Consider the following 288,358-nt stretch of genomic DNA (forward strand, 5'->3'; position numbering starts at 1 on the left):
AAAAAATTTACACAAATAATGTGTTGTCACAGTTGTGACTACAGCTTGTGGATGGCCTTAGGTTAGGCTGATACAGGCAATAAGATTTGGCCCGTATTTGGGCCTTGCAAAGTATTCTAAAATACGTAACGAATACTTAACACATATCTCCCTTGCCTCTCAGCTAACAAAGCTAGAATGAGCCTGTGGCCTACAGGTTAAACAACTGCCTAATGTGCAATCGGCCCAGGTTCGAATGTCAGCAAGGTATGGCTGACTGATGAGAAGAAATGAGTTTAAAATAGCCATATCAATCTCCCTTTAATTCTTTGTTAGCAATCCAAAAAATTTACACAAATAATGAGTTGTCACAGTTGTGACTACAGCTTGTGGATGGCCTTAGGTTAGGCTGATACAGACAACAAGATTTGGCCCCTATTTGGGCCTCGCAAGGTATTCTAAAATAGGAAACAAATACTTAACACATATCTCATTTGCCTCTCAGCTAACAAAGCGAGAAAGAGCCTGTGGCCTAGAGGTTAAACAACTGCCGAATGTGCAATCGGCCCGGGTTCGAATCTCAGAAGGGTATGGCTGACTGATGAGAATAAATGAGTTTGAAATGGCCATATCTGTCTCCCTTTAATACTTTGTTAGCAATCCAAAAACGTTACAGAAATAATGAGTTGTCACAGTTGTGACTACAGCTTGTGGATGGCCTTAGGTTAGGCATATACAGGCAATAAGGTTTTGTCCGTATTTGGGCCTGGCAAGGTATTCTAAAATACTTAACAAATATTTAACACCCGTATTTGGGCCTTGCAAGGTATTCTAAAATACGTAACAAATACTTAACACATATCTCCCTTGCCTCTCAGCTAACAAAGTGAGAAAGAGCCTGTGGCCTAGAGGTTAAACAACTGCCAAATGTTCATTTGGCCCAGGTTCGAATCTCAGAAGGGTATGGCTGACTGATGAGAAGAAATGAGTTTGAAAGACCCATATCAGTCTCCCTTTAATTCTTTGTTAGCAATCCAAAAAATTTACACAAATAATGAGTTGTCACAGTTGTGACTACAGCTTGTGGATGGCCTTAGGTTAGGCTGATACAGACAACAAGATTTGGCCCCTATTTGGGCCTCGCAAGGTATTCTAAAATAGGAAACAAATACTTAACACGTATCTCCCTTGCCTCTCAGCTAACAAAGCGAGAAAGAGCCTGTGGCCTAGAGGTTAAACAACTGCCGAATGTGCAATCGGCCCGGGTTCGAATCTCAGAAGTGTATGGCTGACTGATGAGAATAAATGAGTTTGAAATGGCCATATCTGTCTCCCTTTAATTCTTTTTTCCCAATCCAAAAAATTTACAGAAATAATGAGTTGTCACAGTTGTGCCTACAGCTTGTGGATGGCCTTAGGTTAGGCTGATACAGGCAATAAGATTTGGCCTGTATTTGACCCCTGCAAGGTATTCTAAAATACGTAAAAAAATACTTAACACATATCTCCCATGCTTCTCAGGTAACAAAGCGAGAAAGATCCTGTGGCCTAGATGTTAAACATCTGCCTAATGTGCAATTGGCCCGCGTTCGAATCTCAGCACGGTATGGCTGACTGATGAGAAGAAATGAGTTTGGAATGGCCATATCATTCTCCCTTTAATTCTTTGTTAGCAAATCCAAAAAAGTTACAGAAATAATGTCTTGTCACAGTTGTGACTACAGCTTGTGGATGGCCTTAGGTTAGGCTGATACAGGCAATAAGATTTGGCCCGTATTTGGGCCTTGCAAGGTATTCTAAAATACTTAACAAATACTTAACACATATCTCTCTTGCCTCTCAGCTAACAAAGCGAGAAAGATCCTGTGGCCTAGAGGTTTAACATCTGCCTAATGTGCAATCGGCCCGCGTTCGAATCTCAGAAGGGTATAGGGGTCTGATGAGAAGAAATGAGTTTGGAATGGCCATATCGGTCTCCCTTTAATTCTTTGTTAGTAATCCAAAAAAATTACACAAATAATGAGTTGTCACAGTTGTGCCTACAGCTTGTGGATGGCCTTAGGTTAGGCTGATAAAGCCAATAAGATTTGGCTCGTATTTGGGCCTCGCAAGGTATTCTAAAATAGGAAACAAATACTTAACACATATCTCCCTTGCCTCTCAGCTAACAAAGCGAGAAAGATCCTGTGGCCTTGAGGTTAAAAAACTGCCGAATGTGCAATCTGCCCGGGTTCGAATCTCAGAAGGGTATGGCTGACTGATGAGAAGAAATGGGTTTAAAATGGCCATATCAGTCTCCCTTTAATTCTTTGTTAGCAATCCAAAAAATTTACACAAATAATGAGTTGTCACAGTTGTGACTACAGCTTGTGGATGGCCTTAGGTTAGGCTGATACAGACAACAAGATTTGGCCCCTATTTGGGCCTCGCAAGGTATTCTAAAATAGGAAACAAATACTTAACACATATCTCCCTTGCCTCTCAGCTAACAAAGCGAGAAAGAGCCTGTGGCCTAGAGGTTAAACAATTGCCGAATGTGCAATCGGCCCAGGTTCGAATCTCAGATGGGTATGGCTGACTGATGAGAAGAAATGAGTTTAAAATGGCCAAATCAGTCTCCCTTTAATTCTTTTTTACCAATCCAAAAAATTTACAGAAATAATGAGTTGTCACAGTTGTGCCTACAGCTTGTGGATGGCCTTAGGTTAGGCTGATAAAGCCAATAAGATTTGGCTCGTATTTGGGCCTTGGAAGGTATTCTAAAATAGGAAACAAATACTTAACACATATCTCCCTTGCCTCTCAGCTAACAAAGCGAGAAAGAGCCTGTGGCCTAGAGGTTAAACAACTGCCTATTGTGCAATTGGCCCTGGTTCGAATCTCAGCAAGGTATGGCTGACTGATGAGAAGAAATGAGTTTAAAATGGCCAAATCAGTCTCCCTTTAATTCTTTTTTACCAATCCAAAAAATTTACACAAATAATGAGTTGTCACAGTTGTGACTACAGCTTGTGGATGGCCTTAGCTTAGGCTGATACAGGCAATACGATTTGGCCCGTATTTGGGCCTTGCAAGGTATTCTAAAATACGTAACAAATACTTAACACATATCTCCCTTGCCTCTCAGCTAACAAAGTGAGAAAGAGCCTGTGGCCTAGAGGTTAAACAACTGCCAAATGTTCAATTGGCCCAGGTTCGAATCTCAGAAGGGTATGGCTGACTGATGAGAAGAAATGAGTTTGAAATGGCCATATCAATCTCCCGTTAATTCTTTGTTAGCAATCCAAAAAATTTACACAAATAATGAGTTGTCACAGTTGTGACTACAGCTTGTGGATGGCCTTAGGTTAGGCTGATACAGACAACAAGATTTGGCCCCTATTTGGGCCTCGCAAGGTATTCTAAAATAGGAAACAAATACTTAACACATATCTCCCTTGCCTCTCAGCTAACAAAGCGAGAAAGAGCCTGTGGCCTAGAGGTTAAACAACTGCCGAATGTGCAATCGGCCCAGGTTCGAATCTCAGAAGGGTATGGCTGACTGATGAGAAGAAATGAGTTTAAAATGGCCAAATCAGTCTCCCTTTAATTCTTTTTTTACCAATCCAAAAAATTTACAGAAATAATGAGTTGTCACAGTTGTGCCTACAGCTTGTGGATGGCCTTAGGTTAGGCTGATAAAGCCAATAAGATTTGGCTCGTATTTGGGCCTTGAAAGGTATTCTAAAATATGAAACAAATACTTAACACATATCTCCCTTGCCTCTCAGCTAACAAAGCGAGAAAGAGCCTGTGGCCTAGAGGTTAAACAACTGCCGAATGTGCAATCGGCCCGGGTTCGAATCTCAGAAGGGTATGGCTGACTGATGAGAATAAATGAGTTTGAAATGGCCATATCAGTCTCCCTTTAATTCTTTTTTACCAATCCAAAAGATTTACAGAAATAATGAGTTGTCACAGTTGTGCCTACAGCTTGTGGATGGCCTTAGGTTAGGCTGATACAGGCAATAAGATTTGGCCCGTATTTGGGCCTTGCAAGGTATTCTAAAATACGTAACAAATACTTAACACATATCTCCCTTGCCTCTCAGCTAACAAAGCGAGAAAGAGCCTGTGGCCTAGAGGTTAAACAACTGCCTAATGTTCAATCGGCCCAGGTTCGAATCTCAGAAGGGTATGGCTGACTGATGAGAAGAAATGAGTTTGAAATGGCCATATCAATCTCCCTTTAATTCTTTGTTAGCAATCCAAAAAATTTACACAAATAATGAGTTGTCACAGTTGTGACTACAGCTTGTGGATGGCCTTAGGTTAGGCTGATACAGGCAATAATGTTTGGCCCGTATTTGGGGCTTGCAAGGTATTCTAAAATAAATAATGAATACTTAACACATATCTCCCTTGCCTCTCAGCTAACAAAGCTAGAAAGACCCTGTGGCCTACAGGTTAAACAACTGCCTAATATGCAATCGGCCCAGGTTCGAATTTTGGAACGGTATGGCTGACTGCTGAGAAGAAATGAGTTTGAAATGGCCATATCATTCTCCCTTCAATTCTTTTTTAGCAATCCAAAAAATTTACACAAATAATGTGTTGTCACAGTTGTGACTACAGCTTGTGGATGGCCTTAGGTTAGGCTGATACAGGCAATAAGATTTGGCCCGTATTTGGGCCTTGCAAAGTATTCTAAAATACGTAACGAATACTTAACACATATCTCCCTTGCCTCTCAGCTAACAAAGCTAGAATGAGCCTGTGGCCTACAGGTTAAACAACTGCCTAATGTGCAATCGGCCCAGGTTCGAATGTCAGCAAGGTATGGCTGACTGATGAGAAGAAATGAGTTTAAAATAGCCATATCAATCTCCCTTTAATTCTTTGTTAGCAATCCAAAAAATTTACACAAATAATGAGTTGTCACAGTTGTGACTACAGCTTGTGGATGGCCTTAGGTTAGGCTGATACAGACAACAAGATTTGGCCCCTATTTGGGCCTCGCAAGGTATTCTAAAATAGGAAACAAATACTTAACACATATCTCATTTGCCTCTCAGCTAACAAAGCGAGAAAGAGCCTGTGGCCTAGAGGTTAAACAACTGCCGAATGTGCAATCGGCCCGGGTTCGAATCTCAGAAGGGTATGGCTGACTGATGAGAATAAATGAGTTTGAAATGGCCATATCTGTCTCCCTTTAATACTTTGTTAGCAATCCAAAAACGTTACAGAAATAATGAGTTGTCACAGTTGTGACTACAGCTTGTGGATGGCCTTAGGTTAGGCATATACAGGCAATAAGGTTTTGTCCGTATTTGGGCCTGGCAAGGTATTCTAAAATACTTAACAAATATTTAACACCCGTATTTGGGCCTTGCAAGGTATTCTAAAATACGTAACAAATACTTAACACATATCTCCCTTGCCTCTCAGCTAACAAAGTGAGAAAGAGCCTGTGGCCTAGAGGTTAAACAACTGCCAAATGTTCATTTGGCCCAGGTTCGAATCTCAGAAGGGTATGGCTGACTGATGAGAAGAAATGAGTTTGAAAGACCCATATCAGTCTCCCTTTAATTCTTTGTTAGCAATCCAAAAAATTTACACAAATAATGAGTTGTCACAGTTGTGACTACAGCTTGTGGATGGCCTTAGGTTAGGCTGATACAGACAACAAGATTTGGCCCCTATTTGGGCCTCGCAAGGTATTCTAAAATAGGAAACAAATACTTAACACGTATCTCCCTTGCCTCTCAGCTAACAAAGCGAGAAAGAGCCTGTGGCCTAGAGGTTAAACAACTGCCGAATGTGCAATCGGCCCGGGTTCGAATCTCAGAAGTGTATGGCTGACTGATGAGAATAAATGAGTTTGAAATGGCCATATCTGTCTCCCTTTAATTCTTTTTTCCCAATCCAAAAAATTTACAGAAATAATGAGTTGTCACAGTTGTGCCTACAGCTTGTGGATGGCCTTAGGTTAGGCTGATACAGGCAATAAGATTTGGCCTGTATTTGACCCCTGCAAGGTATTCTAAAATACGTAAAAAAATACTTAACACATATCTCCCATGCTTCTCAGGTAACAAAGCGAGAAAGATCCTGTGGCCTAGATGTTAAACATCTGCCTAATGTGCAATTGGCCCGCGTTCGAATCTCAGCACGGTATGGCTGACTGATGAGAAGAAATGAGTTTGGAATGGCCATATCATTCTCCCTTTAATTCTTTGTTAGCAAATCCAAAAAAGTTACAGAAATAATGTCTTGTCACAGTTGTGACTACAGCTTGTGGATGGCCTTAGGATAGGCTGATACAGGCAATAAGATTTGGCCCGTATTTGGGCCTTGCAAGGTATTCTAAAATACTTAACAAATACTTAACACATATCTCTCTTGCCTCTCAGCTAACAAAGCGAGAAAGATCCTGTGGCCTAGAGGTTTAACATCTGCCTAATGTGCAATCGGCCCGCGTTCGAATCTCAGAAGGGTATAGGGGTCTGATGAGAAGAAATGAGTTTGGAATGGCCATATCGGTCTCCCTTTAATTCTTTGTTAGTAATCCAAAAAAATTACACAAATAATGAGTTGTCACAGTTGTGCCTACAGCTTGTGGATGGCCTTAGGTTAGGCTGATAAAGCCAATAAGATTTGGCTCGTATTTGGGCCTCGCAAGGTATTCTAAAATAGGAAACAAATACTTAACACATATCTCCCTTGCCTCTCAGCTAACAAAGCGAGAAAGATCCTGTGGCCTTGAGGTTAAAAAACTGCCGAATGTGCAATCTGCCCGGGTTCGAATCTCAGAAGGGTATGGCTGACTGATGAGAAGAAATGGGTTTAAAATGGCCATATCAGTCTCCCTTTAATTCTTTGTTAGCAATCCAAAAAATTTACACAAATAATGAGTTGTCACAGTTGTGACTACAGCTTGTGGATGGCCTTAGCTTAGGCTGATACAGGCAATAAGATTTGGGCCGTATTTGGGCCTTGCAAGGTATTCTAAAATACGTAACAAATACTTAACACATATCTCCCTTGCCTCTCAGCTAACAAAGCGAGAAAGAGCCTGTGGCCTAGAGGTTAAACAACTGCCGAATGTGCAATCTGCCCGGGTTCGAATCTCAGAAGGGTATGGCTGACTGATGAGAAGAAATGAGTTTGAAATGGCCATATCAATCTCCCTTTAATTCTTTGTTAGCTATCCAAAAAATTTACACAAATAATGAGTTGTCACAGTTGTGACTACAGCTTGTGGATGGCCTTAGGTTAGGCTGATACAGACAACAAGATTTGGCCCCTATTTGGGCCTCGCAAGGTATTCTAAAATAGGAAACAAATACTTAACACATATCTCCCTTGCCTCTCAGCTAACAAAGCGAGAAAGAGCCTGTGGCCTAGAGGTTAAACAATTGCCGAATGTGCAATCGGCCCAGGTTCGAATCTCAGATGGGTATGGCTGACTGATGAGAAGAAATGAGTTTAAAATGGCCAAATCAGTCTCCCTTTAATTCTTTTTTACCAATCCAAAAAATTTACAGAAATAATGAGTTGTCACAGTTGTGCCTACAGCTTGTGGATGGCCTTAGGTTAGGCTGATAAAGCCAATAAGATTTGGCTCGTATTTGGGCCTTGGAAGGTATTCTAAAATAGGAAACAAATACTTAACACATATCTCCCTTGCCTCTCAGCTAACAAAGCGAGAAAGAGCCTGTGGCCTAGAGGTTAAACAACTGCCTAATGTGCAATCGGCCCGGGTTCGAATCTCAGAAGGTTATGGCTGACTGATGAGAATAAATGAGTTTGAAATGGCCATATCAGTCTCCCTTTAATTCTTTGTTAGCTATCCAAAAAATTTACACAAATAATGAGTTGTCACAGTTGTGACTACAGCTTGTGGATGGCCTTAGGTTAGGCTGATACAGGCAATAAGATTTGGGCCGTATTTGGGCCTCGCAAGGTATTCTAAAATACGTAACAAATATTTAACAAATATCTCCCTGGCCTCTCAGCTAACAAAGCGAGAAAGAGCCTGTGGCCTAGAGGTTAAACAACTTCCTAAAGTGCAATCGGCCAAGGTTCAAATTTTGGAAGGGTATGGCTGACTGATGAGAAGAAATGAGTTTGAAATGGCCATTTCAGTCTTCCTTTAATTCTTTGTAAGCAATCCAAAAAAATTACACAATTTTTTTTTTATTTCCATTTATATCCCGCCCTTCTCCAAAGACTCAGGGCGGCTTACAAGCTTAGCAGTAGTCTTCATTCTATGTATATGCCTGCTTATTAGGGCTTTCACACACACCCCAAGTGGCATTATTACAAAGTCAGCTTATTGCCCCCAACAATCTGGGTCCTCATTTTACCTACCTCGGATGATGGAAGGCTGAGTCAACCTTGAGCCTGGTGGGACGCGAACCTGCACTAATTGCAGGCAGCTGGTGTTACTTAAGGAGGCATTAGCCCACTGCTCCACCAAGGACTAGAGTTTAAACAACTGCCTAATTTGCAATCGGCCCGGGTTCGAATCTCAGAAGGGTATGGCTGACTGATGAGAAGAAATGAGTTTGAAATGGCCATATCAGTCTCCATTTAATTATTTGTTAGCAATCCAAATAAATTACACAAATAATGAGTTGTCACAGTTGTGACTACAGTTTGTGGATGGCCTTAGGTTAGGCTGATACAGGCAATAATATTTGGCCCGTATTTGGGCCTTGCAAGGTATTCTAAAATATGAAACAAATACTTAAAACATATCTCCCTTGCCTCTCAGCTAACAAAGCGAGAAAGAGCCTGTGGCCTAGAGGTTAAACAACTGCCTAATGTGCAATAGGCCCAGGTTCGAATTTCGGAACTGTATGAGTGACTGATGAGAAGAAATGAGTTTGGAATGGCCATATCAGTCTCCCTTCAAATCTATGTTAGCAATCCAAAACATTAACACAAATAATGAGTTGTCACAGTTGTGACTACAGCTTGTGGATGGCCTTATTTTAGGCATATACAGGCAATAAGGTTTTGTCCGTATTTGGGCCTTGCAAGGTATTCTAAAATACTTAACAAATACTTAACACATATCTCCCTTTCCTCTCAGCTAACAAAGCGAGAAAGAGCTTGTGGCCTAGAGGATAAACAACTGCCTAATGTGCAATCTGCCCGGGTTTGAATCTGAGAAGGGTATGGCTGACTGATGAGAATAAATGAGTTTGAAATGGCCATATCAGTCTCCGTTTAATTCTTTGTTAGCAATCCAAAAAATTTACACAAATGATGAGTTGTCACAGTTCTGACTACAGCTTGTGGATGGCCTTAGCTTAGGCTGATACAGGCAATAAGATTTGGCCCGTATTTGGGCCTTGGAAGGTATTCTAAAATACGTAACAAATACTTAACACATATCTCCCTTGCCTCTCAGCTAACAAAGCGAGAAAGAACCTGTGGCCTAGAGGTTAAACAACTGCCGAATGTGCAATCGGCCCGGGTTTGAATCTCAGAAGGGTATGGCTGACTGATGAGAATAAATGAGTTTGAAATGGCCATATCAGTCTCCCTTTAATTCTTTTTTACCAATCCAAAAGATTTACAGAAATAATGAGTTGTCACAGTTGTGCCTACAGCTTGTGGATGGCCTTAGGTTAGGCTGATAAAGCCAATAAGATTTGGCTCGTATTTGGGCCTTGCAAGGTATTCTAAAATACTTAACAAATACTTAACACATATCTCCCTTGCCTCTCAGCTAACAAAGCGAGAAAGAGCCTGTGGCCTAGAGGTTAAACAACTGCCTATTGTGCAATTGGCCCTGGTTCGAATCTCAGCAAGGTATGGCTGACTGATGAGAAGAAATGAGTTTGAAAGGGCCATATCAGTCTCCCTTTAATTCTTTGTTAGCAATCGAAAAAATTTACACAAATAATGAGTTGTCACAGTTGTGACTACAGCTTGTGGATGGCCTTAGCTTAGGCTGATACAGGCAATAAGATTTGGCCCGTATTTGGGCCTTGCAAGGTATTCTAAAATACGTAACAAATACTTAACACATATCTCCCTTGCCTCTCAGCTAACAAAGCGAGAAAGAGCCTGTGGCCTAGAGGTTAAACAACTGCCTAATGTTCAATCGGCCCAGGTTCGAATCTCAGAAGGGTATGGCTGACTGATGAGAAGAAATGAGTTTGAAATGGCCATATCAATCTCCCTTTAATTCTTTGTTTGCAATCCGAAAAATTTACACAAATAATGAGTTGTCACAGTTGTGACTACAGCTTGTGGATGGCCTTAGGTTAGGCTGATACAGGCAATAATGTTTGGCCCGTATTTGGGGCTTGCAAGGTATTCTAAAATAAATAACGAATACTTAACACATATCTCCCTTGCCTCTCAGCTAACAAAGCTAGAAAGACCCTGTGGCCTACAGGTTAAACAACTGCCTAATGTGCAATCGGCCCAGGTTCGAATTTTGGAACGGTATGGCTGACTGCTGAGAAGAAATGAGTTTGAAATGGCCATATCATTCTCCCTTCAATTCTTTTTTAGCAATCCAAAAAATTTACACAAATAATGTGTTGTCACAGTTGTGACTACAGCTTGTGGATGGCCTTAGGTTAGGCTGATACAGGCAATAAGATTTGGCCCGTATTTGGGCCTTGCAAGGTATTCTAAAATACGTAACGAATACTTAACACATATCTCCCTTGCCTCTCAGCTAACAAAGCGAGAAACAGCTTGTGGCCTAGAGGTTAAACTGCCTATTGTGCAATTGGCCCTGGTTCGAATCTCAGCAAGGTATGGCTGACTGATGAGAAGAAATGAGTTTGAAAGGGCCATATCAGTCTCCCTTTAATTCTTTGTTAGCAATCCAAAAAATTTACACAAATAATGAGTTGTCACAGTTGTGACTACAGCTTGTGGATGGCCTTAGGTTAGGCTGATACAGACAACAAGATTTGGCCCCTATTTGGGCCTCGCAAGGTATTCTAAAATAGGAAACAAATACTTAACACATATCTCCCTTGCCTCTCAGCTAACAAAGCGAGAAAGAGCCTGTGGCCTAGAGGTTAAACAACTGCCGAATGTGCAATCGGCCCAGGTTCGAATCTCAGAAGGGTATGGCTGACTGATGAGAAGAAATGAGTTTAAAATGGCCAAATCAGTCTCCCTTTAATTCTTTTTTACCAATCCAAAAAATTTACAGAAATAATGAGTTGTCACAGTTGTGCCTACAGCTTGTGGATGGCCTTAGGTTAGGCTGATAAAGCCAATAAGATTTGGCTCGTATTTGGGCCTTGGAAGGTATTCTAAATTATGAAACAAATACTTAACACATATCTCCCTTGCCTCTCAGCTAACAAAGCGAGAAAGAGCCTGTGGCCTAGATGTTAAACAACTGCCGAACGTGCAATCGGCCCGGGTTCGAATCTCAGAAGGGTATGGCTGACTGATGAGAAGAAATGAGTTTGAAATGGCCAAATCAGTCTCCCTTTAATTCTTTTTTACCAATCCAAAAAATTTACAGAAATAATGAGTTGTCACAGTTGTGCCTACAGCTTGTGGATGGCCTTAGGTTAGGCTGATAAAGCCAATAAGATTTGGCTCGTATATGGGCCTTGGAAGGTATTCTAAAATAGGAAACAAATACTTAACACATATCTCCCTTGCCTCTCAGCTAACAAAGCGAGAAAGAGCCTGTGGCCTAGAGGTTAAACAACTGCCTAATGTGCAATCGGACCGGGTTCGAATCTCAGAAGGTTATGGCTGACTGATGAGAATAAATGAGTTTGAAATGGCCATATCAGTCTCCCTTTAATTCTTTGTTAGCTATCCAAAAAATTTACACAAATAATGAGTTGTCACAGTTGTGACTACAGCTTGTGGATGGCCTTAGGTTAGGCTGATACAGGCAATAAGATTTGGGCCGTATTTGGGCCTCGCAAGGTATTCTAAAATACGTAACAAATATTTAACAAATATCTCCCTGGCCTCTCAGCTAACAAAGCGAGAAAGAGCCTGTGGCCTAGAGGTTAAACAACTTCCTAAAGTGCAATCGGCCAAGGTTCAAATTTTGGAAGGGTATGGCTGACTGATGAGAAGAAATGAGTTTGAAATGGCCATTTCAGTCTTCCTTTAATTCTTTGTAAGCAATCCAAAAAAATTACACAATTTTTTTTTTTATTTCCATTTATATCCCGCCCTTCTCCAAAGACTCAGGGCGGCTTACAAGCTTAGCAGTAGTCTTCATTCTATGTATATGCCTGCTTATTAGGGCTTTCACACACACCCCAAGTGGCATTATTACAAAGTCAGCTTATTGCCCCCAACAATCTGGGTCCTCATTTTACCTACCTCGGATGATGGAAGGCTGAGTCAACCTTGAGCCTGGTGGGACGCGAACCTGCACTAATTGCAGGCAGCTGGTGTTACTTAAGGAGGCATTAGCCCACTGCTCCACCAAGGACTAGAGTTTAAACAACTGCCTAATTTGCAATCGGCCCGGGTTCGAATCTCAGAAGGGTATGGCTGACTGATGAGAAGAAATGAGTTTGAAATGGCCATATCAGTCTCCATTTAATTATTTGTTAGCAATCCAAATAAATTACACAAATAATGAGTTGTCACAGTTGTGACTACAGTTTGTGGATGGCCTTAGGTTAGGCTGATACAGGCAATAATATTTGGCCCGTATTTGGGCCTTGCAAGGTATTCTAAAATATGAAACAAATACTTAAAACATATCTCCCTTGCCTCTCAGCTAACAAAGCGAGAAAGAGCCTGTGGCCTAGAGGTTAAACAACTGCCTAATGTGCAATAGGCCCAGGTTCGAATTTCGGAACTGTATGAGTGACTGATGAGAAGAAATGAGTTTGGAATGGCCATATCAGTCTCCCTTCAAATCTATGTTAGCAATCCAAAACATTAACACAAATAATGAGTTGTCACAGTTGTGACTACAGCTTGTGGATGGCCTTATTTTAGGCATATACAGGCAATAAGGTTTTGTCCGTATTTGGGCCTTGCAAGGTATTCTAAAATACTTAACAAATACTTAACACATATCTCCCTTTCCTCTCAGCTAACAAAGCGAGAAAGAGCTTGTGGCCTAGAGGATAAACAACTGCCTAATGTGCAATCTGCCCGGGTTTGAATCTGAGAAGGGTATGGCTGACTGATGAGAATAAATGAGTTTGAAATGGCCATATCAGTCTCCGTTTAATTCTTTGTTAGCAATCCAAAAAATTTACACAAATGATGAGTTGTCACAGTTCTGACTACAGCTTGTGGATGGCCTTAGCTTAGGCTGATACAGGCAATAAGATTTGGCCCGTATTTGGGCCTTGGAAGGTATTCTAAAATACGTAACAAATACTTAACACATATCTCCCTTGCCTCTCAGCTAACAAAGCGAGAAAGAGCCTGTGGCCTAGAGGTTAAACAACTGCCGAATGTGCAATCGGCCCGGGTTTGAATCTCAGAAGGGTATGGCTGACTGATGAGAATAAATGAGTTTGAAATGGCCATATCAGTCTCCCTTTAATTCTTTTTTACCAATCCAAAAGATTTACAGAAATAATGAGTTGTCACAGTTGTGCCTACAGCTTGTGGATGGCCTTAGGTTAGGCTGATAAAGCCAATAAGATTTGGCTCGTATTTGGGCCTTGCAAGGTATTCTAAAATACTTAACAAATACTTAACACATATCTCCCTTGCCTCTCAGCTAACAAAGCGAGAAAGAGCCTGTGGCCTAGAGGTTAAACAACTGCCTATTGTGCAATTGGCCCTGGTTCGAATCTCAGCAAGGTATGGCTGACTGATGAGAAGAAATGAGTTTGAAAGGGCCATATCAGTCTCCCTTTAATTCTTTGTTAGCAATCCAAAAAATTTACACAAATAATGAGTTGTCACAGTTGTGACTACAGCTTGTGGATGGCCTTAGGTTAGACTGATACAGACAACAAGATTTGGCCCCTATTTGGGCCTCGCAAGGTATTCTAAAATAGGAAACAAATACTTAACACATATCTCCCTTGCCTCTCAGCTAACAAAGCGAGAAAGAGCCTGTGGCCTAGAGGTTAAACAACTGCCGAATGTGCAATCGGCCCAGGTTCGAATCTCAGAAGGGTATGGCTGACTGATGAGAAGAAATGAGTTTAAAATGGCCATATCAGTCTCCCTTTAATTCTTTGTTAGCAATCCAAAAAATTTACACAAATAATGAGTTGTCACAGTTGTGACTACAGCTTGTGGATGGCCTTAGGTTAGGCTGATAAAGCCAATAAGATTTGGCTCGTATTTGGGCCTTGGTAGGTATTCTAAAATAGGAAACAAATACTTAACACATATCTCCCTTGCCTCTCAGCTAACAAAGCGAGAAAGAGCCTGTTGCCTAGAGGTTAAACAACTGCCGAATGTGCAATCAGCCCGGGTTCGAATCTCAGAAGGGTATGGCTGACTGATGAGAAGAAATGAGTTTAAAATGGCCATATCAGTCTCCCTTTAATTCTTTGTTAGCAATCCAAAAAATTTACACAAATAATGAGTTGTCACAGTTGTGACTACAGCTTGTGGATGGCCTTAGCTTAGGCTGATACAGGCAATAAGATTTGGCCCGTATTTGGGCCTTGCAAGGTATTCTAAAATAGGAAACAAATACATAACACATATCTCCCTTGTCTTTCATCTAACATAGCGAGAAGGAGCCTGTGGCCTAGAGGTTAAACAACTGCCGAATGTGCAATCGGCCCAGGTTCGTATCTCAGAAGGGTATGGCTGACTGATGGGAATAAATGAGTTTAAAATGGCCAAATCAGTCTCCCTTTAATTCTTTTTTACCAATCCAAAAAATTTACAGAAATAATGAGTTGTCACAGTTGTGCCTACAGCTTGTGGATGGCCTTAGGTTAGGCTGATACAGACAATAAGATTTGGCCCGTATTTGGGCCTTGCAAGGTATTCTATAATACTTAACAAATATTTAACACATATCTCCCTTGCCTCTCAGCTAACAAAGCGAGAAAGACCTTGTGGCCTAGAGGTTAAACAACTGCCTAATATGCAATCGGACCGGGTTCGAATCTCAGAAGGGTATGGCTGACTGATGAGAATAAATGAGTTTGAAATGGCCATATCAGTCTCCCTTTAATTCTTTGTTAGCAATCCAAAAAATTTACACAAATAATGAGTTGTCACAGTTGTGACTACAGCTTGTGGATGGCCTTAGGTTAGGCTGATACAGACAACAAGATTTGGCCCCTATTTGGGCCTCGCAAGGTATTCTAAAATACTTAACAAATACTTAACACATATCTCCCTTGCCTCTCAGCTAACAAAGCGAGAAAGAGCTTGTGGCCTAGAGGTTAAACAACTGCCTATGGTGCAATTGGCCCTGGTTCGAATCTCAGCAAGGTATGGCTGACTGATGAGAAGAAATGAGTTTAAAATGGCCAAATCAGTCTCCCTTTAATTCTTTTTTACCAATCCAAAAAATTTACACAAATAATGAGTTGTCACAGTTGTGACTACAGCTTGTGGATGGCCTTAGCTTAGGCTGATACAGGCAATACGATTTGGCCCGTATTTGGGCCTTGCAAGGTATTCTAAAATACGTAACAAATACTTAACACATATCTCCCTTGCCTCTCAGCTAACAAAGTGAGAAAGAGCCTGTGGCCTAGAGGTTAAACAACTGCCAAATGTTCAATTGGCCCAGGTTCGAATCTCAGAAGGGTATGGCTGACTGATGAGAAGAAATGAGTTTGAAATGGCCATATCAATCTCCCGTTAATTCTTTGTTAGCAATCCAAAAAATTTACACAAATAATGAGTTGTCACAGTTGTGACTACAGCTTGTGGATGGCCTTAGGTTAGGCTGATACAGACAACAAGATTTGGCCCCTATTTGGGCCTCGCAAGGTATTCTAAAATAGGAAACAAATACTTAACACATATCTCCCTTGCCTCTCAGCTAACAAAGCGAGAAAGAGCCTGTGGCCTAGAGGTTAAACAACTGCCGAATGTGCAATCGGCCCAGGTTCGAATCTCAGAAGGGTATGGCTGACTGATGAGAAGAAATGAGTTTAAAATGGCCAAATCAGTCTCCCTTTAATTCTTTTTTTACCAATCCAAAAAATTTACAGAAATAATGAGTTGTCACAGTTGTGCCTACAGCTTGTGGATGGCCTTAGGTTAGGCTGATACAGGCAATAAGATTTGGCCCGTATTTGGGCCTTGCAAGGTATTCTAAAATACGTAACAAATACTTAACACATATCTCCCTTGCCTCTCAGCTAACAAAGCGAGAAAGAGCCTGTGGCCTAGAGGTTAAACAACTGCCTAATGTTCAATCGGCCCAGGTTCGAATCTCAGAAGGGTATGGCTGACTGATGAGAAGAAATGAGTTTGAAATGGCCATATCAATCTCCCTTTAATTCTTTGTTAGCAATCCAAAAAATTTACACAAATAATGAGTTGTCACAGTTGTGACTACAGCTTGTGGATGGCCTTAGGTTAGGCTGATACAGGCAATAATGTTTGGCCCGTATTTGGGGCTTGCAAGGTATTCTAAAATAAATAATGAATACTTAACACATATCTCCCTTGCCTCTCAGCTAACAAAGCTAGAAAGACCCTGTGGCCTACAGGTTAAACAACTGCCTAATATGCAATCGGCCCAGGTTCGAATTTTGGAACGGTATGGCTGACTGCTGAGAAGAAATGAGTTTGAAATGGCCATATCATTCTCCCTTCAATTCTTTTTTAGCAATCCAAAAAATTTACACAAATAATGTGTTGTCACAGTTGTGACTACAGCTTGTGGATGGCCTTAGGTTAGGCTGATACAGGCAATAAGATTTGGCCCGTATTTGGGCCTTGCAAGGTATTCTAAAATACGTAACGAATACTTAACACATATCTCCCTTGCCTCTCAGCTAACAAAGCTAGAATGAGCCTGTGGCCTACAGGTTAAACAACTGCCTAATGTGCAATCGGCCCAGGTTCGAATGTCAGCAAGGTATGGCTGACTGATGAGAAGAAATGAGTTTAAAATAGCCATATCAATCTCCCTTTAATTCTTTGTTAGCAATCCAAAAAATTTACACAAATAATGAGTTGTCACAGTTGTGACTACAGCTTGTGGATGGCCTTAGGTTAGGCTGATACAGACAACAAGATTTGGCCCCTATTTGGGCCTCGCAAGGTATTCTAAAATAGGAAACAAATACTTAACACATATCTCCGTTGCCTCTCAGCTAACAAACCGAGAAAGAGCTTGTGGCCTAGAGGTTAAACAACTGCCTATTGTGCAATTGGCCCTGGTTCGAATGTCAGCAAGGTATGGCTGACTGATGAGAAGAAATGAGTTTGAAAGACCCATATCAGTCTCCCTTTAATTCTTTGTTAGCAATCCAAAAAATTTACAAAAATAATGAGTTGTCACAGTGGTGACTACAGCTTGTGGATGGCCTTAGGTTAGGCTGATAAAGCCAATAAGATTTGGCTCGTATTTGGGCCTTGGAAGGTATTCTAAAATATGAAACAAATACTTAACACGTATCTCCCTTGCCTCTCAGCTAACAAAGCGAGAAAGAGCCTGTGGCCTAGAGGTTAAACAACTGCCGAATGTGCAATCGGCCCGGGTTCGAATCTCAGAAGTGTATGGCTGACTGATGAGAATAAATGAGTTTGAAATGGCCATATCAGTCTCCCTTTAATTCTTTTTTCCCAATCCAAAAAATTTACAGAAATAATGAGTTGTCACAGTTGTGCCTACAGCTTGTGGATGGCCTTAGGTTAGGCTGATACAGGCAATAAGATTTGGCCTGTATTTGACCCCTGCAAGGTATTCTAAAATACGTAAAAAAATACTTAACACATATCTCCCATGCTTCTCAGGTAACAAAGCGAGAAAGATCCTGTGGCCTAGAGGTTAAACATCTGCCTAATGTGCAATTGGCCCGCGTTCGAATCTCAGCACGGTATGGCTGACTGATGAGAAGAAATGAGTTTGGAATGGCCATATCATTCTCCCTTTAATTCTTTGTTAGCAAATCCAAAAAAGTTACAGAAATAATGTCTTGTCACAGTTGTGACTACAGCTTGTGGATGGCCTTAGGTTAGGCTGATACAGGCAATAAGATTTGGCCCGTATTTGGGCCTTGCAAGGTATTCTAAAATACTTAACAAATACTTAACACATATCTCTCTTGCCTCTCAGCTAACAAAGCGAGAAAGATCCTGTGGCCTAGAGGTTTAACATCTGCCTAATGTGCAATCGGCCCGCGTTCGAATCTCAGAAGGGTATAGGGGTCTGATGAGAAGAAATGAGTTTGGAATGGCCATATCGGTCTCCCTTTAATTCTTTGTTAGTAATCCAAAAAAATTACACAAATAATGAGTTGTCACAGTTGTGCCTACAGCTTGTGGATGGCCTTAGGTTAGGCTGATAAAGCCAATAAGATTTGGCTCGTATTTGGGCCTCGCAAGGTATTCTAAAATAGGAAACAAATACTTAACACATATCTCCCTTGCCTCTCAGCTAACAAAGCGAGAAAGATCCTGTGGCCTAGAGGTTAAAAAACTGCCGAATGTGCAATCTGCCCGGGTTCGAATCTCAGAAGGGTATGGCTGACTGATGAGAAGAAATGAGTTTAAAATGGCCATATCAGTCTCCCTTTAATTCTTTGTTAGCAATCCAAAAAATTTACACAAATAATGAGTTTTCACAGTTGTGACTACAGCTTGTGGATGGCCTTAGCTTAGGCTGATACAGGCAATAAGATTTGGGCCGTATTTCGGCCTTGCAAGGTATTCTAAAATACGTAACAAATACTTAACACATATCTCCCTTGCCTCTCAGCTAACAAAGCGAGAAAGAGCCTGTGGCCTAGAGGTTAAACAACTGCCGAATGTGCAATCTGCCCGGGTTCGAATCTCAGAAGGGTATGGCTGACTGATGAGAAGAAATGAGTTTGAAATGGCCATATCAATCTCCCTTTAATTCTTTGTTAGCTATCCAAAAAATTTACACAAATAATGAGTTGTCACAGTTGTGACTACAGCTTGTGGATGGCCTTAGGTTAGGCTGATACAGACAACAAGATTTGGCCCCTATTTGGGCCTCGCAAGGTATTCTAAAATAGGAAACAAATACTTAACACATATCTCCCTTGCCTCTCAGCTAACAAAGCGAGAAAGAGCCTGTGGCCTAGAGGTTAAACAATTGCCGAATGTGCAATCGGCCCAGGTTCGAATCTCAGATGGGTATGGCTGACTGATGAGAAGAAATGAGTTTAAAATGGCCAAATCAGTCTCCCTTTAATTCTTTTTTACCAATCCAAAAAATTTACAGAAATAATGAGTTGTCACAGTTGTGCCTACAGCTTGTGGATGGCCTTAGGTTAGGCTGATAAAGCCAATAAGATTTGGCTCGTATTTGGGCCTTGGAAGGTATTCTAAAATAGGAAACAAATACTTAACACATATCTCCCTTGCCTCTCAGCTAACAAAGCGAGAAAGAGCCTGTGGCCTAGAGGTTAAACAACTGCCTAATGTGCAATCGGCCCGGGTTCGAATCTCAGAAGGTTATGGCTGACTGATGAGAATAAATGAGTTTGAAATGGCCATATCAGTCTCCCTTTAATTCTTTGTTAGCTATCCAAAAAATTTACACAAATAATGAGTTGTCACAGTTGTGACTACAGCTTGTGGATGGCCTTAGGTTAGGCTGATACAGGCAATAAGATTTGGGCCGTATTTGGGCCTCGCAAGGTATTCTAAAATACGTAACAAATATTTAACAAATATCTCCCTGGCCTCTCAGCTAACAAAGCGAGAAAGAGCCTGTGGCCTAGAGGTTAAACAACTTCCTAAAGTGCAATCGGCCAAGGTTCAAATTTTGGAAGGGTATGGCTGACTGATGAGAAGAAATGAGTTTGAAATGGCCATTTCAGTCTTCCTTTAATTCTTTGTAAGCAATCCAAAAAAATTACACAATTTTTTTTTAATTTCCATTTATATCCCGCCCTTCTCCAAAGACTCAGGGCGGCTTACAACCTTAGCAGTAGTCTTCATTCTATGTATATGCCTGCTTATTAGGGCTTTCACACACACCCCAAGTGGCATTATTACAAAGTCAGCTTATTGCCCCCAACAATCTGGGTCCTCATTTTACCTACCTCGGATGATGGAAGGCTGAGTCAACCTTGAGCCTGGTGGGACGCGAACCTGCACTAATTGCAGGCAGCTGGTGTTACTTAAGGAGGCATTAGCCCACTGCTCCACCAAGGACTAGAGTTTAAACAACTGCCTAATTTGCAATCGGCCCGGGTTCGAATCTCAGAAGGGTATGGCTGACTGATGAGAAGAAATGAGTTTGAAATGGCCATATCAGTCTCCATTTAATTATTTGTTAGCAATCCAAATAAATTACACAAATAATGAGTTGTCACAGTTGTGACTACAGTTTGTGGATGGCCTTAGGTTAGGCTGATACAGGCAATAATATTTGGCCCGTATTTGGGCCTTGCAAGGTATTCTAAAATATGAAACAAATACTTAAAACATATCTCCCTTGCCTCTCAGCTAACAAAGCGAGAAAGAGCCTGTGGCCTAGAGGTTAAACAACTGCCTAATGTGCAATAGGCCCAGGTTCGAATTTCGGAACTGTATGAGTGACTGATGAGAAGAAATGAGTTTGGAATGGCCATATCAGTCTCCCTTCAAATCTATGTTAGCAATCCAAAACATTAACACAAATAATGAGTTGTCACAGTTGTGACTACAGCTTGTGGATGGCCTTATTTTAGGCATATACAGGCAATAAGGTTTTGTCCGTATTTGGGCCTTGCAAGGTATTCTAAAATACTTAACAAATACTTAACACATATCTCCCTTTCCTCTCAGCTAACAAAGCGAGAAAGAGCTTGTGGCCTAGAGGATAAACAACTGCCTAATGTGCAATCTGCCCGGGTTTGAATCTGAGAAGGGTATGGCTGACAGATGAGAATAAATGAGTTTGAAATGGCCATATCAGTCTCCGTTTAATTCTTTGTTAGCAATCCAAAAAATTTACACAAATGATGAGTTGTCACAGTTCTGACTACAGCTTGTGGATGGCCTTAGCTTAGGCTGATACAGGCAATAAGATTTGGCCCGTATTTGGGCCTTGGAAGGTATTCTAAAATACGTAACAAATACTTAACACATATCTCCCTTGCCTCTCAGCTAACAAAGCGAGAAAGAGCCTGTGGCCTAGAGGTTAAACAACTGCCGAATGTGCAATCGGCCCGGGTTTGAATCTCAGAAGGGTATGGCTGACTGATGAGAATAAATGAGTTTGAAATGGCCATATCAGTCTCCCTTTAATTCTTTTTTACCAATCCAAAAGATTTACAGAAATAATGAGTTGTCACAGTTGTGCCTACAGCTTGTGGATGGCCTTAGGTTAGGCTGATAAAGCCAATAAGATTTGGCTCGTATTTGGGCCTTGCAAGGTATTCTAAAATACTTAACAAATACTTAACACATATCTCCCTTGCCTCTCAGCTAACAAAGCGAGAAAGAGCTTGTGGCCTAGAGGTTAAACAACTGCCTATTGTGCAATTGGCCCTGGTTCGAATCTCAGCAAGGTATGGCTGACTGATGAGAAGAAATGAGTTTGAAAGGGCCATATCAGTCTCCCTTTAATTCTTTGTTAGCAATCGAAAAAATTTACACAAATAATGAGTTGTCACAGTTGTGACTACAGCTTGTGAATGGCCTTAGCTTAGGCTGATACAGGCAATAAGATTTGGGCCGTATTTCGGCCTTGCAAGGTATTCTAAAATACGTAACAAATACTTAACACATATCTCCCTTGCCTCTCAGCTAACAAAGCGAGAAAGAGCCTGTGGCCTAGAGGTTAAACAACTGCCTAATGTTCAATCGGCCCAGGTTCGAATCTCAGAAGGGTATGGCTGACTGATGAGAAGAAATGAGTTTGAAATGGCCATATCAATCTCCCTTTAATTCTTTGTTAGCAATCCAAAAAATTTACACAAATAATGAGTTGTCACAGTTGTGACTACAGCTTGTGGATGGCCTTAGGTTAGGCTGATACAGGCAATAATGTTTGGCCCGTATTTGGGGCTTGCAAGGTATTCTAAAATAAATAACGAATACTTAACACATATCTCCCTTGCCTCTCAGCTAACAAAGCTAGAAAGACCCTGTGGCCTACAGGTTAAACAACTGCCTAATGTGCAATCGGCCCAGGTTCGAATTTTGGAACGGTATGGCTGACTGCTGAGAAGAAATGAGTTTGAAATGGCCATATCATTCTCCCTTCAATTCTTTTTTAGCAATCCAAAAAATTTACACAAATAATATGTTGTCACAGTTGTGACTACAGCTTGTGGATGGCCTTAGGTTAGGCTGATACAGGCAATAAGATTTGGCCCGTATTTGGGCCTTGCAAGGTATTCTAAAATACGTAACGAATACTTAACACATATCTCCCTTGCCTCTCAGCTAACAAAGCGAGAAACAGCTTGTGGCCTAGAGGTTAAACTGCCTATTGTGCAATTGGCCCTGGTTCGAATCTCAGCAAGGTATGGCTGACTGATGAGAAGAAATGAGTTTGAAAGGGCCATATCAGTCTCCCTTTAATTCTTTGTTAGCAATCCAAAAAATTTACACAAATAATGAGTTGTCACAGTTGTGACTACAGCTTGTGGATGGCCTTAGGTTAGGCTGATACAGACAACAAGATTTGGCCCCTATTTGGGCCTCGCAAGGTATTCTAAAATAGGAAACAAATACTTAACACATATCTCCCTTGCCTCTCAGCTAACAAAGCGAGAAAGAGCCTGTGGCCTAGAGGTTAAACAACTGCCGAATGTGCAATCGGCCCAGGTTCGAATCTCAGAAGGGTATGGCTGACTGATGAGAAGAAATGAGTTTAAAAGGGCCAAATCAGTCTCCCTTTAATTCTTTTTTACCAATCAAAAAAATTTACAGAAATAATGAGTTGTCACAGTTGTGCCTACAGCTTGTGGATGGCCTTAGGTTAGGCTGATAAAGCCAATAAGATTTGGCTCGTATTTGGGCCTTGGAAGGTATTCTAAATTATGAAACAAATACTTAACACATATCTCCCTTGCCTCTCAGCTAACAAAGCGAGAAAGAGCCTGTGGCCTAGATGTTAAACAACTGCCGAATGTGCAATCGGCCCGGGTTCGAATCTCAGAAGGGTATGGCTGACTGATGAGAAGAAATGAGTTTGAAATGGCCATATCAATCTCCCTTTAATTCTTTGTTAGCAATCCAAAAAATTTACACAAATAATGAGTTGTCACAGTTGTGACTACAGCTTGTGGATGGCCTTAGGTTAGGCTGATACAGGCAATAATGTTTGGCCCGTATTTGGGGCTTGCAAGGTATTCTAAAATAAATAACGAATACTTAACACATATCTCCCTTGCCTCTCTGCTAACAAAGCTAGAAAGACCCTGTGGCCTAGAGGTTAAACAACTGCCTAATGTGCAATCGGCCCAGGTTCGAATTTTGGAACGGTATGGCTGACTGCTGAGAAGAAATGAGTTTGAAATGGCCATATCATTCTCCCTTCAATTCTTTTTTAGCAATCCAAAAAATTTACACAAATAATGTGTTGTCACAGTTGTGACTACAGCTTGTGGATGGCCTTAGGTTAGGCTGATACAGGCAATAAGATTTGGCCCGTATTTGGGCCTTGCAAGGTATTCTAAAATACGTAACGAATACTTAACACATATCTCCCTTGCCTCTCAGCTAACAAAGCGAGAAAGAGCCTGTGGCCTAGAGGTTTAACAACTGCCTAACGTTCAGTCGGCCCAGGTTCGAATCTCAGAAGGGTATGGCTGACTGATGAGAAGAAATGAGTTTGAAATGGCCATATCAATCTCCCTTTAATTGTTTGTTAGCAATCCAAAAAATTTACACAAATAATGAGTTGTCACAGTTGTGACTACAGCTTGTGGATGGCCTTAGGTTAGGCTGATACAGGCAATAATGTTTGGCCCGTATTTGGGGCTTGCAAGGTATTCTAAAATAAATAACGAATACTTAACACATATCTCCCTTGCCTCTCAGCTAACAAAGCTAGAAAGACCCTGTGGCCTAGAGGTTAAACAACTGCCTAATGTGCAATCGGCCCAGGTTCGAATTTTGGAACGGTATGGCTGACTGCTGAGAAGAAATGAGTTTGAAATGGCCATATCATTCTCCCTTCAATTCATTTTTAGCAATCCAAAAAATTTACACAAATAATGTGTTGTCACAGTTGTGACTACAGCTTGTGGATGGCCTTAGGTTAGGCTGATACAGGCAATAAGATTTGGCCCGTATTTGGGCCTTGCAAGGTATTCTAAAATACGTAACGAATACTTAACACATATCTCCCTTGCCTCTCAGCTAAGAAAGCTAGAATGAGCCTGTGGCCTACAGGTTAAACAACTGCCTAATGTGCAATCGGCCCAGGTTCATATTTCGGAACGGTATGGCTGACTGATGAGAAGAAATGAGTTTAAAATGGCCATATCTGTCTCCCTTTAATACTTTGTTAGCAATCCAAAAACGTTACAGAAATAATGAGTTGTCACAGTTGTGACTACAGCTTGTGGATGGCCTTAGGTTAGGCATATACAGGCAATAAGGTTTTGTCCGTATTTGGGCCTGGCAAGGTATTCTAAAATACTTAACAAATACTTAACACATATCTCCCTTGCCTCTCAGCTAACAAAGTGAGAAAGAGCCTGTGGCCTAGAGGTTAAACAACTGCCAAATGTTCAATCGGCCCAGATTCGAATCTCAGAAGGGTATGGCTGACTGATGAGAAGAAATGAGTTTGAAATGGCCATATCAATCTCCCTTTAATTCTTTGTTAGCAATCCAAAAAATTTACACAAATAATGAGTTGTCACAGTTGTGACTACAGCTTGTGGATGGCCTTAGGTTAGGCTGATACAGACAACAAGATTTGGCCCCTATTTGGGCCTCGCAAGGTATTCTAAAATAGGAAACAAATACTTAACACATATCTCCCTTGCCTCTCAGCTAACAAAGCGAGAAAGAGCCTGTGGCCTAGAGGTTAAACAACTGCCGAATGTGCAATCGGCCCAGGTTCGAATCTCAGAAGGGTATGGCTGACTGATGAGAAGAAATGAGTTTGAAATGGCCATATCAATCTCCCTTTAATTGTTTGTTAGCAATCCAAAAAATTTACACAAATAATGAGTTGTCACAGTTGTGACTACAGCTTGTGGATGGCCTTAGGTTAGGCTGATACAGGCAATAATGTTTGGCCCGTATTTGGGGCTTGCAAGGTATTCTAAAATAAATAACGAATACTTAACACATATCTCCCTTGCCTCTCAGCTAACAAAGCTAGAAAGACCCTGTGGCCTAGAGGTTAAACAACTGCCTAATGTGCAATCGGCCCAGGTTCGAATTTTGGAACGGTATGGCTGACTGCTGAGAAGAAATGAGTTTGAAATGGCCATTTCATTCTCCCTTCAATTCATTTTTAGGAGTCCAAAAAATTTACACAAATAATGTGTTGTCACAGTTGTGACTACAGCTTGTGGATGGCCTTAGGTTAGGCTGATACAGGCAATAAGATTTGGCCCGTATTTGGGCCTTGCAAGGTATTCTAAAATACGTAACGAATATTTAACACATATCTCCCTTGCCTCTCAGCTAACAAAGCTAGAATGAGCCTGTGGCCTACAGGTTAAACAACTGCCTAATGTGCAATCGGCCCAGGTTCATATTTCGGAACGGTATGGCTGACTGATGAGAAGAAATGAGTTTAAAATGGCCATATCTGTCTCCCTTTAATACTTTGTTAGCAATCCAAAAACGTTACAGAAATAATGAGTTGTCACAGGTGTGACTACAGCTTGTGGATGGCCTTAGGTTAGGCATATACAGGCAATAAGGTTTTGTCCGTATTTGGGCCTGGCAAGGTATTCTAAAATACTTAACAAATATTTAACACATATCGCCCATGCTTCTCAGGTAACAAAGCGAGAAAGAGCCTGTGGCCTAGAGGTTAAAGAACTGCCGAATGTTCAATCTGCCCGGGTTCGAATCTCAGAAGGGTATGGCTGACTGATGAGAAGAAATGAGTTTAAAATGGCCATATCAGTCTCCCTTTAATTCTTTGTTAGCAATCCAAAAAATTTACACAAATAATGAGTTGTCACAGTTGTGACTACAGCTTGTGGATGGCCTTAGCTTAGGCTGATACAGGCAATAAGATTTGGCCCGTATTTGGGCCTTGCAAGGTATTCTAAAATACGTAACAAATACTTAACACATATCTCCCTTGCCTCTCAGCTAACAAAGTGAGAAAGAGCCTGTGGCCTAGAGGTTAAACAACTGCCAAATGTTCAATCGGCCCAGATTCGAATCTCAGAAGGGTATGGCTGACTGATGAGAAGAAATGAGTTTGAAATGGCCATATCAATCTCCCTTTAATTCTTTGTTAGCAATCCAAAAAATTTACACAAATAATGAGTTGTCACAGTTGTGACTACAGCTTGTGGATGGCCTTAGGTTAGGCTGATACAGACAACAAGATTTGGCCCCTATTTGGGCCTCGCAAGGTATTCTAAAATAGGAAACAAATACTTAACACATATCTCCCTTGCCTCTCAGCTAACAAAGCGAGAAAGAGCCTGTGGCCTAGAGGTTAAACAACTGCCGAATGTGCAATCGGCCCAGGTTCGAATCTCAGAAGGGTATGGCTGACTGATGAGAAGAAATGAGTTTGAAATGGCCATATCAATCTCCCTTTAATTGTTTGTTAGCAATCCAAAAAATTTACACAAATAATGAGTTGTCACAGTTGTGACTACAGCTTGTGGATGGCCTTAGGTTAGGCTGATACAGGCAATAATGTTTGGCCCGTATTTGGGGCTTGCAAGGTATTCTAAAATAAATAACGAATACTTAACACATATCTCCCTTGCCTCTCAGCTAATAAAGCTAGAAAGACCCTGTGGCCTAGAGGTTAAACAACTGCCTAATGTGCAATCGGCCCAGGTTCGAATTTTGGAACGGTATGGCTGACTGCTGAGAAGAAATGAGTTTGAAATGGCCATTTCATTCTCCCTTCAATTCATTTTTAGGAGTCCAAAAAATTTACACAAATAATGTGTTGTCACAGTTGTGACTACAGCTTGTGGATGGCCTTAGGTTAGGCTGATACAGGCAATAAGATTTGGCCCGTATTTGGGCCTTGCAAGGTATTCTAAAATACGTAACGAATATTTAACACATATCTCCCTTGCCTCTCAGCTAACAAAGCTAGAATGAGCCTGTGGCCTACAGGTTAAACAACTGCCTAATGTGCAATCGGCCCAGGTTCATATTTCGGAACGGTATGGCTGACTGATGAGAAGAAATGAGTTTAAAATGGCCATATCTGTCTCCCTTTAATACTTTGTTAGCAATCCAAAAACGTTACAGAAATAATGAGTTGTCACAGGTGTGACTACAGCTTGTGGATGGCCTTAGGTTAGGCATATACAGGCAATAAGGTTTTGTCCGTATTTGGGCCTGGCAAGGTATTCTAAAATACTTAACAAATATTTAACACATATCGCCCATGCTTCTCAGGTAACAAAGCGAGAAAGAGCCTGTGGCCTAGAGGTTAAAGAACTGCCGAATGTTCAATCTGCCCGGGTTCGAATCTCAGAAGGGTATGGCTGACTGATGAGAAGAAATGTGTTTAAAATGGCCATATCAGTCTCCCTTTAATTCTTTGTTAGCAATCCAAAAAATTTACACAAATAATGAGTTGTCACAGTTGTGACTACAGCTTGTGGATGGCCTTAGCTTAGGCTGATACAGGCAATAAGATTTGGCCCGTATTTGGGCCTTGCAAGGTATTCTAAAATACGTAACAAATACTTAACACATATCTCCCTTGCCTCTCAGCTAACAAAGTGAGAAAGAGCCTGTGGCCTAGAGGTTAAACAACTGCCAAATGTTCAATCGGCCCAGATTCGAATCTCAGAAGGGTATGGCTGACTGATGAGAAGAAATGAGTTTGAAATGGCCATATCAATCTCCCTTTAATTCTTTGTTAGCAATCCAAAAAATTTACACAAATAATGAGTTGTCACCGTTGTGACTATAGCTTGTGGATGGCCTTAGGTTAGGCTGATACAGACAACAAGATTTGGCCCCTATTTGGGCCTTGGAAGGTATTCTAAAATAGGAAACAAATACTTAACACATATCTCCCTTGCCTCTCAGCTAACAAAGCGAGAAAGAGCCTGTGGCCTAGAGGTTAAACAACTGCCGAATGTGCAATCGGCCCAGGTTCGAATCTCAGAAGGGTATGGCTGACTGATGAGAAGAAATGAGTTTAAAATGGCCAAATCAGTCTCCCTTTAATTCTTTTTTACCAATCCAAAAAATTTACAGAAATAATGAGTTGTCACAGTTGTGCCTACAGCTTGTGGATGGCCTTAGGTTAGGCTGATAAAGCCAATAAGATTTGGCTCGTATTTGGGCCTTGGAAGGTATTCTAAATTATGAAACAAATACTTAACACATATCTCCCTTGCCTCTCAGCTAACAAAGCTAGAAAGACCCTGTGGCCTAGAGGTTAAACAACTGCCTAATGTGCAATCGGCCCAGGTTCGAATTTTGGAACGGTATGGCTGACTGCTGAGAAGAAATGAGTTTGAAATGGCCATATCATTCTCCCTTCAATTCATTTTTAGCAATCCAAAAAATTTACACAAATAATGTGTTGTCACAGTTGTGACTACAGCTTGTGGATGGCCTTAGGTTAGGCTGATACAGGCAATAAGATTTGGCCCGTATTTGGGCCTTGCAAGGTATTCTAAAATACGTAACGAATACTTAACACATATCTCTCTTGCCTCTCAGCTAAGAAAGCTAGAATGAGCCTGTGGCCTACAGGTTAAACAACTGCCTAATGTGCAATCGGCCCAGGTTCATATTTCGGAACGGTATGGCTGACTGATGAGAAGAAATGAGTTTAAAATGGCCATATCTGTCTCCCTTTAATACTTTGTTAGCAATCCAAAAACGTTACAGAAATAATGAGTTGTCACAGTTGTGACTACAGCTTGTGGATGGCCTTAGGTTAGGCATATACAGGCAATAAGGTTTTGTCCGTATTTGGGCCTGGCAAGGTATTCTAAAATACTTAACAAATACTTAACACATATCTCCCTTGCCTCTCAGCTAACAAAGTGAGAAAGAGCCTGTGGCCTAGAGGTTAAACAACTGCCAAATGTTCAATCGGCCCAGATTCGAATCTCAGAAGGGTATGGCTGACTGATGAGAAGAAATGAGTTTGAAATGGCCATATCAATCTCCCTTTAATTCTTTGTTAGCAATCCAAAAAATTTACACAAATAATGAGTTGTCACAGTTGTGACTACAGCTTGTGGATGGCCTTAGGTTAGGCTGATACAGACAACAAGATTTGGCCCCTATTTGGGCCTCGCAAGGTATTCTAAAATAGGAAACAAATACTTAACACATATCTCCCTTGCCTCTCAGCTAACAAAGCGAGAAAGAGCCTGTGGCCTAGAGGTTAAACAACTGCCGAATGTGCAATCGGCCCAGGTTCGAATCTCAGAAGGGTATGGCTGACTGATGAGAAGAAATGAGTTTGAAATGGCCATATCAATCTCCTTTTAATTGTTTGTTAGCAATCCAAAAAATTTACACAAATAATGAGTTGTCACAGTTGTGACTACAGCTTGTGGATGGCCTTAGGTTAGGCTGATACAGGCAATAATGTTTGGCCCGTATTTGGGGCTTGCAAGGTATTCTAAAATAAATAACGAATACTTAACACATATCTCCCTTGCCTCTCAGCTAACAAAGCTAGAAAGACCCTGTGGCCTAGAGGTTAAACAACTGCCTAATGTGCAATCGGCCCAGGTTCGAATTTTGGAACGGTATGGCTGACTGCTGAGAAGAAATGAGTTTGAAATGGCCATTTCATTCTCCCTTCAATTCATTTTTAGCAGTCCAAAAAATTTACACAAATAATGTGTTGTCACAGTTGTGACTACAGCTTGTGGATGGCCTTAGGTTAGGCTGATACAGGCAATAAGATTTGGCCCGTATTTGGGCCTTGCAAGGTATTCTAAAATACGTAACGAATACTTAACACATATCTCCCTTGCCTCTCAGCTAACAAAGCTAGAATGAGCCTGTGGCCTACAGGTTAAACAACTGCCTAATGTGCAATCGGCCCAGGTTCATATTTCGGAACGGTATGGCTGACTGATGAGAAGAAATGAGTTTAAAATGGCCATATCTGTCTCCCTTTAATACTTTGTTAGCAATCCAAAAACGTTACAGAAATAATGAGTTGTCACAGGTGTGACTACAGCTTGTGGATGGCCTTAGGTTAGGCATATACAGGCAATAAGGTTTTGTCCGTATTTGGGCCTGGCAAGGTATTCTAAAATACTTAACAAATATTTAACACATATCGCCCATGCTTCTCAGGTAACAAAGCGAGAAAGAGCCTGTGGCCTAGAGGTTAAAGAACTGCCGAATGTTCAATCTGCCCGGGTTCGAATCTCAGAAGGGTATGGCTGACTGATGAGAATAAATGAGTTTAAAATGGCCATATCAGTCTCCCTTTAATTCTTTGTTAGCAATCCAAAAAATTTACACAAATAATGAGTTGTCACAGTTGTGACTACAGCTTGTGGATGGCCTTAGCTTAGGCTGATACAGGCAATAAGATTTGGCCCGTATTTGGGCCTTGCAAGGTATTCTAAAATACGTAACAAATACTTAACACATATCTCCCTTGCCTCTCAGCTAACAAAGTGAGAAAGAGCCTGTGGCCTAGAGGTTAAACAACTGCCAAATGTTCAATCGGCCCAGATTCGAATCTCAGAAGGGTATGGCTGACTGATGAGAAGAAATGAGTTTGAAATGGCCATATCAATCTCCCTTTAATTCTTTGTTAGCAATCCAAAAAATTTACACAAATAATGAGTTGTCACAGTTGTGACTATAGCTTGTGGATGGCCTTAGGTTAGGCTGATACAGACAACAAGATTTGGCCCCTATTTGGGCCTCGCAAGGTATTCTAAAATAGGAAACAAATACTTAACACATATCTCCCTTGCCTCTCAGCTAACAAAGCGAGAAAGAGCCTGTGGCCTAGAGGTTAAACAACTGCCGAAAGTGCAATCGGCCCAGGTTCGAATCTCAGAAGGGTATGGCTGACTGATGAGAAGAAATGAGTTTAAAATGGCCAAATCAGTCTCCCTTTAATTCTTTTTTACCAATCCAAAAAATTTACAGAAATAATGAGTTGTCACAGTTGTGCCTACAGCTTGTGGATGGCCTTAGGTTAGGCTGATAAAGCCAATAAGATTTGGCTCGTATTTGGGCCTTGGAAGGTATTCTAAATTATGAAACAAATACTTAACACATATCTCCCTTGCCTCTCAGCTAACAAAGCGAGAAAGAGCCTGTGGCCTAGATGTTAAACAACTGCCGAATGTGCAATCGGCCCGGGTTCGAATCTCAGAAGGGTATGGCTGACTGATGAGAAGAAATGAGTTTGAAATGGCCATATCAATCTCCCTTTAATTCTTTGTTAGCAATCCAAAAAATTTACACAAATAATGAGTTGTCACAGTTGTGACTACAGCTTGTGGATGGCCTTAGGTTAGGCTGATACAGGCAATAATGTTTGGCCCGTATTTGGGGCTTGCAAGGTATTCTAAAATAAATAACGAATACTTAACACATATCTCCCTTGCCTCTCAGCTAACAAAGCTAGAAAGACCCTGTGGCCTAGAGGTTAAACAACTGCCTAATGTGCAATCGGCCCAGGTTCGAATTTTGGAACGGTATGGCTGACTGCTGAGAAGAAATGAGTTTGAAATGGCCATATCATTCTCCCTTCAATTCTTTTTTAGCAATCCAAAAAATTTACACAAATAATGTGTTGTCACAGTTGTGACTACAGCTTGTGGATGGCCTTAGGTTAGGCTGATACAGGCAATAAGATTTGGCCCGTATTTGGGCCTTGCAAGGTATTCTAAAATACGTAACCAATACTTAACACATATCTCCCTTGCCTCTCAGCTAACAAAGCTAGAATGAGCCTGTGGCCTACAGGTTAAACAACTGCCTAATGTGCAATCGGCCCAGGTTCATATTTCGGAACGGTATGGCTGACTGATGAGAAGAAATGAGTTTAAAATGGCCATATCTGTCTCCCTTTAATACTTTGTTAGCAATCCAAAAAATTTACAAAAATAATGAGTTGTCACAGTGGTGACTACAGCTTGTGGATGGCCTTAGCTTAGGCTGATACAGGCAATAAGATTTGGCCCCTATTTGGGCCTCGCAAGGTATTCTAAAATAGGAAACAAATACTTAACACATATCTCCCTTGCCTCTCAGCTAACAAAGCGAGAAAGAGCCTGTGGCCTAGAGGTTAAACAACTGCCGAATGTGCAATCGGCCCAGGTTCGAATCTCAGAAGGGTATGGCTGACTGATGAGAAGAAATGAGTTTAAAATGGCCAAATCAGTCTCCCTTTAATTCTTTTTTACCAATCCAAAAAATTTACAGAAATAATGAGTTGTCACAGTTGTGCCTACAGCTTGTGGATGGCCTTAGGTTAGGCTGATAAAGCCAATAAGATTTGGCTCGTATTTGGGCCTTGGAAGGTATTCTAAAATATGAAACAAATACTTAACACATATCTCCCTTGCCTCTCACCTAACAAAGCGAGAAAGAGCCTGTGGCCTAGAGGTTAAACAACTGCCGAATGTGCAGTCGGCCCGGGTTCGAATCTCAGAAGGGTATGGCTGACTGATGAGAAGAAATGAGTTTGAAATGGCCATATCAGTCTCCCTTTAATTCTTTTTTACCAATCCAAAAGATTTACAGAAATAATGAGTTGTCACAGTTGTGCCTACAGCTTGTGGATGGCCTTAGGTTAGGCTGATACAGGCAATAAGATTTGGCCCGTATTTGGGCCTTGCAAGGTATTCTAAAATACATAACAAATACTTAACACATATCTCCCTTGCCTCTCAGCTAACGAAGCGAGAAAGAGCCTGTGGCCTAGAGGTTAAACAACTGCCTAATGTTCAATCGGCCCAGGTTCGAATCTCAGAAGGGTATGGCTGACTGATGAGAAGAAATGAGTTTGAAATGGCCATATCAATCTCCCTTTAATTCTTTGTTAGCAATCCAAAAAATTTACACAAATAATGAGTTGTCACAGTTGTGACTACAGCTTGTGGATGGCCTTAGGTTAGGCTGATACAGACAATAAGATTTGGCCCGTATTTGGGCCTCGCAAGGTATTCTAAAATAAGAAACAAATACTTAACACATATCTCCCTTGCCTCTCAGCTAACAAAGCGAGAAAGAGCCTGTGGCCTAGAGGTTAAAGAACTGCCGAATGTGCAATCGGCCCAGGTTCGAATCTCAGAAGGGTATGGCTGACTGATGAGAAGAAATGAGTCTAAAATGGCCAAATCAGTCTCCCTTTAATTCTTTTTTACCAATCCAAAAAATTTGCAGAAATAATGAGTTGTCACAGTTGTGCCTACAGCTTGTGGATGGCCTTAGGTTAGGCTGATAAAGCCAATAAGATTTGGCTTGTATTTGGGCCTTGCAAGGTATTCTAAAATACTTAACAAATACTTAACACATATCTCCCTTGCCTCTCAGCTAACAAAGCGAGAAAGAGCTTGTGGCCTAGAGGTTAAACAACTGCCTATTGTGCAATTGGCCCTGGTTCGAATCTCAGCAAGGTATGGCTGACTGATGAGAAGAAATGAGTTTGAAAGGGCCATATCATTCTCCCTTCAATTCTTTTTTAGCAATCCAAAAAATTTACACAAATAATGTGTTGTCACAGTTGTGACTACAGCTTGTGGATGGCCTTAGGTTAGGCTGATACAGGCAATAAGATTTGGCCCGTATTTGGGCCTTGCAAGGTATTCTAAAATACGTAACGAATACTTAACACATATCTCCCTTGCCTCTCAGCTAACAAAGCTAGAATGAGCCTGTGGCCTACAGGTTAAACAACTGCCTAATGTGCAATCGGCCCAGGTTCATATTTCGGAACGGTATGGCTGACTGATGAGAAGAAATGAGTTTAAAATGGCCATATCTGTCTCCCTTTAATACTTTGTTAGCAATCCAAAAACGTTACAGAAATAATGAGTTGTCACAGGTGTGACTACAGCTTGTGGATGGCCTTAGGTTAGGCATATACAGGCAATAAGGTTTTGTCCGTATTTGGGCCTGGCAAGGTATTCTAAAATACTTAACAAATATTTAACACATATCGCCCATGCTTCTCAGGTAACAAAGCGAGAAAGAGCCTGTGGCCTAGAGGTTAAAGAACTGCCGAATGTTCAATCTGCCCGGGTTCGAATCTCAGAAGGGTATGGCTGACTGATGAGAAGAAATGAGTTTAAAATGGCCATATCAGTCTCCCTTTAATTCTTTGTTAGCAATCCAAAAAATTTACACAAATAATGAGTTGTCACAGTTGTGACTACAGCTTGTGGATGGCCTTAGCTTAGGCTGATACAGGCAATAAGATTTGGCCCGTATTTGGGCCTTGCAAGGTATTCTAAAATACGTAACAAATACTTAACACATATCTCCCTTGCCTCTCAGCTAACAAAGTGAGAAAGAGCCTGTGGCCTAGAGGTTAAACAACTGCCAAATGTTCAATCGGCCCAGATTCGAATCTCAGAAGGGTATGGCTGACTGATGAGAAGAAATGAGTTTGAAATGGCCATATCAATCTCCCTTTAATTCTTTGTTAGCAATCCAAAAAATTTACACAAATAATGAGTTGTCACCGTTGTGACTATAGCTTGTGGATGGCCTTAGGTTAGGCTGATACAGACAACAAGATTTGGCCCCTATTTGGGCCTTGGAAGGTATTCTAAAATAGGAAACAAATACTTAACACATATCTCCCTTGCCTCTCAGCTAACAAAGCGAGAAAGAGCCTGTGGCCTAGAGGTTAAACAACTGCCTAATGTGCAATCGGCCCAGGTTCGAATTTTGGAACGGTATGGCTGACTGCTGAGAAGAAATGAGTTTGAAATGGCCATATCATTCTCCCTTCAATTCATTTTTAGCAATCCAAAAAATTTACACAAATAATGTGTTGTCACAGTTGTGACTACAGCTTGTGGATGGCCTTAGGTTAGGCTGATACAGGCAATAAGATTTGGCCCGTATTTGGGCCTTGCAAGGTATTCTAAAATACGTAACGAATACTTAACACATATCTCTCTTGCCTCTCAGCTAAGAAAGCTAGAATGAGCCTGTGGCCTACAGGTTAAACAACTGCCTAATGTGCAATCGGCCCAGGTTCATATTTCGGAACGGTATGGCTGACTGATGAGAAGAAATGAGTTTAAAATGGCCATATCTGTCTCCCTTTAATACTTTGTTAGCAATCCAAAAACGTTACAGAAATAATGAGTTGTCACAGTTGTGACTACAGCTTGTGGATGGCCTTAGCTTAGGCTGATACAGGCAATAAGATTTGGCCCGTATTTGGGCCTTGCAAGGTATTCTAAAATACATAACAAATACTTAACACATATCTCCCTTGCCTCTCAGCTAACGAAGCGAGAAAGAGCCTGTGGCCTAGAGGTTAAACAACTGCCTAATGTTCAATCGGCCCAGGTTCGAATCTCAGAAGGGTATGGCTGACTGATGAGAAGAAATGAGTTTGAAATGGCCATATCAATCTCCCTTTAATTCTTTGTTAGCAATCCAAAAAATTTACACAAATAATGAGTTGTCACAGTTGTGACTACAGCTTGTGGATGGCCTTAGGTTAGGCTGATACAGACAATAAGATTTGGCCCGTATTTGGGCCTCGCAAGGTATTCTAAAATAAGAAACAAATACTTAACACATATCTCCCTTGCCTCTCAGCTAACAAAGCGAGAAAGAGCCTGTGGCCTAGAGGTTAAAGAACTGCCGAATGTGCAATCGGCCCAGGTTCGAATCTCAGAAGGGTATGGCTGACTGATGAGAAGAAATGAGTCTAAAATGGCCAAATCAGTCTCCCTTTAATTCTTTTTTACCAATCCAAAAAATTTGCAGAAATAATGAGTTGTCACAGTTGTGCCTACAGCTTGTGGATGGCCTTAGGTTAGGCTGATAAAGCCAATAAGATTTGGCTTGTATTTGGGCCTTGCAAGGTATTCTAAAATACTTAACAAATACTTAACACATATCTCCCTTGCCTCTCAGCTAACAAAGCGAGAAAGAGCTTGTGGCCTAGAGGTTAAACAACTGCCTATTGTGCAATTGGCCCTGGTTCGAATCTCAGCAAGGTATGGCTGACTGATGAGAAGAAATGAGTTTGAAAGGGCCATATCATTCTCCCTTCAATTCTTTTTTAGCAATCCAAAAAATTTACACAAATAATGTGTTGTCACAGTTGTGACTACAGCTTGTGGATGGCCTTAGGTTAGGCTGATACAGGCAATAAGATTTGGCCCGTATTTGGGCCTTGCAAGGTATTCTAAAATACGTAACGAATACTTAACACATATCTCCCTTGCCTCTCAGCTAACAAAGCTAGAATGAGCCTGTGGCCTACAGGTTAAACAACTGCCTAATGTGCAATCGGCCCAGGTTCATATTTCGGAACGGTATGGCTGACTGATGAGAAGAAATGAGTTTAAAATGGCCATATCTGTCTCCCTTTAATACTTTGTTAGCAATCCAAAAACGTTACAGAAATAATGAGTTGTCACAGGTGTGACTACAGCTTGTGGATGGCCTTAGGTTAGGCATATACAGGCAATAAGGTTTTGTCCGTATTTGGGCCTGGCAAGGTATTCTAAAATACTTAACAAATATTTAACACATATCGCCCATGCTTCTCAGGTAACAAAGCGAGAAAGAGCCTGTGGCCTAGAGGTTAAAGAACTGCCGAATGTTCAATCTGCCCGGGTTCGAATCTCAGAAGGGTATGGCTGACTGATGAGAAGAAATGAGTTTAAAATGGCCATATCAGTCTCCCTTTAATTCTTTGTTAGCAATCCAAAAAATTTACACAAATAATGAGTTGTCACAGTTGTGACTACAGCTTGTGGATGGCCTTAGCTTAGGCTGATACAGGCAATAAGATTTGGCCCGTATTTGGGCCTTGCAAGGTATTCTAAAATACGTAACAAATACTTAACACATATCTCCCTTGCCTCTCAGCTAACAAAGTGAGAAAGAGCCTGTGGCCTAGAGGTTAAACAACTGCCAAATGTTCAATCGGCCCAGATTCGAATCTCAGAAGGGTATGGCTGACTGATGAGAAGAAATGAGTTTGAAATGGCCATATCAATCTCCCTTTAATTCTTTGTTAGCAATCCAAAAAATTTACACAAATAATGAGTTGTCACCGTTGTGACTATAGCTTGTGGATGGCCTTAGGTTAGGCTGATACAGACAACAAGATTTGGCCCCTATTTGGGCCTTGGAAGGTATTCTAAAATAGGAAACAAATACTTAACACATATCTCCCTTGCCTCTCAGCTAACAAAGCGAGAAAGAGCCTGTGGCCTAGAGGTTAAACAACTGCCTAATGTGCAATCGGCCCAGGTTCGAATTTTGGAACGGTATGGCTGACTGCTGAGAAGAAATGAGTTTGAAATGGCCATATCATTCTCCCTTCAATTCATTTTTAGCAATCCAAAAAATTTACACAAATAATGTGTTGTCACAGTTGTGACTACAGCTTGTGGATGGCCTTAGGTTAGGCTGATACAGGCAATAAGATTTGGCCCGTATTTGGGCCTTGCAAGGTATTCTAAAATACGTAACGAATACTTAACACATATCTCTCTTGCCTCTCAGCTAAGAAAGCTAGAATGAGCCTGTGGCCTACAGGTTAAACAACTGCCTAATGTGCAATCGGCCCAGGTTCATATTTCGGAACGGTATGGCTGACTGATGAGAAGAAATGAGTTTAAAATGGCCATATCTGTCTCCCTTTAATACTTTGTTAGCAATCCAAAAACGTTACAGAAATAATGAGTTGTCACAGTTGTGACTACAGCTTGTGGATGGCCTTAGGTTAGGCATATACAGGCAATAAGGTTTTGTCCGTATTTGGGCCTGGCAAGGTATTCTAAAATACTTAACAAATACTTAACACATATCTCCCTTGCCTCTCAGCTAACAAAGTGAGAAAGAGCCTGTGGCCTAGAGGTTAAACAACTGCCAAATGTTCAATCGGCCCAGATTCGAATCTCAGAAGGGTATGGCTGACTGATGAGAAGAAATGAGTTTGAAATGGCCATATCAATCTCCCTTTAATTCTTTGTTAGCAATCCAAAAAATTTACACAAATAATGAGTTGTCACAGTTGTGACTACAGCTTGTGGATGGCCTTAGGTTAGGCTGATACAGACAACAAGATTTGGCCCCTATTTGGGCCTCGTAAGGTATTCTAAAATAGGAAACAAATACTTAACACATATCTCCCTTGCCTCTCAGCTAACAAAGCGAGAAAGAGCCTGTGGCCTAGAGGTTAAACAACTGCCGAATGTGCAATCGGCCCAGGTTCGAATCTCAGAAGGGTATGGCTGACTGATGAGAAGAAATGAGTTTGAAATGGCCATATCAATCTCCTTTTAATTGTTTGTTAGCAATCCAAAAAATTTACACAAATAATGAGTTGTCACAGTTGTGACTACAGCTTGTGGATGGCCTTAGGTTAGGCTGATACAGGCAATAATGTTTGGCCCGTATTTGGGGCTTGCAAGGTATTCTAAAATAAATAACGAATACTTAACACATATCTCCCTTGCCTCTCAGCTAACAAAGCTAGAAAGACCCTGTGGCCTAGAGGTTAAACAACTGCCTAATGTGCAATCGGCCCAGGTTCGAATTTTGGAACGGTATGGCTGACTGCTGAGAAGAAATGAGTTTGAAATGGCCATTTCATTCTCCCTTCAATTCATTTTTAGCAGTCCAAAAAATTTACACAAATAATGTGTTGTCACAGTTGTGACTACAGCTTGTGGATGGCCTTAGGTTAGGCTGATACAGGCAATAAGATTTGGCCCGTATTTGGGCCTTGCAAGGTATTCTAAAATACGTAACGAATACTTAACACATATCTCCCTTGCCTCTCAGCTAACAAAGCTAGAATGAGCCTGTGGCCTACAGGTTAAACAACTGCCTAATGTGCAATCGGCCCAGGTTCATATTTCGGAACGGTATGGCTGACTGATGAGAAGAAATGAGTTTAAAATGGCCATATCTGTCTCCCTTTAATACTTTGTTAGCAATCCAAAAACGTTACAGAAATAATGAGTTGTCACAGGTGTGACTACAGCTTGTGGATGGCCTTAGGTTAGGCATATACAGGCAATAAGGTTTTGTCCGTATTTGGGCCTGGCAAGGTATTCTAAAATACTTAACAAATATTTAACACATATCGCCCATGCTTCTCAGGTAACAAAGCGAGAAAGAGCCTGTGGCCTAGAGGTTAAAGAACTGCCGAATGTTCAATCTGCCCGGGTTCGAATCTCAGAAGGGTATGGCTGACTGATGAGAAGAAATGAGTTTAAAATGGCCATATCAGTCTCCCTTTAATTCTTTGTTAGCAATCCAAAAAATTTACACAAATAATGAGTTGTCACAGTTGTGACTACAGCTTGTGGATGGCCTTAGCTTAGGCTGATACAGGCAATAAGATTTGGCCCGTATTTGGGCCTTGCAAGGTATTCTAAAATACGTAACAAATACTTAACACATATCTCCCTTGCCTCTCAGCTAACAAAGTGAGAAAGAGCCTGTGGCCTAGAGGTTAAACAACTGCCAAATGTTCAATCGGCCCAGATTCGAATCTCAGAAGGGTATGGCTGACTGATGAGAAGAAATGAGTTTGAAATGGCCATATCAATCTCCCTTTAATTCTTTGTTAGCAATCCAAAAAATTTACACAAATAATGAGTTGTCACAGTTGTGACTATAGCTTGTGGATGGCCTTAGGTTAGGCTGATACAGACAACAAGATTTGGCCCCTATTTGGGCCTCGCAAGGTATTCTAAAATAGGAAACAAATACTTAACACATATCTCCCTTGCCTCTCAGCTAACAAAGCGAGAAAGAGCCTGTGGCCTAGAGGTTAAACAACTGCCGAATGTGCAATCGGCCCAGGTTCGAATCTCAGAAGGGTATGGCTGACTGATGAGAAGAAATGAGTTTAAAATGGCCAAATCAGTCTCCCTTTAATTCTTTTTTACCAATCCAAAAAATTTACAGAAATAATGAGTTGTCACAGTTGTGCCTACAGCTTGTGGATGGCCTTAGGTTAGGCTGATAAAGCCAATAAGATTTGGCTCGTATTTGGGCCTTGGAAGGTATTCTAAATTATGAAACAAATACTTAACACATATCTCCCTTGCCTCTCAGCTAACAAAGCGAGAAAGAGCCTGTGGCCTAGATGTTAAACAACTGCCGAATGTGCAATCGGCCCGGGTTCGAATCTCAGAAGGGTATGGCTGACTGATGAGAAGAAATGAGTTTGAAATGGCCATATCAATCTCCCTTTAATTCTTTGTTAGCAATCCAAAAAATTTACACAAATAATGAGTTGTCACAGTTGTGACTACAGCTTGTGGATGGCCTTAGGTTAGGCTGATACAGGCAATAATGTTTGGCCCGTATTTGGGGCTTGCAAGGTATTCTAAAATAAATAACGAATACTTAACACATATCTCCCTTGCCTCTCAGCTAACAAAGCTAGAAAGACCCTGTGGCCTAGAGGTTAAACAACTGCCTAATGTGCAATCGGCCCAGGTTCGAATTTTGGAACGGTATGGCTGACTGCTGAGAAGAAATGAGTTTGAAATGGCCATATCATTCTCCCTTCAATTCTTTTTTAGCAATCCAAAAAATTTACACAAATAATGTGTTGTCACAGTTGTGACTACAGCTTGTGGATGGCCTTAGGTTAGGCTGATACAGGCAATAAGATTTGGCCCGTATTTGGGCCTTGCAAGGTATTCTAAAATACGTAACCAATACTTAACACATATCTCCCTTGCCTCTCAGCTAACAAAGCTAGAATGAGCCTGTGGCCTACAGGTTAAACAACTGCCTAATGTGCAATCGGCCCAGGTTCATATTTCGGAACGGTATGGCTGACTGATGAGAAGAAATGAGTTTAAAATGGCCATATCTGTCTCCCTTTAATACTTTGTTAGCAATCCAAAAAATTTACAAAAATAATGAGTTGTCACAGTGGTGACTACAGCTTGTGGATGGCCTTAGCTTAGGCTGATACAGGCAATAAGATTTGGCCCCTATTTGGGCCTCGCAAGGTATTCTAAAATAGGAAACAAATACTTAACACATATCTCCCTTGCCTCTCAGCTAACAAAGCGAGAAAGAGCCTGTGGCCTAGAGGTTAAACAACTGCCGAATGTGCAATCGGCCCAGGTTCGAATCTCAGAAGGGTATGGCTGACTGATGAGAAGAAATGAGTTTAAAATGGCCAAATCAGTCTCCCTTTAATTCTTTTTTACCAATCCAAAAAATTTACAGAAATAATGAGTTGTCACAGTTGTGCCTACAGCTTGTGGATGGCCTTAGGTTAGGCTGATAAAGCCAATAAGATTTGGCTCGTATTTGGGCCTTGGAAGGTATTCTAAAATATGAAACAAATACTTAACACATATCTCCCTTGCCTCTCACCTAACAAAGCGAGAAAGAGCCTGTGGCCTAGAGGTTAAACAACTGCCGAATGTGCAGTCGGCCCGGGTTCGAATCTCAGAAGGGTATGGCTGACTGATGAGAAGAAATGAGTTTGAAATGGCCATATCAGTCTCCCTTTAATTCTTTTTTACCAATCCAAAAGATTTACAGAAATAATGAGTTGTCACAGTTGTGCCTACAGCTTGTGGATGGCCTTAGGTTAGGCTGATAAAGCCAATAAGATTTGGCTCGTATTTGGGCCTTGCAAGGTATTCTAAAATACTTAACAAATACTTAACACATATCTCCCTTGCCTCTCAGCTAACAAAGCGAGAAAGAGCCTGTGGCCTAGAGGTTAAACAACTGCCTATTGTGCAATTGGCCCTGGTTCGAATGTCAGCAAGGTATGGCTGACTGATGAGAAGAAATGAGTTTAAAATGGCCATATCAGTCTCCCTTTAATTCTTTGTTAGCAATCGAAAAAATTTACACAAATAATGAGTTGTCACAGGTGTGACTACAGCTTGTGGATGGCCTTAGCTTAGGCTGATACAGGCAATAAGATTTGGCCCGTATTTGGGCCTTGCAAGGTATTCTAAAATACATAACAAATACTTAACACATATCTCCCTTGCCTCTCAGCTAACGAAGCGAGAAAGAGCCTGTGGCCTAGAGGTTAAACAACTGCCTAATGTTCAATCGGCCCAGGTTCGAATCTCAGAAGGGTATGGCTGACTGATGAGAAGAAATGAGTTTGAAATGGCCATATCAATCTCCCTTTAATTCTTTGTTAGCAATCCAAAAAATTTACACAAATAATGAGTTGTCACAGTTGTGACTACAGCTTGTGGATGGCCTTAGGTTAGGCTGATACAGACAATAAGATTTGGCCCGTATTTGGGCCTCGCAAGGTATTCTAAAATAAGAAACAAATACTTAACACATATCTCCCTTGCCTCTCAGCTAACAAAGCGAGAAAGAGCCTGTGGCCTAGAGGTTAAAGAACTGCCGAATGTGCAATCGGCCCAGGTTCGAATCTCAGAAGGGTATGGCTGACTGATGAGAAGAAATGAGTCTAAAATGGCCAAATCAGTCTCCCTTTAATTCTTTTTTACCAATCCAAAAAATTTGCAGAAATAATGAGTTGTCACAGTTGTGCCTACAGCTTGTGGATGGCCTTAGGTTAGGCTGATAAAGCCAATAAGATTTGGCTCGTATTTGGGCCTTGGAAGGTATTCTAAAATATGAAACAAATACTTAACACATATCTCCCTTGCCTCTCAGCTAACAAAGCGAGAAAGAGCCTGTGGCCTAGAGGTTAAACAACTGCCGAATGTGCAATCGGCCCGGGTTCGAATCTCAGAAGGGTATGGCTGACTGATGAGAATAAATGAGTTTGAAATGGCCATATCAGTCTCCCTTTAATTCTTTTTTACCAATCCAAAAGATTTACAGAAATAATGAGTTGTCACAGTTGTGCCTACAGCTTGTGGATGGCCTTAGGTTAGGCTGATAAAGCCAATAAGATTTGGCTTGTATTTGGGCCTTGCAAGGTATTCTAAAATACTTAACAAATACTTAACACATATCTCCCTTGCCTCTCAGCTAACAAAGCGAGAAAGAGCTTGTGGCCTAGAGGTTAAACAACTGCCTATTGTGCAATTGGCCCTGGTTCGAATCTCAGCAAGGTATGGCTGACTGATGAGAAGAAATGAGTTTGAAAGGGCCATATCATTCTCCCTTCAATTCTTTTTTAGCAATCCAAAAAATTTACACAAATAATGTGTTGTCACAGTTGTGACTACAGCTTGTGGATGGCCTTAGGTTAGGCTGATACAGGCAATAAGATTTGGCCCGTATTTGGGCCTTGCAAGGTATTCTAAAATACGTAACGAATACTTAACACATATCTCCCTTGCCTCTCAGCTAACAAAGCTAGAATGAGCCTGTGGCCTACAGGTTAAACAACTGCCTAATGTGCAATCGGCCCAGGTTCATATTTCGGAACGGTATGGCTGACTGATGAGAAGAAATGAGTTTAAAATGGCCATATCTGTCTCCCTTTAATACTTTGTTAGCAATCCAAAAAATTTACAAAAATAATGAGTTGTCACAGTGGTGACTACAGCTTGTGGATGGCCTTAGCTTAGGCTGATACAGGCAATAAGATTTGGCCCATATTTGGGCCTTGCAAGGTATTCTAAAATACTTAACAAATACTTAACACATATCTCCCTTGCCTCTCAGCTAACAAACCGAGAAAGAGCTTGTGGCCTAGAGGTTAAACAACTGCCTATTGTGCAATTGGCCCTGGTTCGAATGTCAGCAAGGTATGGCTGACTGATGAGAAGAAATGAGTTTGAAAGACCCATATCAGTCTCCCTTTAATTCTTTGTTAGCAATCCAAAAAATTTACAAAAATAATGAGTTGTCACAGTGGTGACTACAGCTTGTGGATGGCCTTAGCTTAGGCTGATACAGGCAATAAGATTTGGCCCGTATTTGGGCCTTGCAAGGTATTCTAAAATACTTAACAAATACTTAACACATATCTCTCTTGCCTCTCAGCTAACAAAGCGAGAAAGATCCTGTGGCCTAGAGGTTTAACATCTGCCTAATGTGCAATCGGCCCGGGTTCGAATCTCAGAAGGGTATGGCTGACTGATGAGAAGAAATGAGTTTAAAATGGCCATATCGGTCTCCCTTTAATTCTTTGTTAGCAATCCAAAAAATTTACACAAATAATGAGTTGTCACAGTTGTGACTACAGCTTGTGGATGGCCTTAGCTTAGGCTGATACAGGCAATAAGATTTGGCTCGTATTTGGGCCTCGCAAGGTATTCTAAAATAGGAAACAAATACTTAACACATATCTCCCTTGCCTCTCAGCTAACAAAGCGAGAAAGAGCCTGTGGCCTAGAGGTTAAAAAACTGCCGAATGTGCAATCTGCCCGGGTTCGAATCTCAGAAGGGTATGGCTGACTGATGAGAAGAAATGAGTTTAAAATGGCCATATCAGTCTCCCTTTAATTCTTTGTTAGCAATCCAAAAAATTTACACAAATAATGAGTTGTCACAGTTGTGACTACAGATTGTGGATGGCCTTAGCTTAGGCTGATACAGGCAATAAGATTTGGCCCGTATTTGGGCCTTGCAAGGTATTCTAAAATACGTAACAAATACTTAACACATATCTCCCTTGCCTCTCAGCTAACAAAGCGAGAAAGAGCCTGTGGCCTAGAGGTTAAACAACTGCCTAATGTTCAATCGGCCCAGATTCGAATCTCAGAAGGGTATGGCTGACTGATGAGAAGAAATGAGTTTGAAATGGCCATATCAATCTCCCTTTAATTCTTTGTTAGCAATCCAAAAAATTTACACAAATAATGAGTTGTCACAGTTGTGACTATAGCTTGTGGATGGCCTTAGGTTAGGCTGATACAGACAACAAGATTTGGCCCCTATTTGGGCCTCGCAAGGTATTCTAAAATAGGAAACAAATACTTAACACATATCTCCCTTGCCTCTCAGCTAACAAAGCGAGAAAGAGCCTGTGGCCTAGAGGTTAAACAACTGCCGAATGTGCAATCGGCCCAGGTTCGAATCTCAGAAGGGTATGGCTGACTGATGAGAAGAAATGAGTTTAAAATGGCCAAATCAGTCTCCCTTTAATTCTTTTTTACCAATCCAAAAAATTTACAGAAATAATGAGTTGTCACAGTTGTGCCTACAGCTTGTGGATGGCCTTAGGTTAGGCTGATAAAGCCAATAAGATTTGGCTCGTATTTGGGCCTTGGAAGGTATTCTAAATTATGAAACAAATACTTAACACATATCTCCCTTGCCTCTCAGCTAACAAAGCGAGAAAGAGCCTGTGGCCTAGATGTTAAACAACTGCCGAATGTGCAATCGGCCCGGGTTCGAATCTCAGAAGGGTATGGCTGACTGATGAGAAGAAATGAGTTTGAAATGGCCATATCAATCTCCCTTTAATTCTTTGTTAGCAATCCAAAAAATTTACACAAATAATGAGTTGTCACAGTTGTGACTACAGCTTGTGGATGGCCTTAGGTTAGGCTGATACAGGCAATAATGTTTGGCCCGTATTTGGGGCTTGCAAGGTATTCTAAAATAAATAACGAATACTTAACACATATCTCCCTTGCCTCTCAGCTAACAAAGCTAGAAAGACCCTGTGGCCTAGAGGTTAAACAACTGCCTAATGTGCAATCGGCCCAGGTTCGAATTTTGGAACGGTATGGCTGACTGCTGAGAAGAAATGAGTTTGAAATGGCCATATCATTCTCCCTTCAATTCTTTTTTAGCAATCCAAAAAATTTACACAAATAATGTGTTGTCACAGTTGTGACTACAGCTTGTGGATGGCCTTAGGTTAGGCTGATACAGGCAATAAGATTTGGCCCGTATTTGGGCCTTGCAAGGTATTCTAAAATACGTAACCAATACTTAACACATATCTCCCTTGCCTCTCAGCTAACAAAGCTAGAATGAGCCTGTGGCCTACAGGTTAAACAACTGCCTAATGTGCAATCGGCCCAGGTTCATATTTCGGAACGGTATGGCTGACTGATGAGAAGAAATGAGTTTAAAATGGCCATATCTGTCTCCCTTTAATACTTTGTTAGCAATCCAAAAAATTTACAAAAATAATGAGTTGTCACAGTGGTGACTACAGCTTGTGGATGGCCTTAGCTTAGGCTGATACAGGCAATAAGATTTGGCCCCTATTTGGGCCTCGCAAGGTATTCTAAAATAGGAAACAAATACTTAACACATATCTCCCTTGCCTCTCAGCTAACAAAGCGAGAAAGAGCCTGTGGCCTAGAGGTTAAACAACTGCCGAATGTGCAATCGGCCCAGGTTCGAATCTCAGAAGGGTATGGCTGACTGATGAGAAGAAATGAGTTTAAAATGGCCAAATCAGTCTCCCTTTAATTCTTTTTTACCAATCCAAAAAATTTACAGAAATAATGAGTTGTCACAGTTGTGCCTACAGCTTGTGGATGGCCTTAGGTTAGGCTGATAAAGCCAATAAGATTTGGCTCGTATTTGGGCCTTGGAAGGTATTCTAAAATATGAAACAAATACTTAACACATATCTCCCTTGCCTCTCACCTAACAAAGCGAGAAAGAGCCTGTGGCCTAGAGGTTAAACAACTGCCGAATGTGCAGTCGGCCCGGGTTCGAATCTCAGAAGGGTATGGCTGACTGATGAGAAGAAATGAGTTTGAAATGGCCATATCAGTCTCCCTTTAATTCTTTTTTACCAATCCAAAAGATTTACAGAAATAATGAGTTGTCACAGTTGTGCCTACAGCTTGTGGATGGCCTTAGGTTAGGCTGATAAAGCCAATAAGATTTGGCTCGTATTTGGGCCTTGCAAGGTATTCTAAAATACTTAACAAATACTTAACACATATCTCCCTTGCCTCTCAGCTAACAAAGCGAGAAAGAGCCTGTGGCCTAGAGGTTAAACAACTGCCTATTGTGCAATTGGCCCTGGTTCGAATGTCAGCAAGGTATGGCTGACTGATGAGAAGAAATGAGTTTAAAATGGCCATATCAGTCTCCCTTTAATTCTTTGTTAGCAATCGAAAAAATTTACACAAATAATGAGTTGTCACAGGTGTGACTACAGCTTGTGGATGGCCTTAGCTTAGGCTGATACAGGCAATAAGATTTGGCCCGTATTTGGGCCTTGCAAGGTATTCTAAAATACATAACAAATACTTAACACATATCTCCCTTGCCTCTCAGCTAACGAAGCGAGAAAGAGCCTGTGGCCTAGAGGTTAAACAACTGCCTAATGTTCAATCGGCCCAGGTTCGAATCTCAGAAGGGTATGGCTGACTGATGAGAAGAAATGAGTTTGAAATGGCCATATCAATCTCCCTTTAATTCTTTGTTAGCAATCCAAAAAATTTACACAAATAATGAGTTGTCACAGTTGTGACTACAGCTTGTGGATGGCCTTAGGTTAGGCTGATACAGACAATAAGATTTGGCCCGTATTTGGGCCTCGCAAGGTATTCTAAAATAAGAAACAAATACTTAACACATATCTCCCTTGCCTCTCAGCTAACAAAGCGAGAAAGAGCCTGTGGCCTAGAGGTTAAAGAACTGCCGAATGTGCAATCGGCCCAGGTTCGAATCTCAGAAGGGTATGGCTGACTGATGAGAAGAAATGAGTCTAAAATGGCCAAATCAGTCTCCCTTTAATTCTTTTTTACCAATCCAAAAAATTTGCAGAAATAATGAGTTGTCACAGTTGTGCCTACAGCTTGTGGATGGCCTTAGGTTAGGCTGATAAAGCCAATAAGATTTGGCTCGTATTTGGGCCTTGGAAGGTATTCTAAAATATGAAACAAATACTTAACACATATCTCCCTTGCCTCTCAGCTAACAAAGCGAGAAAGAGCCTGTGGCCTAGAGGTTAAACAACTGCCGAATGTGCAATCGGCCCGGGTTCGAATCTCAGAAGGGTATGGCTGACTGATGAGAATAAATGAGTTTGAAATGGCCATATCAGTCTCCCTTTAATTCTTTTTTACCAATCCAAAAGATTTACAGAAATAATGAGTTGTCACAGTTGTGCCTACAGCTTGTGGATGGCCTTAGGTTAGGCTGATAAAGCCAATAAGATTTGGCTTGTATTTGGGCCTTGCAAGGTATTCTAAAATACTTAACAAATACTTAACACATATCTCCCTTGCCTCTCAGCTAACAAAGCGAGAAAGAGCTTGTGGCCTAGAGGTTAAACAACTGCCTATTGTGCAATTGGCCCTGGTTCGAATCTCAGCAAGGTATGGCTGACTGATGAGAAGAAATGAGTTTGAAAGGGCCATATCATTCTCCCTTCAATTCTTTTTTAGCAATCCAAAAAATTTACACAAATAATGTGTTGTCACAGTTGTGACTACAGCTTGTGGATGGCCTTAGGTTAGGCTGATACAGGCAATAAGATTTGGCCCGTATTTGGGCCTTGCAAGGTATTCTAAAATACGTAACGAATACTTAACACATATCTCCCTTGCCTCTCAGCTAACAAAGCTAGAATGAGCCTGTGGCCTACAGGTTAAACAACTGCCTAATGTGCAATCGGCCCAGGTTCATATTTCGGAACGGTATGGCTGACTGATGAGAAGAAATGAGTTTAAAATGGCCATATCTGTCTCCCTTTAATACTTTGTTAGCAATCCAAAAAATTTACAAAAATAATGAGTTGTCACAGTGGTGACTACAGCTTGTGGATGGCCTTAGCTTAGGCTGATACAGGCAATAAGATTTGGCCCATATTTGGGCCTTGCAAGGTATTCTAAAATACTTAACAAATACTTAACACATATCTCCCTTGCCTCTCAGCTAACAAACCGAGAAAGAGCTTGTGGCCTAGAGGTTAAACAACTGCCTATTGTGCAATTGGCCCTGGTTCGAATGTCAGCAAGGTATGGCTGACTGATGAGAAGAAATGAGTTTGAAAGACCCATATCAGTCTCCCTTTAATTCTTTGTTAGCAATCCAAAAAATTTACAAAAATAATGAGTTGTCACAGTGGTGACTACAGCTTGTGGATGGCCTTAGCTTAGGCTGATACAGGCAATAAGATTTGGCCCGTATTTGGGCCTTGCAAGGTATTCTAAAATACTTAACAAATACTTAACACATATCTCTCTTGCCTCTCAGCTAACAAAGCGAGAAAGATCCTGTGGCCTAGAGGTTTAACATCTGCCTAATGTGCAATCGGCCCGGGTTCGAATCTCAGAAGGGTATGGCTGACTGATGAGAAGAAATGAGTTTAAAATGGCCATATCGGTCTCCCTTTAATTCTTTGTTAGCAATCCAAAAAATTTACACAAATAATGAGTTGTCACAGTTGTGACTACAGCTTGTGGATGGCCTTAGCTTAGGCTGATACAGGCAATAAGATTTGGCTCGTATTTGGGCCTCGCAAGGTATTCTAAAATAGGAAACAAATACTTAACACATATCTCCCTTGCCTCTCAGCTAACAAAGCGAGAAAGAGCCTGTGGCCTAGAGGTTAAAAAACTGCCGAATGTGCAATCTGCCCGGGTTCGAATCTCAGAAGGGTATGGCTGACTGATGAGAAGAAATGAGTTTAAAATGGCCATATCAGTCTCCCTTTAATTCTTTGTTAGCAATCCAAAAAATTTACACAAATAATGAGTTGTCACAGTTGTGACTACAGATTGTGGATGGCCTTAGCTTAGGCTGATACAGGCAATAAGATTTGGCCCGTATTTGGGCCTTGCAAGGTATTCTAAAATACGTAACAAATACTTAACACATATCTCCCTTGCCTCTCAGCTAACAAAGCGAGAAAGAGCCTGTGGCCTAGAGGTTAAACAACTGCCTAATGTTCAATCGGCCCGGGTTCGAATCTCAGAAGGGTATGGCTGACTGATGAGAAGAAATGAGTTTGGAATGGCCATATCGGTCTCCCTTTAATTCTTTGTTAGCAATCCAAAAAATTTACACAAATAATGAGTTGTCACAGTTGTGACTACAGCTTGTGGATGGCCTTAGCTTAGGCTGATACAGGCAATAAGATTTGGCCCGTATTTGGGCCTTGCAAGGTATTCTAAAATACGTAACAAATATTTAACAAATATCTCCCTGGCCTCTCAGCTAACAAAGCGAGAAAGAGCCTGTGGCCTAGAGGGTAAACAACTGCCAAATGTTCAATCGGCCCAGGTTCGAATCTCAGAAGTGTATGGCTGACTGATGAGAAGAAATGAGTTTGAAATGGCCATATCAATCTCCCTTTAATTCTTTGTGACCAATCCAAAAAAATTACACAAATTTTTTATTTATTTTTTTATTTCCATTTATATCCCGCCCTTCTCCAAAGACTCAGGGCGGCTTACAAGCTTAGCAGTAGTCTTCATTCTATGTATATGCCTGCTTATTAGGGCTTTCACACACACCCCAAGTGGCATTATTACAAAGTCAGCTTATTGCCCCCAACAATCTGGGTCCTCATTTTACCTATCTCGGAAGGATGGAAGGCTGAGTCAACCTTGAGCCTGGTGGGACGCGAACCTGCACTAATTGCAGGCAGCTGGTGTTACTTAAGGAGGCATTAGCCCACTGCTCCACCAAGGACTAGAGTTTAAACAACTGCCAAATTTGCAATCGGCCCGGGTTCGAATCTCAGAAGGGTATGGCTGACTGATGAGAAGAAATGAGTTTGAAATGGCCATATCAGTCTCCATTTAATTATTTGTTAGCAATCCAAATAAATTACACAAATAATGAGTTGTCACAGTTGTGACTACAGTTTGTGGATGGCCTTAGGTTAGGCTGATACAGGCAATACGATTTGGCCCGTATTTGGGCCTTGCAAGGTATTCTAAAATACTTAACAAATACTTAACACATATCTCCCTTTCCTCTCAGCTAACAAAGCGAGAAAGAGCTTGTGGCCTAGAGGTTAAACAACTGCCTAATGTGCAATCTGCCCGGGTTTGAATCTCAGAAGGGTATGGCTGACTGATGAGAATAAATGAGTTTGAAATGGCCATATCAGTCTCCGTTTAATTCTTTGTTAGCAATCCAAAAAATTTACACAAATAATGAGTTGTCACAGTTCTGACTACAGCTTGTGGATGGCCTTAGCTTAGGCTGATACAGGCAATAAGATTTGGCCCGTATTTGGGCCTTGCAAGGTATTCTAAAATACGTAACAAATACTTAACACATATCTCCCTTGCCTCTCAGCTAACAAAGCGAGAAAGACCTTGTGGCCTAGAGGTTAAACAACTGCCTAATGTGCAATCGGCCCGGGTTCGAATCTCAGAAGGATATGGCTGACTGATGAGAATAAATGAGTTTGAAATGGCCATATCAGTCTCCCTTTAACTCTTTGTTAGCAATCCAAAAAATTTACACAAATGAGGTGTTGTCACAGTTCTGACTACAGCTTGTGGATGGCCTTAGCTTAGGCTGATACAGGCAATAAGATTTGGCCCGTATTTGGGCCTTGGAAGGTATTCTAAAATACGTAACAAATACTTAACACATATCTCCCTTGCCTCTCAGCTAACAAAGCGAGAAAGACCTTGTGGCCTAGAGGTTAAACAACTGCCTAATGTGCAATCGGCCCGGGTTCGAATCTCAGAAGGGTATGGCTGACTGATGAGAATAAATGAGTTTGAAATGGCCATATCAGTCTCCCTTTAACTCTTTGTTAGCAATCCAAAAAATTTACACAAATAATGAGTTGTCACAGTTGTGACTACAGCTTGTGGATGGCCTTAGGTTAGGCTGATACAGACAGTAAGATTTGGCCCGTATTAGGGCCTCGCAAGGTATTCTAAAATAGGAAACAAATACATAACACATATCTCCCTTGCCTCTCAGCTAACAAAGCGAGAAAGAGCCTGTGGCCTAGAGGTTAAACAACTGCCTAATGTGCAATCGGCCGAGGTTCAGATTTCGGAAGGGTATGGCTGACTGATGAGAAGAAATGAGTTTGAAATGGCCATTTCAGTCTTCCTTTAATTCTTTGTAAGCAATCCAAAAAAATTACACAATTTTTTTTATTTTTTTTTTAATTTCCATTTATATCCCGCCCTTCTCCAAAGACTCAGGGCGGCTTACAAGCTTAGCAGTAGCCTTCATTCTATGTATATGCCTGCTTATTAGGGCTTTCACACACACCCCAAGTGGCATTATTACAAAGTCAGCTTATTGCCCCCAACAATCTGGGTTTTCATTTTACCTACCTCGGAAGGATGGAAGGCTGAGTCAGCCTTGAGCCTGCTGGGACGCGAACCTGCACTAATTGCAGGCAGCTGGTGTTACTTAAGGAGGCATTAGCCCACTGCTCCACCAAGGACTAGAGGTTAAACAACTGCCTAATTTGCAATCGGCCCGGGTTTGAATCTCAGAAGGGTATGGCTGACTGATGAGAAGAAATGAGTTTGAAATGGCCATATCAGTCTCCCTTTAATTCTTTGTTAGCAATCCAAAAAATTTACACAAATAATGAGTTGTCACAGTTCTGACTACAGCTTGTGGATGGCCTTAGCTTAGGCTGATACAGACAATAAGATTTGGCCCGTATTTGGGCCTCGCAAGGTATTCTATAATACTTAACAAATATTTAACACATATCTCCCTTGCCTCTCAGCTAACAAAGCGAGAAAGACCTTGTGGCCTAGAGGTTAAACAACTGCCTAATGTGCAATCGGACCGGGTTCGAATCTCAGAAGGGTATGGCTGACTGATGAGAAGAAATGAGTTTGAAATGGCCATATCAGTCTCCCTTTAATTCTTTGTTAGCAATCCAAAAAATTTACACAAATAATGAGTTGTCATAGTTGTGACTACAGCTTGTGGATGGCCTTAGGTTAGGCTGATACAGGCAATAAGATTTGGCCCGTATTTGGGCCTTGCAAGGTATTCTAACACACTTAACAAATACTTAACACATATCTCTCTTGCCTCTCAGCTAACAAAGCGAGAAAGAGCCTGTGGCCTAGAGGTTAAACAACTGCCGAATGTGCAATCGGCCCAGGTTCGAGTCTCAGAAGGGTATGGCTGACTGATGAGAATAAATGAGTTTAAAATGGCCAAATCAGTCTCCCTATAATTCTTTTTTACCAATCCAAAAAATTTACAGAAATAATGAGTTGTCACAGTTGTGCCTACAGCTTGTGGATGGCCTTAGGTTAGGCTGATAAAGCCAATAAGATTTGGCTCGTATTTGGGCCTTGGAAGGTATTCTAAAATACGAAACAAATACTTAACACATATCTCCCTTGCCTCTCAGCTAACAAAGCGAGAAAGAGCCTGTGGCCTAGAGGTTAAACAACTGCCGAATGTGCAATCAGCCCGGGTTCGAATCTCAGAAGGGTATGGCTGACTGATGAGAATAAATGAGTTTGAAATGGCCATATCAGTCTCCCTTTAATTCATTTTTCCCAATCCAAAAAATTTACACAAATAATGAGTTGTCACAGTTGTGCCTACAGCTTGTGGATGGCCTTAGGTTAGGCTGATACAGGCAATAAGATTTGGCCTGTATTTGACCCCTGCAAGGTATTCTAAAATACGTAACAAATACTTAACACATATCTCCCTTGCCTCTCAGCTAACAAAGCGAGAAAGAGCTTGTGGCCTAGAGGTTAAACAACTGCCTATTGTGCAATTGGCCCTGGTTCGAGTCTCAGCAAGGTATGGCTGACTGATGAGAAGAAATGAGTTTGAAAGGGCCATATCAGTCTCCCTTTAATTCTTTGTTAGTAATCCAAAAAAATTACACAAATAATGAGTTGTCACAGTTGTGCCTACAGCTTGAGGATGGCCTTAGGTTAGGCTGATAAAGCCAATAAGATTTGGCTCGTATTTGGGCCTCGCAAGGTATTCTAAAATAGGAAACAAATACTTAACACATATCTCCCTTGCCTCTCAGCTAACAAAGCAAGAAAGAGCCTTTGGCCTAGAGGTTAAACAACTGCCGAATGTGCAATCTGCCCGGGTTCGAATCTCAGAAGGGTATGGCTGACTGATGATAAGAAATGAGTTTAAAATGGCCATATCAGTCTCCCTTTAATTCTTTGTTAGCAATCCAAAAAATTTACACAAATAATGAGTTGTCACAGTTGTGACTACAGCTTGTGGATGGCCTTAGCTTAGGCTGATACAGGCAATAAGATTTGGCCCGTATTTGGGCCTTGCAAGGTATTCTAAAGTACGTAACAAATACTTAACACATATCTCCCTTGCCTCTCAGCTAACAAAGCGAGAAAGAGCCTGTGGCCTAGAGGTTAAACAACTGCCGAATGTGCAATCGGCCCAGGTTCGAATCTCAGAAGGGTATGGCTGACTGATGAGAAGAAATGAGTTTGAAATGGCCATATCAATCTCCCTTTAATTCTTTGTTAGTAATCCAAAATATTTACAGAAATAATGAGTTGTCACAGTTGTGACTACAGCTTGTGGATGGCCTTAGGTTAGGCTGATTCAGGCAATAAGATTTGGCCCGTATTTGGGCCTTGCAAGGTATTCTAAAATACTTAACAAATACTTAACACATATCTCTCTTGCCTCTCAGCTAACAAAGCGAGAAAGAGCCTGTGGCCTAGAGGTTAAACAACTGCCTAATGTGCAATCAGCCCGGGTTCGAATCTCAGAAGGGTATGGCTGACTGATGAGAATAAATGAGTTTAAAATGGCCAAATCAGTCTCCCTTTAATTCTTTTTTACCAATCCAAAAAATTTACAGAAATAATGAGTTGTCACAGTTGTGCCTAATGCTTGTGGATGGCCTTAGGTTAGGCTGATAAAGCCAATATGATTTGGCTCGTATTTGGGCCTTGGAAGGTATTCTAAAATAGGAAACAAATACTTAACACATATCTCCCTTGCCTCTCAGCTAACAAAGCGAGAAAGAGCCTGTGGCCTAGAGGTTAAACAACTGCCGAATGTGCAATCTGCCCGGGTTCGAATCTCAGAAGGGTATGGCTGACTGATGATAAGAAATGAGTTTAAAATTGCCATATCAGTCTCCCTTTAATTCTTTGTTAGCAATCCAAAAAATTTACACAAATAATGAGTTGTCACAGTTCTGACTACAGCTTGTGGATGGCCTTAGCTTAGGCTGATACAGGCAATAAGATTTGGCCCGTATTTGGGCCTTGCAAGGTATTCTAAAATACGTAACAAATACTTAACACATATCTCCCTTGCCTCTCAGCTAACAAAGCGAGAAAGACCTTGTGGCCTAGAGGTTAAACAACTGCCTAATGTGCAATCGGCCCGGGTTCGAATCTCAGAAGGATATGGCTGACTGATGAGAATAAATGAGTTTGAAATGGCCATATCAGTCTCCCTTTAACTCTTTGTTAGCAATCCAAAAAATTTACACAAATGAGGTGTTGTCACAGTTCTGACTACAGCTTGTGGATGGCCTTAGCTTAGGCTGATACAGGCAATAAGATTTGGCCCGTATTTGGGCCTTGGAAGGTATTCTAAAATACGTAACAAATACTTAACACATATCTCCCTTGCCTCTCAGCTAACAAAGCGAGAAAGACCTTGTGGCCTAGAGGTTAAACAACTGCCTAATGTGCAATCGGCCCGGGTTCGAATCTCAGAAGGGTATGGCTGACTGATGAGAATAAATGAGTTTGAAATGGCCATATCAGTCTCCCTTTAACTCTTTGTTAGCAATCCAAAAAATTTACACAAATAATGAGTTGTCACAGTTGTGACTACAGCTTGTGGATGGCCTTAGGTTAGGCTGATACAGACAGTAAGATTTGGCCCGTATTAGGGCCTCGCAAGGTATTCTAAAATAGGAAACAAATACATAACACATATCTCCCTTGCCTCTCAGCTAACAAAGCGAGAAAGAGCCTGTGGCCTAGAGGTTAAACAACTGCCTAATGTGCAATCGGCCGAGGTTCAGATTTCGGAAGGGTATGGCTGACTGATGAGAAGAAATGAGTTTGAAATGGCCATTTCAGTCTTCCTTTAATTCTTTGTAAGCAATCCAAAAAAATTACACAATTTTTTTTATTTTTTTTTTAATTTCCATTTATATCCCGCCCTTCTCCAAAGACTCAGGGCGGCTTACAAGCTTAGCAGTAGCCTTCATTCTATGTATATGCCTGCTTATTAGGGCTTTCACACACACCCCAAGTGGCATTATTACAAAGTCAGCTTATTGCCCCCAACAATCTGGGTTTTCATTTTACCTACCTCGGAAGGATGGAAGGCTGAGTCAGCCTTGAGCCTGCTGGGACGCGAACCTGCACTAATTGCAGGCAGCTGGTGTTACTTAAGGAGGCATTAGCCCACTGCTCCACCAAGGACTAGAGGTTAAACAACTGCCTAATTTGCAATCGGCCCGGGTTTGAATCTCAGAAGGGTATGGCTGACTGATGAGAAGAAATGAGTTTGAAATGGCCATATCAGTCTCCCTTTAATTCTTTGTTAGCAATCCAAAAAATTTACACAAATAATGAGTTGTCACAGTTCTGACTACAGCTTGTGGATGGCCTTAGCTTAGGCTGATACAGACAATAAGATTTGGCCCGTATTTGGGCCTCGCAAGGTATTCTATAATACTTAACAAATATTTAACACATATCTCCCTTGCCTCTCAGCTAACAAAGCGAGAAAGACCTTGTGGCCTAGAGGTTAAACAACTGCCTAATGTGCAATCGGACCGGGTTCGAATCTCAGAAGGGTATGGCTGACTGATGAGAAGAAATGAGTTTGAAATGGCCATATCAGTCTCCCTTTAATTCTTTGTTAGCAATCCAAAAAATTTACACAAATAATGAGTTGTCATAGTTGTGACTACAGCTTGTGGATGGCCTTAGGTTAGGCTGATACAGGCAATAAGATTTGGCCCGTATTTGGGCCTTGCAAGGTATTCTAACACACTTAACAAATACTTAACACATATCTCTCTTGCCTCTCAGCTAACAAAGCGAGAAAGAGCCTGTGGCCTAGAGGTTAAACAACTGCCGAATGTGCAATCGGCCCAGGTTCGAGTCTCAGAAGGGTATGGCTGACTGATGAGAATAAATGAGTTTAAAATGGCCAAATCAGTCTCCCTATAATTCTTTTTTACCAATCCAAAAAATTTACAGAAATAATGAGTTGTCACAGTTGTGCCTACAGCTTGTGGATGGCCTTAGGTTAGGCTGATAAAGCCAATAAGATTTGGCTCGTATTTGGGCCTTGGAAGGTATTCTAAAATACGAAACAAATACTTAACACATATCTCCCTTGCCTCTCAGCTAACAAAGCGAGAAAGAGCCTGTGGCCTAGAGGTTAAACAACTGCCGAATGTGCAATCAGCCCGGGTTCGAATCTCAGAAGGGTATGGCTGACTGATGAGAATAAATGAGTTTGAAATGGCCATATCAGTCTCCCTTTAATTCATTTTTCCCAATCCAAAAAATTTACACAAATAATGAGTTGTCACAGTTGTGCCTACAGCTTGTGGATGGCCTTAGGTTAGGCTGATACAGGCAATAAGATTTGGCCTGTATTTGACCCCTGCAAGGTATTCTAAAATACGTAACAAATACTTAACACATATCTCCCTTGCCTCTCAGCTAACAAAGCGAGAAAGAGCTTGTGGCCTAGAGGTTAAACAACTGCCTAATGTGCAATCGGCCCGGGTTCGAATCTCAGAAGGGTATGGCTGACTGATGAGAAGAAATGAGTTTAAAATGGCCAAATCAGTCTCCCTTTAATTCTTTTTTACCAATCCAAAAAATTTACAGAAATAATGAGTTGTCACAGTTGTGCCTACAGCTTGTGGATGGCCTTAGGTTAGGCTGATAAAGCCAATAAGATTTGGCTCGTATTTGGGCCTTGGAAGGTATTCTAAAATATGAAACAAATACTTAACACATATTTCCCTTGCCTCTCAGCTAACAAAGCGAGAAAGAGCCTGTGGCCTAGAGGTTAAACAACTGCCGAATGTGCAATCTGCCAGGGTTCGAATCTCAGAAGGGTATGGCTGACTGATGAGAATATATGAGTTTAAAATGGCCATATCAGTCTCCCTTTAATTCTTTGTTAGCAATCCAAAAAATTTACACAAATAATGAGTTGTCACAGTTGTGACTACAGCTTGTGGATGGCCTTAGCTTAGGCTGATACAGGCAATAAGATTTTGCCCGTATTTGGGCCTTGCAAGGTATTCTAAAATATGAAACAAATACTTAACACATATCTCCCTTGCCTCTCAGCTAACAAAGCGAGAAAGACCCTGTGGCCTAGAGGTTAAACAACTTCCTAAAGTGCAATCGGCCCAGGTTCGAATCTCAGAAGGGTATGGCTGACTGATGAGAAGAAATGAGTTTGAAATGGCCAAATCAGTCTCCCTTTAATTCTTTTTTACCAATCCAAAAAATTTATAGAAATAATTTAATTTAATTTATTAATATTTCTATACCGCCCTTCTCCCGAAGGAATCAGGGCGGTGTACAGGGCAAGAATAAAACACAGAAATTTACAAAAAATAAAAGATAATTAAATACATGCCCGAATAAAAATACAGTTAATAGATGGTAAAAAACCCCCAATAAAAATAGTAAAAAACCCCACCAATCCCCCCTCAGGCCAGGCCGGCTTTCTCGAACAAGTATGTTTTACCAATCCAAAAAATTTACAGAAATAATGAGTTGTCACAGTTGTGCCTACAGCTTGTGGATGGCCTTAGGTTAGGCTGATAAAGCCAATAAGATTTGGCTCGTATTTGGGCCTTGGAAGGTATTCTAAAATAGGAAACAAATACTTAACACATATCTCCCTTGCCTCTCAGCTAACAAAGCGAGAAAGAGCCTGTGGCCTAGAGGTTAAACAACTGCCGAATGTGCAATCGGCCCAGGTTCGAATCTCAGAAGGGTATGGCTGACTGATGAGAATAAATGAGTTTAAAATGGCCAAATCAGTCTCCCTTTAATTCTTTTTTACCAATCCAAAAAATTTACAGAAATAATGAGTTGTCACAGTTGTGCCTACAGCTTGTGGATGGCCTTAGGTTAGGCTGATAAAGCCAATAAGATTTGGCTCGTATTTGGGCCTTGGAAGGTATTCTAAAATAGGAAACAAATACTTAACACATATCTCCCTTGCCTCTCAGCTAACAAAGCGAGAAAGATCCTGTGGCCTAGAGGTTAAACAACTGCCGAATGTGCAATCTGCCCGGGTTCGAATCTCAGAAGGGTATGGCTGACTGATGAGAAGAAATGAGTTTAAAATGGCCATATCAGTCTCCCTTTAATTCTTTGTTAGCAATCCAAAAAATTTACAGAAATAATGAGTTGTCACAGTTGTGCCTACAGCTTGTGGATGGCCTTAGGTTAGGCTGATACAGACAATAAGATTTGGCCCGTATTTGGGCCTTGCAAGGTATTCTAAAATAGGAAACAAATACTTAACACATATCTCCCTTGCCTCTCAGCTAACAAAGCGAGAAAGAGCCTGTGGCCTAGAGGTTAAACAACTGCCGAATGTGCAATCGGCCCAGGTTCGAATCTCAGAAGGGTATGGCTGACTGATGAGAATATATGAGTTTAAAATGGCCATATCAGTCTCCCTTTAATTCTTTGTTAGCAATCCAAAAAATTTACACAAATAATGAGTTGTCACAGTTGTGACTACAGCTTGTGGATGGCCTTAGCTTAGGCTGATACAGGCAATAAGATTTTGCCCGTATTTGGGCCTTGCAAGGTATTCTAAAATATGAAACAAATACTTAACACATATCTCCCTTGCCTCTCAGCTAACAAAGCGAGAAAGAACCTGTGGCCTAGAGGTTAAACAACTTCCTAAAGTGCAATCGGCCCAGGTTCGAATCTCAGAAGGGTATGGCTGACTGATGAGAAGAAATGAGTTTGAAATGGCCAAATCAGTCTCCCTTTAATTCTTTTTTACCAATCCAAAAAATTTATAGAAATAATTTAATTTAATTTATTAATATTTCTATACCGCCCTTCTCCCGAAGGAATCAGGGCGGTGTACAGGGCAAGAATAAAACACAGAAATTTACAAAAAATAAAAGATAATTAAATACATGCCCGAATAAAAATACAGTTAATAGATGGTAAAAAACCCCCAATAAAAATAGTAAAAAACCCCACCAATCCCCCCTCAGGCCAGGCCGGCTTGCTCGAACAAGTATGTTTTACCAATCCAAAAAATTTACAGAAATAATGAGTTGTCACAGTTGTGCCTACAGCTTGTGGATGGCCTTAGGTTAGGCTGATAAAGCCAATAAGATTTGGCTCGTATTTGGGCCTTGGAAGGTATTCTAAAATAGGAAACAAATACTTAACACATATCTCCCTTGCCTCTCAGCTAACAAAGCGAGAAAGAGCCTGTGGCCTAGAGGTTAAACAAATGCCGAATGTGCAATCGGCCCAGGTTCGAATCTCAGAAGGGTATGGCTGACTGATGAGAATAAATGAGTTTAAAATGGCCAAATCAGTCTCCCTTTAATTCTTTTTTACCAATCCAAAAAATTTACAGAAATAATGAGTTGTCACAGTTGTGCCTACAGCTTGTGGATGGCCTTAGGTTAGGCTGATAAAGCCAATAAGATTTGGCTCGTATTTGGGCCTTGGAAGGTATTCTAAAATAGGAAACAAATACTTAACACATATCTCCCTTGCCTCTCAGCTAACAAAGCGAGAAAGATCCTGTGGCCTAGAGGTTAAACAACTGCCGAATGTGCAATCTGCCCGGGTTCGAATCTCAGAAGGGTATGGCTGACTGATGAGAAGAAATGAGTTTAAAATGGCCATATCAGTCTCCCTTTAATTCTTTGTTAGCAATCCAAAAAATTTACAGAAATAATGAGTTGTCACAGTTGTGCCTACAGCTTGTGGATGGCCTTAGGTTAGGCTGATACAGACAATAAGATTTGGCCCGTATTTGGGCCTTGCAAGGTATTCTAAAATAGGAAACAAATACTTAACACATATCTCCCTTGCCTCTCAGCTAACAAAGCGAGAAAGAGCTTGTGGCCTAGAGATTAAACAACTGCCTAATGTGCAATCGGCCCGGGTTCGAATCTCAGAAGGGTATGGCTGACTGATGAGAATAAATGAGTTTAAAATGGCCAAATCAGTCTCCCTTTAATTCTTTTTTACCAATCCAAAAAATTTACAGAAATAATGAGTTGTCACAGTTGTGCCTACAGCTTGTGGATGGCCTTAGGTTAGGCTGATAAAGCCAATAAGATTTGGCTCGTATTTGGGCCTTGGAAGGTATTCTAAAATACGTAACAAATACTTAACACATATCTCCCTTGCCTCTCAGCTAACAAAGCGAGAAAGAGCCTGTGGCCTAGAGGTTAAACAACTGCCTAATGTTCAATCGGCCCAGGTTCGAATCTCAGAAGGGTATGGCTGACTGATGAGAATAAATGAGTTTAAAATTGCCAAATCTAATATGCCCAAAGATAGCGACGGCCGCAACTTAAGCTTCAGGCGCTCTTTGAGGGCCCCAAAGGAATTTGCTCTGGGAAGCCCTAGGTATGTTGAGGCGATTCTGGGGGTGGGAGATCTAAAAACAGCTGCTACGCGCTGTTTTCGGTGGCGCTGAGCCCCCCCCCTTCGAATTAGCGGCGTTTTAACATCTGCCGTCTGCCGACCTGCCAGACTCATGATGGCGCCGAGCGCAGCTATACCGTGAATCCTGGACGTCTGCCTTGCTTCTTTTGACCTGCTGCTGTCTGAGCTGATTTCATGCTGTTGCTGGCCTAGGCGACTTTGGGATTGGGGTTTTTTTCAAAACAGCTGCTGGGCGCTGCTTTTCGTGGCGCTAAGCCCCCCCCCTCCGGAATAGCGGCTTGTTGATTCAATCGAGCGGCGCTGAGAACTGAGAACTGCCTGCCGAACTGCTGAGCTCTATTATGGCGCCGAGCGTTGCTTCGCTGTGAAGCTCGGGACGTCTGCCTGTTTTTATCTGCTTGCGGGCTGAGGCGACTTTAGGGATTGGGGGATCTTTGAAACGGCTCCTGGACGCTACTTTTCGTGACGCTGAGCCTTCCCCCCCCCGAGCTAGCGGCCTGTTGATCTGAATGAGCAGCGCTGACAATCCCTGCTGACCTGCTGAGCTCTGTTATGGCGTCAATCACCGCTACAGCGCCGTGAAGCCCAGGACGCCTCACCTGCCTTCTTTCCTCTGCCTGTTCGCCGTGGATACCCTCTGCTTGTCGGAGGGGCAGCGGCGACGACCCCACCGGATGGAGATCCTTTTACGACCATCTGCTGGCTGACACCGTTCTTTGGTGGCGAGGAGCCTCCTTTTTCTCCCGGATGGTGGTTGCAGATTGTGGGCCTGGTTATCGGCCTCGGCGGACATGTTAGTGAATTCCAGGACTCAACATAACTGCTGGGATCACTTCTCTCCGCCGTTGAAGGATGGCTTGGACTGGTGGATGGACATTGGGGAGAGAATGTTTTGTTCTCCCCACCCCAGACTGGCGGTGCGGGCTGGCGTTGTGAGGATTGACAGAGGCCTGGCCTGCCTGTTCCTTACTTCTTTTGTTGACAGGCAGGCATTACGGCTAGCTCCATACCTGATGGGAATTAAGATCTCCCTATGGATAATCCAGTGTGGACGGGACCGAACCGTGGTGGGAGGACGGTTTTGGACTGGTCAGCGACCACCTCACTGGTGTGGGAGACCAGTTGGGGTGGGCCTGGCTTAGGACTCCCCTTTTCTCTCTCTGCTCCAGTTAGACTCCTCAGCCGGAGTGAGAGGACGGCTGAGGTTGTCCCTTGGAATTCCATCTCAGGTGAGAGCTGAGATGGCTTTGCAGATTGAGAGATATGCCCACTGGACCTGTTCTTTTTCCATCTTTGTACCATCAACGAACAATCCTTGGCCATATTTACAACATCGGCCCCAAGAGACTATTTGAGTGCTATATGATCCATCGTTATTCCGAAGCGGACTTGTATGCCCTTAGGGCGGTTCCTGCCTCATGGGCGCGACCTGTCGCCTGTTTTCATACTCCCCTTAATGACGGGCCCAAGCTTTGGGACTCCGAGAGGTGGTTGGGCTTGGATAGGGGCCTCGAGTTAAGACGCGCTAAGAGGCCCCTGATCAGATTTTTAGCCGGTTATTTTAAGAGGTTAGGGAGGGGGAGGGAGGGGGGGTGGGGAGGGAATCTGTAACCGGCACTCAGTCTGGTCCTGTTAGAGGTCCTGGTGGGACGGGGTTGGGGGAGGTGGCTGCTGGCGCTGGGAATGTGGGGGTGGGGCATCGAATCCCCACGGCGATAGGGTATGGCAGCAGGTGTTTGCGCGGAGGGTCATATCAACATCTGGGATCGCGCCCCCGCTATCTTCTAGCGGTGGCGCGCTCCGACCCCCCGGTTAGCACCCTCTTACCCGGGGATGAGGGTGATCAGGCCCCTGAGCTCAGGCTGGTCTATTTTAACGCTAGATCCGTAGTTAATAAAGCTCCCCTCATCCGTGATCGGATCGAGGAGGAATGTGCGGATCTAGCGTGCATCACGGAAACTTGGCTGGGCTCGGAGGGAGGGGTGCCTCTCACCGAGTTATGCCCGCCGGGTTTCCGGGTGCTGCACCAGCCACGGGCTCAGGGCAGGGGTGGTGGGGTGGCAGTGGTTATTCGGGAGACATTGTGTCCCCGGGAGGCCACCATTGTCCAGATGGCCGGGAGTGAAACCCTCCTCTTGAGGTGTGGTCCTCGGGTTCAGTAGGCTTGTTGCTTACATACCTGGCGCCCAGCTGTGTGGCAACAGCCCTGCCCGAGCTGCTCGACACCCTCGCAGGGTTGGCGGTGGAGTTCCCCAGGCTTGTAGTCCTGGGTGACTTCAACCTGCCATCACTGGGAGGGTTGTCGGAGTTAGCTCGGGAGTTCATGGCTTCCATGACAGCCATGGGCCTGACCCAGGTTATTGAGGGCCCGACTCATGAGGGGGGTCACACTCTCGACCTGGTGTTCCTGTCTGGACAGTGGTTGGATGATCTGGGAGGGGGTTCTCCGTCCATCACCCCTCTGTCATGGTCAGATCATTACCTCCTGAGGCTGGTTTTCCGTCATGCCATCCCCCGCCGCTGGGCGGCGGAGCCGACCAGGTGGTTCCGCCCCAGGCGCCTAATGGACCCAGATCGGTTCCAGAGGGCGCTTGGGCCTATACCTATCACCCTTACCCACAGCCCAGTCGATGCCCTGGTGGAGGCCTGGGAAACGGCAGCCACCAGGGCACTCGACTGCGTTGTACCCATGCGACCTCTGACCCGACGCAGATCCCGTTGGGCCCCATGGTTCTCTGTGGAGCTCCGGGAGATGAAGCGGAGGAGACGAGGTCTAGAGAGCGGTTGGAGATCCAGCCGATCCGAATCCGACCGATTGCAGTTAAGAACCTTTATAAGGTCTTATCTTGCGGCGATAAGGACGGCAAAGTCTAACTACTTTGCCGCCCTTATCGCGTCCGCAGATAATCGCCCGGCCGCCCTGTTTAGGGTGACTCGCTCCCTCCTTAATCAGGAGGTGAGAGAGGATCCCTTGCAGGGACGAGCCGAGGAGTTTAGTCATCATCTGGCGGACAAAATCGCTCGGATCCGGACCGGCTTGGACTCTGACTGGGCAGAGTCTAATGTGGAGGAATCGGGCGGTCTTGAGCACGTTATCTGGAATGAGCTCGACCCTGTTTCCCCTGATGATGTGGACAGGATCATGGGGAGACTGAGCACCACCACCTGTTTGTTGGATCCGTGCCCCTCCTGGCTAGCTTATGCGGCTCGGGAAGGTACACGAGGCTGGTTCCATGCAGTAATAACTGCTTCCTTGAAGGAGGGCGTCTTTGGACTACTGTAACGCTCTCTACATGGGGCTGCCCTTGAAGACCACTCGGAGGCTTCAACTGGTGCAGAATGCGGCCGCGTGACTTGTAATGGGGGTTTCCCGATACTCCCATGTAACACCTCTACTCCGTGAGCTACATTGGCTTCCGGTTGCCCTCCGGGTGAAATTCAAGGTGCTGGTTATCACCTATAAAGCCCTACATGGCCTGGGTCCGGGATATTTGAGGGAACACCTGCTGCCGGCATCAAACGCCCTTCGCCCAGTGCGCTCCCACAGGGAGGGTCTGCTCAGGGTGCCGCCGGTGAGAGATTGCCGGCGGGTGACACCCAGGGATAGGGCCTTCTCGGTGGGAGCGCCTGCCCTCTGGAACCAGCTGCCGGTGGAGCTGAGGACTGCCCCCGACCTCCGATCATTCCGCCGGGGCCTGAAGACCTGGCTCTTTGAGCTCTCGGGCCCAGGCTGAGGAGAAATTTTAATTGGGGTTTTAAGTATACAGGGTCAATATAATATTTTTTAATTTGGTTTTTTAACTTTTGTATGGTGGATTTTTTAATTTCCTGTAAACCGCCCTGAGTCCTCAGGGAATAGGGCGGTATATAAATGTAACTAACTAAATAAATAAATAAATAAATAAATAAATAACTCAGTCTCCCTTTAATTCTTTTTTACCAATCCAAAAAATTTACAGAAATAATGAGTTGTCACAGTTGTGCCTACAGGTTGTGGATGGCCTTAGGTTAGGCTGATAAAGCCAATAAGATTTGGCTCGTATTTGGGCCTTGGAAGGTATTCTAAAATAGGAAACAAATACTTAACACATATCTCCCTTGCCTCTCAGCTAACAAAGCGAGAAAGAGCCTGTGGCCTAGAGGTTAAACAACTGCCGAATGTGCAATCTGCCCGGGTTCGAATCTCAGAAGGGTATGGCTGACTGATGAGAAGAAATGAGTTTAAAATGGCCATATCAGTCTCCCTTTAATTCTTTGTTAGCAATCGAAAAAATTTACACAAATAATGAGTTGTCACAGTTGTGACTACAGCTTGTGGATGGCCTTAGCTTAGGCTGATACAGGCAATAAGATTTGGCCCGTATTTGGGCCTTGCAAGGTATTCTAAAATATGAAACAAATACTTAACACATATCTCCCTTGCCTCTCAGCTAACAAAGCGAGAAAGAGCCTGTGGCCTAGAGGTTAAACAACTGCCGAATGTGCAATCGGCCCAGGTTCGAATCTCAGAAGGGTATGGCTGACTGATGAGAATAAATGAGTTTAAAATGGCCAAATCAGTCTCCCTTTAATTCTTTTTTACCAATCCAAAAAATTTACAGAAATAATGAGTTGTCACAGTTGTGACTACAGCTTGTGGATGGCCTTAGGTTAGGCTGATACAGACAAGATTTGGCCCGTATTTGGGCCTTGCAAGGTATTCTAAAATAGGAAACAAATACTTGGCGCGCTCCGACCCCCCGGTTAGCACCCTCTTACCCGGGGATGAGGGTGATCAGGCCCCTGAGCTCAGGCTGGTCTATTTTAACGCTAGATCCGTAGTTAATAAAGCTCCCCTCATCCGTGATCGGATCGAGGAGGAATGTGCGGATCTAGCGTGCATCACGGAAACTTGGCTGGGCTCGGAGGGAGGGGTGCCTCTCACCGAGTTATGCCCGCCGGGTTTCCGGGTGCTGCACCAGCCACGGGCTCAGGGCAGGGGTGGTGGGGTGGCAGTGGTTATTCGGGAGACATTGTGTCCCCGGGAGGCCACCATTGTCCAGATGGCCGGGAGTGAAACCCTCCTCTTGAGGTGTGGTCCTCGGGTTCAGTTGGGCTTGTTGCTTACATACCTGGCACCCAGCTGTGTGGCAACAGCCCTGCCCGAGCTGCTCGACACCCTCGCAGGGTTGGCGGTGGAGTTCCCCAGGCTTGTAGTCCTGGGTGACTTCAACCTGCCATCACTGGGAGGGTTGTCGGAGTTAGCTCGGGAGTTCATGGCTTCCATGACAGCCATGGGCCTGACCCAGGTTATTGAGGGCCCGACTCATGAGGGGGGTCACACTCTCGACCTGGTGTTCCTGTCTGGACAGTGGTTGGATGATCTGGGAGGGGGTTCTCCGTCCATCACCCCTCTGTCATGGTCAGATCATTACCTCCTGAGGCTGGTTTTCCGTCATGCCATCCCCTGCCGCTGGGCGGTGGAGCCGACCAGGTGGTTCCGCCCCAGGCGCCTAATGGACCCAGATCGGTTCCAGAGGGCGCTTGGGCCTATACCTATCACCCTTACCCACAGCCCAGTCGATGCCCTGGTGGAGGCCTGGGAAACGGCAGCCACCAGGGCACTCGACTGCGTTGTACCCATGCGACCTCTGACCCGACGCAGATCCCGTTGGGCCCCATGGTTCTCTGTGGAGCTCCGGGAGATGAAGCGGAGGAGACGAGGTCTAGAGAGCGGTTGGAGATCCAGCCGATCCGAATCCGACCGATTGCAGTTAAGAACCTTTATAAGGTCTTATCTTGCGGCGATAAGGACGGCGAAGTCTAACTACTTTGCCGCCCTTATCGCGTCCGCAGATAATCGCCCGGCCGCCCTGTTTAGGGTGACTCGCTCCCTCCTTAATCAGGAGGTGAGAGAGGATCCCTTGCAGGGACGAGCCGAGGAGTTTAGTCATCATCTGGCGGACAAAATCGCTCGGATCCGGACCGGCTTGGACTCTGACTGGGCAGAGTCTAATGTGGAGGAATCGGGCGGTCTTGAGCACGTTATCTGGAATGAGTTCGACCCTGTTTCCCCTGATGATGTGGACAGGATCATGGGGAGACTGAGCACCACCACCTGTTTGTTGGATCCGTGCCCCTCCTGGCTAGCTTATGCGGCTCGGGAAGGTACACGAGGCTGGTTCCATGCAGTAATAACTGCTTCCTTGAAGGAGGGCGTCTTTGGACTACTGTAACGCTCTCTACATGGGGCTGCCCTTGAAGACCACTCGGAGGCTTCAACTGGTGCAGAATGCGGCCGCGCGACTTGTAATGGGGGTTTCCCGATACTCCCATGTAACACCTCTACTCCGTGAGCTACATTGGCTTCCGGTTGCCCTCCGGGTGAAATTCAAGGTGCTGGTTATCACCTATAAAGCCCTACATGGCCTGGGTCCGGGATATTTGAGGGAACACCTGCTGCCGGCATCAAACGCCCTTCGCCCAGTGCGCTCCCACAGGGAGGGTCTGCTCAGGGTGCCGCCGGTGAGAGATTGCCGGCGGGTGACACCCAGGGATAGGGCCTTCTCGGTGGGAGCGCCTGCCCTCTGGAACCAGCTGCCGGTGGAGCTGAGGACTGCCCCCGACCTCCGATCATTCCGCCGGGGCCTGAAGACCTGGCTCTTTGAGCTCTCGGGCCCAGGCTGAGGAGAAATTTTAATTGGGGTTTTAAGTATACAGGGTCAATATAATATTTTTTAATTTGGTTTTTTAACTTTTGTATGGTGGATTTTTTAATTTCCTGTAAACCGCCCTGAGTCCTCAGGGAATAGGGCGGTATATAAATGTAACTAAATAAATAAATAAATAAATAAATAAATAAATAACTCAGTCTCCCTTTAATTCTTTTTTACCAATCCAAAAAATTTACAGAAATAATGAGTTGTCACAGTTGTGCCTACAGGTTGTGGATGGCCTTAGGTTAGGCTGATAAAGCCAATAAGATTTGGCTCGTATTTGGGCCTTGGAAGGTATTCTAAAATAGGAAACAAATACTTAACACATATCTCCCTTGCCTCTCAGCTAACAAAGCGAGAAAGAGCCTGTGGCCTAGAGGTTAAACAACTGCCGAATGTGCAATCTGCCCGGGTTCGAATCTCAGAAGGGTATGGCTGACTGATGAGAAGAAATGAGTTTAAAATGGCCATATCAGTCTCCCTTTAATTCTTTGTTAGCAATCGAAAAAATTTACACAAATAATGAGTTGTCACAGTTGTGACTACAGCTTGTGGATGGCCTTAGCTTAGGCTGATACAGGCAATAAGATTTGGCCCGTATTTGGGCCTTGCAAGGTATTCTAAAATATGAAACAAATACTTAACACATATCTCCCTTGCCTCTCAGCTAACAAAGCGAGAAAGAGCCTGTGGCCTAGAGGTTAAACAACTGCCGAATGTGCAATCGGCCCAGGTTCGAATCTCAGAAGGGTATGGCTGACTGATGAGAATAAATGAGTTTAAAATGGCCAAATCAGTCTCCCTTTAATTCTTTTTTACCAATCCAAAAAATTTACAGAAATAATGAGTTGTCACAGTTGTGACTACAGCTTGTGGATGGCCTTAGGTTAGGCTGATACAGACAAGATTTGGCCCGTATTTGGGCCTTGCAAGGTATTCTAAAATAGGAAACAAATACTTGGCGCGCTCCGACCCCCCGGTTAGCACCCTCTTACCCGGGGATGAGGGTGATCAGGCCCCTGAGCTCAGGCTGGTCTATTTTAACGCTAGATCCGTAGTTAATAAAGCTCCCCTCATCCGTGATCGGATCGAGGAGGAATGTGCGGATCTAGCGTGCATCACGGAAACTTGGCTGGGCTCGGAGGGAGGGGTGCCTCTCACCGAGTTATGCCCGCCGGGTTTCCGGGTGCTGCACCAGCCACGGGCTCAGGGCAGGGGTGGTGGGGTGGCAGTGGTTATTCGGGAGACATTGTGTCCCCGGGAGGCCACCATTGTCCAGATGGCCGGGAGTGAAACCCTCCTCTTGAGGTGTGGTCCTCGGGTTCAGTTGGGCTTGTTGCTTACATACCTGGCACCCAGCTGTGTGGCAACAGCCCTGCCCGAGCTGCTCGACACCCTCGCAGGGTTGGCGGTGGAGTTCCCCAGGCTTGTAGTCCTGGGTGACTTCAACCTGCCATCACTGGGAGGGTTGTCGGAGTTAGCTCGGGAGTTCATGGCTTCCATGACAGCCATGGGCCTGACCCAGGTTATTGAGGGCCCGACTCATGAGGGGGGTCACACTCTCGACCTGGTGTTCCTGTCTGGACAGTGGTTGGATGATCTGGGAGGGGGTTCTCCGTCCATCACCCCTCTGTCATGGTCAGATCATTACCTCCTGAGGCTGGTTTTCCGTCATGCCATCCCCTGCCGCTGGGCGGCGGAGCCGACCAGGTGGTTCCGCCCCAGGCGCCTAATGGACCCAGATCGGTTCCAGAGGGCGCTTGGGCCTATACCTATCACCCTTACCCACAGCCCAGTCGATGCCCTGGTGGAGGCCTGGGAAACGGCAGCCACCAGGGCACTCGACTGCGTTGTACCCATGCGACCTCTGACCCGACGCAGATCCCGTTGGGCCCCATGGTTCTCTGTGGAGCTCCGGGAGATGAAGCGGAGGAGACGAGGTCTAGAGAGCGGTTGGAGATCCAGCCGATCCGAATCCGACCGATTGCAGTTAAGAACCTTTATAAGGTCTTATCTTGCGGCGATAAGGACGGCGAAGTCTAACTACTTTGCCGCCCTTATCGCGTCCGCAGATAATCGCCCGGCCGCCCTGTTTAGGGTGACTCGCTCCCTCCTTAATCAGGAGGTGAGAGAGGATCCCTTGCAGGGACGAGCCGAGGAGTTTAGTCATCATCTGGCGGACAAAATCGCTCGGATCCGGACCGGCTTGGACTCTGACTGGGCAGAGTCTAATGTGGAGGAATCGGGCGGTCTTGAGCACGTTATCTGGAATGAGTTCGACCCTGTTTCCCCTGATGATGTGGACAGGATCATGGGGAGACTGAGCACCACCACCTGTTTGTTGGATCCGTGCCCCTCCTGGCTAGCTTATGCGGCTCGGGAAGGTACACGAGGCTGGTTCCATGCAGTAATAACTGCTTCCTTGAAGGAGGGCGTCTTTCCTGCCGCCTTGAAGGAGGCGGTGGTGAGACCCCTTCTCAAGAAGCCTGCTTTGGACCCGGCTGTTTTAAACAACTACCGTCCAGTCTCCAACCTTCGCTTTCTGGCGAAGGTTGTTGAGAGCGTGGTGGCGCATCAGCTCCCTCTGTTCCTGGAGGAAACTGATTATCTGGACCCGTACCAATCGGGCTTCAGGCCCGGACACAGCACGGAGACGGCATTGGTCGCGCTGGTGAATGATCTCTGGAGGGCTAGGGACAGGGGTTGCTCCTCTGTCCTGGTCCTATTAGATCTCTCAGCGGCATTCGATACCATCGACCATGGTATCCTACTGCGGCGTCTCAGGGGGCTGGGAGTGGGAGGCACCGTTCTACGGTGGTTCTCCTCCTACCTCCAGGGCCGCTCGCAGTCGGTGTTGACAGGAGGGCAGAGATCCGCCCCGAGGTCTCTCATTTGTGGAGTTCCTCAGGGGTCGGTTCTCTCGCCTCTCCTGTTCAACATCTATATGAAGCCGCTGGGCGAGATCATTCGTGGTTTTGGGGTGGGGTATCATCAGTACGCTGATGATACCCAACTTTTTCTTTCCACCCCGAACCAACCCAGTGATGCCCTCTCCGTGATGTCCCGGTGCCTGGAGGCGGTTCGGGTCTGGATGGGGAGAAACAGGCTCCGTCTCAATCCCGCCAAGACTGAGTGGCTGTGCATATCGGCATCTCGGGTTAACCAAGTTATTCCATCCTTAATGATGGGGGGTGAGGTGTTACCCCCCCGTCGATAGGGCTCGCAACTTGGGCGTCCTCCTGGATTCACGGCTCAATTTCTAAGACCATATTGGAGCCGTGACCAGGGGGGCTTTTGCTCAGGTTCGCCTGGTGCGCCAGTTGCGTCCCTATCTGGACCGAGACGCCCTACGCACAGTTACTCACGCGCTTGTGACCTCCCGTTTGGACTACTGTAACGCTCTCTACATGGGGCTGCCCTTGAAGACCACTCGGAGGCTTCAACTGGTGCAGAATGCGGCCGCGCGACTTGTAATGGGGGTTTCCCGATACTCCCATGTAACACCTCTACTCCGTGAGCTACATTGGCTTCCGGTTGCCCTCCGGGTGAAATTCAAGGTGCTGGTTATCACCTATAAAGCCCTACATGGCCTGGGTCCGGGATATTTGAGGGAACACCTGCTGCCGGCATCAAACGCCCTTCGCCCAGTGCGCTCCCACAGGGAGGGTCTGCTCAGGGTGCCGCCGGTGAGAGATTGCCGGCGGGTGACACCCAGGGATAGGGCCTTCTCGGTGGGAGCGCCTGCCCTCTGGAACCAGCTGCCGGTGGAGCTGAGGACTGCCCCCGACCTCCGATCATTCCGCCGGGGCCTGAAGACCTGGCTCTTCGAGCTCTCGGGCCCAGACTGAGGAGAAATTTTTAATTTGGGGTTCTTTTTAACTGACTACAGGGTCAATTTAATATTTTTAATTTGGTTCTTAATTTTTGTATTTTGGATTTTTAATTTCCCTGTAAACCGCCCTGAGTCCTCAGGGAATAGGGCAGTATATAAATATAACTAACTAAATAAATAAATAAATAAATAAATAAATAAATCAGTCTCCCTTTAATTCTTTTTTACCAATCCAAAAAATTTACAGAAATAATGAGTTGTCACAGTTGTGCCTACAGGTTGTGGATGGCCTTAGGTTAGGCTGATAAAGCCAATAAGATTTGGCTCGTATTTGGGCCTTGGAAGGTATTCTAAAATAGGAAACAAATACTTAACACATATCTCCCTTGCCTCTCAGCTAACAAAGCGAGAAAGAGCCTGTGGCCTAGAGGTTAAACAACTGCCGAATGTGCAATCTGCCCGGGTTCGAATCTCAGAAGGGTATGGCTGACTGATGAGAATAAATGAGTATAAAATGGCCAAATCAGTCTCCCTTTAATTCTTTTTTACCAATCCAAAAAATTTACAGAAATAATGAGTTGTCACAGTTGTGACTACAGCTTGTGGATGGCCTTAGGTTAGGCTGATAAAGCCAATAAGATTTGGCTCGTATTTGGGCCTTGGAATGTATTCTAAAATAGGAAACAAATACTTAACACATATCTCCCTTGCCTCTCAGCTAACAAAGCGAGAAAGAGCCTTTGGCCTAGAGGTTAAACAACTGCCGAATGTGCAATCTGCCCGGGTTCGAATCTCAGAAGGGTATGGCTGACTGATGAGAAGAAATGAGTTTAAAATGGCCATATCAGTCTCCCTTTAATTCTTTGTTAGCAATCCAAAAAATTTACACAAATAATGAGTTGTCACAGTTGTGACTACAGCTTGTGGATGGCCTTAGGTTAGGCTGATACAGGCAATAAGATTTGCCCCGTATTTGGGCCTTGCAAGGTATTCTAAAATACTTAACAAATACTTAACACATATCTCTCTTGCCTCTCAGCTAACAAAGCGAGAAAGAGCCTGTGGCCTAGAGGTTAAACAACTGCCGAATGTGCAATCGGCCCGGGTTCGAATCTCAGAAGGGTATGGCTGACTGATGAGAATAAATGAGTTTGAAATGGCCATATCAGTCTCCCTTTAATTCTTTTTTCCCAATCCAAAAAATTTACAGAAATAATGAGTTGTCACAGTTGTGCCTACAGCTTGTGGATGGCCTTAGGTTAGGCTGATACAGACAATAAGATTTGGCCCGTATTTGGGCCTTGCAAGGTATTCTAAAATATGAAACAAATACTTAACACATATCTCCCTTGCCTCTCAGCTAACAAAGCGAGAAAGAGCTTGTGGCCTAGAGGTTAAACAACTGCCTAATGTGCAATCGGCCCGGGTTCGAATCTCAGAAGGGTATGGCTGACTGATGAGAATAAATGAGTTTGAAATGGCCATATCAATCTCCCTTTAATTCTTTGTTAGTAATCCAAAAAATTTACAGAAATAATGAGTTGTCACAGTTGTGACTACAGCTTGTGGATGGCCTTAGGTTAGGCTGATAAAGCCAATAAGATTTGGCTCGTATTTGGGCCTTGGAAGGTATTCTAAAATATGAAACAAATACTTAACACATATCTCACTTGCCACTCAGCTAACAAAGCGAGAAAGAGCCTGTGGCCTAGAGGTTAAACAACTGCCGAATGTGCAATCTGCTCGCGTTCGAATCTCAGAAGGGTATGGCTGACTGATGAGAAGAAATGAGTTTAAAATGGCCATATCAGTCTCCCTTTAATTCTTTGTTAGCAATCCAAAAAATTTACACAAATAATGAGTTGTCACAGTTGTGCCTACAGCTTGTGGATGGCCTTAGGTTAGGCTGATACAGGCAATAAGATTTGGCCTGTATTTGACCCCTGCAAGGTATTCTAAAATACGTAACAAATATTTAACAAATATCTCCCTGGCCTCTCAGCTAACAAAGCGAGAAAGAGCCTGTGGCCTAGAGGTTAAACAACTTCCTAAAGTGCAATCGGCCAAGGTTCAAATTTCGGAAGGGTATGGCTGACTGATGAGAAGAAATGAGTTTGAAATGGCCATTTCAGTCTTCCTTTAATTCTTTGTAAGCAATCCAAAAAAATTACACAAATTTTTTATTTATTTTTTTAAATTTTATTTCCATTTATATCCCGCCCTTCTCCAAAGACTCAGGGCGGCTTACAAGCTTAGCAGTAGCCTTCATTCTATGTATATGCCTGCTTATTAGGGCTTTCACACACCCCCCCAAGTGGCATTATTACAAAGTCAGCTTATTGCCCCCAACAATCTGGGTTTTCATTTTACCTACCTCGGAAGGATGGAAGGCTGAGTCAACCTTGAGCCTGGTGGGAAGCGAACCTGCACTAATTGCAGGCAGCTGGTGTTACTTAAGGAGGCATTAGCCCACTGCTCCACCAAGAACTAGAGGTTAAACAACTGCCTAATTTGCAATCGGCCCGGGTTCGAATCTCAGAAGGGTATGGCTGACTAATCAGAAGAAATGAGTTTGAAATGGCCATATCAGTCTCCATTTAATTATTTGTTAGCAATCCAAACAAATTACACAAATAATGAGTTGTCACAGTTGTGACTACAGCTTGTGGATGGCCTTAGGTTAGGCTGATACAGACAATAAGATTTGGCCCATATTTGGGCCTCGCAAGGTATTCTAAAATAGGAAACAAATACATAACACATATCTCCCTTGTCTTTCATCTAACAAAGCGAGAAGGAGCCTGTGGCCTAGAGGTTAAACAACTGCCGAATGTGCAATCGGCCCAGGTTTGAATCTCAGAAGGGTATGGCTGACTGATGAGAATAAATGAGTTTAAAATGGCCAAATCAGTCTCACTTTAATTCTTTTTTACCAATCCAAAAAATTTACAGAAATAATGAGTTGTCACAGTTGTGCCTACAGCTTGTGGATGGCCTTAGGTTAGGCTGATACAGACAATAAGATTTGGCCTGTATTTGGGCCTTGCAAGGTATTCTATAATACTTAACAAATATTTAACACATATCTCCCTTGCCTCTCAGCTAACAAAGCGAGAAAGACCTTGTGGCCTAGAGGTTAAACAACTGCCTAATGTGCAATCGGACCGGGTTCGAATCTCAGAAGGGTATGTCTGACTGATGAGAATAAATGAGTTTGAAATGGCCATATCAGTCTCCCTTTAATTCTTTGTTAGCAATCCAAAAAATTTACACAAATAATGAGTTGTCATAGTTGTGACTACAGCTTGTGGATGGCCTTAGGTTAGGCTGATACAGGCAATAAGATTTGGCCTGTATTTGGGCCTTGCAAGGTATTCTAACACACTTAACAAATACTTAACACATATCTCTCTTGCCTCTCAGCTAACAAAGCGAGAAAGAGCCTGTGGCCTAGAGGTTAAACAACTGCCGAATGTGCAATCGGCCCAGGTTCGAGTCTCAGAAGGGTATGGCTGACTGATGAGAATAAATGAGTTTAAAATGGCCAAATCAGTCTCCCTTTAATTCTTTTTTACCAATCCAAAAAATTTACAGAAATAATGAGTTGTCACAGTTGTGCCTACAGCTTGTGGATGGCCTTAGGTTAGGCTGATAAAGCCAATAAGATTTGGCTCGTATTTGGGCCTTGGAAGGTATTCTAAAATACGAAACAAATACTTAACACATATCTCCCTTGCCTCTCAGCTAACAAAGCGAGAAAGAGCCTGTGGCCTAGAGGTTAAACAACTGCCGAATGTGCAATCGGCCCGGGTTCGAATCTCAGAAGGGTATGGCTGACTGATGAGAATAAATGAGTTTGAAATGGCCATATCAGTCTCCCTTTAATTCTTTTTTCCCAATCCAAAAAATTTACAGAAATAATGAGTTGTCACAGTTGTGCCTACAGCTTGTGGATGGCCTTAGGTTAGGCTGATACAGGCACTAAGATTTGGCCTGTATTTGACCCCTGCAAGGTATTCTAAAATACGTAACAAATACTTAACACATATCTCCCTTGCCTCTCAGCTAACAAAGCGAGAAAGAGCTTGTGGCCTAGAGGTTAAACAACTGCCTATTGTGCAATTGGCCCTGGTTCGATTCTCAGCAAGGTATGGCTGACTGATGAGAAGAAATGAGTTTGAAAGGGCCATATCAGTCTCCCTTTAATTCTTTGTTAGTAATCCAAAAAAATTACACAAATAATGAGTTGTCACAGTTGTGCCTACAGCTTGAGGATGGCCTTAGGTTAGGCTGATAAAGCCAATAAGATTTGGCTCGTATTTGGGCCTCGCAAGGTATTCTAAAATAGGAAACAAATACTTAACACATATCTCCCTTGCCTCTCAGCTAACAAAGCGAGAAAGAGCCTGTGGCCTAGAGGTTAAACAACTGCCGAATGTGCAATCGGCCCAGGTTCGAATCTCAGAAGGGTATGGCTGACTGATGAGAAGACATGAGTTTGAAATGGCCATATCAATCTCCCTTTAATTCTTTGTTAGTAATCCAAAAAATTTACAGAAATAATGAGTTGTCACAGTTGTGACAACAGCTTGTGGATGGCCTTAGGTTAGGCTGATACAGGCAATAAGATTTGGCCCGTATTTGGGCCTTGCAAGGTATTCTAAAATACTTAACAAATACTTAACACATATCTCTCTTGCCTCTCAGCTAACAAAGCGAGAAAGACCTTGTGGCCTAGAGGTTAAACAACTGCCTAATGTGCAATCGGACCGGGTTCGAATCTCAGAAGGGTATGTCTGACTGATGAGAATAAATGAGTTTGAAATGGCCATATCAGTCTCCCTTTAATTCTTTGTTAGCAATCCAAAAAATTTACACAAATAATGAGTTGTCATAGTTGTGACTACAGCTTGTGGATGGCCTTAGGTTAGGCAGATACAGACAATAAGATTTGGCCCGTATTTGGGCCTTGCAAGGTATTCTAAAGTACGTAACAAATACTTAACACATATCTCCCTTGCCTCTCAGCTAACAAAGCGAGAAAGAGCCTGTGGCCTAGAGGTTAAACAACTGCCGAATGTGCAATCGGCCCAGGTTCGAATCTCAGAAGGGTATGGCTGACTGATGAGAAGAAATGAGTTTGAAATGACCATATCAATCTCCCTTTAATTCTTTTTTACCAATCCAAAAAATTTACAGAAATAATGAGTTGTCACAGTTGTGCCTACAGCTTGTGCATGGCATTAGGTTAGGCTGATAAAGCCAATAAGATTTGGCTCGTATTTGGGCCTTGGAAGGTATTCTAAAATATGAAACAAATACTTAACACATATCTCCCTTGCCTCTCAGCTAACAAAGCGAGAAAGAGCCTGTGGCCTAGAGGTTAAACAACTGCCGAATGTGCAATCGGCCCAGGTTCGAATCTCAGAAGGGTATGGCTGACTGATGAGAAGAAATGAGTTTGAAATGGCCATATCAATCTCCCTTTAATTCTTTGTTAGTAATCCAAAAAATTTACAGAAATAATGAGTTGTCACAGTTGTGACTACAGCTTGTGGATGGCCTTAGGTTAGACTGATACAGACAATAAGATTTGGCCCGTATTTGGGCCTTGTAAGGTATTCTAAAGTACGTAACAAATACTTAACACATATCTCCCTTGCCTCTCAGCTAACAAAGCGAGAAAGAGCTTGTGGCCTAGAGGTTAAACAACTGCCTAATGTGCAATCGGCCCGGGTTCGAATCTCAGAAGGGTATGGCTGACTGATGAGAATAAATGACTTTAAAATGGCCAAATTAGTCTCCCTTTAATTCTTTTTTACCAATCCAAAAAATTTACAGAAATAATGAGTTGTCACAGTTGTGCCTACAGCTTGTGGATGGCCTTAGGTTAGGCTGATAAAGCCAATAAGATTTGGCTCGTATTTGGGCCTTGGAAGGTATTCTAAAATATGAAACAAATACTTAACACATATCTCCCTTGCCTCTCAGCTAACAAAGCGAGAAAGAGCCTGTGGCCTAGAGGTTAAACAACTGCCGAATGTGCAATCTGCTCGGGTTCGAATCTCAGAAGGGTATGGCTGACTGATGAGAAGAAATGAGTTTAAAATGGCCATATCAGTCTCCCTTTAATTCTTTGTTAGCAATCCAAAAAATTTACACAAATAATGAGTTGTCACAGTTGTGACTACAGCTTGTGGATGGCCTTAGGTTAGGCTGATACAGACAATAAGATTTGGCCCGTATTTGGGCCTTGCAAGGTATTCTAAAGTACGTAACAAATACTTAACACATATCTCCCTTGCCTCTCAGCTAACAAAGCGAGAAAGAGCTTGTGGCCTAGAGGTTAAACAACTGCCTAATGTACAATCGGCCCGGGTTCGAATCGCAGAAGGGTATGGCTGACTGATGAGAATAAATGAGTTTAAAATGGCCAAATCAGTCTCCCTTTAATTCTTTTTTACCAATCCAAAAAATTTACAGAAATAATGAGTTGTCACAGTTGTGCCTACAGCTTGTGGATGGCATTAGGTTAGGCTGATAAAGCCAATAAGATTTGGCTCGTATTTGGGCCTTGGAAGGTATTCTAAAGTACGTAACAAATACTTAACACATATCTCCCTTGCCTCTCAGCTAACAAAGCGAGAAAGAGCCTTTGGCCTAGAGGTTAAACAACTGCCGAATGTGCAATCTGCCCGGGTTCGAATCTCAGAAGGGTATGGCTGACTGATGAGAAGAAATGAGTTTAAAATGGCCATATCAGTTTCCCTTTAATTCTTTGTTAGCAATCCAAAAAATTTACACAAATAATGAGTTGTCACAGTTGTGACTACAGCTTGTGGATGGCCTTAGCTTAGGCTGATACAGGCAATAAGATTTGGCCCGTATTTGGGCCTTGCAAGGTATTCTAAAATATGAAACAAATACTTAACACATATCTCCCTTGCCTCTCAGCTAACAAAGCGAGAAAGAGCCTGTGGCCTAGAGGTTAAACAACTGCCGAATGTGCAATCGGCCCAGGTTCGAATCTCAGAAGGGTATGGCTGACTGATGAGAAGAAATGACCATATCAATCTCCCTTTAATTCTTTGTTAGTAATCCAAAAAATTTACAGAAATAATGAGTTGTCACAGTTGTGACTACAGCTTGTGGATGGCCTTAGGTTAGACTGATACAGACAATAAGATTTGGCCCGTATTTGGGCCTTGCAAGGTATTCTAAAGTACGTAACAAATACTTAACACATATCTCCCTTGCCTCTCCGCTAACAAAGCGAGAAAGAGCTTGTGGCCTAGAGGTTAAACAACTGCCTAATGTGCAATCGGCCCGGGTTCGAATCTCAGAAGGGTATAGCTGACTGATGAGAATAAATGAGTTTAAAATGGCCAAATTAGTCTCCCTTTAATTCTTTTTTACCAATCCAAAAAATTTACAGAAATAATGAGTTGTCACAGTTGTGCCTACAGCTTGTGGATGGCCTTAGGTTAGGCTGATAAAGCCAATAAGATTTGGCTCGTATTTGGGCCTTGGAAGGTATTCTAAAATATGAAACAAATACTTAACACATATCTCCCTTGCCTCTCAGCTAACAAAGCGAGAAAGAGCCTGTGGCCTAGAGGTTAAACAACTGCCGAATGTGCAATCTGCTCGGGTTCGAATCTCAGAAGGGTATGGCTGACTGATGAGAAGAAATGAGTTTAAAATGGCCATATCAGTCTCCCTTTAATTCTTTGTTAGCAATCCAAAGAATTTACACAAATAATGAGTTGTCACAGTTGTGACTACAGCTTGTGGATGGCCTTAGGTTAGGCTGATACAGACAATAAGATTTGGCCCGTATTTGGGCCTTGCAAGGTATTCTAAAGTACGTAACAAATACTTAACACATATCTCCCTTGCCTCTCAGCTAACAAAGCGAGAAAGAGCTTGTGGCCTAGAGGTTAAACAACTGCCTAATGTGCAATCGGCCCGGGTTCGAATCGCAGAAGGGTATGGCTGACTGATGAGAATAAATGAGTTTAAAATGGCCAAATCAGTCTCCCTTTAATTCTTTTTTACCAATCCAAAAAATTTACAGAAATAATGAGTTGTCACAGTTGTGCCTACAGCTTGTGGATGGCATTAGGTTAGGCTGATAAAGCCAATAAGATTTGGCTCGTATTTGGGCCTTGGAAGGTATTCTAAAATAGGAAACAAATACTTAACACATATCTCCCTTGCCTCTCAGCTAACAAAGCGAGAAAGAGCCTTTGGCCTAGAGGTTAAACAACTGCCGAATGTGCAATCTGCCCGGGTTCGAATCTCAGAAGGGTATGGCTGACTGATGAGAAGAAATGAGTTTAAAATGGCCATATCAGTCTCCCTTTAATTCTTTGTTAGCAATCCAAAAAATTTACACAAATAATGAGTTGTCACAGTTGTGACTACAGCTTGTGGATGGCCTTAGGTTAGGCTGATAAAGCCAATAAGATTTGGCTCGTATTTGGGCCTTGGAAGGTATTCTAAAATATGAATCAAATACTTAACACATATCTCCCTTGCCTCTCAGCTAACAAAGCGAGAAAGAGCCTGTGGCCTAGAGGTTAAACAACTGCCGAATGTGCAATCGGCCCAGGTTCGAATCTCAGAAGGGTATGGCTGACTGATGAGAAGAAATGAGTTTGAAATGGCCATATCAATCTCCCTTTAATTCTTTGTTAGTAATCCAAAAAATTTACAGAAATAATGAGTTGTCACAGTTGTGACTACAGCTTGTGGATGGCCTTAGGTTAGACTGATACAGACAATAAGATTTGGCCCGTATTTGGGCCTTGCAAGGTATTCTAAAGTACGTAACAAATACTTAACACATATCTCCCTTGCCTCTCAGCTAACAAAGCGAGAAAGAGCTTGTGGCCTAGAGGTTAAACAACTGCCTAATGTGCAATCGGCCCGGGTTCGAATCTCAGAAGGGTATGGCTGACTGATGAGAATAAATGAGTTTAAAATGGCCAAATTAGTCTCCCTTTAATTCTTTTTTACCAATCCAAAAAATTTACAGAAATAATGAGTTGTCACAGTTGTGACTACAGCTTGTGGATGGCCTTAGGTTAGACTGATAAAGCCAATAAGATTTGGCTCGTATTTGGGCCTTGGAAGGTATTCTAAAATATGAAACAAATACTTAACACATATCTCCCTTGCCTCTCAGCTAACAAAGCGAGAAAGAGCCTGTGGCCTAGAGGTTAAACAACTGCCGAATGTGCAATCGGCCCAGGTTCGAATCTCAGAAGGGTATGGCTGACTGATGAGAAGAAATGAGTTTGAAATGGCCATATCAATCTCCCTTTAATTCTTTGTTAGTAATCCAAAAAATTTACAGAAATAATGAGTTGTCACAGTTGTGACTACAGCTTGTGGATGGCCTTAGGTTAGACTGATACAGACAATAAGATTTGGCCCGTATTTGGGCCTTGCAAGGTATTCTAAAGTACGTAACAAATACTTAACACATATCTCCCTTGCCTCTCAGCTAACAAAGCGAGAAAGAGCTTGTGGCCTAGAGGTTAAACAACTGCCTAATGTGCAATCGGCCCGGGTTCGAATCTCAGAAGGGTATGGCTGACTGATGAGAATAAATGAGTTTAAAATGGCCAAATTAGTCTCCCTTTAATTCTTTTTTACCAATCCAAAAAATTTACAGAAATAATGAGTTGTCACAGTTGTGCCTACAGCTTGTGGATGGCCTTAGGTTAGGCTGATAAAGCCAATAAGATTTGGCTCGTATTTGGGCCTTGCAAGGTATTCTAAAGTACGTAACAAATACTTAACACATATCTCCCTTGCCTCTCAGCTAACAAAGCGAGAAAGAGCCTGTGGCCTAGAGGTTAAACAACTGCCGAATGTGCAATCGGCCCAGGTTCGAATCTCAGAAGGGTATGGCTGACTGATGAGAAGAAATGACCATATCAATCTCCCTTTAATTCTTTGTTAGTAATCCAAAAAATTTACAGAAATAATGAGTTGTCACAGTTGTGACTACAGCTTGTGGATGGCCTTAGGTTAGACTGATACAGACAATAAGATTTGGCCCGTATTTGGGCCTTGCAAGGTATTCTAAAGTACGTAACAAATACTTAACACATATCTCCCTTGCCTCTCAGCTAACAAAGCGAGAAAGAGCTTGTGGCCTAGAGGTTAAACAACTGCCTAATGTGCAATCGGCCTGGGTTCGAATCTCAGAAGGGTATGGCTGACTGATGAGAATAAATGAGTTTAAAATGGCCAAATTAGTCTCCCTTTAATTCTTTTTTACCAATCCAAAAAATTTACAGAAATAATGAGTTGTCACAGTTGTGCCTACAGCTTGTGGATGGCCTTAGGTTAGGCTGATAAAGCCAATAAGATTTGGCTCGTATTTGGGCCTTGGAAGGTATTCTAAAATAGGAAACAAATACTTAACACATATCTCCCTTGCCTCTCAGCTAACAAAGCGAGAAAGAGCCTGTGGCCTAGAGGTTAAACAACTGCCGAATGTGCAATCTGCCCGGGTTCGAATCTCAGAAGGGTATGGCTGACTGATGAGAAGAAATGAGTTTAAAATGGCCATATCAGTCTCCCTTTAATTCTTTGTTAGCAATCGAAAAAATTTACACAAATAATGAGTTGTCACAGTTGTGACTACAGCTTGTGGATGGCCTTAGCTTAGGCTGATACAGGCAATAAGATTTGGCCCGTATTTGGGCCTTGCAAGGTATTCTAAAATATGAAACAAATACTTAACACATATCTCCCTTGCCTCTCAGCTAACAAAGCGAGAAAGAGCCTGTGGCCTAGAGGTTAAACAACTGCCGAATGTGCAATCGGCCCAGGTTCGAATCTCAGAAGGGTATGGCTGACTGATGAGAATAAATGAGTTTAAAATGGCCAAATCAGTCTCCCTTTAATTCTTTTTTACCAATCCAAAAAATTTACAGAAATAATGAGTTGTCACAGTTGTGACTACAGCTTGTGGATGGCCTTAGGTTAGGCTGATACAGACAAGATTTGGCCCGTATTTGGGCCTTGCAAGGTATTCTAAAATAGGAAACAAATACTTGGCGCGCTCCGACCCCCCGGTTAGCACCCTCTTACCCGGGGATGAGGGTGATCAGGCCCCTGAGCTCAGGCTGGTCTATTTTAACGCTAGATCCGTAGTTAATAAAGCTCCCCTCATCCGTGATCGGATCGAGGAGGAATGTGCGGATCTAGCGTGCATCACGGAAACTTGGCTGGGCTCGGAGGGAGGGGTGCCTCTCACCGAGTTATGCCCGCCGGGTTTCCGGGTGCTGCACCAGCCACGGGCTCAGGGCAGGGGTGGTGGGGTGGCAGTGGTTATTCGGGAGACATTGTGTCCCCGGGAGGCCACCATTGTCCAGATGGCCGGGAGTGAAACCCTCCTCTTGAGGTGTGGTCCTCGGGTTCAGTTGGGCTTGTTGCTTACATACCTGGCACCCAGCTGTGTGGCAACAGCCCTGCCCGAGCTGCTCGACACCCTCGCAGGGTTGGCGGTGGAGTTCCCCAGGCTTGTAGTCCTGGGTGACTTCAACCTGCCATCACTGGGAGGGTTGTCGGAGTTAGCTCGGGAGTTCATGGCTTCCATGACAGCCATGGGCCTGACCCAGGTTATTGAGGGCCCGACTCATGAGGGGGGTCACACTCTCGACCTGGTGTTCCTGTCTGGACAGTGGTTGGATGATCTGGGAGGGGGTTCTCCGTCCATCACCCCTCTGTCATGGTCAGATCATTACCTCCTGAGGCTGGTTTTCCGTCATGCCATCCCCTGCCGCTGGGCGGCGGAGCCGACCAGGTGGTTCCGCCCCAGGCGCCTAATGGACCCAGATCGGTTCCAGAGGGCGCTTGGGCCTATACCTATCACCCTTACCCACAGCCCAGTCGATGCCCTGGTGGAGGCCTGGGAAACGGCAGCCACCAGGGCACTCGACTGCGTTGTACCCATGCGACCTCTGACCCGACGCAGATCCCGTTGGGCCCCATGGTTCTCTGTGGAGCTCCGGGAGATGAAGCGGAGGAGACGAGGTCTAGAGAGCGGTTGGAGATCCAGCCGATCCGAATCCGACCGATTGCAGTTAAGAACCTTTATAAGGTCTTATCTTGCGGCGATAAGGACGGCGAAGTCTAACTACTTTGCCGCCCTTATCGCGTCCGCAGATAATCGCCCGGCCGCCCTGTTTAGGGTGACTCGCTCCCTCCTTAATCAGGAGGTGAGAGAGGATCCCTTGCAGGGACGAGCCGAGGAGTTTAGTCATCATCTGGCGGACAAAATCGCTCGGATCCGGACCGGCTTGGACTCTGACTGGGCAGAGTCTAATGTGGAGGAATCGGGCGGTCTTGAGCACGTTATCTGGAATGAGTTCGACCCTGTTTCCCCTGATGATGTGGACAGGATCATGGGGAGACTGAGCACCACCACCTGTTTGTTGGATCCGTGCCCCTCCTGGCTAGCTTATGCGGCTCGGGAAGGTACACGAGGCTGGTTCCATGCAGTAATAACTGCTTCCTTGAAGGAGGGCGTCTTTCCTGCCGCCTTGAAGGAGGCGGTGGTGAGACCCCTTCTCAAGAAGCCTGCTTTGGACCCGGCTGTTTTAAACAACTACCGTCCAGTCTCCAACCTTCGCTTTCTGGCGAAGGTTGTTGAGAGCGTGGTGGCGCATCAGCTCCCTCTGTTCCTGGAGGAAACTGATTATCTGGACCCGTACCAATCGGGCTTCAGGCCCGGACACAGCACGGAGACGGCATTGGTCGCGCTGGTGAATGATCTCTGGAGGGCTAGGGACAGGGGTTGCTCCTCTGTCCTGGTCCTATTAGATCTCTCAGCGGCATTCGATACCATCGACCATGGTATCCTACTGCGGCGTCTCAGGGGGCTGGGAGTGGGAGGCACCGTTCTACGGTGGTTCTCCTCCTACCTCCAGGGCCGCTCGCAGTCGGTGTTGACAGGAGGGCAGAGATCCGCCCCGAGGTCTCTCATTTGTGGAGTTCCTCAGGGGTCGGTTCTCTCGCCTCTCCTGTTCAACATCTATATGAAGCCGCTGGGCGAGATCATTCGTGGTTTTGGGGTGGGGTATCATCAGTACGCTGATGATACCCAACTTTTTCTTTCCACCCCGAACCAACCCAGTGATGCCCTCTCCGTGATGTCCCGGTGCCTGGAGGCGGTTCGGGTCTGGATGGGGAGAAACAGGCTCCGTCTCAATCCCGCCAAGACTGAGTGGCTGTGCATATCGGCATCTCGGGTTAACCAAGTTATTCCATCCTTAATGATGGGGGGTGAGGTGTTACCCCCCCGTCGATAGGGCTCGCAACTTGGGCGTCCTCCTGGATTCACGGCTCAATTTCTAAGACCATATTGGAGCCGTGACCAGGGGGGCTTTTGCTCAGGTTCGCCTGGTGCGCCAGTTGCGTCCCTATCTGGACCGAGACGCCCTACGCACAGTTACTCACGCGCTTGTGACCTCCCGTTTGGACTACTGTAACGCTCTCTACATGGGGCTGCCCTTGAAGACCACTCGGAGGCTTCAACTGGTGCAGAATGCGGCCGCGCGACTTGTAATGGGGGTTTCCCGATACTCCCATGTAACACCTCTACTCCGTGAGCTACATTGGCTTCCGGTTGCCCTCCGGGTGAAATTCAAGGTGCTGGTTATCACCTATAAAGCCCTACATGGCCTGGGTCCGGGATATTTGAGGGAACACCTGCTGCCGGCATCAAACGCCCTTCGCCCAGTGCGCTCCCACAGGGAGGGTCTGCTCAGGGTGCCGCCGGTGAGAGATTGCCGGCGGGTGACACCCAGGGATAGGGCCTTCTCGGTGGGAGCGCCTGCCCTCTGGAACCAGCTGCCGGTGGAGCTGAGGACTGCCCCCGACCTCCGATCATTCCGCCGGGGCCTGAAGACCTGGCTCTTCGAGCTCTCGGGCCCAGACTGAGGAGAAATTTTTAATTTGGGGTTCTTTTTAACTGACTACAGGGTCAATTTAATATTTTTAATTTGGTTCTTAATTTTTGTATTTTGGATTTTTAATTTCCCTGTAAACCGCCCTGAGTCCTCAGGGAATAGGGCAGTATATAAATATAACTAAATAAATAAATAAATAAATAAATAAATAAATAAATCAGTCTCCCTTTAATTCTTTTTTACCAATCCAAAAAATTTACAGAAATAATGAGTTGTCACAGTTGTGCCTACAGGTTGTGGATGGCCTTAGGTTAGGCTGATAAAGCCAATAAGATTTGGCTCGTATTTGGGCCTTGGAAGGTATTCTAAAATAGGAAACAAATACTTAACACATATCTCCCTTGCCTCTCAGCTAACAAAGCGAGAAAGAGCCTGTGGCCTAGAGGTTAAACAACTGCCGAATGTGCAATCTGCCCGGGTTCGAATCTCAGAAGGGTATGGCTGACTGATGAGAATAAATGAGTATAAAATGGCCAAATCAGTCTCCCTTTAATTCTTTTTTACCAATCCAAAAAATTTACAGAAATAATGAGTTGTCACAGTTGTGACTACAGCTTGTGGATGGCCTTAGGTTAGGCTGATAAAGCCAATAAGATTTGGCTCGTATTTGGGCCTTGGAATGTATTCTAAAATAGGAAACAAATACTTAACACATATCTCCCTTGCCTCTCAGCTAACAAAGCGAGAAAGAGCCTTTGGCCTAGAGGTTAAACAACTGCCGAATGTGCAATCTGCCCGGGTTCGAATCTCAGAAGGGTATGGCTGACTGATGAGAAGAAATGAGTTTAAAATGGCCATATCAGTCTCCCTTTAATTCTTTGTTAGCAATCCAAAAAATTTACACAAATAATGAGTTGTCACAGTTGTGACTACAGCTTGTGGATGGCCTTAGGTTAGGCTGATACAGGCAATAAGATTTGCCCCGTATTTGGGCCTTGCAAGGTATTCTAAAATACTTAACAAATACTTAACACATATCTCTCTTGCCTCTCAGCTAACAAAGCGAGAAAGAGCCTGTGGCCTAGAGGTTAAACAACTGCCAAATGTGCAATCGGCCCGGGTTCGAATCTCAGAAGGGTATGGCTGACTGATGAGAATAAATGAGTTTGAAATGGCCATATCAGTCTCCCTTTAATTCTTTTTTCCCAATCCAAAAAATTTACAGAAATAATGAGTTGTCACAGTTGTGCCTACAGCTTGTGGATGGCCTTAGGTTAGGCTGATACAGACAATAAGATTTGGCCCGTATTTGGGCCTTGCAAGGTATTCTAAAATATGAAACAAATACTTAACACATATCTCCCTTGCCTCTCAGCTAACAAAGCGAGAAAGAGCTTGTGGCCTAGAGGTTAAACAACTGCCTAATGTGCAATCGGCCCGGGTTCGAATCTCAGAAGGGTATGGCTGACTGATGAGAATAAATGAGTTTGAAATGGCCATATCAATCTCCCTTTAATTCTTTGTTAGTAATCCAAAAAATTTACAGAAATAATGAGTTGTCACAGTTGTGACTACAGCTTGTGGATGGCCTTAGGTTAGGCTGATAAAGCCAATAAGATTTGGCTCGTATTTGGGCCTTGGAAGGTATTCTAAAATATGAAACAAATACTTAACACATATCTCACTTGCCACTCAGCTAACAAAGCGAGAAAGAGCCTGTGGCCTAGAGGTTAAACAACTGCCGAATGTGCAATCTGCTCGGGTTCGAATCTCAGAAGGGTATGGCTGACTGATGAGAAGAAATGAGTTTAAAATGGCCATATCAGTCTCCCTTTAATTCTTTGTTAGCAATCCAAAAAATTTACACAAATAATGAGTTGTCACAGTTGTGCCTACAGCTTGTGGATGGCCTTAGGTTAGGCTGATACAGGCAATAAGATTTGGCCTGTATTTGACCCCTGCAAGGTATTCTAAAATACGTAACAAATATTTAACAAATATCTCCCTGGCCTCTCAGCTAACAAAGCGAGAAAGAGCCTGTGGCCTAGAGGTTAAACAACTTCCTAAAGTGCAATCGGCCAAGGTTCAAATTTCGGAAGGGTATGGCTGACTGATGAGAAGAAATGAGTTTGAAATGGCCATTTCAGTCTTCCTTTAATTCTTTGTAAGCAATCCAAAAAAATTACACAAATTTTTTATTTATTTTTTTAAATTTTATTTCCATTTATATCCCGCCCTTCTCCAAAGACTCAGGGCGGCTTACAAGCTTAGCAGTAGCCTTCATTCTATGTATATGCCTGCTTATTAGGGCTTTCACACACCCCCCCAAGTGGCATTATTACAAAGTCAGCTTATTGCCCCCAACAATCTGGGTTTTCATTTTACCTACCTCGGAAGGATGGAAGGCTGAGTCAACCTTGAGCCTGGTGGGAAGCGAACCTGCACTAATTGCAGGCAGCTGGTGTTACTTAAGGAGGCATTAGCCCACTGCTCCACCAAGAACTAGAGGTTAAACAACTGCCTAATTTGCAATCGGCCCGGGTTCGAATCTCAGAAGGGTATGGCTGACTAATCAGAAGAAATGAGTTTGAAATGGCCATATCAGTCTCCATTTAATTATTTGTTAGCAATCCAAACAAATTACACAAATAATGAGTTGTCACAGTTGTGACTACAGCTTGTGGATGGCCTTAGGTTAGGCTGATACAGACAATAAGATTTGGCCCATATTTGGGCCTCGCAAGGTATTCTAAAATAGGAAACAAATACATAACACATATCTCCCTTGTCTTTCATCTAACAAAGCGAGAAGGAGCCTGTGGCCTAGAGGTTAAACAACTGCCGAATGTGCAATCGGCCCAGGTTTGAATCTCAGAAGGGTATGGCTGACTGATGAGAATAAATGAGTTTAAAATGGCCAAATCAGTCTCACTTTAATTCTTTTTTACCAATCCAAAAAATTTACAGAAATAATGAGTTGTCACAGTTGTGCCTACAGCTTGTGGATGGCCTTAGGTTAGGCTGATACAGACAATAAGATTTGGCCTGTATTTGGGCCTTGCAAGGTATTCTATAATACTTAACAAATATTTAACACATATCTCCCTTGCCTCTCAGCTAACAAAGCGAGAAAGACCTTGTGGCCTAGAGGTTAAACAACTGCCTAATGTGCAATCGGACCGGGTTCGAATCTCAGAAGGGTATGTCTGACTGATGAGAATAAATGAGTTTGAAATGGCCATATCAGTCTCCCTTTAATTCTTTGTTAGCAATCCAAAAAATTTACACAAATAATGAGTTGTCATAGTTGTGACTACAGCTTGTGGATGGCCTTAGGTTAGGCTGATACAGGCAATAAGATTTGGCCTGTATTTGGGCCTTGCAAGGTATTCTAACACACTTAACAAATACTTAACACATATCTCTCTTGCCTCTCAGCTAACAAAGCGAGAAAGAGCCTGTGGCCTAGAGGTTAAACAACTGCCGAATGTGCAATCGGCCCAGGTTCGAGTCTCAGAAGGGTATGGCTGACTGATGAGAATAAATGAGTTTAAAATGGCCAAATCAGTCTCCCTTTAATTCTTTTTTACCAATCCAAAAAATTTACAGAAATAATGAGTTGTCACAGTTGTGCCTACAGCTTGTGGATGGCCTTAGGTTAGGCTGATACAGGCAATAAGATTTGGCCCGTATTTGGGCCTTGCAAGGTATTCTAACACACTTAACAAATACTTAACACATATCTCTCTTGCCTCTCAGCTAACAAAGCGAGAAAGAGCCTGTGGCCTAGAGGTTAAACAACTGCCGAATGTGCAATCGGCCCAGGTTCGAGTCTCAGAAGGGTATGGCTGACTGATGAGAATAAATGAGTTTAAAATGGCCAAATCAGTCTCCCTATAATTCTTTTTTACCAATCCAAAAAATTTACAGAAATAATGAGTTGTCACAGTTGTGCCTACAGCTTGTGGATGGCCTTAGGTTAGGCTGATAAAGCCAATAAGATTTGGCTCGTATTTGGGCCTTGGAAGGTATTCTAAAATACGAAACAAATACTTAACACATATCTCCCTTGCCTCTCAGCTAACAAAGCGAGAAAGAGCCTGTGGCCTAGAGGTTAAACAACTGCCGAATGTGCAATCAGCCCGGGTTCGAATCTCAGAAGGGTATGGCTGACTGATGAGAATAAATGAGTTTGAAATGGCCATATCAGTCTCCCTTTAATTCATTTTTCCCAATCCAAAAAATTTACACAAATAATGAGTTGTCACAGTTGTGCCTACAGCTTGTGGATGGCCTTAGGTTAGGCTGATACAGGCAATAAGATTTGGCCTGTATTTGACCCCTGCAAGGTATTCTAAAATACGTAACAAATACTTAACACATATCTCCCTTGCCTCTCAGCTAACAAAGCGAGAAAGAGCTTGTGGCCTAGAGGTTAAACAACTGCCTAATGTGCAATCGGCCCGGGTTCGAATCTCAGAAGGGTATGGCTGACTGATGAGAAGAAATGAGTTTAAAATGGCCAAATCAGTCTCCCTTTAATTCTTTTTTACCAATCCAAAAAATTTACAGAAATAATGAGTTGTCACAGTTGTGCCTACAGCTTGTGGATGGCCTTAGGTTAGGCTGATAAAGCCAATAAGATTTGGCTCGTATTTGGGCCTTGGAAGGTATTCTAAAATATGAAACAAATACTTAACACATATTTCCCTTGCCTCTCAGCTAACAAAGCGAGAAAGAGCCTGTGGCCTAGAGGTTAAACAACTGCCGAATGTGCAATCTGCCAGGGTTCGAATCTCAGAAGGGTATGGCTGACTGATGAGAATATATGAGTTTAAAATGGCCATATCAGTCTCCCTTTAATTCTTTGTTAGCAATCCAAAAAATTTACACAAATAATGAGTTGTCACAGTTGTGACTACAGCTTGTGGATGGCCTTAGCTTAGGCTGATACAGGCAATAAGATTTTGCCCATATTTGGGCCTTGCAAGGTATTCTAAAATATGAAACAAATACTTAACACATATCTCCCTTGCCTCTCAGCTAACAAAGCGAGAAAGACCCTGTGGCCTAGAGGTTAAACAACTTCCTAAAGTGCAATCGGCCCAGGTTCGAATCTCAGAAGGGTATGGCTGACTGATGAGAAGAAATGAGTTTGAAATGGCCAAATCAGTCTCCCTTTAATTCTTTTTTACCAATCCAAAAAATTTATAGAAATAATTTAATTTAATTTATTAATATTTCTATACCGCCCTTCTCCCGAAGGAATCAGGGCGGTGTACAGGGCAAGAATAAAACACAGAAATTTACAAAAAATAAAAGATAATTAAATACATGCCCGAATAAAAATACAGTTAATAGATGGTAAAAAACCCCCAATAAAAATAGTAAAAAACCCCACCAATCCCCCCTCAGGCCAGGCCGGCTTTCTCGAACAAGTATGTTTTACCAATCCAAAAAATTTACAGAAATAATGAGTTGTCACAGTTGTGCCTACAGCTTGTGGATGGCCTTAGGTTAGGCTGATAAAGCCAATAAGATTTGGCTCGTATTTGGGCCTTGGAAGGTATTCTAAAATAGGAAACAAATACTTAACACATATCTCCCTTGCCTCTCAGCTAACAAAGCGAGAAAGAGCCTGTGGCCTAGAGGTTAAACAACTGCCGAATGTGCAATCGGCCCAGGTTCGAATCTCAGAAGGGTATGGCTGACTGATGAGAATAAATGAGTTTAAAATGGCCAAATCAGTCTCCCTTTAATTCTTTTTTACCAATCCAAAAAATTTACAGAAATAATGAGTTGTCACAGTTGTGCCTACAGCTTGTGGATGGCCTTAGGTTAGGCTGATAAAGCCAATAAGATTTGGCTCGTATTTGGGCCTTGGAAGGTATTCTAAAATAGGAAACAAATACTTAACACATATCTCCCTTGCCTCTCAGCTAACAAAGCGAGAAAGATCCTGTGGCCTAGAGGTTAAACAACTGCCGAATGTGCAATCTGCCCGGGTTCGAATCTCAGAAGGGTATGGCTGACTGATGAGAAGAAATGAGTTTAAAATGGCCATATCAGTCTCCCTTTAATTCTTTGTTAGCAATCCAAAAAATTTACAGAAATAATGAGTTGTCACAGTTGTGCCTACAGCTTGTGGATGGCCTTAGGTTAGGCTGATACAGACAATAAGATTTGGCCCGTATTTGGGCCTTGCAAGGTATTCTAAAATAGGAAACAAATACTTAACACATATCTCCCTTGCCTCTCAGCTAACAAAGCGAGAAAGAGCCTGTGGCCTAGAGGTTAAACAACTGCCGAATGTGCAATCGGCCCAGGTTCGAATCTCAGAAGGGTATGGCTGACTGATGAGAATATATGAGTTTAAAATGGCCATATCAGTCTCCCTTTAATTCTTTGTTAGCAATCCAAAAAATTTACACAAATAATGAGTTGTCACAGTTGTGACTACAGCTTGTGGATGGCCTTAGCTTAGGCTGGTACAGGCAATAAGATTTTGCCCGTATTTGGGCCTTGCAAGGTATTCTAAAATATGAAACAAATACTTAACACATATCTCCCTTGCCTCTCAGCTAACAAAGCGAGAAAGAACCTGTGGCCTAGAGGTTAAACAACTTCCTAAAGTGCAATCGGCCCAGGTTCGAATCTCAGAAGGGTATGGCTGACTGATGAGAAGAAATGAGTTTGAAATGGCCAAATCAGTCTCCCTTTAATTCTTTTTTACCAATCCAAAAAATTTATAGAAATAATTTAATTTAATTTATTAATATTTCTATACCGCCCTTCTCCCGAAGGAATCAGGGCGGTGTACAGGGCAAGAATAAAACACAGAAATTTACAAAAAATAAAAGATAATTAAATACATGCCCGAATAAAAATACAGTTAATAGATGGTAAAAAACCCCCAATAAAAATAGTAAAAAACCCCACCAATCCCCCCTCAGGCCAGGCCGGCTTGCTCGAACAAGTATGTTTTACCAATCCAAAAAATTTACAGAAATAATGAGTTGTCACAGTTGTGCCTACAGCTTGTGGATGGCCTTAGGTTAGGCTGATAAAGCCAATAAGATTTGGCTCGTATTTGGGCCTTGGAAGGTATTCTAAAATAGGAAACAAATACTTAACACATATCTCCCTTGCCTCTCAGCTAACAAAGCGAGAAAGAGCCTGTGGCCTAGAGGTTAAACAAATGCCGAATGTGCAATCGGCCCAGGTTCGAATCTCAGAAGGGTATGGCTGACTGATGAGAATAAATGAGTTTAAAATGGCCAAATCAGTCTCCCTTTAATTCTTTTTTACCAATCCAAAAAATTTACAGAAATAATGAGTTGTCACAGTTGTGCCTACAGCTTGTGGATGGCCTTAGGTTAGGCTGATAAAGCCAATAAGATTTGGCTCGTATTTGGGCCTTGGAAGGTATTCTAAAATAGGAAACAAATACTTAACACATATCTCCCTTGCCTCTCAGCTAACAAAGCGAGAAAGATCCTGTGGCCTAGAGGTTAAACAACTGCCGAATGTGCAATCTGCCCGGGTTCGAATCTCAGAAGGGTATGGCTGACTGATGAGAAGAAATGAGTTTAAAATGGCCATATCAGTCTCCCTTTAATTTTTTGTTAGCAATCCAAAAAATTTACAGAAATAATGAGTTGTCACAGTTGTGCCTACAGCTTGTGGATGGCCTTAGGTTAGGCTGATACAGACAATAAGATTTGGCCCGTATTTGGGCCTTGCAAGGTATTCTAAAATAGGAAACAAATACTTAACACATATCTCCCTTGCCTCTCAGCTAACAAAGCGAGAAAGAGCTTGTGGCCTAGAGATTAAACAACTGCCTAATGTGCAATCGGCCCGGGTTCGAATCTCAGAAGGGTATGGCTGACTGATGAGAATAAATGAGTTTAAAATGGCCAAATCAGTCTCCCTTTAATTCTTTTTTACCAATCCAAAAAATTTACAGAAATAATGAGTTGTCACAGTTGTGCCTACAGCTTGTGGATGGCCTTAGGTTAGGCTGATAAAGCCAATAAGATTTGGCTCGTATTTGGGCCTTGGAAGGTATTCTAAAATACGTAACAAATACTTAACACATATCTCCCTTGCCTCTCAGCTAACAAAGCGAGAAAGAGCCTGTGGCCTAGAGGTTAAACAACTGCCTAATGTTCAATCGGCCCAGGTTCGAATCTCAGAAGGGTATGGCTGACTGATGAGAATAAATGAGTTTAAAATTGCCAAATCTAATATGCCCAAAGATAGCGACGGCCGCAACTTAAGCTTCAGGCGCTCTTTGAGGGCCCCAAAGGAATTTGCTCTGGGAAGCCCTAGGTATGTTGAGGCGATTCTGGGGGTGGGAGATCTAAAAACAGCTGCTACGCGCTGTTTTCGGTGGCGCTGAGCCCCCCCCCTTCGAATTAGCGGCGTTTTAACATCTGCCGTCTGCCGACCTGCCAGACTCATGATGGCGCCGAGCGCAGCTATACCGTGAATCCTGGACGTCTGCCTTGCTTCTTTTGACCTGCTGCTGTCTGAGCTGATTTCATGCTGTTGCTGGCCTAGGCGACTTTGGGATTGGGGTTTTTTTCAAAACAGCTGCTGGGCGCTGCTTTTCGTGGCGCTAAGCCCCCCCCCTCCGGAATAGCGGCTTGTTGATTCAATCGAGCGGCGCTGAGAACTGAGAACTGCCTGCCGAACTGCTGAGCTCTATTATGGCGCCGAGCGTTGCTTCGCTGTGAAGCTCGGGACGTCTGCCTGTTTTTATCTGCTTGCGGGCTGAGGCGACTTTAGGGATTGGGGGATCTTTGAAACGGCTCCTGGACGCTACTTTTCGTGACGCTGAGCCTTCCCCCCCCCGAGCTAGCGGCCTGTTGATCTGAATGAGCAGCGCTGACAATCCCTGCTGACCTGCTGAGCTCTGTTATGGCGTCAATCACCGCTACAGCGCCGTGAAGCCCAGGACGCCTCACCTGCCTTCTTTCCTCTGCCTGTTCGCCGTGGATACCCTCTGCTTGTCGGAGGGGCAGCGGCGACGACCCCACCGGATGGAGATCCTTTTACGACCATCTGCTGGCTGACACCGTTCTTTGGTGGCGAGGAGCCTCCTTTTTCTCCCGGATGGTGGTTGCAGATTGTGGGCCTGGTTATCGGCCTCGGCGGACATGTTAGTGAATTCCAGGACTCAACATAACTGCTGGGATCACTTCTCTCCGCCGTTGAAGGATGGCTTGGACTGGTGGATGGACATTGGGGAGAGAATGTTTTGTTCTCCCCACCCCAGACTGGCGGTGCGGGCTGGCGTTGTGAGGATTGACAGAGGCCTGGCCTGCCTGTTCCTTACTTCTTTTGTTGACAGGCAGGCATTACGGCTAGCTCCATACCTGATGGGAATTAAGATCTCCCTATGGATAATCCAGTGTGGACGGGACCGAACCGTGGTGGGAGGACGGTTTTGGACTGGTCAGCGACCACCTCACTGGTGTGGGAGACCAGTTGGGGTGGGCCTGGCTTAGGACTCCCCTTTTCTCTCTCTGCTCCAGTTAGACTCCTCAGCCGGAGTGAGAGGACGGCTGAGGTTGTCCCTTGGAATTCCATCTCAGGTGAGAGCTGAGATGGCTTTGCAGATTGAGAGATATGCCCACTGGACCTGTTCTTTTTCCATCTTTGTACCATCAACGAACAATCCTTGGCCATATTTACAACATCGGCCCCAAGAGACTATTTGAGTGCTATATGATCCATCGTTATTCCGAAGCGGACTTGTATGCCCTTAGGGCGGTTCCTGCCTCATGGGCGCGACCTGTCGCCTGTTTTCATACTCCCCTTAATGACGGGCCCAAGCTTTGGGACTCCGAGAGGTGGTTGGGCTTGGATAGGGGCCTCGAGTTAAGACGCGCTAAGAGGCCCCTGATCAGATTTTTAGCCGGTTATTTTAAGAGGTTAGGGAGGGGGAGGGAGGGGGGGTGGGGAGGGAATCTGTAACCGGCACTCAGTCTGGTCCTGTTAGAGGTCCTGGTGGGACGGGGTTGGGGGAGGTGGCTGCTGGCGCTGGGAATGTGGGGGTGGGGCATCGAATCCCCACGGCGATAGGGTATGGCAGCAGGTGTTTGCGCGGAGGGTCATATCAACATCTGGGATCGCGCCCCCGCTATCTTCTAGCGGTGGCGCGCTCCGACCCCCCGGTTAGCACCCTCTTACCCGGGGATGAGGGTGATCAGGCCCCTGAGCTCAGGCTGGTCTATTTTAACGCTAGATCCGTAGTTAATAAAGCTCCCCTCATCCGTGATCGGATCGAGGAGGAATGTGCGGATCTAGCGTGCATCACGGAAACTTGGCTGGGCTCGGAGGGAGGGGTGCCTCTCACCGAGTTATGCCCGCCGGGTTTCCGGGTGCTGCACCAGCCACGGGCTCAGGGCAGGGGTGGTGGGGTGGCAGTGGTTATTCGGGAGACATTGTGTCCCCGGGAGGCCACCATTGTCCAGATGGCCGGGAGTGAAACCCTCCTCTTGAGGTGTGGTCCTCGGGTTCAGTAGGCTTGTTGCTTACATACCTGGCGCCCAGCTGTGTGGCAACAGCCCTGCCCGAGCTGCTCGACACCCTCGCAGGGTTGGCGGTGGAGTTCCCCAGGCTTGTAGTCCTGGGTGACTTCAACCTGCCATCACTGGGAGGGTTGTCGGAGTTAGCTCGGGAGTTCATGGCTTCCATGACAGCCATGGGCCTGACCCAGGTTATTGAGGGCCCGACTCATGAGGGGGGTCACACTCTCGACCTGGTGTTCCTGTCTGGACAGTGGTTGGATGATCTGGGAGGGGGTTCTCCGTCCATCACCCCTCTGTCATGGTCAGATCATTACCTCCTGAGGCTGGTTTTCCGTCATGCCATCCCCCGCCGCTGGGCGGCGGAGCCGACCAGGTGGTTCCGCCCCAGGCGCCTAATGGACCCAGATCGGTTCCAGAGGGCGCTTGGGCCTATACCTATCACCCTTACCCACAGCCCAGTCGATGCCCTGGTGGAGGCCTGGGAAACGGCAGCCACCAGGGCACTCGACTGCGTTGTACCCATGCGACCTCTGACCCGACGCAGATCCCGTTGGGCCCCATGGTTCTCTGTGGAGCTCCGGGAGATGAAGCGGAGGAGACGAGGTCTAGAGAGCGGTTGGAGATCCAGCCGATCCGAATCCGACCGATTGCAGTTAAGAACCTTTATAAGGTCTTATCTTGCGGCGATAAGGACGGCAAAGTCTAACTACTTTGCCGCCCTTATCGCGTCCGCAGATAATCGCCCGGCCGCCCTGTTTAGGGTGACTCGCTCCCTCCTTAATCAGGAGGTGAGAGAGGATCCCTTGCAGGGACGAGCCGAGGAGTTTAGTCATCATCTGGCGGACAAAATCGCTCGGATCCGGACCGGCTTGGACTCTGACTGGGCAGAGTCTAATGTGGAGGAATCGGGCGGTCTTGAGCACGTTATCTGGAATGAGCTCGACCCTGTTTCCCCTGATGATGTGGACAGGATCATGGGGAGACTGAGCACCACCACCTGTTTGTTGGATCCGTGCCCCTCCTGGCTAGCTTATGCGGCTCGGGAAGGTACACGAGGCTGGTTCCATGCAGTAATAACTGCTTCCTTGAAGGAGGGCGTCTTTGGACTACTGTAACGCTCTCTACATGGGGCTGCCCTTGAAGACCACTCGGAGGCTTCAACTGGTGCAGAATGCGGCCGCGTGACTTGTAATGGGGGTTTCCCGATACTCCCATGTAACACCTCTACTCCGTGAGCTACATTGGCTTCCGGTTGCCCTCCGGGTGAAATTCAAGGTGCTGGTTATCACCTATAAAGCCCTACATGGCCTGGGTCCGGGATATTTGAGGGAACACCTGCTGCCGGCATCAAACGCCCTTCGCCCAGTGCGCTCCCACAGGGAGGGTCTGCTCAGGGTGCCGCCGGTGAGAGATTGCCGGCGGGTGACACCCAGGGATAGGGCCTTCTCGGTGGGAGCGCCTGCCCTCTGGAACCAGCTGCCGGTGGAGCTGAGGACTGCCCCCGACCTCCGATCATTCCGCCGGGGCCTGAAGACCTGGCTCTTTGAGCTCTCGGGCCCAGGCTGAGGAGAAATTTTAATTGGGGTTTTAAGTATACAGGGTCAATATAATATTTTTTAATTTGGTTTTTTAACTTTTGTATGGTGGATTTTTTAATTTCCTGTAAACCGCCCTGAGTCCTCAGGGAATAGGGCGGTATATAAATGTAACTAACTAAATAAATAAATAAATAAATAAATAAATAACTCAGTCTCCCTTTAATTCTTTTTTACCAATCCAAAAAATTTACAGAAATAATGAGTTGTCACAGTTGTGCCTACAGGTTGTGGATGGCCTTAGGTTAGGCTGATAAAGCCAATAAGATTTGGCTCGTATTTGGGCCTTGGAAGGTATTCTAAAATAGGAAACAAATACTTAACACATATCTCCCTTGCCTCTCAGCTAACAAAGCGAGAAAGAGCCTGTGGCCTAGAGGTTAAACAACTGCCGAATGTGCAATCTGCCCGGGTTCGAATCTCAGAAGGGTATGGCTGACTGATGAGAAGAAATGAGTTTAAAATGGCCATATCAGTCTCCCTTTAATTCTTTGTTAGCAATCGAAAAAATTTACACAAATAATGAGTTGTCACAGTTGTGACTACAGCTTGTGGATGGCCTTAGCTTAGGCTGATACAGGCAATAAGATTTGGCCCGTATTTGGGCCTTGCAAGGTATTCTAAAATATGAAACAAATACTTAACACATATCTCCCTTGCCTCTCAGCTAACAAAGCGAGAAAGAGCCTGTGGCCTAGAGGTTAAACAACTGCCGAATGTGCAATCGGCCCAGGTTCGAATCTCAGAAGGGTATGGCTGACTGATGAGAATAAATGAGTTTAAAATGGCCAAATCAGTCTCCCTTTAATTCTTTTTTACCAATCCAAAAAATTTACAGAAATAATGAGTTGTCACAGTTGTGACTACAGCTTGTGGATGGCCTTAGGTTAGGCTGATACAGACAAGATTTGGCCCGTATTTGGGCCTTGCAAGGTATTCTAAAATAGGAAACAAATACTTGGCGCGCTCCGACCCCCCGGTTAGCACCCTCTTACCCGGGGATGAGGGTGATCAGGCCCCTGAGCTCAGGCTGGTCTATTTTAACGCTAGATCCGTAGTTAATAAAGCTCCCCTCATCCGTGATCGGATCGAGGAGGAATGTGCGGATCTAGCGTGCATCACGGAAACTTGGCTGGGCTCGGAGGGAGGGGTGCCTCTCACCGAGTTATGCCCGCCGGGTTTCCGGGTGCTGCACCAGCCACGGGCTCAGGGCAGGGGTGGTGGGGTGGCAGTGGTTATTCGGGAGACATTGTGTCCCCGGGAGGCCACCATTGTCCAGATGGCCGGGAGTGAAACCCTCCTCTTGAGGTGTGGTCCTCGGGTTCAGTTGGGCTTGTTGCTTACATACCTGGCACCCAGCTGTGTGGCAACAGCCCTGCCCGAGCTGCTCGACACCCTCGCAGGGTTGGCGGTGGAGTTCCCCAGGCTTGTAGTCCTGGGTGACTTCAACCTGCCATCACTGGGAGGGTTGTCGGAGTTAGCTCGGGAGTTCATGGCTTCCATGACAGCCATGGGCCTGACCCAGGTTATTGAGGGCCCGACTCATGAGGGGGGTCACACTCTCGACCTGGTGTTCCTGTCTGGACAGTGGTTGGATGATCTGGGAGGGGGTTCTCCGTCCATCACCCCTCTGTCATGGTCAGATCATTACCTCCTGAGGCTGGTTTTCCGTCATGCCATCCCCTGCCGCTGGGCGGCGGAGCCGACCAGGTGGTTCCGCCCCAGGCGCCTAATGGACCCAGATCGGTTCCAGAGGGCGCTTGGGCCTATACCTATCACCCTTACCCACAGCCCAGTCGATGCCCTGGTGGAGGCCTGGGAAACGGCAGCCACCAGGGCACTCGACTGCGTTGTACCCATGCGACCTCTGACCCGACGCAGATCCCGTTGGGCCCCATGGTTCTCTGTGGAGCTCCGGGAGATGAAGCGGAGGAGACGAGGTCTAGAGAGCGGTTGGAGATCCAGCCGATCCGAATCCGACCGATTGCAGTTAAGAACCTTTATAAGGTCTTATCTTGCGGCGATAAGGACGGCGAAGTCTAACTACTTTGCCGCCCTTATCGCGTCCGCAGATAATCGCCCGGCCGCCCTGTTTAGGGTGACTCGCTCCCTCCTTAATCAGGAGGTGAGAGAGGATCCCTTGCAGGGACGAGCCGAGGAGTTTAGTCATCATCTGGCGGACAAAATCGCTCGGATCCGGACCGGCTTGGACTCTGACTGGGCAGAGTCTAATGTGGAGGAATCGGGCGGTCTTGAGCACGTTATCTGGAATGAGTTCGACCCTGTTTCCCCTGATGATGTGGACAGGATCATGGGGAGACTGAGCACCACCACCTGTTTGTTGGATCCGTGCCCCTCCTGGCTAGCTTATGCGGCTCGGGAAGGTACACGAGGCTGGTTCCATGCAGTAATAACTGCTTCCTTGAAGGAGGGCGTCTTTGGACTACTGTAACGCTCTCTACATGGGGCTGCCCTTGAAGACCACTCGGAGGCTTCAACTGGTGCAGAATGCGGCCGCGCGACTTGTAATGGGGGTTTCCCGATACTCCCATGTAACACCTCTACTCCGTGAGCTACATTGGCTTCCGGTTGCCCTCCGGGTGAAATTCAAGGTGCTGGTTATCACCTATAAAGCCCTACATGGCCTGGGTCCGGGATATTTGAGGGAACACCTGCTGCCGGCATCAAACGCCCTTCGCCCAGTGCGCTCCCACAGGGAGGGTCTGCTCAGGGTGCCGCCGGTGAGAGATTGCCGGCGGGTGACACCCAGGGATAGGGCCTTCTCGGTGGGAGCGCCTGCCCTCTGGAACCAGCTGCCGGTGGAGCTGAGGACTGCCCCCGACCTCCGATCATTCCGCCGGGGCCTGAAGACCTGGCTCTTTGAGCTCTCGGGCCCAGGCTGAGGAGAAATTTTAATTGGGGTTTTAAGTATACAGGGTCAATATAATATTTTTTAATTTGGTTTTTTAACTTTTGTATGGTGGATTTTTTAATTTCCTGTAAACCGCCCTGAGTCCTCAGGGAATAGGGCGGTATATAAATGTAACTAAATAAATAAATAAATAAATAAATAAATAAATAAATAACTCAGTCTCCCTTTAATTCTTTTTTACCAATCCAAAAAATTTACAGAAATAATGAGTTGTCACAGTTGTGCCTACAGGTTGTGGATGGCCTTAGGTTAGGCTGATAAAGCCAATAAGATTTGGCTCGTATTTGGGCCTTGGAAGGTATTCTAAAATAGGAAACAAATACTTAACACATATCTCCCTTGCCTCTCAGCTAACAAAGCGAGAAAGAGCCTGTGGCCTAGAGGTTAAACAACTGCCGAATGTGCAATCTGCCCGGGTTCGAATCTCAGAAGGGTATGGCTGACTGATGAGAAGAAATGAGTTTAAAATGGCCATATCAGTCTCCCTTTAATTCTTTGTTAGCAATCGAAAAAATTTACACAAATAATGAGTTGTCACAGTTGTGACTACAGCTTGTGGATGGCCTTAGCTTAGGCTGATACAGGCAATAAGATTTGGCCCGTATTTGGGCCTTGCAAGGTATTCTAAAATATGAAACAAATACTTAACACATATCTCCCTTGCCTCTCAGCTAACAAAGCGAGAAAGAGCCTGTGGCCTAGAGGTTAAACAACTGCCGAATGTGCAATCGGCCCAGGTTCGAATCTCAGAAGGGTATGGCTGACTGATGAGAATAAATGAGTTTAAAATGGCCAAATCAGTCTCCCTTTAATTCTTTTTTACCAATCCAAAAAATTTACAGAAATAATGAGTTGTCACAGTTGTGACTACAGCTTGTGGATGGCCTTAGGTTAGGCTGATACAGACAAGATTTGGCCCGTATTTGGGCCTTGCAAGGTATTCTAAAATAGGAAACAAATACTTGGCGCGCTCCGACCCCCCGGTTAGCACCCTCTTACCCGGGGATGAGGGTGATCAGGCCCCTGAGCTCAGGCTGGTCTATTTTAACGCTAGATCCGTAGTTAATAAAGCTCCCCTCATCCGTGATCGGATCGAGGAGGAATGTGCGGATCTAGCGTGCATCACGGAAACTTGGCTGGGCTCGGAGGGAGGGGTGCCTCTCACCGAGTTATGCCCGCCGGGTTTCCGGGTGCTGCACCAGCCACGGGCTCAGGGCAGGGGTGGTGGGGTGGCAGTGGTTATTCGGGAGACATTGTGTCCCCGGGAGGCCACCATTGTCCAGATGGCCGGGAGTGAAACCCTCCTCTTGAGGTGTGGTCCTCGGGTTCAGTTGGGCTTGTTGCTTACATACCTGGCACCCAGCTGTGTGGCAACAGCCCTGCCCGAGCTGCTCGACACCCTCGCAGGGTTGGCGGTGGAGTTCCCCAGGCTTGTAGTCCTGGGTGACTTCAACCTGCCATCACTGGGAGGGTTGTCGGAGTTAGCTCGGGAGTTCATGGCTTCCATGACAGCCATGGGCCTGACCCAGGTTATTGAGGGCCCGACTCATGAGGGGGGTCACACTCTCGACCTGGTGTTCCTGTCTGGACAGTGGTTGGATGATCTGGGAGGGGGTTCTCCGTCCATCACCCCTCTGTCATGGTCAGATCATTACCTCCTGAGGCTGGTTTTCCGTCATGCCATCCCCTGCCGCTGGGCGGCGGAGCCGACCAGGTGGTTCCGCCCCAGGCGCCTAATGGACCCAGATCGGTTCCAGAGGGCGCTTGGGCCTATACCTATCACCCTTACCCACAGCCCAGTCGATGCCCTGGTGGAGGCCTGGGAAACGGCAGCCACCAGGGCACTCGACTGCGTTGTACCCATGCGACCTCTGACCCGACGCAGATCCCGTTGGGCCCCATGGTTCTCTGTGGAGCTCCGGGAGATGAAGCGGAGGAGACGAGGTCTAGAGAGCGGTTGGAGATCCAGCCGATCCGAATCCGACCGATTGCAGTTAAGAACCTTTATAAGGTCTTATCTTGCGGCGATAAGGACGGCGAAGTCTAACTACTTTGCCGCCCTTATCGCGTCCGCAGATAATCGCCCGGCCGCCCTGTTTAGGGTGACTCGCTCCCTCCTTAATCAGGAGGTGAGAGAGGATCCCTTGCAGGGACGAGCCGAGGAGTTTAGTCATCATCTGGCGGACAAAATCGCTCGGATCCGGACCGGCTTGGACTCTGACTGGGCAGAGTCTAATGTGGAGGAATCGGGCGGTCTTGAGCACGTTATCTGGAATGAGTTCGACCCTGTTTCCCCTGATGATGTGGACAGGATCATGGGGAGACTGAGCACCACCACCTGTTTGTTGGATCCGTGCCCCTCCTGGCTAGCTTATGCGGCTCGGGAAGGTACACGAGGCTGGTTCCATGCAGTAATAACTGCTTCCTTGAAGGAGGGCGTCTTTCCTGCCGCCTTGAAGGAGGCGGTGGTGAGACCCCTTCTCAAGAAGCCTGCTTTGGACCCGGCTGTTTTAAACAACTACCGTCCAGTCTCCAACCTTCGCTTTCTGGCGAAGGTTGTTGAGAGCGTGGTGGCGCATCAGCTCCCTCTGTTCCTGGAGGAAACTGATTATCTGGACCCGTACCAATCGGGCTTCAGGCCCGGACACAGCACGGAGACGGCATTGGTCGCGCTGGTGAATGATCTCTGGAGGGCTAGGGACAGGGGTTGCTCCTCTGTCCTGGTCCTATTAGATCTCTCAGCGGCATTCGATACCATCGACCATGGTATCCTACTGCGGCGTCTCAGGGGGCTGGGAGTGGGAGGCACCGTTCTACGGTGGTTCTCCTCCTACCTCCAGGGCCGCTCGCAGTCGGTGTTGACAGGAGGGCAGAGATCCGCCCCGAGGTCTCTCATTTGTGGAGTTCCTCAGGGGTCGGTTCTCTCGCCTCTCCTGTTCAACATCTATATGAAGCCGCTGGGCGAGATCATTCGTGGTTTTGGGGTGGGGTATCATCAGTACGCTGATGATACCCAACTTTTTCTTTCCACCCCGAACCAACCCAGTGATGCCCTCTCCGTGATGTCCCGGTGCCTGGAGGCGGTTCGGGTCTGGATGGGGAGAAACAGGCTCCGTCTCAATCCCGCCAAGACTGAGTGGCTGTGCATATCGGCATCTCGGGTTAACCAAGTTATTCCATCCTTAATGATGGGGGGTGAGGTGTTACCCCCCCGTCGATAGGGCTCGCAACTTGGGCGTCCTCCTGGATTCACGGCTCAATTTCTAAGACCATATTGGAGCCGTGACCAGGGGGGCTTTTGCTCAGGTTCGCCTGGTGCGCCAGTTGCGTCCCTATCTGGACCGAGACGCCCTACGCACAGTTACTCACGCGCTTGTGACCTCCCGTTTGGACTACTGTAACGCTCTCTACATGGGGCTGCCCTTGAAGACCACTCGGAGGCTTCAACTGGTGCAGAATGCGGCCGCGCGACTTGTAATGGGGGTTTCCCGATACTCCCATGTAACACCTCTACTCCGTGAGCTACATTGGCTTCCGGTTGCCCTCCGGGTGAAATTCAAGGTGCTGGTTATCACCTATAAAGCCCTACATGGCCTGGGTCCGGGATATTTGAGGGAACACCTGCTGCCGGCATCAAACGCCCTTCGCCCAGTGCGCTCCCACAGGGAGGGTCTGCTCAGGGTGCCGCCGGTGAGAGATTGCCGGCGGGTGACACCCAGGGATAGGGCCTTCTCGGTGGGAGCGCCTGCCCTCTGGAACCAGCTGCCGGTGGAGCTGAGGACTGCCCCCGACCTCCGATCATTCCGCCGGGGCCTGAAGACCTGGCTCTTCGAGCTCTCGGGCCCAGACTGAGGAGAAATTTTTAATTTGGGGTTCTTTTTAACTGACTACAGGGTCAATTTAATATTTTTAATTTGGTTCTTAATTTTTGTATTTTGGATTTTTAATTTCCCTGTAAACCGCCCTGAGTCCTCAGGGAATAGGGCAGTATATAAATATAACTAAATAAATAAATAAATAAATAAATAAATAAATAAATCAGTCTCCCTTTAATTCTTTTTTACCAATCCAAAAAATTTACAGAAATAATGAGTTGTCACAGTTGTGCCTACAGGTTGTGGATGGCCTTAGGTTAGGCTGATAAAGCCAATAAGATTTGGCTCGTATTTGGGCCTTGGAAGGTATTCTAAAATAGGAAACAAATACTTAACACATATCTCCCTTGCCTCTCAGCTAACAAAGCGAGAAAGAGCCTGTGGCCTAGAGGTTAAACAACTGCCGAATGTGCAATCTGCCCGGGTTCGAATCTCAGAAGGGTATGGCTGACTGATGAGAATAAATGAGTATAAAATGGCCAAATCAGTCTCCCTTTAATTCTTTTTTACCAATCCAAAAAATTTACAGAAATAATGAGTTGTCACAGTTGTGACTACAGCTTGTGGATGGCCTTAGGTTAGGCTGATAAAGCCAATAAGATTTGGCTCGTATTTGGGCCTTGGAATGTATTCTAAAATAGGAAACAAATACTTAACACATATCTCCCTTGCCTCTCAGCTAACAAAGCGAGAAAGAGCCTTTGGCCTAGAGGTTAAACAACTGCCGAATGTGCAATCTGCCCGGGTTCGAATCTCAGAAGGGTATGGCTGACTGATGAGAAGAAATGAGTTTAAAATGGCCATATCAGTCTCCCTTTAATTCTTTGTTAGCAATCCAAAAAATTTACACAAATAATGAGTTGTCACAGTTGTGACTACAGCTTGTGGATGGCCTTAGGTTAGGCTGATACAGGCAATAAGATTTGCCCCGTATTTGGGCCTTGCAAGGTATTCTAAAATACTTAACAAATACTTAACACATATCTCTCTTGCCTCTCAGCTAACAAAGCGAGAAAGAGCCTGTGGCCTAGAGGTTAAACAACTGCCGAATGTGCAATCGGCCCGGGTTCGAATCTCAGAAGGGTATGGCTGACTGATGAGAATAAATGAGTTTGAAATGGCCATATCAGTCTCCCTTTAATTCTTTTTTCCCAATCCAAAAAATTTACAGAAATAATGAGTTGTCACAGTTGTGCCTACAGCTTGTGGATGGCCTTAGGTTAGGCTGATACAGACAATAAGATTTGGCCCGTATTTGGGCCTTGCAAGGTATTCTAAAATATGAAACAAATACTTAACACATATCTCCCTTGCCTCTCAGCTAACAAAGCGAGAAAGAGCTTGTGGCCTAGAGGTTAAACAACTGCCTAATGTGCAATCGGCCCGGGTTCGAATCTCAGAAGGGTATGGCTGACTGATGAGAATAAATGAGTTTGAAATGGCCATATCAATCTCCCTTTAATTCTTTGTTAGTAATCCAAAAAATTTACAGAAATAATGAGTTGTCACAGTTGTGACTACAGCTTGTGGATGGCCTTAGGTTAGGCTGATAAAGCCAATAAGATTTGGCTCGTATTTGGGCCTTGGAAGGTATTCTAAAATATGAAACAAATACTTAACACATATCTCACTTGCCACTCAGCTAACAAAGCGAGAAAGAGCCTGTGGCCTAGAGGTTAAACAACTGCCGAATGTGCAATCTGCTCGGGTTCGAATCTCAGAAGGGTATGGCTGACTGATGAGAAGAAATGAGTTTAAAATGGCCATATCAGTCTCCCTTTAATTCTTTGTTAGCAATCCAAAAAATTTACACAAATAATGAGTTGTCACAGTTGTGCCTACAGCTTGTGGATGGCCTTAGGTTAGGCTGATACAGGCAATAAGATTTGGCCTGTATTTGACCCCTGCAAGGTATTCTAAAATACGTAACAAATATTTAACAAATATCTCCCTGGCCTCTCAGCTAACAAAGCGAGAAAGAGCCTGTGGCCTAGAGGTTAAACAACTTCCTAAAGTGCAATCGGCCAAGGTTCAAATTTCGGAAGGGTATGGCTGACTGATGAGAAGAAATGAGTTTGAAATGGCCATTTCAGTCTTCCTTTAATTCTTTGTAAGCAATCCAAAAAAATTACACAAATTTTTTATTTATTTTTTTAAATTTTATTTCCATTTATATCCCGCCCTTCTCCAAAGACTCAGGGCGGCTTACAAGCTTAGCAGTAGCCTTCATTCTATGTATATGCCTGCTTATTAGGGCTTTCACACACCCCCCCAAGTGGCATTATTACAAAGTCAGCTTATTGCCCCCAACAATCTGGGTTTTCATTTTACCTACCTCGGAAGGATGGAAGGCTGAGTCAACCTTGAGCCTGGTGGGAAGCGAACCTGCACTAATTGCAGGCAGCTGGTGTTACTTAAGGAGGCATTAGCCCACTGCTCCACCAAGAACTAGAGGTTAAACAACTGCCTAATTTGCAATCGGCCCGGGTTCGAATCTCAGAAGGGTATGGCTGACTAATCAGAAGAAATGAGTTTGAAATGGCCATATCAGTCTCCATTTAATTATTTGTTAGCAATCCAAACAAATTACACAAATAATGAGTTGTCACAGTTGTGACTACAGCTTGTGGATGGCCTTAGGTTAGGCTGATACAGACAATAAGATTTGGCCCATATTTGGGCCTCGCAAGGTATTCTAAAATAGGAAACAAATACATAACACATATCTCCCTTGTCTTTCATCTAACAAAGCGAGAAGGAGCCTGTGGCCTAGAGGTTAAACAACTGCCGAATGTGCAATCGGCCCAGGTTTGAATCTCAGAAGGGTATGGCTGACTGATGAGAATAAATGAGTTTAAAATGGCCAAATCAGTCTCACTTTAATTCTTTTTTACCAATCCAAAAAATTTACAGAAATAATGAGTTGTCACAGTTGTGCCTACAGCTTGTGGATGGCCTTAGGTTAGGCTGATACAGACAATAAGATTTGGCTCGTATTTGGGCCTTGCAAGGTATTCTATAATACTTAACAAATATTTAACACATATCTCCCTTGCCTCTCAGCTAACAAAGCGAGAAAGACCTTGTGGCCTAGAGGTTAAACAACTGCCTAATGTGCAATCGGACCGGGTTCGAATCTCAGAAGGGTATGTCTGACTGATGAGAATAAATGAGTTTGAAATGGCCATATCAGTCTCCCTTTAATTCTTTGTTAGCAATCCAAAAAATTTACACAAATAATGAGTTGTCATAGTTGTGACTACAGCTTGTGGATGGCCTTAGGTTAGGCTGATACAGGCAATAAGATTTGGCCTGTATTTGGGCCTTGCAAGGTATTCTAACACACTTAACAAATACTTAACACATATCTCTCTTGCCTCTCAGCTAACAAAGCGAGAAAGAGCCTGTGGCCTAGAGGTTAAACAACTGCCGAATGTGCAATCGGCCCAGGTTCGAGTCTCAGAAGGGTATGGCTGACTGATGAGAATAAATGAGTTTAAAATGGCCAAATCAGTCTCCCTTTAATTCTTTTTTACCAATCCAAAAAATTTACAGAAATAATGAGTTGTCACAGTTGTGCCTACAGCTTGTGGATGGCCTTAGGTTAGGCTGATAAAGCCAATAAGATTTGGCTCGTATTTGGGCCTTGGAAGGTATTCTAAAATACGAAACAAATACTTAACACATATCTCCCTTGCCTCTCAGCTAACAAAGCGAGAAAGAGCCTGTGGCCTAGAGGTTAAACAACTGCCGAATGTGCAATCGGCCCGGGTTCGAATCTCAGAAGGGTATGGCTGACTGATGAGAATAAATGAGTTTGAAATGGCCATATCAGTCTCCCTTTAATTCTTTTTTCCCAATCCAAAAAATTTACAGAAATAATGAGTTGTCACAGTTGTGCCTACAGCTTGTGGATGGCCTTAGGTTAGGCTGATACAGGCACTAAGATTTGGCCTGTATTTGACCCCTGCAAGGTATTCTAAAATACGTAACAAATACTTAACACATATCTCCCTTGCCTCTCAGCTAACAAAGCGAGAAAGAGCTTGTGGCCTAGAGGTTAAACAACTGCCTATTGTGCAATTGGCCCTGGTTCGATTCTCAGCAAGGTATGGCTGACTGATGAGAAGAAATGAGTTTGAAAGGGCCATATCAGTCTCCCTTTAATTCTTTGTTAGTAATCCAAAAAAATTACACAAATAATGAGTTGTCACAGTTGTGCCTACAGCTTGAGGATGGCCTTAGGTTAGGCTGATAAAGCCAATAAGATTTGGCTCGTATTTGGGCCTCGCAAGGTATTCTAAAATAGGAAACAAATACTTAACACATATCTCCCTTGCCTCTCAGCTAACAAAGCGAGAAAGAGCCTGTGGCCTAGAGGTTAAACAACTGCCGAATGTGCAATCGGCCCAGGTTCGAATCTCAGAAGGGTATGGCTGACTGATGAGAAGACATGAGTTTGAAATGGCCATATCAATCTCCCTTTAATTCTTTGTTAGTAATCCAAAAAATTTACAGAAATAATGAGTTGTCACAGTTGTGACAACAGCTTGTGGATGGCCTTAGGTTAGGCTGATACAGGCAATAAGATTTGGCCCGTATTTGGGCCTTGCAAGGTATTCTAAAATACTTAACAAATACTTAACACATATCTCTCTTGCCTCTCAGCTAACAAAGCGAGAAAGACCTTGTGGCCTAGAGGTTAAACAACTGCCTAATGTGCAATCGGACCGGGTTCGAATCTCAGAAGGGTATGTCTGACTGATGAGAATAAATGAGTTTGAAATGGCCATATCAGTCTCCCTTTAATTCTTTGTTAGCAATCCAAAAAATTTACACAAATAATGAGTTGTCATAGTTGTGACTACAGCTTGTGGATGGCCTTAGGTTAGGCAGATACAGACAATAAGATTTGGCCCGTATTTGGGCCTTGCAAGGTATTCTAAAGTACGTAACAAATACTTAACACATATCTCCCTTGCCTCTCAGCTAACAAAGCGAGAAAGAGCCTGTGGCCTAGAGGTTAAACAACTGCCGAATGTGCAATCGGCCCAGGTTCGAATCTCAGAAGGGTATGGCTGACTGATGAGAAGAAATGAGTTTGAAATGACCATATCAATCTCCCTTTAATTCTTTTTTACCAATCCAAAAAATTTACAGAAATAATGAGTTGTCACAGTTGTGCCTACAGCTTGTGCATGGCATTAGGTTAGGCTGATAAAGCCAATAAGATTTGGCTCGTATTTGGGCCTTGGAAGGTATTCTAAAATATGAAACAAATACTTAACACATATCTCCCTTGCCTCTCAGCTAACAAAGCGAGAAAGAGCCTGTGGCCTAGAGGTTAAACAACTGCCGAATGTGCAATCGGCCCAGGTTCGAATCTCAGAAGGGTATGGCTGACTGATGAGAAGAAATGAGTTTGAAATGGCCATATCAATCTCCCTTTAATTCTTTGTTAGTAATCCAAAAAATTTACAGAAATAATGAGTTGTCACAGTTGTGACTACAGCTTGTGGATGGCCTTAGGTTAGACTGATACAGACAATAAGATTTGGCCCGTATTTGGGCCTTGTAAGGTATTCTAAAGTACGTAACAAATACTTAACACATATCTCCCTTGCCTCTCAGCTAACAAAGCGAGAAAGAGCTTGTGGCCTAGAGGTTAAACAACTGCCTAATGTGCAATCGGCCCGGGTTCGAATCTCAGAAGGGTATGGCTGACTGATGAGAATAAATGACTTTAAAATGGCCAAATTAGTCTCCCTTTAATTCTTTTTTACCAATCCAAAAAATTTACAGAAATAATGAGTTGTCACAGTTGTGCCTACAGCTTGTGGATGGCCTTAGGTTAGGCTGATAAAGCCAATAAGATTTGGCTCGTATTTGGGCCTTGGAAGGTATTCTAAAATATGAAACAAATACTTAACACATATCTCCCTTGCCTCTCAGCTAACAAAGCGAGAAAGAGCCTGTGGCCTAGAGGTTAAACAACTGCCGAATGTGCAATCTGCTCGGGTTCGAATCTCAGAAGGGTATGGCTGACTGATGAGAAGAAATGAGTTTAAAATGGCCATATCAGTCTCCCTTTAATTCTTTGTTAGCAATCCAAAAAATTTACACAAATAATGAGTTGTCACAGTTGTGACTACAGCTTGTGGATGGCCTTAGGTTAGGCTGATACAGACAATAAGATTTGGCCCGTATTTGGGCCTTGCAAGGTATTCTAAAGTACGTAACAAATACTTAACACATATCTCCCTTGCCTCTCAGCTAACAAAGCGAGAAAGAGCTTGTGGCCTAGAGGTTAAACAACTGCCTAATGTACAATCGGCCCGGGTTCGAATCGCAGAAGGGTATGGCTGACTGATGAGAATAAATGAGTTTAAAATGGCCAAATCAGTCTCCCTTTAATTCTTTTTTACCAATCCAAAAAATTTACAGAAATAATGAGTTGTCACAGTTGTGCCTACAGCTTGTGGATGGCATTAGGTTAGGCTGATAAAGCCAATAAGATTTGGCTCGTATTTGGGCCTTGGAAGGTATTCTAAAGTACGTAACAAATACTTAACACATATCTCCCTTGCCTCTCAGCTAACAAAGCGAGAAAGAGCCTTTGGCCTAGAGGTTAAACAACTGCCGAATGTGCAATCTGCCCGGGTTCGAATCTCAGAAGGGTATGGCTGACTGATGAGAAGAAATGAGTTTAAAATGGCCATATCAGTTTCCCTTTAATTCTTTGTTAGCAATCCAAAAAATTTACACAAATAATGAGTTGTCACAGTTGTGACTACAGCTTGTGGATGGCCTTAGCTTAGGCTGATACAGGCAATAAGATTTGGCCCGTATTTGGGCCTTGCAAGGTATTCTAAAATATGAAACAAATACTTAACACATATCTCCCTTGCCTCTCAGCTAACAAAGCGAGAAAGAGCCTGTGGCCTAGAGGTTAAACAACTGCCGAATGTGCAATCGGCCCAGGTTCGAATCTCAGAAGGGTATGGCTGACTGATGAGAAGAAATGACCATATCAATCTCCCTTTAATTCTTTGTTAGTAATCCAAAAAATTTACAGAAATAATGAGTTGTCACAGTTGTGACTACAGCTTGTGGATGGCCTTAGGTTAGACTGATACAGACAATAAGATTTGGCCCGTATTTGGGCCTTGCAAGGTATTCTAAAGTACGTAACAAATACTTAACACATATCTCCCTTGCCTCTCCGCTAACAAAGCGAGAAAGAGCTTGTGGCCTAGAGGTTAAACAACTGCCTAATGTGCAATCGGCCCGGGTTCGAATCTCAGAAGGGTATAGCTGACTGATGAGAATAAATGAGTTTAAAATGGCCAAATTAGTCTCCCTTTAATTCTTTTTTACCAATCCAAAAAATTTACAGAAATAATGAGTTGTCACAGTTGTGCCTACAGCTTGTGGATGGCCTTAGGTTAGGCTGATAAAGCCAATAAGATTTGGCTCGTATTTGGGCCTTGGAAGGTATTCTAAAATATGAAACAAATACTTAACACATATCTCCCTTGCCTCTCAGCTAACAAAGCGAGAAAGAGCCTGTGGCCTAGAGGTTAAACAACTGCCGAATGTGCAATCTGCTCGGGTTCGAATCTCAGAAGGGTATGGCTGACTGATGAGAAGAAATGAGTTTAAAATGGCCATATCAGTCTCCCTTTAATTCTTTGTTAGCAATCCAAAGAATTTACACAAATAATGAGTTGTCACAGTTGTGACTACAGCTTGTGGATGGCCTTAGGTTAGGCTGATACAGACAATAAGATTTGGCCCGTATTTGGGCCTTGCAAGGTATTCTAAAGTACGTAACAAATACTTAACACATATCTCCCTTGCCTCTCAGCTAACAAAGCGAGAAAGAGCTTGTGGCCTAGAGGTTAAACAACTGCCTAATGTGCAATCGGCCCGGGTTCGAATCGCAGAAGGGTATGGCTGACTGATGAGAATAAATGAGTTTAAAATGGCCAAATCAGTCTCCCTTTAATTCTTTTTTACCAATCCAAAAAATTTACAGAAATAATGAGTTGTCACAGTTGTGCCTACAGCTTGTGGATGGCATTAGGTTAGGCTGATAAAGCCAATAAGATTTGGCTCGTATTTGGGCCTTGGAAGGTATTCTAAAATAGGAAACAAATACTTAACACATATCTCCCTTGCCTCTCAGCTAACAAAGCGAGAAAGAGCCTTTGGCCTAGAGGTTAAACAACTGCCGAATGTGCAATCTGCCCGGGTTCGAATCTCAGAAGGGTATGGCTGACTGATGAGAAGAAATGAGTTTAAAATGGCCATATCAGTCTCCCTTTAATTCTTTGTTAGCAATCCAAAAAATTTACACAAATAATGAGTTGTCACAGTTGTGACTACAGCTTGTGGATGGCCTTAGGTTAGGCTGATAAAGCCAATAAGATTTGGCTCGTATTTGGGCCTTGGAAGGTATTCTAAAATATGAATCAAATACTTAACACATATCTCCCTTGCCTCTCAGCTAACAAAGCGAGAAAGAGCCTGTGGCCTAGAGGTTAAACAACTGCCGAATGTGCAATCGGCCCAGGTTCGAATCTCAGAAGGGTATGGCTGACTGATGAGAAGAAATGAGTTTGAAATGGCCATATCAATCTCCCTTTAATTCTTTGTTAGTAATCCAAAAAATTTACAGAAATAATGAGTTGTCACAGTTGTGACTACAGCTTGTGGATGGCCTTAGGTTAGACTGATACAGACAATAAGATTTGGCCCGTATTTGGGCCTTGCAAGGTATTCTAAAGTACGTAACAAATACTTAACACATATCTCCCTTGCCTCTCAGCTAACAAAGCGAGAAAGAGCTTGTGGCCTAGAGGTTAAACAACTGCCTAATGTGCAATCGGCCCGGGTTCGAATCTCAGAAGGGTATGGCTGACTGATGAGAATAAATGAGTTTAAAATGGCCAAATTAGTCTCCCTTTAATTCTTTTTTACCAATCCAAAAAATTTACAGAAATAATGAGTTGTCACAGTTGTGACTACAGCTTGTGGATGGCCTTAGGTTAGACTGATAAAGCCAATAAGATTTGGCTCGTATTTGGGCCTTGGAAGGTATTCTAAAATATGAAACAAATACTTAACACATATCTCCCTTGCCTCTCAGCTAACAAAGCGAGAAAGAGCCTGTGGCCTAGAGGTTAAACAACTGCCGAATGTGCAATCGGCCCAGGTTCGAATCTCAGAAGGGTATGGCTGACTGATGAGAAGAAATGAGTTTGAAATGGCCATATCAATCTCCCTTTAATTCTTTGTTAGTAATCCAAAAAATTTACAGAAATAATGAGTTGTCACAGTTGTGACTACAGCTTGTGGATGGCCTTAGGTTAGACTGATACAGACAATAAGATTTGGCCCGTATTTGGGCCTTGCAAGGTATTCTAAAGTACGTAACAAATACTTAACACATATCTCCCTTGCCTCTCAGCTAACAAAGCGAGAAAGAGCTTGTGGCCTAGAGGTTAAACAACTGCCTAATGTGCAATCGGCCCGGGTTCGAATCTCAGAAGGGTATGGCTGACTGATGAGAATAAATGAGTTTAAAATGGCCAAATTAGTCTCCCTTTAATTCTTTTTTACCAATCCAAAAAATTTACAGAAATAATGAGTTGTCACAGTTGTGCCTACAGCTTGTGGATGGCCTTAGGTTAGGCTGATAAAGCCAATAAGATTTGGCTCGTATTTGGGCCTTGCAAGGTATTCTAAAGTACGTAACAAATACTTAACACATATCTCCCTTGCCTCTCAGCTAACAAAGCGAGAAAGAGCCTGTGGCCTAGAGGTTAAACAACTGCCGAATGTGCAATCGGCCCAGGTTCGAATCTCAGAAGGGTATGGCTGACTGATGAGAAGAAATGACCATATCAATCTCCCTTTAATTCTTTGTTAGTAATCCAAAAAATTTACAGAAATAATGAGTTGTCACAGTTGTGACTACAGCTTGTGGATGGCCTTAGGTTAGACTGATACAGACAATAAGATTTGGCCCGTATTTGGGCCTTGCAAGGTATTCTAAAGTACGTAACAAATACTTAACACATATCTCCCTTGCCTCTCAGCTAACAAAGCGAGAAAGAGCTTGTGGCCTAGAGGTTAAACAACTGCCTAATGTGCAATCGGCCTGGGTTCGAATCTCAGAAGGGTATGGCTGACTGATGAGAATAAATGAGTTTAAAATGGCCAAATTAGTCTCCCTTTAATTCTTTTTTACCAATCCAAAAAATTTACAGAAATAATGAGTTGTCACAGTTGTGCCTACAGCTTGTGGATGGCCTTAGGTTAGGCTGATAAAGCCAATAAGATTTGGCTCGTATTTGGGCCTTGGAAGGTATTCTAAAATAGGAAACAAATACTTAACACATATCTCCCTTGCCTCTCAGCTAACAAAGCGAGAAAGAGCCTGTGGCCTAGAGGTTAAACAACTGCCGAATGTGCAATCTGCCCGGGTTCGAATCTCAGAAGGGTATGGCTGACTGATGAGAAGAAATGAGTTTAAAATGGCCATATCAGTCTCCCTTTAATTCTTTGTTAGCAATCGAAAAAATTTACACAAATAATGAGTTGTCACAGTTGTGACTACAGCTTGTGGATGGCCTTAGCTTAGGCTGATACAGGCAATAAGATTTGGCCCGTATTTGGGCCTTGCAAGGTATTCTAAAATATGAAACAAATACTTAACACATATCTCCCTTGCCTCTCAGCTAACAAAGCGAGAAAGAGCCTGTGGCCTAGAGGTTAAACAACTGCCGAATGTGCAATCGGCCCAGGTTCGAATCTCAGAAGGGTATGGCTGACTGATGAGAATAAATGAGTTTAAAATGGCCAAATCAGTCTCCCTTTAATTCTTTTTTACCAATCCAAAAAATTTACAGAAATAATGAGTTGTCACAGTTGTGACTACAGCTTGTGGATGGCCTTAGGTTAGGCTGATACAGACAAGATTTGGCCCGTATTTGGGCCTTGCAAGGTATTCTAAAATAGGAAACAAATACTTGGCGCGCTCCGACCCCCCGGTTAGCACCCTCTTACCCGGGGATGAGGGTGATCAGGCCCCTGAGCTCAGGCTGGTCTATTTTAACGCTAGATCCGTAGTTAATAAAGCTCCCCTCATCCGTGATCGGATCGAGGAGGAATGTGCGGATCTAGCGTGCATCACGGAAACTTGGCTGGGCTCGGAGGGAGGGGTGCCTCTCACCGAGTTATGCCCGCCGGGTTTCCGGGTGCTGCACCAGCCACGGGCTCAGGGCAGGGGTGGTGGGGTGGCAGTGGTTATTCGGGAGACATTGTGTCCCCGGGAGGCCACCATTGTCCAGATGGCCGGGAGTGAAACCCTCCTCTTGAGGTGTGGTCCTCGGGTTCAGTTGGGCTTGTTGCTTACATACCTGGCACCCAGCTGTGTGGCAACAGCCCTGCCCGAGCTGCTCGACACCCTCGCAGGGTTGGCGGTGGAGTTCCCCAGGCTTGTAGTCCTGGGTGACTTCAACCTGCCATCACTGGGAGGGTTGTCGGAGTTAGCTCGGGAGTTCATGGCTTCCATGACAGCCATGGGCCTGACCCAGGTTATTGAGGGCCCGACTCATGAGGGGGGTCACACTCTCGACCTGGTGTTCCTGTCTGGACAGTGGTTGGATGATCTGGGAGGGGGTTCTCCGTCCATCACCCCTCTGTCATGGTCAGATCATTACCTCCTGAGGCTGGTTTTCCGTCATGCCATCCCCTGCCGCTGGGCGGCGGAGCCGACCAGGTGGTTCCGCCCCAGGCGCCTAATGGACCCAGATCGGTTCCAGAGGGCGCTTGGGCCTATACCTATCACCCTTACCCACAGCCCAGTCGATGCCCTGGTGGAGGCCTGGGAAACGGCAGCCACCAGGGCACTCGACTGCGTTGTACCCATGCGACCTCTGACCCGACGCAGATCCCGTTGGGCCCCATGGTTCTCTGTGGAGCTCCGGGAGATGAAGCGGAGGAGACGAGGTCTAGAGAGCGGTTGGAGATCCAGCCGATCCGAATCCGACCGATTGCAGTTAAGAACCTTTATAAGGTCTTATCTTGCGGCGATAAGGACGGCGAAGTCTAACTACTTTGCCGCCCTTATCGCGTCCGCAGATAATCGCCCGGCCGCCCTGTTTAGGGTGACTCGCTCCCTCCTTAATCAGGAGGTGAGAGAGGATCCCTTGCAGGGACGAGCCGAGGAGTTTAGTCATCATCTGGCGGACAAAATCGCTCGGATCCGGACCGGCTTGGACTCTGACTGGGCAGAGTCTAATGTGGAGGAATCGGGCGGTCTTGAGCACGTTATCTGGAATGAGTTCGACCCTGTTTCCCCTGATGATGTGGACAGGATCATGGGGAGACTGAGCACCACCACCTGTTTGTTGGATCCGTGCCCCTCCTGGCTAGCTTATGCGGCTCGGGAAGGTACACGAGGCTGGTTCCATGCAGTAATAACTGCTTCCTTGAAGGAGGGCGTCTTTCCTGCCGCCTTGAAGGAGGCGGTGGTGAGACCCCTTCTCAAGAAGCCTGCTTTGGACCCGGCTGTTTTAAACAACTACCGTCCAGTCTCCAACCTTCGCTTTCTGGCGAAGGTTGTTGAGAGCGTGGTGGCGCATCAGCTCCCTCTGTTCCTGGAGGAAACTGATTATCTGGACCCGTACCAATCGGGCTTCAGGCCCGGACACAGCACGGAGACGGCATTGGTCGCGCTGGTGAATGATCTCTGGAGGGCTAGGGACAGGGGTTGCTCCTCTGTCCTGGTCCTATTAGATCTCTCAGCGGCATTCGATACCATCGACCATGGTATCCTACTGCGGCGTCTCAGGGGGCTGGGAGTGGGAGGCACCGTTCTACGGTGGTTCTCCTCCTACCTCCAGGGCCGCTCGCAGTCGGTGTTGACAGGAGGGCAGAGATCCGCCCCGAGGTCTCTCATTTGTGGAGTTCCTCAGGGGTCGGTTCTCTCGCCTCTCCTGTTCAACATCTATATGAAGCCGCTGGGCGAGATCATTCGTGGTTTTGGGGTGGGGTATCATCAGTACGCTGATGATACCCAACTTTTTCTTTCCACCCCGAACCAACCCAGTGATGCCCTCTCCGTGATGTCCCGGTGCCTGGAGGCGGTTCGGGTCTGGATGGGGAGAAACAGGCTCCGTCTCAATCCCGCCAAGACTGAGTGGCTGTGCATATCGGCATCTCGGGTTAACCAAGTTATTCCATCCTTAATGATGGGGGGTGAGGTGTTACCCCCCCGTCGATAGGGCTCGCAACTTGGGCGTCCTCCTGGATTCACGGCTCAATTTCTAAGACCATATTGGAGCCGTGACCAGGGGGGCTTTTGCTCAGGTTCGCCTGGTGCGCCAGTTGCGTCCCTATCTGGACCGAGACGCCCTACGCACAGTTACTCACGCGCTTGTGACCTCCCGTTTGGACTACTGTAACGCTCTCTACATGGGGCTGCCCTTGAAGACCACTCGGAGGCTTCAACTGGTGCAGAATGCGGCCGCGCGACTTGTAATGGGGGTTTCCCGATACTCCCATGTAACACCTCTACTCCGTGAGCTACATTGGCTTCCGGTTGCCCTCCGGGTGAAATTCAAGGTGCTGGTTATCACCTATAAAGCCCTACATGGCCTGGGTCCGGGATATTTGAGGGAACACCTGCTGCCGGCATCAAACGCCCTTCGCCCAGTGCGCTCCCACAGGGAGGGTCTGCTCAGGGTGCCGCCGGTGAGAGATTGCCGGCGGGTGACACCCAGGGATAGGGCCTTCTCGGTGGGAGCGCCTGCCCTCTGGAACCAGCTGCCGGTGGAGCTGAGGACTGCCCCCGACCTCCGATCATTCCGCCGGGGCCTGAAGACCTGGCTCTTCGAGCTCTCGGGCCCAGACTGAGGAGAAATTTTTAATTTGGGGTTCTTTTTAACTGACTACAGGGTCAATTTAATATTTTTAATTTGGTTCTTAATTTTTGTATTTTGGATTTTTAATTTCCCTGTAAACCGCCCTGAGTCCTCAGGGAATAGGGCAGTATATAAATATAACTAAATAAATAAATAAATAAATAAATAAATAAATAAATCAGTCTCCCTTTAATTCTTTTTTACCAATCCAAAAAATTTACAGAAATAATGAGTTGTCACAGTTGTGCCTACAGGTTGTGGATGGCCTTAGGTTAGGCTGATAAAGCCAATAAGATTTGGCTCGTATTTGGGCCTTGGAAGGTATTCTAAAATAGGAAACAAATACTTAACACATATCTCCCTTGCCTCTCAGCTAACAAAGCGAGAAAGAGCCTGTGGCCTAGAGGTTAAACAACTGCCGAATGTGCAATCTGCCCGGGTTCGAATCTCAGAAGGGTATGGCTGACTGATGAGAATAAATGAGTATAAAATGGCCAAATCAGTCTCCCTTTAATTCTTTTTTACCAATCCAAAAAATTTACAGAAATAATGAGTTGTCACAGTTGTGACTACAGCTTGTGGATGGCCTTAGGTTAGGCTGATAAAGCCAATAAGATTTGGCTCGTATTTGGGCCTTGGAATGTATTCTAAAATAGGAAACAAATACTTAACACATATCTCCCTTGCCTCTCAGCTAACAAAGCGAGAAAGAGCCTTTGGCCTAGAGGTTAAACAACTGCCGAATGTGCAATCTGCCCGGGTTCGAATCTCAGAAGGGTATGGCTGACTGATGAGAAGAAATGAGTTTAAAATGGCCATATCAGTCTCCCTTTAATTCTTTGTTAGCAATCCAAAAAATTTACACAAATAATGAGTTGTCACAGTTGTGACTACAGCTTGTGGATGGCCTTAGGTTAGGCTGATACAGGCAATAAGATTTGCCCCGTATTTGGGCCTTGCAAGGTATTCTAAAATACTTAACAAATACTTAACACATATCTCTCTTGCCTCTCAGCTAACAAAGCGAGAAAGAGCCTGTGGCCTAGAGGTTAAACAACTGCCAAATGTGCAATCGGCCCGGGTTCGAATCTCAGAAGGGTATGGCTGACTGATGAGAATAAATGAGTTTGAAATGGCCATATCAGTCTCCCTTTAATTCTTTTTTCCCAATCCAAAAAATTTACAGAAATAATGAGTTGTCACAGTTGTGACTACAGCTTGTGGATGGCCTTAGGTTAGGCTGATACAGACAATAAGATTTGGCCCGTATTTGGACCTTGCAAGGTATTCTAAAGTACGTAACAAATACTTAACACATATCTCCCTTGCCTCTCAGCTAACAAAGCGAGAAAGAGCTTGTGGCCTAGAGGTTAAACAACTGCCTAATGTGCAATCGGCCCGGGTTCGAATCTCAGAAGGGTATGGCTGACTGATGAGAATAAATGAGTTTGAAATGGCCATATCAATCTCCCTTTAATTCTTTGTTAGTAATCCAAAAAATTTACAGAAATAATGAGTTGTCACAGTTGTGACTACAGCTTGTGGATGGCCTTAGGTTAGGCTGATAAAGCCAATAAGATTTGGCTCGTATTTGGGCCTTGGAAGGTATTCTAAAATATGAAACAAATACTTAACACATATCTCACTTGCCACTCAGCTAACAAAGCGAGAAAGAGCCTTTGGCCTAGAGGTTAAACAACTGCCGAATGTGCAATCTGCTCGGGTTCGAATCTCAGAAGGGTATGGCTGACTGATGAGAAGAAATGAGTTTAAAATGGCCATATCAGTCTCCCTTTAATTCTTTGTTAGCAATCCAAAAAATTTACACAAATAATGAGTTGTCACAGTTGTGCCTACAGCTTGTGGATGGCCTTAGGTTAGGCTGATACAGGCAATAAGATTTGGCCTGTATTTGACCCCTGCAAGGTATTCTAAAATACGTAACAAATATTTAACAAATATCTCCCTGGCCTCTCAGCTAACAAAGCGAGAAAGAGCCTGTGGCCTAGAGGTTAAACAACTTCCTAAAGTGCAATCGGCCAAGGTTCAAATTTCGGAAGGGTATGGCTGACTGATGAGAAGAAATGAGTTTGAAATGGCCATTTCAGTCTTCCTTTAATTCTTTGTAAGCAATCCAAAAAAATTACACAAATTTTTTATTTATTTTTTTAAATTTTATTTCCATTTATATCCCGCCCTTCTCCAAAGACTCAGGGCGGCTTACAAGCTTAGCAGTAGCCTTCATTCTATGTATATGCCTGCTTATTAGGGCTTTCACACACCCCCCCAAGTGGCATTATTACAAAGTCAGCTTATTGCCCCCAACAATCTGGGTTTTCATTTTACCTACCTCGGAAGGATGGAAGGCTGAGTCAACCTTGAGCCTGGTGGGAAGCGAACCTGCACTAATTGCAGGCAGCTGGTGTTACTTAAGGAGGCATTAGCCCACTGCTCCACCAAGAACTAGAGGTTAAACAACTGCCTAATTTGCAATCGGCCCGGGTTCGAATCTCAGAAGGGTATGGCTGACTAATCAGAAGAAATGAGTTTGAAATGGCCATATCAGTCTCCATTTAATTATTTGTTAGCAATCCAAACAAATTACACAAATAATGAGTTGTCACAGTTGTGACTACAGCTTGTGGATGGCCTTAGGTTAGGCTGATACAGACAATAAGATTTGGCCCATATTTGGGCCTCGCAAGGTATTCTAAAATAGGAAACAAATACATAACACATATCTCCCTTGTCTTTCATCTAACAAAGCGAGAAGGAGCCTGTGGCCTAGAGGTTAAACAACTGCCGAATGTGCAATCGGCCCAGGTTTGAATCTCAGAAGGGTATGGCTGACTGATGAGAATAAATGAGTTTAAAATGGCCAAATCAGTCTCACTTTAATTCTTTTTTACCAATCCAAAAAATTTACAGAAATAATGAGTTGTCACAGTTGTGCCTACAGCTTGTGGATGGCCTTAGGTTAGGCTGATACAGACAATAAGATTTGGCCTGTATTTGGGCCTTGCAAGGTATTCTATAATACTTAACAAATATTTAACACATATCTCCCTTGCCTCTCAGCTAACAAAGCGAGAAAGACCTTGTGGCCTAGAGGTTAAACAACTGCCTAATGTGCAATCGGACCGGGTTCGAATCTCAGAAGGGTATGTCTGACTGATGAGAATAAATGAGTTTGAAATGGCCATATCAGTCTCCCTTTAATTCTTTGTTAGCAATCCAAAAAATTTACACAAATAATGAGTTGTCATAGTTGTGACTACAGCTTGTGGATGGCCTTAGGTTAGGCTGATACAGGCAATAAGATTTGGCCTGTATTTGGGCCTTGCAAGGTATTCTAACACACTTAACAAATACTTAACACATATCTCTCTTGCCTCTCAGCTAACAAAGCGAGAAAGAGCCTGTGGCCTAGAGGTTAAACAACTGCCGAATGTGCAATCGGCCCAGGTTCGAGTCTCAGAAGGGTATGGCTGACTGATGAGAATAAATGAGTTTAAAATGGCCAAATCAGTCTCCCTTTAATTCTTTTTTACCAATCCAAAAAATTTACAGAAATAATGAGTTGTCACAGTTGTGCCTACAGCTTGTGGATGGCCTTAGGTTAGGCTGATAAAGCCAATAAGATTTGGCTCGTATTTGGGCCTTGGAAGGTATTCTAAAATACGAAACAAATACTTAACACATATCTCCCTTGCCTCTCAGCTAACAAAGCGAGAAAGAGCCTGTGGCCTAGAGGTTAAACAACTGCCGAATGTGCAATCGGCCCGGGTTCGAATCTCAGAAGGGTATGGCTGACTGATGAGAATAAATGAGTTTGAAATGGCCATATCAGTCTCCCTTTAATTCTTTTTTCCCAATCCAAAAAATTTACAGAAATAATGAGTTGTCACAGTTGTGCCTACAGCTTGTGGATGGCCTTAGGTTAGGCTGATACAGGCACTAAGATTTGGCCTGTATTTGACCCCTGCAAGGTATTCTAAAATACGTAACAAATACTTAACACATATCTCCCTTGCCTCTCAGCTAACAAAGCGAGAAAGAGCTTGTGGCCTAGAGGTTAAACAACTGCCTATTGTGCAATTGGCCCTGGTTCGATTCTCAGCAAGGTATGGCTGACTGATGAGAAGAAATGAGTTTGAAAGGGCCATATCAGTCTCCCTTTAATTCTTTGTTAGTAATCCAAAAAAATTACACAAATAATGAGTTGTCACAGTTGTGCCTACAGCTTGAGGATGGCCTTAGGTTAGGCTGATAAAGCCAATAAGATTTGGCTCGTATTTGGGCCTCGCAAGGTATTCTAAAATAGGAAACAAATACTTAACACATATCTCCCTTGCCTCTCAGCTAACAAAGCGAGAAAGAGCCTGTGGCCTAGAGGTTAAACAACTGCCGAATGTGCAATCGGCCCAGGTTCGAATCTCAGAAGGGTATGGCTGACTGATGAGAAGACATGAGTTTGAAATGGCCATATCAATCTCCCTTTAATTCTTTGTTAGTAATCCAAAAAATTTACAGAAATAATGAGTTGTCACAGTTGTGACAACAGCTTGTGGATGGCCTTAGGTTAGGCTGATACAGGCAATAAGATTTGGCCCGTATTTGGGCCTTGCAAGGTATTCTAAAATACTTAACAAATACTTAACACATATCTCTCTTGCCTCTCAGCTAACAAAGCGAGAAAGACCTTGTGGCCTAGAGGTTAAACAACTGCCTAATGTGCAATCGGACCGGGTTCGAATCTCAGAAGGGTATGTCTGACTGATGAGAATAAATGAGTTTGAAATGGCCATATCAGTCTCCCTTTAATTCTTTGTTAGCAATCCAAAAAATTTACACAAATAATGAGTTGTCATAGTTGTGACTACAGCTTGTGGATGGCCTTAGGTTAGGCAGATACAGACAATAAGATTTGGCCCGTATTTGGGCCTTGCAAGGTATTCTAAAGTACGTAACAAATACTTAACACATATCTCCCTTGCCTCTCAGCTAACAAAGCGAGAAAGAGCCTGTGGCCTAGAGGTTAAACAACTGCCGAATGTGCAATCGGCCCAGGTTCGAATCTCAGAAGGGTATGGCTGACTGATGAGAAGAAATGAGTTTGAAATGACCATATCAATCTCCCTTTAATTCTTTTTTACCAATCCAAAAAATTTACAGAAATAATGAGTTGTCACAGTTGTGCCTACAGCTTGTGCATGGCATTAGGTTAGGCTGATAAAGCCAATAAGATTTGGCTCGTATTTGGGCCTTGGAAGGTATTCTAAAATATGAAACAAATACTTAACACATATCTCCCTTGCCTCTCAGCTAACAAAGCGAGAAAGAGCCTGTGGCCTAGAGGTTAAACAACTGCCGAATGTGCAATCGGCCCAGGTTCGAATCTCAGAAGGGTATGGCTGACTGATGAGAAGAAATGAGTTTGAAATGGCCATATCAATCTCCCTTTAATTCTTTGTTAGTAATCCAAAAAATTTACAGAAATAATGAGTTGTCACAGTTGTGACTACAGCTTGTGGATGGCCTTAGGTTAGACTGATACAGACAATAAGATTTGGCCCGTATTTGGGCCTTGTAAGGTATTCTAAAGTACGTAACAAATACTTAACACATATCTCCCTTGCCTCTCAGCTAACAAAGCGAGAAAGAGCTTGTGGCCTAGAGGTTAAACAACTGCCTAATGTGCAATCGGCCCGGGTTCGAATCTCAGAAGGGTATGGCTGACTGATGAGAATAAATGACTTTAAAATGGCCAAATTAGTCTCCCTTTAATTCTTTTTTACCAATCCAAAAAATTTACAGAAATAATGAGTTGTCACAGTTGTGCCTACAGCTTGTGGATGGCCTTAGGTTAGGCTGATAAAGCCAATAAGATTTGGCTCGTATTTGGGCCTTGGAAGGTATTCTAAAATATGAAACAAATACTTAACACATATCTCCCTTGCCTCTCAGCTAACAAAGCGAGAAAGAGCCTGTGGCCTAGAGGTTAAACAACTGCCGAATGTGCAATCTGCTCGGGTTCGAATCTCAGAAGGGTATGGCTGACTGATGAGAAGAAATGAGTTTAAAATGGCCATATCAGTCTCCCTTTAATTCTTTGTTAGCAATCCAAAAAATTTACACAAATAATGAGTTGTCACAGTTGTGACTACAGCTTGTGGATGGCCTTAGGTTAGGCTGATACAGACAATAAGATTTGGCCCGTATTTGGGCCTTGCAAGGTATTCTAAAGTACGTAACAAATACTTAACACATATCTCCCTTGCCTCTCAGCTAACAAAGCGAGAAAGAGCTTGTGGCCTAGAGGTTAAACAACTGCCTAATGTACAATCGGCCCGGGTTCGAATCGCAGAAGGGTATGGCTGACTGATGAGAATAAATGAGTTTAAAATGGCCAAATCAGTCTCCCTTTAATTCTTTTTTACCAATCCAAAAAATTTACAGAAATAATGAGTTGTCACAGTTGTGCCTACAGCTTGTGGATGGCATTAGGTTAGGCTGATAAAGCCAATAAGATTTGGCTCGTATTTGGGCCTTGGAAGGTATTCTAAAGTACGTAACAAATACTTAACACATATCTCCCTTGCCTCTCAGCTAACAAAGCGAGAAAGAGCCTTTGGCCTAGAGGTTAAACAACTGCCGAATGTGCAATCTGCCCGGGTTCGAATCTCAGAAGGGTATGGCTGACTGATGAGAAGAAATGAGTTTAAAATGGCCATATCAGTTTCCCTTTAATTCTTTGTTAGCAATCCAAAAAATTTACACAAATAATGAGTTGTCACAGTTGTGACTACAGCTTGTGGATGGCCTTAGCTTAGGCTGATACAGGCAATAAGATTTGGCCCGTATTTGGGCCTTGCAAGGTATTCTAAAATATGAAACAAATACTTAACACATATCTCCCTTGCCTCTCAGCTAACAAAGCGAGAAAGAGCCTGTGGCCTAGAGGTTAAACAACTGCCGAATGTGCAATCGGCCCAGGTTCGAATCTCAGAAGGGTATGGCTGACTGATGAGAAGAAATGACCATATCAATCTCCCTTTAATTCTTTGTTAGTAATCCAAAAAATTTACAGAAATAATGAGTTGTCACAGTTGTGACTACAGCTTGTGGATGGCCTTAGGTTAGACTGATACAGACAATAAGATTTGGCCCGTATTTGGGCCTTGCAAGGTATTCTAAAGTACGTAACAAATACTTAACACATATCTCCCTTGCCTCTCCGCTAACAAAGCGAGAAAGAGCTTGTGGCCTAGAGGTTAAACAACTGCCTAATGTGCAATCGGCCCGGGTTCGAATCTCAGAAGGGTATAGCTGACTGATGAGAATAAATGAGTTTAAAATGGCCAAATTAGTCTCCCTTTAATTCTTTTTTACCAATCCAAAAAATTTACAGAAATAATGAGTTGTCACAGTTGTGCCTACAGCTTGTGGATGGCCTTAGGTTAGGCTGATAAAGCCAATAAGATTTGGCTCGTATTTGGGCCTTGGAAGGTATTCTAAAATATGAAACAAATACTTAACACATATCTCCCTTGCCTCTCAGCTAACAAAGCGAGAAAGAGCCTGTGGCCTAGAGGTTAAACAACTGCCGAATGTGCAATCTGCTCGGGTTCGAATCTCAGAAGGGTATGGCTGACTGATGAGAAGAAATGAGTTTAAAATGGCCATATCAGTCTCCCTTTAATTCTTTGTTAGCAATCCAAAGAATTTACACAAATAATGAGTTGTCACAGTTGTGACTACAGCTTGTGGATGGCCTTAGGTTAGGCTGATACAGACAATAAGATTTGGCCCGTATTTGGGCCTTGCAAGGTATTCTAAAGTACGTAACAAATACTTAACACATATCTCCCTTGCCTCTCAGCTAACAAAGCGAGAAAGAGCTTGTGGCCTAGAGGTTAAACAACTGCCTAATGTGCAATCGGCCCGGGTTCGAATCGCAGAAGGGTATGGCTGACTGATGAGAATAAATGAGTTTAAAATGGCCAAATCAGTCTCCCTTTAATTCTTTTTTACCAATCCAAAAAATTTACAGAAATAATGAGTTGTCACAGTTGTGCCTACAGCTTGTGGATGGCATTAGGTTAGGCTGATAAAGCCAATAAGATTTGGCTCGTATTTGGGCCTTGGAAGGTATTCTAAAATAGGAAACAAATACTTAACACATATCTCCCTTGCCTCTCAGCTAACAAAGCGAGAAAGAGCCTTTGGCCTAGAGGTTAAACAACTGCCGAATGTGCAATCTGCCCGGGTTCGAATCTCAGAAGGGTATGGCTGACTGATGAGAAGAAATGAGTTTAAAATGGCCATATCAGTCTCCCTTTAATTCTTTGTTAGCAATCCAAAAAATTTACACAAATAATGAGTTGTCACAGTTGTGACTACAGCTTGTGGATGGCCTTAGGTTAGGCTGATAAAGCCAATAAGATTTGGCTCGTATTTGGGCCTTGGAAGGTATTCTAAAATATGAATCAAATACTTAACACATATCTCCCTTGCCTCTCAGCTAACAAAGCGAGAAAGAGCCTGTGGCCTAGAGGTTAAACAACTGCCGAATGTGCAATCGGCCCAGGTTCGAATCTCAGAAGGGTATGGCTGACTGATGAGAAGAAATGAGTTTGAAATGGCCATATCAATCTCCCTTTAATTCTTTGTTAGTAATCCAAAAAATTTACAGAAATAATGAGTTGTCACAGTTGTGACTACAGCTTGTGGATGGCCTTAGGTTAGACTGATACAGACAATAAGATTTGGCCCGTATTTGGGCCTTGCAAGGTATTCTAAAGTACGTAACAAATACTTAACACATATCTCCCTTGCCTCTCAGCTAACAAAGCGAGAAAGAGCTTGTGGCCTAGAGGTTAAACAACTGCCTAATGTGCAATCGGCCCGGGTTCGAATCTCAGAAGGGTATGGCTGACTGATGAGAATAAATGAGTTTAAAATGGCCAAATTAGTCTCCCTTTAATTCTTTTTTACCAATCCAAAAAATTTACAGAAATAATGAGTTGTCACAGTTGTGACTACAGCTTGTGGATGGCCTTAGGTTAGACTGATAAAGCCAATAAGATTTGGCTCGTATTTGGGCCTTGGAAGGTATTCTAAAATATGAAACAAATACTTAACACATATCTCCCTTGCCTCTCAGCTAACAAAGCGAGAAAGAGCCTGTGGCCTAGAGGTTAAACAACTGCCGAATGTGCAATCGGCCCAGGTTCGAATCTCAGAAGGGTATGGCTGACTGATGAGAAGAAATGAGTTTGAAATGGCCATATCAATCTCCCTTTAATTCTTTGTTAGTAATCCAAAAAATTTACAGAAATAATGAGTTGTCACAGTTGTGACTACAGCTTGTGGATGGCCTTAGGTTAGACTGATACAGACAATAAGATTTGGCCCGTATTTGGGCCTTGCAAGGTATTCTAAAGTACGTAACAAATACTTAACACATATCTCCCTTGCCTCTCAGCTAACAAAGCGAGAAAGAGCTTGTGGCCTAGAGGTTAAACAACTGCCTAATGTGCAATCGGCCCGGGTTCGAATCTCAGAAGGGTATGGCTGACTGATGAGAATAAATGAGTTTAAAATGGCCAAATTAGTCTCCCTTTAATTCTTTTTTACCAATCCAAAAAATTTACAGAAATAATGAGTTGTCACAGTTGTGCCTACAGCTTGTGGATGGCCTTAGGTTAGGCTGATAAAGCCAATAAGATTTGGCTCGTATTTGGGCCTTGCAAGGTATTCTAAAGTACGTAACAAATACTTAACACATATCTCCCTTGCCTCTCAGCTAACAAAGCGAGAAAGAGCCTGTGGCCTAGAGGTTAAACAACTGCCGAATGTGCAATCGGCCCAGGTTCGAATCTCAGAAGGGTATGGCTGACTGATGAGAAGAAATGACCATATCAATCTCCCTTTAATTCTTTGTTAGTAATCCAAAAAATTTACAGAAATAATGAGTTGTCACAGTTGTGACTACAGCTTGTGGATGGCCTTAGGTTAGACTGATACAGACAATAAGATTTGGCCCGTATTTGGGCCTTGCAAGGTATTCTAAAGTACGTAACAAATACTTAACACATATCTCCCTTGCCTCTCAGCTAACAAAGCGAGAAAGAGCTTGTGGCCTAGAGGTTAAACAACTGCCTAATGTGCAATCGGCCCGGGTTCGAATCTCAGAAGGGTATGGCTGACTGATGAGAATAAATGAGTTTAAAATGGCCAAATTAGTCTCCCTTTAATTCTTTTTTACCAATCCAAAAAATTTACAGAAATAATGAGTTGTCACAGTTGTGCCTACAGCTTGTGGATGGCCTTAGGTTAGGCTGATAAAGCCAATAAGATTTGGCTCGTATTTGGGCCTTGGAAGGTATTCTAAAATATGAAACAAATACTTAACACATATCTCCCTTGCCTCTCAGCTAACAAAGCGAGAAAGAGCCTGTGGCCTAGAGGTTAAACAACTGCCGAATGTGCAATCTGCTCGGGTTCGAATCTCAGAAGGGTATGGCTGACTGATGAGAAGAAATGAGTTTAAAATGGCCATATCAGTCTCCCTTTAATTCTTTGTTAGCAATCCAAAGAATTTACACAAATAATGAGTTGTCACAGTTGTGACTACAGCTTGTGGATGGCCTTAGGTTAGGCTGATACAGACAATAAGATTTGGCCCGTATTTGGGCCTTGCAAGGTATTCTAAAGTACGTAACAAATACTTAACACATATCTCCCTTGCCTCTCAGCTAACAAAGCGAGAAAGAGCTTGTGGCCTAGAGGTTAAACAACTGCCTAATGTGCAATCGGCCCGGGTTCGAATCGCAGAAGGGTATGGCTGACTGATGAGAATAAATGAGTTTAAAATGGCCAAATCAGTCTCCCTTTAATTCTTTTTTACCAATCCAAAAAATTTACAGAAATAATGAGTTGTCACAGTTGTGCCTACAGCTTGTGGATGGCATTAGGTTAGGCTGATAAAGCCAATAAGATTTGGCTCGTATTTGGGCCTTGGAAGGTATTCTAAAATAGGAAACAAATACTTAACACATATCTCCCTTGCCTCTCAGCTAACAAAGCGAGAAAGAGCCTTTGGCCTAGAGGTTAAACAACTGCCGAATGTGCAATCTGCCCGGGTTCGAATCTCAGAAGGGTATGGCTGACTGATGAGAAGAAATGAGTTTAAAATGGCCATATCAGTCTCCCTTTAATTCTTTGTTAGCAATCCAAAAAATTTACACAAATAATGAGTTGTCACAGTTGTGACTACAGCTTGTGGATGGCCTTAGGTTAGGCTGATAAAGCCAATAAGATTTGGCTCGTATTTGGGCCTTGGAAGGTATTCTAAAATATGAATCAAATACTTAACACATATCTCCCTTGCCTCTCAGCTAACAAAGCGAGAAAGAGCCTGTGGCCTAGAGGTTAAACAACTGCCGAATGTGCAATCGGCCCAGGTTCGAATCTCAGAAGGGTATGGCTGACTGATGAGAAGAAATGAGTTTGAAATGGCCATATCAATCTCCCTTTAATTCTTTGTTAGTAATCCAAAAAATTTACAGAAATAATGAGTTGTCACAGTTGTGACTACAGCTTGTGGATGGCCTTAGGTTAGACTGATACAGACAATAAGATTTGGCCCGTATTTGGGCCTTGCAAGGTATTCTAAAGTACGTAACAAATACTTAACACATATCTCCCTTGCCTCTCAGCTAACAAAGCGAGAAAGAGCTTGTGGCCTAGAGGTTAAACAACTGCCTAATGTGCAATCGGCCCGGGTTCGAATCTCAGAAGGGTATGGCTGACTGATGAGAATAAATGAGTTTAAAATGGCCAAATTAGTCTCCCTTTAATTCTTTTTTACCAATCCAAAAAATTTACAGAAATAATGAGTTGTCACAGTTGTGACTACAGCTTGTGGATGGCCTTAGGTTAGACTGATAAAGCCAATAAGATTTGGCTCGTATTTGGGCCTTGGAAGGTATTCTAAAATATGAAACAAATACTTAACACATATCTCCCTTGCCTCTCAGCTAACAAAGCGAGAAAGAGCCTGTGGCCTAGAGGTTAAACAACTGCCGAATGTGCAATCGGCCCAGGTTCGAATCTCAGAAGGGTATGGCTGACTGATGAGAAGAAATGAGTTTGAAATGGCCATATCAATCTCCCTTTAATTCTTTGTTAGTAATCCAAAAAATTTACAGAAATAATGAGTTGTCACAGTTGTGACTACAGCTTGTGGATGGCCTTAGGTTAGACTGATACAGACAATAAGATTTGGCCCGTATTTGGGCCTTGCAAGGTATTCTAAAGTACGTAACAAATACTTAACACATATCTCCCTTGCCTCTCAGCTAACAAAGCGAGAAAGAGCTTGTGGCCTAGAGGTTAAACAACTGCCTAATGTGCAATCGGCCCGGGTTCGAATCTCAGAAGGGTATGGCTGACTGATGAGAATAAATGAGTTTAAAATGGCCAAATTAGTCTCCCTTTAATTCTTTTTTACCAATCCAAAAAATTTACAGAAATAATGAGTTGTCACAGTTGTGCCTACAGCTTGTGGATGGCCTTAGGTTAGGCTGATAAAGCCAATAAGATTTGGCTCGTATTTGGGCCTTGCAAGGTATTCTAAAGTACGTAACAAATACTTAACACATATCTCCCTTGCCTCTCAGCTAACAAAGCGAGAAAGAGCCTGTGGCCTAGAGGTTAAACAACTGCCGAATGTGCAATCGGCCCAGGTTCGAATCTCAGAAGGGTATGGCTGACTGATGAGAAGAAATGACCATATCAATCTCCCTTTAATTCTTTGTTAGTAATCCAAAAAATTTACAGAAATAATGAGTTGTCACAGTTGTGACTACAGCTTGTGGATGGCCTTAGGTTAGACTGATACAGACAATAAGATTTGGCCCGTATTTGGGCCTTGCAAGGTATTCTAAAGTACGTAACAAATACTTAACACATATCTCCCTTGCCTCTCAGCTAACAAAGCGAGAAAGAGCTTGTGGCCTAGAGGTTAAACAACTGCCTAATGTGCAATCGGCCCGGGTTCGAATCTCAGAAGGGTATGGCTGACTGATGAGAATAAATGAGTTTAAAATGGCCAAATTAGTCTCCCTTTAATTCTTTTTTACCAATCCAAAAAATTTACAGAAATAATGAGTTGTCACAGTTGTGCCTACAGCTTGTGGATGGCCTTAGGTTAGGCTGATAAAGCCAATAAGATTTGGCTCGTATTTGGGCCTTGGAAGGTATTCTAAAATATGAAACAAATACTTAACACATATCTCCCTTGCCTCTCAGCTAACAAAGCGAGAAATAGCCTGTGGCCTAGAGGTTAAACAACTGCCGAATGTGCAATCTGCTCGGGTTCGAATCTCAGAAGGGTATGGCTGACTGATGAGAAGAAATGAGTTTAAAATGGCCATATCAGTCTCCCTTTAATTCTTTGTTAGCAATCCAAAGAATTTACACAAATAATGAGTTGTCACAGTTGTGACTACAGCTTGTGGATGGCCTTAGGTTAGGCTGATACAGACAATAAGATTTGGCCCGTATTTGGGCCTTGCAAGGTATTCTAAAGTACGTAACAAATACTTAACACATATCTCCCTTGCCTCTCAGCTAACAAAGCGAGAAAGAGCTTGTGGCCTAGAGGTTAAACAACTGCCTAATGTGCAATCGGCCCGGGTTCGAATCGCAGAAGGGTATGGCTGACTGATGAGAATAAATGAGTTTAAAATGGCCAAATCAGTCTCCCTTTAATTCTTTTTTACCAATCCAAAAAATTTACAGAAATAATGAGTTGTCACAGTTGTGCCTACAGCTTGTGGATGGCATTAGGTTAGGCTGATAAAGCCAATAAGATTTGGCTCGTATTTGGGCCTTGGAAGGTATTCTAAAATAGGAAACAAATACTTAACACATATCTCCCTTGCCTCTCAGCTAACAAAGCGAGAAAGAGCCTTTGGCCTAGAGGTTAAACAACTGCCGAATGTGCAATCTGCCCGGGTTCGAATCTCAGAAGGGTATGGCTGACTGATGAGAAGAAATGAGTTTAAAATGGCCATATCAGTCTCCCTTTAATTCTTTGTTAGCAATCCAAAAAATTTACACAAATAATGAGTTGTCACAGTTGTGACTACAGCTTGTGGATGGCCTTAGGTTAGGCTGATAAAGCCAATAAGATTTGGCTCGTATTTGGGCCTTGGAAGGTATTCTAAAATATGAATCAAATACTTAACACATATCTCCCTTGCCTCTCAGCTAACAAAGCGAGAAAGAGCCTGTGGCCTAGAGGTTAAACAACTGCCGAATGTGCAATCGGCCCAGGTTCGAATCTCAGAAGGGTATGGCTGACTGATGAGAAGAAATGAGTTTGAAATGGCCATATCAATCTCCCTTTAATTCTTTGTTAGTAATCCAAAAAATTTACAGAAATAATGAGTTGTCACAGTTGTGACTACAGCTTGTGGATGGCCTTAGGTTAGACTGATACAGACAATAAGATTTGGCCCGTATTTGGGCCTTGCAAGGTATTCTAAAGTACGTAACAAATACTTAACACATATCTCCCTTGCCTCTCAGCTAACAAAGCGAGAAAGAGCTTGTGGCCTAGAGGTTAAACAACTGCCTAATGTGCAATCGGCCCGGGTTCGAATCTCAGAAGGGTATGGCTGACTGATGAGAATAAATGAGTTTAAAATGGCCAAATTAGTCTCCCTTTAATTCTTTTTTACCAATCCAAAAAATTTACAGAAATAATGAGTTGTCACAGTTGTGACTACAGCTTGTGGATGGCCTTAGGTTAGACTGATAAAGCCAATAAGATTTGGCTCGTATTTGGGCCTTGGAAGGTATTCTAAAATATGAAACAAATACTTAACACATATCTCCCTTGCCTCTCAGCTAACAAAGCGAGAAAGAGCCTGTGGCCTAGAGGTTAAACAACTGCCGAATGTGCAATCGGCCCAGGTTCGAATCTCAGAAGGGTATGGCTGACTGATGAGAAGAAATGAGTTTGAAATGGCCATATCAATCTCCCTTTAATTCTTTGTTAGTAATCCAAAAAATTTACAGAAATAATGAGTTGTCACAGTTGTGACTACAGCTTGTGGATGGCCTTAGGTTAGACTGATACAGACAATAAGATTTGGCCCGTATTTGGGCCTTGCAAGGTATTCTAAAGTACGTAACAAATACTTAACACATATCTCCCTTGCCTCTCAGCTAACAAAGCGAGAAAGAGCTTGTGGCCTAGAGGTTAAACAACTGCCTAATGTGCAATCGGCCCGGGTTCGAATCTCAGAAGGGTATGGCTGACTGATGAGAATAAATGAGTTTAAAATGGCCAAATTAGTCTCCCTTTAATTCTTTTTTACCAATCCAAAAAATTTACAGAAATAATGAGTTGTCACAGTTGTGCCTACAGCTTGTGGATGGCCTTAGGTTAGGCTGATAAAGCCAATAAGATTTGGCTCGTATTTGGGCCTTGCAAGGTATTCTAAAGTACGTAACAAATACTTAACACATATCTCCCTTGCCTCTCAGCTAACAAAGCGAGAAAGAGCCTGTGGCCTAGAGGTTAAACAACTGCCGAATGTGCAATCGGCCCAGGTTCGAATCTCAGAAGGGTATGGCTGACTGATGAGAAGAAATGAGTTTGAAATGGCCATATCAATCTCCCTTTAATTCTTTGTTAGTAATCCAAAAAATTTACAGAAATAATGAGTTGTCACAGTTGTGACTACAGCTTGTGGATGGCCTTAGGTTAGGCTGATACAGGCAATAAGATTTGGCCCGTATTTGGGCCTTGCAAGGTATTCTAAAATACTTAACAAATACTTAACACATATCTCTCTTGCCTCTCAGCTAACAAAGCGAGAAAGAGCCTGTGGCCTAGAGGTTAAACAACTGCCGAATGTGCAATCGGCCCAGGTTCGAATCTCAGAAGGGTATGGCTGACTGATGAGAAGAAATGAGTTTGAAATGGCCATATCAATCTCCCTTTAATTCTTTGTTAGTAATCCAAAAAATTTACAGAAATAATGAGTTGTCACAGTTGTGACTACAGCTTGTGGATGGCCTTAGGTTAGGCTGATACAGGCAATAAGATTTGGCCCGTATTTGGGCTTTGCAAGGTATTCTAAAATACTTAACAAATACTTAACACATATCTCTCTTGCCTCTCAGCTAACAAAGCGAGAAAGAGCCTGTGGCCTAGAGGTTAAACAACTGCCGAATGTGCAATCGGCCCAGGTTCGAATGTCAGAAGGGTATGGCTGACTGATGAGAAGAAATGAGTTTGAAATGGCCATATCAATCTCCCTTTAATTCTTTGTTAGTAATCCAAAAAATTTACAGAAATAATGAGTTGTCACAGTTGTGACTACAGCTTGTGGATGGCCTTAGGTTAGACTGATACAGACAATAAGATTTGGCCCGTATTTGGGCCTTGCAAGGTATTCTAAAGTACGTAACAAATACTTAACACATATCTCCCTTGCCTCTCAGCTAACAAAGCGAGAAAGAGCTTGTGGCCTAGAGGTTAAACAACTGCCTAATGTGCAATCGGCCTGGGTTCGAATCTCAGAAGGGTATGGCTGACTGATGAGAATAAATGAGTTTAAAATGGCCAAATTAGTCTCCCTTTAATTCTTTTTTACCAATCCAAAAAATTTACAGAAATAATGAGTTGTCACAGTTGTGACTACAGCTTGTGGATGGCCTTAGGTTAGGCTGATAAAGCCGATAAGATTTGGCTCGTATTTGGGCCTTGGAAGGTATTCTAAAATATGAAACAAATACTTAACACATATCTCCCTTGCCTCTCAGCTAACAAAGCGAGAAAGAGCCTGTGGCCTAGAGGTTAAACAACTGCCGAATGTGCAATCTGCTCGGGTTCGAATCTCAGAAGGGTATGGCTGACTGATGAGAAGAAATGAGTTTAAAATGGCCATATCAGTCTCCCTTTAATTCTTTGTTAGCAATCCAAAAAATTTACACAAATAATGAGTTGTCACAGTTGTGACTACAGCTTGTGGATGGCCTTAGGTTAGGCTGATACAGGCAATAAGATTTGGCCTGTATTTGACCCCTGCAAGGTATTCTAAAATACGTAACAAATACTTAACACATATCTCCCTTGCCTCTCAGCTAACAAAGCGAGAAAGAGCTTGTGGCCTAGAGGTTAAACAACTGCCTATTGTGCAATTGGCCCTGGTTCGAATCTCAGCAAGGTATGGCTGACTGATGAGAAGAAATGAGTTTGAAAGGGCCATATCAGTCTCCCTTTAATTCTTTGTTAGCAATCCAAAAAATTTACAAAAATAATGAGTTGTCACAGTGGTGACTACAGCTTGTGGATGGCCTTAGGTTAGGCTGATAAAGCCAATAAGATTTGGCTCGTATTTGGGCCTTGGAAGGTATTCTAAAATATGAAACAAATACTTAACACATATCTCCCTTGCCTCTCAGCTAACAAAGCGAGAAAGAGCCTGTGGCCTAGAGGTTAAACAACTGCCGAATGTGCAATCTGCTCGGGTTCGAATCTCAGAAGGGTATGGCTGACTGATGAGAATAAATGAGTTTAAAATGGCCAAATCAGTCTCCCTTTAATTCTTTTTTACCAATCCAAAAAATTTACAGAAATAATGAGTTGTCACAGTTGTGCCTACAGCTTGTGGATGGCATTAGGTTAGGTTGATAAAGCCAATAAGATTTGGCTCGTATTTGGGCCTTGGAAGGTATTCTAAAATAGGAAACAAATACTTAACACATATCTCTCTTGCCTCTCATCTAACAAAGCGAGAAAGAGCCTGTGGCCTAGAGGTTAAACAACTGCCGAATGTGCAATCGGCCCAGGTTCGAATCTCAGAAGGGTATGGCTGACTGATGAGAAGAAATGAGTTTGAAATGGCCATATCAATCTCCCTTTAATTCTTTGTTAGTAATCCAAAAAATTTACAGAAATAATGAGTTGTCACAGTTGTGACTACAGCTTGTGGATGGCCTTAGGTTAGACTGATACAGACAATAAGATTTGGCCCGTATTTGGGCCTTGCAAGGTATTCTAAAGTACGTAACAAATACTTAACACATATCTCCCTTGCCTCTCAGCTAACAAAGCGAGAAAGAGCTTGTGGCCTAGAGGTTAAACAACTGCCTAATGTGCAATCGGCCTGGGTTCGAATCTCAGAAGGGTATGGCTGACTGATGAGAATAAATGAGTTTAAAATGGCCAAATTAGTCTCCCTTTAATTCTTTTTTACCAATCCAAAAAATTTACAGAAATAATGAATTGTCACAGTTGTGCCTACAGCTTGTGGATGGCCTTAGGTTAGGCTGATAAAGCCAATAAGATTTGGCTCGTATTTGGGCCTTGGAAGGTATTCTAAAATATGAAACAAATACTTAACACATATCTCCCTTGCCTCTCAGCTAACAAAGCGAGAAAGAGCCTGTGGCCTAGAGGTTAAACAACTGTCGAATGTGCAATCTGCTCGGGTTCGAATCTCAGAAGGGTATGGCTGACTGATGAGAAGAAATGAGTTTAAAATGGCCATATCAGTCTCCCTTTAATTCTTTGTTAGCAATCCAAAAAATTTACACAAATAATGAGTTGTCACAGTTGTGACTACAGCTTGTGGATGGCCTTAGGTTAGGCTGATACAGACAATAAGATTTGGCCCGTATTTGGGCCTTGCAAGGTATTCTAAAGTACGTAACAAATACTTAACACATATCTCCCTTGCCTCTCAGCTAACAAAGCGAGAAAGAGCTTGTGGCCTAGAGGTTAAACAACTGCCTAATGTGCAATCGGCCCGGGTTCGAATCGCAGAAGGGTATGGCTGACTGATGAGAATAAATGAGTTTAAAATGGCCAAATCAGTCTCCCTTTAATTCTTTTTTACCAATCCAAAAAATTTACAGAAATAATGAGTTGTCACAGTTGTGCCTACAGCTTGTGGATGGCATTAGGTTAGGCTGATAAAGCCAATAAGATTTGGCTCGTATTTGGGCCTTGGAAGGTATTCTAAAATAGGAAACAAATACTTAACACATATCTCCCTTGCCTCTCAGCTAACAAAGCGAGAAAGAGCCTGTGGCCTAGAGGTTAAACAACTGCCGAATGTGCAATCGGCCCAGGTTCGAATCTCAGAAGGGTATGGCTGACTGATGAGAAGAAATGAGTTTGAAATGGCCATATCAATCTCCCTTTAATTCTTTGTTAGTAATCCAAAAAATTTACAGAAATAATGAGTTGTCACAGTTGTGACTACAGCTTGTGGATGGCCTTAGGTTAGGCTGAAACAGGCAATAAGATTTGGCCCGTATTTGGGCCTTGCAAGGTATTCTAAAATACTTAACAAATACTTAACACATATCTCTCTTGCCTCTCAGCTAACAAAGCGAGAAAGAGCCTGTGGCCTAGAGGTTAAACAACTGCCGAATGTGCAATCGGCCCAGGTTCGAATCTCAGAAGGGTATGGCTGACTGATGAGAAGAAATGAGTTTGAAATGGCCATATCAATCTCCCTTTAATTCTTTGTTAGTAATCCAAAAAATTTACAGAAATAATGAGTTGTCACAGTTGTGACTACAGCTTGTGGATGGCCTTAGGTTAGACTGATACAGACAATAAGATTTGGCCCGTATTTGGGCCTTGCAAGGTATTCTAAAGTACGTAACAAATACTTAACACATATCTCCCTTGCCTCTCAACTAACAAAGCGAGAAAGAGCTTGTGGCCTAGAGGTTAAACAACTGCCTAATGTGCAATCGGCCCGGGTTCGAATCTCAGAAGGGTATGGCTGACTGATGAGAATAAATGAGTTTAAAATGGCCAAATTAGTCTCCCTTTAATTCTTTTTTACCAATCCAAAAAATTTACAGAAATAATGAGTTGTCACAGTTGTGCCTACAGCTTGTGGATGGCCTTAGGTTAGGCTGATAAAGCCAATAAGATTTGGCTCGTATTTGGGCCTTGGAAGGTATTCTAAAATATGAAACAAATACTTAACACATATCTCCCTTGCCTCTCAGCTAACAAAGCGAGAAAGAGCCTGTGGCCTAGAGGTTAAACAACTGTCGAATGTGCAATCTGCTCGGGTTCGAATCTCAGAAGGGTATGGCTGATTGATGAGAAGAAATGAGTTTAAAATGGCCATATCAGTCTCCCTTTAATTCTTTGTTAGCAATCCAAAAAATTTACACAAATAATGAGTTGTCACAGTTGTGACTACAGCTTGTGGATGGCCTTAGGTTAGGCTGATACAGGCAATAAGATTTGGCCTGTATTTGACCCCTGCAAGGTATTCTAAAATACGTAACAAATACTTAACACATATCTCCCTTGCCTCTCAGCTAACAAAGCGAGAAAGAGCTTGTAGCCTAGAGGTTAAACAACTGCCTATTGTGCAATTGGCCCTTGTTCGAATCTCAGCAAGGTATGGCTGACTGATGAGAAGAAATGAGTTTGAAAGGGCCATATCAGTCTCCCTTTAATTCTTTGTTAGCAATCCAAAAAATTTACAAAAATAATGAGTTGTCACAGTGGTGACTACAGCTTGTGGATGGCCTTAGGTTAGGCTGATAAAGCCAATAAGATTTGGCTCGTATTTGGGCCTTGGAAGGTATTCTAAAATATGAAACAAATACTTAACACATATCTCCCTTGCCTCTCAGGTAACAAAGCGAGAAAGAGCCTGTGGCCTAGAGGTTAAACAACTGCCGAATGTGCAATCTGCTCGGGTTCGAATCTCAGAAGGGTATGGCTGACTGATGAGAATAAATGAGTTTAAAATGGCCAAATCAGTCTCCCTTTAATTCTTTTTTACCAATCCAAAAAATTTACAGAAATAATGAGTTGTCACAGTTGTGCCTACAGCTTGTGGATGGCCTTAGGTTAGGCTGATAAAGCCAATAAGATTTGGCTCGTATTTGGGCCTTGGAAGGTATTCTAAAATAGGAAACAAATACTTAACACATATCTCCCTTGCCTCTCAGCTAACAAAGCGAGAAAGAGCCTTTGGCCTAGAGGTTAAACAACTGCCGAATGTGCAATCTGCCCGGGTTCGAATCTCAGAAGGGTATGGCTGACTGATGAGAAGAAATGAGTTTAAAATGGCCATATCAGTCTCCCTTTAATTCTTTGTTAGCAATCCAAAAAATTTACACAAATAATGAGTTGTCACAGTTGTGACTACAGCTTGTGGATGGCCTTAGCTTAGGCTGAAACAGGCAATAAGATTTGGCCCGTATTTGGGCCTTGCAAGGTATTCTAAAATACTTAACAAATACTTAACACATATCTCTCTTGCCTCTCAGCTAACAAAGCGAGAAAGAGCTTGTGGCCTAGAGGTTAAACAACTGCCTATTGTGCAATTGGCCCTGGTTCGAATCTCAGCAAGGTATGGCTGACTGATGAGAAGAAATGAGTTTGAAAGGGCCATATCAGTCTCCCTTTAATTCTTTGTTAGCAATCCAAAAAATTTACAAAAATAATGAGTTGTCACAGTGGTGACTACAGCTTGTGGATGGCCATAGGTTAGGCTGATACAGGCAATAGGATTTGGCCCGTATTTGGGCCTTGCAAGGTATTCTAAAATACTTAACAAATACTTAACACATATCTCTCTTGCCTCTCAGCTAACAAAGCGAGAAAGATCCTGTGGCCTAGAGGTTTAACATCTGCCTAATGTGCAATTGGCCCGCGTTCGAATCTCAGAAGGGTATAGGGGACTGATGAGAAGAAATGAGTTTGGAATGGCCATATCGGTCTCCCTTTAATTCTTTGTTAGTAATCCAAAAAAATTACACAAATAATGAGTTGTCACAGTTGTGCCTACAGCTTGAGGATGGCCTTAGGTTAGGCTGATAAAGCCAATAAGATTTGGCTCGTATTTGGGCCTCGCAAGGTATTCTAAAATAGGAAACAAATACTTAACACATATCTCCCTTGCCTCTCAGCTAACAAAGCGAGAAAGAGCCTGTGGCCTAGAGGTTAAACAACTGCCGAATGTGCAATCGGCCCAGGTTCGAATCTCAGAAGGGTATGGCTGACTGATGAGAAGAAATGAGTTTGAAATGGCCATATCAATCTCCCTTTAATTCTTTGTTAGTAATCCAAAAAATTTACAGAAATAATGAGTTGTCACAGTTGTGACTACAGCTTGTGGATGGCCTTAGGTTAGGCTGATACAGACAATAAGATTTGGCCCGTATTTGGGCCTTGCAAGGTATTCTAAAGTACGTAACAAATACTTAACACATATCTCCCTTGCCTCTCAGCTAACAAAGCGAGAAAGAGCTTGTGGCCTAGAGGTTAAACAACTGCCTAATGTGCAATCGGCCCGGGTTCGAATCTCAGAAGGGTATGGCTGACTGATGAGAATAAATGAGTTTAAAATGGCCAAATCAGTCTCCCTTTAATTCTTTTTTACCAATCCAAAAAATTTACAGAAATAATGAGTTGTCACAGTTGTGCCTATAGCTTGTGGATGGCCTTAGGTTAGGCTGATAAAGCCAATAAGATTTGGCTCGTATTTGGGCCTAGAGAGCGGTTGGAGGTCCAGCCGATCCGAATCCGACCGATTGCGACTAAGAACCCATATTAGGTCTTATCTCGCTGCGATAAGGGTGGCGAGGTCTAATCACTTCGCTACCCTTATCGCGTCCGCAGATAATCGCCCGGCCGCTCTGTTTAGGGTGACTCGCTCCCTCCTTAATCAGGAGGCGAGGGAGGAACCCTTGCAGGGTCGTGCCGAGGAGTTTAACAATTATCTGTCGGACAAAATCACTCGGATTCGGACCGGTCTGGACTCCGACTGGGCAGAGTCTGGCGATCAGGACGCGGGTGGTCTTGTCGATATCACTTGGGAGGAGTTTGATTCTGTGACTCCGGAGGAAGTGGACAGGATTATGGGGAGACTGAGCTCCACCACATGTTTATTGGACCCGTGCCCTTCCTGGCTGACTTATGCAGCCCGGGAGAGGACACGCAGCTGGTTCCAGGCAGTTATATCAGCTTCTTTGAGTGAGGGTAGCTTCCCTGCCGTCTTGAAAGAGGCGGTGGTGAGGCCCCTCCTCAAGAAGCCTGCCTTGGACCCAGCTGTATTGAACAACTTTCGTCCGGTCTCCAACCTTCGCTTTCTTGCGAAGGTTGTTGAGAGTGTGGTGGCGCACCAGCTCCCTTTGGTCCTGGATGAAGCGGATTATCTAGACCCGTACCAATCGGGTTTCAGGCCCGGGCACAGCACGGAGACGGCATTGGTCGCGCTGGTGAATGATCTCTGGAGGGCTCGGGACAGGGGTCATTCCTCTGTTCTAGTCCTATTGGACCTCTCAGCGGCTTTCGATACCATCGACCATGGTATCCTGCTGCGGCGTCTCAGGGGATTGGGAGTGGGAGGCACGGTTTTACAGTGGTTCTCCTCCTATCTCCAGGGACGCTCGCAGTCGGTGTTGACAGGAGGGCAGAGGTCGACCGCGAGGTCTCTCGTTTGTGGAGTTCCTCAGGGGTCGGTCCTCTCGCCTCTCCTGTTCAACATCTATATGAAACCGCTGGGTGAGATCATTCGTGGCTTTGGAGTTGGGTATCATCAGTACGCTGATGATACCCAGCTTTTTCTTTCTACCCCAAACCACCCCAGTGATGCCCTCAACGTGATGTCCCGTTGCCTGGAGGCGGTTCGGGTCTGGATGGGGAGGAACAGACTTCAACTCAACCCCGACAAGACCGAGTGGCTTTGCATACCTTCATCCCGGGTCTATTCGGATATTCCATCTCTTTCTATGGGGGGTGAATTATTACCCCCCGTAGATAGGGCTCGCAACTTGGGAGTCCTCCTAGATTCGCGGCTTACCTTGGAAGATCACATGGTGGCCGTGACTAGGGGGGCTTTCGCCCAGGTTCGCCTGGTGCGCCAGTTGCGGCCCTATCTAAGCCGGGATGATTTATGCACGGTCACTCACGCGCTCGTGACCTCTCGTCTAGACTACTGCAACGCCCTCTACATGGGGCTTCCCTTGAGGACCACCCGGAGGCTCCAGCTGGTACAGAATGCAGCCGCGAGAGTTGTGTTGGGAGTTTCCCGATACTCCCACGTGACACCTCTGCTCCGTGAGCTGCATTGGTTGCCAGTTGTCTTCCGGGTGAGATTCAAGGTGCTAGTAATGGCGTTCAAAGCCCTCCATGGCATGGGGCCGGAGTACCTCAGGGAACATCTGCTGCCGGCATCAAGCTCCCTGCGCCCTGTGCGTTCCCACAGAGAGGGCCTCCTCAGGGTGCCACCGGTCAGAGAATGCCGTCTGGTGGCCCCCAGGGGGAGATCCTTCTCTGTGGGCGCCCCGGAGCTATGGAACCAGTTACCGGTTGAGCTCCGGACGGCGCCCGATCTGCGCTCCTTTCGCCGCGATCTGAAAACATACTTGTTCGAGCAAGCCGGCCTGGCCTGAGGGGGGATTGGTGGGGTTTTTATCATTTTTATTGGGGTTTTTATTATGTATCAATTGTATTTTAATCGGGCATGCATTTAATTATTTTTTAATTTTTGTAAATTTCTGTGTTTTATTCTTGCCCTGTACACCGCCCTGAGTCCTTCGGGAGAAGGGCGGTATAGAAATGATAATAAATTAAATTAAATTAAATTAAATCTGCCTAATGTGCAATTGGCCCGCGTTCGAATCTCAGAAGGGCATAGGGGACTGATGAGAAGAAATGAGTTTGGAATGGCCATATCGGTCTCCCTTTAATTCTTTGTTAGTAATCCAAAAAAATTACACAAATAATGAGTTGTCACAGTTGTGCCTACAGCTTGAGGATGGCCTTAGGTTAGGCTGATAAAGCCAATAAGATTTGGCTCGTATTTGGGCCTCGCAAGGTATTCTAAAATAGGAAACAAATACTTAACACATATCTCCCTTGCCTCTCAGCTAACAAAGCGAGAAAGAGCCTGTGGCCTAGAGGTTAAACAACTGCCGAATGTGCAATCGGCCCAGGTTCGAATCTCAGAAGGGTATGGCTGACTGATGAGAAGAAATGAGTTTGAAATGGCCATATCAATCTCCCTTTAATTCTTTGTTAGTAATCCAAAAAATTTACAGAAATAATGAGTTGTCACAGTTGTGACTACAGCTTGTGGATGGCCTTAGGTTAGACTGATACAGACAATAAGATTTGGCCCGTATTTGGGCCTTGCAAGGTATTCTAAAGTACGTAACAAATACTTAACACATATCTCCCTTGCCTCTCAGCTAACAATGCGAGAAAGAGCTTGTGGCCTAGAGGTTAAACAACTGCCTAATGTGCAATCGGCCCGGGTTCGAATCTCAGAAGGGTATGGCTGACTGATGAGAATAAATGAGTTTAAAATGGCCAAATTAGTCTCCCTTTAATTCTTTTTTACCAATCCAAAAAATTTACAGAAATAATGAGTTGTCACAGTTGTGCCTACAGCTTGTGGATGGCCTTAGGTTAGGCTGATAAAGCCAATAAGATTTGGCTCGTATTTGGGCCTTGGAAGGTATTCTAAAATATGAAACAAATACTTAACACATATCTCCCTTGCCTCTCAGCTAACAAAGCGAGAAAGAGCCTGTGGCCTAGAGGTTAAACAACTGCCGAATGTGCAATCGGCCCAGGTTCGAATCTCAGAAGGGTATGGCTGACTGATGAGAAGAAATGAGTTTGAAATGGCCATATCAATCTCCCTTTAATTCTTTGTTAGTAATCCAAAAAATTTACAGAAATAATGAGTTGTCACAGTGGTGACTACAGCTTGTGGATGGCCTTAGGTTAGGCTGATACAGGCAATAAGATTTGGCCCGTATTTGGGCCTTGCAAGGTATTCTAAAATACTTAACAAATACTTAACACATATCTCCCTTGCCTCTCAGCTAACAAAGCGAGAAAGAGCCTGTGGCCTAGAGGTTAAACAACTGCCGAATGTGCAATCTGCTCGGGTTCGAATCTCAGAAGGGTATGGCTGACTGATGAGTAGAAATGAGTTTAAAATGGCCATATCAGTCTCCCTTTAATTCTTTGTTAGCAATCCAAAAAATTTACTCAAATAATGAGTTGTCACAGTTGTGACTACAGCTTGTGGATGGCCTTAGGTTAGGCTGATACAGGCAATAAGATTTGGCCTGTATTTGACCCCTGCAAGGTATTCTAAAATACGTAACAAATACTTAACACATATCTCCCTTGCCTCTCAGCTAACAAAGCGAGAAAGAGCTTGTGGCCTAGAGGTTAAACAACTGCCTATTGTGCAATTGGCCCTGGTTCGAATCTCAGCAAGGTATGGCTGACTGATGAGAAGAAATGAGTTTGAAAGGGCCATATCAGTCTCCCTTTAATTCTTTGTTAGCAATCCAAAAAATTTACAAAAATAATGAGTTGTCACAGTGGTGACTACAGCTTTAGGATGGCCTTAGGTTAGGCTGATAAAGGCAATAAGATTTGGCTCGTATTTGGGCCTTGGAAGGTATTCTAAAATATGAAACAAATACTTAACACATATCTCTCTTGCCTCTCAGCTAACAAAGCGAGAAAGATCCTGTGGCCTAGAGGTTTAACATCTGCCTAATGTGCAATTGGCCCGCGTTCGAATCTCAGAAGGGTATAGGGGACTGATGAGAAGAAATGAGTTTGGAATGGCCATATCGGTCTCCCTTTAATTCTTTGTTAGTAATCCAAAAAAATTACACAAATAATGAGTTGTCACAGTTGTGCCTACAGCTTGAGGATGGCCTTAGGTTAGGCTGATAAAGCCAATAAGATTTTGCTCGTATTTGGGCCTCGCAAGGTATTCTAAAATAGGAAACAAATACTTAACACATATCTCCCTTGCCTCTCAGCTAACAAAGCGAGAAAGAGCCTGTGGCCTAGAGGTTAAACAACTGCCGAATGTGCAATCGGCCCAGGTTCGAATCTCAGAAGGGTATGGCTGACTGATGAGAAGAAATGAGTTTGAAATGGCCATATCAATCTCCCTTTAATTCTTTGTTAGTAATCCAAAAAATTTACAGAAATAATGAGTTGTCACAGTTGTGACTACAGCTTGTGGATGGCCTTAGGTTAGGCTGATACAGACAATAAGATTTGGCCCGTATTTGGGCCTTGCAAGGTATTCTAAAGTACGTAACAAATACTTAACACATATCTCCCTTGCCTCTCAGCTAACAAAGCGAGAAAGAGCTTGTGGCCTAGAGGTTAAACAACTGCCTAATGTGCAATCGGCCCGGGTTCAAATCTCAGAAGGGTATGGCTGACTGATGAGAATAAATGAGTTTAAAATGGCCAAATCAGTCTCCCTTTAATTCTTTTTTACCAATCCAAAAAATTTACAGAAATAATGAGTTGTCACAGTTGTGCCTACAGCTTGTGGATGGCATTAGGTTAGGCTGATAAAGCCAATAAGATTTGGCTCGTATTTGGGCCTTGGAAGGTATTCTAAAATAGGAAACAAATACTTAACACATATCTCCCTTGCCTCTCAGCTAACAAAGCGAGAAAGAGCCTGTGGCCTAGAGGTTAAACAACTGCCGAATGTGCAATCGGCCCAGGTTCGAATCTCAGAAGGGTATGGCTGACTGATGAGAAGAAATGAGTTTGAAATGGCCATATCAATCTCCCTTTAATTCTTTGTTAGTAATCCAAAAAATTTACAGAAATAATGAGTTGTCACAGTGGTGACTACAGCTTGTGGATGGCCTTAGGTTAGGCTGATACAGGCAATAAGATTTGGCCCGTATTTGGGCCTTGCAAGGTATTCTAAAATACTTAACAAATACTTAACACATATCTCCCTTGCCTCTCAGCTAACAAAGCGAGAAAGAGCCTGTGGCCTAGAGGTTAAACAACTGCCGAATGTGCAATCTGCTCGGGTTCGAATCTCAGAAGGGTATGGCTGACTGATGAGTAGAAATGAGTTTAAAATGGCCATATCAGTCTCCCTTTAATTCTTTGTTAGCAATCCAAAAAATTTACTCAAATAATGAGTTGTCACAGTTGTGACTACAGCTTGTGGATGGCCTTAGGTTAGGCTGATACAGGCAATAAGATTTGGCCTGTATTTGACCCCTGCAAGGTATTCTAAAATACGTAACAAATACTTAACACATATCTCCCTTGCCTCTCAGCTAACAAAGCGAGAAAGAGCTTGTGGCCTAGAGGTTAAACAACTGCCGAATGTGCAATTGGCCCTGGTTCGAATCTCAGCAAGGTATGGCTGACTGATGAGAAGAAATGAGTTTGAAAGGGCCATATCAGTCTCCCTTTAATTCTTTGTTAGCAATCCAAAAAATTTACAAAAATAATGAGTTGTCACAGTGGTGACTACAGCTTTTGGATGGCCTTAGGTTAGGCTGATAAAGGCAATAAGATTTGGCTCGTATTTGGGCCTTGGAAGGTATTCTAAAATATGAAACAAATACTTAACACATATCTCTCTTGCCTCTCAGCTAACAAAGCGAGAAAGATCCTGTGGCCTAGAGGTTAAACAACTGCCGAATGTGCAATCGGCCCAGGTTCGAATCTCAGAAGGGTATGGCTGACTGATGAGAAGAAATGAGTTTGAAATGGCCATATCAATCTCCCTTTAATTCTTTGTTAGTAATCCAAAAAATTTACAGAAATAATGAGTTGTCACAGTTGTGACTACAGCTTGTGGATGGCCTTAGGTTAGACTGATACAGACAATAAGATTTGGCCCGTATTTGGGCCTTGCAAGGTATTCTAAAGTACGTAACAAATACTTAACACATATCTCCCTTGCCTCTCAGCTAACAATGCGAGAAAGAGCCTGTGGCCTAGAGGTTAAACAACTGCCTATTGTGCAATTGGCCCTGGTTCGAATCTCAGCAAGGTATGGCTGACTGATGAGAAGAAATGAGTTTGAAAGGGCCATATCAGTCTCCCTTTAATTCTTTTTTACCAATCCAAAAAATTTACAGAAATAATGAGTTGTCACATTTGTGCCTACAGCTTGTGGATGGCCTTAGGTTAGGCTGATAAAGCCAATAAGATTTGGCTCGTATTTGGGCCTTGGAAGGTATTCTAAAATATGAAACAAATACTTAACACATATCTCCCTTGCCTCTCAGCTAACAAAGCGAGAAAGAGCCTGTGGCCTAGAGGTTAAACAACTGCCGAATGTGCAATCTGCTCGGGTTCGAATCTCAGAAGGGTATGGCTGACTGATGAGAAGAAATGAGTTTAAAATGGCCATATCAGTCTCCCTTTAATTCTTTGTTAGCAATCCAAAAAATTTACACAAATAATGAGTTGTCACAGTTGTGACTACAGCTTGTGGATGGCCTTAGGTTAGGCTGATACAGGCAATAAGATTTGGCCTGTATTTGACCCCTGCAAGGAATTCTAAAATACGTAACAAATACTTAACACATATCTCCCTTGCCTCTCAGCTAACAAAGCGAGAAAGAGCTTGTGGCCTAGAGGTTAAACAACTGCCTATTGTGCAATTGGCCCTGGTTCGAATCTCAGCAAGGTATGGCTGACTGATGAGAAGAAATGAGTTTGAAAGGGCCATATCAGTCTCCCTATAATTCTTTGTTAGCAATCCAAAAAATTTACAAAAATAATGAGTTGTCACAGTGGTGACTACAGCTTTTGGATGGCCTTAGGTTAGGCTGATAAAGGCAATAAGATTTGGCTCGTATTTGGGCCTTGGAAGGTATTCTAAAATATGAAACAAATACTTAACACATATCTCTCTTGCCTCTCAGCTAACAAAGCGAGAAAGATCCTGTGGCCTAGAGGTTTAACATCTGCCTAATGTGCAATTGGCCCGCGTTCGAATCTCAGAAGGGTATAGGGGACTGATGAGAAGAAATGAGTTTGGAATGGCCATATCGGTCTCCCTTTAATTCTTTGTTAGTAATCCAAAAAAATTACACAAATAATGAGTTGTCACAGTTGTGCCTACAGCTTGTGGATGGCCTTAGGTTAGGCTGATACAGACAACAAGATTTGGCCCCTATTTGGGCCTCGCAAGGTGTTCTAAAATAGGAAACAAATACTTAACACATATCTCCCTTGCCTCTCAGCTAACAAAGCGAGAAAGAGCTTGTGGCCTAGAGGTTAAACAACTGCCTAATGTGCAATCGGCCCGGGTTCAAATCTCAGAAGGGTATGGCTGACTGATGAGAATAAATGAGTTTAAAATGGCCAAATCAGTCTCCCTTTAATTCTTTTTTACCAATCCAAAAAATTTACAGAAATAATGAGTTGTCACAGTTGTGCCTACAGCTTGTGGATGGCATTAGGTTAGGCTGATAAAGCCAATAAGATTTGGCTCGTATTTGGGCCTTGGAAGGTATTCTAAAATAGGAAACAAATACTTAACACATATCTCCCTTGCCTCTCAGCTAACAAAGCGAGAAAGAGCCTGTGGCCTAGAGGTTAAACAACTGCCGAATGTGCAATCGGCCCAGGTTCGAATCTCAGAAGGGTATGGCTGACTGATGAGAAGAAATGAGTTTGAAATGGCCATATCAATCTCCCTTTAATTCTTTGTTAGTAATCCAAAAAATTTACAGAAATAATGAGTTGTCACAGTGGTGACTACAGCTTGTGGATGGCCTTAGGTTAGGCTGATACAGGCAATAAGATTTGGCCCGTATTTGGGCCTTGCAAGGTATTCTAAAATACTTAACAAATACTTAACACATATCTCCCTTGCCTCTCAGCTAACAAAGCGAGAAAGAGCCTGTGGCCTAGAGGTTAAACAACTGCCGAATGTGCAATCTGCTCGGGTTCGAATCTCAGAAGGGTATGGCTGACTGATGAGTAGAAATGAGTTTAAAATGGCCATATCAGTCTCCCTTTAATTCTTTGTTAGCAATCCAAAAAATTTACTCAAATAATGAGTTGTCACAGTTGTGACTACAGCTTGTGGATGGCCTTAGGTTAGGCTGATACAGGCAATAAGATTTGGCCTGTATTTGACCCCTGCAAGGTATTCTAAAATACGTAACAAATACTTAACACATATCTCCCTTGCCTCTCAGCTAACAAAGCGAGAAAGAGCTTGTGGCCTAGAGGTTAAACAACTGCCGAATGTGCAATTGGCCCTGGTTCGAATCTCAGCAAGGTATGGCTGACTGATGAGAAGAAATGAGTTTGAAAGGGCCATATCAGTCTCCCTTTAATTCTTTGTTAGCAATCCAAAAAATTTACAAAAATAATGAGTTGTCACAGTGGTGACTACAGCTTTTGGATGGCCTTAGGTTAGGCTGATAAAGGCAATAAGATTTGGCTCGTATTTGGGCCTTGGAAGGTATTCTAAAATATGAAACAAATACTTAACACATATCTCTCTTGCCTCTCAGCTAACAAAGCGAGAAAGATCCTGTGGCCTAGAGGTTAAACAACTGCCGAATGTGCAATCGGCCCAGGTTCGAATCTCAGAAGGGTATGGCTGACTGATGAGAAGAAATGAGTTTGAAATGGCCATATCAATCTCCCTTTAATTCTTTGTTAGTAATCCAAAAAATTTACAGAAATAATGAGTTGTCACAGTTGTGACTACAGCTTGTGGATGGCCTTAGGTTAGACTGATACAGACAATAAGATTTGGCCCGTATTTGGGCCTTGCAAGGTATTCTAAAGTACGTAACAAATACTTAACACATATCTCCTTTGCCTCTCAGCTAACAATGCGAGAAAGAGCTTGTGGCCTAGAGGTTAAACAACTGCCTAATGTGCAATCGGCCCGGGTTCGAATCTCAGAAGGGTATGGCTGACTGATGAGAATAAATGAGTTTAAAATGGCCAAATTAGTCTCCCTTTAATTCTTTTTTACCAATCCAAAAAATTTACAGAAATAATGAGTTGTCACAGTTGTGCCTACAGCTTGTGGATGGCCTTAGGTTAGGCTGATAAAGCCAATAAGATTTGGCTCGTATTTGGGCCTTGGAAGGTATTCTAAAATATGAAACAAATACTTAACACATATCTCCCTTGCCTCTCAGCTAACAAAGCGAGAAAGAGCCTGTGGCCTAGAGGTTAAACAACTGCCGAATGTGCAATCTGCTCGGGTTCGAATCTCAGAAGGGTATGGCTGACTGATGAGAAGAAATGAGTTTAAAATGGCCATATCAGTCTCCCTTTAATTCTTTGTTAGCAATCCAAAAAATTTACACAAATAATGAGTTGTCACAGTTGTGACTACAGCTTGTGGATGGCCTTAGGTTAGGCTGATACAGGCAATAAGATTTGGCCTGTATTTGACCCCTGCAAGGAATTCTAAAATACGTAACAAATACTTAACACATATCTCCCTTGCCTCTCAGCTAACAAAGCGAGAAAGAGCTTGTGGCCTAGAGGTTAAACAACTGCCTATTGTGCAATTGGCCCTGGTTCGAATCTCAGCAAGGTATGGCTGACTGATGAGAAGAAATGAGTTTGAAAGGGCCATATCAGTCTCCCTATAATTCTTTGTTAGCAATCCAAAAAATTTACAAAAATAATGAGTTGTCACAGTGGTGACTACAGCTTTTGGATGGCCTTAGGTTAGGCTGATAAAGGCAATAAGATTTGGCTCGTATTTGGGCCTTGGAAGGTATTCTAAAATATGAAACAAATACTTAACACATATCTCTCTTGCCTCTCAGCTAACAAAGCGAGAAAGATCCTGTGGCCTAGAGGTTTAACATCTGCCTAATGTGCAATTGGCCCGCGTTCGAATCTCAGAAGGGTATAGGGGACTGATGAGAAGAAATGAGTTTGGAATGGCCATATCGGTCTCCCTTTAATTCTTTGTTAGTAATCCAAAAAAATTACACAAATAATGAGTTGTCACAGTTGTGCCTACAGCTTGAGGATGGCCTTAGGTTAGGCTGATAAAGCCAATAAGATTTTTCTCGTATTTGGGCCTCGCAAGGTATTCTAAAATAGGAAACAAATACTTAACACATATCTCCCTTGCCTCTCAGCTAACAAAGCGAGAAAGAGCCTGTGGCCTAGAGGTTAAACAACTGCCGAATGTGCAATCGGCCCAGGTTCGAATCTCAGAAGGGTATGGCTGACTGATGAGAAGAAATGAGTTTGAAATGGCCATATCAATCTCCCTTTAATTCTTTGTTAGTAATCCAAAAAATTTACAGAAATAATGAGTTGTCACAGTTGTGACTACAGCTTGTGGATGGCCTTAGGTTAGGCTGATACAGACAATAAGATTTGGCCCGTATTTGGGCCTTGCAAGGTATTCTAAAGTACGTAACAAATACTTAACACATATCTCCCTTGCCTCTCAGCTAACAAAGCGAGAAAGAGCTTGTGGCCTAGAGGTTAAACAACTGCCTAATGTGCAATCGGCCCGGGTTCAAATCTCAGAAGGGTATGGCTGACTGATGAGAATAAATGAGTTTAAAATGGCCAAATCAGTCTCCCTTTAATTCTTTTTTACCGATCCAAAAAATTTACAGAAATAATGAGTTGTCACAGTTGTGCCTACAGCTTGTGGATGGCATTAGGTTAGGCTGATAAAGCCAATAAGATTTGGCTCGTATTTGGGCCTTGGAAGGTATTCTAAAATAGGAAACAAATACTTAACACATATCTCCCTTGCCTCTCAGCTAACAAAGCGAGAAAGAGCCTGTGGCCTAGAGGTTAAACAACTGCCGAATGTGCAATCGGCCCAGGTTCGAATCTCAGAAGGGTATGGCTGACTGATGAGAAGAAATGAGTTTGAAATGGCCATATCAATCTCCCTTTAATTCTTTGTTAGTAATCCAAAAAATTTACAGAAATAATGAGTTGTCACAGTGGTGACTACAGCTTGTGGATGGCCTTAGGTTAGGCTGATACAGGCAATAAGATTTGGCCCGTATTTGGGCCTTGCAAGGTATTCTAAAATACTTAACAAATACTTAACACATATCTCTCTTGCCTCTCAGCTAACAAAGCGAGAAAGATCCTGTGGCCTAGAGGTTTAACATCTGCCTAATGTGCAATCGGCCCGCGTTCGAATCTCAGAAGGGTATAGGGGACTGATGAGAAGAAATGAGTTTGGAATGGCCATATCGGTCTCCCTTTAATTCTTTGTTAGTAATCCAAAAAAATTACACAAATAATGAGTTGTCACAGTTGTGACTACAGCTTGTGGATGGCCTTAGGTTAGGCTGATACAGACAATAAGATTTGGCCCGTATTTGGGCCTTGCAAGGTATTCTAAAGTACGTAACAAATACTTAACACATATCTCCCTTGCCTCTCAGCTAACAAAGCGAGAAAGAGCTTGTGGCCTAGAGGTTAAACAACTGCCTAATGTGCAATCGGCCCGGGTTCGAATCTCAGAAGGGTATGGCTGACTGATGAGAATAAATGAGTTTAAAATGGCCAAATCAGTCTCCCTTTAATTCTTTTTACCAATCCAAATAATTTACAGAAATAATGAGTTGTCACAGTTGTGCCTACAGCTTGTGGATGGCATTAGGTTAGGCTGATAAAGCCAATAAGATTTGGCTCGTATTTGGGCCTTGGAAGGTATTCTAAAATAGGAAACAAATACTTAACACATATCTCCCTTGCCTCTCAGCTAACAAAGCGAGAAAGAGCCTGTGGCCTAGAGGTTAAACAACTGCCGAATGTGCAATCGGCCCAGGTTCGAATCTCAGAAGGGTATGGCTGACTGATGAGAAGAAATGAGTTTGAAATGGCCATATCAATCTCCCTTTAATTCTTTGTTAGTAATCCAAAAAATTTACAGAAATAATGAGTTGTCACAGTTGTGACTACAGCTTGTGGATGGCCTTAGCTTAGGCTGATACAGGCAGTAAGATTTGGCCCGTATTTGGGCCTTGCAAGGTATTCTAAAATACTTAACAAATACTTAACACATATCTCTCTTGCCTCTCAGCTAAGAAAGCGAGAAATATCCTGTGGCCTAGAGGTTTAACATCTGCCTAATGTGCAATCGGCCCGCGTTCGAATCTCAGAAGGGTATAGGGGACTGATGAGAAGAAATGAGTTTGGAATGGCCATATCGGTCTCCCTTTAATTCTTTGTTAGTAATCCAAAAAAATTACACAAATAATGAGTTGTCACAGTTGTGACTACAGCTTGTGGATGGCCTTAGGTTAGGCTGATACAGACAATAAGATTTGGCCCGTATTTGGGCCTTGCAAGGTATTCTAAAGTACGTAACAAATACTTAACACATATCTCCCTTGCCTCTCAGCTAACAAAGCGAGAAAGAGCCTGTGGCCTAGAGGTTAAACAACTGCCGAATGTGCAATCTGCCAGGGTTCGAATCTCAGAAGGGTATGGCTGACTGATGAGAATAAATGAGTTTAAAATGGCCAAATCAGTCTCCCTTTAATTCTTTGTTAGCAATCCAAAAAATTTACTCAAATAATGAGTTGTCACAGTTGTGACTACAGCTTGTGGATGGCCTTAGCTTAGGCTGATACAGGCAATAAGATTTGGCCCGTATTTGGGCCTTGCAAGGTATTCTAAAATATGAAACAAATACTTAACACATATCTCCCTTGCCTCTCAGCTAACAAAGCGAGAAAGAGCCTGTGGCCTAGAGGTTAAACAACTGCCGAATGTGCAATCGGCCCAGGTTCGAATCTCAGAAGGGTATGGCTGACTGATGAGAAGAAATGAGTTTGAAATGGCCAAATCAGTCTCCCTTTAATTCTTTTTTACCAATCCAAAAAATTTACAGAAATAATTTAATTTAATTTAATTTATTAATATTTCTATACCGCCCTTCTCCCGAAGGACTCAGGGCGGTGTACAGGGCAAGAATAAAACACAGAAATTTACAAAAAATAAAAGATAATTAAATACATGCCCGATTAAAAATACAGTTAATAGATGGTAAAAAACCCCCAATAAAAATAGTAAAAAACCCCACCAATCCCCCCTCAGGCCAGGCCGGCTTGCTCGAACAAGTATGTTTTCAGATCGCGGCGAAAGGAGCGAAGATCGGGCGCCATCCGGAGCTCAACCGGTAACTGGTTCCATAGCATTCTCTGACCGGTGGCACCCTGAGGAGGCCCTCTCTGTGGGAACGCACAGGGCGGAGGGAAGTAGACGCCGGCAGCAGGTGTTCCCTAAGGTACTCCGGACCCCTGCCATGTAGGGCTTTAAACACCATTACTAGCACCTTGAATCTCACCCGGAAGACAACTGGTAACCAATGCAGCTCACGGAGCAGAGGTGTGACATGGGAGTATCGGGAGACTCCCAACACAACTCTCGCGGCTGCATTCTGTACCAGTTGGAGCCTCCGGGTGGTCCTCAAGGGAAGCCCCATGTAGAGAGCGTTGCAGTAGTCTAGACGAGAGGTCACGAGCGCGTGAGTGACCGTGCATAAATCATCCCGGCTTAGATAGGGCCGCAACTGGCGCACCAGGCGAACCTGGGCAAAAGCCCCCCTAGTCACAGCCACCATGTGATCTTCCAAGGTGAGCCGTGAATCTAGGAGGACTCCCAAGTTGCGAGCCCTATCTACGGGGGGTAATAATTCACCCCCCATAGAAAGAGATGGAATATCCGAATAGACCCGGGATGAAGGTATGCAAAGCCACTCGGTCTTGTCGGGGTTGAGTTGAAGTCTGTTCCTCCCCATCCAGACCCGAACCGCCTCCAGGCAACGGGACATCACGTTGAGGGCATCACTGGGGTGGTTTGGGGTCGAAAGAAAAAGCTGGGTATCATCAGCATACTGATGATACCCAACTCCAAAGCCACGAATGATCTCACCCAGCGGTTTCATATAGATGTTGAACAGGAGAGGCGAGAGGACCGACCCCTGAGGAACTCCACAAACGAGAGACCTCGCGGTCGACCTCTGCCCTCCTGTCAACACCGACTGCAAACGTCCCTGGAGATAGGAGGAGAACCACTGTAAAACCGTGCCTCCCACTCCCAATCCCCTGAGACGCCGCAGCAGGATACCATGGTCGATGGTATCGAAAGCCGCTGAGAGGTCTAATAGGACTAGAACAGAGGAATGACCCCTGTCCCGAGCCCTCCAGAGATCATTCACCAGCGCGACCAATGCCGTCTCCGTGCTGTGCCCGGGCCTGAAACCCGATTGGTACGGGTCTAGATAATCCGCTTCATCCAGGACCAAAGGGAGCTGATGCGCCACCACACTCTCAACAACCTTCGCAAGAAAGCGAAGGTTGGAGACCGGACGAAAGTTTTTCAATACAGCTGGGTCCAAGGCAGGCTTCTTGAGGAGGGGCCTCACCACCGCCTCTTTCAAGACGGCAGGGAAGCTACCCTCACTCAAAGAAGCTGATATAACTGCTTGGAACCAGCTGCGTGTCCTCTCCCGGGCTGCATAAACCAGCCAGGAAGGGCACGGGTCCAATAAACATGTGGTGGAGCTCAGTCTCCCCATAATCCTGTCCACTTCCTCCGGAGTCACAGAATCAAACTCCTCCCAGGTGATATCGACAAGACCGCCCGTGTCCTGATCGCCAGACTCTGCCCAGTCAGAGTCCAGGCCGGTCCGAATCCGAGCGATTTTGTCCGACAGATAATTGTTAAACTCCTCGGCACGACCCCGCAAGGGTTCCTCCCTCACCTCCTGATTAAGAAGGGAGCGAGTCACCCTAAACAGAGCGGCCAGGCGATTATCTGCGGACGCGATAAGGGTAGCGAAGTGATTAGACCTCGCCACCCTTATCGCAGCGAGATAAGACCTAATGTAGGTTCTTAGTCGCAATCGGTCGGATTCCGATCGGCTGGACCTCCAACCGCTCTCTAGGCCCCGTCTCCGACGCTTCATCTCCCGGAGCTCCACGGAGAACCATGGAGCTCGACGGGATCTGCATCGGGTCAGGGGCCGCAAGGGTACAACTCGGTCAAGAGCCTCAGTGGCTGCCCTTTCCCAAGCTTCCACTAAGGCATCTGCCGAGCTGAGAGTGGGGGAGGCAGGTGGGGACCCCAACGCTGCCTGGAACCTCTCGGGATCCATTAAGCGTCTGGGGCGGTACCATCTAACTGGTTCCACACACCCACGGCGGGGGGTAGCAAAACGGAAGACCAGCCGCAGGAGATGATGATCGGTCCATGACAGGGGCATAATAATTGGAGAGCCCCCACCAAGATCATCTAACCACCGACCAGATAAGAAAACTAGGTCAAGGGTGTGGCCTTCCTCATGAGTCGGTCCTGAAATTACTTGCGTCAGGTCCATGGCCGTCATGGAAGCCATGAACTCCCGAGCCAACTCAGATGATCCTCCCAGAGATGGTAGGTTGAAGTCCCCCAAAACTATAAGTTTCGGGAACTCAACCACCAACCCAGAGAGGACATCGAGGAGCTCAGGCAGGGCTGCTGCTGCGTGACTAGGCAAAAGGTACACCAGCAGCAAGCCCAACTGCGCACCAGGGCCGCATCTCAAAAAGAGAGACTCACATCCGACTATCTGCGGAATGGTGGCCTCCCGCGGACCTAAGGTCTCCCTCATAACAACAGCCACTCCCCCACCCCTACCCTGAGCCCGAGGCCGGTGTAGCACCCGGAAACCTGGTGGGCAAAGATCAGCCAGAGGAATACCGCCCTCTGGGCCCAACCAAGTCTCCGTGATGCAAGCCAAGTCCGCCTGCTCACACTCGACCAAGTCACGGACGAGAGGAGCATTATTGACGACAGACCTGGCATTCAAGTACACCAGCCGGAGCTCAGAAGGCTGCACATCCTCACTCCCGGGACCTCGGGGCAGAACAAGAGGGTCGGAATGCCTCACCGCTTGCAAGAAGCGGAGAGGCCTTCCCTGAGATCGATACGGCCCTCTGTTCCTGCACCTGCTGCCACAGTTGTGACTAACCTAAGGCCATCCACAAGCTTGTGGATGGCCTTAGGTTAGGCTGATACAGACAATAAGATTTGGCCCGTATTTGGGCCTTGCAAGGTATTCTAAAGTACGTAACAAATACTTAACACATATCTCCCTTGCCTCTCAGCTAACAAAGCGAGAAAGAGCTTGTGGCCTAGAGGTTAAACAACTGCCTAATGTGCAATCGGACCGGGTTCGAATCTCAGAAGGGTATGGCTGACTGATGAGAATAAATGAGTTTGAAATGGCCATATCAGTCTCCCTTTAATTCTTTGTTAGCAATCCAAAAAATTTACACAAATAATGAGTTGTCACAGTTGTGCCTACAGCTTGTGGATGGCCTTAGCTTAGGCTGATACAGGCAATAAGATTTGGCCCGTATTTGGGCCTTGCAAGGTATTCTAAAGTATGTAACAAATACTTAACACATATCTCCCTTGCCTCTCAGCTAACAAAGCGAGAAAGAGCTTGTGGCCTAGAGGTTAAACAACTGCCTAATGTGCAATCGGACCGGGTTTGAATCTCAGAAGGGTATGGCTGACTGATGAGAATAAATGAGTTTAAAATGGCCAAATCAGTCTCCCTTTAATTCTTTTTTACCTATCCAAAAAATTTACAGAAATAATGAGTTGTCACAGTTGTGCCTACAGCTTGTGGATGGCCTTAGGTTAGGCTGATAAAGCCAATAAGATTTGGCTCGTATTTGGGCCTTGGAAGGTATTCTAAAATAGGAAACAAATACTTAACACATATCTCCCTTGCCTCTCAGCTAACAAAGCGAGAAAGAGCCTGTGGCCTAGAGGTTAAACAACTGCCGAATGTGCAATCGGCCCGGGTTCGAATCTCAGAAGGGTATGGCTGACTGATGAGAAGAAATGAGTTTGAAATGGCCATATCAATCTCCCTTTAATTCTTTGTTAGTAATCCAAAAAAATTACACAAATAATGATTTGTCACAGTTGTGACTACAGCTTGTGGATGGCCTTAGGTTAGGCTGATACAGACAATAAGATTTGGCCCATATTTGGGCCTTGCAAGGTATTCTAAAGTACGTAACAAATACTTAACACATATCTCCCTTGCCTCTCAGCTAACAAAGCGAGAAAGAGCTTGTGGCCTAGAGGTTAAACAACTGCGTAATGTGCAATCGGCCCGGGTGCGAATCTCAGAAGGGTATGGCTGACTGATGAGAATAAATGAGTTTAAAATGGCCAAATCAGTCTCCCTTTAATTCTTTTTTACCAATCCAAAAAATTTACAGAAATAATGAGTTGTCACAGTTGTGCCTACAGCTTGTGGATGGCCTTAGGTTAGGCTGATAAAGCCAATAAGATTTGGCTCGTATTTGGGCCTTGGAAGGTATTCTAAATTAGGAAACAAATACTTAACACATATCTCTCTTGCCTCTCAGCTAACAAAGCGAGAAAGATCCTTTGGCCTAGAGGTTTAACATCTGCCTAATGTGCAATCGGCCCGCGTTCGAATCTCAGAAGGGTATAGGGGACTGATGAGAAGAAATGAGTTTGGAATGGCCATATCGGTCTCCCTTTAATTCTTTGTTAGTAATCCAAAAAAATTACACAAATAATGAGTTGTCACAGTTGTGCCTACAGCTTGAGGATGGCCTTAGGTTAGGCTGATAAAGCCAATAAGATTTGGCTCGTATTTGGGCCTCGCAAGGTATTCTAAAATAGGAAAGAAATACTTAACACATATCTCCCTTGCCTCTCAGCTAACAAAGCGAGAAAGTGCTTGTGGCCTAGAGGTTAAACAACTGCCTAATGTGCAATCGGACCGGGTTCGAATCTCAGAAGGGTATGGCTGACTGATGAGAATAAATGAGTTTAAAATGGCCAAATCAGTCTCCCTTTAATTCTTTTTTACCAATCCAAAAAATTTACACAAATAATGAGTTGTCACAGTTGTGACTACAGCTTGTGGATGGCCTTAGGTTAGGCTGATACAGACAATAAGATTTGGCCCGTATTTGGGCCTTGCAAGGTATTCTAAAGTATGTAACAAATACTTAACACATATCTCCCTTGCCTCTCAGCTAACAAAGCGAGAAAGAGCTTGTGGCCTAGAGGTTAAACAACTGCCTAATGTGCAATCGGACCGGGTTCGAATCTCAGAAGGGTATGGCTGACTGATGAGAATAAATGAGTTTAAAATGGCCAAATCAGTCTCCCTTTAATTCTTTTTTACCAATCCAAAAAATTTACACAAATAATGAGTTGTCACAGTTGTGACTACAGCTTGTGGATGGCCTTAGGTTAGGCTGATACAGACAATAAGATTTGGCCCGTATTTGGGCCTTGCAAGGTATTCTAAAGTATGTAACAAATACTTAACACATATCTCCCTTGCCTGTCAGCTAACAAAGCGAGAAAGAGCTTGTGGCCTAGAGGTTAAACAACTGCCTAATGTGCAATCGGACCGGGTTCGAATCTCAGAAGGGTATGGCTGACTGATGAGAATAAATGAGTTTAAAATGGCCAAATCAGTCTCCCTTTAATTCTTTTTTACCAATCCAAAAAATTTACACAAATAATGAGTTGTCACAGTTGTGACTACAGCTTGTGGATGGCCTTAGGTTAGGCTGATAAAGCCAATAAGATTTGGCTCGTATTTGGGCCTTGGAAGGTATTCTAAAATAGGAAAGAAATACTTAACACATATCTCCCTTGCCTCTCAGCTAACAAAGCGAGAAAGAGCCAGTGGCCTAGAGGTTAAACAACTGCCGAATGTGCAATCTGCCCGGGTTCGAATCTCAGAAGGGTATGGCTGACTGATGAGAAGAAATGAGTTTGAAATGGCCATATCAATCTCCCTTTAATTCTTTGTTAGCAATCCAAAAAATTTACAGAAATAATGAGTTGTCACAGTTGTGCCTACAGCTTGTGGATGGCCTTAGGTTAGGCTGATAAAGCCAATAAGATTTGGCTCGTATTTGGGCCTTGGAAGGTATTCTAAAATATGAAACAAATACTTAACACATATCTCCCTTGCCTCTCAGCTAACAAAGCGAGAAAGAGCCTGTGGCCTAGAGGTTAAACAATTGCCGAATGTGCAATCGGCCCGGGTTCGAATCTCAGAAGGGTATGGCTGACTGATGAGAAGAAATGAGTTTAAAATGGCCATATCAGTCTCCCTTTAACTCTTTGTTAGCAATCCAAAAAAATTACACAAATAATGAGTTGTCACAGTTGTGACTACAGCTTGTGGATGGCCTTAGCTTAGGCTGACACAGGCAATAAGATTTGGCCCGTATTTGGGCCATGCAAGGTATTCTAAAATACGTAACAAATACTTAACACATATCTCTCTTGCCTCTCAGCTAACAAAGCGAGAAAGATCCTGTGGCCTAGAGGTTTAATATCTGCCTAATGTGCAATCGGCCCGCGTTCGAATCTCAGAAGGGTATAGGGGACTGATGAGAAGAAATGAGTTTGGAATGGCCATATTGGTCTCCCTTTAATTCTTTTTTACCAATCCAAAAAATTTACAGAAATAATGAGTTGTCACAGTTGTGCCTACAGCTTGTGGATGGCCTTAGGTTAGGCTGATAAAGCCAATAAGATTTGGCTCGTATTTGGGCCTTGGAAGGTATTCTAAAATAGGAAACAAATACTTAACACATATCTCCCTTGCCTCTCAGCTAACAAAGCGAGAAAGAGCCTGTGGCCTAGAGGTTAAACAACTGCCTAATGTTCAATCGGCCCAGGTTCGAATCTCAGAAGGGTATGGCTGACTGATGAGAAGAAATGAGTTTAAAATGGCCAAATCAGTCTCCCTTTAATTCTTTTTTACCAATCCAAAAAATTTACAGAAATAATGAGTTGTCACAGTTGTGCCTACAGCTTGTGGATGGCCTTAGCTTAGGCTGACACAGGCAATAAGATTTGGCCCGTATTTGGGCCATGCAAGGTATTCTAAAATAGGAAACAAGTACTTAACACATATCTCCCTTGCCTCTCAGCTAACAAAGCGAGAAAGAGCCTGTGGCCTAGAGGTTAAACAACTGCCGAATGTGCAATCTGCCCGGGTTCGAATCTCAGAAGGGTATGGCTGACTGATGAGAAGAAATGAGTTTAAAATGGCCATATCAGTCTCCCTTTAATTCTTTGTTAGCAATCCAAAAAATTTACACAAATAATGAGTTGTCACAGTTGTGACTACAGCTTGTGGATGGCCTTAGCTTAGGCTGATACAGGCAATAAGATTTGGCCCGTATTTGGGCCTTGCAAGGTATTCTAAAATATGAAACAAATACTTAACACATATCTCCCTTGCCTCTCAGCTAACAAAGCGAGAAAGAGCCTGTGGCCTAGAGGTTAAACAACTGCCGAATGTGCAATCGGCCCAGGTTCGAATCTCAGAAGGGTATGGCTGACTGATGAGAAGAAATGAGTTTGAAATGGCCATATCAATCTCCCTTTAATTCTTTGTTAGTAATCCAAAAAATTTACAGAAATAATGAGTTGTCACAGTTGTGCCTACAGCTTGTGGATGGCCTTAGGTTAGGCTGATACAGGCAATAAGATTTGGCCCGTATTTGGGCCTTGCAAGGTATTCTAAAATAGGAAACAAATACTTAACACATATCTCTCTTGCCTCTCAGCTAACAAAGCGAGAAAGATCCTGTGGCCTAGAGGTTTAATATCTGCCTAATGTGCAATCGGCCCGCGTTCGAATCTCAGAAGGGTATAGGGGACTGATGAGAAGAAATGAGTTTGGAATGGCCATATTGGTCTCCCTTTAATTCTTTGTTAGTAATCCAAAAAAATTACACAAATAATGATTTGTCACAGTTGTGACTACAGCTTGTGGATGGCCTTAGGTTAGGCTGATACAGACAATAAGATTTGGCCCATATTTGGGCCTTGCAAGGTATTCTAAAGTACGTAACAAATACTTAACACATATCTCCCTTGCCTCTCAGCTAACAAAGCGAGAAAGAGCTTCTGGCCTAGAGGTTAAACAACTGCGTAATGTGCAATCGGCCCGGGTTCGAATCTCAGAAGGGTATGGCTGACTGATGAGAATAAATGAGTTTAAAAGGGCCAAATCAGTCTCCCTTTAATTCTTTTTTACCAATCCAAAAAATTTACAGAAATAATGAGTTGTCACAGTTGTGCCTACAGCTTGTGGATGGCCTTAGGTTAGGCTGATAAAGCCAATAAGATTTGGCTCGTATTTGGGCCTTGGAAGGTATTCTAAAAAAGGAAACAAATACTTAACACATATCTCTCTTGCCTCTCAGCTAACAAAGCGAGAAAGATCCTGTGGCCTAGAGGTTTAACATCTGCCTAATGTGCAATCGGCCCGCGTTCGAATCTCAGAAGGGTATAGGGGACTGATGAGAAGAAATGAGTTTGGAATGGCCATATCGGTCTCCCTTTAATTCTTTGTTAGTAATCCAAAAAAATTACACAAATAATGAGTTGTCACAGTTGTGCCTACAGCTTGAGGATGGCCTTAGGTTAGGCTGATAAAGCCAATAAGATTTGGCTCGTATTTGGGCCACGCAAGGTATTCTAAAATAGGAAACAAATACTTAACACATATCTCCCTTGCCTCTCAGCTAACAAAGCGAGAAAGAGCCTGTGGCCTAGAGGTTAAACAACTGCTGAATGTGCAATCGGCCCAGGTTCGAATCTCAGAAGGGTATGGCTGACTGATGAGAAGAAATGAGTTTGAAATGGCCATATCAATCTCCCTTTAATTCTTTGTTAGTAATCCAAAAAATTTACAGAAATAATGAGTTGTCACAGTTGTGACTACAGCTTGTGGATGGCCTTAGGTTAGGCTGATACAGACAATAAGATTTGGCCCGTATTTGGGCCTTGCAAGGTATTCTAAAGTACGTAACAAATACTTATCACATATCTCCCTTGCCTCTCAGCTAACAAAGCGAGAAAGAGCTTGTGGCCTAGAGGTTAAACAACTGCCTAATGTGCAATCGGCCCGGGTTCGAATCTCAGAAGGGTATGGCTGACTGATGAGAATAAATGAGTTTAAAATGGCCAAAGCAGTCTCCCTTTAATTCTTTTTTACCAATCCAAAAAATTTACACAAATAATGAGTTGTCACAGTTGTGACTACAGCTTGTGGATGGCCTTAGGTTAGGCTGATACAGACAATAAGATTTGGCCCGTATTTGGGCCTTGCAAGGTATTCTAAAGTATGTAACAAATACTTAACACATATCTCCCTTGCCTCTCAGCTAACAAAGCGAGAAAGAGCTTGTGGCCTAGAGGTTAAACAACTGCCTAATGTGCAATCGGACCGGGTTCGAATCTCAGAAGGGTATGGCTGACTGATGAGAATAAATGAGTTTAAAATGGCCAAATCAGTCTCCCTTTAATTCTTTTTTACCAATCCAAAAAATTTACACAAATAATGAGTTGTCACAGTTGTGACTACAGCTTGTGGATGGCCTTAGGTTAGGCTGATAAAGCCAATAAGATTTGGCTCGTATTTGGGCCTTGGAAGGTATTCTAAAATAGGAAACAAATACTTAACACATATCTCCCTTGCCTCTCAGCTAACAAAGCGAGAAAGAGCCTGTGGCCTAGAGGTTAAACAATTGCCGAATGTGCAATCGGCCCGGGTTCGAATCTCAGAAGGGTATGGCTGACTGATGAGAAGAAATGAGTTTAAAATGGCCATATCAGTCTCCCTTTAACTCTTTGTTAGCAATCCAAAAAATTTACACAAATAATGAGTTGTCACAGTTGTGCCTACAGCTTGTGGATGGCCTTAGCTTAGGCTGACACAGGCAATAAGATTTGGCCCGTATTTGGGCCATGCAAGGTATTCTAAAATACGTAACAAATACTTAACACATATCTCCCTTGCCTCTCAGCTAACAAAGCGAGAAAGAGCCTGTGGCCTAGAGGTTAAACAACTGCCTAATGTTCAATCGGCCCAGGTTCGAATCTCAGAAGGGTATTGCTGACTGATGAGAATAAATGAGTTTAAAATGGCCAAATCAGTCTCCCTTTAATTCTTTTTTACCAATCCAAAAAATTTACAGAAATAATGAGTTGTCACAGTTGTGCCTACAGCTTGTGGATGGCCTTAGCTTAGGCTGACACAGGCAATAAGATTTGGCCCGTATTTGGGCCATGCAAGGTATTCTAAAATACGTAACAAATACTTAACACATATCTCCCTTGCCTCTCAGCTAACAAAGCGAGAAAGAGCTTGTGGCCTAGAGGTTAAACAACTGCCTAATGTTCAATCGGCCCAGGTTCGAATCTCAGTAGGGGATGGCTGACTGATGAGAATAAATGAGTTTAAAATGGCCAAATCAGTCTCCCTTTAATTCTTTTTTACCTATCCAAAAAATTTACAGAAATAATGAGTTGTCACAGTTGTGCCTACAGCTTGTGGATGGCCTTAGGTTAGGCTGATAAAGCCAATAAGATTTGGCTCGTATTTGGCCCTTGGAAGGTATTCTAAAATAGGAAACAAATACTTAACACATATCTCCCTTGCCTCTCAGCTAACAAAGCGAGAAAGAGCCTGTGGCCTAGAGGTTAAACAACTGCCGAATGTGCAATCGGCCCGGGTTCGAATCTCAGAAGGGTATGGCTGACTGATGAGAAGAAATGAGTTTAAAATGGCCATATCAGTCTCCCTTTAATTCTTTGTTAGCAATCCAAAAAATTTACAGAAATAATGAGTTGTCACAGTTGTGCCTACAGCTTGTGGATGGCCTTAGGTTAGGCTGATAAAGCCAATAAGATTTGGCTCGTATTTGGGCCTTGGAAGGTATTCTAAAATATGAAACAAATACTTAACACATATCTCCCTTGCCTCTCAGCTAACAAAGCGAGAAAGAGCCTATGGCCTAGAGGTTAAACAACTGCCGAATGTGCAATCTGCCCGGGTTCGAATCTCAGAAGGGTATGGCTGACTGATGAGAAGAAATGAGTTTAAAATGGCCATATCAGTCTCCCTTTAATTCTTTGTTAGCAATCCAAAAAATTTACACAAATAATGAGTTGTCACAGTTGTGACTACAGCTTGTGGATGGCCTTAGGTTAGGCTGATACAGACAATAGGATTTGGCCCGTATTTGGGCCTCGCAAGGTATTCTAAAATACGTAACAAATACTTAACACATATCTCCCTTGCCTCTCAGCTAACAAAGCGAGAAAGAGCCTGTGGCCTAGAGGTTAAACAACTGCCTAATGTTCAATTGGCCCAGGTTCGAATCTCAGAAGGGTATGGCTGACTGATGAGAAGAAATGAGTTTAAAATGGCCAAATCAGTCTCCCTTTAATTCTTTTTTACCAATCCAAAAAATTTACAGAAATAATGAGTTGTCACAGTTGTGCCTACAGCTTGTGGATGGCCTTAGGTTAGGCTGATACAGGCAATAAGATTTTGCCCGTATTTGGGCCTTGCAAGGTATTCTAAAATATGAAACAAATACTTAACACATATCTCCCTTGCCTCTCAGCTAACAAAGCGAGAAAGAGCCTGTGGCCTAGAGGTTAAACAACTGCCGAATGTGCAATCGGCCCAGGTTCGAATCTCAGAAGGGTATGGCTGACTGATGAGAAGAAATGAGTTTGAAATGGCCATATAAATCTCCCTTTAATTCTTTGTTAGTAATCCAAAAAATTTACAGAAATAATGAGTTGTCACAGTTGTGACTACAGCTTGTGGATGGCCTTAGGTTAGGCTGATACAGACAATAAGATTTGGCCCGTATTTGGGCCTTGCAAGGTATTCTAAAGTACGTAACAAATACTTAACACATATCTCCCTTGCCTCTCAGCTAACAAAGCGAGAAAGAGCTTGTGGCCTAGAGGTTAAACAACTGCCTAATGTGCAATCGGACCGGGTTCGAATCTCAGAAGGGTATGGCTGACTGATGAGAATAAATGAGTTTAAAATGGCCAAATCAGTCTCCCTTTAATTCTTTTTTACCAATCCAAAAAATTTACACAAATAATGAGTTGTCACAGTTGTGACTACAGCTTGTGGATGGCCTTAGGTTAGGCTGATAAAGCCAATAAGATTTGGCTCGTATTTGGGCCTTGGAAGGTATTCTAAAATAGGAAACAAATACTTAACACATATCTCTCTTGCCTCTCAGCTAACAAAGCGAGAAAGATCCTGTGGCCTAGAGGTTTAACATCTGCCTAATGTGCAATCGGCCCGCGTTCGAATCTCAGAAGGGTATAGGGGACTGATGAGAAGAAATGAGTTTGGAATGGCCATATCGGTCTCCCTTTAATTCTTTGTTAGTAATCCAAAAAAATTACACAAATAATGAGTTGTCACAGTTGTGCCTACAGCTTGAGGATGGCCTTAGGTTAGGCTGATAAAGCCAATAAGATTTGGCTCGTATTTGGGCCTCGCAAGATATTCTAAAATAGGAAACAAATACTTAACACATATCTCCCTTGCCTCTCAGCTAACAAAGCGAGAAAGAGCCTGTGGCCTAGAGGTTAAACAACTGCCGAATGTGCAATCGGCCCAGGTTCGAATCTCAGAAGGGTATGGCTGACTGATGAGAAGAAATGAGTTTGAAATGGCCATATCAATCTCCCTTTAATTCTTTGTTAGTAATCCAAAAAATTTACAGAAATAATGAGTTGTCACAGTTATGACTACAGCTTGTGGATGGCCTTAGGTTAGGCTGATACAGACAATAAGATTTGGCCCGTATTTGGGCCTTGCAAGGTATTCTAAAGTACGTAACAAATACTTAACACATATCTCCCTTGCCTCTCAGCTAACAAAGCGAGAAAGAGCTTGTGGCCTAGAGGTTAAACAACTGCCTAATGTGCAATCGGCCCGGGTTCGAATCTCAGAAGGGTATGGCTGACTGATGAGAATAAATGAGTTTAAAATGGCCAAATCAGTCTCCCTTTAATTCTTTTTTACCAATCCAAAAAATTTACAGAAATAATGAGTTGTCACAGTTGTGCCTACAGCTTGTGGATGGCATTAGGTTAGGCTGATAAAGCCAATAAGATTTGGCTCGTATTTGGGCCTTGGAAGGTATTCTAAAATAGGAAACAAATACTTAACACATATCTCCCTTGCCTCTCAGCTAACAAAGCGAGAAAGAGCCTGTGGCCTAGAGGTTAAACAACTGCCGAATGTGCAATCTGCCCGGGTTCGAATCTCAGAAGGGTATGGCTGACTGATGAGAAGAAATGAGTTTAAAATGGCCATATCAGTCTCCCTTTAATTCTTTTTTACCAATCCAAAAAATTTACACAAATAATGAGTTGTCACAGTTGTGACTACAGCTTGTGGATGGCCTTAGGTTAGGCTGATACAGACAATAAGATTTGGCCCGTATTTGGGCCTTGCAAGGTATTCTAAAGTACGTAACAAATACTTAACACATATCTCCCTTGCCTCTCAGCTAACAAAGCGAGAAAGAGCTTGTGGCCTAGAGGTTAAACAACTGCCTAATGTGCAATCGGCCCGGGTTCGAATCTCAGAAGGGTATGGCTGACTGATGAGAATAAATGAGTTTAAAATGGCCAAATCAGTCTCCCTTTAATTCTTTTTTACCAATCCAAAAAATTTACAGAAATAATGAGTTGTCACAGTTGTGCCTACAGCTTGTGGATGGCATTAGGTTAGGCTGATAAAGCCAATAAGATTTGGCTCGTATTTGGGCCTTGGAAGGTATTCTAAAATAGGAAACAAATACTTAACACATATCTCCCTTGCCTCTCAGCTAACAAAGCGAGAAAGAGCCTGTGGCCTAGAGGTTAAACAACTGCCTAATGTGCAATCTGCCCGGGTTCGAATCTCAGAAGGGTATGGCTGACTGATGAGAAGAAATGAGTTTAAAATGGCCATATCAGTCTCCCTTTAATTCTTTTTTACCAATCCAAAAAATTTACACAAATAATGAGTTGTCACAGTTGTGACTACAGCTTGTGGATGGCCTTAGGTTAGGCTGATAAAGCCAATAAGATTTGGCTCGTATTTGGGCCTTGGAAGGTATTCTAAAATAGGAAACAAATACTTAACACATATCTCTCTTGCCTCTCAGCTAACAAAGCGAGAAAGATCCTGTGGCCTAGAGGTTAAACAACTGCCGAATGTGCAATCGGCCCGGGTTCGAATCTCAGAAGGGTATGGCTGACTGATGAGAAGAAATGAGTTTAAAAGGGCCATATCAGTCTCCCTTTAATTCTTTGTTAGCAATCCAAAAAATTTACAGAAATAATGAGTTGTCACAGTTGTGCCTACAGCTTGTGGATGGCGTTAGGTTAGGCTGATAAAGCCAATAAGATTTGGCTCGTATTTGGGCCTTGGAAGGTATTCTAAAATATGAAACAAATACTTAACACATATCTCCCTTGCCTCTCAGCTAACAAAGCGAGAAAGAGCCTGTGGCCTAGAGGTTAAACAACTGCCGAATGTGCAATCTGCCCGGGTTCGAATCTCAGAAGGGTATGGCTGACTGATGAGAAGAAATGAGTTTAAAATGGCCATATCAGTCTCCCTTTAATTCTTTGTTAGCAATCCAAAAAATTTACACAAATAATGAGTTGTCACAGTTGTGACTACAGCTTGTGGATGGCCTTAGGTTAGGCTGATACAGACAATAGGATTTGGCCCGTATTTGGGCCTCACAAGGTATTCTAAAATAGGAAACAAATACTTAACACATATCTCCCTTGCCTCTCAGCTAACAAAGCGAGAAAGTGCCTGTGGCCTAGAGGTTAAACAACTGCCGAATGTGCAATCGGACCGGGTTCGAATCTCAGAAGGGTATGGCTGACTGATGAGAATAAATGAGTTTAAAATGGCCAAATCAGTCTCCCTTTAATTCTTTTTTACCAATCCAAAAAATTTACAGAAATAATGAGTTGTCACAGTTGTGCCTACAGCTTGTGGATGGCATTAGGTTAGGCTGATAAAGCCAATAAGATTTGGCTCGTATTTGGGCCTTGGAAGGTATTCTAAAATAGGAAACAAATACTTAACACATATCTCCCTTGCCTCTCAGCTAACAAAGCGAGAAAGAGCCTGTGGCCTAGAGGTTAAACAACTGCCGAATGTGCAATCTGCCCGGGTTCGAATCTCAGAAGGGTATGGCTGACTGATGAGAAGAAATGAGTTTAAAATGGCCATATCAGTCTCCCTTTAATTCTTTTTTACCAATCCAAAAAATTTACACAAATAATGAGTTGTCACAGTTGTGACTACAGCTTGTGGATGGCCTTAGGTTAGGCTGATACAGACAATAAGATTTGGCCCGTATTTGGGCCTTGCAAGGTATTCTAAAGTACGTAACAAATACTTAACACATATCTCCCTTGCCTCTCAGCTAACAAAGCGAGAAAGAGCTTGTGGCCTAGAGGTTAAACAACTGCCTAATGTGCAATCGGCCCGGGTTCGAATCTCAGAAGGGTATGGCTGACTGATGAGAATAAATGAGTTTAAAATGGCCAAATCAGTCTCCCTTTAATTCTTTTTTACCAATCCAAAAAATTTACAGAAATAATGAGTTGTCACAGTTGTGCCTACAGCTTGTGGATGGCATTAGGTTAGGCTGATAAAGCCAATAAGATTTGGCTCGTATTTGGGCCTTGGAAGGTATTCTAAAATAGGAAACAAATACTTAACACATATCTCCCTTGCCTCTCAGCTAACAAAGCGAGAAAGAGCCTGTGGCCTAGAGGTTAAACAACTGCCGAATGTGCAATCGGCCCGGGTTCGAATCTCAGAAGGGTATGGCTGACTGATGAGAAGAAATGAGTTTAAAATGGCCATATCAGTCTCCCTTTAATTCTTTGTTAGCAATCCAAAAAATTTACACAAATAATGAGTTGTCACAGTTGTGACTACAGCTTGTGGATGGCCTTAGGTTAGGCTGATACAGACAATAGGATTTGGCCCGTATTTGGGCCTCGCAAGGTATTCTAAAATACGTAACAAATACTTAACACATATCTCCCTTGCCTCTCAGCTAACAAAGCGAGAAAGAGCCTGTGGCCTAGAGGTTAAACAACTGCCTAATGTGCAATCTGCCCGGGTTCGAATCTCAGAAGGGTATGGCTGACTGATGAGAAGAAATGAGTTTAAAATGGCCATATCAGTCTCCCTTTAATTCTTTTTTACCAATCCAAAAAATTTACACAAATAATGAGTTGTCACAGTTGTGACTACAGCTTGTGGATGGCCTTAGGTTAGGCTGATAAAGCCAATAAGATTTGGCTCGTATTTGGGCCTTGGAAGGTATTCTAAAATAGGAAACAAATACTTAACACATATCTCTCTTGCCTCTCAGCTAACAAAGCGAGAAAGATCCTGTGGCCTAGAGGTTAAACAACTGCCGAATGTGCAATCGGCCCGGGTTCGAATCTCAGAAGGGTATGGCTGACTGATGAGAAGAAATGAGTTTAAAAGGGCCATATCAGTCTCCCTTTAATTCTTTGTTAGCAATCCAAAAAATTTACAGAAATAATGAGTTGTCACAGTTGTGCCTACAGCTTGTGGATGGCCTTAGGTTAGGCTGATAAAGCCAATAAGATTTGGCTCGTATTTGGGCCTTGGAAGGTATTCTAAAATATGAAACAAATACTTAACACATATCTCCCTTGCCTCTCAGCTAACAAAGCGAGAAAGAGCCTGTGGCCTAGAGGTTAAACAACTGCCGAATGTGCAATCTGCCCGGGTTCGAATCTCAGAAGGGTATGGCTGACTGATGAGAAGAAATGAGTTTAAAATGGCCATATCAGTCTCCCTTTAATTCTTTGTTAGCAATCCAAAAAATTTACACAAATAATGAGTTGTCACAGTTGTGACTACAGCTTGTGGATGGCCTTAGGTTAGGCTGATACAGACAATAGGATTTGGCCCGTATTTGGGCCTCACAAGGTATTCTAAAATAGGAAACAAATACTTAACACATATCTCCCTTGCCTCTCAGCTAACAAAGGGAGAAAGTGCCTGTGGCCTAGAGGTTAAACAACTGCCGAATGTGCAATCGGACCGGGTTCGAATCTCAGAAGGGTATGGCTGACTGATGAGAATAAATGAGTTTAAAATGGCCAAATCAGTCTCCATTTAATTCTTTTTTACCAATCCAAAAAATTTACAGAAATAATGAGTTGTCACAGTTGTGCCTACAGCTTGTGGATGGCCTTAGGTTAGGCTAATAAAGCCAATAAGATTTGGCTCGTATTTGGGCCTTGGAAGGTATTCTAAAACATGAAACAAATACTTAACACATATCTCCCTTGCCTCTCAGCTAACAAAGCGAGAAAGAGCCTGTGGCCTAGAGGTTAAACAACTGCCGAATGTGCAATCGGCCCAGGTTCGAATCTCAGAAGGGTATGGCTGACTGATGAGAAGAAATGAGTTTAAAATGGCCATATCAGTCTCCCTTTAATTCTTTGTTAGCAATGCAAAAAATTTACACAAATAATGAGTTGTCACAGTTGTGACTACAGCTTGTGGATGGCCTTAGCTTAGGCTGACACAGGCAATAAGATTTGGCACGTATTTGGGCCATGCAAGGTATTCTAAAATACGTAACGAATACTTAACACATATCTCCCTTGCCTCTCAGCTAACAAAGCGAGAAAGAGCCTGTGGCCTAGAGGTTAAACAACTGCCTAATGTTCAATCGGCCCAGGTTCGAATCTCAGAAGGGTATGGCTGACTGATGAGAAGAAATGAGTTTGAAATGGCCATATCAATCTCCCTTAAATTCTTTGTTAGCAATCCAAAAAATTTACAGAAATAATGAGTTGTCACAGTTGTGCCTACAGCTTGTGGATGGCCTTAGGTTAGGCTGATAAAGCCAATAAGATTTGGCTCGTATTTGGGCCACGCAAGGTATTCTAAAATAGGAAACAAATACTTAACACATATCTCCCTTGCCTCTCAGCTAACAAAGCGAGAAAGAGCCTGTGGCCTAGAGGTTAAACAACTGCTGAATGTGCAATCGGCCCAGGTTCGAATCTCAGAAGGGTATGGCTGACTGATGAGAAGAAATGAGTTTGAAATGGCCATATCAATCTCCCTTTAATTCTTTGTTAGTAATCCAAAAAATTTACAGAAATAATGAGTTGTCACAGTTGTGACTACAGCTTGTGGATGGCCTTAGGTTAGGCTGATACAGACAATAAGATTTGGCCCGTATTTGGGCCTTGCAAGGTATTCTAAAGTACGTAACAAATACTTAACACATATCTCCCTTGCCTCTCAGCTAACAAAGCGAGAAAGAGCTTGTGGCCTAGAGGTTAAACAACTGCCTAATGTGCAATCGGCCCGGGTTCGAATCTCAGAAGGGTATGGCTGACTGATGAGAATAAATGAGTTTAAAATGGCCAAACCAGTCTCCCTTTAATTCTTTTTTACCAATCCAAAAAATTTACACAAATAATGAGTTGTCACAGTTGTGACTACAGCTTGTGGATGGCCTTAGGTTAGGCTGATACAGACAATAAGATTTGGCCCGTATTTGGGCCTTGCAAGGTATTCTAAAGTATGTAACAAATACTTAACACATATCTCCCTTGCCTCTCAGCTAACAAAGCGAGAAAGAGCTTGTGGCCTAGAGGTTAAACAACTGCCTAATGTGCAATCGGACCGGGTTCGAATCTCAGAAGGGTATGGCTGACTGATGAGAATAAATGAGTTTAAAATGGCCAAATCAGTCTCCCTTTAATTCTTTTTTACCAATCCAAAAAATTTACACAAATAATGAGTTGTCACAGTTGTGACTACAGCTTGTGGATGGCCTTAGGTTAGGCTGATAAAGCCAATAAGATTTGGCTCGTATTTGGGCCTTGGAAGGTATTCTAAAATAGGAAACAAATACTTAACACATATCTCCCTTGCCTCTCAGCTAACAAAGCGAGAAAGAGCCTGTGGCCTAGAGGTTAAACAATTGCCGAATGTGCAATCGGCCCGGGTTCGAATCTCAGAAGGGTATGGCTGACTGATGAGAAGAAATGAGTTTAAAATGGCCATATCAGTCTCCCTTTAACTCTTTGTTAGCAATCCAAAAAATTTACACAAATAATGAGTTGTCACAGTTGTGCCTACAGCTTGTGGATGGCCTTAGCTTAGGCTGACACAGGCAATAAGATTTGGCCCGTATTTGGGCCATGCAAGGTATTCTAAAATACGTAACAAATACTTAACACATATCTCCCTTGCCTCTCAGCTAACAAAGCGAGAAAGAGCCTGTGGCCTAGAGGTTAAACAACTGCCTAATGTTCAATCGGCCCAGGTTCGAATCTCAGAAGGGTATTGCTGACTGATGAGAATAAATGAGTTTAAAATGGCCAAATCAGTCTCCCTTTAATTCTTTTTTACCAATCCAAAAAATTTACAGAAATAATGAGTTGTCACAGTTGTGCCTACAGCTTGTGGATGGCCTTAGCTTAGGCTGACACAGGCAATAAGATTTGGCCCGTATTTGGGCCATGCAAGGTATTCTAAAATACGTAACAAATACTTAACACATATCTCCCTTGCCTCTCAGCTAACAAAGCGAGAAAGAGCTTGTGGCCTAGAGGTTAAACAACTGCCTAATGTTCAATCGGCCCAGGTTCGAATCTCAGTAGGGGATGGCTGACTGATGAGAATAAATGAGTTTAAAATGGCCAAATCAGTCTCCCTTTAATTCTTTTTTACCTATCCAAAAAATTTACAGAAATAATGAGTTGTCACAGTTGTGCCTACAGCTTGTGGATGGCCTTAGGTTAGGCTGATAAAGCCAATAAGATTTGGCTCGTATTTGGGCCTTGGAAGGTATTCTAAAATAGGAAACAAATACTTAACACATATCTCCCTTGCCTCTCAGCTAACAAAGCGAGAAAGAGCCTGTGGCCTAGAGGTTAAACAACTGCCGAATGTGCAATCGGCCCGGGTTCGAATCTCAGAAGGGTATGGCTGACTGATGAGAAGAAATGAGTTTAAAATGGCCATATCAGTCTCCCTTTAATTCTTTGTTAGCAATCCAAAAAATTTACAGAAATAATGAGTTGTCACAGTTGTGCCTACAGCTTGTGGATGGCCTTAGGTTAGGCTGATAAAGCCAATAAGATTTGGCTCGTATTTGGGCCTTGGAAGGTATTCTAAAATATGAAACAAATACTTAACACATATCTCCCTTGCCTCTCAGCTAACAAAGCGAGAAAGAGCCTATGGCCTAGAGGTTAAACAACTGCCGAATGTGCAATCTGCCCGGGTTCGAATCTCAGAAGGGTATGGCTGACTGATGAGAAGAAATGAGTTTAAAATGGCCATATCAGTCTCCCTTTAATTCTTTGTTAGCAATCCAAAAAATTTACACAAATAATGAGTTGTCACAGTTGTGACTACAGCTTGTGGATGGCCTTAGGTTAGGCTGATACAGACAATAGGATTTGGCCCGTATTTGGGCCTCGCAAGGTATTCTAAAATACGTAACAAATACTTAACACATATCTCCCTTGCCTCTCAGCTAACAAAGCGAGAAAGAGCCTGTGGCCTAGAGGTTAAACAACTGCCTAATGTTCAATTGGCCCAGGTTCGAATCTCAGAAGGGTATGGCTGACTGATGAGAAGAAATGAGTTTAAAATGGCCAAATCAGTCTCCCTTTAATTCTTTTTTACCAATCCAAAAAATTTACAGAAATAATGAGTTGTCACAGTTGTGCCTACAGCTTGTGGATGGCCTTAGGTTAGGCTGATACAGGCAATAAGATTTTGCCCGTATTTGGGCCTTGCAAGGTATTCTAAAATATGAAACAAATACTTAACACATATCTCCCTTGCCTCTCAGCTAACAAAGCGAGAAAGAGCCTGTGGCCTAGAGGTTAAACAACTGCCGAATGTGCAATCGGCCCAGGTTCGAATCTCAGAAGGGTATGGCTGACTGATGAGAAGAAATGAGTTTGAAATGGCCATATAAATCTCCCTTTAATTCTTTGTTAGTAATCCAAAAAATTTACAGAAATAATGAGTTGTCACAGTTGTGACTACAGCTTGTGGATGGCCTTAGGTTAGGCTGATACAGACAATAAGATTTGGCCCGTATTTGGGCCTTGCAAGGTATTCTAAAGTACGTAACAAATACTTAACACATATCTCCCTTGCCTCTCAGCTAACAAAGCGAGAAAGAGCTTGTGGCCTAGAGGTTAAACAACTGCCTAATGTGCAATCGGACCGGGTTCGAATCTCAGAAGGGTATGGCTGACTGATGAGAATAAATGAGTTTAAAATGGCCAAATCAGTCTCCCTTTAATTCTTTTTTACCAATCCAAAAAATTTACACAAATAATGAGTTGTCACAGTTGTGACTACAGCTTGTGGATGGCCTTAGGTTAGGCTGATAAAGCCAATAAGATTTGGCTCGTATTTGGGCCTTGGAAGGTATTCTAAAATAGGAAACAAATACTTAACACATATCTCTCTTGCCTCTCAGCTAACAAAGCGAGAAAGATCCTGTGGCCTAGAGGTTTAACATCTGCCTAATGTGCAATCGGCCCGCGTTCGAATCTCAGAAGGGTATAGGGGACTGATGAGAAGAAATGAGTTTGGAATGGCCATATCGGTCTCCCTTTAATTCTTTGTTAGTAATCCAAAAAAATTACACAAATAATGAGTTGTCACAGTTGTGCCTACAGCTTGAGGATGGCCTTAGGTTAGGCTGATAAAGCCAATAAGATTTGGCTCGTATTTGGGCCTCGCAAGATATTCTAAAATAGGAAACAAATACTTAACACATATCTCCCTTGCCTCTCAGCTAACAAAGCGAGAAAGAGCCTGTGGCCTAGAGGTTAAACAACTGCCGAATGTGCAATCGGCCCAGGTTCGAATCTCAGAAGGGTATGGCTGACTGATGAGAAGAAATGAGTTTGAAATGGCCATATCAATCTCCCTTTAATTCTTTGTTAGTAATCCAAAAAATTTACAGAAATAATGAGTTGTCACAGTTATGACTACAGCTTGTGGATGGCCTTAGGTTAGGCTGATACAGACAATAAGATTTGGCCCGTATTTGGGCCTTGCAAGGTATTCTAAAGTACGTAACAAATACTTAACACATATCTCCCTTGCCTCTCAGCTAACAAAGCGAGAAAGAGCTTGTGGCCTAGAGGTTAAACAACTGCCTAATGTGCAATCGGCCCGGGTTCGAATCTCAGAAGGGTATGGCTGACTGATGAGAATAAATGAGTTTAAAATGGCCAAATCAGTCTCCCTTTAATTCTTTTTTACCAATCCAAAAAATTTACAGAAATAATGAGTTGTCACAGTTGTGCCTACAGCTTGTGGATGGCATTAGGTTAGGCTGATAAAGCCAATAAGATTTGGCTCGTATTTGGGCCTTGGAAGGTATTCTAAAATAGGAAACAAATACTTAACACATATCTCCCTTGCCTCTCAGCTAACAAAGCGAGAAAGAGCCTGTGGCCTAGAGGTTAAACAACTGCCGAATGTGCAATCTGCCCGGGTTCGAATCTCAGAAGGGTATGGCTGACTGATGAGAAGAAATGAGTTTAAAATGGCCATATCAGTCTCCCTTTAATTCTTTTTTACCAATCCAAAAAATTTACACAAATAATGAGTTGTCACAGTTGTGACTACAGCTTGTGGATGGCCTTAGGTTAGGCTGATACAGACAATAAGATTTGGCCCGTATTTGGGCCTTGCAAGGTATTCTAAAGTACGTAACAAATACTTAACACATATCTCCCTTGCCTCTCAGCTAACAAAGCGAGAACGAGCTTGTGGCCTAGAGGTTAAACAACTGCCTAATGTGCAATCGGCCCGGGTTCGAATCTCAGAAGGGTATGGCTGACTGATGAGAATAAATGAGTTTAAAATGGCCAAATCAGTCTCCCTTTAATTCTTTTTTACCAATCCAAAAAATTTACAGAAATAATGAGTTGTCACAGTTGTGCCTACAGCTTGTGGATGGCATTAGGTTAGGCTGATAAAGCCAATAAGATTTGGCTCGTATTTGGGCCTTGGAAGGTATTCTAAAATAGGAAACAAATACTTAACACATATCTCCCTTGCCTCTCAGCTAACAAAGCGAGAAAGAGCCTGTGGCCTAGAGGTTAAACAACTGCCGAATGTGCAATCGGCCCGGGTTCGAATCTCAGAAGGGTATGGCTGACTGATGAGAAGAAATGAGTTTAAAATGGCCATATCAGTCTCCCTTTAATTCTTTGTTAGCAATCCAAAAAATTTACACAAATAATGAGTTGTCACAGTTGTGACTACAGCTTGTGGATGGCCTTAGGTTAGGCTGATACAGACAATAGGATTTGGCCCGTATTTGGGCCTCGCAAGGTATTCTAAAATACGTAACAAATACTTAACACATATCTCCCTTGCCTCTCAGCTAACAAAGCGAGAAAGAGCCTGTGGCCTAGAGGTTAAACAACTGCCTAATGTGCAATCTGCCCGGGTTCGAATCTCAGAAGGGTATGGCTGACTGATGAGAAGAAATGAGTTTAAAATGGCCATATCAGTCTCCCTTTAATTCTTTTTTACCAATCCAAAAAATTTACACAAATAATGAGTTGTCACAGTTGTGACTACAGCTTGTGGATGGCCTTAGGTTAGGCTGATAAAGCCAATAAGATTTGGCTCGTATTTGGGCCTTGGAAGGTATTCTAAAATAGGAAACAAATACTTAACACATATCTCTCTTGCCTCTCAGCTAACAAAGCGAGAAAGATCCTGTGGCCTAGAGGTTAAACAACTGCCGAATGTGCAATCGGCCCGGGTTCGAATCTCAGAAGGGTATGGCTGACTGATGAGAAGAAATGAGTTTAAAAGGGCCATATCAGTCTCCCTTTAATTCTTTGTTAGCAATCCAAAAAATTTACAGAAATAATGAGTTGTCACAGTTGTGCCTACAGCTTGTGGATGGCCTTAGGTTAGGCTGATAAAGCCAATAAGATTTGGCTCGTATTTGGGCCTTGGAAGGTATTCTAAAATATGAAACAAATACTTAACACATATCTCCCTTGCCTCTCAGCTAACAAAGCGAGAAAGAGCCTGTGGCCTACAGGTTAAACAACTGCCGAATGTGCAATCTGCCCGGGTTCGAATCTCAGAAGGGTATGGCTGACTGATGAGAAGAAATGAGTTTAAAATGGCCATATCAGTCTCCCTTTAATTCTTTGTTAGCAATCCAAAAAATTTACACAAATAATGAGTTGTCACAGTTGTGACTACAGCTTGTGGATGGCCTTAGGTTAGGCTGATACAGACAATAGGATTTGGCCCGTATTTGGGCCTCACAAGGTATTCTAAAATAGGAAACAAATACTTAACACATATCTCCCTTGCCTCTCAGCTAACAAAGCGAGAAAGTGCCTGTGGCCTAGAGGTTAAACAACTGCCGAATGTGCAATCGGACCGGGTTCGAATCTCAGAAGGGTATGGCTGACTGATGAGAATAAATGAGTTTAAAATGGCCAAATCAGTCTCCCTTTAATTCTTTTTTACCAATCCAAAAAATTTACAGAAATAATGAGTTGTCACAGTTGTGCCTACAGCTTGTGGATGGCCTTAGGTTAGGCTAATAAAGCCAATAAGATTTGGCTCGTATTTGGGCCTTGGAAGGTATTCTAAAACATGAAACAAATACTTAACACATATCTCCCTTGCCTCTCAGCTAACAAAGCGAGAAAGAGCCTGTGGCCTAGAGGTTAAACAACTGCCGAATGTGCAATCGGCCCAGGTTCGAATCTCAGAAGGGTATGGCTGACTGATGAGAAGAAATGAGTTTAAAATGGCCATATCAGTCTCCCTTTAATTCTTTGTTAGCAATGCAAAAAATTTACACAAATAATGAGTTGTCACAGTTGTGACTACAGCTTGTGGATGGCCTTAGCTTAGGCTGACACAGGCAATAAGATTTGGCACGTATTTGGGCCATGCAAGGTATTCTAAAATACGTAACGAATACTTAACACATATCTCCCTTGCCTCTCAGCTAACAAAGCGAGAAAGAGCCTGTGGCCTAGAGGTTAAACAACTGCCTAATGTTCAATCGGCCCAGGTTCGAATCTCAGAAGGGTATGGCTGACTGATGAGAAGAAATGAGTTTGAAATGGCCATATCAATCTCCCTTTAATTCTTTGTTAGCAATCCAAAAAATTTACAGAAATAATGAGTTGTCACAGTTGTGCCTACAGCTTGTGGATGGCCTTAGGTTAGGCTGATAAAGCCAATAAGATTTGGCTCGTATTTGGGCCTTGGAAGGTATTCTAAAATATGAAACAAATACTTAACACATATCTCCCTTGCCTCTCAGCTAACAAAGCGAGAAAGAGCCTGTGGCCTAGAGGTTAAACAACTGCCGAATGTGCAATCTGCTCGGGTTCGAATCTCAGAAGGGTATGGCTGACTGATGAGAAGAAATGAGTTTAAAATGGCCATATCAGTCTCCCTTTAATTCTTTGTTAGCAATCCAAAAAATTTACACAAATAATGAGTTGTCACAGTTGTGACTACAGCTTGTGGATGGCCTTAGGTTAGGCTGATACAGACAATAGGATTTGGCCCGTATTTGGGCCTCGCAAGGTATTCTAAAATAGGAAACAAATACTTAACACATATCTCCCTTGCCTCTCAGCTAACAAAGCGAGAAAGAGCCTGTGGCCTAGAGGTTAAACAACTGCCGAATGTGCAATCTGCCCAGGTTCGAATCTCAGAAGGGTATGGCTGACTGATGAGAATAAATGAGTTTAAAATGGCCAAATCAGTCTCCCTTTAATTCTTTTTTACCAATCCAAAAAATTTACAGAAATAATGAGTTGTCACAGTTGTGCCTACAGCTTGTGGATGGCCTTAGGTTAGGCTAATAAAGCCAATAAGATTTGGCTCGTATTTGGGCCTTGGAAGTTATTCTAAAATACGAAACAAATACTTAACACATATCTCCCTTGCCTCTCAGCTAACAAAGCGAGAAAGAGCCTGTGGCCTAGAGGTTAAACAACTGCCGAATGTGCAATCTGCCCGGGTTCTAATCTCAGAAGGGTATGGCTGACTGATGAGAAGAAATGAGTTTAAAATGGCCATATCAGTCTCCCTTTAATTCTTTGTTAGCAATCCAAAAAATTTACACAAATAATGAGTTGTCACAGTTGTGACTACAGCTTGTGGATGGCCTTAGCTTAGGCTGACATAGGTAATAAGATTTGGCCCGTATTTGGGCCATGCAAGGTATTCTAAAATACGTAACAAATACTTAACACATATCTCCCTTGCCTCTCAGCTAACAAAGCGAGAAAGAGCCTGTGGCCTAGAGGTTAAACAACTGCCGAATGTGCAATCTGCCCGGGTTCGAATCTCAGAAGGGTATGGCTGACTGATGAGAAGAAATGAGTTTAAAATGGCCATATCAGTCTCCCTTTAATTCTTTGTTAGCAATCCAAAAAATTTACAGAAATAATGAGTTGTCACAGTTGTGCCTACAGCTTGTGGATGGCCTTAGGTTAGGCTGATAAAGCCAATAAGATTTGGCTCGTATTTGGGCCTTGGAAGGTATTCTAAAATATGAAACAAATACTTAACACATATCTCCCTTGCCTCTCAGCTAACAAAGCGAGAAAGAGCCTGTGGCCTAGAGGTTAAACAATTGCCGAATGTGCAATCGGCCCGGGTTCGAATCTCAGAAGGGTATGGCTGACTGATGAGAAGAAATGAGTTTAAAATGGCCATATCAGTCTCCCTTTAACTCTTTGTTAGCAATCCAAAAAATTTACACAAATAATGAGTTGTCACAGTTGTGACTACAGCTTGTGGATGGCCTTAGCTTAGGCTGACACAGGCAATAAGATTTGGCCCGTATTTGGGCCATGCAAGGTATTCTAAAATACGTAACAAATACTTAACACATATCTCCCTTGCCTCTCAGCTAACAAAGCGAGAAAGAGCCTGTGGCCTAGAGGTTAAACAACTGCCTAATGTTCAATCGGCCCAGGTTCGAATCTCAGAAGGGTATGGCTGACTGATGAGAATAAATGAGTTTAAAATGGCCAAATCAGTCTCCCTTTAATTCTTTTTTACCAATCCAAAAAATTTACAGAAATAATGAGTTGTCACAGTTGTGCCTACAGCTTGTGGATGGCCTTAGCTTAGGCTGACACAGGCAATAAGATTTGGCCCGTATTTGGGCCATGCAAGGTATTCTAAAATACGTAACAAATACTTAACACATATCTCCCTTGCCTCTCAGCTAACAAAGCGAGAAAGAGCCTGTGGCCTAGAGGTTAAACAACTGCCTAATGTTCAATCGGCCCAGGTTCGAATCTCAGAAGGGTATGGCTGACTGATGAGAATAAATGAGTTTAAAATGGCCAAATCAGTCTCCCTTTAATTCTTTTTTACCTATCCAAAAAATTTACAGAAATAATGAGTTGTCACAGTTGTGCCTACAGCTTGTGGATGGCCTTAGGTTAGGCTGATAAAGCCAATAAGATTTGGCTCGTATTTGGGCCTTGGAAGGTATTCTAAAATAGGAAACAAATACTTAACACATATCTCCCTTGCCTCTCAGCTAACAAAGCGAGAAAGAGCCTGTGGCCTAGAGGTTAAACAACTGCCGAATGTGCAATCGGCCCGGGTTCGAATCTCAGAAGGGTATGGCTGACTGATGAGAAGAAATGAGTTTAAAAGGGCCATATCAGTCTCCCTTTAATTCTTTGTTAGCAATCCAAAAAATTTACAGAAATAATGAGTTGTCACAGTTGTGCCTACAGCTTGTGGATGGCCTTAGGTTAGGCTGATAAAGCCAATAAAATTTGGCTCGTATTTGGGCCTTGCAAGGTATTCTAAAATATGAAACAAATACTTAACACATATCTCCCTTGCCTCTCAGCTAACAAAGCGAGAAAGAGCCTGTGGCCTAGAGGTTAAACAACTGCCGAATGTGCAATCTGCCCGGGTTCGAATCTCAGAAGGGTATGGCTGACTGATGAGAAGAAATGAGTTTAAAATGGCCATATCAGTCTCCCTTTAATTCTTTGTTAGCAATCCAAAAAATTTACACAAATAATGAGTTGTCACAGTTGTGACTACAGCTTGTGGATGGCCTTAGGTTAGGCTGATACAGACAATAGGATTTGGCCCGTATTTGGGCCTCACAAGGTATTCTAAAATAGGAAACAAATACTTAACACATATCTCCCTTGCCTCTCAGCTAACAAAGCGAGAAAGTGCCTGTGGCCTAGAGGTTAAACAACAGCCGAATGTGCAATCGGACCGGGTTCGAATCTCAGAAGGGTATGGCTGACTGATGAGAATAAATGAGTTTAAAATGGCCAAATCAGTCTCCCTTTAATTCTTTTTTACCAATCCAAAAAATTTACAGAAATAATGAGTTGTCACAGTTGTGCCTACAGCTTGTGGATGGCCTTAGGTTAGGCTAATAAAGCCAATAAGATTTGGCTCGTATTTGGGCCTTGGAAGGTATTCTAAAATATGAAACAAATACTTAACACATATCTCCCTTGCCTCTCAGCTAACAAAGCGAGAAAGAGCCTGTGGCCTAGAGGTTAAACAACTGCCGAATGTGCAATCGGCCCAGGTTCGAATCTCAGAAGGGTATGGCTGACTGATGAGAAGAAATGAGTTTAAAATGGCCATATCAGTCTCCCTTTAATTCTTTGTTAGCAATGCAAAAAATTTACACAAATAATGAGTTGTCACAGTTGTGACTACAGCTTGTGGATGGCCTTAGCTTAGGCTGACACAGGCAATAAGGTTTGGCACGTATTTGGGCCATGCAAGGTATTCTAAAATACGTAACGAATACTTAACACATATCTCCCTTGCCTCTCAGCTAACAAAGCGAGAAAGAGCCTGTGGCCTAGAGGTTAAACAACTGCCTAATGTTCAATCGGCCCAGGTTCGAATCTCAGAAGGGTATGGCTGACTGATGAGAAGAAATGAGTTTGAAATGGCCATATCAATCTCCCTTTAATTCTTTGTTAGCAATCCAAAAAATTTACAGAAATAATGAGTTGTCACAGTTGTGCCTACAGCTTGTGGATGGCCTTAGGTTAGGCTGATAAAGCCAATAAGATTTGGCTCGTATTTGGGCCTTGGAAGGTATTCTAAAATATGAAACAAATACTTAACACATATCTCCCTTGCCTCTCAGCTAACAAAGCGAGAAAGAGCCTGTGGCCTAGAGGTTAAACAACTGCCGAATGTGCAATCTGCTCGGGTTCGAATCTCAGAAGGGTATGGCTGACTGATGAGAAGAAATGAGTTTAAAATGGCCATATCAGTCTCCCTTTAATTCTTTGTTAGCAATCCAAAAAATTTACACAAATAATGAGTTGTCACAGTTGTGACTACAGCTTGTGGATGGCCTTAGGTTAGGCTGATACAGACAATAGGATTTGGCCCGTATTTGGGCCTCGCAAGGTATTCTAAAATAGGAAACAAATACTTAACACATATCTCCCTTGCCTCTCAGCTAACAAAGCGAGAAAGAGCCTGTGGCCTAGAGGTTAAACAACTGCCGAATGTGCAATCTGCCCAGGTTCGAATCTCAGAAGGGTATGGCTGACTGATGAGAATAAATGAGTTTAAAATGGCCAAATCAGTCTCCCTTTAATTCTTTTTTACCAATCCAAAAAATTTACAGAAATAATGAGTTGTCACAGTTGTGCCTACAGCTTGTGGATGGCCTTAGGTTAGGCTAATAAAGCCAATAAGATTTGGCTCGTATTTGGGCCTTGGAAGTTATTCTAAAATATGAAACAAATACTTAACACATATCTCCCTTGCCTCTCAGCTAACAAAGCGAGAAAGAGCCTGTGGCCTAGAGGTTAAACAACTGCCGAATGTGCAATCTGCCCGGGTTCTAATCTCAGAAGGGTATGGCTGACTGATGAGAAGAAATGAGTTTAAAATGGCCATATCAGTCTCCCTTTAATTCTTTGTTAGCAATCCAAAAAATTTACACAAATAATGAGTTGTCACAGTTGTGACTACAGCTTGTGGATGGCCTTAGCTTAGGCTGACATAGGTAATAAGATTTGGCCCGTATTTGGGCCATGCAAGGTATTCTAAAATACGTAACAAATACTTAACACATATCTCCCTTGCCTCTCAGCTAACAAAGCGAGAAAGAGCCTGTGGCCTAGAGGTTAAACAACTGCCTAATGTTCAATTGGCCCAGGTTCGAATCTCAGAAGGGTATGGCTGACTGATGAGAAGAAATGAGTTTGAAATGGCCATATCAATCTCCCTTTAATTCTTTGTTAGCAATCCAAAAAATTTACACAAATAATGAGTTGTCACAGTTGTGACTACAGCTTGTGGATGGCCTTAGGTTAGGATGATACAGACAATAGGATTTGGCCCGTATTTGGGCCTCGCAAGGTATTCTAAAATAGGAAACAAATACTTAACACATATCTCCCTTGCCTCTCAGCTAACAAAGTGAGAAAGAGCCTGTGGCCTAGAGGTTAAACAACTGCCGAATGTGCAATCGGCCCGGGTTCGAATCTCAGAAGGGTATGGCTGACTGATGAGAAGAAATGAGTTTAAAATGGCCATATCAGTCTCCCTTTAATTCTTTGTTAGCAATGCAAAAAATTTACACAAATAATGAGTTGTCACAGTTGTGACTACAGCTTGTGGATGGCCTTAGCTTAGGCTGACACAGGCAATAAGATTTGGCCCGTATTTGGGCCATGCAAGGTATTCTAAAATACGTAACGAATACTTAACACATATCTCCCTTGCCTCTCAGCTAACAAAGCGAGAAAGAGCCTGTGGCCTAGTGGTTAAACAACTGCCTAATGTTCAATCGGCCCAGGTTCGAATCTCAGAAGGGTATGGCTGACTGATGAGAAGAAATGAGTTTGAAATGGCCATATCAATCTCCCTTTAATTCTTTGTTAGCAATCCAAAAAATTTACACAAATAATGAGTTGTCACAGTTGTGACTACAGCTTGTGGATGGCCTTAGGTTAGGCTGATACAGACAATAGGATTTGGTCCGTATTTGTGCCTCGCAAGGTATTCTAAAATAGGAAACAAATACTTAACACATATCTCCCTTGCCTCTCAGCTAACAAAGCGAGAAAGATCCTGTGGCCTAGAGGTTAAACAACTGCCGAATGTGCAATCGGCCCAGGTTCGAATCTCAGAAGGGTATGGCTGACTGATGGGAATAAATGAGTTTAAAATGGCCAAATCAGTCTCCCTTTAATTCTTTTTTACCAATCCATAAAATTTACAGAAATAATGAGTTGTCACAGTTGTGCCTACAGCTTGTGGATGACCTTAGGTTAGGCTGATAAAGCCAATAAGATTTGGCTCGTATTTGGGCCTTGGAAGGTATTCTAAAATATGAAACAAATACTTAACAAATATCTCCCTTGCCTCTCAGCTAACAAAGCGAGAAAGAGCCTGTGGCCTAGAGGTTAAACAACTGCCGAATGTGCAATCGGCCCGGGTTCAAATTTCGGAAAGGTATGGCTGACTGATGAGAAGAAATGAGTTTGAAATGGCCATTTCAGTCTTCCTTTAATTCTTTGTAAGCAATCCAAAAAAATTACACAAATTTATTTATTTTTTTTAATTTTATTTCCATTTATATCCCGCCCTTCTCCAAAGAGTCAGGGCGGCTTACAAGCTTAGCAGTAGCCTTCATTCTATGTATATGCCTGCTTATTAGGGCTTTCACACACACACCAAGTGGCATTATTACAAAGTCAGCTTATTGCCCCCAACAATCTGGGTTTTCATTTTACCTACCTCCGAAGGATGGAAGGCTGAGTCAACCTTGAGCCTGGTGGGAAGCGAACCTGCACTAATTGCAGGCAGCTGGTGTTACTTAAGGAGGCATTAGCCCACTGCTCCACCAAGGACTAGAGGTTAAACAACTGCCTAATTTGCAATCGGCCCGGGTTCAAATCTCAGAAGGGTATGGCTGACTAATCAGAAGAAATGAGTTTGAAATGGCCATATCAGTCTCCATTTAATTATTTGTTAGCAATCCAAACAAATTACACAAATAATGAGTTGTCACAGTTGTGACTACAGCTTGTGGATGGCCTTAGGTTAGGCTGATACAGACAATAAGATTTGGCCCGTATTTGGGCCTCGCAAGGTATTCTAAAATAGGAAACAAATACATAAAACATATCTCCCTTGTCTCTCATCTAACAAAGCGAGAAGGAGCCTGTGGCCTAGAGGTTAAACAACTGCCGAATGTGCAATCGGCCCAGGTTCGAATCTCAGAAGGGTATGGCTGACTGATGAGAATAAATGAGTTTAAAATGGCCAAATCAGTCTCACTTATAATTCTTTTTTACCAATCCAAAAAATTTACAGAAATAATGAGTTGTCACTGTTGTGCCTACAGCTTGTGGATGGCCTTAGGTTAGGCTGATACAGACAATAAGATTTGGCCTGTATTTGGGCCTTGCAAGGTATTCTATAATACTTAACAAATATTTAACACATATCTCCCTTGCCTCTCAGCTAACAAAGCGAGAAAGACCTTGTGGCCTAGAGGTTAAACAACTGCCTAATGTGCAATCGGACCGGGTTCGAATCTCAGAAGGGTATGGCTGACTGATGAGAATAAATGAGTTTGAAATGGCCATATCAGTCTCCCTTTAATTCTTTGTTAGCAATCCAAAAAATTTACACAAATAATGAGTTGTCACAGTTGTGACTACAGCTTGTGGATGGCCTTAGGTTAGGCTGATACAGACAATAAGATTTGGCCCGTTTTAGGGCCTCGCAAGGTATTCTAAAATAGGAAACAAATACATAACACATATCTCCCTTGCCTCTCAGCTAACAAAGCGAGAAAGAGCCTGTGGCCTAGAGGTTAAACAACTGCCAAATGTGCAATCGGCCCGCGTTCGAATCTCAGAAGGGTATGGCTGACTGATGAGAATAAATGAGTTTGAAATGGCCATATCAGTCTCCCTTTAATTCTTTTTTACCAATCCAAAAAATTTACAGATATAATGAGTTGTCACAGTTGTGCCTACAGCTTGTGGATGGCCTTAGGTTAGGCTGATACAGGCAAAAAGATTTGGGCTGTATTTGACCCCTGCAAGGTATTCTAAAATATGAAACAAATACACATATCTCCCTGGCCTCTCAGCTTAGAAAGCGAGAAAGAGCCTGTGGCCTAGAGGTTAAACAACTTCCTAAAGTGCAATCGGCCAAGGTTGAAATTTCGGAAGGGTATGGCTGACTGATGAGAAGAAATGAGTTTGAAATGGCCATATCAATCTCCCTTTAATTCTTTGTTAGCAATCCAAAAAATTTACACAAATAATGAGTTGTCACAGTTGTGACTACAGCTTGTGGATGGCCTTAGCTTAGGCTGATACAGGCAATAAGATTTGGCCCGTATTTGGGCCTTGCAAGGTATTCTAAAATACATAACAAAGCGAGAAAGAGCCTGTGGCCTAGAGGTTAAACAACTGCCTAATGTGCAATCGGCCCGCGTTCGAATCTCAGAAGGGTATGGCTGACTGATGAGAAGAAATGAGTTTAAAATGGCCATATCAGTCTCCCTTTAATTCTTTGTTAGCAATCCAAAAAATTTACAGAAATAATGAGTTGTCATAGTTGTGCCTACAGCTTGTGGATGGCCTTAGGTTAGGCTGATAAAGCCAATAAGATTTGGCTCGTATTTGGGCCTTGGAAGGTATTCTAAAATATGAAACAAATACTTAACACATACCTCCCTTGCCTCTCAGCTAACAAAGCGAGAAAGAGCCTGTGGCCTAGAGGTTAAACAATTGCCGAATGTGAAATCGGCCCGGGTTCGAATCTCAGAAGGGTATGGCTGACTGATGAGAAGAAATGAGTTTAAAATGGCCATATCAGTCTCCCTTTAATTCTTTGTTAGCAATCCAAAAAATTTACACAAATAATGAGTTGTCACAGTTGTGACTACAGCTTGTGGATGGCCTTAAGTTAGGCTGATACAGACAATAAGATTTGGCCCGTATTTGGGCCTCGCAAGGTATTCTAAAATAAGAAACAAATACTTAACACATATCTCCCTTGCCTCTCAGCTAACAAAGCGAGAAAGAGCCTGTGGCCTAGAGGTTAAACAACTGCCGAATGTGCAATCGGCCCAGGTTCGACTCTCAGAAGGGTATGGCTGACTGATGAGAAGAAATGAGTTTAAAATGGCCAAATCAGTCTCCCTTTAATTCTTTTTTACCAATCCAAAAGATTTACAGAAATAATGAGTTGTCACAGTTGTGCCTACAGCTTGAGGATGGCCTTAGGTTAGGCTGATAAAACCAATAAGATTTGGCTCGTATTTGGGCCTCGCAAGGTATTCTAAAATAGGAAACAAATACTTAACACATATCTCCCTTGCCTCTCAGCTAAGAAAGCGAGAAAGAGCCTGTGGCCTAGAGGTTAAAAATTTGCCGAATGTGCAATCGGCCCGGGTTCGAATCTCAGAAGGGTATGGCTGACTGATGAGAATAAATGAGTTTGAAATGGCCATATCAGTCTCCCTTTAATTCTTTTTTACCAATCCAAAAGATTTACAGAAATAATGAGTTGTCACAGTTGTGCCTACAGCTTGAGGATGGCCTTAGGTTAGGCTGATAAAACCAATAAGATTTGGCTCGTATTTGGGCCTCGCAAGGTATTCTAAAATAGGAAACAAATACTTAACACATATCTCCCTTGCCTCTCAGCTAACAAAGCGAGAAAGAGCCTGTGGCCTAGAGGTTAAAAAACTGCCGAATGTGCAATCGGCCTGGGTTCGAATCTCAGAAGGATATGGCTGGCTGATGAGAAGAAATGAATTTAAAATGGCCAAATCAGTCTCCCTTTAATTCTTTTTTACCAATCCAAAAGATTTACAGAAATAATGAGTTGTCACAGTTGTGCCTACAGCTTGTGGATGGCCTTAGGTTAGGCTGATAAAGCCAATAAGATTTGGCTCGTATTTGGGCCTTGCAAGGTATTCTAAAATACTTAACAAATACTTAACACATATCTCCCTTGCCTCTCAGCTAACAAACCGAGAAAGAGCTTGTGGCCTAGAGGTTAAACAACTGCCTATTGTGCAATTGGCCCTGGTTCGAATCTCAGCAAGGTATGGCTGACTGATGAGAATAAATGAGTTTGAAAGGGCCATATCAGTCTCCCTTTAATTCTTTGTTAGCAATCCAAAAAATTTACAAAAATAATGAGTTGTCACAGTGGTGACTACAGCTTGTGGATGGCCTTAGGTTAGGCTGATACAGGCAATAAGATTTGGCCCGTATTTGGGCCTTGCAAGGTATTCTAAAATACTTAACAAATACTTAACACATATCTCTCTTGCCTCTCAGCTAACAAAGCGAGAAAGATCCTGTGGCCTAGAGGTTTAACATCTGCCTAATGTGCAATCGGCCCGCGTTCGAATCTCAGAAGGGTATAGGGGACTGATGAGAAGAAATGAGTTTGGAATGGCCATATCGGTCTCCCTTTAATTCTTTGTTAGTAATCCAAAAAAATTACACAAATAGTGAGTTGTCACAGTTGTGCCTACAGCTTGAGGATGGCCTTAGGTTAGGCTGATAAAACCAATAAGATTTGGCCCGTATTTGGGCCTTGCAAGGTATTCTAAAATATGAAACAAATACTTAACACATATCTCCCTTGCCTCTCAGCTAACAAAGCGAGAAAGAGCCTGTGGCCTAGAGGTTAAAAATCTGCCGAATGTGCAATCGGCCCGGGTTCGAATCTCAGAAGGGTATGGCTGACTGATGAGAAGAAATGAGTTTGAAATGGCCATATCAATCTCCCTTTAATTCTTTGTTAGCAATCCAAAAAATTTACACAAATAATGAGTTGTCACAGTTGTGACTACAGCTTGTGGATGGCCTTAGGTTAGGCTGATACAGACAATAAGATTTGGCCCGTATTTGGGCCTTGCAAGGTATTCTAAAGTACGTAACAAATACTTAACACATATCTCCCTTGCCTCTCAGCTAACAAAGCGAGAAAGAGCTTGTGGCCTAGAGGTTAAACAACTGCCTAATGTGTAATCGGCCCGGGTTCGAATCTCAGAAGGGTATGGCTGACTGATGAGAATAAATGAGTTTAAAATGGCCAAATTAGTCTTACTTATAATTCTTTTTTACCAATCCAAAAAATTTACAGAAATAATGAGTTGTCACAGTTGTGCCTACAGCTTGTGGATGGCCTTAGGTTAGGCTGATACAGACAATAAGATTTGGCCCGTATTTGGGCCTTGCAAGGTATTCTAAAGTACGTAACAAATACTTAACACATATCTCCCATGGCTCTCAGCTAACAAACCGAGAAAGAGCTTGTGGCCTAGAGGTTAAACAACTGCCTATTGTGCAATCGGCCCGGGTTCGAATCTCAGAAGGGTATGGCTGACTAATCAGAAGAAATGAGTTTGAAATGGCCATATCAGTCTCCATTTAATTATTTGTTAGCAATCCAAACAAATTACACAAATAATGAGTTGTCACAGTTGTGACTACAGCTTGTGGATGGCCTTAGGTTAGGCTGATACAGACAATAAGATTTGGCCCGTATTTGGGCCTCGCAAGGTATTCTAAAATAGGAAACAAATACATAACACATATCTCCCTTGTCTCTCATCTAACAAAGCGAGAAGGAGCCTGTGGCCTAGAGGTTAAAAAACTGCCAAATGTGCAATCGGCCCGGGTTCGAATCTCAGAAGGGTATGGCTGACTGATGAGAATAAATGAGTTTAAAATGGCCAAATCAGTCTCCCTTTAATTCTTTTTTACCAATCCAAAAAATTTACAGAAATAATGAGTTGTCACAGTTGTGCCTACAGCTTGTGGATGGCCTTAGGTTAGGCTGATAAAGCCAATAAGATTTGGCTCGTATTTGGGCCTTGGAAGGTATTCTAAAATAGGAAACAAATACTTAACACATATCTCCCTTGCCTCTCAGCTAACAAAGCGAGAAAGAGCCTGTGGCCTAGAGGTTAAACAACTGCCTAATGTGCAATCGGCCCGAGTTCGAATCTCAGAAGGGTATGGCTGACTGATGAGAATAAATGAGTTTGAAATGGCCATATCAGTCTCCCTTTAATTCTTTTTTACCAATCCAAAAAATTTACAGAAATAATGAGTTGTCACAGTTGTGCCTACAGCTTGTGGATGGCCTTAGGTTAGGCTGATACAGGCAAAAAGATTTGGGCTGTATTTGACCCCTGCAAGGTATTCTAAAATATGAAACAAATACTTAACACATATCTCCCTGGCCTCTCAGCTTAGAAAGCGAGATAGAGCCTGTGGCCTAGAGGTTAAACAACTTCCTAAAGTGCAATCGGCCAAGGTTGAAATTTCGGAAGGGTATGGCTGACTGATGAGAAGAAATGAGTTTGAAATGGCCATATCAATCTCCCTTTAATTCTTTGTTAGCAATCCAAAAAATTTACACAAATAATGAGTTGTCACAGTTGTGACTACAGCTTGTGGATGGCCTTAGGTTAGGCTGATACAGACAACAAGATTTGGCCCCTATTTGGGCCTCGCAAGGTATTCTAAAATAGGAAACAAATACTTAACACATATCTCCCTTGCCTCTCAGCTAACAAAGCGAGAAAGAGCCTGTGGCCTAGAGGTTAAACAACTGCCGAATGTGCAATCGGCCCAGGTTCGAATCTCAGAAGGGTATGGCTGACTGATGAGAAGAAATGAGTTTAAAATGGCCAAATCAGTCTCCCTTTAACTCTTTGTTAGCAATCCAAAAAAATTACACAAATGATGAGTTGTCACAGTTCTGACTACAGCTTGTGGATGGCCTTAGCTTAGGCTGATACAGGCAATAAGATTTGGCCCGTATTTGGGCCTTCGAAGGTATTCTAAAATACGTAACAAATACTTAACACATATCTCCCTTGCCTCTCAGCTAACAAAGCGAGAAAGACCTTGTGGCCTAGAGGTTAAACAACTGCCTAATGTGCAATCGGCCCGGGTTCGAATCTCAGAAGGGTATGGCTGACTGATGAGAATAAATGAGTTTGAAATGGCCATATCAGTCTCCCTTTAACTCTTTGTTAGAAATCCAAAAAATTTACACAAATAATGAGTTGTCACAGTTGTGACTACAGCTTGTGGATGGCCTTAGGTTAGGCTGATACAGACAGTAAGATTTGGCCCGTATTAGGCCCTCGCAAGGTATTCTAAAATAGGAAACAAATACTTAACACATATCTCCCTTGCCTCTCAGCTAACAAAGCGAGAAAGAGCCTGTGGCCTAGAGGTTAAACAACTGCCTAATGTTCAATCGGCCCAGGTTCGAATCTCAGAAGGGTATGGCTGACTGATGAGAAGAAATGAGTTTGAAATGGCCATATCAATCTCCCTTTAATTCTTTGTTAGCAATTCAAAAAATTTACACAAACAATGAGTTGTCACAGTTGTGACTACAGCTTGTGGATGGCCTTAGGTTAGGCTGATACAGACAATAAGATTTGGCCCGTATTTGGGCCTCGCAAGGTATTCTAAAATAAGAAACAAATACTTAACACATATCTCCCTTGCCTCTCAGCTAACAAAGCGAGAAAGAGCCTGTGGCCTAGAGGTTAAACAACTGTCGAATGTGCAATCAGCCCAGGTTCGAATCTCAGAAGGGTATGGCTGACTGATGAGAAGAAATGAATTAAAAATGGCCAAATCAGTCTCCCTTTAATTCTTTTTTACCAATCCAAAAAATTTGCAGAAATAATGAGTTGTCACAGTTGTGCCTACAGCTTGTGGATGGCCTTAGGTTAGGCTGATAAAGCCAATAAGATTTGGCTCTTATTTGGGCCTTCGAAGGTATTCTAAAATATGAAACAAATACTTAACACATATCTCTCTTGCCTCTCAGCTAACAAAGCGAGAAAGAGCCTGTGGCCTAGAGGTTAAAAATCTGCCGAATGTGCAATCGGCCCGAGTTCGAATCTCAGAAGGGTATGGCTGACTGATGAGAATAAATGAGTTTGAAATGACCATATCAGTCTCCCTTTAATTCTTTTTTACCATTCCAAAAGATTTACAGAAATAATGAGTTGTCACAGTTGTGCCTACAGCTTGTGGATGGCCTTAGTTTAGGCTGATAAAGCCACTAAGATTTGGCTCGTATTTGGGCCTTGCAAGGTATTCTAAAATACTTAACAAATACTTAACACATATCTCCCTTGCCTCTCAGCTAACAAAGCTAGAAAGAGCTTGTGGCCTAGAGGTTAAACAACTGCCTATTGTGCAATTGGCCCTGGTTCGAATCTCAGCAAGGTATGGCTGACTGATGAGAAGAAATGAGTTTGAAAGGGCCATATCAGTCTCCCTTTAATTCTTTGTTAGCAATCGAAAAAATTTACACAAATAATGAGTTGTCACAGTTGTGACTACAGCTTGTGGATGGCCTTAGCTTAGGCTGATATAGGCAATAAGATTTGGCCCGTATTTGGGCCTTGCAAGGTATTCTAAAATATGAAACAAATACTTAACAAATATCTCCCTTGCCTCTCAGCTAACAAAGCGAGAAAGAGCCTGTGGCCTAGAGGTTAAAAATCTGCCGAATGTGCAATCGGCCCGTGTTCGAATCTCAGAAGGGTATGGCTGACTGATGAGAAGAAATGAGTTTGAAATGGCCATATCAATCTCCCTTTAATTCTTTGTTAGCAATCCAAAAAAATTACACAAATAATGAGTTGTCACAGTTGTGACTACAGCTTGTGGATGGCCTTAGCTTAGGCTGAAACAGACAACAAGATTTGGCCCCTATTTGGGCCTCGCAAGGTATTCTAAAATAGGAAACAAATACTTAACACATATCTCCCTTACCTCTCAGCTAACAAAGCGAGATAGAGCCTGTGGCCTAGAGGTTAAACAACCGAGAAAGAGCTTGTGGCCTAGAGGTTTAACAACTGCCTATTGTGGAATTGGCCCTGGTTTGAATCTCAGCAAGGTATGGCTGACTGATGAGAAGAAATGAGTTTGAAAGAGCCATATCAGTCTCCCTTTAATTCTTTGTTAGCAATCCAAAAAAGTTACAGAAATAATGTGTTGTCACAGTTGTGACTACAGCTTGTGGATGGCCTTAGGTTAGGCTGATACAGGCAATAAGATTTGGCCCGTATTTGGGCCTTAAAAGGTATTCTAAAATACTTAACAAATACTTAACACATATCTCCCTTGCCTCTCAGCTAACAAACCGAGAAAGAGCTTGTGGCCTAGAGGTTAAACAACTGCCTATTGTGCAATTGGCCCTGGTTCGAATCTCAGCAAGGTATGGCTGACTGATGAGAAGAAATGAGTTTGAAAGAGCCATATCAGTCTCCCTTTAATTCTTTGTTAGCAATCCAAAAAATTTACAAAAATAATGAGTTGTCACAGTGGTGACTACAGCTTGTGGATGGCCTTAGGTTAGGCTGATACAGGCAATAAGATTTGGCCCTTATTTGGGCCTTGCAAGGTATTCTAAAATACTTAACAAATACTTAACACATATCTCTCTTGCCTCTCAGCTAACAAAGCGAGAAAGATCCTGTGGCCTAGAGGTTTAACATCTGCCTAATGTGCAATCGGCCCGCGTTCGAATCTCAGAAGGGTATAGGGGACTGATGAGAAGAAATGAGTTTGGAATGGCCATATCGGTCTCCCTTTAATTCTTTGCTAGTAGTCCAAAAAAATTACACAAATAATGAGTTGTCACAGTTGTGCCTACAGCTTGTGGATGGCCTTAGGTTAGGCTGATAAAGCCAATAAGATTTCGCTCGTATTTGGGCCTCGCAAGGTATTCTAAAATAGGAAAAAAATACTTAACACATATCTCCCTTGCCTCTCAGCTAACAAAGCGAGAAAGAGCCTGTGGCCTAGAGGTTAAAAAACTGCCGAATGTGCAATCTGCCCGGGTTCGAATCTCAGAAGGGTATGGCTGACTGATGAGAAGAAATGAGTTTAAAATGGCCAAATCAGTCTCCCTTTAATTCTTTTTTACCAATCCAAAAAATTTACAGAAATAATGAGTTGTCACAGTTGTGACTACAGCTTGTGGATGGCCTTAGCTTAGGCTGATACAGACAAAGAGATTTGGCCCCTATTTGGGCCTTGGAAGGTATTCTAAAATAGGAAACAAATACTTAACACATATCTCCCTTGCCTCTCAGCTAACAAAGCGAGAAAGAGCCTGTGGCCTAGAGGTTAAACAACCGAGAAAGAGCTTGTGGCCTAGAGGTTAAACAACTGCCTAATTTGCAATCGGCCCGGGTTCGAATCTCAGAAGGGTATGGCTGACTAATCAGAAGAAATGAGTTTGAAATGGCCATATCAGTCTCCATTTAATTCTTTGCTAGCAATCCAAAAAATTTACACAAATAATGAGTTGTCACAGTTGTGACTACAGCTTGTGGATGGCCTTAGGTTAGGCTGATAAAGCCAATAAGATTTGGCTCGTATTTGGGCCTTGGAAGGTATTCTAAAATAGGAAACAAATACTTAACACATATCTCCCTTGCCTCTCAGCTAACAAAGCGAGAAAGAGCCTGTGGCCTAGAGGTTAAACAACTGCCGAATGTGCAATCAGCCCGGGTTCGAATCTCAGAAGGGTATGGCTAACTGATGAGAATAAATGAGTTTGAAATGGCCATATCAGTCTCCCTTTAATTCTTTTTTCCCAATCCAAAAAATTTACAGAAATAATGAGTTGTCACAGTTGTGCCTACAGCTTGTGGATGGCCTTAGGTTAGGCTGATACAGACAATAAGATTTGGCCTGTATTTGACCCCTGCAAGGTATTCTAAAATACGTAAAAAAATACTTAACACATATCTCCCTTGCCTCTCAGCTAACAAAGCGAGAAAGAGCCTGTGGCCTAGAGGATAAACAACTGCCGAATGTGCAATCGGCCCGGGTTCGAATCTCAGAAGGGTATGGCTGACTGATGAGAATAAATGAGTTTGAAATGGCCATATCAGTCTCCCTTTAATTCTTTTTTCCCAATCCAAAAAATTTACAGAAATAATGAGTTGTCACAGTTGTGCCTACAGCTTGTGGATGGCCTTAGGTTAGGCTGATACAGGCAATAAGATTTTGCCCGTATTTGGGCCTTGCAAGGTATTCTAAAATACTTAACAAATACTTAACACATATCTCTCTTGCCTCTCAGCTAACAAAGCGAGAAAGATCCTGTGGCCTAGAGGTTTAACATCTGCCTAATGTGCAATCGGCCCGCGTTCGAATCTCAGAAGGGTATAGGGGACTGATGAGAAGAAATGAGTTTGGAATGGCCATATCGGTCTCCCTTTAATTCTTTGTTAGTAATCCAAAAAATTTACAGAAATAATGAGTTGTCACAGTTGTGCCTACAGCTTGTGGATGGCCTTAGGTTAGGCTGATACAGGCAATAAGATTTGGCCTCTCAGCTAACAAAGCGAGAAAGAGCCTGTGGCCTAGAGGTTAAACAACTGCCGAATGTGCAATCGGCCCACGTTCGAATCTCAGAAGGATATAGGGGACTGATGAGAAGAAATGAGTTTGGAATGGCCATATCGGTCTCCCTTTAATTCTTTGTTAGTAATCCAAAAAATTACACAAATAATGAGTTGTCACAGTTGTGCCTACAGCTTGTGGATGGCCTTAGGTTAGGCTGATAAAGCCAATAAGATTTGGCTCGTATTTGGGCCTTGGAAGGTATTCTAAAATAGGAAACAAATACTTAACACATATCTCCCTTGCCTCTCAGCTAACAAAGCGAGAAAGAGCCTGTGGCCTAGAGGTTAAACAACTGCCGAATGTGCAATCGGCCCGGGTTCGAATCTCAGAAGGGTATGGCTGACTGATGAGAATAAATGAGTTTAAAATGGCCAAATCAGTCTCCCTTTAATTCTTTTTTACCAATCCAAAAAATTTACAGAAATAATGAGTTGTCACAGTTGTGCCTACAGCTTGTGGATGGCCTTAGGTTAGGCTGATAAAGCCAATAAGATTTGGCTCGTATTTGGGCCTTGGAAGGTATTCTAAAATAGGAAACAAATACTTAACACATATCTCCCTTGCCTCTCAGCTAACAAAGCGAGAAAGAGCCTGTGGCCTAGAGGTTAAACAACTGCCGAATGTGCAATCGGCCCGGGTTCGAATCTCAGAAGGGTATGGCTGACTGATGAGAATAAATGAGTTTGAAATGGCCATATCAGTCTCCCTTTAATTCTTTTTTACCAATCCAAAAAATTTACAGAAATAATGAGTTGTCACAGTTGTGCCTACAGCTTGTGGATGGCCTTAGGTTAGGCTGATACAGGCAATAAGATTTGGCCCGTATTTGGGCCTTGCAAGGTATTCTAAAATAGGAAACAAATACTTAACACATATCTCCCTTGCCTCTCAGCTAACAAAGCGAGAAAGAGCCTGTGGCCTAGAGGTTAAACAACTGCCGAATGTGCAATCGGCCCGGGTTCGAATCTCAGAAGGGTATGGCTGACTGATGAGAATAAATGAGTTTGAAATGGCCATATCAGTCTCCCTTTAATTCTTTTTTACCAATCCAAAAAATTTACAGAAATAATGAGTTGTCACAGTTGTGACTACAGCTTGTGGATGGCCTTAGGTTACGCTGATAAAGCCAATAAGATTTGGCTCGTATTTGGGCCTTGGAAGGTATTCTAAAATAGGAAACAAATACTTAACACATATCTCCCTTGCCTCTCAGCTAACAAAGCGAGAAAGAGCCTGTGGCCTAGAGGTTAAACAACTGCCGAATGTGCAATCGGCCCGGGTTCGAATCTCAGAAGGGTATGGCTGACTGATGAGAATAAATGAGTTTGAAATGGCCATATCAGTCTCCCTTTAATTCTTTTTTCCCAATCCAAAAAATTTACAGAAATAATGAGTTGTCACAGTTGTGCCTACAGCTTGTGGATGGCCTTAGGTTAGGCTGATACAGGCAATAAGATTTGGCCTGTATTTGACCCCTGCAAGGTATTCTAAAATACGTAAAAAAATACTTAACACATATCTCCCTTGCCTCTCAGCTAACAAAGCGAGAAAGAGCTTGTGGCCTAGAGGTTAAACAACTGCCTATTGTGCAATTGGCCCTGGTTCGAATCTCAGCACGGTATGGCTGACTGATGAGAAGAAATGAGTTTGAACGGGCCATATCAGTCTCCCTTTAATTCTTTGTTAGCAATCCAAAAAATTTACGAAAATAATGAGTTGTCACAGTGGTGACTACAGCTTGTGGATGGCCTTAGGTTAGGCTGATACAGGCAATAAGATTTTGCCCGTATTTGGGCCTTGCAAGGTATTCTAAAATACTTAACAAATACTTAACACATATCTCTCTTGCCTCTCAGCTAACAAAGCGAGAAAGATCCTGTGGCCTAGAGGTTTAACATCTGCCTAATGTGCAATCGGCCCGCGTTCGAATCTCAGAAGGGTATAGGGGACTGATGAGAAGAAATGAGTTTGGAATGGCCATATCGGTCTCCCTTTAATTCTTTGTTAGTAATCCAAAAAAATTACACAAATAATGAGTTGTCACAGTTGTGCCTACAGCTTGAGGATGGCCATAGGTTAGGCTGATAAAGCCAATAAGATTTGGCTCGTATTTGGGCCTCGCAAGGTATTCTAAAATAGGAAACAAATACTTAACACATATCTCCCTTGCCTCTCAGCTAACAAAGCGAGAAAGAGCCTGTGGCCTAGAGGTTAAACAACTGCCGAATGTGCAATCGGCCCAGGTTCGAATCTCAGAAGGGTATGGCTGACTGATGAGAAGAAATGAGTTTGAAATGGCCATATCAATCTCCCTTTAATTCTTTGTTAGCAATCCAAAAAATTTACAGAAATAATGAGTTGTCACGGTTGTGCCTACAGCTTGTGGATGGCCTTAGGTTAGGCTGATAAAGCCAATAAGATTTGGCTCGTATTTGGGCCATGGAAGGTATTCTAAAATATGAAACAAATACTTAACACATATCTCCCTTGCCTCTCAGCTAACAAAGCGAGAAAGAGCCTGTGGCCTAGAGGTTAAACAACTGCCGAATGTGCAATCGGCCCGGGTTCGAATCTCAGAAGGGTATGGCTGACTGATGAGAATAAATGAGTTTGAAATGGCCATATCAGTCTCCCTTTAATTCTTTTTTACCAATCCAAAAAATTTACAGAAATAATGAGTTGTCACAGTTGTGCCTACAGCTTGTGGATGGCCTTAGGTTAGGCTGATAAAGCCAATAAGATTTGGCTCGTATTTGGGCCTTGGAATGTATTCTAAAATAGGAAACAAATACTTAACACATATCTCCCTTGCCTCTCAGCTAACAAAGCGAGAAAGAGCCTGTGGCCTAGAGGTTAAACAACTGCCGAATGTGCAATCTGCCCGGGTTCGAATCTCAGAAGGGTATGGCTGACTGATGAGAAGAAATGAGTTTAAAATGGCCATATCAGTCTCCCTTTAATTCTTTGTTAGCAATCCAAAAAATTTACACAAATAATGAGTTGTCACAGTTGTGACTACAGCTTGTGGATGGCCTTAGGTTAGGCTGATACAGGCAATAAGATTTGGCCTGTATTTGACCCCTGCAAGGTATTCTAAAATACGTAAAAAAATACTTAACACATATCTCCCTTGCCTCTCAGCTAACAAAGCGAGAAAGAGCCTATGGCCAAGAGGTTAAACAACTGCCGAATGTGCAATCTGCCCGGGTTCGAATCTCAGAAGGGTATGGCTGACTGATGAGAAGAAATGAGTTTAAAATGGCCATATCAGTCTCCCTTTAATTCTTTGTTAGCAATCCAAAATATTTACACAAATAATGAGTTGTCACAGTTGTGACTACAGCTTGTGGATGGCCTTAGCTTAGGCTGATACAGGCAATAAGATTTGGCCCGTATTTGGGCCTTGCAAGGTATTCTAAAATATGAAACAAATACATAACACATATCTCCCTTGCCTCTCAGCTAACAAAGCGAGAAAGAGCCTGTGGCCTAGAGGTTAAACAACTGCCGAATGTGCAATCGGCCCGGGTTCGAATCTCAGAAGGGTATGGCTGACTGATGAGAATAAATGAGTTTGAAATGGCCATATCAGTCTCCCTTTAATTCTTTTTTACCAATCCAAAAAATTTACAGAAATAATGAGTTGTCACAGTTGTGCCTACAGCTTGTGGATGGCCTTAGGTTAGGCTGATACAGACAATAAGATTTGGCCCGTATTTGGGCCTTGCAAGGTATTCTAAAATAGGAAACAAATACTTAACACATATCTCCCTTGCCTCTCAGCTAACAAAGCGAGAAAGAGCTTGTGGCCTAGAGGTTAAACAACTGCCTAATGTGCAATTGGCCCGGGTTCGAATCTCAGAAGGGTATGGCTGACTGATGAGAATAAATGAGTTTAAAATGGCCAAATCAGTCTCCCTTTAATTCTTTTTTCCCAATCCAAAAAATTTACAGAAATAATGAGTTGTCACAGTTGTGCCTACAGCTTGTGGATGGCCTTAGGTTAGGCTGATAAAGCCAATAAGATTTGGCCCGTATTTGGGCCTTGAAAGGTATTCTAAAATACTTAACAAATACTTAACACATATCTCTCTTGCCTCTCAGCTAACAAAGCGAGAAAGATCCTGTGGCCTAGAGGTTTAACATCTGCCTAATGTGCAATCGGCCCGCGTTCGAATCTCAGAAGGGTATAGGGGACTGATGAGAAGAAATGAGTTTGGAATGGCCATATCGGTCTCCCTTTAATTCTTTGTTAGTAATCCAAAAAAATTACACAAATAATGAGTTGTCACAGTTGTGACTACAGCTTGTGGATGGCCTTAGGTTAGGCTGATACAGACAATAAGATTTGGCCCGTATTTGGGCCTTGCAAGGTATTCTAAAGTCCGTAACAAATACTTAACACATATCTCCCTTGCCTCTCAGCTAACAAAGCGAGAAAGAGCTTGTGGCCTAGAGGTTAAACAACTGCCTAATGTGCAATCGGCCTGGGTTCGAATCTCAGAAGGGTATGGCTGACTGATGAGAAGAAATGAGTTTGAAATGGCCATATCAATCTCCCTTTAATTCTTTGTTAGTAATCCAAAAAATTTACAGAAATAATGAGTTGTCACAGTTGTGACTACAGCTTGTGGATGGCCTTAGGTTAGGCTGATAAAGCCAATAAGATTTGGCTCGTATTTGGGCCTTTTAAGGTATTCTAAAATAGGAAACAAATACTTAACACATATCTCCCTTGCCTCTCAGCTAACAAAGCGAGAAAGAGCCTGTGGCCAAGAGGTTAAACAACTGCCTAATGTGCAATCGGCCCGGGTTCGAATCTCAGAAGGGTATGGCTGACTGATGAGAATAAATGAGTTTAAAATGGCCAAATCAGTCTCCCTTTAATTCTTTTTTACCAATCCAAAAAATTTACAGAAATAATGAGTTGTCACAGTTGTGCCTACAGCTTGTGGATGGCCTTAGGTTAGGCTGATAAAGCCAATAAGATTTGGCTCGTATTTGGGCCTTGGAAGGTATTCTAAAATAGGAAACAAATACTTAACACATATCTCCCTTGCCTCTCAGCTAACAAAGCGAGAAAGAGCCTGTGGCCTAGAGGTTAAACAACTGCCGAATGTGCAATCGGCCCGGGTTCGAATCTCAGAAGGGTATGGCTGACTGATGAGAATAAATGAGTTTGAAATGGCCATATCAGTCTCCCTTTAATTCTTTTTTACCAATACAAAAGATTTACAGAAATAATGAGTTGTCACAGTTGTGCCTACAGCTTGTGGATGGCCTTAGGTTAGGCTGATAAAGCCAATAAGATTTGGCTCGTATTTGGGCCTTGCAAGGTATTCTAAAATACTTAACAAATACTTAACACATATCTCCCTTGCCTCTCAGCTAACAAAGCGAGAAAGAGCTTGTGGCCTAGAGGTTAAACAACTGCCTATTGTGCAATTGGCCCTGGTTCGAATCTCAGCAAGGTATGGCTGACTGATGAGAAGAAATGAGTTTGAAAGGGCCATATCAGTCTCCCTTTAATTCTTTGTTAGCAATCGAAAAAATTTACACAAATAATGAGTTGTCACAGTTGTGACTACAGCTTGTGGATGGCCTTAGCTTAGGCTGATACAGGCAATAAGATTTGGCCCGTATTTGGGCCTTGCAAGGTATTCTAAAATACGTAACAAATACTTAACACATATCTCCCTTGCCTCTCAGCTAACAAAGCGAGAAAGAGCCTGTGGCCTAGAGGTTAAACAACTGCCTAATGTTCAATCGGCCCAGGTTCGAATCTCAGAAGGGTATGGCTGACTGATGAGAAGAAATGAGTTTGAAATGGCCATATCAATCTCCCTTTAATTCTTTGTTAGCAATCCAAAAAATTTACACAAATAATGAGTTGTCACAGTTGTGACTACAGCTTGTGGATGGCCTTAGGTTAGGCTGATACAGGCAATAATGTTTGGCCCGTATTTGGGGCTTGCAAGGTATTCTAAAATAAATAACGAATACTTAACACATATCTCCCTTGCCTCTCAGCTAACAAAGCTAGAAAGACCCTGTGGCCTACAGGTTAAACAACTGCCTAATGTGCAATCGGCCCAGGTTCGAATTTTGGAACGGAATGGCTGACTGCTGAGAAGAAATGAGTTTGAAATGGCCATATCATTCTCCCTTTAATTCTTTTTTACCAATCCAAAAAATTTACAGAAATAATGAGTTGTCACAGTTGTGCCTACAGCTTGTGGATGGCCTTAGGTTAGGCTGATAAAGCCAATAAGATTTGGCTCGTATTTGGGCCTTGGAAGGTATTCTAAAATATGAAACAAATACTTAACACATATCTCCCTTGCCTCTCAGCTAACAAAGCGAGATAGAGCCTGTGGCCTAGAGGTTAAACAACTGCCTAATGTGCAATCGCCCCGGGTTCGAATCTCAGAAGGGTATGGCTGACTGATGAGAATAAATGAGTTTAAAATGGCCAAATCAGTCTCCCTTTAATTCTTTTTTACCAATCCAAAAAATTTACAGAAATAATGAGTTGTCACAGTTGTGCCTACAGCTTGTGGATGGCCTTAGGTTAGGCTGATAAAGCCAATAAGATTTGGCTCGTATTTGGGCCTTGGAAGGTATTCTAAAATAGGAAACAAATACTTAACACATATCTCCCTTGCCTCTCAGCTAACAAAGCGAGAAAGAGCCTGTGGCCTAGAGGTTAAACAACTGCCGAATGTGCAATCGGCCCGGGTTCGAATCTCAGAAGGGTATGGCTGACTGATGAGAATAAATGAGTTTGAAATGGCCATATCAGTCTCCCTTTAATTCGTTTTTACCAATCCAAAAGATTTACAGAAATAATGAGTTGTCACAGTTGTGCCTACAGCTTGTGGATGGCCTTAGGTTAGGCTGATAAAGCCAATAAGATTTGGCTCGTATTTGGGCCTCGCAAGGTATTCTAAAATACTTAACAAATACTTAACACATATCTCCCTTGCCTCTCAGCTAACAAAGCGAGAAAGAGCTTGTGGCCTAGAGGTTAAACAACTGCCTATTGTGCAATTGGCCCTGGTTCGAATCTCAGCAAGGTATGGCTGACTGATGAGAAGAAATGAGTTTGAAAGGGCCATATCAGTCTCCCTTTAATTCTTTGTTAGCAATCGAAAAAATTTACACAAATAATGAGTTGTCACAGTTGTGACTACAGCTTGTGGATGGCCTTAGCTTAGGCTGATACAGGCAATAAGATTTGGCCCGTATTTGGGCCTTGCAAGGTATTCTAAAATACGTAACAAATACTTAACACATATCTCCCTTGCCTCTCAGCTAACAAAGCGAGAAAGAGCCTGTGGCCCAGAGGTTAAACAACTGCCTAATGTTCAATCGGCCCAGGTTCGAATCTCAGAAGGGTATGGCTGACTGATGAGAAGAAATGAGTTTGAAATGGCCATATCAATCTCCCTTTAATTCTTTGTTAGCAATCCAAAAAATTTACACAAATAATGAGTTGTCACAGTTGTGACTACAGCTTGTGGATGGCCTTAGGTTAGGCTGATACAGGCAATAATGTTTGGCCCGTATTTGGGGCTTGCAAAGTATTCTAAAATAAATAACGAATACTTAACACATATCTCCCTTGCCTCTCAGCTAACAAAGCTAGAAAGACCCTGTGGCCTACAGGTTAAACAACTGCCTAATGTGCAATCGGCCCAGGTTCGAATTTTGGAACAGAATGGCTGACTGCTGAGAAGAAATGAGTTTGAAATGGCCATATCATTCTCCCTTTAATTCTTTTTTACCAATCCAAAAAATTTACACAAATAATGAGTTGTCACAGTTGTGCCTACAGCTTGTGGATGGCCTTAGGTTAGGCTGATAAAGCCAATAAGATTTGGCTCGTATTTGGGCCTTGGAAGGTATTCTAAAATATGAAACAAATACTTAACACATATCTCCCTTGCCTCTCAGCTAACAAAGCGAGATAGAGCCTGTGGCCTAGAGGTTAAACAACTGCCTAATGTGCAATCGGCCAAGGTTCAGATTTCGGAAGGGTATGGCTGACTGATGAGAAGAAATGAGTTTGAAATGGCCATTTCAGTCTTCCTTTAATTCTTTGTAAGCAATCCAAAAAAATTACACAAATTTTTTATTTATTTTTTTATTTCCATTTATATCCCGCCCTTCTCCAAAGACTCAGGGCGGCTTACAAGCTTAGCAGTAGACTTCATTCTATGTATATGTCTGCTTATTAGGGCTTTCACACACACCCCAAGTGGTATTATTACAAAGTCAGCTTATTGCCACCAACAATCTGGGTCCTCATTTTACCTACCTCGGAAGGATGGAAGGCTGAGTCAACCTTGAGCCTGCTGGGACGCGAACCTGCACTAATTGCAGGCAGCTGGTGTTACTTAAGGAGGCATTAGCCCACTGCTCCACCAAGGACTAGAGGTTAAACAACTGCCTAATTTGCAATCGGCCCGGGTTTGAATCTCAGAAGGGTATGGCTGACTGATGAGAAGAAATGAGTTTGAAATGGCCATATCAGTCTCCCTTTAATTCTTTGTTAGCAATCCAAAAAATTTACACAAATAATGAGTTGTCACAGTTCTGATTACAGCTTGTGGATGGCCTTAGCTTAGGCTGATACAGGCAATAAGATTTGGCCCGTATTTGGGCCTTGCAAGGTATTCTAAAATACGTAACAAATACTTAACACATATCTCCGTTGCCTCTCAGCTAACAAAGCGAGAAAGAGCCTGTGGCCTAGAGGTTAAACAACTGCCTAATATTCAATCGGCCTAGGTTCATATTTCGGAACGGTATGGCTGACTGATGAGAAGAAATGAGTTTGAAATGGCCATATCAATCTCCCTTTAATTCTTTGTTAGCAATCCAAAAAATTTACACAAATAATGAGTTGTCACAGTTCTGACTACAGCTTGTGGATGGCCTTAGCTTAGGCTGATACAGGCAATAAGATTTGGCCCGTATTTGGGACATGCAAGGTATTCTAAAATACGTAACAAATACTTAACACATATCTCCGTTGCCTCTCAGCTAACAAAGCGAGAAAGAGCCTGTGGCCTAGAGGTTAAACAACTGCCTAATATTCAATCGGCCTAGGTTCATATTTCGGAACGGTATGGCTGACTGATGAGAAGAAATGAGTTTGAAATGGCCATATCAATCTCCCTTTAATTCTTTGTTAGCAATCCAAAAAATTTACACAAATAATGAGTTGTCACAGTTCTGACTACAGCTTGTGGATGGCCTTAGCTTAGGCTGATACAGGCAATAAGATTTGGCCCGTATTTGGGCCTTGCAAGGTATTCTAAAATACGTAACAAATACTTAACACATATCTCCGTTGCCTCTCAGCTAACAAAGCGAGAAAGAGCCTGTGGCCTAGAGGTTAAACAACTGCCTAATGTTCAATCGGCCCAGGTTCATATTTCGGAACGGTATGGCTGACTGATGAGAAGAAATGAGTTTGAAATGGCCATATCTGTCTCCCTTTAATTCTTTTTTAGCCAGCCAAAAAATTTACAGAAATAATGAGTTGTCACAGTTGTGACTATAGCTTGTGGATGGCCTTAGGTTAGGCTGATACAGGCAATAAGATTTGGCCCGTATTTGGGCCTTGCAAGGTATTCTAAAATACTTAACAAATACTTAACACATATCTCTCTTGCCTCTCAGCTAACAAAGCGAGAAAGATCCTGTGGCCTAGAGGTTTAACATCTGCCTAATGTGCAATCGGCCCGCGTTCGAATCTCAGAAGGGTATAGGGGACTGATGAGAAGAAATGAGTTTGGAATGGCCATATCGGTCTCCCTTTAATTCTTTGTTAGTAATCCAAAAAAATTACACAAATAATGAGTTGTCACAGTTGTGCCTACAGCTTGTGGATGGCCTTAGGTTAGGCTGATAAAGCCAATAAGATTTGGCTCGTATTTGGGCCTCGCAAGGTATTCTAAAATAGGAAACAAATACTTAACACATATCTCCCTTGCCTCTCAGCTAACAAAGCGAGAAAGAGCCTGTGGCCTAGAGGTTAAAAAACTGCCGAATGTGCAATCTGCCCGGGTTCGAATCTCAGAAGGGTATGGCTGACTGATGAGAAGAAATGAGTTTAAAATGGCCATATCAGTCTCCCTTTAATTCTTTGTTAGCAATCCAAAAAATTTACACAAATAATGAGTTGTCACAGTTGTGACTACAGCTTGTGGATGGCCTTAGGTTAGGCTGATACAGGCAATAATGTTTGGCCCGTATTTGGGGCTTGCAAGGTATTCTAAAATAAATAACGAATACTTAACACATATCTCCCTTGCCTCTCAGCTAACAAAGCTAGAAAGACCCTGTGGCCTACAGGTTAAACAACTGCCTAATGTGCAATCGGCCCAGGTTCGAATTTTGGAACGGAATGGCTGACTGCTGAGAAGAAATGAGTTTGAAATGGCCATATCATTCTCCCTTTAATTCTTTTTTACCAATCCAAAAAATTTACAGAAATAATGAGTTGTCACAGTTGTGCCTACAGCTTGTGGATGGCCTTAGGTTAGGCTGATAAAGCCAATAAGATTTGGCTCGTATTTGGGCCTTGGAAGGTATTCTAAAATATGAAACAAATACTTAACACATATCTCCCTTGCCTCTCAGCTAACAAAGCGAGATAGAGCCTGTGGCCTAGAGGTTAAACAACTGCCTAATGTGCAATCGCCCCGGGTTCGAATCTCAGAAGGGTATGGCTGACTGATGAGAATAAATGAGTTTAAAATGGCCAAATCAGTCTCCCTTTAATTCTTTTTTACCAATCCAAAAAATTTACAGAAATAATGAGTTGTCACAGTTGTGCCTACAGCTTGTGGATGGCCTTAGGTTAGGCTGATAAAGCCAATAAGATTTGGCTCGTATTTGGGCCTTGGAAGGTATTCTAAAATAGGAAACAAATACTTAACACATATCTCCCTTGCCTCTCAGCTAACAAAGCGAGAAAGAGCCTGTGGCCTAGAGGTTAAACAACTGCCGAATGTGCAATCGGCCCGGGTTCGAATCTCAGAAGGGTATGGCTGACTGATGAGAATAAATGAGTTTGAAATGGCCATATCAGTCTCCCTTTAATTCGTTTTTACCAATCCAAAAGATTTACAGAAATAATGAGTTGTCACAGTTGTGCCTACAGCTTGTGGATGGCCTTAGGTTAGGCTGATAAAGCCAATAAGATTTGGCTCGTATTTGGGCCTCGCAAGGTATTCTAAAATACTTAACAAATACTTAACACATATCTCCCTTGCCTCTCAGCTAACAAAGCGAGAAAGAGCTTGTGGCCTAGAGGTTAAACAACTGCCTATTGTGCAATTGGCCCTGGTTCGAATCTCAGCAAGGTATGGCTGACTGATGAGAAGAAATGAGTTTGAAAGGGCCATATCAGTCTCCCTTTAATTCTTTGTTAGCAATCGAAAAAATTTACACAAATAATGAGTTGTCACAGTTGTGACTACAGCTTGTGGATGGCCTTAGCTTAGGCTGATACAGGCAATAAGATTTGGCCCGTATTTGGGCCTTGCAAGGTATTCTAAAATACGTAACAAATACTTAACACATATCTCCCTTGCCTCTCAGCTAACAAAGCGAGAAAGAGCCTGTGGCCCAGAGGTTAAACAACTGCCTAATGTTCAATCGGCCCAGGTTCGAATCTCAGAAGGGTATGGCTGACTGATGAGAAGAAATGAGTTTGAAATGGCCATATCAATCTCCCTTTAATTCTTTGTTAGCAATCCAAAAAATTTACACAAATAATGAGTTGTCACAGTTGTGACTACAGCTTGTGGATGGCCTTAGGTTAGGCTGATACAGGCAATAATGTTTGGCCCGTATTTGGGGCTTGCAAAGTATTCTAAAATAAATAACGAATACTTAACACATATCTCCCTTGCCTCTCAGCTAACAAAGCTAGAAAGACCCTGTGGCCTACAGGTTAAACAACTGCCTAATGTGCAATCGGCCCAGGTTCGAATTTTGGAACAGAATGGCTGACTGCTGAGAAGAAATGAGTTTGAAATGGCCATATCATTCTCCCTTTAATTCTTTTTTACCAATCCAAAAAATTTACACAAATAATGAGTTGTCACAGTTGTGCCTACAGCTTGTGGATGGCCTTAGGTTAGGCTGATAAAGCCAATAAGATTTGGCTCGTATTTGGGCCTTGGAAGGTATTCTAAAATATGAAACAAATACTTAACACATATCTCCCTTGCCTCTCAGCTAACAAAGCGAGATAGAGCCTGTGGCCTAGAGGTTAAACAACTGCCTAATGTGCAATCGGCCAAGGTTCAGATTTCGGAAGGGTATGGCTGACTGATGAGAAGAAATGAGTTTGAAATGGCCATTTCAGTCTTCCTTTAATTCTTTGTAAGCAATCCAAAAAAATTACACAAATTTTTTATTTATTTTTTTATTTCCATTTATATCCCGCCCTTCTCCAAAGACTCAGGGCGGCTTACAAGCTTAGCAGTAGACTTCATTCTATGTATATGTCTGCTTATTAGGGCTTTCACACACACCCCAAGTGGTATTATTACAAAGTCAGCTTATTGCCACCAACAATCTGGGTCCTCATTTTACCTACCTCGGAAGGATGGAAGGCTGAGTCAACCTTGAGCCTGCTGGGACGCGAACCTGCACTAATTGCAGGCAGCTGGTGTTACTTAAGGAGGCATTAGCCCACTGCTCCACCAAGGACTAGAGGTTAAACAACTGCCTAATTTGCAATCGGCCCGGGTTTGAATCTCAGAAGGGTATGGCTGACTGATGAGAAGAAATGAGTTTGAAATGGCCATATCAGTCTCCCTTTAATTCTTTGTTAGCAATCCAAAAAATTTACACAAATAATGAGTTGTCACAGTTCTGATTACAGCTTGTGGATGGCCTTAGCTTAGGCTGATACAGGCAATAAGATTTGGCCCGTATTTGGGCCTTGCAAGGTATTCTAAAATACGTAACAAATACTTAACACATATCTCCGTTGCCTCTCAGCTAACAAAGCGAGAAAGAGCCTGTGGCCTAGAGGTTAAACAACTGCCTAATATTCAATCGGCCTAGGTTCATATTTCGGAACGGTATGGCTGACTGATGAGAAGAAATGAGTTTGAAATGGCCATATCAATCTCCCTTTAATTCTTTGTTAGCAATCCAAAAAATTTACACAAATAATGAGTTGTCACAGTTCTGACTACAGCTTGTGGATGGCCTTAGCTTAGGCTGATACAGGCAATAAGATTTGGCCCGTATTTGGGACATGCAAGGTATTCTAAAATACGTAACAAATACTTAACACATATCTCCGTTGCCTCTCAGCTAACAAAGCGAGAAAGAGCCTGTGGCCTAGAGGTTAAACAACTGCCTAATATTCAATCGGCCTAGGTTCATATTTCGGAACGGTATGGCTGACTGATGAGAAGAAATGAGTTTGAAATGGCCATATCAATCTCCCTTTAATTCTTTGTTAGCAATCCAAAAAATTTACACAAATAATGAGTTGTCACAGTTCTGACTACAGCTTGTGGATGGCCTTAGCTTAGGCTGATACAGGCAATAAGATTTGGCCCGTATTTGGGCCTTGCAAGGTATTCTAAAATACGTAACAAATACTTAACACATATCTCCGTTGCCTCTCAGCTAACAAAGCGAGAAAGAGCCTGTGGCCTAGAGGTTAAACAACTGCCTAATGTTCAATCGGCCCAGGTTCATATTTCGGAACGGTATGGCTGACTGATGAGAAGAAATGAGTTTGAAATGGCCATATCTGTCTCCCTTTAATTCTTTTTTAGCCAGCCAAAAAATTTACAGAAATAATGAGTTGTCACAGTTGTGACTATAGCTTGTGGATGGCCTTAGGTTAGGCTGATACAGGCAATAAGATTTGGCCCGTATTTGGGCCTTGCAAGGTATTCTAAAATACTTAACAAATACTTAACACATATCTCTCTTGCCTCTCAGCTAACAAAGCGAGAAAGATCCTGTGGCCTAGAGGTTTAACATCTGCCTAATGTGCAATCGGCCCGCGTTCGAATCTCAGAAGGGTATAGGGGACTGATGAGAAGAAATGAGTTTGGAATGGCCATATCGGTCTCCCTTTAATTCTTTGTTAGTAATCCAAAAAAATTACACAAATAATGAGTTGTCACAGTTGTGCCTACAGCTTGTGGATGGCCTTAGGTTAGGCTGATAAAGCCAATAAGATTTGGCTCGTATTTGGGCCTCGCAAGGTATTCTAAAATAGGAAACAAATACTTAACACATATCTCCCTTGCCTCTCAGCTAACAAAGCGAGAAAGAGCCTGTGGCCTAGAGGTTAAAAAACTGCCGAATGTGCAATCTGCCCGGGTTCGAATCTCAGAAGGGTATGGCTGACTGATGAGAAGAAATGAGTTTAAAATGGCCATATCAGTCTCCCTTTAATTCTTTGTTAGCAATCCAAAAAATTTACACAAATAATGAGTTGTCACAGTTGTGACTACAGCTTGTGGATGGCCTTAGGTTAGGCTGATACAGGCAATAATGTTTGGCCCGTATTTGGGGCTTGCAAGGTATTCTAAAATAAATAACGAATACTTAACACATATCTCCCTTGCCTCTCAGCTAACAAAGCTAGAAAGACCCTGTGGCCTACAGGTTAAACAACTGCCTAATGTGCAATCGGCCCAGGTTCGAATTTTGGAACGGAATGGCTGACTGCTGAGAAGAAATGAGTTTGAAATGGCCATATCATTCTCCCTTTAATTCTTTTTTACCAATCCAAAAAATTTACAGAAATAATGAGTTGTCACAGTTGTGCCTACAGCTTGTGGATGGCCTTAGGTTAGGCTGATAAAGCCAATAAGATTTGGCTCGTATTTGGGCCTTGGAAGGTATTCTAAAATATGAAACAAATACTTAACACATATCTCCCTTGCCTCTCAGCTAACAAAGCGAGATAGAGCCTGTGGCCTAGAGGTTAAACAACTGCCTAATGTGCAATCGCCCCGGGTTCGAATCTCAGAAGGGTATGGCTGACTGATGAGAATAAATGAGTTTAAAATGGCCAAATCAGTCTCCCTTTAATTCTTTTTTACCAATCCAAAAAATTTACAGAAATAATGAGTTGTCACAGTTGTGCCTACAGCTTGTGGATGGCCTTAGGTTAGGCTGATAAAGCCAATAAGATTTGGCTCGTATTTGGGCCTTGGAAGGTATTCTAAAATAGGAAACAAATACTTAACACATATCTCCCTTGCCTCTCAGCTAACAAAGCGAGAAAGAGCCTGTGGCCTAGAGGTTAAACAACTGCCTAATGTGCAATCGGCCCGGGTTCGAATCTCAGAAGGGTATGGCTGACTGATGAGAATAAATGAGTTTGAAATGGCCATATCAGTCTCCCTTTAATTCGTTTTTACCAATCCAAAAGATTTACAGAAATAATGAGTTGTCACAGTTGTGCCTACAGCTTGTGGATGGCCTTAGGTTAGGCTGATAAAGCCAATAAGATTTGGCTCGTATTTGGGCCTCGCAAGGTATTCTAAAATACTTAACAAATACTTAACACATATCTCCCTTGCCTCTCAGCTAACAAAGCGAGAAAGAGCTTGTGGCCTAGAGGTTAAACAACTGCCTATTGTGCAATTGGCCCTGGTTCGAATCTCAGCAAGGTATGGCTGACTGATGAGAAGAAATGAGTTTGAAAGGGCCATATCAGTCTCCCTTTAATTCTTTGTTAGCAATCGAAAAAATTTACACAAATAATGAGTTGTCACAGTTGTGACTACAGCTTGTGGATGGCCTTAGCTTAGGCTGATACAGGCAATAAGATTTGGCCCGTATTTGGGCCTTGCAAGGTATTCTAAAATACGTAACAAATACTTAACACATATCTCCCTTGCCTCTCAGCTAACAAAGCGAGAAAGAGCCTGTGGCCCAGAGGTTAAACAACTGCCTAATGTTCAATCGGCCCAGGTTCGAATCTCAGAAGGGTATGGCTGACTGATGAGAAGAAATGAGTTTGAAATGGCCATATCAATCTCCCTTTAATTCTTTGTTAGCAATCCAAAAAATTTACACAAATAATGAGTTGTCACAGTTGTGACTACAGCTTGTGGATGGCCTTAGGTTAGGCTGATACAGGCAATAATGTTTGGCCCGTATTTGGGGCTTGCAAAGTATTCTAAAATAAATAACGAATACTTAACACATATCTCCCTTGCCTCTCAGCTAACAAAGCTAGAAAGACCCTGTGGCCTACAGGTTAAACAACTGCCTAATGTGCAATCGGCCCAGGTTCGAATTTTGGAACAGAATGGCTGACTGCTGAGAAGAAATGAGTTTGAAATGGCCATATCATTCTCCCTTTAATTCTTTTTTACCAATCCAAAAAATTTACACAAATAATGAGTTGTCACAGTTGTGCCTACAGCTTGTGGATGGCCTTAGGTTAGGCTGATAAAGCCAATAAGATTTGGCTCGTATTTGGGCCTTGGAAGGTATTCTAAAATATGAAACAAATACTTAACACATATCTCCCTTGCCTCTCAGCTAACAAAGCGAGATAGAGCCTGTGGCCTAGAGGTTAAACAACTGCCTAATGTGCAATCGGCCAAGGTTCAGATTTCGGAAGGGTATGGCTGACTGATGAGAAGAAATGAGTTTGAAATGGCCATTTCAGTCTTCCTTTAATTCTTTGTAAGCAATCCAAAAAAATTACACAAATTTTTTATTTATTTTTTTATTTCCATTTATATCCCGCCCTTCTCCAAAGACTCAGGGCGGCTTACAAGCTTAGCAGTAGACTTCATTCTATGTATATGTCTGCTTATTAGGGCTTTCACACACACCCCAAGTGGTATTATTACAAAGTCAGCTTATTGCCACCAACAATCTGGGTCCTCATTTTACCTACCTCGGAAGGATGGAAGGCTGAGTCAACCTTGAGCCTGCTGGGACGCGAACCTGCACTAATTGCAGGCAGCTGGTGTTACTTAAGGAGGCATTAGCCCACTGCTCCACCAAGGACTAGAGGTTAAACAACTGCCTAATTTGCAATCGGCCCGGGTTTGAATCTCAGAAGGGTATGGCTGACTGATGAGAAGAAATGAGTTTGAAATGGCCATATCAGTCTCCCTTTAATTCTTTGTTAGCAATCCAAAAAATTTACACAAATAATGAGTTGTCACAGTTCTGATTACAGCTTGTGGATGGCCTTAGCTTAGGCTGATACAGGCAATAAGATTTGGCCCGTATTTGGGCCTTGCAAGGTATTCTAAAATACGTAACAAATACTTAACACATATCTCCGTTGCCTCTCAGCTAACAAAGCGAGAAAGAGCCTGTGGCCTAGAGGTTAAACAACTGCCTAATATTCAATCGGCCTAGGTTCATATTTCGGAACGGTATGGCTGACTGATGAGAAGAAATGAGTTTGAAATGGCCATATCAATCTCCCTTTAATTCTTTGTTAGCAATCCAAAAAATTTACACAAATAATGAGTTGTCACAGTTCTGACTACAGCTTGTGGATGGCCTTAGCTTAGGCTGATACAGGCAATAAGATTTGGCCCGTATTTGGGACATGCAAGGTATTCTAAAATACGTAACAAATACTTAACACATATCTCCGTTGCCTCTCAGCTAACAAAGCGAGAAAGAGCCTGTGGCCTAGAGGTTAAACAACTGCCTAATGTTCAATCGGCCCAGGTTCATATTTCGGAACGGTATGGCTGACTGATGAGAAGAAATGAGTTTGAAATGGCCATATCTGTCTCCCTTTAATTCTTTTTTAGCCAGCCAAAAAATTTACAGAAATAATGAGTTGTCACAGTTGTGACTATAGCTTGTGGATGGCCTTAGGTTAGGCTGATACAGGCAATAAGATTTGGCCCGTATTTGGGCCTTGCAAGGTATTCTAAAATACTTAACAAATACTTAACACATATCTCTCTTGCCTCTCAGCTAACAAAGCGAGAAAGATCCTGTGGCCTAGAGGTTTAACATCTGCCTAATGTGCAATCGGCCCGCGTTCGAATCTCAGAAGGGTATAGGGGACTGATGAGAAGAAATGAGTTTGGAATGGCCATATCGGTCTCCCTTTAATTCTTTGTTAGTAATCCAAAAAAATTACACAAATAATGAGTTGTCACAGTTGTGCCTACAGCTTGTGGATGGCCTTAGGTTAGGCTGATAAAGCCAATAAGATTTGGCTCGTATTTGGGCCTCGCAAGGTATTCTAAAATAGGAAACAAATACTTAACACATATCTCCCTTGCCTCTCAGCTAACAAAGCGAGAAAGAGCCTGTGGCCTAGAGGTTAAAAAACTGCCGAATGTGCAATCTGCCCGGGTTCGAATCTCAGAAGGGTATGGCTGACTGATGAGAAGAAATGAGTTTAAAATGGCCATATCAGTCTCCCTTTAATTCTTTGTTAGCAATCCAAAAAATTTACACAAATAATGAGTTGTCACAGTTGTGACTACAGCTTGTGGATGGCCTTAGCTTAGGCTGATACAGGCAATAAGATTTGGGCCGTATTTGGGCCTTGCAAGGTATTCTAAAATACGTAACAAATACTTAACACATATCTCCCTTGCCTCTCAGCTAACAAAGCGAGAAAGAGCCTGTGGCCTAGAGGTTAAACAACTGCCGAATGTGCAATCGGTCCGGGTTCGAATCTCAGAAGGGTATGGCTGACTGATGAGAAGAAATGAGTTTAAAATGGCCATATCAGTCTCCCTTTAATTCTTTGTTAGCAATCCAAAAAATTTACACAAATAATGAGTTGTCACAGTTGTGACTACAGCTTGTGGATGGCCTTAGCTTAGGCTGATACAGGCAATAAGATTTGGCCCGTATTAGGGCCTTGCAAGGTATTCTAAATTACGTAACAAATACTGAACACATATCTCCCTTGCCTCTCAGCTAACAAAGCGAGAAAGAGCCTGTGGCCTAGAGGTTAAACAACTGCCAAATGTTCAATCGGCCCAGGTTCGAATCTCAGAAGGGTATGGCTGACTGATGAGAAGAAATGAGTTTAAAATGGCCAAATCAGTCTCCCTTTAATTCTTTTTTACCAATCCAAAAAATTTACAGAAATAATGAGTTGTCACAGTTGTGCCTACAGCTTGTGGATGGCCTTAGGTTAGGCTGATAAAGCCAATAAGATTTGGCTCGTATTTGGGCCTTGGAAGGTATTCTAAAATAGGAAACAAATACTTAACACATATCTCCCTTGCCTCTCAGCTAACAAAGCGAGAAAGAGCCTGTGGCCTAGAGGTTAAACAACTGCCTAATGTGCAATCGGCCCGGGTTCGAATCTCAGAAGGGTATGGCTGACTGATGAGAATAAATGAGTTTAAAATGGCCAAATCAGTCTCCCTTTAATTCTTTTTTACCAATCCAAAAAATTTACAGAAATAATGAGTTGTCACAGTTGTGCCTACAGCTTGTGGATGGCCTTAGGTTAGGCTGATAAAGCCAATAAGATTTGGCTCGTATTTGGGCCTTGGAAGGTATTCTAAAATAGGAAACAAATACTTAACACATATCTCCCTTGCCTCTCAGCTAACAAAGCGAGAAAGAGCCTGTGGCCTAGAGGTTAAACAACTGCCTAATGTGCAATCGGCCCGGGTTCAAATCTCAGAAGGGTATGGCTGACTGATGAGAATAAATGAGTTTAAAATGGCCAAATCAGTCTCCCTTTAATTCTTTTTTACCAATCCAAAAAATTTACAGAAATAATGAGTTGTCACAGTTGTGCCTACAGCTTGTGGATGGCCTTAGGTTAGGCTGATAAAGCCAATAAGATTTGGCTCGTATTTGGGCCTTGGAAGGTATTCTAAAATAGGAAACAAATACTTAACACATATCTCCCTTGCCTCTCAGCTAACAAAGCGAGAAAGAGCCTGTGGCCTAGAGGTTAAACAACTGCCTAATGTGCAATCGGCCCGGATTCGAATCTCAGAAGGGTATGGCTGACTGATGAGAATAAATGAGTTTAAAATGGCCAAATCAGTCTCCCTTTAATTCTTTTTTACCAATCCAAAAAATTTACAGAAATAATGAGTTGTCACAGTTGTGCCTACAGCTTGTGGATGGCCTTAGGTTAGGCTGATAAAGCCAATAAGATTTGGCTCGTATTTGGGCCTTGGAAGGTATTCTAAAATAGGAAACAAATACTTAACACATATCTCCCTTGCCTCTCAGCTAACAAAGCGAGAAAGAGCCTGTGGCCTAGAGGTTAAACAACTGCCTAATGTGCAATCGGCCCGGGTTCGAATCTCAGAAGGTTATGGCTGACTGATGAGAATAAATGAGTTTGAAATGGCCATATCAGTCTCCCTTTAATTCTTTGTTAGCAATCCAAAAAATTTACCCAAATAATGAGTTGTCACAGTTGTGACTACAGCTTGTGGATGGCCTTAGGTTAGGCTGATACAGGCAATAAGATTTGGGCCGTATTTGAGCCCTGCAAGGTATTCTAAAATACGTAACAAATATTTAACAAATATCTCCCTGGCCTCTCAGCTAACAAAGCGAGAAAGAGCCTGTGGCCTAGAGGTTAAACAACTTCCTAAAGTGCAATCGGCCAAGGTTCAAATTTTGGAAGGGTATGGCTGACTGATGAGAAGAAATGAGTTTGAAATGGCCATTTCAGTCTTCCTTTAATTCTTTGTAAGCAATCCAAAAAAATTACACAATTTTTTTTTATTTCCATTTATATCCCGCCCTTCTCCAAAGACTCAGGGTGGCTTACAAGCTTAGCAGTAGTCTTCATTCTATGTATATGCCTGCTTATTAGGGCTTTCACACACACCCCAAGTGGCATTATTACAAAGTCAGTTTATTGCCCCCAACAATCTGGGTCCTCATTTTACCTACCTCGGATGATGGAAGGCTGAGTCAACCTTGAGCCTGGTGGGACACGAACCTGCACTAATTGCAGGCAGCTGGTGTTACTTAAGGAGGCATTAGCCCACTGCTCCACCAAGGACTAGAGTTTAAACAACTGCCTAATTTGCAATCGGCCCGGGTTCGAATCTCAGAAGGGTATGGCTGACTGATGAGAAGAAGTGAGTTTGAAATGGCCATATCAGTCTCCATTTAATTATTTGTTAGCAATCCAAATAAATTACACAAATAATGAGTTGTCACAGTTGTGACTAGAGTTTGTGGATGGCCTTAGGTTAGGCTGATACAGGCAATAAGACGTGGCCCGTATTTGGGCCTTGCAAGGTATTCTAAAATATGAAACAAATACTTAAAACATATCTCCCTTGCCTCTCAGCTAACAAAGCGAGAAAGAGCCTGTGGCTTAGAGGTTAAACAACTGCCTAATGTGCAATAGGCCCAGGTTCGAATTTCGGAACTGTATGAGTGACTGATGAGAAGAAATGAGTTTGGAATGGCCATATCAGTCTCCCTTCAAATCTATGTTAGCAATCCAAAACATTAACACAAATAATGAGTTGTCACAGTTGTGACTACAGCTTGTGGATGGCCTTAGGTTAGGCATATACAGGCAATAAGGTTTTGTCCGTATTTGGGCCTTGCAAGGTATTCTAAAATACTTAACAAATACTTAACACATATCTCCCTTTCCTCTCAGCTAACAAAGCGAGAAAGAGCTTGTGGCCTAGAGGTTAAACAACTGCCTAATGTGCAATCGGCCCGGGTTCGAATCTCAGAAGGATATGGCTGACTGATGAGAATAAATGATTTTGAAATGGCCATATCAGTTTCCGTTTAATTCTTTGTTAGCAATCCAAAAAATTTACACAAATAATGAGTTGTCACAGTTCTGACTACAGCTTGTGGATGGCCTTAGCTTAGGCTGATACAGGCAATAAGATTTGGCCCGTATTTGGGCCTTGCAAGGTATTCTAAAATACGTAACAAATACTTAACACATATCTCCCTTGCCTCTCAGCTAACAAAGCGAGAAAGACCTTGTGGCCTAGAGGTTAAACAACTGCCTAATGTGCAATTGGCCCGGGTTCGAATCTCAGAAGGATATGGCTGACTGATGAGAATAAATGAGTTTGAAATGGCCATATCAGTCTCCCTTTAACTCTTTGTTAGCAATCCAAAAAATTTACACAAATGATGAGTTGTCACAGTTCTGACTACAGCTTGTGGATGGCCTTAGCTTAGGCTGATACAGGCAATAAGATTTGGCCCGTATTTGGGCCTTGGAAGGAATTCTAAAATACGTAACAAATACTTAACACATATCTCCCTTGCCTCTCAGCTAACAAAGCGAGAAAGACCTTGTGGCCTAGAGGTTAAACAACTGCCTAATGTGCAATCGGCCCGGGTTCGAATCTCAGAAGGATATGGCTGACTGATGAGAATAAATGAGTTTGAAATGGCCATATCAGTCTCCCTTTAACTCTTTGTTAGCAATCCAAAAAATTTACACAAATAATGAGTTGTCACAGTTGTGACTACAGCTTGTGGATGGCCTGTGGCCTAGAGGTTAAACAACTGCCTAATGTGCAATCGGCCAAGGTTCAGATTTCGGAAGGCTATGGCTGACTGATGAGAAGAAATGAGTTTAAAATGGCCATATCAGTCTCCCTTTAATTATTTGTTAGGAATCCAAAAAATTTACACAAATAATGAGTTGTCACAGTTGTGACTACAGCTTGTGGATGGCCTTAGCTTAGGCTGATACAGGCAATAAGATTTGGCCCGTATTTGGGCCTTGCAAGGTATTCTAAAATACATAACAAATACTTAACACATATCTCCCTTGCCTCTCAGCTAACAAAGTGAGAAAGAGCCTGTGGCCTAGAGGTTAAACAACTGCCAAATGTTCAATCGGCCCAGGTTCGAATCTCAGAAGGGTATGGCTGACTGATGAGAAGAAATGAGTTTGAAATGGCCATATCAATCTCCCTTTAATTCTTTGTTAGCAATCCAAAAAATTTACACAAATAATGAGTTGTCACAGTTGTGACTACAGCTTGTGGATGGCCTTAGGTTAGGCTGATACAGACAACAAGATTTGGCCCCTATTTGGGCCTCGCAAGGTATTCTAAAATAGGAAACAAATACTTAACACATATCTCCCTTGCCTCTCAGCTAACAAAGCGAGAAAGAGCCTGAGGCCTAGAGGTTAAACAACTGCCGAATGTGCAATCGGCCCAGGTTCGAATTTCAGAAGGGTATAGGGGACTGATGAGAAGAAATAAGTTTGGAATGGCCATATCGGTCTCCCTTTAATTCTTTGTTAGTAATCCAAAAAAATTACACAAATAATGAGTTGTCACAGTTGTGCCTACAGCTTGTGGATGGCCTTAGGTTAGGCTGATAAAGCCAATAAGATTTGGCTCGTATTTGGGCCTCGCAAGGTATTCTAAAATAGGAAACAAATACTTAACACATATCTCCCTTGCCTCTCAGCTAACAAAGCGAGAAAGAGCCTGTGGCCTAGAGGTTAAAAAACTGCCAAATGTGCAATCTGCCCGGGTTCGAATCTCAGAAGGGTATGGCTGACTGATGAGAAGAAATGAGTTTAAAATGGCCATATCAGTCTCCCTTTAATTCTTTGTTAGCAATCCAAAAAATTTACACAAATAATGAGTTGTCACAGTTGTGACTACAGCTTGTGGATGGCCTTAGCTTAGGCTGATACAGGCAATAAGATTTGGCCCGTATTTGGGCCTTGCAAGGTATTCTAAAATACGTAACAAATACTTAACACATATCTCCCTTGCCTCTCAGCTAACAAAGTGAGAAAGAGCCTGTGGCCTAGAGGTTAAACAAAAGCCAAATGTGCAATCTGCCCGGGTTCGAATCTCAGAAGGGTATGGCTGACTGATGAGAAGAAATGAGTTTGAAATGGCCATATCAATCTCCCTTTAATTCTTTGTTAGCAATCCAAAAAATTTACACAAATAATGAGTTGTCACAGTTGTGACTACAGCTTGTGGATGGCCTTAGGTTAGGCTGATACAGACAACAAGATTTGGCCCCTATTTGGGCCTCGCAAGGTATTCTAAAATAGGAAACAAATACTTAACACATATCTCCCTTGCCTCTCAGCTAACAAAGTGAGAAAGAGCCTGTGGCCTAGAGGTTAAACAACTGCCAAATGTTCAATCGGCCCAGGTTCGAATCTCAGAAGGGTATGGCTGACTGATGAGAAGAAATGAGTTTGAAATGGCCATATCAGTCTCCCTTTAACTCTTTGTTAGCAATCCAAAAAATTTACACAAATAATGAGTTGTCACAGTTGTGACTACAGCTTGTGGATGGCCTTAGGTTAGGCTGATACAGACAGTAAGATTTGGCCCGTATTAGGGCCTCGCAAGGTATTCTAAAATAGGAAACAAATACATAACACATATCTCCCTTGCCTCTCAGCTAACAAAGCGAGAAAGAGCCTGTGGCCTAGAGGTTAAACAACTGCGTAATGTGCAATCGGCCAAGGTTCAGATTTCGGAAGGCTATGGCTGACTGATGAGAAGAAATGAGTTTAAAATGGCCATATCAGTCTCCCTTTAATTATTTGTTAGGAATCCAAAAAATTTACACAAATAATGAGTTGTCACAGTTGTGACTACAGCTTGTGGATGGCCTTAGCTTAGGCTGATACAGGCAATAAGATTTGGCCCGTATTTGGACCTTGCAAGGTATTCTAAATTACATAACAAATACTTAACACATATCTCCCTTGCCTCTCAGCTAACAAAGTGAGAAAGAGCCTGTGGCCTAGAGGTTAAACAACTGCCAAATGTTCAATCGGCCCAGGTTCGAATCTCAGAAGGGTATGGCTGACTGATGAGAAGAAATGAGTTTGAAATGGCCATATCAATCTCCCTTTAATTCTTTGTTAGCAATCCAAAAAATTTACACAAATAATGAGTTGTCACAGTTGTGACTACAGCTTGTGGATGGCCTTAGGTTAGGCTGATACAGACAACAAGATTTGGCCCCTATTTGGGCCTCGCAAGGTATTCTAAAATAGGAAACAAATACTTAACACATATCTCCCTTGCCTCTCAGCTAACAAAGCGAGAAAGAGCCTGAGGCCTAGAGGTTAAACAACTGCCGAATGTGCAATCGGCCCAGGTTCGAATTTCAGAAGGGTATAGGGGACTGATGAGAAGAAATAAGTTTGGAATGGCCATATCGGTCTCCCTTTAATTCTTTGTTAGTAATCCAAAAAAATTACACAAATAATGAGTTGTCACAGTTGTGCCTACAGCTTGTGGATGGCCTTAGGTTAGGCTGATAAAGCCAATAAGATTTGGCTCGTGTTTGGGCCTCGCAAGGTATTCTAAAATAGGAAACAAATACTTAACACATATCTCCCTTGCCTCTCAGCTAACAAAGCGAGAAAGAGCCTGTGGCCTAGAGGTTAAAAAACTGCCAAATGTGCAATCTGCCCGGGTTCGAATCTCAGAAGGGTATGGCTGACTGATGAGAAGAAATGAGTTTAAAATGGCCATATCAGTCTCCCTTTCATTATTTGTTAGCAATCCAAAAAATTTACACAACTAATGAGTTGTCACAGTTGTGACTACAGCTTGTGGATGGCCTTAGCTTAGGCTGATACAGGCAATAAGATTTGGCCCGTATTTGGGCCTTGCAAGGTATTCTAAAATACGTAACAAATACTTAACACATATCTCCCTTGCCTCTCAGCTAACAAAGTGAGAAAGAGCCTGTGGCCTAGAGGTTAAACAACTACCAAATGTTCAATCGGCCCAGGTTCGAATCTCAGAAGGGTATGGCTGACTGATGAGAAGAAATGAGTTTGAAATGGCCATATCAATCTCCCTTTAATTCTTTGTTAGCAATCCAAAATATTTACACAAATAATGAGTTGTCACAGTTGTGCCTACAGCTTGTGGATGGCCTTAGGTTAGGCTGATAAAGCCAATAAGATTTGGCTCGTATTTGGGCCTCGCAAGGTATTCTAAAATAGGAAACAAATACTTAACACATATCTCCCTTGCCTCTCAGCTAACAAAGCGAGAAAGAGCCTGTGGCCTAGAGGTTAAAAAACTGCCAAATGTGCAATCTGCCCGGGTTCGAATCTCAGAAGGGTATGGCTGACTGATGAGAAGAAATGAGTTTAAAATGGTCAAATCAGTCAACCTTTAATTCTTTTTTACCAATCCAAAAAATTTACAGAAATAATGAGTTGTCACAGTTGTGCCTACAGCTTGTGGATGGCCTTAGGATAGGCTGATAAAGCCAATAAGATTTGGCTCGTATTTGGGCCTTGGAAGGTATTCTAAAATATGAAACAAATATTTAACACATATCTCCCTTGCCTCTCAGCTAACAAAGCGAGAAAGAGCCTGTGGCCTAGAGGTTAAACAACTGCCGAATGTGCAATCGGCCTGGGTTCGAATCTCAGAAGGGTATGGCTGACTGATGAGAAGAAATGAGTTTGAAATGGCCATATCAATCTCCCTTTAATTCTTTTTTAACAATCCAAAATATTTACAGAAATAATGAGTTGTCACAGTTGTGCCTACAGCTTGTGGATGGCCTTAGGTTAGGCTGATAAAGCCAATAAGATTTCGCTCGTATTTGGGCCTTGCAAGGTATTCTAAAATACTTAACAAATACTTAACACATATCTCCCTTGCCTCTCAGCTAACAAAGCGAGAAAGAGCCTGTGGCCTAGAGGTTAAAAAACTGCCAAATGTGCAATCTGCCCGGGTTCGAATCTCAGAAGGGTATGGCTGACTGATGAGAAGAAATGAGTTTAAAATGGTCAAATCAGTCTCCCTTTAATTCTTTTTTACCAATCCAAAAAATTTACAGAAATAATGAGTTGTCACAGTTGTGCCTACAGCTTGTGGATGGCCTTAGGTTAGGCTGATAAAGCCAATAAGATTTGGCTCGTATTTGGGCCTTGGAAGGTATTCTAAATTATGAAACAAATACTTAACACATATCTCCCTTGCCTCTCAGCTAACAAAGCGAGAAAGAGCCTGTGGCCTAGAGGTTAAAAAACTGCCGAATGTGCAATCGGCCTGGGTTCGAATCTCAGAAGGGTATGGCTGACTGATGAGAAGAAATGAGTTTGAAATGGCCATATCAATCTCCCTTTAATTCTTTTTTACCAATCCAAAATATTTACAGAAATAATGAGTTGTCACAGTTGTGCCTACAGCTTGTGGATGGCCTTAGGTTAGGCTGATAAAGCCAATAAGATTTGGCTCGTATTTGGGCCTTGCAAGGTATTCTAAAATACTTAACAAATACTTAACACATATCTCCCTTGCCTTTCAGCTAACAAAGCGAGAAAGAGCTTGTGGCCTAGAGGTTAAACAACTGCCAAATGTTCAATCGGCCCAGGTTCGAATCTCAGAAGGGTATGGCTGACTGATGAGTAGAAATGAGTTTGAAATGGCCATATCAGTCTCCCTTTAATTCTTTTTTACCAATCCAAAAGATTTACAGAAATAATGAGTTGTCACAGTTGTGCCTACAGCTTGTGGATGGCCTTAGGTTAGGCTGATAAAGCCAATAAGATTTGGCTCGTATTTGGGCCTTGCAAGGTATTCTAAAATACTTAACAAATACTTAACACATATCTCCCTTGCCTCTCAGCTAACAAAGCGAGAAAGAGCTTGTGGCCTAGAGGTTAAACAACTGCCTATTGTGCAATTGGCCCTGGTTCGAATCTCAGCAAGGTATGACTGACTGATGAGAAGAAATGAGTTTGAAAGGGCCATATCAGTCTCCGTTTAATTCTTTGTTAGCAATCGAAAAAATTTACACAAATAATGAGTTGTCACAGTTGTGACTACAGCTTCTGGATGGCCTTAGCTTAGGCTGATACAGGCAATAAGATTTGGCCCGTATTTGGGCCTTGCAAGGTATTCTAAAATACGTAACGAATACTTAACACATATCTCCCTTGCCTCTCAGCTAACAAAGCTAGAATGAGCCTGTGGCCTACAGGATAAACAACTGCCTAATGTGCAATCGGCCCAGGTTCATATTTCGGAACGGTATGGCTGACTGATGAGAAGAAATGAGTTTGAAATGGCCATTTCAGTCTTCCTTTAATTCTTTGTAAGCAATCCAAAAAAATTACACAAATTTTTTATTTATTTTTTTATTTCCATTTATATCCCGCCCTTCTCCAAAGACTCAGGGCGGCTTACAAGCTTAGCAGTAGACTTCATTCTATGTATATGTCTGCTTATTAGGGCTTTCACACACACCCCAAGTGGTATTATTACAAAGTCAGCTTATTGCCACCAACAATCTGGGTCCTCATTTTACCTACCTCGGAAGGATGGAAGGCTGATTCAACCTTGAGCCTGCTGGGACGCGAACCTGCACTAATTGCAGGCAGCTGGTGTTACTTAAGGAGGCATTAGCCCACTGCTCCACCAAGGACTAGAGGTTAAACAACTGCCTAATTTGCAATCGGCCCGGGTTTGAATCTCAGAAGGGTATGGCTGACTGATGAGAAGAAATGAGTTTGAAATGGCCATATCAGTCTCCCTTTAATTCTTTGTTAGCAATCCAAAAAATTTACACAAATAATGAGTTGTCACAGTTCTGATTACAGCTTGTGGATGGCCTTAGCTTAGGCTGATACAGGCAATAAGATTTGGCCCGTATTTGGGCCTTGCAAGGTATTCTAAAATACGTAACAAATACTTAACACTTATCTCCGTTGCCTCTCAGCTAACAAAGCGAGAAAGAGCCTGTGGCCTAGAGGTTAAACAACTGCCTAATATTCAATCGGCCTAGGTTCATATTTCGGAACGGTATGGCTGACTGATGAGAAGAAATGAGTTTGAAATGGCCATATCAATCTCCCTTTAATTCTTTGTTAGCAATCCAAAAAATTTACACAAATAATGAGTTGTCACAGTTCTGACTACAGCTTGTGGATGGCCTTAGCTTAGGCTGATACAGGCAATAAGATTTGGCCCGTATTTTGGCCTTGCAAGGTATTCTAAAATACGTAACAAATACTTAACACATATCTCCGTTGCCTCTCAGCTAACAAAGCGAGAAAGAGCCTGTGGCCTAGAGGTTAAACAACTGCCTAATGTTCAATCGGCCCAGGTTCATATTTCGGAACGGTATGGCTGACTGATGAGAAGAAATGAGTTTGAAATGGCCATATCTGTCTCCCTTTAATTCTTTTTTAGCCAGCCAAAAAATTTACAGAAATAATGAGTTGTCACAGTTGTGACTATAGCTTGTGGATGGCCTTAGGTTAGGCTGATACAGGCAATAAGATTTGGCCCGTATTTGGGCCTTGCAAGGTATTCTAAAATACTTAACAAATACTTAACACATATCTCTCTTGCCTCTCAGCTAACAAAGCGAGAAAGATCCTGTGGCCTAGAGGTTTAACATCTGCCTAATGTGCAATCGGCCCGCGTTCGAATCTCAGAAGGGTATAGGGGACTGATGAGAAGAAATGAGTTTGGAATGGCCATATCGGTCTCCCTTTAATTCTTTGTTAGTAATCCAAAAAAATTACACAAATAATGAGTTGTCACAGTTGTGCCTACAGCTTGTGGATGGCCTTAGGTTAGGCTGATAAAGCCAATAAGATTTGGCTCGTATTTGGGCCTCGCAAGGTATTCTAAAATAGGAAACAAATACTTAACACATATCTCCCTTGCCTCTCAGCTAACAAAGCGAGAAAGAGCCTGTGGCCTAGAGGTTAAAAAACTGCCGAATGTGCAATCTGCCCGGGTTCGAATCTCAGAAGGGTATGGCTGACTGATGAGAAGAAATGAGTTTAAAATGGCCATATCAGTCTCCCTTTAATTCTTTGTTAGCAATCCAAAAAATTTACACAAATAATGAGTTGTCACAGTTGTGACTACAGCTTGTGGATGGCCTTAGCTTAGGCTGATACAGGCAATAAGATTTGGGCCGTATTTGGGCCTTGCAAGGTATTCTAAAATACGTAACAAATACTTAACACATATCTCCCTTGCCTCTCAGCTAACAAAGCGAGAAAGAGCCTGTGGCCTAGAGGTTAAACAACTGCCGAATGTGCAATCGGTCCGGGTTCGAATCTCAGAAGGGTATGGCTGACTGATGAGAAGAAATGAGTTTAAAATGGCCATATCAGTCTCCCTTTAATTCTTTGTTAGCAATCCAAAAAATTTACACAAATAATGAGTTGTCACAGTTGTGACTACAGCTTGTGGATGGCCTTACCTTAGGCTGATACAGGCAATAAGATTTGGCCCGTATTTGGGCCTTGCAAGGTATTCTAAAATACGTAACAAATACTGAACACATATCTCCCTTGCCTCTCAGCTAACAACGCGAGAAAGAGCCTGTGGCCTAGAGGTTAAACAACTGCCAAATGTTCAATCGGCCCAGGTTCGAATCTCAGAAGGGTATGGCTGACTGATGAGAAGAAATGAGTTTAAAATGGCCAAATCAGTCTCTCTTTAATTCTTTTTTACCAATCCAAAAAATTTACAGAAATAATGAGTTGTCACAGTTGTGCCTACAGCTTGTGGATGGCCTTAGGTTAGGCTGATAAAGCCAATAAGATTTGGCTCGTATTTGGGCCTTGGAAGGTATTCTAAAATATGAAACAAATACTTAACACATATCTCCCTTGCCTCTCAGCTAACAAAGCGAGAAAGAGCCTGTGGCCTAGAGGTTAAACAACTGCCTAATGTGCAATCGGCCCGGGTTCGAATCTCAGAAGGGTATGGCTGACTGATGAGAATAAATGAGTTTAAAATGGCCAAATCAGTCTCCCTTTAATTCTTTTTTACCAATCCAAAAAATTTACAGAAATAATGAGTTGTCACAGTTGTGCCTACAGCTTGTGGATGGCCTTAGGTTAGGCTGATAAAGCCAATAAGATTTGGCTCGTATTTGGGCCTTGGAAGGTATTCTAAAATAGGAAACAAATACTTAACACATATCTCCCTTGCCTCTCAGCTAACAAAGCGAGAAAGAGCCTGTGGCCTAGAGGTTAAACAACTGCCTAATGTGCAATCGGCCCGGGTTCGAATCTCAGAAGGTTATGGCTGACTGATGAGAATAAATGAGTTTGAAATGGCCATATCAGTCTCCCTTTAATTCTTTGTTAGCAATCCAAAAAATTTACCCAAATAATGAGTTGTCACAGTTGTGACTACAGCTTGTGGATGGCCTTAGGTTAGGCTGATACAGGCAATAAGATTTGGGCCGTATTTGAGCCCTGCAAGGTATTCTAAAATACGTAACAAATATTTAACAAATATCTCCCTGGCCTCTCAGCTAACAAAGCGAGAAAGAGCCTGTGGCCTAGAGGTTAAACAACTTCCTAAAGTGCAATCGGCCAAGGTTCAAATTTTGGAAGGGTATGGCTGACTGATGAGAAGAAATGAGTTTGAAATGGCCATTTCAGTCTTCCTTTAATTCTTTGTAAGCAATCCAAAAAAATTACACAATTTTTTTTTTATTTCCATTTATATCCCGCCCTTCTCCAAAGACTCAGGGTGGCTTACAAGCTTAGAAGTAGTCTTCATTCTATGTATATGCCTGCTTATTAGGGCTTTCACACACACGCCAAGAGGCATTATTACAAAGTCAGCTTATTGCCCCCAACAATCTGGGTCCTCATTTTACCTACCTCGGATGATGGAAGGCTGAGTCAACCTTGAGCCTGGTGGGACACGAACCTGCACTAATTGCAGGCAGCTGGTGTTACTTAAGGAGGCATTAGCCCACTGCTCCACCAAGGACTAGAGGTTAAACAACTGCCTAATTTGCAATCGGCCCGGGTTCGAATCTCAGAAGGGTATGGCTGACTGATGAGAAGAAGTGAGTTTGAAATGGCCATATCAGTCTCCATTTAATTATTTGTTAGCAATCCAAATAAATTACACAAATAATGAGTTTTCACAGTTGTGACTAGAGTTTGTGGATGGCCTTAGGTTATGCTGATACAGGCAATAAGACGTGGCCCGTATTTGGGCCTTGCAAGGTATTCTAAAATATGAAACAAATACTTAAAACATATCTCCCTTGCCTCTCAGCTAACAAAGCGAGAAAGAGCCTGTGGCTTAGAGGTTAAACAACTGCCTAATGTGCAATAGGCCCAGGTTCGAATTTCGGAACTGTATGAGTGACTGATGAGAAGAAATGAGTTTGGAATGGCCATATCAGTCTCCCTTCAAATCTATGTTAGCAATCCAAAACATTAACACAAATAATGAGTTGTCACAGTTGTGACTACAGCTTGTGGATGGCCTTAGGTTAGGCATATACAGGCAATAAGGTTTTGTCCGTATTTGGGCCTTGCAAGGTATTCTAAAATACTTAACAAATACTTAACACATATCTCCCTTTCCTCTCAGCTAACAAAGCGAGAAAGAGCTTGTGGCCTAGAGGTTAAACAACTGCCTAATGTGCAATCGGCCCGGGTTTGAATCTCAGAAGGATATGGCTGACTGATGAGAATAAATGAGTTTGAAATGGCCATATCAGTCTCCGTTTAATTCTTTGTTAGCAATCCAAAAAATTTACACAAATAATGAGTTGTCACAGTTCTGACTACAGCTTGTGGATGGCCTTAGCTTAGGCTGATACAGGCAATAAGATTTGGCCCGTCTTTGGGCCTTGCAAGGTATTCTAAAATACGTAACAAATACTTAACACATATCTCCCTTGCCTCTCAGCTAACAAAGCGAGAAAGACCTTGTGGCCTAGAGGTTAAACAACTGCCTAATGTGCAATCGGCCCGGGTTCGAATCTCAGAAGGATATGGCTGACTGATGAGAATAAATGAGTTTGAAATGGCCATATCAGTCTCCCTTTAACTCTTTGTTAGCAATCCAAAAAATTTACACAAATGATGAGTTGACTTCCGCTGGCGGCGCGGCGCTGAAGACAGCCTCCCCTGGCTGCCCGCGGCTCAGCTGTTTGTTTTTTTGCCTGAAACAGCGCCGATCAGCTGTTCGGGCGAAATTGAAGCCCCCTCCTCGGGAGAAGAGGAGGGGGTGAGGCCCCAGGTAGGGGTAGAGTTCTCCGAGGCCGCCTGAGCTTTGAGCTTGGGCGGCTGAAGGATCGAACTCCCCCGAAGCCTGGGTTGCTCCCAGCTGGCCGTCGTCTCTGCTCCGAACTTCCTGGAGCAGAGCCAGGCGTCTGCGAACCAGCCCTGCCTGATGAAAGGACTATGATTTAAAGGAGCAGGCAGAGCGGTACAAGAGGAAAAGGTGAAGAGGACTATTTTACTGTACTCTCTAACTTGTTGGACTTTTTAAACTTTAATTGAAAGTGCGTCATAATTGAGGATTAAAAGATGGCGGCTAAACCTCCCTCTAAAACTCTTCGGAGTGGAGGATCCTCGCCGGTGCAACAATCATCACTACAGGCATTGCATCCTCCTGAAGTGCTGACATCGAAGGATTTGCGAGATGCCTTGGATAAACATGCCCAGGTACTTTTGGAATCAATTAATCAATCAATTGCTGATAAATTTGCACAGATGGAGGAGAAATTGGAGAAATTTGAGGAAAGAATGGAAGAGAGGATGGAACAGAAGTACAGCGTGATGAAGGTAGACATTTTGACTTCAGTGCATAAAGTGGCGGAATGTGTGGAAGATTTAGATGAAAAAGTGGATGATTTGGCTCAAAGGAATGCTATACTAGAAGTAAAAGCACGGGAGAATGAAATTGAAAGAGGCAAGTTGGAAAGGGAGTTAAGCCATGCCCAACATTACCAGATGCAGTTTGCTGTCAGAATTAGAGGCTTAAAAGAGAATGTTAAAGAAGATTTAAAGCAGCTGATCTCTGAGGCTCTCGAAGGGGTATTGAACCAGCCAGCATCTGAAATAAGAGCAGCTATGGATAAAGTGTTTCGGGTGAATTCATGGATTGCCAGACAGAGAAAGTTGCCTAGAGATGTGGTGGTTTATTTTGCAAAAAGAGAAATTAGAGATCAAGTTATACAAGCTGCCTATGATGTTAAGGTTGTGATTGCTGAACAAGAAGTCTTGGTTTTAAAAGAAATTCCTCCAAGGATTTTAAGGGGAAGAAAGGACTATACATTTCTTGTGCAAGAGCTCAAGCAAAGAGATATAAGGTTCAGATGGGAGATTCCAGAGGGGCTGATGGTGATGTATGAAGGTAAAAGGTATAGGCTGACTACTGTGAAACAAGCACGTGATTTCTACAATAATGTCTTAAAAGCAACCTCATTAACGCTCTTGGAAGCTGGAAAGGGATCTGGAGAAGAAGAACAACAAGAGGAGGAAACAGAGGAAAATGGTGCTGGAGGAGATCAAGCTACAATCTCTTTGGATGATCCTAGAGAGCAAAGAGTGACGCGTGCTGCTTTAAAACGAGCAAAGAAAATAAAAGAACAAGATCAGCAAAAGTCTTCAGATTCTTCACATCGCATTCATAGCCAAGCTGTGGGAGGAGCACGGCCTAAAGTAACCAGTCCTATCAAAGCTGTGGTCCAAGAGCTTTTCGAGGATATACATGGCAACTAAATTTTTAACCTGGAATGTTAATGGACTAAACTCACCGCAGAAGAGGAAGAAAGTTTTTCAATATTTAAAACAATTTAAGATAGATGTTATATGCCTGCAAGAAACGCATATTAGAGTTTTGGATCAAAAGTATTTATTGAACTCGAGGCTGGGTACGCAATTTGTTGCTTCTGCAGAGAATAAGAAAAATGGAGTGGTTGTTTATGTTAAAAGTGCCTTAACAGCGGACCTAATTGAAGCAGATAAGCATGGAAGATATGTTATGATCGAGCTGTTGTTTGAAGGTAAAAAGACGCTTTTAGTTGGATTATATGCTCCAAATCAACAACAAGCTGACTTTTTTAGTTTACTTCATACAAAGCTTACCCAGTTGGATTATAAATCCTTTATTTTTATGGGGGACTGGAATGGAGTTATGGATGTACAGTTGGATAAGGCTGGAGCCTTTAAACGCATTCCAAGTCACGCTAGACTGCCTAAATCTTTTTTTGAAATGAAGGATGACCTGGAATTGCGAGATATTTGGCGTGAGAGACATTTGCGGGAGAAGGATTATACATTTTATTCTGATAGACACCAATCTTTTTCGAGGATTGATTTTATTTTGTTGACTAATGATCTTCTTTTGAGAACTAAAAAGGTGAAAATCTGCGCAAGAATTATCTCTGATCACAGTCCAGTGTGGTTGGAGATTGATAAGGAAAGAGGAGATAGACGCTCATGGCGCGTAAATGAGAATTTGTTTAGAAATCAGAGAAATGTGGAAGAATGCAAACAGCGGATGAAGGATTTTTTTGAGATGAATATGAATAAGGGTACCTCTATGGATATGGTTTGGGATGCTAGCAAGGCCTATATGAGAGGGGTGTTGATATATATGAATAATAGACATAGACGTGCAGTGGAAACTAGAAGGAAAGAACTGGAGAATGAAATAAAGGAAAAAGAAAAGGCTTTGATTTTGAACCCAGAGGAGGTGAAGATCAAGGAGGCTATTAGACTGTTACGAGGACAATTTGATAAATTAATGGCTGATCAAGTGGCGACCAATCTGCGGTTTGCTAGGCATAATACTTTTTGCAATGCTAATAAGCCAGGCAGATGGTTGGCTTATAGACTGAGGAAAAAACAAAGGGCATCTAATATAGATAAGATTGAGCATAAAGGAAGGGTTGTGTATCAACAGAATCTTATTAAGGATGCCTTTGTGGATTTTTATTCGAAATTATATACTAAAGAGGACATTAATGCAAAAGATATTGATACGTATTTGGAGAAGGCTAGCATCCCGGTTCTTACGCAAGTACAAAAAGAGGGGATTAACCAACTGATTACAGAAGAAGAAATTTTTACAGCTATTAAGGAACTGAAGGTGGATAAAGCACCAGGCACTGATGGCCTGACTGCGGCCTATTATAAAAACTTACAATTAGAGATGATGAAACCGTTAAAGGAACTGTTCCAGACAATCCAGAGGGGGGGAAAGGTGCCCCCGTCTTGGAGAACAGCTTTTATCTCTTTGATTCCGAAGGAAGACCAGGATGCTACTTTAGTTAAAAATTACAGACCGATATCGCTTTTAAATACAGATTATAAGATATTTGCTAAGGTTTTGGCTAATAGACTGATGAGGGTTCTGCAACAGGTGATTCATGGGGACCAAACGGGGTTTATTAGTGGAAGACAAATGAAAACCAATGTGAGACATATAGTTGATGTGTTAGAGTTTTTGGAAAGGCACAACCAGATCTCTGCTGCGCTAATCTTTTTAGATGCTGAAAAGGCTTTTGATCAATTGAACTGGCAATTTTTGTTGAAAGTTTTAGACAAAATGGATTTTGGGGAAAAATTTTTACAACCGATTAGGGCATTATACCAAAAACAAACTGCCCGAATTATAGTTAACAATAGTTTGACAACAGTATGTAATATTGAGAAGGGCACAAGGCAAGGCTGTCCGCTATCGCCCTTGTTATTTATATTAACATTAGAGATACTATTGGTTAAGATTCGGAATTCGGAAAAAATTAAGGGGATACAAGTTGGAGATCAGGATTACAGATTGAGAGCATTTGCAGATGATCTGGTTGTTACAGTGACCCAGCCAGAGAACTCTGTTGTGGACCTGATGGAGATAATAACACAATATGGGAAGGTTTCTGGATTTAAAGTAAATATACAGAAAACTAAAATTTTGGCTAGAAATATGACAGTTTCGCAGAAGGCTCTCTTAGAAGGATTAACTGGATTTGAGATTGTTAAAAGGGTTAAATATTTGGGGGTGATTTTGTCGCCCTCTAATACAAAGCTATATAAAAATAATTATGAAAAGTTATGGGGGAAAATTCAAAAAGAACTGGAGAGTTGGGAAAAATTGCAATTGTCTTTGTTGGGACGGATCGCAGCAGTGAAAATGATGTCCTGCCCAAATTTTTATTCTTATTTCAAATGATACCGATTCTTAAGAAAGACTCTAACTTGGAGGAATGGCAGCGTGGTATCAATAAATTTGTGTGGGCAGGGAAAAAGCCACGAGTTAAACTTAAGATTATGCAGGATACTCGTGAGAGAGGTGGCCTTAAAATGCCTAATTTTAAATTATATTATGAAGCTGCTGCACTAGTAGGAATAAGTGATTGGATTAATTTGACACAATCGAGGTTATTAAATCTTGAGGGCCATGATCTGTTGTTTGGCTGGCATGCATATTTGTTGTATGATAAGAAGGTAGATACTGTGTTTAGGATGCATATTTTAAGACAGGCATTGCTGAGAGTTTGGAAGAAGTATAGACATAAGTTAAGCAGCAAGATACCATTGTGGGCAATCCCAAAACACGCAATAGAAAATATACATGCTGGTTTCAAACATGATGAGACTACTTACAAGGAAATTTTAAGTTTGGAAAGGAATATTTGGTGCTTGAAATCATATAGTTTCTTGCGAGAAGAGAAGGTTGTTCAGACTTGGTTTCAATATATTCAGTTACAGGCCAGGTGGAAAGAAGACCAAAAAAATGGATTTGCAACGACTGATGAAAATTTGATAAAGCAAATTAGAAATCAAGGACCAGCACATATTAAACGGATATATCTTGCATTGATAGAGATCGATTCAGAAACAGAGCTTGTTAAGGATTGTATGATAAAATGGGCCCAAAACATTCAGGAAGTTATTACAATGGACACGTGGGAAAAGATCTGGGTGAGGAATGTAAAATTCACTCAAGCTCAAAGTTTAAGAGAGAACTTTTACAAAATGTTTTATAGATGGCATCTAGATCCTAAAAAGCTTGCAAGTATGTATCCGAATTATCAGCCTAAATGTTGGAGGTGTGGTGATGAAGAGGCAACATATTTTCACATATGGTGGACATGTAAAAAGGTCAAGGCTTTTTGGATAAAAGTCTGGTGGAATATGCAGAAGATTTTTAAACGGAGGATAAAGTTTTGTCCGCAATTTTTTTTGTTGGGAATAATTGTTGACGCTACAGTTGTGGACTCTAAGTTGATGCTGAATTTAGTTACGGCAGCAAGACTTTTGATAGGTCAATATTGGAAGAAAGAGGAACTGCCGACTATACAAGAGTGGATTTTAAAGGTTTCCGACTTGGCAGAGATGGCGAAGATTTCGGCCTATTTGAAAGATTACTCGCAAGAACATTATATTATGGAATGGAGAAAATGGATTGAGTTTATCCAGAATAAGTATAGGGTCAAGAAGTTTTATCTAGCATTTGAATAAGTCTTCTTTCGTTTTCTTTTTTCTTTTTTTATTTTGTCTTCTATATATATTTAATAATGCTAAGTTTTGTTTGATCCTATATAAGTTAGAGAGTGATGGATTTTAGAATTTATAGTTGTTAGTATATGGTTGTTTATGATTGCCTTTTTATATATATATACCTTGTATTTAGCTCTGGGAAGTCCGGGGGGGGGAGGGGGGTTAGGGGGAGGTGGGGGGGGAGGAGGGAGGGGGGGAGGGGGGGGAAGGGGGGAGGTAGGGAGGGGAGGTAGGGAGGGGGAAGGGGGTTTTTTAAAGGAAAACTGTATTTTTAAAACTTTTCAATAAAAAAAAAAAAAAAAAAAATGATGAGTTGTCACAGTTCTGACTACAGCTTGTGGATGGCCTTAGCTTAGGCTGATACAGGCAATAAGATTTGGCCCGTATTTGGGCCTTGGAAGGTATTCTAAAATACGTAACAAATACTTAACACATATCTCCCTTGCCTCTCAGCTAACAAAGCGAGAAAGACCTTGTGGCCTAGAGGTTAAACAACTGCCTAATGTGCAATCGGCCCGGGTTCGAATCTCAGAAGGATATGGCTGACTGATGAGAATAAATGAGTTTGAAATGGCCATATCAGTCTCCCTTTAACTCTTTGTTAGCAAGCCAAAAAATTTACACAAATAATGAGTTGTCACAGTTGTGACTACAGCTTGTGGATGGCCTTAGGTTAGGCTGATACAGACAGTAAGATTTGGCCCGTATTAGGGCCTCGCAAGGTATTCTAAAATAGGAAACAAATACATAACACATATCTCCCTTGCCTCTCAGCTAACAAAGCGAGAAAGAGCCTGTGGCCTAGAGGTTAAACAACTGCCTAATGTGCAATCGGCCAAGGTTCAGATTTCGGAAGGCTATGGCTGACTGATGAGAAGAAATGAGTTTAAAATGGCCATATCAGTCTCCCTTTAATTATTTGTTAGGAATCCAAAAAATTTACACAAATAATGAGTTGTCACAGTTGTGACTACAGCTTGTGGATGGCCTTAGCTTAGGCTGATACAGGCAATATGATTTGGCCCGTATTTGGGCCTTGCAAGGTATTCTAAAATACATAACAAATACTTAACACATATCTCCCTTGCCTCTCAGCTAACAAAGTGAGAAAGAGCCTGTGGCCTAGAGGTTAAACAATTGCCAAATGTTCAATCGGCCCAGGTTCGAATCTCAGAAGGGTATGGCTGACTGATGAGAAGAAATGAGTTTGAAATGGCCATATCAATCTCCCTTTAATTCTTTGTTAGCAATCCAAAAAATTTACACAAATAATGAGTTGTCACAGTTGTGACTACAGCTTGTGGATGACCTTAGGTTAGGCTGATACAGACAACAAGATTTGGCCCCTATTTGGGCCTCGCAAGGTATTCTAAAATAGGAAACAAATACTTAACACATATCTCCCTTGCCTCTCAGCTAACAAAGCGAGAAAGAGCCTAAGGCCTAGAGGTTAAACAACTGCCGAATGTGCAATCGGCCCAGGTTCGAATTTCAGAAGGGTATAGGGGACTGATGAGAAGAAATGAGTTTGGAATGGCCATATCGGTCTCCCTTTAATTCTTTGTTAGTAATCCAAAAAAATTACACAAATAATGAGTTGTCACAGTTGTGCCTACAGCTTGTGGATGGCCTTAGGTTAGGCTGATAAAGCCAATAAGATTTGGCTCGTATTTGGGCCTCGCAAGGTATTCTAAAATAGGAAACAAATACTTAACACATATCTCCCTTGCCTCTCAGCTAACAAAGCGAGAAAGAGCCTGTGGCCTAGAGGTTAAAAAACTGCCGAATGTGCAATCTGCCCGGGTTCGAATCTCAGAAGGGTATGGCTGACTGATGAGAAGAAATGAGTTTAAAATGGCCATATCAGTCTCCCTTTAATTCTTTGTTAGCAATCCAAAAAATTTACACAAATAATGAGTTGTCACAGTTGTGACTACAGCTTGTGGATGGCCTTAGCTTAGGCTGATACAGGCAATAAGATTTGGGCCGTATTTGGGCCTTGCAAGGTATTCTAAAATACGTAACAAATACTTAACACATATCTCCCTTGCCTCTCAGCTAACAAAGCGAGAAAGAGCCTGTGGCCTAGAGGTTAAACAACTGCCGAATGTGCAATCGGTCCGGGTTCGAATCTCAGAAGGGTATGGCTGACTGATGAGAAGAAATGAGTTTAAAATGGCCATATCAGTCTCCCTTTAATTCTTTGTTAGCAATCCAAAAAATTTACACAAATAATGAGTTGTCACAGTTGTGACTACAGCTTGTGGATGGCCTTACCTTAGGCTGATACAGGCAATAAGATTTGGCCCGTATTTGGGCCTTGCAAGGTATTCTAAAATACGTAACAAATACTGAACACATATCTCCCTTGCCTCTCAGCTAACAACGCGAGAAAGAGCCTGTGGCCTAGAGGTTAAACAACTGCCAAATGTTCAATCGGCCCAGGTTCGAATCTCAGAAGGGTATGGCTGACTGATGAGAAGAAATGAGTTTAAAATGGCCAAATCAGTCTCTCTTTAATTCTTTTTTACCAATCCAAAAAATTTACAGAAATAATGAGTTGTCACAGTTGTGCCTACAGCTTGTGGATGGCCTTAGGTTAGGCTGATAAAGCCAATAAGATTTGGCTCGTATTTGGGCCTTGGAAGGTATTCTAAAATATGAAACAAATACTTAACACATATCTCCCTTGCCTCTCAGCTAACAAAGCGAGAAAGAGCCTGTGGCCTAGAGGTTAAACAACTGCCTAATGTGCAATCGGCCCGGGTTCGAATCTCAGAAGGGTATGGCTGACTGATGAGAATAAATGAGTTTAAAATGGCCAAATCAGTCTCCCTTTAATTCTTTTTTACCAATCCAAAAAATTTACAGAAATAATGAGTTGTCACAGTTGTGCCTACAGCTTGTGGATGGCCTTAGGTTAGGCTGATAAAGCCAATAAGATTTGGCTCGTATTTGGGCCTTGGAAGGTATTCTAAAATAGGAAACAAATACTTAACACATATCTCCCTTGCCTCTCAGCTAACAAAGCGAGAAAGAGCCTGTGGCCTAGAGGTTAAACAACTGCCTAATGTGCAATCGGCCCGGGTTCGAATCTCAGAAGGTTATGGCTGACTGATGAGAATAAATGAGTTTGAAATGGCCATATCAGTCTCCGTTTAATTCTTTGTTAGCAATCCAAAAAATTTACCCAAATAATGAGTTGTCACAGTTGTGACTACAGCTTGTGGATGGCCTTAGGTTAGGCTGATACAGGCAATAAGATTTGGGCCGTATTTGAGCCCTGCAAGGTATTCTAAAATACGTAACAAATATTTAACAAATATCTCCCTGGCCTCTCAGCTAACAAAGCGAGAAAGAGCCTGTGGCCTAGAGGTTAAACAACTTCCTAAAGTGCAATCGGCCAAGGTTCAAATTTTGGAAGGGTATGGCTGACTGATGAGAAGAAATGAGTTTGAAATGGCCATTTCAGTCTTCCTTTAATTCTTTGTAAGCAATCCAAAAAAATTACACAATTTTTTTTTTATTTCCATTTATATCCCGCCCTTCTCCAAAGACTCAGGGTGGCTTACAAGCTTAGAAGTAGTCTTCATTCTATGTATATGCCTGCTTATTAGGGCTTTCACACACACGCCAAGAGGCATTATTACAAAGTCAGCTTATTGCCCCCAACAATCTGGGTCCTCATTTTACCTACCTCGGATGATGGAAGGCTGAGTCAACCTTGAGCCTGGTGGTACACGAACCTGCACTAATTGCAGGCAGCTGGTGTTACTTAAGGAGGCATTAGCCCACTGCTCCACCAAGGACTAGAGTTTAAACAACTGCCTAATTTGCAATCGGCCCGGGTTCGAATCTCAGAAGGGTATGGCTGACTGATGAGAAGAAGTGAGTTTGAAATGGCCATATCAGTCTCCATTTAATTATTTGTTAGCAATCCAAATAAATTACACAAATAATGAGTTTTCACAGTTGTGACTAGAGTTTGTGGATGGCCTTAGGTTATGCTGATACAGGCAATAAGACGTGGCCCGTATTTGGGCCTTGCAAGGTATTCTAAAATATGAAACAAATACTTAAAACATATCTCCCTTGCCTCTCAGCTAACAAAGCGAGAAAGAGCCTGTGGCTTAGAGGTTAAACAACTGCCTAATGTGCAATAGGCCCAGGTTCGAATTTCGGAACTGTATGAGTGACTGATGAGAAGAAATGAGTTTGGAATGGCCATATCAGTCTCCCTTCAAATCTATGTTAGCAATCCAAAACATTAACACAAATAATGAGTTGTCACAGTTGTGACTACAGCTTGTGGATGGCCTTAGGTTAGGCATATACAGGCAATAAGGTTTTGTCCGTATTTGGGCCTTGCACGGTATTCTAAAATACTTAACAAATACTTAACACATATCTCCCTTTCCTCTCAGCTAACAAAGCGAGAAAGAGCTTGTGGCCTAGAGGTTAAACAACTGCCTAATGTGCAATCGGCCCGGGTTTGAATCTCAGAAGGATATGGCTGACTGATGAGAATAAATGAGTTTGAAATGGCCATATCAGTCTCCGTTTAATTCTTTGTTAGCAATCCAAAAAATTTACACAAATAATGAGTTGTCACAGTTCTGACTACAGCTTGTGGATGGCCTTAGCTTAGGCTGATACAGGCAATAAGATTTGGCCCGTCTTTGGGCCTTGCAAGGTATTCTAAAATACGTAACAAATACTTAACACATATCACCCTTGCCTCTCAGCTAACAAAGCGAGAAAGACCTTGTGGCCTAGAGGTTAAACAACTGCCTAATGTGCAATCGGCCCGGGTTCGAATCTCAGAAGGATATGGCTGACTGATGAGAATAAATGAGTTTGAAATGGCCATATCAGTCTCCCTTTAACTCTTTGTTAGCAATCCAAAAAATTTACACAAATGATGAGTTGTCACAGTTCTGACTACAGCTTGTGGATGGCCTTAGCTTAGGCTGATACAGGCAATAAGATTTGGCCCGTATTTGGGCCTTGGATGGTATTCTAAAATACGTAACAAATACTTAACACATATCTCCCTTGCCTCTCAGCTAACAAAGCGAGAAAGACCTTGTGGCCTAGAGGTTAAACAACTGCCTAATGTGCAATCGGCCCGGGTTCGAATCTCAGAAGGATATGGCTGACTGATGAGAATAAATGAGTTTGAAATGGCCATATCAGTCTCCCTTTAACTCTTTGTTAGCAATCCAAAAAATTTACACAAATAATGAGTTGTCACAGTTGTGACTACAGCTTGTGGATGGCCTTAGGTTAGGCTGATACAGACAGTAAGATTTGGCCCGTATTAGGGCCTCGCAAGGTATTCTAAAATAGGAAACAAATACATAACACATATCTCCCTTGCCTCTCAGCTAACAAAGCGAGAAAGAGCCTGTGGCCTAGAGGTTAAACAACTGCCTAATGTGCAATCGGCCAAGGTTCAGATTTCGGAAGGCTATGGCTGACTGATGAGAAGAAATGAGTTTAAAATGGCCATATCAGTCTCCCTTTAATTATTTGTTAGGAATCCAAAAAATTTACACAAATAATGAGTTGTCACAGTTGTGACTACAGCTTGTGGATGGCCTTAGCTTAGGCTGATACAGGCAATATGATTTGGCCCGTATTTGGGCCTTGCAAGGTATTCTAAAATACATAACAAATACTTAACACATATCTCCATTGCCTCTCAGCTAACAAAGTGAGAAAGAGCCTGTGGCCTAGAGGTTAAACAATTGCCAAATGTTCAATCGGCCCAGGTTCGAATCTCAGAAGGGTATGGCTGACTGATGAGAAGAAATGAGTTTGAAATGGCCATATCAATCTCCCTTTAATTCTTTGTTAGCAATCCAAAAAATTTACACAAATAATGAGTTGTCACAGTTGTGACTACAGCTTGTGGATGGCCTTAGGTTAGGCTGATACAGACAACAAGATTTGGCCCCTATTTGGGCCTCGCAAGGTATTCTAAAATAGGAAACAAATACTTAACACATATCTCCCTTGCCTCTCAGCTAACAAAGCGAGAAAGAGCCTAAGGCCTAGAGGTTAAACAACTGCCGAATGTGCAATCGGCCCAGGTTCGAATTTCAGAAGGGTATAGGGGACTGATGAGAAGAAATAAGTTTGGAATGGCCATATCGGTCTCCCTTTAATTCTTTGTTAGTAATCCAAAAAAATTACACAAATAATGAGTTGTCACAGTTGTGCCTACAGCTTGTGGATGGCCTTAGGTTAGGCTGATAAAGCCAATAAGATTTGGCTCGTATTTGGGCCTCGCAAGGTATTCTAAAATAGGAAACAAATACTTAACACATATCTCCCTTGCCTCTCAGCTAACAAAGCGAGAAAGAGCCTGTGGCCTAGAGGTTAAAAAACTGCCAAATGTGCAATCTGCCCGGGTTCGAATCTCAGAAGGGTATGGCTGACTGATGAGAATAAATGAGTTTAAAATGGCCATATCAGTCTCCCTTTAATTATTTGTTAGCAATCCAAAAAATTTACACAAATAATGAGTTGTCACAGTTGTGACTACAGCTTGTGGATGGCCTTAGCTTAGGCTGATACAGGCAATAAGATTTGGCCCGTATTTGGGCCTTGCAAGGTATTCTAAAATACATAACAAATACTTAACACATATCTCCCTTGCCTCTCAGCTAACAAAGTGAGAAAGAGCCTGTGGCCTAGAGGTTAAACAAAAGCCAAATGTTCAATCGGCCCAGGTTCGAATCTCAGAAGGGTATGGCTGACTGATGAGAAGAAATGAGTTTGAAATGGCCATATCAATCTCCCTTTAATTCTTTGTTAGCAATCCAAAAAATTTACACAAATAATGAGTTGTCACAGTTGTGCCTACAGCTTGTGGATGGCCTTAGGTTAGGCTGATAAAGCCAATAAGATTTGGCTCGTATTTGGGCCTCGCAAGGTATTCTAAAATAGGAAACAAATACTTAACACATATCTCCCTTGCCTCTCAGCTAACAAAGCGAGAAAGAGCCTGTGGCCTAGAGGTTAAAAAACTGCCAAATGTGCAATCTGCCCGGGTTCGAATCTCAGAAGGGTATGGCTGACTGATGAGAAGAAATGAGTTTAAAATGGCCATATCAGTCTCCCTTTAATTATTTGTTAGCAATCCAAAAAATTTACACAAATAATGAGTTGTCACAGTTGTGACTACAGCTTGTGGATGGCCTTAGCTTAGGCTGATACAGGCAATAAGATTTGGCCCGTATTTGGGCCTTGCAAGGTATTCTAAAATAGGAAACAAATACATAACACATATCTCCCTTGCCTCTCAGCTAACAAAGTGAGAAAGAGCCTGTGGCCTAGAGGTTAAACAACTGCCAAATGTTCAATCGGCCCAGGTTCGAATCTCAGAAGGGTATGGCTGACTGATGAGAAGAAATGAGTTTGAAATGGCCATATCAGTCTCCCTTTAACTCTTTGTTAGCAATCCAAAAAATTTACACAAATAATGAGTTGTCACAGTTGTGACTACAGCTTGTGGATGGCCTTAGGTTAGGCTGATACAGACAGTAAGATTTGGCCCGTATTAGGGCCTCGCAAGGTATTCTAAAATAGGAAACAAATACATAACACATATCTCCCTTGCCTCTCAGCTAACAAAGCGAGAAAGAGCCTGTGGCCTAGAGGTTAAACAACTGCGTAATGTGCAATCGGCCAAGGTTCAGATTTCGGAAGGCTATGGCTGACTGATGAGAAGAAATGAGTTTAAAATGGCCATATCAGTCTCCCTTTAATTATTTGTTAGGAATCCAAAAAATTTACACAAATAATGAGTTGTCACAGTTGTGACTACAGCTTGTGGATGGCCTTAGCTTAGGCTGATACAGGCAATAAGATTTGGCCCGTATTTGGGCCTCGCAAGGTATTCTAAAATAGGAAACAAATACTTAACACATATCTCCCTTGCCTCTCAGCTAACAAAGCGAGAAAGAGCCTGTGGCCTAGAGGTTAAACTACTGCGTAATGTGCAATCGGCCAAGGTTCAGATTTCGGAAGGCTATGGCTGCCTGATGAGAAGAAATGAGTTTAAAATGGCCATATCAGTCTCCCTTTAATTATTTGTTAGCAATCCAAAAAATTTACACAAATAATGAGTTGTCACAGTTGTGCCTACAGCTTGTGGATGGCCTTAGGTTAGGCTGATAAAGCCAATAAGATTTGGCTCGTATTTGGGCCTCGCAAGGTATTCTAAAATAGGAAACAAATACTTAACACATATCTCCCTTGCCTCTCAGCTAACAAAGCGAGAAAGAGCCTGTGGCCTAGAGGTTAAACAACTGCCAAATGTGCAATCTGCCCGGGTTCGAATCTCAGAAGGGTATGGCTGACTGATGAGAAGAAATGAGTTTAAAATGGTCAAATCAGTCTCCCTTTAATTCTTTTTTACCAATCCAAAAAATTTACAGAAATAATGAGTTGTCACAGTTGTGCCTACAGCTTGTGGATGGCCTTAGGTTAGGCTGATAAAGCCAATAAGATTTGGCTCGTATTTGGGCCTTGGAAGGTATTCTAAAATATGAAACAAATACTTAACACATATCTCCCTTGCCTCTCAGCTAACAAAGCGAGAAAGAGCCTGTGGCCTAGAGGTTAAACAACTGCCGAATGTGCAATCGGCCTGGGTTCGAATCTCAGAAGGGTATGGCTGACTGATGAGAAGAAATGAGTTTGAAATGGCCATATCAATCTCCCTTTAATTCTTTTTTACCAATCCAAAATATTTACAGAAATAATGAGTTGTCACAGTTGTGACTACAGCTTGTGGATGGCCTTAGGTTAGGCTGATAAAGCCAATAAGATTTGGCTCGTATTTGGGCCTTGCAAGGTATTCTAAAATACTTAACAAATACTTAACACATATCTCCCTTGCCTCTCAGCTAACAAAGCGAGAAAGAGCTTGTGGCCTAGAGGTTAAACAACTGCCAAATGTTCAATCGGCCCAGGTTCGAATCTCAGAAGGGTATGGCTGACTGATGAGAAGAAATGAGTTTGAAATGGCCATATCAATCTCCCTTTAATTCTTTGTTAGCAATCCAAAAAATTTACACAAATAATGAGTTGTCACAGTTGTGCCTACAGCTTGTGGATGGCCTTAGGTTAGGCTGATAAAGCCAATAAGATTTGGCTCGTATTTGGGCCTCGCAAGGTATTCTAAAATAGGAAACAAATACTTAACACATATCTCCCTTGCCTCTCAGCTAACAAAGCGAGAAAGAGCCTGTGGCCTAGAGGTTAAAAAACTGCCAAATGTGCAATCTGCCCGGGTTCGAATCTCAGAAGGGTATGGCTGACTGATGAGAAGAAATGAGTTTAAAATGGCCAAATCAGTCTCCCTTTAATTCTTTTTTACCAATCCAAAAAATTTACAGAAATAATGAGTTGTCACAGTTGTGCCTACAGCTTGTGGATGGCCTTAGGTTAGGCTGATAAAGCCAATGAGATTTGGCTCGTATTTGGGCCTTGGAAGGTATTCTAAAATATGAAACAAATACTTAACACATATCTCCCTTGCCTCTCAGCTAACAAAGCGAGAAAGAGCCTGTGGCCTAGAGGTTAAACAACTGCCGAATGTGCAATCGGCCCGGGTTCGAATCTCAGAAGGGTATGGCTGACTGATGAGAAGAAATGAGTTTGAAATGGCCATATCAGTCTCCCTTTAATTCTTTTTTACCAATCCAAAAGATTTACAGAAATAATGAGTTGTCACAGTTGTGCCTACAGCTTGTGGATGGCCTTAGGTTAGGCTGATAAAGCCAATAAGATTTGGCTCGTATTTGGGCCTTGCAAGGTATTCTAAAATACTTAACAAATACTTAACACATATCTCCCTTGCCTCTCAGCTAACAAAGCGAGAAAGAGCTTGTGGCCTAGAGGTTAAACAACTGCCTATTGTGCAATTGGCCCTGGTTCGAATCTCAGCAAGGTATGACTGACTGATGAGAAGAAATGAGTTTGAAAGGGCCATATCAGTCTCCCTTTAATTCTTTGTTAGCAATCGAAAAAATTTACACAAATAATGAGTTGTCACAGTTGTGACTACAGCTTGTGGATGGCCTTAGCTTAGGCTGATACAGGCAATAAGATTTGGCCCGTATTTGGGCCTTGCAAGGTATTCTAAAATACGTAACGAATACTTAACACATATCTCCCTTGCCTCTCAGCTAACAAAGCTAGAATGAGCCTGTGGCCTACAGGATAAACAACTGCCTAATGTGCAATCGGCCCAGGTTCATATTTCGGAACGGTATGGCTGACTGATGAGAATAAATGAGTTTAAAATGGCCATATCTGTCTCCCTTTAATACTTTGTTAGCAAACCAAAAAGGTTACAGAAATAATGAGTTGTCACAGTTGTGACTACAGCTTGTGGATGGCCTTAGGTTAGGCTGATACAGGCAATAATGTTTGGCCCGTATTTGGGGCTTGCAAGGTATTCTAAAATACTTAACAAATACTTAACACATATCTCCCTTGCCTCTCAGCTAACAAAGCGAGAAAGAGCTTGTGGCCTAGAGGTTAAACAACTGCCTATTGTGCAATCGGCCCGCGTTCGAATCTCAGCAAGGTATGGCTGACTGATGAGAAGAAATGAGTTTGGAATGGCCATATCATTCTCCCTTTAATTCTTTGTTAGCAATCCAAAAAAGTTTCAGAAATAATGTGTTGTCACAGTTGTGACTACAGCTTGTGGATGGCCTTAGGATAGGCTGATACAGGCAATAAGATTTGGCCCGTATTTGGGTCTTAAAAGGTATTCTAAAATACTTAACAAATACTTAACACATATCTCTCTTGCCTCTCAGCTAACAAAGCGAGAAAGATCCTGTGGCCTAGAGGTTAAACATCTGCCTAATGTGCAATCGGCCCGCGTTCGAATCTCAGAAGGGTATAGGGGACTGATGAGAATAAATAAGTTTGGAATGGCCATATCAGTCTCCCTTTAATTCTTTGTTAGTAATCCAAAAAAATTACACAAATAATGAGTTGTCACAGTTGTGCCTACAGCTTGTGGATGGCCTTAGGTTAGGCTGATAAAGCCAATAAGATTTGGCTCGTATTTGGGCCTCGCAAGGTATTCTAAAATAGGAAACAAATACTTAACACATATCTCCCTTGCCTCTCAGCTAACAAAGCGAGAAAGAGCCTGTGGCCTAGAGGTTAAACAACTGCCAAATGTGCAATCTGCCCGGGTTCGAATCTCAGAAGGGTATGGCTGACTGATGAGAAGAAATGAGTTTAAAATGGTCAAATCAGTCTCCCTTTAATTCTTTTTTACCAATCCAAAAAATTTACAGAAATAATGAGTTGTCACAGTTGTGCCTACAGCTTGTGGATGGCCTTAGGTTAGGCTGATAAAGCCAATAAGATTTGGCTCGTATTTGGGCCTTGGAAGGTATTCTAAAATATGAAACAAATACTTAACACATATCTCCCTTGCCTCTCAGCTAACAAAGCGAGAAAGAGCCTGTGGCCTAGAGGTTAAACAACTGCCGAATGTGCAATCGGCCTGGGTTCGAATCTCAGAAGGGTATGGCTGACTGATGAGAAGAAATGAGTTTGAAATGGCCATATCAATCTCCCTTTAATTCTTTTTTACCAATCCAAAATATTTACAGAAATAATGAGTTGTCACAGTTGTGCCTACAGCTTGTGGATGGCCTTAGGTTAGGCTGATAAAGCCAATAAGATATGGCTCGTATTTGGGCCTCGCAAGGTATTCTAAAATAGGAAACAAATACTTAACACATATCTCCCTTGCCTCTCAGCTAACAAAGCGAGAAAGAGCCTGTGGCCTAGAGGTTAAAAAACTGCCAAATGTGCAATCTGCCCGGGTTCGAATCTCAGAAGGGTATGGCTGACTGATGAGAAGAAATGAGTTTAAAATGGCCATATCAGTCTCCCTTTAATTCTTTTTTACCAATCCAAAAAATTTACAGAAATAATGAGTTGTCACAGTTGTGCCTACAGCTTGTGGATGGCCTTAGGTTAGGCTGATAAAGCCAATGAGATTTGGCTCGTATTTGGGCCTTGGAAGGTATTCTAAAATATGAAACAAATACTTAACACATATCTCCCTTGCCTCTCAGCTAACAAAGCGAGAAAGAGCCTGTGGCCTAGAGGTTAAACAACTGCCGAATGTGCAATCGGCCCGGGTTCGAATCTCAGAAGGGTATGGCTGACTGATGAGAAGAAATGAGTTTGAAATGGCCATATCAGTCTCCCTTTAATTCTTTTTTACCAATCCAAAAGATTTACAGAAATAATGAGTTGTCACAGTTGTGCCTACAGCTTGTGGATGGCCTTAGGTTAGGCTGATAAAGCCAATAAGATTTGGCTCGTATTTGGGCCTTGCAAAGTATTCTAAAATACTTAACAAATACTTAACACATATCTCCCTTGCCTCTCAGCTAACAAAGCGAGAAAGAGCTTGTGGCCTAGAGGTTAAACAACTGCCTATTGTGCAATTGGCCCTGGTTCGAATCTCAGCAAGGTATGACTGACTGATGAGAAGAAATGAGTTTGAAAGGGCCATATCAGTCTCCCTTTAATTCTTTGTTAGCAATCGAAAAAATTTACACAAATAATGAGTTGTCACAGTTGTGACTACAGCTTGTGGATGGCCTTAGCTTAGGCTGATACAGGCAATAAGATTTGGCCCGTATTTGGGCCTTGCAAGGTATTCTAAAATACGTAACGAATACTTAACACATATCTCCCTTGCCTCTCAGCTAACAAAGCTAGAATGAGCCTGTGGCCTACAGGATAAACAACTGCCTAATGTGCAATCGGCCCAGGTTCATATTTCGGAACGGTATGGCTGACTGATGAGAATAAATGAGTTTAAAATGGCCGTATCTGTCTCCCTTTAATACTTTGTTAGCAAACCAAAAAAGTTACAGAAATAATGAGTTGTCACAGTTGTGACTACAGCTTGTGGATGGCCTTAGGTTAGGCTGATACAGGCAATAATGTTTGGCCCGTATTTGGGGCTTGCAAGGTATTCTAAAATACTTAACAAATACTTAACACATATCTCCCTTGCCTCTCAGCTAACAAAGCGAGAAAGAGCTTGTGGCCTAGAGGTTAAACAACTGCCTATTGTGCAATCGGCCCGCGTTCGAATCTCAGCAAGGTATGGCTGACTGATGAGAAGAAATGAGTTTGGAATGGCCATATCATTCTCCCTTTAATTCTTTGTTAGCAATCCAAAAAAGTTTCAGAAATAATGTGTTGTCACAGTTGTGACTACAGCTTGTGGATGGCCTTAGGTTAGGCTGATACAGGCAATAAGATTTGGCCCGTATTTGGGTCTTAAAAGGTATTCTAAAATACTTAACAAATACTTAACACATATCTCTCTTGCCTCTCAGCTAACAAAGCGAGAAAGATCCTGTGGCCTAGAGGTTAAACATCTGCCTAATGTGCAATCGGCCCGCGTTCGAATCTCAGAAGGGTATAGGGGACTGATGAGAATAAATAAGTTTGGAATGGCCATATCGGTCTCCCTTTAATTCTTTGTTAGTAATCCAAAAAAATTACACAAATAATGAGTTGTCACAGTTGTGCCTACAGCTTGTGGATGGCCTTAGGTTAGGCTGATAAAGCCAATAAGATTTGGCTCGTATTTCGGCCTCGCAAGGTATTCTAAAATAGGAAACAAATACTTAACACATATCTCCCTTGCCTCTCAGCTAACAAAGCGAGAAAGAGCCTGTGGCCTAGAGGTTAAAAAACTGCCGAATGTGCAATCTGCCCGGGTTCGAATCTCAGAAGGGTATGGCTGACTGATGAGAAGAAATGAGTTTAAAATGGCCATATCAGTCTCCCTTTAATTCTTTGTTAGCAATCCAAAAAATTTACACAAATAATGAGTTGTCACAGTTGTGACTACAGCTTGTGGATGGCCTTAGCTTAGGCTGATACAGGCAATAAGATTTGGCCCGTATTTGGGCCTTGCAAGGTATTCTAAAATACGTAACAAATACTTAACACATATCTCCCTTGCCTCTCAGCTAACAAAGTGAGAAAGAGCCTGTGGCCTAGAGGTTAAACAACTGCCAAATGTTCAATCGGCCCAGGTTCGAATCTCAGAAGGGTATGGCTGACTGATGAGAAGAAATGAGTTTGAAATGGCCATATCAATCTCCCTTTAATTCTTTGTTAGCAATCCAAAAAATTTACACAAATAATGAGTTGTCACAGTTGTGACTACAGCTTGTGGATGGCCTTAGGTTAGGCTGATACAGACAACAAGATTTGGCCCCTATTTGGGCCTCGCAAGGTATTCTAAAATAGGAAACAAATACTTAACACATATCTCCCTTGCCTCTCAGCTAACAAAGTGAGAAAGAGCCTGTGGCCTAGAGGTTAAACAACTGCCAAATGTTCAATCGGCCCAGGTTCGAATCTCAGAAGGGTATGGCTGACTGATGGTAATAAATGAGTTTGAAATGGCCATATCAGTCTCCCTTTAATTCTTTTTTACCAATCCAAAATATTTACAGAAATAATGAGTTGTCACAGTTGTGCCTACAGCTTGTGGATGGCCTTAGGTTAGGCTGATACAGGCAATAATGTTTGGCCCGTATTTGGGGCTTGCAAGGTATTCTAAAATAAATAATGAATACTTAACACATATCTCCCTAGCCTCTCAGCTAACAAAGCTAGAAAGACCCTGTGGCCTACAGGTTAAACAACTGCCTAATGTGCAATCGGCCCAGGTTCGAATTTTGGAACGGAATGGCTGACTGCTGAGAAGAAATGAGTTTGAAATGGCCATATCATTTTCCCTTTAATTCTTTTTTACCAATCCAAAAAATTTACACAAATAATGAGTTGTCACTGTTGTGCCTACAGCTTGTGGATGGCCTTAGGTTAGGCTGATAAAGCCAATAAGATTTGGCTCGTATTTGGGCCTTGGAAGGTATTCTAAAATATGAAAGAAATACTTAACACATATCTCCCTTGCCTCTCAGCTAACAAAGCGAGATAGAGCCTGTGGCCTAGAGGTTAAACAACTGCCAAATGTTCAATCGGCCCAGATTCGAATCTCAGAAGGGTATGGCTGACTGATGAGAAGAAATGAGTTTGAAATGGCCATATCAATCTCCCTTTAACTCTTTGTTAGCAATCCAAAAAATTTACACAAATAATGAGTTGTCACAGTTGTGACTACAGCTTGTGGATGGCCTTAGGTTAGGCTGATACAGACAGTAAGATTTGGCCCGTATTAGGGCCTCGCAAGGTATTCTAAAATAGGAAACAAATACATAACACATATCTCCCTTGCCTCTCAGCTAACAAAGCGAGAAAGAGCCTGTGGCCTAGAGGTTAAACAACTGCCTAATGTGCAATCGGCCAAGGTTCAGATTTCGGAAGGCTATGGCTGACTGATGAGAAGAAATGAGTTAAAAATGGCCATATCAGTCTCCCTTTAATTATTTGTTAGGAATCCAAAAAATTTACACAAATAATGAGTTGTCACAGTTGTGACTACAGCTTGTGGATGGCCTTAGCTTAGGCTGATACAGGCAATATGATTTGGCCCGTATTTGGGCCTTGCAAGGTATTCTAAAATACATAACAAATACTTAACACATATCTCCCTTGCCTCTCAGCTAACAAAGTGAGAAAGAGCCTGTGGCCTAGAGGTTAAACAACTGCCAAATGTTCAATCGGCCCAGGTTCGAATCTCAGAAGGGTATGGCTGACTGATGAGAAGAAATGAGTTTGAAATGGCCATATCAATCTCCCTTTAATTCTTTGTTAGCAATCCAAAAAATTTACACAAATAATGAGTTGTCACAGTTGTGACTACAGCTTGTGGATGGCCTTAGGTTAGGCTGATACAGACAACAAGATTTGGCCCCTATTTGGGCCTCGCAAGGTATTCTAAAATAGGAAACAAATACTTAACACATATCTCCCTTGCCTCTCAGCTAACAAAGCGAGAAAGAGCCTGAGGCCTAGAGGTTAAACAACTGCTGAATGTGCAATCGGCCCAGGTTCGAATTTCAGAAGGGTATAGGGGACTGATGAGAAGAAATAAGTTTGGAATGGCCATATCGGTCTCCCTTTAATTCTTTGTTAGTAATCCAAAAAAATTACACAAATAATGAGTTGTCACAGTTGTGCCTACAGCTTGTGGATGGCCTTAGGTTAGGCTGATAAAGCCAATAAGATTTGGCTCGTATTTGGGCCTCGCAAGGTATTCTAAAATAGGAAACAAATACTTAACACATATCTCCCTTGCCTCTCAGCTAACAAAGCGAGAAAGAGCCTGTGGCCTAGAGGTTAAAAAACTGCCAAATGTGCAATCTGCCCGGGTTCGAATCTCAGAAGGGTATGGCTGACTGATGAGAAGAAATGAGTTTAAAATGGCCATATCAGTCTCCCTTTAATTATTTGTTAGCAATCCAAAAAATTTACACAAATAATGAGTTGTCACAGTTGTGACTACAGCTTGTGGATGGCCTTAGCTTAGGCTGATACAGGCAATAAGATTTGGCCCGTATTTGGGCCTTGCAAGGTATTCTAAAATACGTAACAAATACTTAACACATATCTCCCTTGCCTCTCAGCTAACAAAGTGAGAAAGAGCCTGTGGCCTAGAGGTTAAACAAAAGCCAAATGTTCAATCGGCCCAGGTTCGAATCTCAGAAGGGTATTCCTGACTGATGAGAAGAAATGAGTTTGAAATGGCCATATCAATCTCCCTTTAATTCTTTGTTAGCAATCCAAAAAATTTACACAAATAATGAGTTGTCACAGTTGTGCCTACAGCTTGTGGATGGCCTTAGGTTAGGCTGATAAAGCCAATAAGATTTGGCTCGTATTTGGGCCTCGCAAGGTATTCTAAAATAGGAAACAAATACTTAACACATATCTCCCTTGCCTCTCAGCTAACAAAGCGAGAAAGAGCCTGTGGCCTAGAGGTTAAAAAACTGCCAAATGTGCAATCTGCCCGGGTTCGAATCTCAGAAGGGTATGGCTGACTGATGAGAAGAAATGAGTTTAAAATGGCCATATCAGTCTCCCTTTAATTATTTGTTAGCAATCCAAAAAATTTACACAAATAATGAGTTGTCACAGTTGTGACTACAGCTTGTGGATGGCCTTAGCTTAGGCTGATACAGGCAATAAGATTTGGCCCGTATTTGGGCCTTGCAAGGTATTCTAAAATACGTAACAAATAATTAACACATATCTCCCTTGCCTCTCAGCTAACAAAGTGAGAAAGAGCCTGTGGCCTAGAGGTTAAACAACTGCCAAATGTTCAATCGGCCCAGGTTCGAATCTCAGAAGGGTATGGCTGACTGATGAGAAGAAATGAGTTTGAAATGGCCATATCAGTCTCCCTTTAACTCTTTGTTAGCAATCCAAAAAATTTACACAAATAATGAGTTGTCACAGTTGTGACTACAGCTTGTGGATGGCCTTAGGTTAGGCTGATACAGACAGTAAGATTTGGCCCGTATTAGGGCCTCGCAAGGTATTCTAAAATAGGAAACAAATACATAACACATATCTCCCTTGCCTCTCAGCTAACAAAGCGAGAAAGAGCCTGTGGCCTAGAGGTTAAACAACTGCGTAATGTGCAATCGGCCAAGGTTCAGATTTCGGAAGGCTATGGCTGACTGATGAGAAGAAATGAGTTTAAAATGGCCATATCAGTCTCCCTTTAATTATTTGTTAGGAATCCAAAAAATTTACACAAATAATGAGTTGTCACAGTTGTGACTACAGCTTGTGGATGGCCTTAGCTTAGGCTGATACAGGCAATAAGATTTGGCCCGTATTTGGGCCTTGCAAGGTATTCTAAAATACATAACAAATACTTAACACATATCTCCCTTGCCTCTCAGCTAACAAAGTGAGAAAGAGCCTGTGGCCTAGAGGTTAAACAACTGCCAAATGTTCAATCGGCCCAGGTTCGAATCTCAGAAGGGTATGGCTGACTGATGAGAAGAAATGAGTTTGAAATGGCCATATCAATCTCCCTTTAATTCTTTGTTAGCAATCCAAAAAATTTACACAAATAATGAGTTGTCACAGTTGTGACTACAGCTTGTGGATGGCCTTAGGTTAGGCTGATACAGACAACAAGATTTGGCCCCTATTTGGGCCTCGCAAGGTATTCTAAAATAGGAAACAAATACTTAACACATATCTCCCTTGCCTCTCAGCTAACAAAGCGAGAAAGAGCCTGAGGCCTAGAGGTTAAACAACTGCCGAATGTGCAATCGGCCCAGGTTCGAATTTCAGAAGGGTATAGGGGACTGATGAGAAGAAATAAGTTTGGAATGGCCATATCGGTCTCCCTTTAATTCTTTGTTAGTAATCCAAAAAAATTACACAAATAATGAGTTGTCACAGTTGTGCCTACAGCTTGTGGATGGCCTTAGGTTAGGCTGATAAAGCCAATAAGATTTGGCTCGTATTTGGGCCTCGCAAGGTATTCTAAAATACTTAACAAATACTTAACACATATCTCCCTTGCCTCTCAGCTAACAAAGCGAGAAAGACCCTGTGGCCTAGAGGTTAAAAAACTGCCAAATGTGCAATCTGCCCGGGTTCGAATCTCAGAAGGGTATGGCTGACTGATGAGAAGAAATGAGTTTAAAATGGCCATATCAGTCTCCCTTTAATTATTTGTTAGCAATCCAAAAAATTTACACAAATAATGAGTTGTCACAGTTGTGACTACAGCTTGTGGATGGCCTTAGCTTAGGCTGATACAGGCAATAAGATTTGGCCCGTATTTGGGCCTTGCAAGGTATTCTAAAATACGTAACAAATACTTAACACATATCTCCCTTGCCTCTCAGCTAACAAAGTGAGAAAGAGCCTGTGGCCTAGAGGTTAAACAACTGCCAAATGTTCAATCGGCCCAGGTTCGAATCTCAGAAGGGTATGGCTGACTGATGAGAAGAAATGAGTTTGAAATGGCCATATCAATCTCCCTTTAATTCTTTGTTAGCAATCCAAAAAATTTACACAAATAATGAGTTGTCACAGTTGTGCCTACAGCTTGTGGATGGCCTTAGGTTAGGCTGATAAAGCCAATAAGATTTGGCTCGTATTTGGGCCTCGCAAGGTATTCTAAAATAGGAAACAAATACTTAACACATATCTCCCTTGCCTCTCAGCTAACAAAGCGAGAAAGAGCCTGTGGCCTAGAGGTTAAACAACTGCCAAATGTGCAATCTGCCCGGGTTCGAATCTCAGAAGGGTATGGCTGACTGATGAGAAGAAATGAGTTTAAAATGGTCAAATCAGTCTCCCTTTAATTCTTTTTTACCAATCCAAAAAATTTACAGAAATAATGAGTTGTCACAGTTGTGCCTACAGCTTGTGGATGGCCTTAGGTTAGGCTGATAAAGCCAATAAGATTTGGCTCGTATTTGGGCCTTGGAAGGTATTCTAAAATATGAAACAAATACTTAACACATATCTCCCTTGCCTCTCAGCTAACAAAGCGAGAAAGAGCCTGTGGCCTAGAGGTTAAACAACTGCCGAATGTGCAATCGGCCTGGGTTCGAATCTCAGAAGGGTATGGCTGACTGATGAGAAGAAATGAGTTTGAAATGGCCATATCAATCTCCCTTTAATTCTTTTTTACCAGTCCAAAATATTTACAGAAATAATGAGTTGTCACAGTTGTGCCTACAGCTTGTGGATGGCCTTAGGTTAGGCTGATAAAGCCAATAAGATTTGGCTCGTATTTGGGCCTTGCAAGGTATTCTAAAATACTTAACAAATACTTAACACATATCTCCCTTGCCTCTCAGCTAACAAAGCGAGAAAGAGCTTGTGGCCTAGAGGTTAAACAACTGCCAAATGTTCAATCGGCCCAGGTTCGAATCTCAGAAGGGTATGGCTGACTGATGAGAAGAAATGAGTTTGAAATGGCCATATCAATCTCCCTTTAATTCTTTGTTAGCAATCCAAAAAATTTACACAAATAATGAGTTGTCACAGTTGTGCCTACAGCTTGTGGATGGCCTTAGGTTAGGCTGATAAAGCCAATAAGATTTGGCTCGTATTTGGGCCTCGCAAGGTATTCTAAAATAGGAAACAAATACTTAACACATATCTCCCTTGCCTCTCAGCTAACAAAGCGAGAAAGAGCCTGTGGCCTAGAGGTTAAAAAACTGCCAAATGTGCAATCTGCCCGGGTTCGAATCTCAGAAGGGTATGGCTGACTGATGAGAAGAAATGAGTTTAAAATGGCCAAATCAGTCTCCCTTTAATTCTTTTTTACCAATCCAAAAAATTTACAGAAATAATGAGTTGTCACAGTTGTGCCTACAGCTTGTGGATGGCCTTAGCTTAGGCTGATACAGGCAATAAGATTTGGCCCGTATTTGGGCCTTGCAAGGTATTCTAAAATACGTAACGAATACTTAACACATATCTCCCTTGCCTCTCAGCTAACAAAGCTAGAATGAGCCTGTGGCCTACAGGATAAACAACTGCCTAATGTGCAATCGGCCCAGGTTCATATTTCGGAACGGTATGGCTGACTGATGAGAATAAATGAGTTTAAAATGGCCATATCTGTCTCCCTTTAATACTTTGTTAGCAAACCAAAAAAGTTACAGAAATAATGCGTTGTCACAGTTGTGACTACAGCTTGTGGATGGCCTTAGGTTAGGCTGATACAGGCAATAATGTTTGGCCCGTATTTGGGGCTTGCAAGGTATTCTAAAATACTTAACAAATACTTAACACATATCTCCCTTGCCTCTCAGCTAACAAAGCGAGAAAGAGCTTGTGGCCTAGAGGTTAAACAACTGCCTATTGTGCAATCGGCCCGCGTTCGAATCTCAGCAAGGTATGGCTGACTGATGAGAAGAAATGAGTTTGGAATGGCCATATCATTCTCCCTTTAATTCTTTGTTAGCAATCCAAAAAAGTTTCAGAAATAATGTGTTGTCACAGTTGTGACTACAGCTTGTGGATGGCCTTAGGTTAGGCTGATACAGGCAATAAGATTTGGCCCGTATTTGGGTCTTAAAAGGTATTCTAAAATACTTAACAAATACTTAACACATATCTCTCTTGCCTCTCAGCTAACAAAGCGAGAAAGATCCTGTGGCCTAGAGGTTAAACATCTGCCTAATGTGCAATCGGCCCGCGTTCGAATCTCAGAAGGGTATAGGGGACTGATGAGAATAAATAAGTTTGGAATGGCCATATTGGTCTCCCTTTAATTCTTTGTTAGTAATCCAAAAAAATTACACAAATAATGAGTTGTCACAGTTGTGCCTACAGCTTGTGGATGGCCTTAGGTTAGGCTGATAAAGCCAATAAGATTTGGCTCGTATTTCGGCCTCGCAAGGTATTCTAAAATACTTAACAAATACTTAACACATATCTCCCTTGCCTCTCAGCTAACAAAGCGAGAAAGAGCCTGTGGCCTAGAGGTTAAAAAACTGCCGAATGTGCAATCTGCCCGGGTTCGAATCTCAGAAGGGTATGGCTGACTGATGAGAAGAAATGAGTTTAAAATGGCCATATCAGTCTCCCTTTAATTCTTTGTTAGCAATCCAAAAAATTTACACAAATAATGAGTTGTCACAGTTGTGACTACAGCTTGTGGATGGCCTTAGCTTAGGCTGATACAGGCAATAAGATTTGGCCCGTATTTGGGCCTTGCAAGGTATTCTAAAATACGTAACAAATACTTAACACATATCTCCCTTGCCTCTCAGCTAACAAAGTGAGAAAGAGCCTGTGGCCTAGAGGTTAAACAACTGCCAAATGTTCAATCGGCCCAGGTTCGAATCTCAGAAGGGTATGGCTGACTGATGAGAAGAAATGAGTTTGAAATGGCCATATCAATCTCCCTTTAATTCTTTGTTAGCAATCCAAAAAATTTACACAAATAATGAGTTGTCACAGTTGTGACTACAGCTTGTGGATGGCCTTAGGTTAGGCTGATACAGACAACAAGATTTGGCCCCTATTTGGGCCTCGCAAGGTATTCTAAAATAGGAAACAAATACTTAACACATATCTCCCTTGCCTCTCAGCTAACAAAGTGAGAAAGAGCCTGTGGCCTAGAGGTTAAACAACTGCCAAATGTTCAATCGGCCCAGGTTCGAATCTCAGAAGGGTATGGCTGACTGATGGGAATAAATGAGTTTGAAATGGCCATATCAGTCTCCCTTTAATTCTTTTTTACCAATCCAATATATTTACAGAAATAATGAGTTGTCACAGTTGTGCCTACAGCTTGTGGATGGCCTTAGGTTTGGCTGATACAGGCAATAATGTTTGGCCCGTATTTGGGGCTTGCAAGGTATTCTAAAATAAATAACGAATACTTAACACATATCTCCCTTGCCTCTCAGCTAACAAAGCTAGAAAGACCCTGTGGCCTACAGGTTAAACAACTGCCTAATGTGCAATCGGCCCAGGTTCGAATTTTGGAACGGAATGGCTGACTGCTGAGAAGAAATGAGTTTGAAATGGCCATATCATTCTCCCTTTAATTCTTTACCAATCCAAAAAATTTACACAAATAATGAGTTGTCACAGTTGTGCCTACAGCTTGTGGATGGCCTTAGCTTAGGCTGATACAGGCAATAAGATTTGGCCCGTATTTGGGCCTTGGAAGGTATTCTAAAATACGTAACAAATACTTAACACATATCTCCCTTGCCTCTCAGCTAACAAAGCGAGAAAGACCTTGTGGCCTAGAGGTTAAACAACTGCCTAATGTGCAATCGGCCCGGGTTCGAATCTCGGAAGGATATGGCTGACTGATGAGAATAAATGAGTTTGAAATGGCCATATCAGTCTCCCTTTAACTCTTTGTTAGCAATCCAAAAAATTTACACAAATAATGAGTTGTCACAGTTCTGACTACAGCTTGTGGATGGCCTTAGGTTAGGCTGATACAGACAGTAAGATTTGGCCCGTATTAGGGCCTCGCAAGGTATTCTAAAATAGGAAACAAATACATAACACATATCTCCCTTGCCTCTCAGCTAACAAAGCGAGAAAGAGCCTGTGGCCTAGAGGTTAAACAACTGCCTAATGTGCAATCGGCCAAGGTTCAGATTTCGGAAGGCTATGGCTGACTGATGAGAAGAAATGAGTTTAAAATGGCCATATCAGTCTCCCTTTAATTATTTGTTAGGAATCCAAAAAATTTACACAAATAATGAGTTGTCACAGTTGTGACTACAGCTTGTGGATGGCCTTAGCTTAGGCTGATACAGGCAATAAGATTTGGCCCGTATTTGGGCCTTGCAAGGTATTCTAAAATACATAACAAATACTTAACACATATCTCCCTTGCCTCTCAGCTAACAAAGCGAGAAAGAGCCTGTGGCCTAGAGGTTAAACAACTGCCGAATGTGCAATCTTCCCGGGTTCGAATCTCAGAAGGGTATGGCTGACTGATGAGAAGAAATGAGTTTAAAATGGCCATATCAGTCTCCCTTTAATTCTTTGTTAGCAATCCAAAAAATTTACACAAATAATGAGTTGTCACAGTTGTGACTACAGCTTGTGGATGGCCTTAGGTTAGGCTGATACAGACAATAGGATTTGGCCCGTATTTGGGCCTCGCAAGGTATTCTAAAATATGAAACAAATACTTAACACATATCTCCCTTGCCTCTCAGCTAACAAAGCGAGAAAGAGCCTGTGGCCTAGAGGTTAAACAACTGCCTAATGTGCAATTGGCCCGGGTTCGAATCTCAGAAGGGTATGGCTGACTGATGAGAATAAATGAGTTTAAAATGGCCAAATCAGTCTCCCTTTAAATCTTTTTTACCAATCCAAAAAATTTACAGAAATAATGAGTTGTCACAGTTATGCCTACAGCTTGTGGATGGCCTTAGGTTAGGCTGATAAAGCCAATAAGATTTGGCTCGTATTTGGGCCTTGGAAGGTATTCTAAAATATGAAACAAATACTTAACACATATCTCCCTTGCCTCTCAGCTAACAAAGCGAGAAAGAGCTTGTGGCCTAGAGGTTAAACAACTGCCTAATGTGCAATCGGCCCGGGTTCGAATCTCAGAAGGGTATGGCTGACTGATGAGAATAAATGAGTTGAAAATGGCCAAATCAGTCTCCCTTTAATTCTTTTTTACCAATCCAAAAAATTTACAGAAATAATGAGTTGTCACAGTTGTGCCTACAGCTTGTGGATGGCCTTAGGTTAGGCTGATAAAGCCAATAAGATTTGGCTCGTATTTGGGCCTTGGAAGGTATTCTAAAATAGGAAACAAATACTTAATACATATCTCCCTTGCCTCTCAGCTAACAAAGCGAGAAAGAGCCTTTGGCCTAGAGGTTAAACAACTGCCGAATGTGCAATCTGCCCGGGTTCGAATCTCAGAAGGGTATGGCTGACTGATGAGAAGAAATGAGTTTAAAATGGCCATATCAGTCTCGCTTTAATTCTTTGTTAGCAATCCAAAAAATTTACACAAATAATGAGTTGTCACAGTTGTGACTACAGCTTGTGGATGGCCTTAGCTTAGGCTGATACAGGCAATAAGATTTGGCCCGTATTTGGGCCTTGCAAGGTATTCTAAAATACTTAACAAATACTTAACACATATCTCTCTTGCCTCTCAGCTAACAAAGCGAGAAAGATCCTGTGGCCTAGAGGTTTAACATATGCCTAATGTGCAATCGGCCCGCGTTCGAATCTCAGAAGGGTATAGGGGACTGATGAGAAGAAATGAGTTTGGAATGGCCATATCGGTCTCCCTTTAATTCTTTTTTCCCAATCCAAAAAATTTACAGAAATAATGAGTTGTCACAGTTGTGCCTACAGCTTGTGGATGGCCTTAGGTTAGGCTGATACAGGCAATAAGATTTGGCCTGTATTTGACCCCTGCAAGGTATTCTAAAATATGTAACAAATATTTAACAAATATCTCCCTGGCCTCTCAGCTAACAAAGCGAGAAAGAGCCTGTCGCCTAGAGGTTAAACAACTTCCTAAAGTGCAATCGGCCAAGGTTCAAATTTTGGAAGGGTATGGCTGACTGATGAGAAGAAATGAGTTTGAAATGGCCATTTCAGTCTTCCTTTAATTCTTTGTAAGCAATCCAAAAAAATTACACAAATTTTTTATTTATTTTTTTAAATTTTATTTCCATTTATATCCCGCCCTTCTCCAAAGATTCATGGCGGCTTACAAGCTTAGCAGTAGCCTTCATTCTATGTATATGCCTGCTTATTAGGGCTTTCACACACACCCCAAGTGGCATTATTACAAAGTCAGCTTATTGCCCCCAACAATCTGGGTTTTCATTTTACCTACCTCGGAAGGATGGAAGGCTGAGTCAACCTTGAGCCTGGTGGGAAGCGAACCTGCACTAATTGCAGGCAGCTGGTGTTACTTAAGGAGGCATTAGCCCACTGCTCCACCAAGGACTAGAGGTTAAACAACTGCCTAATTTGCAATCGGCCCGGGTTCGAATCTCAGAAGGGTATGGCTGACTGATGAGAAGAAATGAGTTTAAAATGGCCATATCAGTCTCCCTTTAATTCTTTGTTACCAATCCAAAAAATTTACACAAATAATGAGTTGTCACAGTTGTGACTACAGCTTGTGGATGGCCTTAGGTTAGGCTGATACAGGCAATAAGATTTGGCCCGTATTTGGGCCATGCATGGTATTCTAAAATAGGAAACAAATACTTAACACATATCTCCCTTGCCTCTCAGCTAACAAAGCGAGAAAGAGCCTGTGGCCTAGAGGTTAAACAACTGCCGAATGTGCAATCTGCCCAGGTTCGAATCTCAGAAGTGTATGGCTGACTGATGAGAATAAATGAGTTTAAAATGGCCAAATCAGTCTCCCTTTAATTCTTTTTTACCAATCCAAAAAATTTACAGAAATAATGAGTTGTCACAGTTGTGACTACAGCTTGTGGATGGCCTTAGGTTAGGATGATACAGACAATAGGATTTGGCCCGTATTTGGGCCTCGCAAGGTATTCTAAAATAGGAAACAAATACTTAACACATATCTCCCTTGCCTCTCAGCTAACAAAGCGAGAAAGAGCCTGTGGCCTAGAGGTTAAACAACTGCCGAATGTGCAATCGGCCCGGGTTCGAATCTCAGAAGGGTATGGCTGACTGATGAGAATAAATGAGTTTAAAATGGCCAAATCAGTCTCCCTTTAATTCTTTTTTACCAATTCAAAAAATTTACAGAAATAATGAGTTGTCACAGTTGTGCCTACAGCTTGTGGATGGCCTTAGGTTAGGCTGATAAAGCCAATAAGATTTGGCTCGTATTTGGGCCTTGGAAGGTATTCTAAAATAGGAAACAAATACTTAACACATATCTCCCTTGCCTCTCAGCTAACAAAGCGAGAAAGAGCCTGTGGCCTAGAGGTTAAACAACTGCCGAATGTGCAATCGGCCTGGGTTCGAATCTCAGAAGGGTATGGCTGACTGATGAGAAGAAATGAGTTTAAAATGGCCATATCAATCTCCCTTTAATTCTTTTTTACCAATCCAAAATATTTACAGAAATAATGAGTTGTCACAGTTGTGACTACAGCTTGTGGATGGCCTTAGCTTAGGCTGATACAGGCAATAAGATTTGGCCCGTATTTGGGCCTTGCAAGGTATTCTAAAATATGAAACAAATACTTAACACATATCTCCCTTGCCTCTCAGCTAACAAAGCGAGAAAGAGCCTGTGGCCTAGAGGTTAAACAACTGCCGAATGTGCAATCGGCCCAGGTTCGAATCTCAGAAGGGTATGGCTGACTGATGAGAAGAAATGAGTTTGAAATGGCCATATCAATCTTCTTTTAATTCTTTGTTAGTAATCCAAAAAATTTACAGAAATAATGAGTTGTCACAGTTGTGACTACAGCTTGTGGATGGCCTTAGGTTAGGCTGATACAGACAATAAGATTTGGCCCGTATTTGGGCCTTGCAAGGTATTCTAAAGTACGTAACAAATACTTAACACATATCTCCCTTGCCTCTCAGCTAACAAAGCGAGAAAGAGCTTGTGGCCTAGAGGTTAAACAACTGCCTAATGTGCAATCGGCCCGGGTTCGAATCTCAGAAGGGTATGGCTGACTGATGAGAATAAATGAGTTTAAAATGGCCAAATCAGTCTCCCTTTAATTCTTTTTTACCAATCCAAAAAATTTACAGAAATAATGACTTGTCACAGTTGTGCCTACAGCTTGTGGATGGCCTTAGGTTAGGCTGATAAAGCCAATAAGATTTGGCTCGTATTTGGGCCTTGGAAGGTATTCTAAAATAGGAAACAAATACTTAACACATATCTCCCTTGCCCTCCCTTGCCTCTCAGCTAACAAAGCGAGAAAGAGCCTGTGGCCTAGAGGTTAAACAACTGCCGAATGTGCAATCTTCCCGGGTTCGAATCTCAGAAGGGTATGGCTGACTGATGAGAAGAAATGAGTTTAAAATGGCCATATCAGTCTCCCTTTAATTCTTTGTTAGCAATCCAAAACATTTACACAAATAATGAGTTGTCACAGTTGTGACTACAGCTTGTGGATGGCCTTAGGTTAGGCTGATACAGACAATAGGATTTGGCCCGTATTTGGGCCTCGCAAGGTATTCTAAAATAGGAAACAAATACTTAACACATATCTCCCTTGCCTCTCAGCTAACAAAGCGAGAAAGAGCCTCTGGCCTAGAGGTTAAACAACTGCCGAATGTGCAATCGGCCCGGGTTCGAATCTCAGAAGGGTATGGCTGACTGATGAGAAGAAATGAGTTTAAAATGGCCATATCAGTCTCCCTTTAATTCTTTGTTAGCAATCCAAAAAATTTACAGAAATAATGAGTTGTCACAGTTGTGACTACAGCTTGTGGATGGCCTTAGGTTAGGATGATACAGACAATAGGATTTGGCCCGTATTTGGGCCTCGCAAGGTATTCTAAAATAGGAAACAAATACTTAACACATATCTCCCTTGCCTCTCAGCTAACAAAGCGAGAAAGAGCCTGTGGCCTAGAGGTTAAACAACTGCCGAATGTGCAATCGGCCCGGGTTCGAATCTTAGAAGGGTATGGCTGACTGATGAGAAGAAATGAGTTTAAAATGGCCATATCAGTCTCCCTTTAATTCTTTGTTAGCAATCCAAAAAATTTACACAAATAATGAGTTGTCACAGTTGTGACTACAGCTTGTGGATGGCCTTAGCTTAGGCTGACACAGGCAATAAGATTTGGCCCGTATTTGGGCCATGCAAGGTATTCTAAAATACGTAACAAATACTTAACACATATCTCCCTTGCCTCTCAGCTAACAAAGCGAGAAAGAACCTGTGGCCTAGAGGTTAAACAACTGCCTAATGTTCAATCGGCCCAGGTTCGAATCTCAGAAGGGTATGGCTGACTGATGAGAATAAATGAGTTTAAAATGGCCAAATCAGTCTCCCTTTAATTCTTTTTTACCAATTCAAAAAATTTACAGAAATAATGAGTTGTCACAGTTGTGCCTACAGCTTGTGGATGGCCTTAGGTTAGGCTGATAAAGCCAATAAGATTTGGCTCGTATTTGGGCCTTGGAAGGTATTCTAAAATAGGAAACAAATACTTAACACATATCTCCCTTGCCTCTCAGCTAACAAAGCGAGAAAGAGCCTGTGGCCTAGAGGTTAAACAACTGCCGAATGTGCAATCTGCCCGGGTTCGAATCTCAGAAGGGTATATCTGACTGATGAGAAGAAATGAGTTTAAAATGGCCATATCAGTCTCCCTTTAATTCTTTGTTAGCAATCCAAAAAATTTACAGAAATAATGAGTTGTCACAGTTGTGACTACAGCTTGTGGATGGCCTTAGGTTAGGATGATACAGACAATAGGATTTGGCCCGTATTTGGGCCTCGCAAGGTATTCTAAAATAGGAGACAAATACTTAACACATATCTCCCTTGCCCTCCCTTGCCTCTCAGCTAACAAAGCGAGAAAGAGCCTGTGGCCTAGAGGTTAAACAACTGCCGAATGTGCAATCTTCCCGGGTTCGAATCTCAGAAGGGTATGGCTGACTGATGAGAAGAAATGAGTTTAAAATGGCCATATCAGTCTCCCTTTAATTCTTTGTTAGCAATCCAAAACATTTACACAAATAATGAGTTGTCACAGTTGTGACTACAGCTTGTGGATGGCCTTAGGTTAGGCTGATACAGGCAATAAGATTTGGCCCGTATTTGGGCCTTGCAAGGTATTCTAAAGTACGTAACAAATACTTAACACATATCTCCCTTGCCTCTCAGCTAACAAAGCGAGAAAGAGCTTGTGGCCTAGAGGTTAAACAACTGCCTAATGTGCAATCGGCCCGGGTTCGAATCTCAGAAGGGTATGGCTGACTGATGAGAATAAATGAGTTTAAAATGGCCAAATCAGTCTCCCTTTAATTCTTTTTTACCAATCCAAAAAATTTACAGAAATAATGACTTGTCACAGTTGTGCCTACAGCTTGTGGATGGCCTTAGGTTAGGCTGATAAAGCCAATAAGATTTGGCTCGTATTTGGGCCTTGGAAGGTATTCTAAAATAGGAAACAAATACTTAACACATATCTCCCTTGCCCTCCCTTGCCTCTCAGCTAACAAAGCGAGAAAGAGCCTGTGGCCTAGAGGTTAAACAACTGCCGAATGTGCAATCTTCCCGGGTTCGAATCTCAGAAGGGTATGGCTGACTGATGAGAAGAAATGAGTTTAAAATGGCCATATCAGTCTCCCTTTAATTCTTTGTTAGCAATCCAAAACATTTACACAAATAATGAGTTGTCACAGTTGTGACTACAGCTTGTGGATGGCCTTAGGTTAGGCTGATACAGACAATAGGATTTGGCCCGTATTTGGGCCTCGCAAGGTATTCTAAAATAGGAAACAAATACTTAACACATATCTCCCTTGCCTCTCAGCTAACAAAGCGAGAAAGAGCCTGTGGCCTAGAGGTTAAACAACTGCCGAATGTGCAATCGGCCCGGGTTCGAATCTCAGAAGGGTATGGCTGACTGATGAGAAGAAATGAGTTTAAAATGGCCATATCAGTCTCCCTTTAATTCTTTGTTAGCAATCCAAAAAATTTACAGAAATAATGAGTTGTCACAGTTGTGACTACAGCTTGTGGATGGCCTTAGGTTAGGATGATACAGACAATAGGATTTGGCCCGTATTTGGGCCTCGCAAGGTATTCTAAAATAGGAAACAAATACTTAACACATATCTCCCTTGCCTCTCAGCTAACAAAGCGAGAAAGAGCCTGTGGCCTAGAGGTTAAACAACTGCCGAATGTGCAATCGGCCCGGGTTCGAATCTTAGAAGGGTATGGCTGACTGATGAGAAGAAATGAGTTTAAAATGGCCATATCAGTCTCCCTTTAATTCTTTGTTAGCAATCCAAAAAATTTACACAAATAATGAGTTGTCACAGTTGTGACTACAGCTTGTGGATGGCCTTAGCTTAGGCTGACACAGGCAATAAGATTTGGCCCGTATTTGGGCCATGCAAGGTATTCTAAAATACGTAACAAATACTTAACACATATCTCCCTTGCCTCTCAGCTAACAAAGCGAGAAAGAGCCTGTGGCCTAGAGGTTAAACAACTGCCTAATGTTCAATCGGCCCAGGTTCGAATCTCAGAAGGGTATGGCTGACTGATGAGAATAAATGAGTTTAAAATGGCCAAATCAGTCTCCCTTTAATTCTTTTTTACCAATTCAAAAAATTTACAGAAATAATGAGTTGTCACAGTTGTGCCTACAGCTTGTGGATGGCCTTAGGTTAGGCTGATAAAGCCAATAAGATTTGGCTCGTATTTGGGCCTTGGAAGGTATTCTACAATAGGAAACAAATACTTAACACATATCTCCCTTGCCTCTCAGCTAACAAAGCGAGAAAGAGCCTGTGGCCTAGAGGTTAAACAACTGCCGAATGTGCAATCTGCCCGGGTTCGAATCTCAGAAGGGTATATCTGACTGATGAGAAGAAATGAGTTTAAAATGGCCATATCAGTCTCCCTTTAATTCTTTGTTAGCAATCCAAAAAATTTACAGAAATAATGAGTAGTCACAGTTGTGACTACAGCTTGTGGATGGCCTTAGGTTAGGATGATACAGACAATAGGATTTGGCCCGTATTTGGGCCTCGCAAGGTATTCTAAAATAGGAAACAAATACTTAACACATATCTCCCTTGCCTCTCAGCTAACAAAGCGAGAAAGAGCCTGTGGCCTAGAGGTTAAACAACTGCCGAATGTGCAATCGGCCCGGGTTCGAATCTCAGAAGGGTATGGCTGACTGATGAGAAGAAATGAGTTTAAAATGGCCATATCAGTCTCCCTTTAATTATTTGTTAGCAATCCAAAAAATTTACACAAATAATGAGTTGTCACAGTTGTGACTACAGCTTGTGGATGGCCTTAGCTTAGGCTGACACAGGCAATAAGATTTGGCCCGTATTTGGGCCATGCAAGGTATTCTAAAATACGTAACAAATACTTAACACATATCTCCCTTGCCTCTCAGCTAACAAAGCGAGAAAGAGCCTGTGGCCTAGAGGTTAAACAACTGCCTAATGTTCAATCGGCCCAGGTTCGAATCTCAGAAGGGTATGGCTGACTGATGAGAATAAATGAGTTTAAAATGGCCAAATCAGTCTCCCTTTAATTCTTTTTTACCAATCCAAAAAATTTACAGAAATAATGAGTTGTCACAGTTGTGCCTACAGCTTGTGGATGGCCTTAGGTTAGGCTGATAAAGCCAATAAGATTTGGCTCGTATTTGGGCCTTGGAAGGTATTCTAAAATAGGAAACAAATACTTAACACATATCTCCCTTGCCTCTCAGCTAACAAAGCGAGAAAGAGCCTGTGGCCTAGAGGTTAAACAACTGCCGAATGTGCAATCTGCCCGGGTTCGAATCTCAGAAGGGTATATCTGACTGATGAGAAGAAATGAGTTTAAAATGGCCATATCAGTCTCCCTTTAATTCTTTGTTAGCAATCCAAAAAATTTACACAAATAATGAGTTGTCATAGTTGTGACTACAGCTTGTGGATGGCCTTAGCTTAGGCTGATACAGGCAATAAGATTTGGCCCGTATTTGGGCCTTGCAAGGTATTCTAAAATATGAAACAAATACTTAACACATATCTCCCTTGCCTCTCAGCTAACAAAGCGAGAAAGAGCCTGTGGCCTAGAGGTTAAACAACTGCCGAATGTGCAATCGGCCCAGGTTCGAATCTCAGAAGGGTATGGCTGACTGATGAGAAGAAATGAGTTTGAAATGGCCATATCAATCTTCTTTTAATTCTTTGTTAGTAATCCAAAAAATTTACAGAAATAATGAGTTGTCACAGTTGTGACTACAGCTTGTGGATGGCCTTAGGTTAGGCTGATACAGTCAATAAGATTTGGCCCGTATTTGGGCCTTGCAAGGTATTCTAAAGTACGTAACAAATACTTAACACATATCTCCCTTGCCTCTCAGCTAACAAAGCGAGAAAGAGCTTGTGGCCTAGAGGTTAAACAACTGCCTAATGTGCAATCGGCCCGGGTTCGAATCTCAGAAGGGTATGGCTGACTGATGAGAATAAATGAGTTTAAAATGGCCAAATCAGTCTCCCTTTAATTCTTTATTACCAATCCAAAAAATTTACAGAAATAATGACTTGTCACAGTTGTGCCTACAGCTTGTGGATGGCCTTAGGTTAGGCTGATAAAGCCAATAAGATTTGGCTCGTATTTGGGCCTTGGAAGGTATTCTAAAATAGGAAACAAATACTTAACACATATCTCCCTTGCCTCTCAGCTAACAAAGCGAGAAAGAGCCTGTGGCCTAGAGGTTAAACAACTGCCGAATGTGCAATCTTCCCGGGTTCGAATCTCAGAAGGGTATGGCTGACTGATGAGAAGAAATGAGTTTAAAATGGCCATATCAGTCTCCCTTTAATTCTTTGTTAGCAATCCAAAAAATTTACACAAATAATGAGTTGTCACAGTTGTGACTACAGCTTGTGGATGGCCTTAGGTTAGGCTGATACAGACAATAGGATTTGGCCCGTATTTGGGCCTCGCAAGGTATTCTAAAATATGAAACAAATACTTAACACATATCTCCCTTGCCTCTCAGCTAACAAAGCGAGAAAGAGCCTGTGGCCTAGAGGTTAAACAACTGCCGAATGTGCAATTGGCCCGGGTTCGAATCTCAGATGGGTATGGCTGACTGATGAGAAGAAATGAGTTTAAAATGGCCATATCAGTCTCCCTTTAATTCTTTGTTAGCAATCCAAAAAATTTACACAAATAATGAGTTGTCACAGTTGTGACTACAGCTTGTGGATGGCCTTAGCTTAGGCTGACATAGGTAATAAGATTTGTCCCGTATTTGGGCCATGCAAGGTATTCTAAAATATGAATCAAATACTTAACACATATCTCCCTTGCCTCTCAGCTAACAAAGCGAGAAAGAGCCTGTGGCCTAGAGGTTAAACAACTGCCGAATGTGCAATCGGCCCAGGTTCGAATCTCAGAAGGGTATGGCTGACTGATGAGAAGAAATGAGTTTGAAATGGCCATATCAATCTTCTTTTAATTCTTTGTTAGTAATCCAAAAAATTTACAGAAATAATGAGTTGTCACAGTTGTGACTACAGCTTGTGGATGGCCTTAGGTTAGGCTGATACAGACAATAAGATTTGGCTCGTATTTGGGCCTTGGAAGGTATTCTAAAATAGGAAACAAATACTTAACACATATCTCCCTTGCCCTCCCTTGCCTCTCAGCTAACAAAGCGAGAAAGAGCCTGTGGCCTAGAGGTTAAACAACTGCCGAATGTGCAATCTTCCCGGGTTCGAATCTCAGAAGGGTATGGCTGACTGATGAGAAGAAATGAGTTTAAAATGGCCATATCAGTCTCCCTTTAATTCTTTGTTAGCAATCCAAAACATTTACACAAATAATGAGTTGTCACAGTTGTGACTACAGCTTGTGGATGGCCTTAGCTTAGGCTGATACAGACAATAGGATTTGGCCCGTATTTGGGCCTCGCAAGGTATTCTAAAATAGGAAACAAATACTTAACACATATCTCCCTTGCCTCTCAGCTAACAAAGCGAGAAAGAGCCTGTGGCCTAGAGGTTAAACAACTGCCGAATGTGCAATCGGCCCGGGTTCGAATCTTAGAAGGGTATTGCTGACTGATGAGAAGAAATGAGTTTAAAATGGCCATATCAGTCTCCCTTTAATTCTTTGTTAGCAATCCAAAAAATTTACACAAATAATGAGTTGTCACAGTTGTGACTACAGCTTGTGGATGGCCTTAGCTTAGGCTGACACAGGCAATAAGATTTGGCCCGTATTTGGGCCATGCAAGGTATTCTAAAATACGTAACAAATACTTAACACATATCTCCCTTGCCTCTCAGCTAACAAAGCGAGAAAGAGCCTGTGGCCTAGAGGTTAAACAACTGCCTAATGTTCAATCGGCCCAGGTTCGAATCTCAGAAGGGTATGGCTGACTGATGAGAATAAATGAGTTTAAAATGGTCAAATCAGTCTCCCTTTAATTCTTTTTTACCAATTCAAAAAATTTACAGAAATAATGAGTTGTCACAGTTGTGCCTACAGCTTGTGGATGGCCTTAGGTTAGGCTGATAAAGCCAATAAGATTTGGCTCGTATTTGGGCCTTGGAAGGTATTCTAAAATAGGAAACAAATACTTAACACATATCTCCCTTGCCTCTCAGCTAACAAAGCGAGAAAGAGCCTGTGGCCTAGAGGTTAAACAACTGCCGAATGTGCAATCTGCCCGGGTTCGAATCTCAGAAGGGTATATCTGACTGATGAGAAGAAATGAGTTTAAAATGGCCATATCAGTCTCCCTTTAATTCTTTGTTAGCAATCCAAAAAATTTACAGAAATAATGAGTTGTCACAGTTGTGACTACAGCTTGTGGATGGCCTTAGGTTAGGATGATACAGACAATAGGATTTGGCCCGTATTTGGGCCTCGCAAGGTATTCTAAAATAGGAAACAAATACTTAACACATATCTCCCTTGCCTCTCAGCTAACAAAGCGAGAAAGAGCCTGTGGCCTAGAGGTTAAACAACTGCCGAATGTGCAATCGGCCCGGGTTCGAATCTCAGAAGGGTATGGCTGACTGATGAGAACAAATGAGTTTAAAATGGCCATATCAGTCTCCCTTTAATTCTTTGTTAGCAATCCAAAAAATTTACACAAATAATGAGTTGTCACAGTTGTGACTACAGCTTGTGGATGGCCTTAGCTTAGGCTGACACAGGCAATAAGATTTGGCCCGTATTTGGGCCATGCAAGGTATTCTAAAATACGTAACAAATACTTAACACATATCTCCCTTGCCTCTCAGCTAACAAAGCGAGAAAGAGCCTGTGGCCTAGAGGTTAAACAACTGCCTAATGTTCAATCGGCCCAGGTTCGAATCTCAGAAGGGTATGGCTGACTGATGAGAATAAATGAGTTTAAAATGGCCAAATCAGTCTCCCTTTAATTCTTTTTTACCAATTCAAAAAATTTACAGAAATAATGAGTTGTCACAGTTGTGCCTACAGCTTGTGGATGGCCTTAGGTTAGGCTGATAAAGCCAATAAGATTTGGCTCGTATTTGGGCCTTGGAAGGTATTCTAAAATAGGAAACAAATACTTAACACATATCTCCCTTGCCTCTCAGCTAACAAAGCGAGAAAGAGCCTGTGGCCTAGAGGTTAAACAACTGCCGAATGTGCAATCTGCCCGGGTTCGAATCTCAGAAGGGTATATCTGACTGATGAGAAGAAATGAGTTTAAAATGGCCATATCAGTCTCCCTTTAATTCTTTGTTAGCAATCCAAAAAATTTACACAAATAATGAGTTGTCATAGTTGTGACTACAGCTTGTGGATGGCCTTAGCTTAGGCTGATACAGGCAATAAGATTTGGCCCGTATTTGGGCCTTGCAAGGTATTCTAAAATATGAAACAAATACTTAACACATATCTCCCTTGCCTCTCAGCTAACAAAGCGAGAAAGAGCCTGTGGCCTAGAGGTTAAACAACTGCCGAATGTGCAATCGGCCCAGGTTCGAATCTCAGAAGGGTATGGCTGACTGATGAGAAGAAATGAGTTTGAAATGGCCATATCAATCTTCTTTTAATTCTTTGTTAGTAATCCAAAAAATTTACAGAAATAATGAGTTGTCACAGTTGTGACTACAGCTTGTGGATGGCCTTAGGTTAGGCTGATACAGTCAATAGGATTTGGCCCGTATTTGGGCCTTGCAAGGTATTCTAAAGTACGTAACAAATACTTAACACATATCTCCCTTGCCTCTCAGCTAACAAAGCGAGAAAGAGCTTGTGGCCTAGAGGTTAAACAACTGCCTAATGTGCAATCGGCCCGGGTTCGAATCTCAGAAGGGTATGGCTGACTGATGAGAATAAATGAGTTTAAAATGGCCAAATCAGTCTCCCTTTAATTCTTTATTACCAATCCAAAAAATTTACAGAAATAATGACTTGTCACAGTTGTGCCTACAGCTTGTGGATGGCCTTAGGTTAGGCTGATAAAGCCAATAAGATTTGGCTCGTATTTGGGCCTTGGAAGGTATTCTAAAATAGGAAACAAATACTTAACACATATCTCCCTTGCCTCTCAGCTAACAAAGCGAGAAAGAGCCTGTGGCCTAGAGGTTAAACAACTGCCGAATGTGCAATCTTCCCGGGTTCGAATCTCAGAAGGGTATGGCTGACTGATGAGAAGAAATGAGTTTAAAATGGCCATATCAGTCTCCCTTTAATTCTTTGTTAGCAATCCAAAAAATTTACACAAATAATGAGTTGTCACAGTTGTGACTACAGCTTGTGGATGGCCTTAGGTTAGGCTGATACAGACAATAGGATTTGGCCCGTATTTGGGCCTCGCAAGGTATTCTAAAATATGAAACAAATACTTAACACATATCTCCCTTGCCTCTCAGCTAACAAAGTGAGAAAGAGCCTGTGGCCTAGAGGTTAAACAACTGCCGAATGTGCAATTGGCCCGGGTTCGAATCTCAGATGGGTATGGCTGACTGATGAGAAGAAATGAGTTTAAAATGGCCATATCAGTCTCCCTTTAATTCTTTGTTAGCAATCCAAAAAATTTACACAAATAATGAGTTGTCACAGTTGTGACTACAGCTTGTGGATGGCCTTAGCTTAGGCTGACATAGGTAATAAGATTTGTCCCGTATTTGGGCCATGCAAGGTATTCTAAAATACGTAACAAATACTTAACACATATCTCCCTTGCCTCTCAGCTAACAAAGCGAGAAAGAGCCTGTGACCTAGAGGTTAAACAACTGCCTAATGTTCAATCGGCCCAGGTTCGAATCTCAGAAGGGTATGGCTGACTGATGAGAATAAATGAGTTTAAAATGGCCATATTAATCTCCCTTTAATTCTTTGTTAGCAATCCAAAAAATTTACACAAATAATGAGTTGTCACAGTTGTGACTACAGCTTGTGGATGGCCTTAGGTTAGGCTGATACAGACAATAGGATTTGGCCCGTATTTGGGCCTCGCAAGGTATTCTAAAATAGGAAACAAATACTTAACACATATCTCCCTTGCCTCTCAGCTAAGAAAGCGAGAAAGAGCCTGTGGCCTAGAGGTTAAACAACTGCCGAATGTGCAATCCGCCCAGGTTCGAATCTCAGAAGGGTATGGCTGACTGATGGGAATAAATGAGTTTAAAATGGCCAAATCAGTCTCCCTTTAATTCTTTTTTACCAATCCAAAAAATTTACAGAAATAATGAGTTGTCACAGTTGTGCCTACAGCTTGTGGATGGCTTTAGGTTAGGCTGATAAAGCCAATACGATTTGGCTCGTATTTGGGCCTTGGAAGGTATTCTAAAATATGAAACAAATACTTAACACATATCTCCCTTGCCTCTCAGCTAACAAAGCGAGAAAGAGCCTGTGGCCTAGAGGTTAAACAACTGCCGAATGTGCAATCGGCCCAGGTTCGAATCTCAGAAGGGTATGGCTGACTGATGAGAAGAAATGAGTTTGAAATGGCCATATCAATCTTCTTTTAATTCTTTGTTAGTAATCCAAAAAATTTACAGAAATAATGAGTTGTCACAGTTGTGACTACAGCTTGTGGATGGCCTTAGGTTAGGCTGATACAGTCAATAAGATTTGGCCCGTATTTGGGCCTTGCAAGGTATTCTAAAGTACGTAACAAATACTTAACACATATCTCCCTTGCCTCTCAGCTAACAAAGCGAGAAAGAGCTTGTGGCCTAGAGGTTAAACAACTGCCTAATGTGCAATCGGCCCGGGTTCGAATCTCAGAAGGGTATGGCTGACTGATGAGAATAAATGAGTTTAAAATGGCCAAATCAGTCTCCCTTTAATTCTTTATTACCAATCCAAAAAATTTACAGAAATAATGACTTGTCACAGTTGTGCCTACAGCTTGTGGATGGCCTTAGGTTAGGCTGATAAAGCCAATAAGATTTGGCTCGTATTTGGGCCTTGGAAGGTATTCTAAAATAGGAAACAAATACTTAACACATATCTCCCTTGCCTCTCAGCTAACAAAGCGAGAAAGAGCCTGTGGCCTAGAGGTTAAACAACTGCCGAATGTGCAATCTTCCCGGGTTCGAATCTCAGAAGGGTATGGCTGACTGATGAGAAGAAATGAGTTTAAAATGGCCATATCAGTCTCCCTTTAATTCTTTGTTAGCAATCCAAAAAATTTACACAAATAATGAGTTGTCACAGTTGTGACTACAGCTTGTGGATGGCCTTAGGTTAGGCTGATACAGACAATAGGATTTGGCCCGTATTTGGGCCTCCCAAGGTATTCTAAAATATGAAACAAATACTTAACACATATCTCCCTTGCCTCTCAGCTAACAAAGCGAGAAAGAGCCTGTGGCCTAGAGGTTAAACAACTGCCGAATGTGCAATTGGCCCGGGTTCGAATCTCAGATGGGTATGGCTGACTGATGAGAAGAAATGAGTTTAAAATGGCCATATCAGTCTCCCTTTAATTCTTTGTTAGCAATCCAAAAAATTTACACAAATAATGAGTTGTCACAGTTGTGACTACAGCTTGTGGATGGCCTTAGCTTAGGCTGACATAGGTAATAAGATTTGTCCCGTATTTGGGCCATGCAAGGTATTCTAAAATACGTAACAAATACTTAACACATATCTCCCTTGCCTCTCAGCTAACAAAGCGAGAAAGAGCCTGTGACCTAGAGGTTAAACAACTGCCTAATGTTCAATCGGCCCAGGTTCGAATCTCAGAAGGGTATGGCTGACTGATGAGAATAAATGAGTTTAAAATGGCCATATTAATCTCCCTTTAATTCTTTGTTAGCAATCCAAAAAATTTACACAAATAATGAGTTGTCACAGTTGTGACTACAGCTTGTGGATGGCCTTAGGTTAGGCTGATACAGACAATAGGATTTGGCCCGTATTTGGGCCTCGCAAGGTATTCTAAAATAGGAAACAAATACTTAACACATATCTCCCTTGCCTCTCAGCTAACAAAGCGAGAAAGAGCCTGTGGCCTAGAGGTTAAACAACTGCCGAATGTGCAATCCGCCCAGGTTCGAATCTCAGAAGGGTATGGCTGACTGATGGGAATAAATGAGTTTAAAATGGCCAAATCAGTCTCCCTTTAATTCTTTTTTACCAATCCAAAAAATTTACAGAAATAATGAGTTGTCACAGTTGTGCCTACAGCTTGTGGATGGCTTTAGGTTAGGCTGATAAAGCCAATACGATTTGGCTCGTATTTGGGCCTTGGAAGGTATTCTAAAATAGGAAACAAATACTTAACACATATCTCCCTTGCCTCTCAGCTAACAAAGCGAGAAAGAGCCTGTGGCCTAGAGGTTAAACAACTGCCGAATGTGCAATCTTCCCGGGTTCGAATCTCAGAAGGGTATGGCTGACTGATGAGAAGAAATGAGTTTAAAATGGCCATATCAGTCTCCCTTTAATTCTTTGTTAGCAATCCAAAAAATTTACAGAAATAATGAGTTGTCACAGTTGTGACTACAGCTTGTGGATGGCCTTAGCTTAGGCTGACATAGGTAATAAGATTTGTCCCGTATTTGGGCCATGCAAGGTATTCTAAAATACGTAACAAATACTTAACACATATCTCCCTTGCCTCTCAGCTAACAAAGCGAGAAAGAGCCTGTGACCTAGAGGTTAAACAACTGCCTAATGTTCAATCGGCCCAGGTTCGAATCTCAGAAGGGTATGGCTGACTGATGAGAATAAATGAGTTTAAAATGGCCATATTAATCTCCCTTTAATTCTTTGTTAGCAATCCAAAAAATTTACACAAATAATGAGTTGTCACAGTTGTGACTACAGCTTGTGGATGGCCTTAGGTTAGGCTGATACAGACAATAGGATTTGGCCCGTATTTGGGCCTCACAAGGTATTCTAAAATAGGAAACAAATACTTAACACATATCTCCCTTGCCTCTCAGCTAACAAAGCGAGAAAGAGCCTGTGGCCTAGAGGTTAAACAACTGCCGAATGTGCAATCCGCCCAGGTTCGAATCTCAGAAGGGTATGGCTGACTGATGGGAATAAATGAGTTTAAAATGGCCAAATCAGTCTCCCTTTAATTCTTTTTTACCAATCCAAAAAATTTACAGAAATAATGAGTTGTCACAGTTGTGCCTACAGCTTGTGGATGGCTTTAGGTTAGGCTGATAAAGCCAATACGATTTGGCTCGTATTTGGGCCTTGGAAGGTATTCTAAAATATGAAACAAATACTTAACACATAACTCCCTTGCCTCTCAGCTAACAAAGCGAGAAAGAGCCTGTGGCCTAGAGGTTAAACAACTGCCGAATGTGCAATTGGCCTGGGTTCGAATCTCAGATGGGTATGGCTGACTGATGAGAAGAAATGAGTTTAAAATGGCCATATCAGTCTCCCTTTAATTCTTTGTTAGCAATCCAAAAAATTTACACAAATAATGAGTTGTCACAGTTGTGACTACAGCTTGTGGATGGCCTTAGCTTAGGCTGACATAGGTAATAAGATTTGGCCCGTATTTGGGCCATGCAAGGTATTCTAAAATACGTAACAAATACTTAACACATATCTCCCTTGCCTCTCAGCTAACAAAGCGAGAAAGAGCCTGTGGCCTAGAGGTTAAACAACAGCCTAATGTTCAATCGGCCCAGGTTCGAATCTCAGAAGGGTATGGCTGACTGATGAGAATAAATGAGTTTAAAATGGCCAAATCAGTCTCCCTTTAATTGTTTTTTACCAATTCAAAAAATTTACAGAAATAATGAGTTGTCACAGTTGTGCCTACAGCTTGTGGATGGCCTTAGGTTAGGCTGATAAAGCCAATAAGATTTGGCTCGTATTTGGGCCTTGGAAGGTATTCTAAAATAGGAAACAAATACTTAACACATATCTCCCTTGCCTCTCAGCTAACAAAGCGAGAAAGAGCCTGTGGCCTAGAGGTTAAACAACTGCCGAATGTGCAATCTGCCCGGGTTTGAATCTCAGAAGGGTATATCTGACTGATGAGAAGAAATGAGTTTAAAATGGCCATATCAGTCTCCCTTTAATTCTTTGTTAGCAATCCAAAAAATTTACACAAATAATGAGTTGTCACAGTTGTGACTACAGCTTGTGGATGGCCTTAGCTTAGGCTGATACAGGCAATAAGATTTGGCCCGTATTTGGGCCTTGCAAGGTATTCTAAAATATGAAACAAATACTTAACACATATCTCCCTTGCCTCTCAGCTAACAAAGCGAGAAAGAGCCTGTGGCCTAGAGGTTAAACAACTGCCGAATGTGCAATCGGCCCAGGTTCGAATCTCAGAAGGGTATGGCTGACTGATGAGAAGAAATGAGTTTGAAATGGCCATATCAATCTTCTTTTAATTCTTTGTTAGTAATCCAAAAAATTTACAGAAATAATGAGTTGTCACAGTTGTGACTACAGCTTGTGGATGGCCTTAGGTTAGGCTGATACAGACAATAAGATTTGGCCCGTATTTGGGCCTTGCAAGGTATTCTAAAGTACGTAACAAATACTTAACACATATCTCCCTTGCCTCTCAGCTAACAAAGCGAGAAAGAGCTTGTGGCCTAGAGGTTAAACAACTGCCTAATGTGCAATCGGCCCGGGTTCGAATCTCAGAAGGGTATAGGGGACTGATGAGAAGAAATGAGTTTGGAATGGCCATATCGGTCTCCCTTTAATTCTTTGTTAGTAATCCAAAAAAATTACAGAAATAATGAGTTGTCACAGTTGTGACTACAGCTTGTGGATGGCCTTAGCTTAGGCTGATACAGGCAATAAGATTTGGGCCGTATTTGGGCCTTGCAAGGTATTCTAAAATAGGAAACAAATACTTAACACATATCTCCCTTGCCTCTCAGCTAACAAAGCGAGAAAGAGCCTGTGGCCTAGAGGTTAAACAACTGCCGAATGTGCAATCGGCCCGGGTTCGAATCTCAGAAGGGTATGGCTGACTGATGAGAAGAAATGGGTTTAAAATGGCCATATCTGTCTCCCTTTAATTCTTTGTTAGCAATCCAAAAAATTTACAGAAATAATGAGTTGTCACAGTTGTGCCTACAGCTTGTGGATGGCCTTAGGTTAGGCTGATAAAGCCAATAAGATTTGGCTCGTATTTGGGCCTTGCAAGGTATTCTAAAATATGAAACAAATACTTAACACATATCTCCCTTGCCTCTCAGCTAACAAAGCGAGAAAGAGCCTGTGGCCTAGAGGTTAAACAACTGCCGAATGTGCAATCGGCCCAGGTTCGAATCTCAGAAGGGTATGGCTGACTGATGAGAAGAAATGAGTTTGAAATGGCCATATCAATCTCCCTTTAATTCTTTGTTAGTAATCCAAAAAATTTACAGAAATAATGAGTTGTCACAGTTGTGACTACAGCTTGTGGATGGCCTTAGGTTAGGCTGATACAGGCAATAAGATTTGGCCCGTATTTGGGCCTTGCAAGGTATTCTAAAATACTTAACAAATACTTAACACATATCTCTCTTGCCTCTCAGCTAACAAAATGAGAAAGATCCTGTGGCCTAGAGGTTTAACATCTGCCTAATGTGCAATCTGCCCGGGTTCGAATCACAGAAGGGTATGGCTGACTGATGAGAAGAAATGAGTTTAAAATGGCCACATCAGTCTCCCTTTAATTCTTTGTTAGCAATCCAAAAAATTTACACAAATAATGAGTTGTCACAGTTGTGACTACAGCTTGTGGATGGCCTTAGCTTAGGCTGATACAGACAATAGGATTTGGCCCGTATTTGGGCCTCGCAAGGTATTCTAAAATAGGAAACAAATACTTAACACATATCTCCCTTGCCTCTCAGCTAACAAAGCGAGAAAGACCCTGTGGCCTAGAGGTTTAACATCTGCCTAATGTGCAATCGGCCCGCGTTCGAATCTCAGAAGGGTATAGGGGACTGATGAGAAGAAATGAGTTTGGAATGGCCATATCGGTCTCCCTTTAATTCTTTGTTAGTAATCCAAAAAAATTACAGAAATAATGAGTTGTCACAGTTGTGACTACAGCTTGTGGATGGCCTTAGGTTAGGATGATACAGGCAATAAGATTTGGCCCGTATTTGGGCCTTCCAAGGTATTCTAAAGTACGTAACAAATACTTAACACATATCTCCCTTGCCTCTCAGCTAACAAAGCGAGAAAGAGCTTGTGGCCTAGAGGTTAAACAACTGCCTATTGTGCAATTGGCCCTGGTTCGAATCTCAGCAAGGTATGGCTGACTGATGAGAAGAAATGAGTTTGAAAGGGCCATATCAGTCTCCCTTTAATTCTTTGTTAGCAATCCAAAAAATTTACAAAAATAATGAGTTGTCACATTTGTGACTACAGCTTGTGGATGGCCTTAGCTTAGGCTGACATAGGTAATAAGATTTGGCCCGTATTTGGGCCATGCAAGGTATTCTAAAATACGTAACAAATACTTAACACATATCTCCCTTGCCTCTCAGCTAACAAAGCGAGAAAGAGCCTGTGGCCTAGAGGTTAAACAACTGCCTAATGTTCAATTGGCCCAGGTTCGAATCTCAGAAGGGTATGGCTGACTGATGAGAAGAAATGAGTTTGAAATGGCCATATCAATCTCCCTTTAATTCTTTGTTAGCAATCCAAAAAATTTTACTCAAATAATGAGTTGTCACAGTTGTGATTACAGCTTGTGGATGGCCTTAGGTTAGGATGATACAGACAATAGGATTTGGCCCGTATTTGGGCCTCGCAAGGTATTCTAAAATAGGAAACAAATACTTAACACATATCTCCCTTGCCTCTCAGCTAACAAAGCGAGAAAGACCCTGTGGCCTAGAGGTTTAACATCTGCCTAATGTGCAATCGGCCCGCGTTCGAATCTCAGAAGGGTATAGGGGACTGATGAGAAGAAATGAGTTTGGAATGGCCATATCGGTCTCCCTTTAATTCTTTGTTAGTAATCCAAAAAAATTACAGAAATAATGAGTTGTCACAGTTGTGACTACAGCTTGTGGATGGCCTTAGGTTAGGATGATACAGGCAATAAGATTTGGCCCGTATTTGGGCCTTCCAAGGTATTCTAAAGTACGTAACAAATACTTAACACATATCTCTCTTGCCTCTCAGCTAACAAAGCGAGAAAGATCCTGTGGCCTAGAGGTTTAACATCTGCCTAATGTGCAATCTGCCCGGGTTCGAATCACAGAAGGGTATGGCTGACTGATGAGAAGAAATGAGTTTAAAATGGCCACATCAGTCTCCCTTTAATTCTTTGTTAGCAATCCAAAAAATTTACACAAATAATGAGTTGTCACAGTTGTGACTACAGCTTGTGGATGGCCTTAGCTTAGGCTGATACAGACAATAGGATTTGGCCCGTATTTGGGCCTCGCAAGGTATTCTAAAATAGGAAACAAATACTTAACACATATCTCCCTTGCCTCTCAGCTAACAAAGCGAGAAAGACCCTGTGGCCTAGAGGTTTAACATCTGCCTAATGTGCAATCGGCCCGCGTTCGAATCTCAGAAGGGTATAGGGGACTGATGAGAAGAAATGAGTTTGGAATGGCCATATCGGTCTCCCTTTAATTCTTTGTTAGTAATCCAAAAAAATTACAGAAATAATGAGTTGTCACAGTTGTGACTACAGCTTGTGGATGGCCTTAGGTTAGGATGATACAGGCAATAAGATTTGGCCCGTATTTGGGCCTTCCAAGGTATTCTAAAGTACGTAACAAATACTTAACACATATCTCCCTTGCCTCTCAGCTAACAAAGCGAGAAAGAGCTTGTGGCCTAGAGGTTAAACAACTGCCTATTGTGCAATTGGCCCTGGTTCGAATCTCAGCAAGGTATGGCTGACTGATGAGAAGAAATGAGTTTGAAAGGGCCATATCAGTATCCCTTTAATTCTTTGTTAGCAATCCAAAAAATTTACAAAAATAATGAGTTGTCACATTTGTGACTACAGCTTGTGGATGGCCTTAGCTTAGGCTGACATAGGTAATAAGATTTGGCCCGTATTTGGGCCATGCAAGGTATTCTAAAATACGTAACAAATACTTAACACATATCTCCCTTGCCTCTCAGCTAACAAAGCGAGAAAGAGCCTGTGGCCTAGAGGTTAAACAACTGCCTAATGTTCAATTGGCCCAGGTTCGAATCTCAGAAGGGTATGGCTGACTGATGAGAAGAAATGAGTTTGAAATGGCCATATCAATCTCCCTTTAATTCTTTGTTAGCAATCCAAAAAATTTTACTCAAATAATGAGTTGTCACAGTTGTGATTACAGCTTGTGGATGGCCTTAGGTTAGGATGATACAGACAATAGGATTTGGCCCGTATTTGGGCCTCGCAAGGTATTCTAAATTCGGAAACAAATACTTAACACATATCTCCCTTGCCTCTCAGCTAACAAAGCGAGAATGAGCCTGTGGCCTAGAGGTTAAACAACTGCCGAATGTGCAATCGGCCCGGGTTCGAATCTCAGAAGGGTATGGCTGACTGATGAGAAGAAATGAGTTTAAAATTGCCATATCAGTCTCCCTTTAATTCTTTGTTAGCAATCCAAAAAAATTACACAAATAATGAGTTGTCACAGTTGTGACTACAGCTTGAGGATGGCCTTAGCTTAGGCTGATAAAGCCAATAAGGTTTGGCTCGTATTTGGGCCTCGCAAGGTATTCTAAAATAGGAAACAAATACTTAACACATATCTCCCTTGCCTGTCAGCTAACAAAGCGAGAAAGAGCCTGTGGCCTAGAGGTTAAACAACTGCCGAATGTGCAATCGGCCCAGGTTCGAATCTCAGAAGGGTATGGCTGACTGATGAGAAGAAATGAGTTTGAAATGGCCATATCAATCTCCCTTTAATTCTTTGTTAGTAATCCAAAAAATTTACAGAAATAATGAGTTGTCACAGTTGTGACTACAGCTTGTGGATGGCCTTAGGTTAGGCTGATACAGACAATAAGATTTGGCCCGTATTTGGGCCTTGCAAGGTATTCTAAAGTACGTAACAAATACTTAACACATATCTCCCTTGCCTCTCAGCTAACAAAGCGAGAAAGAGCTTGTGGCCTAGAGGTTAAACAACTGCCTAATGTGCAATCGGCCCGGGTTCGAATCTCAGCAAGGTATGGCTGACTGATGAGAATAAATGAGTTTAAAATGGCCAAATCCGTCTCCCTTTAATTCTTTTTTACCAATCCAAAAAATTTACAGAAATAATGAGTTGTCACAGTTGTGCCTACAGCTTGTGGATGGCCTTAGGTTAGGCTGATAAAGCCAATAAGATTTGGCTCGTATTTGGGCCTTGGAAGGTATTCTAAAATAGGAAACAAATACTTAACACATATCTCCCTTGCCTCTCAGCTAACAAAGCGAGAAAGAGCCTGTGGCCTAGAGGTTAAACAACTGCCTAATGTGCAATCGGCCCGCGTTCGAATCTCAGAAGGGTATAGGGGACTGATGAGAAGAAATGAGTTTGGAATGGCCATATCGGTCTCCCTTTAATTCTTTGTTAGTAATCCAAAAAAATTACAGAAATAATGAGTTGTCACAGTTGTGACTACAGCTTGTGGATGGCCTTAGGTTAGGCTGATACAGACAATAAGATTTGGCCCGTATTTGGGCCTTCCAAGGTATTCTAAAGTACGTAACAAATACTTAACAAATATCTCCCTTGCCTCTCAGCTAACAAAGCGAGAAAGAGCCTGTGGCCTAGAGGTTAAACAACTGCCGAATGTGCAATCGGCCCGGGTTCGAATCTCAGAAGGGTATGGCTGACTGATGAGAATAAATGAGTTTGAAATGGCCATATCAGTCTCCCTTTAATTCTTTTTTACCAATCCAAAAAATTTACAGAAATAATGAGTTGTCACAGTTGTGCCTACAGCTTGTGGATGGCCTTAGGTTAGGCTGATAAAGCCAATAAGATTTGGCTCGTATTTGGGCCTTGGAAGGTATTCTAAAATAGGAAACAAATACTTAACACATATCTCCCTTGCCTCTCAGCTAACAAAGCGAGAAAGAGCCTGTGGCCTAGAGGTTAAACAACTGCCTAATGTGCAATCGGCCCGCGTTCGAATCTCAGAAGGGTATAGGGGACTGATGAGAAGAAATGAGTTTGGAATGGCCATATCGGTCTCCCTTTAATTCTTTGTTAGTAATCCAAAAAAATTACAGAAATAATGAGTTGTCACAGTTGTGACTACAGCTTGTGGATGGCCTTAGGTTAGGCTGATACAGACAATAAGATTTGGCCCGTATTTGGGCCTTCCAAGGTATTCTAAAGTACGTAACAAATACTTAACACATATCTCCCTTGCCTCTCAGCTAACAAAGCGAGAAAGAGCCTGTGGCCTAGAGGTTAAACAACTGCCGAATGTGCAATCGGCCCGGGTTCGAATCTCAGAAGGGTATGGCTGACTGATGAGAATAAATGAGTTTGAAATGGCCATATCAGTCTCCCTTTAATTCTTTTTTACCAATCCAAAAAATTTACAGAAATAATGAGTTGTCACAGTTGTGCCTACAGCTTGTGGATGGCCTTAGGTTAGGCTGATAAAGCCAATAAGATTTGGCTCGTATTTGGGCCTTGGAAGGTATTCTAAAATAGGAAACAAATACTTAACACATATCTCCCTTGCCTCTCAGCTAACAAAGCGAGAAAGATCCTGTGGCCTAGAGGTTAAACAACTGCCGAATGTGCAATCTGCCCGGGTTCGAATCTCAGAAGGGTATGGCTGACTGATGAGAAGAAATGAGTTTAAAATGGCCATATCAGTCTCCCTTTAATTCTTTGTTAGCAATCCAAAAAATTTACACAAATAATGAGTTGTCACAGTTGTGACTACAGCTTGTGGATGGCCTTAGCTTAGGCTGATACAGGCAATAAGATTTGGCCCGTATTTGGGCATTGCAAGGTATTCTAAAATATGAAACAAATACTTAACACATATTTCCCTTGCCTCTCAGCTAACAAAGCGAGAAAGAGCCTGTGGCCTAGAGGTTAAACAACTGCCGAATGTGCAATCTGCCCGGGTTCGAATCTCAGAAGGGTATGGCTGACTGATGAGAAGAAATGAGTTTAAAATGGCCATATCAGTCTCCCTTTAATTCTTTGTTAGCAATCCAAAAAATTTACACAAATAATGAGTTGTCACATTTGTGACTACAGCTTGTGGATGGCCTTAGCTTAGGCTGATACAGGCAATAAGATTTGGCCCGTATTTGGGCCTTGCAAGGTATTCTAAAATATGAAACAAATACTTAACACATATCTCCCTTGCCTGTCAGCTAACAAAGCGAGAAAGAGCCTGTGGCCTAGAGGTTAAACAACTGCCGAATGTGCAATCGGCCCAGGTTCGAATCTCAGAAGGGTATGGCTGACTGATGAGAAGAAATGAGTTTGAAATGGCCATATCAATCTCCCTTTAATTGTTTGTTAGTAATCCAAAAAATTTACAGAAATAATGAGTTGTCACAGTTGTGCCTACAGCTTGTGGATGGCCTTAGGTTAGGCTGATACAGACAATAAGATTTGGCCCGTATTTGGGCCTTGCAAGGTATTCTAAAGTACGTAACAAATACTTAACACATATCTCCCTTGCCTCTCAGCTAACAAAGCGAGAAAGACCTTGTGGCCTAGAGGTTAAACAACTGCCTAATGTGCAATCGGCCCGGGTTCGAATCTCAGAAGGGTATGGCTGACTGATGAGAATAAATGAGTTTAAAATGGCCAAATCAGTCTCCCTTTAATTCTTTTTTACCAATCCAAAAAATTTACAGAAATAATGAGTTGTCACAGTTGTGCCTACAGCTTGTGGATGGCCTTAGGTTAGGCTGATAAAGCCAATAAGATTTGGCTCGTATTTGGGCTTTGGAAGGTATTCTAAAATACGAAACAAATACTTAACACATATCTCCCTTGCCTCTCAGCTAACAAAGCGAGAAAGAGCCTGTGGCCTAGAGGTTAAACAACTGCCTAATGTTCAATTGGCCCAGGTTCGAATCTCAGAAGGGTATGGCTGACTGATGAGAAGAAATGAGTTTGAAATGGCCATATCAATCTCCCTTTAATTCTTTGTTAGCAATCCAAAAAATTTACACAAATAATGAGTTGTCACATTTGTGACTACAGCTTGTGGATGGCCTTAGCTTAGGCTGATACAGGCAATAAGATTTGGCCCGTATTTGGGCCTTGCAAGGTATTCTAAAATATGAAACAAATACTTAACACATATCTCCCTTGCCTCTCAGCTAACAAAGCGAGAAAGAGCCTGTGGCCTAGAGGTTAAACAACTGCCGAATGTGCAATCGGCCCAGGTTCGAATCTCAGAAGGGTATGGCTGACTGATGAGAAGAAATGAGTTTGAAATGGCCATATCAATCTCCCTTTAATTCTTTGTTAGTAATCCAAAAAATTTACAGAAATAATGAGTTGTCACAGTTGTGCCTACAGCTTGTGGATGGCCTTAGGTTAGGCTGATACAGACAATAAGATTTGGCCCGTATTTGGGCCTTGCAAGGTATTCTAAAGTACGTAACAAATACTTAACACATATCTCCCTTGCCTCTCAGCTAACAAAGCGAGAAAGACCTTGTGGCCTAGAGGTTAAACAACTGCCTAATGTGCAATCGGCCCGGGTTCGAATCTCAGAAGGGTATGGCTGACTGATGAGAATAAATGAGTTTAAAATGGCCAAATCAGTCTCCCTTTAATTCTTTTTTACCAATCCAAAAAATTTACAGAAATAATGAGTTGTCACAGTTGTGCCTACAGCTTGTGGATGGCCTTAGGTTAGGCTGATAAAGCCAATAAGATTTGGCTCGTATTTGGGCCTTGGAAGGTATTCTAAAATACGAAACAAATACTTAACACATATCTCCCTTGCCTCTCAGCTAACAAAGCGAGAAAGAGCCTGTGGCCTAGAGGTTAAACAACTGCCAAATGTGCAATCGGCCCAGGTTCGAATCTCAGAAGGGTATGGCTGACTGATGAGAATAAATGAGTTCAAAATGGCCAAATCAGTCTCCCTTTAATTCTTTTTTACCAATCCAAAAAATTTACAGAAATAATGAGTTGTCACAGTTGTGACTACAGCTTGTGGATGGCCTTAGCTTAGGCTGACATAGGTAATAAGATTTGGCCCGTATTTGGGCCATGCAAGGTATTCTAAAATACGTAACAAATACTTAACACATATCTCCCTTGCCTCTCAGCTAACAAAGCGAGAAAGAGCCTGTGGCCTAGAGGTTAAACAACTGCCTAATGTTCAATTGGCCCAGGTTCGAATCTCAGAAGGGTATGGCTGACTGATGAGAAGAAATGAGTTTGAAATGGCCATATCAATCTCCCTTTAATTCTTTGTTAGCAATCCAAAAAATTTACACAAATAATGAGTTGTCACAGTTGTGACTACAGCTTGTGGATGGCCTTAGCTTAGGCTGATACAGGCAATAAGATTTGGCCCGTATTTGGGCCTTGCAAGGTATTCTAAAATATGAAACAAATACTTAACACATATCTCCCTTGCCTCTCAGCTAACAAAGCGAGAAAGAGCCTGTGGCCTAGAGGTTAAACAACTGCCGAATGTGCAATCGGCCCAGGTTCGAATCTCAGAAGGGTATGGCTGACTGATGAGAAGAAATGACTTTGAAATGGCCATATCAATCTCCCTTTAATTCTTTGTTAGCAATCCAAAAAATTTACACAAATAATGAGTTGTCACATTTGTGACTACAGCTTGTGGATGGCCTTAGCTTAGGCTGATACAGGCAATAAGATTTGGCCCGTATTTGGGCCTTGCAAGGTATTCTAAAATATGAAACAAATACTTAACACATATCTCCCTTGCCTCTCAGCTAACAAAGCGAGAAAGAGCCTGTGGCCTAGAGGTTAAACAACTGCCGAATGTGCAATCGGCCCAGGTTCGAATCTCAGAAGGGTATGGCTGACTGATGAGAAGAAATGAGTTTGAAATGGCCATATCAATCTCCCTTTAATTCTTTGTTAGTAATCCAAAAAATTTACAGAAATAATGAGTTGTCACAGTTGTGCCTACAGCTTGTGGATGGCCTTAGGTTAGGCTGATACAGACAATAAGATTTGGCCCGTATTTGGGCCTTGCAAGGTATTCTAAAGTACGTAACAAATGCTTAACACATATCTCCCTTGCCTCTCAGCTAACAAAGCGAGAAAGACCTTGTGGCCTAGAGGTTAAACAACTGCCTAATGTGCAATCGGCCCGGGTTCGAATCTCAGAAGGGTATGGCTGACTGATGAGAATAAATGAGTTTAAAATGGCCAAATCAGTCTCCCTTTAATTCTTTTTTACCAATCCAAAAAATTTACAGAAATAATGAGTTGTCACAGTTGTGCCTACAGCTTGTGGATGGCCTTAGGTTAGGGTGATAAAGCCAATAAGATTTGGCTCGTATTTGGGCCTTGGAAGGTATTCTAAAATAGGAAACAAATACTTAACACATATCTCCCTTGCCTCTCAGCTAACAAAGCGAGAAAGAGCCTGTGGCCTAGAGGTTAAACAACTGCCGAATGTGCAATCGGCCCAGGTTCGAATCTCAGAAGGGTATGGCTGACTGATGAGAATAAATGAGTTTAAAATGGCCAAATCAGTCTCCCTTTAATTCTTTTTTACCAATCCAAAAAATTTACAGAAATAATGAGTTGTCACAGTTGTGCCGACAGCTTGTGGATGGCCTTAGGTTAGGCTGATAAAGCCAATAAGATTTGGCTCGTATTTGGGCCTTGGAAGGTATTCTAAAATAGGAAACAAATACTTAACACATATCTCCCTTGCCTCTCAGCTAACAAAGCGAGAAAGAGCCTGTGGCCTAGTGGTTAAACAACTGCCGAATGTGCAATCGGCCCGGGTTCGAATCTCAGAAGGGTATGGCTGACTGATGAGAATAAATGAGTTTAAAATGGCCAAATCAGTCTCCCTTTAATTCTTTTTTACCAATCCAAAAAATTTACAGAAATAATGAGTTGTCACAGTTGTGCCTACAGCTTGTGGATGGCCTTAGGTTAGGCTGA

Source organism: Vipera berus (genome assembly GCF_964194415.1).
Source record: "Vipera berus genome assembly, chromosome: W".
Classification (NCBI taxonomy): Eukaryota; Metazoa; Chordata; class Lepidosauria; order Squamata; family Viperidae; genus Vipera; species Vipera berus.